At 41.4% G+C, this 288,358-nt stretch overlaps 1 protein-coding gene and 1 long non-coding RNA gene across 4 annotated transcripts; one reads left to right on the forward strand and one right to left on the reverse strand.

The window, feature by feature from the left end:
- Window positions 1-8,354: 8,354 nt before the first annotated feature.
- Window positions 8,355-16,256, reverse strand: LOC138806023 (uncharacterized). Its single transcript, XR_011365716.1, has 3 exons — window positions 16,186-16,256; window positions 14,877-15,028; window positions 8,355-8,953 (listed from the first exon to the last, which is right to left on the reverse strand). It is a non-coding gene; the product is annotated as an uncharacterized lncRNA (long non-coding RNA).
- On the forward strand, window positions 16,109-161,319 carry Khdrbs3 (KH RNA binding domain containing, signal transduction associated 3). Of its 3 annotated transcripts, XR_011365715.1 has the most exons (11): window positions 16,109-16,258; window positions 63,264-63,382; window positions 78,078-78,194; window positions 84,261-84,407; window positions 87,923-88,062; window positions 91,242-91,434; window positions 117,150-117,232; window positions 153,401-153,459; window positions 155,176-155,325; window positions 156,713-156,770; window positions 161,133-161,319. XR_011365715.1 is itself a non-coding variant. In XM_069991454.1 (9 exons), exons 1-9 carry the CDS (start codon window positions 16,171-16,173, stop codon window positions 155,265-155,267), a joined length of 1,038 nt encoding a protein of 345 aa, XP_069847555.1. In that variant the 5' UTR covers window positions 16,110-16,170; the 3' UTR covers window positions 155,268-155,791. The 3 variants fall into 3 exon arrangements, 2 of the variants coding, with proteins under 2 accessions (XP_069847555.1, XP_069847556.1); XM_069991454.1 differs by lacking the exons at window positions 156,713-156,770; window positions 161,133-161,319 and having other exon boundaries at window positions 16,110-16,258; window positions 155,176-155,791; XM_069991455.1 differs by lacking the exons at window positions 16,109-16,258; window positions 156,713-156,770; window positions 161,133-161,319 and adding an exon at window positions 17,072-17,093 and having other exon boundaries at window positions 155,176-155,791.
- Window positions 161,320-288,358: the final 127,039 nt, after the last annotated feature.

Raw genomic sequence — 288,358 nt, forward strand, 5'->3', positions numbered from 1 at the left:
GGCATTTTCCCCCTAAATTCTGAAACTACTTATTCATAACTAGTTTTCCTTTTCCTTTGTATCTGCTCAGAATGAATCAGCTCACTACAAATGTCTTGGTGACTGGATGCGTGCAGATGGTATAAGTAGCTCACATGAAATATATTTTTAACATAGAAACTCTGCCACCAATTCATGGCTCCAACAGTGACAATGTTTGCTTGTCTGTTTGGACAACATTTATTGAGCATTCACGGCCTCTGGCCTGTAGGAAAACACAACCCCATGGTGTTAGCTGTGAAGGTCACTGGGCCAGGGGGAGGCCCTGGGCTGTGGAGATCTATATAGGGCCACTGTGTCCAGACAGACTTAGTGAGTTAAATGTTTGCAAGACAATTGCCAAGTATGAATATGAGGGGCCAGAGAAGGAGGGGGAGCATGATGTGGGAGACAAGAAGAAGCATCCTTCAGACGTATAAAAATGGCAGGAAAATGTGGCTGTCCCCAATCCTGAAGTATAAATGTGAAGCTGGCTTCTCACTCAGCAGAGCCTAGGGAGAGTGACTAGATGAATCTTTTGGCAAAGGAAGCTCAGAATATCAACATATACCTTGGAAGGATGCTAAAGGGCGATAAAGAGAAGTCAAGGTCATATGTTTGGCCTGGGCCAAATGACTAATTTATAGGAACTTATAGACAATGATCCTGAGAGGACACAGCATGAATAAATCTGGGAAGAGTTCTGAGGAAGAAAACTTTCACCATTCACTTCAACATCTTATAGACTTGGAAGCTGAATGAACTTTAGTCTCAATTTCTTTATATGCAAAAAAGAAATGACAATATCCTTTGATACTGTACACACACACACACACACACACACACACACACACACACACACACACACACACACACTTCAACTACTTCCCCATCTCTTAACACAATCCTAGCAATTCCAGCAATTTAAACTTTTTACATATCCTTAGCTTCCTTCACAGAAATGTCCCGATTCTTATTTTAAGGAATGTGGCTTCTTCAGGAAAAGTATTACTTTATTTATTTACTTTTTTTGGGGGGGGGTCTGGTCGTGGGCCTGAACTCTGGGCCTGGGCGCTGTCCCTTAGCTCTTCACCTCAAGGCTAGCGCTCTACCACTTGAGCCACAGCACCACTTCCGGCTTTTTTTCTGCTTATGTGGTGCTGAGGAATCGAAGACAGGGCCTCATGCATGCAAGGCAAGCACTCTACCACTGAGCCACCTTCCCAGCCTGAAAAGTATTATTTTAATTCAGAAACTATTCAGACATTAATTCCAGCTGAGAGGAAAGAGTGCATGTTATTCACTCACACTGGAATCACAGAGCTCATTTTTCTTTCCTTACTCTCCCTGATCTCTCATCCAGGGTTGTAAGGACTTGCCAATTTAGCAAGCCTTCAGACCTGTGCAACACACAAAAAGAGATAAAGGAGAAAAGAATGAAATGAGTGAGGAGAAAGATAGGAAAGGTGGGAGGGAAGATGGGAGAGAGAGAGAGACATGCAATTTCAGCCTCTGAGATCAGAATTTAGAAAATAGGCTGAGGACTCCATCACTGGACCAGTTAATCCATCCTAAGATCTCTGTCACTCTCTCTCTCTCTGTTCTGTAAAATGGGGTGAAGAATAGATCCCTCTTACTGAGTTATTGTTGTGGGATAGAGGCTTTAGTTGAGTGGGAGAGTGCTTGTCTAGCATGTACAGAGGTTCAATCGACATGGCAAAAAATAGCAAAAGGAATAGTTGTCAACAATTAGGATGATTCTGGATTTCTTGACTTGACTCAAAGATGATGTTGAAGGAGCCAAGGCTGGGCAATAGGAAAATACGACTTCAAAGCCTGACTTACTGGCAATGAGAGTGATAGGAGAAGGCATTAATTTTGGAGAATACTTAGCACAGGGGAGCAGATGGAGAGAGAGGGAGCGATGAACATTTATTAATGCAGTCTCTGCTTGCCGATGTATATGTTATTTAAAAATTTACTACATTAGCCTTATCTTATGAATTCCTTTTACCCTTGTATTCTCTTTACAATTCGGACTATAGTTCTAAATTTGCAGGTGATGAGTCTGAGCTTCAGAGGGGACACAATGGGCCCGAGGCCATATGGAGGCTCATGTTTCTTTTGGTATATTCCAGACCTGACTATCTGATGGGATCCTTTGTCTTTGCAGATGGTTGTAAGTACCTTTGTGGCCTTTTTTTGTTGTTGTTGGTCATGGGGTCTGAACTCTGGGCCTGGGTGCTGTCCCTCAGCTCTTCAGCTCAAGGCGAGAACTCTACCACTTGAGCCCCAGAGCCATTTCCAGCTTTTTCTGCTTATGTGGTACTGAGGAATCAAATCCAGGGCCTCATGCAGGCAGGGCAAACACTCTACCACTGAGCCACCTTCCCAGCCCCTACCTTTGTGGTCTTAATGGTCACCTCTTCGGAGAGGTATTCCCTGATTACTGGAGCCATCTAAGAAGGTTCCCTATATCATTTCTTGTTTCTGCACTTGGACATTCCTCTGTTTGCATAATAAAAATATGAAGCTATCATTTATTGAAGATACATATATCATCTTGTTATTATTCTAAGCACTTTCTTGTATTATCTCATTATGTTTCATACTAATCCTGAGGTCAGCACTTAGCAACGGATATGTTATTTTTACTTCATTCTATAACAACAGTGTGAAGATGACATTAATAGTTTCATCTTACAGATAAATAGACCTGGGACACAGGGAGGCTAAGTCACTTCCTCATGACAGGAGAATCAGGATATGGCCTGCCTAACTCCTTTACTAGATTCTATGCTTGATAACAACAGAGACTCTGTTCCCAAGCTTAAAGCAGTAAAGGACACATTATATGTACTCAGTGTTCACTGAGGCAAACCACCAGAGATGAGGAGCACAGGAAACAGCACATGAAGAGTTTTGAAGCTCTTGAAGAGATTTTTCCTTTGAGTTCAGGGTGGTTAAGTCTGGGGGAAAGAGAGAGAGAGAGAGAGAGAGAAAGAGAGAGAGAGAGAGAGAGAGAGAGAGAGAGAGAGAGAGAGAGAGAGAGAGAGAGAGAGAGAGAGAGAGAGAGAGAGAGAGAGGGAGAGGGAGAGGGAGAGAGAGAGGGAGAGGGAGAGGGAGAGAGAGAGGGAGAGGGAGAGAGAGAGGGAGAGGGAGAGGGAGAGGGAGAGGGAGAGACAGAGAGACAGAGAGACAGAGACCGAGACACAGAGACAATGACACAGAGAGTGACAGAGACAAAGAGTGAGAGAGAGAGAGCTGATGGATAAGATGGTAGTAGGGCAGATGAACCTGTCTTAGTTCACCACCACAGTGGGAATGTAGCTTACTAACAGAGCACAGATCACTTGCCTCACATAAGCAGGGCCTTGGTCTTGAGAAGGAGGAGGAGAAGAAGGGAAGGTGGAAGAGGAGGGGGAGGAAGAAGAGACATTATCCTATGACAGAGAAACCAAGACTTGAACCTGAAATGTCTGTGCCACCCCCAGGGAGATGCCACAGAAGAACTCTCTTGGTACAAAAGAAGAGCAATATGGAAGGAAGGAAATGATGGAAAATAGGGTAGCAGTTAGAGACTGTTTATGCTGTTAGCAAGGAGAACCATTGTAGGCAAGTGCAATTGATGATATGGACTTCAAAATCCAAAGGCCTCTGTGGCGGGAATGATACTAGAAAAAAATATTGGCAGAATAGACAAGGCCAAATCCTAGAGCATCTTGTTGGCTGAATGAAGGATTTGATCTTATCTGAAGACTCTGAAGGGTTTTAAGCCAGGAAAGACAAATCCAGATTTGTGTTTTTGACAATTATTCTGAAACTGGGAGCCGGTGACTCATACCTTTAACTTTAGGTATTCAGGAGGCTAAGATCTGAGGACTGAGGCTCAAAGGCAGCCCGGGCAGGAAAGTCCCTGAGACTCTTTTTTCCAATTAGCCATCAAACTACCGAAAGTGAAGCTGTGGCTTCACTGTGAGCTGTGGCTTAAGTGGGAGAGCAGTAGTCTTGAGCATAAAAGCTCAGGGCCAGTGCCTAGGCCAAGTTCAAGCCCCGGGATGGGCATGTGCATGCATGTGTGCAGAGTAGCTTTCAGATTCATAGAACCCATTCAATGGGTTGCTAGCCCAGATAGAGAGTTGGGAGAGGGCTGAGGGAAGAAAATAAAAGCAAGAAAAACAATTGCAAGAGGAAGGATGAATATTCTGTGAAAGACAGGGGTATAAATGTAGAACAAGACCACAATAATTCTTTAATCAGAGTCTAACTTGATTTAAGGACTCTTAGGCTAATTGAGGGGCCTGTTGAAAAGCAAATTCACATATTGGAGAAACTATTCAATGACTAACAACCTCTCTCCTAACAGCCTTGGATTCTCAGCTCGTTTCAAAGGCCTGTTCAGAAGGAACTTCTCCAGCTCTGAGTTTCTGCTTGGACTTCAAAGCGTAAAAGCTTCTTCAATAGAAGTGGCATTATTTCTTTGGAGTATAATGTTTCATTCCTTTCTCTATTATTTTAGGAAATCTAGAAAATAAATCATCAGTGTAAGAGCCATTTATGTGGATTTTTAAAATCCACTTTAATGCAGATGTTTGATTTGATGAGAAGTCTAAATTTTTTTTCAAGAGGCACAGTTATTATGGAATCAGCTATTATTGTGTGCAAGGCATTCAAGTACAGAATATTGCCCAAGCTCTGTTTCTGTGAGGTAAGGTGTTTGTGATTGAGGAAATTGAGGCTTAGTGGAGAAAAGACTCTTGTTAAAGATATGGCTCAATCTGGAGTCGAAATTCTGGGCTGCAAGGGCTAGCTTCATCATGTTGTGTCTCTGCTGTGGTTTGGATATGATGCAGGTTATGTCCACAAAGCATTCCTGTGTTGGAAACCTGTCCCCTGGTCTAGTGATAATAAGATATGTTGAGACTTTTAGAAGGTAGGGCTAGAGGGAGGGAGGTCTTTAGGTTACTGCAGCCACTGCCTTCAGAAGGATTAAGGGAATTCTCATAGGAACCTGACCAGTTTCTTGCAAGAAACCTGCTATAAAAGAGCAAGCCTGCCCCCTTCACTCTCAATCCTCCTGCCTCACTCTTTGAGCTCTGTCTTATATACATTCTCACTACAACACTGTCTGCTACAAGGTCCTCACTGGAGGCCAAACAATGGGTTCACCAGAATCTGGACTTTCAGCTTCTACACCTTTGAGTTACATAAACCCCTTTGCTTTATATATAGTTTCTTGTCTTAGGCATTTCAGAATAACAATGGAAAACAGACTAATATATACTCTTCTTCTTTAACCCTTTCTTTAAAAGTAGAATGGAGCCTTCTTTTTGATAAGAATAGGCAAAAAGTACATTGTTTGAATGGGTAAAAAAAAATCTCCTGGACACTTGATTTCAACTTTAACTATGATCTGTTTGTGGAATTCAGTCTCTCAAACTAGCTCTTTCCTAGACAACCTCATTATTTGTAGATTTTCAGAGATGAATAATAAGGGCCGAGTGTGGTGGCACATACTTGTAATCCCAGCAACTCAAGAAGCAGAGGTATTCCAGCCTAAGTAAAGTTAGCACAAAACCCTATCTGGAAGAGAATTAGTCTAAAGGCAAAAGAAATAGGATGTAGCTCAAGTAGCAGAATACTTGCTCTGAGATCAAGCCCAGGACTACTAAAAAGTAAAATAATGAAATGAAAGAGAAGGAAAACACTTCCTTTTACTGAGTAGCTGGGATATGGTGGCAGGAATATTTGAGAAATAAGAAAACATTTCCCAATTTAATAGCTGAGAAAATGAAAACCAAGGAACCTCAGCCAGATTCATGTACATGTTGGTAACAGGGTAACAAAATTTAATTTCTAGTCTGCAAATTCTTTTGTTTCTGAACAGGAAGTATTGGCAAGCTTTTGTTTTTGTCTATAGGACTTAAAAAAAATCAAATCATTCTTAGGCTATGGCATGCTAAGTAGTGGACTTGAGTGACTTGTATCAATAAATGACCCCCTTGAATTTGCTGATTCAAGCATGCTCAGTCTTTTTCCTGAACAAACAGTTTTTATATGATATCAATACCCAGGGGAGGGCAGTGTCTCAGACCAGTATGATGTGCTGAGGAAATCAACAGAGCAAAATTTATAAAGCACCTACTATGTGCCTGCCCCTGTTGTAAGCTCTTAATTGATTTCATCGTTATAATAAGCCAGTGGAGTAGGTTTTTAACTGTGAATCTCATTGTATAATGGAGAAAACTGAAGCATGGAGATGTTAAGAAAGCAGCTCAAGGTCATACAGGTAGAGAGAAGTTGATTCTCTTTACAGTTGATGAAGAAGCCCCATTCTCTCCCCTGAGGACTACCCCTCCCTCGCCCATCTCTCTCTCTCCCCCTCCCCCGCCCCCACCATGGTGCATCCTCGTATCTGCTCAGAGATCCAAACACTTGCTTCTCACATAGGACAGTGTAGAGGAACAAATTCCTACCTTTGCTCCTGTAGGAATTATGATCTCTATTACCCACAGAGGAAAAGGCCAGGGAAATCGCTGTCCACATGCTTGGTGCTGATCAACCCCTAATGTGTCCCTCACATGTGGATCTCCACATGTACTGAGCTCACAGGGTGTTGCTTAGTGTTTTACCTACAGCACAGGACATCGGATGCTGGCAAGCGTTACCTACTGTCCTCATCACCTTTCACATTCTAGCTCACTGAATTCTCATAACCGCCTTATGTCTTGAGGATATATGTCTCCATTTTGTAGATGAGGAAACTGTGACATTAAAAAGGGTAAGCCATGAGCTCAAGTACTCAGAGTTGGGAGTTTAATAATGGAAGACCTGGGATTTGAGCCCATAAGTTTTACCTTCAAAGCCTGAGCCTCAGCTTTTGCACTGAGGAAGCCTCAGCTGCTTCTGCAGGGAGGCACAGCCCCAGGAAACGCCAGCTCTTGTGGGGTGGCAGAGGCCCGGTAACACCAGCCACATCACTGAGTGTCCACAGCCAGGCAGCGAGGGAAATACTTTTCCTCCTATGATTCTGAGTGGAGAGTTGAGCTCAGAATGCTGGTTAGATTTGAGAGGCCTGGTATAAAATTCTGTGTATGCAGAACCTGCGAAAGGATGTCAAATCTCACATGGAGAAGAGAGTCGGCCAGACTGCAGGAAGTCATTGCCCCAGATTTTCGGTGAAATCTTTTTCCACAGAACATTGCACCATGACACAGTGGTTTAGCTATACTCCTCTTGCCACTTCGAATCTACTCTCCACCTTTTTCCACCTCATTTTTGTATTCTGGAAGGTCAATCGAATAGGATTGGGAATAAAACTGGGCTCCCCTGCCTTCTAGCTTCTGTTTAGACTCTGCCGGTGGGAGGTCCCTACCAGAATCCATGGCAAGGCAGTGAGGTCAGGGCATTTGTTCCTGGGACTCTTTCCTCCACACACCATTATTGGGCAGAACTGCAGTCTGCATTTGTAGCCATGGTTCCTCTCTGGAGCTCCCTCTCCAGCTTGCACAGGCTCTGGGACCTCCTCTCTCCATTGCCCCTGCAGTGTAGGATGGCAAGGATTCCCACAGTTGGCTCACTCTGCCCAACTCCCCCACCTGTTTCCTTTGACCTCCCCCCTCACCTTGTAAATACCTTCTTCGTGAAACACAGCACAATAACTCTCTTTTGAGTATACCATTCGTTTCCTGCTAGGGGTTTGACCAGTATAGTAAATGACAAAAGAAGACTCAGAGCTGGTTGTAGCACAACCAGCTGTAGCTGCTGTAGTACAATGAAAGAAAACTTGGTGCAAAGTTTTCCTGAGCTCTTCTATGGGATGGGGGCTGAGCGATGCAGTTGTGTGCATCTGCTCCTCTCATCTTGTCATTTGGCTTATGGAATGGCCATGTTATTGATCCTACTGTGAGGTTTCAATTGTATGTAACTCTCCAAGAACAAACAGGGTCATACATTGGTGATGCTGAGGTTGGCAGTAGATCTGTCTGGCCTTGTATTGTGCAGGGTTATGACTTGCACGCAAAACAAGTCTCTAGGTTGTCCCCCAGAAACATCTTTGGTACCGACGAGAGAGGAGGCCCTCATCAGGGAACTGACACTCACTTCCTACAGTCATCCTGTCTGTCGTCAGAAGCAAATTGCCATCCCACACTCACCTGAGCCCCAGCTTCTACCTCATGGTCACAAGGCAGGTGTTTTCTGACTGAGCCACGCCCAGAAGAGTAGGTTTCCTCCTTCTGTCCACAGCCCACACTGGAAGGAGGTCCAGCCCTCCTGCCTTCCCGTCTCCATGTTCTGAGTCTATGAGCTAGTCAGCTATGTTCTAAGATGTGATGGTGTATAAGTGGAGTTTTGTTTTCTGCAAAAATATGCACAACTTGATTACTTTTTATTGTTTTGGAGTGTGAGCATCCCCCTTGGGGAGGATGTCTGAGAATACAGCTGTGGTTCGTTGGTCATGGTGCTAATAGTGCAATAATGACTGTAGAGTCCACTTCTGATGGAGGGTGGTGTCAGGTGCTTGCTAAATATCCATTGTTCCCTACTCCACTTCTCACTGAGGACATTTGGCTTTGTTGGACATAGTCATATGCCAGGTAAAACATGACATTTGTCAGCTCTGCTCCATGCACATACGGATGTCTCTGTGTGGTACGCCTGGTTAATGATGCTTGAGCACAAGCCATTTGGTGGGGCTCCTCGGAAAGCATCTTATCGGCACAGCAGAACCAACAGGTACTCGTCATTTATTTCCAATTTAGTTCTTCATTCTTCCTTTCCTGCCTGGAGTGAGGTCACGATGCTTGGGAGAGTGGGAGTAATTCATCTGGCCACCCTACGGTCCAGAGCAGAAAGATTGAATGAAGCGGGCTGGCATATTAATGACACTGTGGAGCCATCTCAGCAGGCCTGGACAGCCTACTTTTTTGGGTTCCTGTGGGAGTAAGGCAAGGAGACAATGTAAGCACTGACAACTGGGCTTTCCGTTCCACATTGATGTATCTTTTCCTACTCCAGACTCTTCAATACCAAGGCCATCATCCACCTTCCATTGGTGCTAACAGTAGTGAAAAACTTACTTTAATGTTATTTAGAATGTAGCTGTATAGTTTTCGTAAGATACTTAATTTTAACTTTTACATAATTATATAATTATTAGAAGGGTGATGTACTGAGGAAGACATTTTATTTTTTACTGCTGAAAATTATATCTTGGATTGAGATATGTTATAGGTGAAAGTACTAGGTTCCAAAGACATTACCAAAAATAATAGAAAATCATTAATATTTTAAAATCATTGAACACATCGGGATATTCTGAATATACTGAATAAATAATGTCTTTTCTGCTTTCTCTTGAAAAAGAAGTATTGTCACATGGTTGTACAAGGGGGTTAGAACTTATGTCAATGTGCATGTGCCGTGCATCTTGGTCACTCACCCCTCCCATCGTTCTCCCCTTCCCACCGACCCCTTTCCCCACCAGTCATATAGAAAACCAACCCTTTCATGTTGATTGATGCTGAGGAAATTGTAAATTCCACATGGTCATTCTTGGGAGAGTACAGTGCTGTTCTATTGACCCTTGAGCTCCTCCGTGCCTACCTCGTGTATGGCTGTGCACTTCACAGACACCAAAGAAGCTGCCTCGCCCTAAGGCGTCATCTGATTAAGGGGAGCCCCTTGGCTGTTCAGTTGAGGTTCTCAATCACCACATGCTCATGGTGACATACCAGGTAGAATTGTGCACAGGCCACCGTGGTTTGCACATCAAAGTTGCTGCTGCTGGCACGCCAGCCTCCAATGAATGTGACTGGGAAGACTGAGAGGGATTGGCTTTCCGGTACTGTTTGCCAGATGAAGCTGGGACATTCCCCACATGTCAACTGTCATCTGAGGTGGGTGGCATGACGTCGATCAAGGATGCCTGGTCTCCCCCTCCCTGCCCATTAACAACAAGAGAGGAATTGGCAGGATGTTATATACTACCCGTATAAATCCAAGGCAGGCAGGGATGATAGCTGAGATTTATGGAAAGGCAAGAGCCACAATGTTGAGAACCCAGAGAATGAAATCCAAAGAGACGCTTGGGAACATCCCAGTCAGCCACTGACCAAAACCCATTTTCAGTTTGGCTTTTTTTTTGTAATACAATAATCTTATATGAGTACATATACAACTTCAACTTGAGGCACTTCATGGCTATTCTTTTTTCTATAGCCATTATTTTTAGTTATGCTTATCTTTTCATGTTTTAACTAAAGGGAAACATAAGCACAAGCTAGAATTTTTATATGAGACCTAGATGTATTGCACTTTTACAGTGAAATGAAAAAAAAAAAAACCCTTCATTACCCCTTTGGTAGCTGTTCGGATACTGAGGATAACTTGGTACCCACAAAAACTTTGGTTTCTGATTATGCTGCTGAACTCAGATAGGTGCAGATGCATGGTTAACAACCATTTGCTAGTGAGGATGGAATTGTTTTGTGTGTATCTCTTCGCCTTCTGACAAGAAATAGTGGGTGAGGAGATGGACACGGATATTTTTATTACTGCGGCAATAATGTTTTACATTTCAACAGTGTTTTTCAAATCACAGCATCTCACAGAGCACCAGAGGTGGTGATAAGTTGGTACATTGTTGAAATACAGCAAGTACTTCTGCATGCCAGCATCTCCGCTCACCTTTTAGACCATGAAGTAAAGGATGGGGATGGAGTGGCTGTAGCATCAAGGAAAAGAATAAAACAGATTCCTGTGACGGTTATATCTGAGAGCTCAGAGCAATGTGCAGAGTTTTCTGTGCAAACCCTTTATTGTTCTCATCAGGTATCAATAAAATAGGAAGGGAACAACTGTTATTTGCTGCCTCTTTACAAGCACAGAAAAAGTGGCAGAAATCGCTGGCTGCTAGGCAGGGAGCAATGGGGCTGAATGTGGGACCCTTGTCTGTTCCCATGCCTGGCTCACATGTACTCATCCGACTGCTACTGGGCAGTCTGCTAACCCTGGATTTGTCCATTCTTGTCATTTTGGTCACTATTTCCATTGTGTTATCTCTGAAAGCGATAAGACCTTAACACTGACACACGGCCTTCTTTCAGGCTTTTTCTCTTCATCACTGTCCTATTCTGTCTTCTAGTTTTCTTTCTTTTGTCCTTTTCCCTCTCTGTCAGTTTTATTTCCTTTTGTTGTTTGCCTCTTCTTTATTTTTTTTGAATTAAGATCATATTCTGTTATCTTCATGGCATTACAGTCCCCAGTTAGCATTTCTTCTCAGAAGTGAAAGGCCCCAATCCAAATGATCAGCAATCCACATTAACTTCTGGGGCATGAGCTTCTAAAATGTGGCCACTAGGGGGTGTAAATGCAATATATGTGGGTCTGAGCTGCCAGGAACAGAATTAGAATGGCTCTTCTGATAAGAGAACTGGTAATTCCATCTGCCAAGTCTCCAGGGGAGGGGAGAGACTTTTAGGGCCCGTGGATGCAGAGACAGGAAGCTAAGCATTTCCATGTATGTGAGTGACAAGGCTGGATGACCTGAGTCCAGATTTCATCTGGACGGAGTACAATAGGTGTGTGTGTATGTGTGTGTGTACACACCTATCCACAGGTATTCACAACCATGTGCACATGTGCAAGTGTGTTCCATTCTCCCCTTTCTACCCTGCAAACTTTCAGAGCAATATGAGTACCGAGTGGCTGCTAGCTCCAGATCGAGCTCTGTTCTGTAGCTGAATGTAGGAGGTTCCTGGGGTTGTTGAATAAAGGAGAAGAGTCAGGAGCAGATCAACTCGGCCCGGCAAGGCACTCCTGATCTGCAGCTGGGCTTTGAACTGTGTGAGGGCTCCCAGCTTTGAAGCGTTTCTCCCGCTCCTCCCCGACTTGTGTCAAGCCTTTCCAACCATAGTCGCAAGTTTTGAAAATATACTTCCTGCTGTAACAATTGGAGTCAGATACTAGAGTGAACATTCTTGCTGTCTTTTTTCCTCATTACGTAGATGACTGATTTCTAGGTGAGGGTATGCCATCTTTTGGTGCCTGACTCACATGACAAACACTTGTCTCAGGTAGCAGGGCCGGTAGGGGACTGCATTTCAGGAGAAAAGGCTGCTGAGTGAATGAGAGCTTGCTTGAACCCACTCCTGGATCAGGTGCTGAGGACGAGCTGCTGAGCAGGTTTCATGGACAGAGGTGGAAGTAAAGGGATCCACAGATGCCCAGGCCCCAGTGTGTTAAGTATGACCAGGAGCACAAAAATCCTGATGGAGAAGACAGAAGGGAGAATGGGAGAGTTCTAAGATAGGTTAGTACTATAAGGTTTTTACTGGTACAGTTTAAACCTTACAGTGAAACCTAACTCAAGGTCAGCATTGTCTTCTCCTTGTACTCAGAAATGGCAGGCTCTGGATCATACATTGCATAGAGAATGAGTAAGGAAACTAGGGCCAAACTGAGGTCTCATTGGTCTCAGTGCGGTCAGATTTGGACTTCACTACCGTTGGTGCTTTAACACCAAGTGTTAGAGTAACTGAGATAGGGTTTGCTTCTCTTAAAACTAAAGGGGCAGACAGAAAGCTTTTGGTGACAGCAGCAATCCTTAAAAACAGGGCATCACCTCCCGGACACGCTCACCTCCCAGACACACTCGCCAAATTCTGTGCATCCTGACAACATCGAGTGGCTGCGGCAGTGTCTGGCTTGCTTCAGCTAGTGTCACAGAGGTCAGGAACACGTCTGTCTTTCTCTCTCCAGGAGGGAGGGGGTCAGGATACAGGTGAAGTTTCTAACGGACAGCAATCCAGCTGGGGCTGCAGAAATTTGCTGATGGTCTAGTGTGGGGTAATGAGTGAGACTGGTGTGGGAAATATTCTTGAGGGCGAGAGAGAGACAAGTCCTTGACCCAGATCTGAGGAGAAAGCAGCCTGAGTTGCTTTCTTGTATCTGAGGGTCTCCGGGCAGTAGGGCGGACAGGAAGCACACAGCCATGAGCTGCCAAGTCGCAGGTGCCCTTGGCTGGTGTGGCTTTGGAGAAGTTGGAGCTGTTCATGGTATGGACCCTGGTACTCCAAAGCAGTCTCTGCATGCAGTACTTGATGAGTACTGAGCATTGGGGAGAGATCTCTGGCCTGGAAGCCTAATCAGCTGAGTTTGAGTATTTACCTTCACACGTCTGAAGGAAAATCACAACCTTCCTCAGCATCCACTTAGCTATCTCATTTTCACAAGGAGGGCAGGGTCGGAGACTGTAGCTTGGAGACCTCAGGGAGATCTGCAGAGTATGCCCCGTAACCAGTGCTCAGCCAGGCTGCTGGGTGGAGACAGTTTCCTGCGTATCTCACAGAGATATCCGTGTCCCTCTTCCCTTGAGAAACTGGCATGGGCACTCAATGTGCTGGGCACCTGCCCTTTTGGAAGGTGCTGTGAGGAGGAGGGTCAGGAGCAGAAGATTCAGTGTCTGTGCTTGTCAGTTTCTGGGAGCACAGCCCTCCTCCCCAGCTGTTAGCGGGATGTCTCTGCCAACTGCTTGGGTGAGGGCAGCGTGGCATCTAGTGTTACCTAGGAAGTCATAATTGGGAAGAGAGATAAAGTGGGCACCTAGAATCAAATGGGCTTGGGATCCCCTACTGACAGCTGTGAAACATTAAGCCAAGTATTAAACCAACCTGAGCTCTGCTTTCTTGATGTGCATGTGGTAACAAATAGTTTTTCCCCTGTAGAGTGTTGGGAAAGCTGCATGCAAAGCAGCGGGCACAACGGTTGGCACTTAGTATATACTTAATAAAAAAAAGTGATTAATCAAGGTTTGGTGTGTCATTGGGACAGAATGCCTAACTAGAACTGTTAAAAAAAAAAAAAGAGAGTCAAAAGACCAAGCAACACTACTCTAGTACTACCTAGTCCTTACTCTCCTTGTGGTGCCCACATTAGGCATTCTGTTCCCTCTTCCTACCTGTCTAAGCACCTGTCAGGATATTACACTTGAACTTCAGACTGCAGGAAGAGAGAGGTATGTGTTTCCATGTAGTTATAAAAGGAGAAAACATTTCTTCGCAGACCTTCTAGCTGCCCGCAGGGATTATTGGCAGAACCTAGATATTGGGGTATGGATCTGAAGGTCAGCCTTCAGGTTGATCAAGCAAGCTGGCACCAGACCTCAGCAGACCTCAGTGAGGAGCCTGGCTGCCGACATCGACACTCGGGCCTTACCAGCGGGATCTCAGGCTCAGGGTCAGAAAAAGAGGCTGCCCATCACAAGTCCATGCTCAAGACCAGCGGTGGGTGAGGAGTGCCCGGGAGGTGTTTGCCCAGTTTCTTTGGGAGCTGCAGCTGAAAGGGGAGGGGAAGATTCAGAAGCAGAGGGCAGCCAGGTAGGGTAAAAACTCCAAAGAGTGACAGCTAAGCTTTCCCTCTGCGTTTTGGGTATTTTAAAACGAGCTAAAATATTTAATACTCACGACTCTCTTATGTAACAGGTTGCCTGGTCAGCTCCACTGGCGACTGAAGAAACTGAGGTACAAGTGACCGAACACGTCAAGGGTCACAAGCCAGTGAGCAGCCGAGCCCTGCATTTAACCATCACATTGTCTCTGGCTAATTTACACCCAAGAGTGGCATAAGGGAGATTCTTAGGGAAGGTCTCTAGAGCAGCATCTTCCCAAGAGCCCTGCTAGTCCAGGTGGGGGGCAGGCACGGGACTCAATCCCGCCTGCAGACTGGATTCCTGCACCAACCCTTTCTCCACAGTGTCTCAGGCTTAGGCCATATGGGGGGGGGGGGGAGAGGGAGCAGAGGGAGATTCCTGGTCATATGGGGGGGCGGAGAATGCAGATCTGTGGATGACCTCTGACCTTCAGGCTTGCTGAAGTCCCCAAAGGCTGTCCAGGGAGGATGACTTGGAGAGGCCAGGGCTTGTGGTGATCCTGAGACAAAAAGTCAGCCCAAGGACTCTTGACAGTCCTTGGCACGCTCTTGGCACTCATAGGTCGGCTCGGGGCAGCATCTGTGAGGAGGGAGGAAAGCTGGGTGGGTAAGGGGGACCCAGGACCCCATCACCGGCCCCCGGCGCCGCCCCCCCCACCCCCCCGCCTCTTCCAGGCCAGTTAATGGCCCAGGAGGAGGACAAAGTGTGGACGACAAAGGCGCCCCGAGGGCGCGCGCTCTTGCGGAACGGCCTCGGGCCTCGGCGCGGGGCTCGGGTGGGAGGCCGGCCCGGGAGGCCTGGGCGAGGACAGGCGCGCTCTCCCTACAGCCACGCGGGGGGCGGCCCAGCCTCCTGCGTCTGGAAGTGTCCGGGAGCGGAGGGGCGGGGCGCTTCCCCGGCCGGGCGCGGGCGGTGGCGGGCTCCCCGCGCCCTCACCCCCGTCCCCTCCCGCCCCCCTCACCCCGGGGATCGCCGGCTGGGTGACCTTGGGCGTGCCACCGCTCCAACTCCGGGCCTCAGTTTCCCGGCCTGTGCAGGCGGCGAGCGCTGTGAGGGCCGCGCTCCGGGCCGGTGTGCGTGCGTGTGTGTGCGCGCGCGTGTGTGTGTGTGCGTGTGTGTGGAGGCCCGGGGCGGCGGGAGACGCCTCCGCACCCTCTCCCCCCCGCCCCCCGCCGCCCCCCCGCGGTCTGCGCGCCCGCCCCACGAGGCGGCGCGCGCCGGGCGGCCCGGGCAGTGCGCATGCGCGGCGGGCGGGGCGGCGAGGCGAGGCGCTCGCGCGGCGACGGCGGCGGCCGCGACTCAGAGCGCGCGGGGCGGGCGGCGGCGGCGGCGGCGGCTCCTCAGAGTGCGCGGGGCCGGCGCGCGGGGCGGGTGGTGGCGGAGCTCGGCGCGGGCGCCGCCGGCGGCGGGCGAGCCTGGACTACCGGCTTCTGGTCTCGCAGCGCGCCGCCCGCCCGGCGCTGGGCCTCGACCTCGCGGGCCCGCGCCCGCTTCTCCTCAGCCCTCGTCCGGCCGCCCCGCGGGCTCTGGGGGTCGGCGGGGCCGGGCTGAGGGGCCGCCGCCCGCCCCGAGCCGCCGCCGCCGCCGCCCGGCCGCCCGCCCGGCTTGGCCGCCGCGGGGTCTGGCCGGGGCCGCGCCGCCGCGGGCGGGCGGGTCGGGCTGCGGGGCCGCCGCCTCCTGCGCGCCGCGAGCCCGCGTCCCGGGCCCCGCGGGCGGCGAGCATGGAGGAGAAGTACCTGCCCGAGCTCATGGCGGAGAAGGACTCGCTGGACCCCTCGTTCACGCACGCCCTGCGCCTGGTGAACCGCGGTGAGGCGCCCCGCGCCCGGCCGGGGTGGGCGGGGACGGGGCCCGCGCCGCCCTCGGGGCCTCGGGCCGGGCTGGGCCGGGCTGGGCTGGGCTGGGCTGGGGGGCGGCGCGGGCCCGGGGTGGCCGCGGCGTGGATCGGGGCGTGCGCGGGGGGTCAGGGCGGGACGCTCCGGCGGGACTTGGAGAGGACCTTCGGGGACTCGCGGGGGATGGGGGCGGGGGACCCTGGGGGAAAGTTCCAGATTGGGAGGGGGGCGAGCCTGGGGTCTGTCGGGGTCCAGGCCGCCGGGTCTCAGCGGAGCCGCCGGGGAGGCCGCGGGGGTGGGGGGGACGGGGGACCCGAGGGGGGTCTCGGATCCGGGCACAGGTGCGGCGCGGTGAGCGAAGTTTGGGGACCTCGGGAGAGGTTGGGGGGGGGTCAGACCCCAACAGCCAGGCCGGGGGCGGGAGGAGAGCGCAGCGGCCCCTGGGGCGAGCCCGGCCCCGCTCCCCGCAGCCCGGCCGCTCGCTCGCCCGCCCGGGGCGTCCGCCCTCCCTCCCCGGGGGGGGCAGCCGGGCGCGGAGGCCGGCGGGCGACCCCCCCCCCCCGTTGCCAGCCTGGGAAGCTCCTGGGTGGGTGACCCTCATGGGCGGCTGCCTGGGGCGGGGGGGGGGTCAGTCCACGCCGAAGGAGCCGGCGCCGCTGTCATTGTCCCCGCCCTCCCCGCCAGCCGGGGTGCGCCCCGACTCTGGGGACTAGGGAGGCACGCCTCCCCCAAGCCTGCACCCCCCCCCCCCCCGACTCCGGCTCGCTCCTCCTCGGGCTTCCTGCGATCGCAGTCCGCGGGGATGGAAGGTAAACGGAGCCTGCCTTGGGCCGGGAGCCGCGGGGCTGGGCTGCGCGCCGGGGCTGGCGTCCGTGTTTCCCGGGAAGATGGACGGGCACCGCCGGGCTGCGGTGTCGCTGGGACGTGTCGGCGACGTCGTCTGGTGGGATCGGCCGCCGGTCTCGAGTTGGCGCTCGCCCGCGGTCCCGCTGCGCCCCCGCGTTGGCCCTGGCTCCTTTATTGTTGGGAGAAAGAGACGGAGCGAGAGGAAAGACGAGGCAGCCCTATTCTGACTGTGGTGGACACCTGGCTTTCCACCCCCTCGGTGCTGCCTCGGGGAGGGCTGTTCTGGAGGGGACTCTAGTGAAGGCGGGTCCGAGACTTCCTGTTGCCCGGGGAAGGGAAGCCTAGGTGACTCGTGCGGATAGGCTTACGGAGCTCTCCCATTTGAATAGCTACTTGGTAATTTTCTTTTTAAATTTTACATAAGGAGCTTGTGAGAGTAAAGGGCGTGCGTTGCTAAAATAGTGAGAAAAAACAATCTGAATTTTACCCCTGTGCTCTTGTGAGCAGCCTCTAGTTACGATAGGTTTGTGCTCCTTGCTTTCTTATGATTTACCTATGCTTTTCAGTGCCCGCCGGGCTGTCATCGCAGGGAGAGAGATTTCCTTTGTACTTCGTCTGAGATCAGTGCCTGTAGGCGTTGGGGACTGTGGGACCAGGTGCATTTCTCAGGATGAAAGCTGTATCAAACTTAAGGCTCTACCCTTTCACTCGGGTAGGGAGCAGTTTAAAAGCGGAATGACTTATTTTCAAAGTCAGATTTTTTTTTTTTCTGTGACGTGTTGCCATAGTTGTGTCTCTCTTGTTTCCCAGAGCTTCTGGTTTTTGTGGTTTTACTAGTGTTATCAGCTTCGATGTATTGGGAAAATGTTGCCACTTAGTGTTTTTTTGGATGGGAAACTTGATTACCTTTTCTTGAGAAATAGCATTCTTGTAAGAGTGCATTTCTCTCACATGAAAAAGACGTTTTACTCTTGGAGGCTTGCTTGTGTTACTATTAGGATAGAGGACTTCACCCTAAGATGTTTTCCCTTAAATCACAGGCATATATCCACCATTCAGAGTGCTCTCATTTAAAACATTAATTACATTCTGCCATGTAATTCCAAAACATAATGTCTGAACCTGAATGGTTGTTAGAAAAGTTGGATTCAACCAACCACCTTATTATTAACAATATAAAAGCTTTTTTCTGTTCATGTCTATGTGCCTCAAATTTTGCTAGAGCTATCAGTACTAAATCCCATAGTCATGACTGGTCAATGTTGGAAACCTCTGTTGTAAGACATAGATGTAAGAGGTAGTGTTAGTACCTCATGATTGCGTAGTAATTTGGAAATTCCTAGGCACTTGGAGGCACACACTGTCTACCTCATCCCCACACTGCACACCCGAAAGGCTCTTTGCCCTTGGTCTTTTCAGGGAAGATGCTGAGAAGCTCAGCTTTATAAGCGCTAGACACCTGCAAGTGAATTTGAACCCAGATCTTTTGTCTCCAAAGCCTTTTGCTCTATTTTGTTACTTCCGAAGAAGACAGAATGAAGCACTTCTGGTGTGCTAATTTAAACTCTACACAAATCAGTCTAGTTGGTATGATGGTCCCTGGTTGATTTCATACAAGAGAAATAATGTATGTGATCCTGATTTCTTTTAAAAAGGAAGTTTCTGTGTGTGTCTTCTTTGAAGAGTCAAGCATTCATTGTAACTTACAGGGTTTTTAATGTTCAGGTCTAGAGGCACTTGGAATTAAAGCCCTTCCACCACTAGTATTTTACTTTAGTAGTCAACACATGACAGTAATGGAAGCTATACATAGGACCTAGTCATTTAAAAAAATGCAGTGTTCACAAATGGGTCATCTTCCTAGGTGAGTTACCATTGATTCTAACAACCCTTAAGAAGTTAGTTGAGCAAGGATGATGTCAGAGATGTAAATCATGGCTAGTCCAGAATGGCCTCCAGGCTATGTTCACGATAGGCATTAGTTCCTGATTTTTGTTTTTATTTTTCTAAGTTAACTGTTTCTCCTTTTCTTGTGTTTGTGCTCTAAGAAAAGAACTGTTTAGTTTACTTCATATTAAAATAGAATCAAAATGAATAGGCTTTGGTATTCTTGCTTTCCTCTTGGTGGCCTTCCTCCTTCCTCCTTTCATCCCCCTCTTCTTCCAAGACTGAATTTGAATTGACATTGTGTTTCTTGCTGGGGAGGTTAATTAGAAATGAGAGTGGCATTGCATGTTTTATATTGTATTTGCTATTAGGGGATGTTGACTTACGTCTGTAAGTCAGCATCCTCAGACATGTCCTCAGTGTTACGATTTAGTCCAGATCTCTACCATTAAATAAAATTATGCAACTCTGTATTTTTATTTATCTGCTATGATGTATGGAACATATGACTCCTTGCCGGAATATATTTGGTTGATGGTTGGAGGAGGAAGTGGAGGAGAGGACTCAAGTAAAACGGGCATCGTGTGCCTACATGGGTAATGTGTTGATATTGCAGAGTAAATAGTTTTTGAAGCAGTTTTTCATATATTAAGCTTCTTAGCATTACTTAGGTTGTATGTGGGGGATACTGATGTGAAAAGGGATGGTCATTACTTTGACCTACGAGCATTTCTTTATAATGCATAAAACCCAGTGGTTTAACATCTCATTTTGGGGGGATCCTTTCGCACTCTCCCATCTCTTAACTGTCTACAGACCTGTAATGTGAGAGAAGAATGAGAATTGCAGAATTCTCTTTGTATGATGATTGCTGCTGTAGTGTTCGGTTCTCTGCTTCATCCAGACGAGGATGTGGTTATTAGTTTTTAATTGTTTTTCTTCTGGATACAATGGTTCTGTTTTAGGTAAACCGTTTCTCCATTTATAGAGTATATTATGACTCAGTGATTCAGTGTTTGTGAGTTACAATGCAGATGACATTGGTGACATGCTTACATAGGCCCAGCCTGCTTGCTAGGTTTTTGTGCTGGGGCCCAGAGTGGAGAGGCAAAGCTGTTACCATTCCTGGGGGTAGGGGGTGGGGGAGAATGGATGGTTTGGGTTTATAAATATTCACTTTCTTACAGAACACCCTATGTCCTTTGCCTGTCCTTCTGAAATAGGGGTGACTTGATGGTTTAGATTTAGCTGACACAGGAAGGCTACAAACATTTTTGAGACACTTCTCTGTCTGGTCATGTTTATAATCTTAATACTGCTAACAGTCCAAAAATACAAGAGGTTATTTGAGCCAACTTTTCACTTGTAGAAACCAGGACTGACAACTGCAGTAACTTGCCAAGGTGATTGTACTTAGAAAACGTCAGAGCAGAAGTTCAGGCTTTCTTGTTGGTTTTGCCCTGCCTCCCTGACCCTCAGAGGTCTAAGTGGTTAAATTGGTACCTTAATGATGAGGAAGAATGGCAATCCTGGCTTCTTCATGAATATTTTGTTCTTATTTCCCTGGACTGAAAGATAAATGGTGGGTGTTTTTGTACCTCATGTGTCATACTTCTGCTGTTTCCTCTTTTGCTTCCCTTTCTCCACAAATGGTTCTTCTGTCTGATTTCTGGTCTTTGTGACAGAGCTGAAGGCTTCCATAGTGAGATCCTCATCAACCTTTGTTTGGATGTCCATGGAAAATCCAGTCTTAGTGTCTTCAGCTGCTAGCATTCTTCTTGGTGCATCGTAGTGGGAGTTGTGAATTGAATTCCAGTTGTCATTTTCATGGTTGTGTTTGAAATATCATAAAGGTAGATTTTAGATACCACAGTCACTAAAGAGCTTTGCTCCTTACCACCTTATAGTTCCTGATTTAGGATAGGGTGAAGTCTAACAGCTGTGGACATGTTAGTGAAAACAAGCAGAAGAACATGGCAGTGATCTCCAGTGTGGTAGAACCATAGGCTTCCTTCTCCAGGAAGCAACTAGAAGATGTGGTCAGATTTGCTTTGATCCAGAAGTTTATTTATTTTTGTTCTTTCTTGAGGCACTTGTTAGGCCAATTAACTCTTCCTCCTTAAACCCCTAATGAGATTTTGTTATTGTTGTTATTCGATAAACTCCAACTAGAAAATTTTGAAGCCCTTATCACATGCCACATCTTACCTTGAAGGGGTTAATCTGCAAGTTAACCAGCAAGTCCAGATGCTAAACAAACCCAAAGCCAGAGGAACAGTTGATTTGCTGTTGAATGCCAGCTGCATCTTGGATATCAAAAGATCCCTTTGCCTGTTGTCACCAATCCTTATAACTGAAGAATGACTTACGTTTTTTCAAAAGCAGCAAAATAGGGTGTTCCTTAGCATTGTGGATGATGATTACAATAAAAAGCTCCCACACCGAGGGAGGGCCTCTTCTGTGCCAGGTGCTCTCTCTGCACTATTGCTCATCCATGCAGGATCTTGCAAGGCAGCTAGTTTTATCCCTGCCATAGCCTCTTTTTTTTTTTTTTTTTTAAGTGAGGAGTCTTATGGCTCAGAAATGTAAAGTGATTTGCCCAGTCAAGGTGCATAGATTGTAAGCAGTCAGACAGTCAGGCTGTAGTACTTTGGTAGAATACTTTCTAAGAGATTAAAAAGCACATTGCTAAGTGTTGTTTGTTTTTAAATGAGGATTTGTTATAGTAGAGGCCCATAGGAATTTCCATTGGGATTAAACTTTTAAGAGGTCTGTGAAATTGGCTTTAACAAAAAGACATGCCTACTAGTTTTCCTGTGTTCTCTGGCAATATTTTTCCCTCAGTAGGTAGGCAGGGTAAGGATTTTAATTATGTATATATCTCAGTGACCAAAGAGAAAAGTAGGAAAGCATTTGGTATAGAAAGTTTGTAGTGAAATTCTTATTGAGAGTCTGTTTACCTTGAAGGAACCTCTCAGGCACAAGGGTCTTTGCATTTTAATGCTGTCCATCACTTGGTTGATGAATTGATTGAGAATACATCAGAGATTTATAATCAGATGTATAATATATTTAGAAATTCTCCATCCTCTAGAAATAGCTTCACAAAAAAAAGAAAATGAGCATCAGTTCAAGAACGTGGTTCTACAAATAATAATTTTGGCTTCCTGCCAGAGGGAAGTATTTTAAAATATATTTGTCTAGATTCAATAATAATAGCAGCTACCATTTATCAAGAGTCTTTTCTACTTTTACATTCTTTTCCAGCTTTTTCTAGTTTATAATGTTTTATATATAGTATTATTATTATTATTATTATTATTATTATTATTATTATTATTATTATTATGTGTTTTTGGCAGTACTGGAATTTGAAATTAGGCCTCAAGCACACTCTACCATGTGAGTCAAGCCTCAGCCCTTTTTTTTTTGCTTTAGTTTATTCCAGGTAAAATTATGTTTTTTTTTGTTTTTTTGTCTAGAGTTGATCTTAGACTGTGATCTACCTACCAACACATTTCTGCAGAGCTGGGATTATAGACTGGCATACTCACTTATTTTATTAATTGAAATGAGGTCTCTAAGTTAACTTTTTGCCCCAGTTGACAAACCATAATTCTCCTGATATCTGCCTTTCAAGTAGCTGGGATTCCAACTGTATATAAATATACACATATATATGTGTATGTAAATATATAGGTACATACATATAATGTGTATCTACATACATGTATATTTTTTGAATTATATTTTTGTTTTATGTATTTATACAAAGGGATTACTATTCAGCATGTGGTTTTTAAGTACAATGTATGTTGATTTATGTCACCCCTTTTACCCATCTCAACCAGCCCTTTCCTATATATTCCTATATATATATATATATATATTAATTTGCTTAATTCTTCTAACCTTAAAAGAGTAAGTCGTTTTACCTTATTTATTGATAATAGAATTGAGGATAGGAAGGTCAAATGATTTATCTGTGGTCACATGGCTAGTGAGGGTTTAACCAGGATTTGAACCCAGGGCTGCCCAACTGTAAGCCGCTGTGTGCAGACTTGCAGGAGTTCTAGGAGGTAGTAGATACCTTTCACTGTGTCTCACTTTATATGTTTGGCTTTTGGAAGGAATTTTAATTTTTGTTATTTTGTTTTTATTTTTGGTAGGGAGTTTTAATAGCACAGCTCTTCACAGTAATTTTATGGTCTTGAATGGAGATGTGGCGAGCAGGAAAGGCTACATCCTGAAATCAGGATGGACCTGTGTTGGACAGGTAGCATGGGAACTTTCTACCTATGCCAGCATGTGGTGTTTGGTAGATAACAGGAGCCAGGTCATTATGGGAAGTGACAGTTTTTTGTATTCTGCAAATCACCTAATTTCTCAGAGCATTTTTCTTATCAATAAAGTTAATGACCTCATGCCCTCCTTATGAAGTTGGTGTTTTAGATGTAAGTGCAGTGCCTATCACATAATAGGTACTTTATCATCACTTGCTATATTTATAGAATGGCCTGAGACAGAAATGTGAGTGTTGGTTTACCTTCCCAGCCATAGAGCAAATAATAATAGTTTAATACATAAATCATCTAATTGCATTTCTTGGTGTAATTTTCTGATATTAGAATGATTTAGGATTCCAATTCTGGACATACTGACAGAGAAAGTCCATCTTTAGGAGGCTTCTTTTATTCATGTCAAATTAGCAGCAGTTCTGACTGGTTTTTATTAAGCTCAAGGTATAGCACCTAAAGCTTAAATGAACACATGATGTTTCATGAAATTTTACTGCCTGTGTAGACACTCTGCTGCCTGTGAAAAAGCATGATATTTTATTCTGAATTACCAAGTTCTGAGTTTGTATAATTCTTTAACTTTTCATAATTTTTGAGCCAGTCAACCCCTGCTGTTTTAAGGTTAAGTGTTCTGGCACATTATTGGTGTTCTTTCTTGGCATGATGATACGAATTGAATATGTAAGAGAAGCCTTTTGTTATCTGTGTCATAAACCTTACACATGGTGTAGGTTCCCATTGAGACACTGTAATGAGAGAGAAGAGGCCTTTCCTTTTTCTTTCTATTTTCATTGCATTTATACCACTGTGCTCTGATTTTTCTCCACCAGATGGCGGCCCACATAGCTATGACAGCCTCTTCCATTCATAGCAGTAGCTATCCTGAAGTGAAGAAATTGGTTTTGATGGACAAGCATACAGTGCTTTTAATTTTCACATATTGCTTTCCATGTTTCTGATACTTTGTAACTGGCATTTGCAGGAAAACTAGGCCCCTTTTGGTTTTGTAGCCTTGTTTCTTGAGTTCCTAAGTTGGCTGTCAGGATTCTTTTCACACACACTCTGCCTTCGCTTATTCCTGGTGACTACACAGGTCTGTCCCAGTGCTAAACTTATTAAAGGTGGTCAGTTCACTTAGAGGGTTGCTGTGGGCCTCCTCCCCCTCCCCCCCCCAATAATGAAAGTATGGAACTGAAAACTGCTCAAAGAAGCTGTTATAATAGCCTCATTTATGGCTACTGGCACTGTTATTCAGTCTTTTGGAGAGAGAAATTATAGTTCTTTCAGTAATTTGCACTGGAGTGGGTTTATCAAAATCTTTGGTTTGTGTAAAGAAGCAGACACTGGTAACAAAAGACTTGTGAGTAGTATTTCCTCCTGCCTTCTATTGTCTACTGAGACTGGCTAAAGATCTTGTCTGACAGGTAACAAAGCCATGACTATTTTTAGTAATGATTGCTGGGCTGAATTCTGGACATCTGTATTGAGACTTTACAGGACTTCAAAAATTTTACTTTTTTATTCAACTGATAGTTGTGAACTTCTAAATTGACTGAATATTCTACATTAATTGTGTGCTCTAGATGACTTCGCAGAGCTGCTCTGCACATGGTGCTGGTAACACCTTATCTCTTCAGCTCTTGGTGATCCAGCACAACAGAGTAGATTTGCTCCCCTCCCTCCCTCCCTTCCCTCTTTCCTCCTCCTCCTCCTCCTCCCCCTCCTCCTCCTCCTCCTCCTCCTCCTCCTCCTCCTCCTCCCCCTCCCCTCCCCCCTTTTCTTTTTGGTGCTGATCCTGGGCCTAAGTGCTGCCCTTGAACTTTTTTGGTCAAGTCCAGTGCTCTACCACTTTAGCCACAGCTTTACTTCTGGATTTTATTGTTTTTGTTGTTTTGGATGGTTAGTTGGAGATAAGAATCTCACAGGTTTTTCTACCTGGGCTGGCTTTGAATTAAAATCCTTAGATCTAGTCTCCTGAATAGCCAGGATTACAGATGTGAGCCACCAGCACACAGCCCTAATTTTTAATTTTTTTTTTTTTTTTTTTTTTTTGTCGGTCGTGGGGCTTGAACTCTGGGCCTGGGCGCTGTCCCTCAGCTCTTCAGCTCAAGGCGAGCACTCTACCACTTGAGCTACAGCGCCACTTCCGGTTTTCTGGTGGTTTATTGGAGATAGGAGTCTCACGGTCTCTCCTGCCCGGGCTGGCTTTGAACCCCGATCCTCAGATCTCAGCCTCCTGAATAGCTAGGATTACAGGCGTGAGCCACCAGCGCCCGGCCTAATTTTTAATTTTTTAATGAATGATTCCTCTTACTATCTGCACCTCTTCTATCTTTTGCTTTCAGTTTGTTTATACTCAGAGAATTAAAAAGAAGTTAAACACAAAAACCCCACTTATCTTTAGCTTGCCTGTGATGTGCAAGTGGCACTTAAAACTGTGTGGCACCAAAAATCACCTTAGGCTACTTGGTAAGGAAAACAGTTAACACAGTTTTATATCTTGTAACAACTCTGTCTTTCTTTGTGTAGTGATCCTAGCCTCAGTTTTATGTCTGTAAAATGGTGATTAAGAAACAACAAAACCTCAACCAAGCATCTGAACAGGGCACTAGAGCTCATGCCTGTAATCCTAGCTAGTCACGAGGCTGAGATCTGAGGATTAAGATCAAAATCAGCTTGGCAGAAAACTCCGTGAGCCTCTATTTCCTATTAACCAGCAAAATACTAGATTGGAGCCCTGACAGAGTAGTAGAATACCAGCTGTTACTAGAAAAACTGAGGAAGAACATGAGGATTTGAGTTCAAATCCCAGTACTGACAACAACCTTCCCCATATCCCCAGCTCACCACCCCCCCCCCAAAAAAAGAAAAAACCTATAAAACTCCAAACAACAAACTAGGATGATTGGAGAGGTTGAGTACCAGCCTAGCAAGAGTGAGGTCTTGAGTTTAAACAATAGTATCGCAAAAAACGACAAAAATTAACTAAATCTGCTTTGGAGTTTTTGTTGGCTTTAAGAAAGAGAAACCATGACGAGTCAGTGAGATTTCTGGCACACAGAGTACAGAGTAACTGATGTCAGCATCTTATTTTTTTAATTCTGTGATCCAGTAGGGAATAAACATGTCAATAGGACAAGTGGTCCCTGAGCTTTGGTGCTCAAGGCTAATGCTCTACCACTTTGAACCACAAGGCCACTAATGGTTTTCTTCTTCCTATTTCATTGTATTTATACTATTGTGGTCTGATTCATTACAGGTAAGAGTCTCACACTTTTAAGGCCTGTATTTTTTCTTTCTTTCTTTCTTTTTTTTTGGGGGGGTCCAGTCGTGGGGCCTGAACTCTGGGCCTCAGTTCTTCAGCTCAAGGCTAGTGCTCTACTTGAGCCACAGCGCCACTTCCGGATTTTTTCTTATGTGGTGCTGAGGAATCGAACCCAGGGCCTCAAGCATGCAAGGCAAGCACTCTACCACTGAGCCACCTTCCCAGCCCCAGGCCTGTATTTTTTCTTGGCATTAAACTTGTTATTTGGAAATAATGTTAGCCCCAAAAGTTAAAAAGAAAATGCTAAGAACTCCTGCAAACCTGTCTGGATTCATTAGTGCACATTTTGCCATTCATGTCCTAACAATTTCCACAGTTTGTGTGAATGTGCTCTCATGATTCATTGGAAAGAAAGCTGCATGTATTATGTATGTGTATGTATTCTCATGATTTATCAGAGAAAGGCACATGTATTATATAAGTGAGTGAGTGATGTTTCTTGACCTTCTAACTACTGAAATGCCTTGGCCTGCCTTTCCTCTCGCTCAGATAAAATGAAGAAGTTCAGCAGTGATGCAGCACTGTTATCTCTCATCCGTATGCTACTCTGTCAGTTGTTCCATTTTTGGTTTTTGCAGATCCAGTTCAAGGTCACACATTGCCTTTAGTTGGAAAGTCTCCAGGGATTCATTTTGAACAAATTCTGTCTCCCTTGGCCTCTCAGAATAGATACACATTTTACGAAAAGCACAGACCTTTCGTTTGGTAGATTATCCCTCCGCTTCTATTGTCTGTTTCCTTCTGTGCACTGTTTTGGCAGGAGTGCCTGCGAGGGGAGGAGCAGTTCCTGGGTGCATGGTGCCTGGCACTGCTGTCAGTGAGCTTCATCCTGTTGGGATAACTGATCACCTGGGGCAAGTAGAGCTGCCTATCCCCCTTGAAAAGTTACTGCTTTTCTTTATAATCAGTTGGTCCTTTTTTTTTTTTTTTTTTTTGTGGGTCCAGTCGTGGGGCCTGAACTCTGGGCCTGGGCGCTGTCCCTCACCTCTTCAGCTCAAGGCCAGTGCTCTACCACTTGAGCCACAGCGCCACTTCCGGCTTTTTTCTTTTTGCTAATGTGGTGCTGAGGAATCGAACCCAGGGCCTCATGCATGCAAGGCAAGTGCTCTACCACTGAGCCACCTTCCCAGCCCCTCAGTTGGTTCTTTTATAGAGGGATGCTTCAAGACTAAATATTCTGTTCTTTGTTAAACTCTCTTAAATCTTAGCATCCATTAGTGTATCTTGCCTGAAACTTTCCAATTACTATGACACTTATAAAATAGCAGTTTTTCTACCTCATTCACTACTTCCACATTTAATTCTTGGCATTCTTTGAAAAGGGACAGCTCTCTTTCTTCTTCCTCTTCCATTTTCTCTCCCACCTTCCTTCTCATCTAATCTTGTTTATCTTATAAGTTCATAGATTCTTACTTAACCTTGTGGGTGGGTTATAATCATTTACTATCACTGTGTAAACTCATGCTCAAATTGTCCCTGATAGAGGCATTGGGAGCTATTGCCCTGGCTCCTGGGTCTTTTTGACAGGATTGTCCTGTTCAGTTGAGTACAGGTTCTCTGTGTCCCTCAGTTCCTACTTCAAGGATAGAGTGAAAATATTTGGAAAAAGATCTTTATTGAATATGCATAGACTATTTTTGCTACCTAAATAGTATATTGTAACAAATGGTATTAGGTATTAGCAGGAAGTTTCTTCCTTTCTGTCTGCAGAATTGAAGATACTGTTTATGGGTCTGTGCCTGGATCTGGGGAGACACAGCATTCCTTCACTCAGTCTGTTGATTATTATTATTATTTTTTATTTTTTTTGTCAGTCATGGGGCTTGAACTGTGGGCCTGGGTGCTGTCCCTCACCTCTTCAGCTCAAGGCTAGTGCTCTACCGCTTGAGCCACAGCACCACTTCTGGTTTTCTGGTGGTTTATTGTAGATAAGAATCTCATGGACTTTCCTTCCCAGGCTGGCTTTGAACTGTGGTCCTCAGATCTCAGCCTTCTGAGTATCTAGGATTACAGGTGTGAGCCACTGGCAGCCAGCTTTGGTTTGTTGATTTTTAAAATGAATTTTACTTATTTTATTTTATTGTAAGGAAATTGTTCCTCAGTGTCTTATCTATCTCCGACTGACACTCGGGGAAAGGTGATAGTGCCTATCAATTAGTGTATTACCAGTTCAGAACAAATGGAAATCATGTCCTTTGTTTTATGACAGGGTCTTGATATGTAATCCAGGCTGACCTTGAATTCAGTATCCTTCTGTTGCAGCCTTCCAAGTGCTGGGATCACTCCCAGCTTCTTCCCTATATTTATACAGTACACAATAATTTAGAAGAGCAAGAAGAAAGATACAAAAAATATATACAACACTTGCTTGATGGTACTTGTATTACTCTGTGGTAGCTTCCTCTTCCACAGCTGGTTTGGGGCCCATGGCTACCTTTCCAGTCCAGCATCTGGTGAATGGCCATGGGGCTCTGTGTGAATACTCAAAGCTATTGTCCTCATTTCCTCCTCCATCGGGCCCGGCACAGACCTATAGACACAGACTCCACTCATTTACGTTCTTCTTGAAATAGTTACTGAGAAACATGTATATGCATTCTTGGCCCCACATTCTTGGTAGAACACCTGTATTCTGGTAAAGGATTCATACCGAACATTCATATCAAACTGCCAACAAGTTGCTCTTAAGGTGGAAGAGGTGCTTCACTCTACTATTTTGGCTTCAGACTTTTGGACCCTGAAGAAATCACTATTTAGCCTTCTGGGGAAAGCCTAAGGTGTTTGGTGCCCCACGGCCTCCCCAAGGTTCAAGGACAGCTTAGTGCATGCTTAGGAAGGAACAGGGCTGGCTCAGTGCTGTGACCCAGCTCGATAATACTTTATTCCTGCTTATAGAGTTTTGACCTCGGTAGGGAAGCAGCCAAATTAAAAGACATCTATATTGCAGTGTAAATGCTGTAATAAAGACAGCACAGGGCACCATGGAACTGCTTAGAAGCAGTACATTATCCCAATCAGGGGAGGGAAGAGGGACTCTGAAGTGGGCACAGACACATCCTTGTGTACTGCCCTGAGTGGAAACTGGGAAGGAGGCTCACCTCTTGGAACCCTTTCCTCATGTCAGCCATGGCCTCTGAAAGCTACAGGACCCTTATTTGGCAGCAAATGGGAACTGTGCTCCCTCTGTATTCCCAGTACCTCGCATGGACCCCTCCTCCTCTTCTCCACCTTGGCTGTACCTCTCTGGATGATAGAGCTTTTTTGGCTCTGTGAGACGCTCTCAGGAGAACACAGTGCCGTACAGGCAGGGAGGCTGACCCATTCCCCTTGCCTCTCTGTTCTTGCTTAGCATCACAGTTCAGCCTGCACAGGGTGGCCATTTCATGAACACTTATTGTTAAATAGACAGCAGTCTTGGTGTCTATGTTTTGGATTTGGTAGTGAATTCATTCTTCCAGTATAGGTTGAGGAAGAGTTTAAGGGTTTGCTTTTAATTTTACTTTTCATTTGCTGATTTGTTGTTTCTCATATGAGTGTGTCAGGCCCATGGACTCAGGCAGTATGGTGGGAGCTTGTGGTCTGGAACTCAGATCTTGTGGGAAGATCCCTTTTTGCTACTTATAAGTGGTTGTACCTGGGCACATGCCTTTACCTGGAATCAAGCACCAGTATATAGTTTACTTACTTGCATTAGTTCAGTAAGAAGTGATTTTCTTTAAAGATCTTGACAAGAAATACATTATAGAATAGATATACCATTGCATTGTAGCTGTATATAGAGTGGAAACAACCCCTTTTTTCTTTTTCCAATTTTAAGATTCAGATGCTCTTGGAGACTCATTTAAAATGAGATGAAAAACCTAGGAGAGAAAGCTTATTGGCTCTCCTTGCTGCTGTAACGAATTTGTGACAAATTTAGTATCTTTATTGTCTTACCAATTTGAAGATTAGAAGTTCCAAATGGTTTCCACTGCTGAGTTCCTTTCCAGAGGAACAAGGGGAGAATCTATTCCTTTACTTACTGGTTTCTGGAAGCTGCTCCAGTGTGGTGAGCTTATGGCCCTCCTCCTCTGTCTACAGAGCAGTCACATTAGACTTCCATCTTTGTTCCAATCCTCTGTGCTGGTTTCCTCTGCCATTTGTAAAGTCCTCCTGATAATACTGAGCTACTTGTGTAACTCTGGATAATCTCTCCATTTTAAGACAGATACTGAGCAGACTTCTGTTTGCATGTCAACTCGCTTGCTACACAGCTTGGTTCTGAAATGAGGAGGCAGACATCTCTTGTCTGTCAGAGAGGGCTGGACAGGGCCCCAGGAAATTGATGTTTATTGAATGCCCAGTGTGTATCTTCAGCCTAGTTTTAGAGATTTTCGTGTACTGTGGTATTATCGCAAATTATATACATCAAGGGTTCAAGACATTAACTACTTGTCGCTGTGAAATAATTACTACTAATAGTGAGCTATTATTACTTATTGAGTTCTTGCTAAGCATTGGATTTAACAAGGATATTTAGAGACTGTACTTTTCCCATTCAGTACAATCTTCTTAGATGAATGATAAAAATTCCCTCTTCCAGGCAAGAAAGCAGTCTTCTCCTGGAAGTTGTGACTGGTCTGTTACATGGCTGTCTCCTAACTGAATACTATGAAGCAGGATGCAGTCTGACTCTCAATCCCATATTCTCTTTAAAAATACAGTGAAGTAAGAGGAAAGGAATTACAGAACTAATTTCTCTTGCCTCTTATGCACTAATAAGGTTTGGATAATATTCAGAATACTGTTGGAATATTTGTCAGAGTATTTGGTATCACATTAAAGTTAACATATAGTTAACTGACTTTGTAACTTTTCTCCTTTTTTTCCTCTATCATTTTACTTTTTATTCACTGATAGATCACACCAACCTTAATATGTGTGAATAATTATTGTCTGTTCTAATCCTGCAGTCTTCTAATAGACTATAATAGTGAAGTGAAAATCAGTGTCTTTAATTTAAGATCTGATTTGGAAATGTTTCAACTCAACTTAAATGTTTTCTTGTCAAGGTCACATTTCTTCCCTACCTTTGGTGTGTGAGGACATGGTACGTTTTTGTGTAGTACAAAGTCATGTGGTATCCAGGGCCTTTGCACTTGTGGCACACCTCTCCCGCCTATCCTGTTCTGTGCTGGGTTCTGAGTGTGTTGTACCATCTGAAGGTCATAGCAGTCTCCTTCAAGTACTATTCCTGTGCCTTGAGTACACAGGGAACCTGGATGACTTTCTCCAGATTACTACTATAATGATCCAGCCAGACTTCCACTTGTGTTCTTTAGTTTGAAAGCTCTGCAGGGTCCCACATTAGTTGAGTAAATAAAATATAAAAATGGAATAAGGGCAGAAAAGTAAATGACATCTAAAGATGACAGTAGACTAGGAAATGTTGAAAGGCAGTGTTCATATACCAGTTTTATTATATCAGCAATTGATAAGTGGTGTTCAAGTGAGAAAAATCATTTTAGACCATAGTAGTAAGTGATAACAGGGAGTATTGTTGTTATTTGATTTCCAGATAGATTGTTCTGGGATGTTTCATAATCAGAAATCAGGTATGTAGTAGTGACAGTGGTAGCTACTGTTTATTGCAGTACAATTCTCAATTCTATTTTCCAGAGTCCTTTAGATACCTATCTTTGCAGGAGCCTTGCACAGTTAGGTAGTTATCCCCCCTTATTTCACAGACAATAAGACTGAGCCCAAGAAAATGCCAGGCTTTCAAGTTTACTAATATATAACAAAGTCAGATAAACACTAAGCTGTTGTTTTTTTTTTTTTTTACTTCAAGACCTGTGTCCTTTTTGTTATGCCATGAAATGTACATATTATTCACTGATTTTTGCTTTAGTCCACCATGTTCTACATTGCTACTTGATATAATTACATTAAACATGGGAAATATAGAGAAGTAAACAAAAGTCACTGATATAGTAATTATAAACAGAACAAAGAAAGCTCATAGAATACAGGTATATGCATTTTATAATAGAACTAAAATGTTCTTGACTTAGAGTGATCCTGCAAAGCTCAATGGCTTGGCAGAAGATAAGTCTTAAGTGAGTGCATTAAATACTGAGCAGTGCTTTGGGCTGTTCTTGTGTTTTTTCCTTGTGCTGATTCATGTTGGGGCATTTATTTTATTCCCTTTTACCTAACATTTTCAGACATCAATTCTTCTTCCCCTTTGCTTCCTCTCTAACTGCTCCCCATAAAAAAGAGAGGTGAGCTGGGTGCAGGTGGTTCACCTTTGTAATCCTAGTTACTCAAGAGGCTGAGATCTGAAGATCGTAGGTTGAAGCTAGCCTGGGCAGGAAAGTCCTTGAGTCTCTTATTTTGAGTTAGCTACCAAGAAGATGTAAGTGAAGCTGTGGCTTAAGTGGAAGGGTGCTAGCTTTGAGCAAAAAACCCTCAGAGACAGCACTCAGTCCCTCAATTCAAATCACAAGTTGGTACAGCCCCAAAAAGAAAGGGGAAAATGGTTAGATTTTCTCTTAAAAAGTGTTGTATTTACTAATTAAGTACTCTATCTGGCCCACACTTGACAGTTGCTATTTAGGGATTCTTGTTTCCCATTAAACATATGGCATGGTGGTCAGACCTTTCTGCAGATATTTTCCTCTTGAGCCAATAATTACCATAGTTGTGTTATTGTGCAGCCTCAAACCCAAAGCAAGATGGATAGTGGCAAGTGAAGGCAATTGCTGCCATCAGTGTGTTCGTTGTGGTTTGCAGATGCCCATGCTGCTTTGTAACTACTGCAGCCTTTGGATTGTGGAGTAAGGGGTTGGTATGGTGGCAGTTTGGGGAAGTAGAGGGCATTTTCTTCACTTTGAATCTTCGAACCTTATTTGTCTTTTGAACTAAATAGTGAAAAGATGTGAATGAAATTCAGACTCTGAATCCACATGGTTCTTTTTTTTTTTTTTTTTTAATGAATGCACCCTGATAGGAAGGCATCCTGCTTTGAGCAGTTTGTGCCATCTCCCCAGCTTTTCTCCTGCTCATAGGTTGCCCCTGAGAAAGATGAGCTTGTTCTTCCCAGTCCCCAAGACTTCCCAGGATTTGCTCTCAGGACCAGCTCATTCTACTGGTCCCCCCTCTGCCCCCCAGTCCATGCAACTGTTTCTGGGCCTGCCAGAACACCTGTAATAAAAACACTAAAGTGTATTTTAGTGTATAATACACAATTCCAGTTTGTTTTGATGTAGGATGACTGTGAATGCCTACTATTTTTGGAAAACAGTGTTGCATAGTGAGTAAGAATGAGACTTAGGTTTTTTTTTTTATCAGTTACCCCCATATATTAGTTGTGTGTCCTGGGGCAAAAACTTTATCCTCTCTAAATTTCTTCCATTGGGGTAAAATTAACCACTTCACAGTCTTCACTATAGTCTAAAAAAAAGTATCTGGTTTATTATATTTTTAGTTATAGAGTGATTTTTAATGAAATAAAAATATTCTTTAAATGTCAGAAATGAAAAAATATGCACAATGAATTAATGCACCATGATGTTCTTTTGTCTTAATTTTGTTTATTTATTCTATGTCTTTGGTTATACCAAGGCGTTGCCATTCAACAGTGTAGTGGATGAATACAGTGCATCTTGATCACTGTTGCCTCTTTTAGCATTCTCACCCAGCCCTTCCGCACTTGTCTTAATTTTAGGTTCTGTATCCAATTTGTTTTGCCTGATAATGAAGCAGTTTGTGTATACAGTGCAAGTTGATGTGTGTCATCCCTTCAACATCTTCACCCCCCTTCGACCCACCCTTTCCCTTATATTTCTCACTTCTGTGTACAATGAATTCTTGTCTGTATTCTTTCCCCCTCCCCACTTCATTCTTCTATCCCTTTTCTTAACTTTGTAGGATATGTATTAACTTTTTGACTGCATTTTCTCTTCTTCATTCATCTACTCCTCTCCCCTTGGTGCCCCCTGACCACTTTCAAGTACCCCTTTCCTCGGGTTTATTTTGTTGACCTTTGACCTAGCCTTTTTAAAGCATTACACTGAGATCTCCCTTGATTCTACCATATTTCACTTAATACATTTGTGTACACTTGTGTATTTCCCAAAGTATTTACTTATATATTTATTAACAGATTATAGTTTCTACATATGAGAAAAAAATGTAAACTTTATCTCCTTTGGCCTGATTTCACTTAACTCAAAAACAAGGAATTTTTTTTTTAATCTTGTTGTTATTGATTGTTACCGATAGATAGCATGCTTCTTTGGTGGTCACAGATTTAGTCTATCTCTTTTTGTTGCTGAAAATGTGAAATTCAGTCTTTTTTTTTTTTTTTTGCCTTTCCTCACTGTTTTGGGATTATTTCCCCCTTACTGAAGGCTTATCACTTACGCTGTGGTACTGCTTTTTTCTGCCTCCTTTCCCCCAAATGTACTGCTGTGTCTTAAAAAGTCTGGGTTTTATACGTGTGTCTCTGTCTGCTTTCCTGCTTCTCTCTTATTTTTATTATAGAGGCAGATTCACAGAAAGATACAGTATCTGAAATTCATATTTTATCTCCTTAGAAAATTGTGAACTATTATTTTTGAGCCATTGATATATACTTATGAGTAGGATTCTTTAGATTAAAAGGAAACCTAGCGGGCACTGGTGGTTCACACATGTATATTTAGTCTTAGTGTAGTGAATTATAATTTTTTTTTTTTTTTTTGGTTGTGGGGCTTGAACTCTGGGCCTGAGCGCTGTCCCTAAGCTCTTCAGCTCAAATCAAGCACTCTACCACTTGAGCCACAGTACCACTTCCATTTTTTTTTTCCTGGTGATTTATTGGAGATAAGAGTTTCACAGATTTTCATGCCCAGCTGGTTTTGAACCGTGATCCTCAGATCTCAACCTCCTGAGTAGCTAGGATTACAGGTGTGAGCCACCAGTGCCTGGCTACAAATTATTTTCAAATGTCAATACAACTTACTTTCTTAGGGTATTCCACACTTTGTGATAATTAGTGCATTATCTAGCTATTGTTAAGTTCCATTTGCTGATTTTGTTTAGGATATTTTCATCCACGTTCATAGGAATAGTGGAGAACTTGAATGTAAAATTCTTGTCTGATTTTGGTCTTAGGCTAATCAGATGTTATTCTTTTCCTCTCTGTTTTGAAATAATTTCTATAGAATTGGCACTTTTGTCTGCCTTTCTGGTTGAAATCACCAGTGAAACCATTTGGGCGTGGGGTTTTTAAAGAAATTCTAAAATTATGAATTCAGGTACCTATTAAAGACAGAGGTTGATCCATCCCATCTTTTTCTTCTTGAGTGGTCTTACAGTTTGTATCTCTTAAGGAAGTTGCCTATCACCCGAATTACCACATTGATTGATGATACTCTTCTGGGATGGTAGGTTGGTTAATACTGAAGCAAGTGACTGCCCTGGCAATTCCTTAATTAAATCCACATACCCTGATAGATACTTTATCTGTTCTCACTTGGAGTCTCCCCTGTGGCAGTTAGAAGGCAGCTGGAGCTGCACTCAGCTAAAGGTCTTCCTGGGCTGGATGCCCACCTGGCTCATGCCCACAGTTCTACATGATATTGGCTGGCAGAAACTGGAAATTCAGTGGGAACTACAGCTGTTGGCCCGCTAGCTATCCATAGCCTCATCTTGGCTTGTGCTTCCTGGCACCACAGGGACAGGTTTCCAGAGGGACTTTCTAAGGAAGGAACATTGCCACAGGCTTTAGGCAGGCTGGAAATACTGCTTCTGAGCTAGACTAGAAAGTCCCAGGTAGTACCACTCTGTTGCCTTTTGTAATACAGCTTGCCCCTTGACATTAAATTGCCATAGCATGATTATAACTTCCTTCCTTTACATTGGAAGGAAAGTGAGTCTGTAAGCTCTCAATGATGCATATGCCAGGAATTTCCACAGGTCAGGTAAGTAGGTTTAGAAGATTCTGAAAAGGACCACAGCAGCTCTCCTTGTGGATGTCTTTTTTTTTTTTTGGTGGTCATGGGGTTTGAAGTTTGGGCTTGGGCGCTGTCCCTGCACGCTTCAGTTCAAGGCGAGTGCTCTACTGCTTGAGCCACAGCGCCACTTCTGGTTTTCTAGTGGTTTATTGAAGATAAGAGTCTTATAGACTTTCCTGCCCAGGCTGGCTTTGAACCGTGATCCTCAGATCTCAGCCTCCTGAGTAGCTAGGATTACAGGCATGAGCAACCATTGCCTGGCTACATGCCTGTTTTTAATGGCTGTTCTGAAGATTTATGTATGAATTCAGCCTTTATTACCTCTTAATACAACATTTCTTGTGGCCTGTTAATAATAAGAAATGATATACCTAACAACTGTTCTCAGACAAAGAACAGTGAGTTTTAGGACAACTTGGAGGGTTATTAGGGCAAATGAAATAATACAGGAGAATGTGTAAATGTGTGTGTGTGTGTGTGTGTGTGTGTGTGTGTGTGTATATCTAAAATAAGAGTCATTTATTAATATCCAACATATGTCCAACACTCTGCTTAGCAGGTGCTCTGTATGCACTAAACTTGTTTGATAATGATGAGAAGTTAATAGTATCTTCTCCCTCGCCTTTCTGTTTTAAAGCTTCCACTCCCTTCTGCTGGGGACTGAACTTGGGCTATACTGTGTAGACCGGAGCATTCTAGTAAAGTACATTACCACTGAGCTAGATCTCCAGTCCGATTCCTCCCTTTTTAAAAAATGAATGTGGTAAAAGCAAACGAGCATGTTGCTTACCTGAGATCATAAAGCTAGAAATTGTACATCTTTTTTTTTTGTTATTTCCTCTCACTTTTTAGAAATACTTTATTCTAATAATTGTTTTACTATCAGATGGCTCACATGTGATATAGCTTAGGAAGCACTCTTATCTGTTGGCACCAAACCACCATGATTTAGTGGTGATTGAGCATGATTGTAACTTCCCTCCTTTATACTTGTGAACTTAGGTTTATGGTTTGATTTTTTTGTTTTGTTTTGTTTTTTTTGGTCGGTCGTGGGGCTTGAACTCTGGGCCTGAGCACTGTCCCTCAGCTCTTCAGCTCAAGGCTAGTGCTCTACCACTTGAACTACAGCGCCGCTTCCTATCGTTTGATTCTTATACCCCATTTTATTTAAGAGTATTGCATGGCTGGGCACCAGTGGCTGTAATACTAGCTACTCAGGAGGCTGAGGTCTGAGGATTGCTGCTGCAAGTCAGCCCGGGCAGGAAAGTCTGAGAGACGAGACTCTTTTTTTTTTAATTGTGAAAATACTGTACAGAGGGGTTACAATTACATGGGCAAAGTAATGAGTACATTTCTTACCAAGCATTGTTGCTTCCTCCTTTGTTTCCCCTTCCCATCCCCCCACCTTGCCAAAGTTGTAAAGTTTGTTTTCTGACATAATGTCTTGTACATCTCATTGTTGCAATGGGTGCATCTGTGTCCCTATTTAAACAATTTGTTTTTTCCCTTACCCTCCACAAATTATACCAACATGTGTGTGTGTGTGTGTGTGTGTGTGTGTGTGTATATATATATATATATATATATATGGTGAAAACAGGGGTTATACCATGGGGAAGGGACATACAAAGCAACAAAGAAATATCTTATAAATATGTTAGAAACAATCACAAGAAAGAAAAAACATTCGACTCTTACCTCCAGTTAACTACCAGAAAACTGGAAGTGGTGTGGTGGCTCAAGTGGTAAAACCCTATCCTTAAGCAAAAAGCTCAGGGACAGTGCCTAGGCCTTGAATTCAAACCCCACAACCGACACAGGCTTTAAGATGGTCTCAAACTCAAAGTAAAATATTTAACTGTCTTCTGTCCATCTTGCTTTAAAAGATTGAGGCCTTGGCACATGGCACATTTTCTTCGGGATTTTTTTTTTTTGAGGGTGATGGATAGGGAGATGTTAGTTATAATTAAGAATGCCTCAGTAGTGGTCTAATTGGCTGGCCCATTCTGCAGTGCTTCTTACCCTGAGGCTAGAGGAACTCTTACCAACTAGTTCTGAATGATGTGATTCTTGTGTGGAAAGATTTTCAGCACATCTTAGCTTACATATTTGTTATTTGATCCTGAAGTGGACAGGATTGAACCCTCCTGCTAATGTTTTATTGCCCTGCGTAGTCAGTTGTCGTGATGTTTATTACTAATAGTTCTTATTATCTCTGAGCTCCAAGTTAAGTGTGTCCTACTTGCCTAAATATGTCTTTTTTCTAGAAGAAGTCTTCAGCCAAGGTAACCCCCAGCATTGTTAGCGCCATCCATAAATATATAAATAAAAATGACTTCTAATCTATTTGTCAAAGGTTAGTTTTTCTTATTGTTTAATGTAAATAAGTATACGTAGGGTAACCTTGCATTGTGTCATCTCATTGAGTATGACTGAGGTAATGAGGATAGAAACGGATCTGTTCTTCAGGCTGGCAGCCTGGAGTCTGGAGAACACATAGGCTATTATATGTGGTAAGTGCTGTCAGAGCATTGGTCTTGCATACCAGTTCTGAATGGAATTGGGTAGTATCATTTAAAATGTTTTCACTACCTATTCAGTCATCAGTGACTCAGGCTTTTGAATTTAGCTACTGAGGATGCTGAGTCTGAGGTGCATTTTGGAGCCAGCTTAGGGAGTCAGATACTGAAGACTTTCCTTCAGTTAGCTAGAATAAAAGCTGGAAATGGTAGTGTGGCTCAAGTAGTAGTGTACCAGCCTTGAGCAAATGAGCCAAGAGCTAGTAATGGCATGCATGCACACGTGCGCGCACACACAGACACACAGACACACTTAAAACAGACATCTTCTAACTATTTTGTATTAGATCTGTTTCGAAGTAGTCCTGTACATTGTGTATTCTCTTGGAATTGAGTTCCCTTCCTCTATAGTCATAGGCAGTAGGTCTGGGACTGAAACCCATGTTTGCTTGTTCTTAAATCAGTCTTCCTAGTAATAAACCTTGATGCTATTAATAGACCTGGCTAAATGTACATGATTCTTTCATCTATACAAAATGCAGGTTGCACATTTTTCCTTATTTGGAATTTGATCTCACAATATAATCTTTTGAAGATACAAGATCTTAGAAACAGGACATAACCAACATGTCATACTTTGGATGTGGCAGATTATCTGCACAGCCTACGACTTTTTCTTTTAATTAAAACTTTTTGAAGTTATTAATTTTAACTCTAGAAAAATGAATAGTGTTTTAAGTGAACTTACTTATTTTTATCTTCTTGAGTTTTTAACTTTGCCAGGAGTCTTGGAAAATTTGCTGTGAATTTTTTTCTTTTTGTCCATCATGCGGCTTGCACTCTGGGCTTGGGCGCTGTCCCTGTGCTCTTTAGCTCAAGGCAAGTGCTCTACTGCTTGAGCCACAGTGCCACTTCTGGTTTTGTGGTGGTTTATTGGAGATAAAGCCAGCCCAGGCTGGCTTTGAACCGTGATCCTCAGATCTTAGCCTGCTAGGATTATAGGTATGAGCCACTGATGGCCGGCTGCTATGGATCTTTATTTTATCAGAGTGTTCTTTGCATATGTAGCAATGGAAACATATTTTTAAACTTTTTTTAAAATGTGGCCCTTCCCATGCTAGAGTTCTTGGCTACCTGTACTATGATAAAATTAAAATGAAATAGAGAAATAATTTTCTTAAATTTATAATTATACTTAGCCGTAAAATGGAAAAGTTATGTCTACATTTAACCTTCAGGGATTTTATAATATAGAATTATATTCTTATTATTTTATAGTAATGAATTTGTAATTCAGGTAAAGAAAGCATATCAATACTGATTCCAAAAAAGTCACTTTAGCCACTGACAGTCAGACTTATCCCCTCCCCCCAAATCATTTCTCAAAGAGAAAGCCAGGATCCAGTGTTTGTCCTTCCCTCCCTTCCTCCCTCCCTCCCTCCCTTTCCTTCCCATTCTTCTTTTCCCTTCCCCTTCCCCCTCCCCCTTCCTTCCCCTCCCCCTCCCCCTCTTCCTTCCCCTTCCCCTTCCTTTTCCACCTACCCTTCCTCTCTCTTCCTCCTTTTTAAATAAAGGGGCTATGTGAAGGTATTATGCTCACTTTTATGTCTTTTACTTTTGTTTACAAAGAATATAAATTGGTTTTCCCTGAACAAACAAAACTTGATCAAAAGGATTTGAGGAGCTCTTAAATTGTTAGATTATGTAAGTATGGGCTGGGAAGGTGGCTTAGTGGTAGAGTGCTTACCTTGCATGCATGGGACCCTGAGTTCAATTTCTCAGCACCACATAAGCAAAAAAAGCTGGAAGTGGCACTGTGGCTCAAATGGTAGAGTGCTAGCCTTGAGCTGAAGAGCTGAGGGACAGAACCCAGGCCGAGTTCAGGCCCCACGATCGACCCAAAAAAGTCAATTTTTCAAATTCAAGGAACTAAGACCACTGGAAAGGAATCACAAGTCTGCCTAGTCCTCTTCTTAGGAGACATCTAGTTCTCTGCTGTAGACCATGGTTGGGCTGTGTACTTCCTAAGAATGTACTTCCTAGAATGTTTACGGTTTAATTAAGGTGACAGATTAGTTCGTGACAAAACCCAAAGAAAGACCTCAAAATTTATTATTTAGGATTATTGTCTCTTATTTATTCATTGAATGGTTGCTAGATTCATGCCACAAACCTAAGTGCTAGAAATTATTACTAGGAAAACAGACTGAATAAATTTATGGTAAGTACTACAAAGTAGCATAGTGAAAACTTTATTTAAGTGTATCATTCCTCCCGGGTGCAGGTGGCTAACGTCTGTAATCCTAGCTATTCAGGAGGCAGAGATCAGAGGATCATGGTTCAAAGCCAGCCCAGGCAGGAAAGTCTGAGATTATCTCCAATAAAACCACTAGAAAAGTGGAAGTGGTACTGTGGCTCAAGTGATAGAGTGCACTTTGAGCTGAAGAGTGCAGGGACAGCGCTCAAGCCTAGAGTTCAAGCCCCATGACCCACCAAAAAAAAAAAAAGTGTATCATTCTTGAATGAATTATTCATTATTCTTACTGAAGAATGTGGCCTGTAACCAAAAGCATGGCGCATAAAGTCATACATCGTTTTAGTATATTGATTCAACAAAAGACATTGCATTTACCTGCCTCTCTTAAAGATTAATTTAGACAGTGTATTTAAAAGAAACCAAAACATGTTTGTCTGCTATTTAGTCAGTTGTCAATAAATGTTGGTTCTGTCCTTATACTACATCTACTACATCTGGTAGGATATGTAGTTGAAAAGACATTTAATTTATAAAACAAAATTAAAACTGGCCCAATTGTGAGCCTTTTTCATGATGCAGTATTGTTTCTTAGAATTTAGGTATTTGAACTTAATTCATTTTTTTGGTGTGTGATACCATTGCTTTCAGTCTTTGTAAAACCCATGTAAAATACCAATCATGATGTAAATTTGTATTTTGTTTTAGAAAAAGTTTTTTTCTTTTGTATTGTTTCTATGAGATTGCAAAAACCATTGAGAATGAAACTTAAATATCAGAGAATACTCAAGGGATCTGAATACATCTGACAAGAAGATTAGAAGTCATATATTTTTTACCATTCCTCACTGAGATTTCTAATTTTTTTTGGCAGTTGTCTCCAAATATAGATTGGCATTCCTTTTCTTTTCGTCTTTCGAAAAGAGTATAAGGATTGTTTTGTTTTTCATTGTTTTGTTCTTCATTCCATATAATGGAATTTCTTGAACATCTTATTTTTCCCTCTGAGTATGTCTGTCCTCATAAAGCAACCTTGTAATCATAAGAAGATATTTATGGGCATCATCTTTTAGTAATTATCATATTTTGCAGTTTTTAGCCCATGGCCTTAGATTTAAGTATAATGTGTGTATTTCTTCACTGAAATTCATACTAGTACAAAGTCTTAATTTGCTTCCTTCTTCTGATGGTAGGTAGTTATTAGGACTTATAAGGGTCTTAAAACAACTTTTAAAAGATACATTATTTTTTTCCTTTTGGTGGCATCTTCATTTATTAAAATAGTTTAACCTTAAATACTGAGTAGTAGACAATCAGTCAGTCAACACATAGAACAAAACAGCCATAAGGGCTTTCAGTATATAGTTTTCTCTTTCAGAGTCTTGAAGCTCTTCTTTACTACTACCTTATATGTGTTACAAATATGCTCTCCAAGAACCATTGGAGACACAACCATAGACATGAAAATGAAGAATAGTCTTTAGCAAGGCATAATTTACTTCAGCACAGACGGGTGCACCATCAGCCAAAAATCTGGCAAGCAACCGCACACAGCAGACAATCTGCTCCCATATTTATTCTAGCACAGCAGGCCCTGCCCCTCTGCTTACATTGGTTGATCTAAGGTTCACAATCTGCTCGTGATTGGCTAGTTTAAATTGGGTAAAATGTATTTACATAAGGTGATTCTGAAATAAGATTAACAAGTAATCTCAGAATCAACTGCATCTGGAGTATGTCATGATTCCATCTTGAAAAGAAACCAGTTTAAGACAAAACCGTATATTTCAGAAGACGTTTCTTATCCTACAGCAGTTCCTCTTTTCCTTAACAAGAGCCAAGCCACCAGGCCAAAGCAGGAACTTTTAAGCAATACACTTTGAAAGAAAAGACAGTTTTTCTCACATATAAATGCCTCCATAGACTTTTCTGTCACACCAGGAACTTGATAATAGCATTAATAGGCATTCCCAGTCTATCTTCCATCTGTCTACCTTTTTTACTTTATCACTGGAGACTGTCCCATGTCTTATACTTTCATTGCACTCTGCTGGTCTGTATTCTTTGAAAACATTAACATTACCATGGGTATATCTACATTTTTGCGTAATGCTATTTCCTATTCATGAGAAACCTCCTCTGGGGCCATTTCTTAGTCTCAATTAAAATACCACTCACTCTGAAATTGCCCTTGATTTTTTGACCTAAACATGTTTGTTGCTTCGTATAAATTTTACATTATTCCATTTGTAGTTTTCGTAAAGTGCTTGAGACTTAAAACATGCATTGTAAATATCAACATGTAGTCTTGGGTAAAATACTTCTTGAAAAAAGGGTTAGCATTGACTTTGCCACGTTTCAGAAGTGCAGGCCTCTCCTCATTAAGCTGCTGTTCAGAATCTTTATGTGTTAGCTGATATTGATAGCATGTTGTAATCACTCAATAAAATCTTGCTGAATAAGTGAATAAGTGTTTGTACTTGTTTGTGAGAAACATACTCACCCATCCAAACTCAGAATGGATTCAGAGACTTGAATGAAGTACAGCAAAAGTGAGACTTCACTGGTTAATGGCAGTCTTCCAAAATAAGGTGTCTGGTAGGTAGAGGTTGCAGCAAGCAGTACACAAGTTCCTCATTAGCCAAGTACTGTGGGGTATATAATCTTCCTGGAAGTCACCTATATTTCATTATTTTCTGTTGAGTAATTTTATATACATGTACTTCTGGGGATTAGTTGAATTTTAGAATGAAGCTTTAATTTTCTCCACTTTCCCTTGCCCTTTCTTCTTATGGTAGAAAGGCTTTTCTGGGTATACAGAAGGCTTTATGGCACATACAGTTTAATCCTTGTTTCACTGTAATCTACCATTCTTCCTAATTGACCACAAAAATCAGCAGGACCTTACAGGGGTGGGAACTTAGTGATAAGTGATTGTTATGTAAGCATACCATCCCTCCTGATCATTGACCCCCCTTTTAATTTATTCTGTTAGTTTAGGGACCTTCCAGGAACAGGAACTTGGGGATAAACAGTTGTTATGTAAGCAAGCTCCTAGTAACTTTCCATTCAGGGTCAGATGCCTTGTCTTGAAATGGACCACCACTGGTACAGTCTCTCATATTGTACAACAATATCACTACTCTTCAGAGCCCAGAGTTGCTGGCCTCTCAATCCCATATATACTCTTCCACCTCATCAAGCTGCTAGTCAGAATCTTTATGTTAAGGAACATTGGTAGCACGTTGTAGCACTCCATAAATTTCTTGTTGAATAAATGAATAAATGTCTGAACTTGATCTCTTTCTGTCAAATGCCTTTTCTTCTTAACTTCCTTTTTTTTTTAGTTGAATTCTCACTATACTGTGTAAACCTTTAGCCATAAATTGATAATAATGAATGCAAATAAACACATTCCCGTCCCACGGCATCCCCAGTGTTCAGTGGCTGCATGTGGCTGCCATCTACTTTACTGAACCGCACAGTTCAAGAACTTTTTTGTCTTTATAGGATAGTTCTTTTGGACAGCGCTTTGTTAAATGGTTTTGACTGCCATTAGGTCATGCTTAGATGGGTGAGTACTAATTGTAGGTACTACGACTGATGAATTTTGAGGATAGAAGTAGCATAATAGGCAATGTCTTGTGAAAATCTGTGAGCACTTTTCAATTTGATATTTTCTTTTTTTAAATTTATTTTTATTATCTTTAAATGACTGTGCAGAGCAATTTCAATTCAGCATGTCAATTTATGAGTACAGTGCATTTTGATTAGTGTCACTCCTTCTATCATTCTCCCCTCCCACTTGTCTATCCCAACCACACCATCCCCTGGTTTCCTAATTCCGTTTTCACGTGTGTATACATAGTGGTATTGACTGTATGTGCCCATTTTATCTCTTCATTTGTCTGCCCTTTCCTCTTATTCCCTTTTGTCTTAGACAAAACACGTTTCTGCTTTTCTAATGTTAATTTTGTTAGGGATTTCATCATGAGACTCTACTTTAGTGTTTAGGACACTTTAGTCAGTTTAATGTCCATTTACGTGTACAGTGCATTTGGATCCAAATCACCTCTTCCATTTTCCCTCCTCTCACTTTTCTTTTCCCTCACCATTCACATCAAGTTTTCTACTTTTTCATGGATATAGGTTGAGTATTATGACTTTATCCACCATTCCTTTTACTCCCATTCAAGACATAATGCAGTTTTTTAACATTCATTTTGGGAGGTGTATATTACTTTTTAAAAGGGTTTATGCCTTGGAGTTTCAGTTCTGAACATATCATATTTTAATCAGCATGATTGTATATATTCCTTTGATTTTTTTTTTTTTTTGGTGTGTTTTCATGAAAGATTATGTGACCCTTTTTACTGAGCCTGGTTTGCTTCACTTATGTTTTTTTCCCCCAGATTTGTGCATTTCTCTGCAAATGATATAATTTTATCCAACTTCAAGAAATCTTGGGAGAACTACGTGCAAAACTGGTATTAGGTGACAGGGATCCAGTTTCAGACTTTTGCAGATAGGTGTCAACACAGTGCAAGAAGCTGCCTGTTTTTTAATAATGTATATTTTGAACACCTTTGTGAAAAATCAGTTGCTCTAGGTGTGTGGGTTTATTTCTGAGGTTTTGGGATTTTGAGTCTGTTTTATTGCTTCTCTAGTCTGTTTTTGTGTCAGTATCAAGCTACTTTTATCTTCACTTCATAGTATAATTTAAAGATAGCTCCACCAATTTTCTTTCTTTCTCTTTTGCTGCTGCTATGTTGTTTCTTTTCCTTCTCCTTCTCCTTCCCTTTCCCTTTCTCCTTGTCCTTCATTTTCATCTTTATCTTCGTTATGCTTCCATGTGAACTGTAGATTACCTTTGACAGTAGAGACATTGTTGTGATTGATTTTACCAATTCAAGCACATGGAAGGTCTTTTCATCTTCGATTTATACATCTTCAGTTTCTTTTTTCAAGGTTTTAGAGTTTTCACTGTAGAGTTCCTTCACCTCCTTAGTTATTCCTGAGCTTTTTTTTTTGCAGTTATTATGAATGGAATTAAAAAAAAATTCCTTCTTATCCTGTTTGTTGTTAGTACTGATATGTGCATTGTTTTAGTGTCCTGTGATGCTGCTGAAGGTCTTTCCAGCTAGCTCTAGGACTCTTGGGATGGAATACGTAGGGTCTTTCAGGTATAGGGTCATATCATCTGCAAATAATGATGTAACTTTTTCTTGTGGATGGGAGATACTTTGAGGTCAGCCTTGTTATGCCCACTGTGGTATTTAAGGACTTCCTTGAGGTTATGAATGTTTTTTTCGAAGTATCAAGTAAAATGACACCCACCTTAAAGCCAATGACTGGTTTTCTGAAAAGATGGGTAGCCCACCCAAACAAACTGTGAGGAAGGGGCAGGTTATGACAGAAGCATTTTAGAACCTCCCACTTTACATTCAAAGTTGGAATTTTACCAGGCTGACATCCTTTTCAGTGGTAGGATTTTCTGAGTAGGGAACATTCTGGAGATACTTTGACTGTCTAGATCCTTGTGATTTCTTTAATTTTGACTATGCTAATTGATATTTTCATTCTTTTAACTTTTTGCATACATTTTTCTCAACCATATGAAGAAAAGTAGATGAAAGGGATTAGAGTTTACTGTTTCTGTTTTCTAGACATAGCACCTGCTAACCTTCAGGACTCTAGAATTAGATATAAATACCTCTAATTGATAGTCATGGTGATTAAGAGCTATTTGGCTTTCCTTTTTATTTTCACTTTATTAATGTATGTACCGAGCTGTGATTTAAACCCTAGGTTTTTTTTTTAAACACTAGTCCTTGTTAAATTAAATTCTTGTCTCTATATTATGTCGTTTTATCATTAATTTATACTCAACTTATTGTAGGTATCAAAAAGCTAGGTAGTTTTGCTTGTCTGGAGGCTGTAGGTTAATGTGCTTTTCTGAGAGTGCCATGAGCAAAAACAGGTGATGAAACAGCTCGATTAAGCATTCACTTAGGATGATTCTTGCATTTTCCTGTAAGCAACTTAATTTTGTATTCATCTTATGCTCCTGTTTTGGCTTTATTTTTCCCAAGCTTTAGGTCATAGAATTTAGAGGACCTGGCTGTTTGTAGCATTTGTATGTAATACCTGTAATACAGTTTCTTTGTCAGAGGCATAATTAACAATATGATTTGTACATCTATTGCCTTCTGGTATTCACAACACAGTTTGTAAACTTAATTAGTTCTTGGAATAGCAAATGTTTTGAAGATGATAAACACTTCCTTCTGAATAATGTGTTGAATGGTTATATATTCATAGAAATTTTATTTTATGCTACTCAAATTAGGATGCTGATAGGTATGCTTCTCAAGGTAAACATCACCTGCAGTTGCATATTCTCAGATTATATTGTCTTCTGTGCTTTTCACTGGGGAAATCAGAAATTTAGCTCAGATAATTTAGCCTCTAGGAGGATTCATTATGGTTCCATTGTATAAAGCACATCTATGCTAATGTCATTACATAGATAGCATTTTCCCAAACTCTGATGGTGATCATTATATATACTGGGGGTGGAGTGGGTAATAAATAAGCATGCCACAATAGCAGCTCTCACAGTGGAGACTGAAGATGTCAGTAAGAAAGCACTCTCAGCAGCTAGGAGCGATACTGCAATAATACTGTATGTGCCAGAAACACTTGGGGCCCTTTTTTTTTTTTTTACGTCCACTTGCCACTAATCACAGTGTGAAAAAGCTTATTTTTTCTAATCAGTATCAAAATTAAAAAAAATCAAAATAGAGGTGTTTTAATGTCATTATACTAGTAAGTCTCCCCCAAAGTGGTGTGTACAAGTCACAGGAGTATCCAGGTTTCCTCAGTCTTTATGGAGGAATAAAGTAGAGCTGATTGAGGCTGGCTTGCCAGAATTTCTCTAGTGCTGAGATTTGTTCTACTGTTCTCATACCTGTGTCCACTGTAATGTACTAGTTACTGTCATTGGGACTTTAGAAGGCCCTTTGTGGCATAGTGCCTAGCACTGGCTAGACTTCCATTCTGTTGGTTCCTGGGTGTATTCCCTGTCTGTCAGGAAGTAATCAAATGAATGTCTCAATCAGGGTCTAGTCAGGTAAGTAGAAGTAATACAAGAGAGGACTTAATATGTTGGTAGGCACTAACTTAGAAGACAGATGAGGAATGTTAAAAGTTATTCTGGAATAGTACCACAGGTACTGCAGCAGTCTCCCTTTAGCACAGAGGGAGAAAATGCTTCTTGGAGAGAGGACCAGGAGCCATTTGGGATCCTTAGCTCTGGAGCTTGAAAGGAACCTCACTGGGCTGGAACTGAGAGCTTTGAGGAAAGGACCCTGGCTTGTTGAGGAGGTTTGGTGAGTATTGTTGTGGGAATATGTGGCAAAAATCTGTAATTCTAGGAACTGGAAAGGATAAGGGAAGGAACACCAATTGTCCCTTTTCCAACACTCCTGTGGACAGGACTTCAGAGGGACTGAGGCAGGGAAAGAACATGGTTTCTCCCATACCTGTAGATTCATTGGTATGCAGTTAAGAGTTGATTGTTTAATGACAAACATAGGTGGTTTATTTGTAGACATAAAGGAAAAAGGCAACTTCCATTGGTTTTTAGATCCCTCATTAGCTTTTCTTACATGTTTGCCAAATCTTGCTGTGCCTCTTAATGAGGAATTTATTTACTCATTTGTTCAATCAGTACAACACTTTCTGAATATACATCATATTTAAGGCCCCAAAGTAGGTGCTGCACTTATGGTTTCAAGTGTCTAAGAGCTAATCAGCCAGACAAATGCAAAGATGTCTGTAAATCTCAGGGTTGAAAGAGACCTTCAAATTCAACTTTCTGCCAGAAGATCGAGCCCTTTGTATAAGCATTCTTGTGTAGACAGGGCTACTTACCCAACAATTGCTTTAAAATAGTTCCATTTTGGCAAATACCATTATGTATTAGGATTTTCATTTCTATAACTTGATTGGAGCTCTTTATAATTTCTACCTTTTGGTTCTAATTTTACTGTTCTACTTACTGACCTAATTTAAATCTCATTTTACATGATATGAAAGTATTTATGGCAGACAGTGAAATGTGGTAGATTAGAAGTTCTTTCTATTTGATTCCATGGTTGAGAAGAGCCAGAAGACTCTTCTTACTGTGAACAGAAAGAAAAGCATGGAAAATCACAAAAGAGGGACAGGTCAGCTGAAAAGTTCAGGGAAAAAAAATCAACAGTAAGAGAAACTAGAGAAAATATGCAAATACATAGTGACTGAACACATTTGAGTGATCAGTGAGTCATTTAAAATGTAAAGGGGGAAATTAGAAAATTTCTAGAATAAAATTAAAATGAAAACAACCTGCAAGAACCTATGGAACACAGATAAGTAAATAGTAGCAAGAAAGTTTTATAGCACTAAATACCAATGTTGAAAGCATAGAGCCATCTCAAATTCCCTTGGGATGTACCTGAAGCTTTTAGAAAAGTAGAGCAAATCAAATCTCAAGGCAGTGGAAGCAAAGAAGCAATGATCAAGGTATAAATGAATAAAATAGAAACTAAAAGAATGACACAAAACTTGCTTTTTTGAAAAGATATTGACAGACTCTTAGCAGTTAACCAAAGAAAAAGGGAGAAGACTTAGAAGTGAAAAGGAGGCTATCACAACAAACACCAGTTCAGTGTATTATTAGGGAATAATTAGAAAAATTATGTTCCAGTAAATTTGAAGATTTAGAAAATATGGATCAAGTTCCAAATGATTATAATCTGCCAAAATTGAAATGAGAGTATATACACAAGCATCAATCTATAATGATCTATGAGACTGAATCAGTAACAGTCTTCCAACAAAGATAATCCCAGGATCTACCTGGGCTTTTACATTAATTTAATATAAAAATGGCTATACTATCTAAACTACAGAGCCAGTTCAACCCAGTGTAATGAACAGAATGAGGAAAATCAATGCTAACATTCAAGTGAAAGCATAGAAGACCCCAAATCACCAAAGCAACCTGAATAAAATTATCCGTGCTTACAGTATTACAATCTTTGGTTTCAAATTCTACTATGGACCTTTAGTAACAAAAACAGCATGATACCAGCAGAAAAGCAGATATGTAAATGGAATAGAAGTCTCAGAAATAAGCCCATATGCTATAGCCATCAGATGTTCAACAAAGGTACCATGATGAAGTTGGAGGAAAGACAAACTCAATGTGGAAGACAGAATTTGTGTGTGTGTGCACGTGTGTGTGCATGTGCGCACGCGTATGCGCGTGTGTGTATGTATGTATGTGTATGTATGTCTCACCCTGTAAAACATTCAATTCAAAATGGATCCCAAGACCTTAATGTAAGATCAAAACTTTAAAGTAATGACTCAGAGATACCGTCATAGGCAGTGAAATGCCACTCATTAAATAAAGAGGAAGAATTGACCAATGACATTGGGTCAAATTATAAAGCTTCTACATATCAAAGGAAACAATTCCTAACAATATAGGAATTACTAACAATTACTATGGTTTTGCTGGAAGTTTTTTTGCTGTCTATTCGTTCAACAAGAATTAGTATCATAATAGAAAATCAAAAGAATAGTTTATTTAGTTTATTTGCCCATTTATTAATGGGATTATTTGGTTATTTGGTGTTTTAAACAATTCTCAAAAACATAGAGATGGCAGCTGGTCACCAGTGGCTCATGCCTATAATCCTAGCTACTCAGGAGGCTGAGATCTGAGGATCACGGTTCAAAGCCAGTCCTGGCAAGAAAGTCTGTGAGATCCTTATCTCCAATGAACCACCAGAAAATAGGAAATGGTGCTGTGGCTCAAATGGTAGAGCACTAGCCTTGAGCTGAAGAGCTGAGGGACAGCGCCCAGGCCCAGAGTTCAATACCCATGACCAACCAAAAAAAAAAAGAGATGGCTAGTAAATATATGAACATATTCAGCAGCCTTACCCATAAGGAGATACAACTCAAAATTTTATTGATAGATGGCTATCATCAAGAAAACGAAGAAAAAGGACATGCTGAGATGATAAAGAATGTAGGGAGAGGAGGGACAAATGAACTCTGAAATAATGTTAGTGGAAATATAAAGTAGTAAAACTACTGTGGAAATCATTATTAGAAGTTCCTTAAAAAACTAAAATAGAGCTACCATAGGATCCTGCCATACCTCTCTTGGGCATGTATGCGAAGGAAGGTAAGTCAGCATATGGCAAATACCTGCACACCCATGTCTATTGCAGCCTCATTGCCCATCCCTAAAGAAAATGGAAAAAAGAAATGTACAAAGACACAATGGAATATTATTCTGACATGGCAACGAATCAAATTTTGATTTGCAGGAAAACGAAATAAGCCATCCTTAGACAAATACTGTTACAAATATTCCATATGTGGAATGTAGACCTAAAAAAATAGCAGGCATTACTATTGGGAGGATATGGCAATGGGAGTGTAAGTGTGGTCTAAGTAAAACATGTGAAACTCCTGAAAAAGCAGTGTTTGTGTATAAGCCGCCTTCTCACTTGGAACAGTTACTATTTAGGATGTTTTTTTCAATAATTTCTTCAGTTTTAGTGCCAAACAACTTTTTTTTTCTGTTGTTTCCTCCTCTATAGAGGCTTTATATAGTTTTTTTCCCTTAGATATATCCTCCTCAAAGAAATAGTGACATATCAAGTATATTATGTAGTTATTCACATATTGTGGCCCTTTGGTGAGTATTCAGGTTGCAAATAGCTAGCCTGGATGTTAGAATAATTAGGGACTGATTGTGAAACTGACCTAAAATGGGCACTAGTGTGATAAATTCTACTTTAATTTTATTTTAAATAATCTGTCACTATACTATTGTACATATAACCAACAGAAAGTATTCATTTGTAATCTTATTAGATATGAAAGTAATAGAGAGTAAAATGCTTGTATTATATGATTATTATAGAATATCACTAGTGCAGTCATATTTCTAGCTCAAAGTGTGATAATGCCAGTGGGATAAATGAGCAAGACATTGAATCTTCACACAAAGGAAATGGGTTTTATAATGAATGCAGTCTGAACAGAACTAATCTCTTTCTTGGATCATTACTTTACCTAATCATAAAACTTTCTCTTTTCTTAAATTCAAATCCTTGCAGAGTTCTAATTGGTGACCTTTGGAGCCTGATAATTGTTTAAGATAGCTGGTATTTTGTAGCATACTTAATGATGGTTGCAATTAAAACTGAGAAATGGGGTTTAACCCTTAGATATAACTGAAAAGTCAATTTACCTTTTTTTGAGAAGATTTTTTTCCTGTGATGCTGGAATTTGGACTGAAGAGCCTTACACTATGCTAAGCAGGCACTACCACTTGAGCCATTACCAGCCTTCAAAATGTTGTTAATAATTATTTTTATCTCTTCTTCCTAATAGTTTTTGATTTAAATCTATGTTACTTTGAATTGCCCATATGTAGTCTATTTCTTTCTACTTGAGAAATGTATTGGATTATATTAAAACTAACCTGCAGTCATTTGGAATGAGTGAGAGACAAGAAGTACTGGTATCTCTTCTGTTTTCTAGGATCACCTTTCTGCTCCTGCTTTTAGGTAGTTTTTGTAGACATTAAACCAGTCTTTCCAACCTGTTGCAATAAATTTTTATTTTAGAACTTACTACCAAATGAAAATGGGTTAGTAAAGAAGAAATGTGCTGGTGTTTACCCTTAGGACCAATAAAACTGTAGGTGAACTTTAGCTCAATAATTTGTCTTCTTCACTACTGTGCCTAACAGCATGTTGGAAATTAGTCTGCACTGTTGTACATTTATTATGTTCTTAACTTTCTCTGTTGCTTCTGTTATATTTCTCAGGAAACAGCAGGCATTCAGTGAATACAGTTGACTGAGTGTCCCTATATAAGGAAGTTCTTACTCACTAGGCAGGTGAAAGTTCACTTGTTGCTTGGAAGATTTCATTTAAATTTTAAAGTTAGCATTTTGTAGGATGGTGTTTTTGGAGAATAAACAAAACTTTAACTCATACTTCTGCTCTGTAATTTTATCTGTTCTAAGTGAGGTGAGGTAGTCTTCTTGTCTGTCTGTCTGTCTGTCTGAGGAATTATAAAGACCACATCCATGTAAAGCATCCAGGGTAACACCTGGAATCCGATTACTATCAAACTTCTTAGATTCCTTCCACCAGTTTTTGAGACCCTTTCTCTAATTCCTTTTTCATCTTTAGTTTTGTAAAGTTGTAATAATCCTTTTGAATTAGTTGATATTAAAATCATTGTTGTGGTTTAGTACCAAAATTTAGGAACCTACTAATTTCTTAATGCCACAGAGTAGTTTCTTTTGTTTAGGAGATAAATTTACATTTCACTGTGATACAGAGTGACAGTCTTTTATTTGTTTTTCTTTTCTACTTTAATGCCAGTTCTGGTGACTGACTTGCCTGTGGTTGGGAGAAATTAACCAGATGGTATGGAAGACAAGTGTTGGCATGAATGTGAAGTGTAAACTCTTGACACACTGTTTCAGGGAAGTTAGTGAAGCCACTATGGAAAACAGTATAGATTTCTCAAAAAATTAAAGATATAATTACCACAGAATCCAGATAGGCCACTGGTAGGTATTTATACAGAGAAAAGGCAGTCTGCTGAAGCACTGTGTATAGACTGTTGTGTATTGCATCATTATCAGTAGTGAAGATTTAGAATCATATCCACCAAAGAAAATGTATATGTATTCAGTGGAATACCCTTCAGACTATTCAAGGTTCTTTGACCTTGAGGACATTATGCTGTGTGACAACAAAGAGTAGAATTTTATGTTTATGGAACCACAACAAAGAAAATAGTGGTTTGTTAAATTGGAAGGTTTTAGTCTCAGAGCAGTTAGTTGCTTGTTTCTGACTGTCTGAACTTAACTTTTCTTTTTGTAGGCTTGTGACCATGCATTCTGAGGTATGTGTCTGTTTCTGGAACCCAAGACTCAAGCCATTTCAGATAATGACTAGCTTGCTAATTTTTTTTCAAATCTGGCTGAACAAACAAATTATATATTGTAGTAAGTAATAATAACCTTGATGCTAAGTATTATATTAAATAATAATGTTGTTACTTTCATACTTTCTGTGTTTTGCCCCAGTGTAATAATTTGAAATACTTCTGTTCAAAATCAGAATTCCTTTTGTCTAGTAATGCCAAGGAAATGGAAGGCGGTTGGCCTTAGGAATCTAGGAATCAGATAAACATGTCCTGTCTATACCTGTCTACATGATTATGTGACTGTCTTTTCTTTCTGTGCAGCCTTGTAGCTTTGCTACAGGGATTAACTAACTGACAATATCTTTGTTATATATTTGTTATATTTTGGTTAATTATCTGTGATGAGTCCAATTAATTAATGTTTTCCTTTCCCCCTTCTTTCTCTTCTGGAGAAATTTGATCGATCTTTCTTTCCTTCCTTCCTTCCTTCCTTCCTTCCTTCCTTCCTTCCTTCCTTCCTTCCTTCCTTCCTTCCTTCTTTCTTTTTTTCTTTCTTTCTTTCTTTCTTTCTTTCTTTCTTTCTTTCTTTCTTTCTTTCTTTCTTTCTTTCTTTCTTTCTTTCTTTCTTTCTGTTTCTCTCTCTCTATATATATATATATCTGTGTGTATTTTAATCTTATACATGTGCCTTAATCTTGTGTATGTGAGGAAATTTTGCATGAAATATTTTCTCTGTCTTTGTAAAAATTGTGTAACTCCAAGTACACTTAATATTTATAGTATTAACTGTTTCTCCCTTGGTATTATGTATGTATTTATGATTAGCTTATTCTTTCTTAAAAGCAGTGATTTGTCATTTCTGCTATTGAACATTATTTGCAAAATTATGGACTATATGGATCAATATGATTGAGGCAAATTTTAGTGTCTAACTCTGGTTTGAATGTAATAGCTGTTCAGTAAGGTTTAGTTAGGATTGTTTAAGTAAAGTAAGTCCTCAGTGAAAACATTTATTGTGTTGGAGGTTAAAATTTTCTTTTTAGTCCAGGAATCTCAGAGTAACAATTTTGTAATTTTTAAGACTCTATAATTGCCTGAATACTATTATTTTGAGGTGAGTTTCTGAATGTTTTGAACATAGGCATTATCATTCCACTTTGGTGAGCTTCTTAATTTATTATAGGTCCATCTAAGGCCTGTGTTTTAATTAAAGCTGTTACGAATTACGAATTAAGGTACTTGGAAAAGGGCAGGAGGAGGGGAGAGGACTGTGGTGACTAGCCACACTAATGCCTTATGGTGCAAGTACTTTTTGAGTTAATCATTTCAGGTTTTGGCCTCTACACATTGTTACAAGCTACATTAATGTCCTCATTCCATCTTATTTATTTATTTATTTAGCTTCAGCTACTGTATACAGAGATTGCTTCCATTTCACTCCTTTGTCACGTACTTTGGTAATAGAAGAGCCTTTTTTAAAAATCTTTTTATTTGAACTTGGCTCTTGATCTGTCCTTCAGCATTCCTTCATCTGTTTCTTTGTCTCTACTTTCAAACTTTATTGAAGATTATCGACATTGAACTTCTGTAGTTGGCACAGTGTATTCTTGACAGTGAAGCATTTCTCACAGCTAAGTTATACTGTAGAAAAATAAACAGACATTGCTACCTTAAGAAAGTCTTAAAGTCCAACATTTGATACTTGAGATTATAGTTCTCAGAACATTGTCACATTTCAGGAAGCAAGAAAAAGAAAAGGTGCCCAGATGCCAGGATTTACGACTACATTTCTATTCAGGAAGTAGAGATCAACCTCATTTTGAGGCCAGACGAGTCAAAGAAGTAATGAGACCCTGGTTTGGTTAATAATCTGGCAGAGGTAGAGCACATCAGTGGTTCCAGCTTTATGTAAGGCTGCTGTAGGAGGATCAGTAATTCAGGCAAAACCCCGCAAAGGGTTGGGGTATATGGCCCAAGTGTTTTTTAGAATGCTATGTAGAAGCGCTGAATTCAAATCCCAGTACCACCAAAAAAGAAAAATAATAGTGGTTAAAAGTTATAGTCTTAGAAGGTACTTGAAGATGAAAGTGCCATCTTCTGTGGCATCATACTATAGTAGTCTCCTTTCCCAGCTACATTTATGTCTTAATAAACTATCCTATCACAAAGTAAGGTAATAGGTTTTAATTATTTTCAGTAGCTAAGAAGGTAAATTAAATGAATATAGATCAGTGAATATAAAACAAAGAGCAGTATATGCCTGAAGTGGAATATTATTGAGTCTTAAAATGTAGGGATGAACCTTAAGGACATTGTAATACACATATTACAAGGTCTCTACATTTCACTTACATAAGGTAACTATTCAGACTTTTAAAAACATAGTAGATTGGTGTTTACTGAGGCAGCAGGGAAAGAGAAAAGTAAGAAATAGTTGTCTCATAGCTTTAGAGATTTAGTTTCATAAGATGAAAAAGTTGATCTGTTTCACAGTTGTGTTTGTACTTAACACTACTGAACTTACTGAGCTGTATGTTTAAAATGGTTACTATGGTAACTTGCCTATGTGGGGTTTTTTCAGCTTAAAAGACAGTCATTGAAGGTAAATAAAATGCAGGATTAAATCTGGACTCTGTTACTTTGTGACTGTCCAATTTTTGTCAAGCTTCTTACACGTATGACTCCTCAGGATCTTATTTCTGTCAAATGGTAGTCATCCAAACCTTATTAGGATAAAGAGATAGTTTATGTCAAAAACACAATCCTATACTTGTGAGACATAGGCAACAAAATAATAATAATTCTAAAACAACTTTCACTATTTCTTAGCATTCTGCTTTGTAATTTCATGTGTAGTAAGTCCAGTAGAACCATGTGTATATAAAAGAGGTGTCAGAAACTCTTAAGACTTCTTCCTGCTCGCATAGGTGCAGGGATGATGACCTTCATGCCTTATCATGCCGCCATATCACCCCCTCTGATGTGAACTGGGCGGGACAGATAAGCAATTGTGAATTGGTGTTACACAGGATGATGTAGGTCACAAAGAATTTATTGTTCTTTTGCCTAGATATCTTTTTTCCTTAACCTGTAAGAATTTAGCACCCACTTTCTTGCCTTCTAAGTAACCTTAGCGATTCCAGAACTATTGGCCTGTTTTTGTAGTGCTCTATGCGTAAAATATGAAATTTGTGTATTTTCCTTCCTAGGTTTCTATTCTGGTCCCTATTGTAATTTCTCTAATGTCTCAGAATTCAGTTGTTGATTTTTTGGATACATGCCAATATACCTCACTCCAGGTGAATCCTGTTCCATTGAAACAGTGGATTCTCAAAAGTATTTCATGAACAGTTTCCAAACATATCTGTATTTCAGTGAGATATGCATTCCAGGTAAATTTACCTTCACAACTTCAGTGAATGAATTATGAAGATCTGAATATCAAGAGAAAGAAAAATGTTTACCTAAAATTAGAATAACTTTATGCATTTTAATATTTTAAAATTGTATAATTTTAAATGTTACAATTTTAAATAAAATTTACATACTCACATATTTAAAAATATTAAGTATTTTGTTTAATATTCACATAATTTAAAAATACCATGCAGTATAAAAAGACAATGTACTCATTACCTGCCTTACGTAACTGTAACCCTTCTGTACCTCATCTTACAATACAATTTAAAAAAATTTAAAAAAGCAATATAGGAGAAAGTTTTCCTTTGTTTACTTTCTCCTCTTACATATCAGTGTGTGCTCACACTTCATAGACAAGTGACTATAAACGATGTATGTGATGTAAAGATGGTCCATGAAGTCCCTGGATCACATCTTGGATGTGTATTTGTCTTTTAAATCTGGTGATTGACACTTAGATGGTTGCTGATGTATTACTGTTAAGCACAATACTATATCAGAGAAGTATGTATGTAATATTTTATATCTGTGCTTGCATGTTTTCAGGATATTTTTCTAGAAATGTGTTCCTAGACCAAATGAAAAATAGCATTGATTAGAGCACTGGGGGTCAGAACTTTTCCCACTGCATTGCTACCCTTCAGATTCATTGAACGCAAACACACACTTTAGATGTGGCTTCAAGCTTGGGCAGATCTTCCGGATAAATCTAGAGATACTATATCCCTACATAATTTAATGATTACTTTACTTGACATATTTTATCAGTCTCCAGATTGTAAAGTGAAATGTATATATATATATATCTAGAGGGGAAATTTTTTAATAGATTTTTAAAGCAGTTTTACTCTGTAATCATAGATATACCCAAACTTCAAGGTTATATCTTAAATATTTTTTCTAATATTTACATATTAACCACTCTCATTATGATTACTTCAAAAAGTTACATGCTATCAATGCAAGAAGCAAAGCTTGAAATTCTGATTTCATGGAATTAAAAATTAAATGGTATATAGCTAATCCAAATTTTTAAAAGTTATAAAAATCTGTTGTTTGAAAAATAGTTACAAAAATTATTTTATTCTTTCATATTTTTGAGCTTACCACTTCACGCGTACTGTACAGGCACCCACATGCTAAGCCAGGCCTCTAGCACATTTCGGCACTGGTAGTTTTAGAGCTAGCGTATTGGCTCCTACCCAGGCATGTGGTTGAACTATCATCCTCCCGTTTTTAATTTCCTGCTGCAGCTGGGATGACAAACATATGCCACCACACCTAGCTGCTTTTGTAGAGATGAAGTCCTGCAGACTTTTCTTTCTGAGCTCTAGCCTGGAACCAAGGTTCTACAGATCTCAGCCTCTAAGGCTGCTAGGTTGACAGGCTCACACCATTGCCCCTGGTACTTTCTCAATTTGAGAAAGGGTTGCTAGAACTTTTCTGCTTGAGCCAGCCTCAAATCATGGTTCTCTAGATCACAGCCTAATCAAGTATCTTGAGGTCAGGTATGAGCCACCTGCAGCCAACAAAATTTCCTTCTTTTTTTTCTTCCTTCAAGGAAGTTTCAATATTAAATCTTTGAACTGTGCCAGGGATATTCCTAATTATTATATGAAAAATAATAAAGATGGGATTTATTCTCTACTAATTAAAGCTGAAATATGAATTATTATACTCAATGAAGCAGTTGACAACTGTTACTGCTCTTTAACAAGAAAAACAAAAATAATTTAGTACATTTACACCATTAGTTCTACAATTTTGAAATTTTGTTATTTATTCATGAAAAGTTTCTGAAATGCAAAAATTTAGTTACCTCAGGAGGATTTTTTTTTTCCTGGTTGTGGGGCTTGAAGTCTGGGCCTAGTGCTATACCTGAGCTCTTCAGCTCAAGGCAGGTATCTTGTGAGTATCACTGTTGCATTGCTTCACCCTTTGTCCTTTGTCTCTGTACCAAAATAAAAAACAGTGATAACAGAGGGGGAAAAAAATGAAAGAATGAGAAATAACTGAATACAGTACCTTAAGAAAAATGACAACAAAAAAGATCCCCTCTTGTTTCCATATCTTATTGTTCACTTTGATTAACATCATGTTATGAGGCCATATGTACATAGCTCTTGAGCTATTGTGATTGTCTGCTAGAACAATCCTAGACATGTACTAATTATTACAAATGAGGGAAATCAGGCAGGCTGTTTCTTTAGGTCTCGCTTACCTCACCTAATAGCATTTTATTCAAGTCTATTTCCTTATGAATGGGGTGATGTCATTCTGTTAGATGGAAAGTGTAGAATTGCACTGTGTATATATATCACATTATCTTGAAAGGCATCTGGGTTGATTCCGTATCTTGGCTATGGTAAACAGTGCTGCAGCGAACATAGTTGTGCTTCTAGCTTTAGTGTGGCCTTCCTTGTTTGTGATCATTTGGATAAATGTCTAGGAGTGGGATTGCTGGGTCATAGGGGAGCTCTATGTTTTGCCTTGAGGAACCTCCATACTCCTTTCCAGAATTGTTGAACAAATTTATATTCCTACCAACAGTAGTAGTATTCTCTTTTGGCCACATCCCAGACAGCATCTATTATTATTCATTTTCTTGTTAATGGTCAACAGGCCTTCTTTATCTTCAGATCCTTTTCCTCTGTTTTCTCCAGTCACTTGAATTTCTCTTGTGTAGTGTTTTCTGACAGCATCCAGTTCTATAACCAATATCTGCTAGGTATCGAACAACTAAGTTCTAGGGTCAGAGTCAGCACCTGCTTTTCCCTTTCTCCACCTACACCAATTGAGGGCTCTCTTCCACAAGGCTGCTTCTGTATCAGTGCTCTACTCCACCCATTAAGGTGACACCTACCTATATTTCTGCCTAGCTGATTACACATTTAAGAGTTCTACATCTGCTTGCCCCCAGGTGAGATAATTTGCTGTGTTAACTCACAGAACTCCTAAAAGTATTTTGACTACTACTAGAAAAGTTTGATTGAGGGTTGAAAGTCTTTGTCAGCATCTATAAACTAAATAACATCTCAGCAATTTAGAACTAAATCTTTACTCTGGTTTTAAACATGAAAAACCTGAATTCAAACACAGAACATAGAATGACACAGAAGACAATTATTAAGCCCTCTAGAACCTTGAAATCTGTACTTCCCATTAGGTGTCCTTTAAATTCTAATAATTTTATTTTCTCTGCTATTGTTTGTTAATCCCTCTTTCATTACCCTCTCATCAGTTTTAGTGAGTTTTATTATAATTTCATGTAAATATATATAGGGGTTGGATCATACTCACTGCATCACCACCTTTCCCACTCTCCACTGCTGTTGATCCTTGCTAAGTTCCCCATTTTCAGTCATGTCTTATCATCATCATTATTAGTTCTAGATTGTGTATGAGTGAAAGCATGCAATATTTTCTTCTAAGTCTGGTTTATTTTGCTTAGTCTGTTGAGCTTTAGTCCCTTTCATATTCCTGCAAATACTATTTCATTCTTTATTATTGAATAATGTTCTGTTTTCTATATGAAAATCTTTCTGTTTAATAGATAACAGTGTGGTAAGAAATGGGATGATGATGGAGAACAAAGTTCCCTGATGGTAATGTGATGCCCTCTGTCTCCTTTAGTGTTTTCCTCTCTCCCTGTGCCCACCTCAGCCCCTCCCCCCTCCCCCATACACACCAGACTCGGACTTCAACTCAATATCTGATGCTTTTGCTTATTGCCTGGTAGTTTACCACCTGAGCCACCCTTCTAGAACCTGACTCCTTTAGTTGTTACTGGAGACTCAAATATGAAGCTTCTAGCTATAAACACATTCTTCTTCTTAGTAAATGTTTTGTGAAAACCTCTTTTCTTTCTGGCAGAACATAAAAAATGATGGGAGATACTGTAGTGGTACATTGTCTTCAGAGTCAGATAAAATCTGAGCTGTAAATTCTGCCTTTCCATTAGTCAAGTTATCTCTTTGAACTCCCTTTGTTTTGAGAATTGAATTATGTCATGAATCTGAGCAGTCTAGTTTGCATTTTGATATGGCATCATTAATAATTCTTCCTCCTCCTTTTCTTCCTCTTCCTCCTCCTTTTCTTCGTGTTCTTCTTCCTGTTCTTCTTCTTGTTCTTCTTCTTGTTGTTGTTTTGGTTCTAGGGCTTAAATTCAGGGCCTGGGTGCTGTCCCTGAGCCGTTCTCCTCTAACCCAGTGTTCTCCCATTTGAGTCACAGCTCCACTTCTGGCCTTTATTTATTTATTTTTGGTTAATTAGAGATTAGAGTATCACAGACTTTTCTACCCTGAATGGCTTCCAACCACGCTCCTCAGATCTCAGCCTCCTGAATAGCTAGGATTTATAGGTGTGATCCACAAGTGCCCCACTACGTTAAGTTCTTAATCATTTCTAACTCAACACACTAAATGGGTAAATGTAAGTCTCCCTTTACATATAGCCAGCTGATGCCATCTTTGGTTCTTTCTCCATTTAGCACCATTGCCCTTCTGTAGACAACATATGGAGTTGATGCGCACACCCTTATTTGCTCAGTTAGGAGTCACTCAAGCACTCTGTTATTTAATTGATGTGCAGTTAAATTCTATAGTCCACACATAAAGTGAAGGAAGTGTATGCTAAGATTTCTGTTCTGTGGAACGTACACATGGAAGGTACTTAGTAGTAGATTTTTATGGAACAAAAAATTTTACCCAGCAGAAACTTAGGTTTTCTTGGGAGAAGTGCCATGTTTTCCTTGTTTTCATGGTAGCAGTAGAGTTGCACATAAAGTATTTTGAGATGTCAAAGTAGAACCTTAAGTGTAGGAATAGTTGCACAGAAATAGTGAGATGTAGTGGTGAAGAGTCAGGAGAAAAGAAATCACCAAGTAGGGCAAAGAGCGTTAGGAAAGTTGTAACCAGTAAGTAACCATGAGCACCTGGCTAGTAAATACTGAGTGTAAGGAGGCAGGATTTGTTGGAGAGCCTGACTGATAGAAGCCTGTCTACAGCTTTTTGTGCCAATAGTAGGCAATTCTTGATCAGAAAAGCTTTGCAAATGCCAAGAATATGTATAAGTAGGGATATAGCCTTATGACTGAATTGTGAATTTTTTTGCCTCTCGATATTTGATCAGCCTTTCTTTAGGATTTCAGTAGGCCCCAAAGAACTGTATTTGCATTTATTATCTAGTTCATTATTCTCCTTTATTAGCATAGGCAGTTGGAATTGACCTTGTAGAACCGTGGTGTGTGCTTTTTTGTTTTGCCTGTATGAAGATTGATTGACAAATAGGAAACATTTTGCTACTTAATATCGCAACAGTTTAATGGTACTTATTTTATCATTTAATTTTCTGCTCCCTAAAGAGCCAGCCAGAACTTCTGTGCAGTTCTGGGTCATACACCTCATCAGTATCTTTTTGCTTCCACAGAAATAGAAAAGTTTCAAAAAGGAGAAAGCAAGGATGAAGAAAAGTACATTGATGTGGTGATAAATAAGAACATGAAGCTGGGACAGAAAGTGTTAATTCCTGTAAAACAGTTTCCTAAGGTAAGACAGTGAGGTGTGTACTACAGACTTATTCATCTGAACCATAGGAAGACCTTTAAGTTATATTCTGTTTGCTAATTTTTAGAGATTTTCTCCCCTCAGCATTCCCAGCTGTATATACCTTTAAAGAGCATTAAAAACTTAGTAAATTTAGTGATAATATCTTTTGTTTGATGCTAGTATAAGTGCTGCAGAAAATAGGTTTATGAATAATAACTGGCTATATGATTTCTTCCCCTCCATTTCCTTATTTGTAATATGAAGTTAGAATGTTAAGAATCAAATAAGCTTGTCTATATTTGGCACTTAAAACAATGCTTGGCATGTGCATGACCAAAAATACTATCTATTCTTATTGTATTTAAATCTTATCCTTCTTTTACCTTTTTCCTTGCAATGTTCATATATGTGATTCATCTCATATGTGTTGTATATATCAGCAAATCATTTATTGAAAAATAATAATCTATTTCTTGAATGAACCACAGTTTATCCACTTGACCAGGTATTTTCAGTTTTACGTTATTAGGAATTTAAATTGCTGTGAACCTTTAAGAACCAACTATTATGTGTCTTTATTGTTTTTTTTCTCTTGGGTAAATACGTACTATTGAAATTACTATGTATTTTGTTTTACAAAAAAATTCCTCTCCTTTTGAGTGGGACTATGGTTTTTTTTATGATTTATTGTTTAATGTTTTGATGCTGTAATTTCTTGTGATGTTCATCTACTTTTTCTAATGATTAATAATAGTTTTGTATAACTTTTGTATACTTTTGGCTATTTGTGTATTTTCTGTTGTGAAATTTAAGTTTTTTACATATATATAATTGAATGATGAAAGCTTTTTTATACCCTTGATACAAGATTTTTGTTCAGCTGTTTTGCAATATTTAGCTCACTCTGCAGCTTACTTGTTATTTTCTTAGTAGAAAAATCAGCTGACATTTTAAATTTTGATAGAATCCTTTTATGGATCTTTTTGTAAACTTAAGAAATCTTTACCAACTTCAAGGCATTATTAGAGTTTTTGTCATAAGTGAATTCTCCTGTGTTCACTCAAAGAGGCTGATCCCTATTTTTTTTTTTTAACAATAAAGTCTACGATGTATCTCAAATAAACTTTTATATATGGTATATCCTAAAGTTTGCCCTGCTCTGAGTGTGTCTGAAGTTGAATTCTCAAATTAACATGTTGGTAGTGTTTTGAAGTAGGCCCTTTGGGAAGCAGCTAGAATTAGATGAGATCCTAACATAGGAGTCTCCCTGATGTCATTAGTGGTTGGTTTTATAAGGAGGAGAGAGGTGACAAGGCTTAGTGTCTTGCACCTGTAACAGAAGTCAGAGATTAGGAAGATCACAGTTCCAACAGGCTAGCCAGTAGTTGGGCCTGGTCTGTTTGCCACCATCTCAAAAGAAAAAGGTGAGTGTAGTGGTTCATGCCTGTCATCCCAGCTGTGGTGGAGAGCTTAAAATAGGATCATGGACCAAGCCTACCTGGGCATAAATGAGATCCTAAGTCAAAAATAAAGCAAAAAAGGGTTAGAGGCCTGGCTCAAGTGATTTACTGTCTGTCTAGCAAATACAAAGCCCTTAGTTTGAACTCCCAGAGCAACAGCAACAAAAATCTCCAGCTCTAGCGTCCTTCATGTTTCTGTTTCTTCATGTAATGTTGTCTATGTTGCTATAAGACAGCCCTCACCAAGGATGGATGATTGAGACTACGACAAATTAAAAAGATTCTAGACACCAAAAGAAACAGCTTCCAGAGTCAAAAGACAAACACAGAATGAGAGAAAATCAATAGATAAAGGAATAGTATCTATACAAAGAACTTTAAAAACTGAAAAGTGAAAAAGCAACCCTACTAATAAATGGACAAGCAAGTATACAGAAGAAATAAGAATACATGAAGAAATGTTCAACATTTTTAGTCATATGAAAAAATGAATATTAAAAGTACCCTAAAGTTCTCTCCCAGTCAGAATGTCAATTAACAAAAAACCGAACAACAACAAATGCTTTTAAGGATACAGTCAGGGTGGAGGAGAGAAAACACCCTCATATACTATTGGAAGGAATGAAAACTAGTGTGATCGCTGTGGCAATCAGTGAGGAGGCTGCAAACCCTCAATAGAGAGCAAATTTATGACCCCATCCTAATACTCAAACACATTATTTTAAGGAATGTAAATCAATGTGCAAGAAAGAAACCTATGTAGCCACTGTGGAATCTGAGTTACCCAACACCCAGTGAATGGATAAATAAAATTATACATACATACATACATATATATATATATATATATATATACACATAGTAATCAAAATTGACTAAGAAAAAAGGTGAAGTTTGTATTTATCCCCATTTGAGTATCTTTTTGTTTCTAGCATCATTTGTGGAAAGATGCCTTCTTTCTATGGAATTTTTTGCACCTTTGATCGAAATGAGCTGACTTTGGAAGTGAGAGTTATATTTCTTTTTATTTTTCATTGCTTCCTGTATGGATAGTTATGCCAAGACCTTATTAGCTTGTCCATTGCATCATAATGTTTTAGTTAGTATTCCTTCAAATACTTCTTATCCCATCTCTCTTCTATTGAGACTTAAATTATATTTTTCTGTTTTGATATTATTACACTAAGGTTTCTGTGACTCTTATTTACTTTTTTCTCTCTACCCTTTTTTTTTCACTGTTTTTCAGATTTGATAATTTCTATGACTCTCTTAAACTTGACGTTTTTCCTATATTTGTTTCGCTTATTAATGTCAACAGATAATTTTTTTTCTGTCAGATATTGTAATTATTTTATAATGTACATTTAATGTGTGCATTTGTGTGTAAATGTATTTTTCTTTCACTTCCATATGATTTGTCTTTATCATTTATTGCAAGGGTAGTTTTTTCCTTAAGGTGTTGAATACAAGTAAAATAGATACAGGAACAGCTCCATCTTTTACTTCTGAAATGTGACATCTAGGCTTACCTTACCTCTATTATTACTACACAGTACTCTTTTTAAAAAAAAAAATGTCATATCTTTTATCATTCCCCACCCCCTCCCGCCCCGCCATCATCCCAGCTCTGCCCACCCCATTTCCTAGTTCCATCTCACATATGTTTATTGAGCATTATGATTGTGTTTGCATAGTATTTCTCACTCCATTTGTTCACTCTTTCATCTTAATTTCCATCCACTCATGAAGCATATTTCATAATATTCTTTTCATCTTGATAAAAAGCTTTATCACATGGTGGAAAAATTTAGGTTGTAACATACACATTGTAAAAACATTAGATTTTTGGAATTTCTCTCAGTGATGTTAATATCTTTTAGTATCTAAGTTGATATTAACTTTTTTAGATTCATCATGCAATGTCTTTGTGAGAAGTCTGTTCTTTTCTTATTTTTACTTTTGTACTCATTTTTTGGTATAGATTATTCAGGGTTTACCTGGAGATTTGGGTAAACTTTTATACACAATTTGAGGATCCCCAACTATGGCTCTGTTTTTTCTGGGACTTTTTCCTTATATTTTAGTACTTGCCTTTCTCAAACCAAGTGAGTCAGGTTTAAAATAAGTTCCCAAATTCCATTGTGTGTGTGTGTGTGTGTGTGTGTGTGCGTGTATATGTGTATGTGTGTGTGCGCGCGCGCATGCACGCACATGCACACAAGCATGTGCACGTGCACATATGTGTGGTTGATTGTTAGTACTGGGACTTGAACTCAGGTGCTTTGCTCTCACTTGGCTTTTTCTCTTAAGACTAGGGCTATGCCATTTGAGCCATACCTCCACTTCCTTCTTTTTCCAAGTCTTGATTCCCATCATAATCTGCCTCTCTTGATTACTCTCCAGATATCAAGATAGTTGGCTTTTTTTATGCACACATACTATATACACACTATATTTTTATTAGTGTATATTAATTGTACAAAGTATGTTCTTTGTGCTGTTATATTGGTGTACATGCATAGAAAATACTTTGATCATATTTATCCCATTATTACTCTTACCTCTTTACAATTTTAATAGTTTTGTAATTTGCTTTAGAGTTTGAGTTATTAGTCTGTTTTAAGAGATGATTCAACTTTATTTTCAAGCCAGAGCATATAATTTTTTTAGCAAGCAGGAAACTATGAACATTTCATAGACAGTCTCATTACTAAACAATGTGTAATAGAAAGATGAACAATCTCTTTTTTTAAGACTTTGTATTCTAGCAGATGATGATTAACCTGATATTACTATTTTGTTGTAAATGAGTTAGCATATTTGATCAGATATGTGAAGAAAGTATATGAAATAAAATCTCAACTACTGTTTTTCAGTGTCAGCTTTGATGAGATTAGGGAAGACACATTCTAAGTTCTTTGTCTAAATAGACAAAACTCTATTTCAAGTATTTAAAGTATCTGAGATAAGTTGCTTAGGAGTCTGTACTGCTTTCCAGATACTGAGAAGGGAAATCTCTATTTAGCATAATGGAGCATGCAAGTTTTGAGACACCTGTGTATGAAAGCTAAGGTAGCATTGCCGCCCTCTATAGGAAAGCTTTCCTGAATGTGCCCACTAACCAGACTGAGCCAGAGGGATTAAAGGATGCCCCTGCCAGGTAGTTGTCTTGAGAAGGGCACACTTGATGTAGAGTAGCCTCTCAGGGCAAGAGAGAGCTGCTGTTTCTGAAACTCCCAATTAATAAGGCAATGCCCAGTCATTGAATAATATTCTCTTCACAAATTGCTTCTGAACTCTTTAAATAGCAGATTATTGCATGTTAGTAGCCATTAAAAAAGACGTAACACTTTAGATCATTTTTTATTTTAGTGAGCAGAATGACTCCTGTTGGAGAGACTTTTATGGTTTTGGTTTTTGTTTGATTTTCTTGTTTGCTTTAGGGTGTTGTAGATCAGAACCAGGGGCTTGCGTATGCTAGATAAGTACTTTCCAACTGAGCTCACTCCCAAGCAGTCTCTAGGTTTTTAAGCATTTTCTCTCTTATACAAAGACTTTTAATATTTTAAGATGCTACTGTATCTGTAGCTTAATCAAAGCAAAACAGTAGCTAGAACTTAAATTTCCTGGATCTGATGTTTAATAATTTATTGCTGCTTTATTTCCCCCTTTTTAGTACTTATGGCAGACTCATATTAAGGATAGAGGAAAGGATTGTGAACAGAAGGAAAATATAGCCACTCAGCTAATGGATTTGTGAGAGAGCACTGAAAATCAAATCAAGGAAGTAAAAAAGTCCATATACGATCTAAAACAAAACTTTAACCGAGAAAGGGATTGTGATGTGAAGAAGATTTTAGAGTTGAAAAATATTCCCTAGTCTTAATGTGTCTAAAAATAACGGTTTGGTATGTGTAAAGAGAAATACAGGAAGAGAAAGGGTGGGTTCAGAATGACAAGATGTTACTGGAGTTCCAGCCACAGGCTTTTACTCTGGGTCTAAAAGATTATCTACATTAAGGGGAAAAACACAGCCAGGCACCTGTAGTTCACTTCTACAATACTAGCTTCTTAGGATGCTGAGATCCTGAAGATCATGATGACTTGAAGCTAGCCTTGGCAGAAAAATGCTTGAGCAAAAAGGCCACGGTGGAGCTATGGTTAATAGAGCGCCACCTGTAAGAGATGGTCTTTGCCTAGGAGATAAATCTATCTTTGGAGTCAGGATTTCTTTAGTTATCCATCGTTTTCAGCCCATAATTTTCTTAATAAAAATCCAAATTCCTAGACCCATACAAATAGAGATGTCTGGAGAAGTAGGTGGAAGCCTGTTATACAGTGGTTGTGTATGAACTTACACAATTAATTTTGTTTTTCTTTGTAAACTTCATGTTGATATGGAAAATTTAAGAAGTGACCAAAGTACGAATAGAAAATGAAAGCACCTAGATTATCTCTCTGTTTTAAATCCCAGCCCTTTTAGCCTGAAGTCCAATTTGGATGTATCTTTGTCTTCTATGCTTGCTTGTGTGTGTGTCCTCTCCCTAAGTCACTGCTCTATCCACGCTGTGTGTCATAGGTGGAAGCTCTTCAGTGCACTGCAGCCCTGTTCCCAGACCCTGTGCAGGGTGCAGTCATGCATCTTGTCATTGAAGCCAGCCTCACTCCCAGCTGTGGGTGAAGCCCTGCTCTTAGAGGTTGCTTTCTATCTCTGTCTTGTATCTGCTGTGTGCTATATTTGTTTGCTTTCTTTCCACTGGAATGTAAACCTTAGTAAGGGTGTCAGGGTTCTTGCTAGGTCATAAGTATTGTAATATTAACACTTGTTGAAAGCTTGACACTGACCTAATAACTACATGTTTAGTTGAATAATGTTTTGTTGCTGTTATTAAAGAGAATAATAAAAACAATTAATTGCCCTTCCTCCTGCAGAAGACAGCTTTTGTTCAGGAGGAAGACAGAGTAGTTGGGTCTGAGCAGGTTTCCACAGTGACTGCTTTCCTTTCTCCTAATTGTCTGGCTTCCCAGGAGAAGGTGTTTTCATTTGAGCTTTCATTGCCCCTCTGTGCCTCTAGGACATAGAGGATTCCTGCAGAAAAAGCCTTCAAGACAATGTCAACCATCTTAATTCATGGGCTTCCAGGACTTGTTTGTTCTTGTAATATCACCAATCTCAGATAATACCGTAAAAAAAATAATTTTTTTCCCCCTGAAGGTTCCTAGGTTTATGTGAGGTTTGCGTTGGCACGTCATTAATTTGGAGTCTATCTAGTTCTTTTACTGGTGCTGGATTTTGACCTCGGTGCCTTCTTCTTGCTAGGTAGGCACTTGAACCCACACCAGTCCCTTTTTATTAGCTATTTTTTAGATAGAAACAGATTTATGCTAAGGGCAGCCTGGACTGAAATCTCGTTTACTCTTTACCCATAGCTGGGATGCTCCTACTTCAGCATTTTATTGGTTCATATGGGGTTTCTCTTTTTTGGCTGTGCTGACCTTGATCCTCAGTCGATTCCCACTAACTGCAAGGCTAGGAAGTGTGTGAGCCACTGTGTCTGGCTTGTCTTAAGGATGGAAGTAACTCTTTCCAGCTGTTTACATATGAACTGTAAGGGCTATTCTTAGAACATGGTGGCTTCAGGAAACAGAAATCCAGAATGGCAGAAGTAAGAAGCAGAGCGGGATGTTTAATGGGTAGGTGAGCTCACTCTGGTCGACCTTTCACAGCCAGGATTGGACATTCTGACATAGCTTCTAAGAAGAGTAGAATAGTTGTGTTTAAGCAGAGATAGTGAGGTTAACCTTGTGTTTCTAAAAGACTTCTCTGCTGATGGAAGTAGGTTAGCAGGGAAAGAACTCTAGTGATTTAAGAGGTGATCTAGTTGGCTGGTTGTGGTATGGCTAGTGAAAATGGCTAGGTTTAAGAGAGCATTTGTTAGGATCTGATTAATAGCCCCTTGAACATTTATTGAATGACCTCTCTGCACAGGTTTTGGAGATTAAGCGTTGAACATAGAAGGTCTGGTCTATACCTCTAGAAGGATCAATCTGCAGATCTGAATTGCTGTAGGAAAGGAATGTCTTTTGGTGTGCTTGGAACTCTGGAAGAATACATTTGAAGTTGTAGGGGCCCTGTGTTACAAGGTCAGTTTCACATGTTGTGTTAGAGATCAATTAAACATCCCTTTGTTAGACTAATCAACTTTTTGGTGAACATGCAATTAAAGACAGTCTGACATGTTCTTGAAGTTGAATTGTTTATGAAATGACATTAACTATAATTATTCCCCAAGGAATAGTTTCAAGTCACAAATAGAACATAGATCAATTAAAGGCCACTTCATAAAGCACTTGGTCTTTATCAATGAGTAATGTAATTATTACAACTTATACACACAGTTTGTATTGAAATTCAGATATAAACATTGGTATTGATTAATGGAGGAATGAACTTAATTAGGCAAATTAAAATATTTGTAAAAAGTGAACATGGAAATGTATTAAGTTCTTTCTATCTTGCAGATGCAGTTTCAAATAAAAAGTAAACAGAATTAAATAGAGACTTTATTGGGAAGAAATAAGTCAAGAACCCAGAAAAGGCATGTTAGAGGAGAAAGGTTTATTCCAGTAGGGCAACCTTGCTAGGTGTGAGACCTGCGTGTTACTTCTTGGAAGGCAAGCAGAAAGTGGCTTTTCTTCTTTGGGGAAAAGTGAAGACCACCAGGAAGCTATGAGAGCTTGGAGTAATAGGAGCAGTGGTTAGCGATCCTAGCATTTCATCTTGAGTATGACCTGTTTCCTAGAAGGGCTTTTAGGAAGTCTGCTGATGAATCAAGGTTCAGGACCCAGGGCTATGAATAAACCAAACTAAAGTTTAATCCTGTTAACGTATATATATCTATATCTATTTATATATATGTATGTGTGTATACATATATATGTATTTCTGATTGAAATAAAAACAAACTGTTCATCTAATCTTTTTAGGATAAAAAAAAAGAATTGAACCTTTTATCTGGCCTTATCCTAAGCAAATAAGTGATCACCCATGAGTATTAGCTTGGTTTACTATGTCAGAATACTCCTTTGCAGTAAGCTTTCTCTAGGAATACAACATAGAGGGACCGTCTTAATCTTCACTGCCTTTAGGAGAAGGGTACTCAGATAAAATTAATCATTGTCACAGGGCTTAGCATGTTATCTAATCTTTTAATTTTCATAATAACAGAGTCTAATGACACTTAGAAGACACTCAGTGGTAAATATGGTGTATAGTAAGTATGTGAAATTGAGACCTGGAATTACTATGTTCCGGTAAGAGAGACAGGCCACAGTGACACTCCTTTGGAAGTTCATGCCTGGGAGACCCTTAGAATGATGGGACTGAGAACCAGTGAAAGAACTGTGCTGCATAGGCTGGCTGGCTTTCTTTCTTTCTTTCTTTCTTTCTTTCTTTCTTTCTTTCTTTCTTTCTTTCTTTCTTTCTTTTTCTTTTCTTTTCTTTTCTTATCTTTTCTTTTCTTTCTTCTAGAACCAGTGAGAGAACTGTGCTGCATAGGTTTTCTTTCCTTCCTTCCTTCCTTCCTTCCTTCCTTCCTTCCTTCCTTCCTTCCTTCCTTCCTTCCATCTGTCTTTCTGTCTCTGTCTGTCTTTCTTTTTTTTTCTTTTTCTTTTTTCTTTTTTGGCTTCTATCATCTACAGAGTCCAGAATATGTTCTTAGTCTGTATATTGCTCGGGTCTTGCGAGTCTTGTGTATGCCTACCTTAGGGATTTTAAAAGATATTTTTTATTATCTTTTAAGTAGTTGTACAAAAGAATTGCTATTCAACAACGCAGTTTATGAATACAGTGTGTTTTGATCAATGTCACCCTAGCTTTGGGGATTTTAAAAAAAATTTTAAGCTGCATATTAGAATATCTTGTAGCAAGCATGGAGGAATTGAACTTTAAAATTGAGTTAACTGTAAGGGCATCAAGTATAATAAATAGAAAGCAACCCACATCTGGGAGTCTGCTTTAGTATTATTTTTTAGCAAAAGCTATTGTACTGTTGACATTTTACACAGGACACTTCTTTGTGTAGAGAGAGCAACTGTGTCCCTTTCTGATATCTGACATTATAGGCCTTTATCAATTTGTATTCTAAGTGTCAGCAGTAACCCCAGTTATTGTGTCAGCCAAACCTGCTAAATATTTTCAAATGTCCCTTAGGGGGGTGATGCAATCTGCAGCTGGAGAACCTGACTAGGCAACCAAGGATACTGCCATTAGCATGACTCAGCTCGGAGAATGCTCAGGATCCATACAGTTAGTTCTCAATATTAGAATCCCTGACTTGTAATCAAAGGTCAGAGTTTGATCCATCACTGAGCCTGCTCATATCATTTTAGTGTGGTGGCTGGCCCCTTGGTATGTCTGTGAAAAAAGTGAAGTCAGTTCCAGTAAACATGAGTATCACTTAGAGTACATAAATCTGCAGTAGTTCAGCACATCAATTTAGCACTAACTTAGTATTATTTGTAGATGAGCTACTCGCTGCTCTTAAGATGATTTTTAATAGTTAAATGGAACAAGAAACCCCAAAACTATGTAAGTCTATGTAAGTTGTGTACAATTATTTACCTTTTAGCATAGAGTTCACTGGGATTTTCCTGATTATATCAAGAGTTTATAACAATACAAGTGAAATGTATGCGATTAATTATTCCTTTTTATTTGACTATTTTCTCACTCTCACCAATTCCATGTTTTATAACTTTATCCGCCCACACTTTTGTACACATATCTTGAAAATGACTTAAATTTTCCTAACCACAGAGGAAAATCAATACAGATTGTGTAATTTGAACCTATTTTAAAAATATTGGTTGATACATAAAACACAAATTATTCATATTTATGGGGTACCTTAATGATAGTTCAATACATATGTATATGTTATAATGTTTGTGATATTTAATACTTGAATACATTTTATAATGTTTTTGATGCAGGTTAAAATTGGTCTTTTCAAGCTTATAATTTGCTTATAATAAAAAATTCTAAATATTTCAAAACTATAAAACATTATCTTTAGCCACACCTACTGTGAAGTAAAACATCAGAATTTATTCCTAAGTGAAACCTCCTATCTATAGACTAATCTTTCTCCATCTCTCTCTCTCCTCTACTGTCCTAAATTCTGGTAACTGCCATTCTACTCCAAACTTCATGAGCTCAGCTTTTTATATTCTGCCTATGAGTGAGATCACATAGTACTTCTTGCCTTTCTGGGCCTGGCTAATCTCATTTAATGTTAATATTCTCCATCATTACAATGGTGGGATTTCATATCAAAATATTACTCCGTTATATATGTGTATGTATAATATATATATATAATATATATATATGTATAATATATATATTATACATACACATATATATTATATATACACATATATATATCATATATACATGTACCACATATTCTATATATACCATATATATTATATATATTCTATATTCTATATATTCTACATATTCTACATATACCATATATATTATATATATATATATGTGTGTGTGTACCACATTTTCTTCATTCATTTATCAGTTGATGGATATTTAGGTTGTTTCCATGTCTTGGCTATTGTGAACAGGGATAATGTAAAGGGACTGCAGAGGTCTCTGACATGTTGATTTTCATTTCCTCTGTGTGTGTGTGTGTGTGTGTGTGTGTGTGTGTGTGTGTGTGTGTGTGTGTGTGTGTGTGTGTGTGTGTGTGTGTGTGTGTGTGTGTGTGTGTCCGTGTGTGTGTGTGTGTGTGTGTGTGTGTGTGTGTGTGTGTGTCCATCCGGTAGTGGGATAGCTGTCTTATATGGTAGCTGTTTTCTTTTCAGCTTTTTAGAAAACTGTCTTGTTTTACATAATGACTATGGATTTAAAATTTCACCAACAGTATATAGCAGTTCTCTTTTTCTTTACCTTCTGGCCAACATCTGTTATTTTTGTCTTTTTGATAGTAGCTTGTCTGACTAGAATGAGATGATAATTCCTTGTAATTATGATCTGACTTTCCTAATGATTAGTGATGGTGAACACATTTAAATATACTATTTGGTCATTTTATGTCTTTCAAAATTCTATTTTAATTCTATCTATCTAATCTAATTTATGTCACTATTAAATATTTGAGTTTCTGTATATTTTGGATATTGACCATTGACGAGGGTATATTTTTAAAGTTTTTAACACATTTTGTAATTTGTCTTTTTACTCTTACGATTGTTTCTTTGAGTAATAGATTCTGGTCTGACATTCAAATCAATTCATTTTGAGTTGATCTTTGTAATAGGTGAGATGGGTTCTGGTTTTATCCTGTATATGATCCCCATTTTTCCCAGGACCATTCATTAAAAATGCTTCCCATTTTCTTATGCAGGACTTTAAAACCTTTGTTGAAAAATAGTTAATTTAGTTGTGTGTTTATTTCCGTTGTCTCTATTCCAATGGTCTTCGTGTTTCCTTTGAAGGCAATACTGTTCTGTTTGATTATTATATCAGTACCTTCTGACTTGTACCTTTTGCTCAATGCTTTGGCAATTTTTGAGGGGTGGGAATGCATACAATTTTGCATTGCTTTTTCTAATTCTGTAAAGGTTTCATTGGTGTTTTGATAGGGATTGCTCTGATTCATTACACCATTTTGAGTAGAATGGGCTTTTCACCAATATTGATTTTTATTATTAATAAGTTTTTTTATTGTGAAAATACCGTACAGAAGGGTTAAAATTACATGAGCAAGGTAATGAGTACATTTCTTATCAAGCATTGTTGCCTCCTCCTTTGTTTCCCTTTATCATCCCTGCCCTCCCATACCCCACCTCCCCCACCCCCAAGTTGTAAAGTTCATTTCATTGTTGCATTGGGTCCATCTGTATCTCTATTTAAGCAATTTGTTTTTTTCCCTTCCCCTCCACAAATTATACCAACATCAAATACAGTGAAAACAGGGGTTATACCGTGGGGGAGGGACATACAAAGCAACAAAAAAAATCACCTTATAAATATGTTAGAAACAATAGCAAGAAAGCAAAACCATTTGAGTCCTTATCTTGGGGTTCATTTCGTTTAACATCAACTTATCTGACCGTTTCTGCTTGTCTCAGACATATACTAGTTACTGCAAATAAGGGAAACCACCAGGACCAATGTTGATTTTGTGATGCCTTCCCAGTTTTTCTGTCCTCTTTAATTTCTTCTATCAACATTTGATTCAAAGTCTTTGGCTGAATTTATTCCTACACAGGTATTTGTTTTTGGTGTTTATTTCAGATTTTTGTAAAAGGGGTTTCTTGATTTCAGTTTCACATATCTGGCATTGGCTAATAGCAATTGAAGTAATTTACATTGATATGCACATTGAATTCAGTACATTCATTTATTTGGTAAGTTTTTGATAGGGTCTTTCTGAATTTCTATACAAAAACCATGTAACCTGTAAACATTGACAGTTTGAGTTACTCTTCTCTGTGTATGTGGTACTGAGGAATTGTACTCAGGGCTTCATGCATGTTAGGCAAGAACTCTACCTCTAAGTCACATTTCCAGCTGATTGACTCTTCTCTAATATGGTTACACTGTAATTTTTCTTTGGTTGATTGCTAGGACTTGAGCCTGTTGAATTAGCTTGGTGAAAGTGGGCAACCTAGAAAGCTTGCATCTTTTCTCCAATCCAATGTTGACTGCTTTTCATATATGACCTTTATTATTTTGAGGTACATTCCTTCTACACTTAATTTGTTCATTGTTTTTGTTTCATTTGTTTTTCTCTTAAGATGGGAATAGGCAAACAAAATTGTATTTTGTGCGTGTATATGCATGTGTGTATTTATATTTTTAAATTATTTTTCCTATTATAGGGCATCAGGAGTATTTCCATACTTGCCTATGTTGAATAATTCAGCAGTGAACATGGATGCACATTTTCTTTATTGTATCCTGAATTACACTCTTTTGGATAATACCCAAGAGTGATATTGCTGTGTCATAGGGTGGTAGTTTTTAGTTTTAGTTTTTGTTTAATTCTCCATACTACCTTCTGTAGTTGTTGCACTAGTTTATTTTCCTATTAATAGTGTAATAGCAGCCCATTCCCACTTTCATCTTTGCTATCATTTGTTGTTTCTATTCTTAATCATGGCCCTTCTAAGGTCTGGAATTTTGATACCTTCAGTAGCCATTCTTAAAGTCTAGAATTGTGATACCTCCAGCATTGCTCTTTTTGCCCAAAGTTCCTTTGGCTGTTCAAGGTCTTGGGTTCCAGATGAATTTGTAGATGACACATAGATTTTACTGGGTATTGCATGGAATTTATAGATTGCCTTTGGAATTCTGTTAGTCTTTAATACCTTCTTGTGTCTTTATTTCTTTAAACATTATCCATAAATACTTATTTTTTATCTGTAAGTAGTTATAAAAGGGATTTTAGTTCAAAATGTCATTTTATGATACATCTTGATCAATGTCACTCACTCTTTCCATATTTACCTCCTCTGTCCCAACCCTGCCCATTTACCTGATTATATTTTCGCCTATATTGAATATTATGGTTGTCTTCACACACACTTCCATTGGGTTTTCCTCCCTCCCTGTGATCTGCCCTCTGATAAAGCTTGTTATAGTTTTTTGGTATGTATTTGTTAGACTATAAGTTAATTGTTCAAAGGAAAATGCACCATTAAAATCTCCCCTTATATATACCATATTTTAGTCAGTTTGTGTATAAATGCATATAACCCTTCTGTTCTCATCATATTTGTTTATAATTTATATTTTCCATGTATGAGAAAAATCATGGTCAGTGTATTCATTGGCTGAATGGCTCATTCTATGTGCTTGGAATTCCCTAATGACTATTCTAGTGCAGATTATAGTGTGTCTACATCATCTCTCTTCATCTGCACTCTGATCCTGTTTATAGTTGATAATTACAGTAGTAAGGCAGGAATTCTAGAAAATTAACCCCACTCACAATTTATGAAGTAAATACCACTGCTGAAATGATCCACATAAAGCATATATTTTTTAATTTTTATAAAATAGTTTATATGTTTATCATATTTTGTTGTTCATGTAAAATATATTGCATAGGAGGAACTTAAATATTTTGTTTTTACTGAGTGAAATGTAACAAACTGCAATTTAAGATACAAATGTTACAAATTTGGTTTAATGGTTTGTTTTTTATTAGTTCAACTTTGTGGGGAAACTTCTGGGTCCACGTGGCAATTCTCTGAAGCGCTTACAAGAAGAAACCTTGACAAAAATGTCCATCCTTGGAAAAGGTTCCATGAGAGACAAGGCAAAGGTAATATTGATTGAAGACAATGGTTTCCTTTTCGGTCAGGTAATTTTCTATCCTTTTTATGTCATCCAGTGTTAACATTTAGTATGTAAAAGCTAATTGGACCACATGTAAATATTATACATGGTGATAAGTTTATAATTATGTTTAGAAATTGAGTCCCTCTGGCCAACAAAATATATAGCATCATAAAACTGCACCTGTATGTGTGAGTGTATATACATAAAATATTAATGTTCAGGTTTTTTCTTCTGGAAGTAATATGTCACAGGTTGTATGATAAGATTAAAATGATTACAAAGAGAAGTAAAAATTATATGTAGATACACCATCTGCTTTGGATTTTTAGTTATTCCTTTCAGTCTTTTTTCTGAGGACGTTTCAAATACAGCCATGTACTGTGTAATAGTGTTTTGGTCAACCACAGCATTGTATATGAATGAGTCTTGTGGTGATTTGTCTGTGTTAGAATAAATATACTCTGTGATATTCACAAATCATAAAATAGTTGTTTCCTCAGAACCTGTCACTGCTGCTGAGATAGAACTAGATTTGAGCTCATGGTATATATTCTTTTTTCTTTTTAATATTGAATATACTTTGTCATGCTGTTAAACATAGATTTTTAAGTGTTTGAATAATAGCTTAGTATTCTAAAATGTATTTTCCTTGGATATATTTACACCTTAATTTATTGACAAGTTAAACATTACTAAGTTATTTTTATTGGCCACTTTCGTAATACTTTGGAAGAAAATTTTACATAGCAGAATACTTTTAATTTACACTGTTTCTTACTGTCAGTCTTTCTCTTATTTATAAAAGATATTATTGAGATCAAATCTACTACTTTCAGTGATCTCTTACCCTGAAATGTTAAATAAAGTGTTTTAGACTTAAACGTTTTTAAATGAAAATTAGCCTCATTGCACAAAAGTCTATCTAAAGTAAATTGCTTGTGTAATAAAAAATAATCACTATATGTTTATTGAACACCCGCTGAGAATTAGACATAGTGTAGAACATTTTATAGGCATTACTTCAGTTATCCTTGGTGAAAAATGGTAGATAATGGCATTCTTCTAATTTACAAGTAGAAAATTGAGGTCCAGAGAACTTGAGTTACTATCTAGGAGAAGCAGGAATTCATTTGATTATCTTAATAAAAATTAATAAAATGAAAATATGGCTTTTTGACATTCACCTATCAGGGCATGTATCAGGTTGTTGTGGAGAACAGTTTAAAATGTCCATTCCCAGGTCAGTCGAACTGGTTAGAAACTCAACATGAATTTTCAGTACATATTTGTAAATTAATCTTAGGCATGGCCAAGTTTTGTTCATTACTTACTGAACATGTTATTTAAATTCTTTGACTCTTCTGTTTTGGGATTAGGAGAAAATAAAACCATATTATGGGTCAGTTAGTCAGAAATTCCATGTGTGTATCTTGTAGGAACTTTATACTTGCTGGTATTCTAATTCAATCTTTAATAAAATGATCTGGTAATGGAATGTGCGTGAAAACCACAGACAGGGATCCATTATGTACTTACTTTGTACTTGATTGTAGTTAATCAAGTTCCTTAGTCTAAAGCAGTGTTTTAGTTTTTGAAGGGAGGATTTTTCTTGGTTTGTTTTTGTGTGATGCAGGAATAGTGATCAGGGTGTCCAACCATAATTTTATAAACAGAAAGGATTTGTAAAGAAGGAAAATCTCTGTCCAGATTGTATATTCAAATAATAGTACCCTGTTACCTAACTAATGAAAATGATCCTAAATATAATCAGATTGCTATCCAACTTATATAGTCCCAAAGGCTTGTGGTATCCTCTGCTGTTGTTGTATTGTTCACTCAGGAAAGAAATTGACAGCCAGTCACCTTTAACAAAAGGGAGTCTGTGTTGAAATAATGCATAACTTCTATCTCTGTCAGTCTGAGATGGTTAAGGAATGAGCCATCAGATATCTGCCTCCCCGTGGCCCTCATGGCTGCCTAATCAGAGTACCTATTCTCCATCTATGAGGCATCTGGTTTTAATACATTTGGGCCTCTTTTCTAGACCACTTACCACTTAAGGAGTACTCCTCTCATTTCTGGCCAAAGATGGTTGTGCAGTTGGATGCTCATTTTTATTCCATCAGGATACCCTGCAGAGGGAAGAATAACACACACCAAGTGTTTTCAGTCTTCTCAGTTCACTGTCCTAGGCTCGGACCAGAGTTCTACATATCTCCTGATCTTACAAGCTCCACATCGATAAGTAGCCCTGAGTGGAGCAGCGTTAGATCAGAATCAGTTCATTGATTCTTAAGCTATATAGCTATTTCTTCTATTGTATACACTCAGTCCAGGAAAAGGTTCTAAATCCTTGTTAGGGAGACAAGGATGGAGTATCACATGCTAGGGGATGTGAAGGTACTGTATATGTCTTGCCACTTCTCTGGGTTTAACTTCCATTCTCTTGTTTTCTGAGTCCGTACAGTAAGCAGGGATCTGATTGTAGACCAGATGGTATCACAATAAAAGTAAAACATGACTTTTGGTCATCCCTTTTCATGGAACTGTCTGCAGTTCATTTAGCATAGGAAAGTCTTGCTGTGTAGACTTCTGCTGATGTGGACGACTCTGGGATTTTGGTATTTGGATATTGGAATTCCTTTTTAATAAAATATTATTGTCAAGATGATGTATACATGGTTACATAAGTCAGGTAAAGAGTACATTTCTCTTTGGACAATGTCACCCTGAGAATTCTTTAAATCCTCCCAAATGTTGCCATTACAAAGCTCATATTTTTACCTAGATATTATTCTAAATCATGCCTAAGAGGAATGGATATCTGCATTGTCATTCAGAAGAACAGAGATTGAATTCTGCATCTTTTTGTTGGATTCATTAACCCTAGGCTAAGCACCAAAACCTTCCAGGATTCTTCTGGCTTTTTGGCTCTTGAATTGATAACATAAAGCCTTATGGTAGTCAGCTTTCCTTCACTGTAACAAAAATATTCGAACCACACGATATATAAGGGAAAAAAGGACTATTTTGATTTGCAGTTGTGGAAGTACCCCCCCCCCCCATTTTTATTTTGGCCGGTCGTGGGGCTTGAACTCTGGGCTTGGGCGCTGTCCCTGCGCTCTTCAGCTCACGGCAAGCGCTGTATCGCTTGAGCCACAGTGCCACTTCTGGTTTTCTAGTGGTTTATTGGTACTAAGAGTCTCAGAGACTTTCCTGCCCGGGCTGGCTTTGAACCTCGATACTCAGATCTCAGCCTCCTGAGTAGCTAGGATTACAGGCGTGAGCCGCCGGAAGTACCCATTTTTATAGCTCCCTGTATGCTCCCTGTTTTTTGGAGTGTGTAGTGTGCAAAACCATTCATAGCCAGGTTGTGCAAAACCATTCACCTTGTGGCTAAGGAGGTGTGAAAAACCATTTACCACATGGCCAGGAAGCAAAGAGAAATACATTGATCTCATTTTCTCTTTGAGGAATACTCCTGGTACTTTCCCACTCGGTCCCTGTGCCCAAAGCTTTCTGCTGCCTCTTAGGAGTACCTTTTTTTTTTTTTTTTTTTTTTTTTTTAACACAGACTTTTAAAACATAGATATTTTGGGGACATTAAGACCCCAAACTATACAAACCCCTTTTTAATCTTTTGACTACCATAAGAAGCTGCCAATTTCCTGCTATTCTAGCAGTCTTCTCCCTCCTGTCCATAACTGTAATGTTGTCTTTGCCACATGATCTATCAGTTTAACCTTATAAATTATTTTGTTGAAGGTGACCACAGATGCTGATTTAAGTCATGTGTGCTACTTGAATTCTACTGCTAATATTTTTTACCTTTTGTCATATAATCAGATCCTCCTTAAATTGTTAAATATTAATTTCATTTGATCCTTTTTTACTAATTTGATCTGCTTAGATTCTCAGTTAATCGTGTATTTCTTTCTAAAAAGATTCTCTCAGTATTAAACTCCCATTCTAAAAATCATTTTATTTCATTTGCTACATTGATGAAGTTATGGCAGTTACAACTGATACATATATATCAACTGGATATGTAACTAATAATCACAATGATGTTATTATCTATTGAGCTTTTGCTAATACTGTATGTCAAACTGGACATTTTGCCTTACATTGAAAGTAGGAAGATAATTAGTGTTGTGGCTGTGCGATAGTATTTACCTTTTCTATACTCACTTTTTGAATGCTATGAATGAGCCTTAATTCGAATGCATACCAGTGTGGCAACCCCATGAGATAAGTATGCAGTTATAATCCACATTTAAATTCAGCCCTAAGGGGAAGGATAAAGTAACCTGCCCAAAGTTGTATGGTAAGTATTGGATTGGAGATTTGAGCAAAGAGCTTCACAGTCTTTATGCTTCCCCAAATATCATATTGCCTCTCACCTTTATTAACCCATAGAACTTTCTAGTAAAGACACATTACTCTATGGAATGGCACTTGGTTGTAGCTATAGAATAGACATTCCATTCTGTCTGTCCTAACCTAAGTTTGTGAATATGATCCGGAAAGTAAAATTACATTTAAATTACTAGCTATAAGATGAGAAAAGATAAAACATGCTGTTATGTGTAAATCGAGTTTTTTAAAGCTTCAACTGTGAAAGTGTTGCAAATTAAATTGTTTAAATGTTCTCATTAATACAAGACATAAAAGAATATACTTTTTAAACTTACATTTTTATTATCTTTAGTTGTACATAGATTTACCATTCAAAAATCAGTTCATGAGTACAGTGTATCTTTAAAACTACACTTATTATAGAATTCATGTTTTCAAGGAAATTTCAAGGAAATGAATAGTATATTATGGTATCTTATTTTACTCTGTTTCAGTCATTTTCTTCTGTTTCTAATGTCCTTTCTACATATGTGAAAGAGACTAGAAGTGCCTAGTGTATGTTAGGCAGTGTACCCAGATATTAGATTCTGTATCTCCTGTGTTCATTCATCTGTACCCATTCTGTTCTCCATGGCCCTACACTAATATACATGAATTAATACCAAATTAACTTTTCATATTAATTTTCAAATTATATGTACTCTAAGCTCATGCAGCTAATAACTAGTATAGATAGTTGAGGTTCAATTAAACCTGACTAGATTTTGTAACCTTATCTGTTCTCTGCATTTCTTACTTTTATTGTAAAAATTCAAAATAGTGAGGAAAGCTAAACTAGTACAGGGTAGACCTTCTGGCATTTGCTTTGTTGGTCGGTTGGCTAGCACTGAAACTGAAATGTGCTGTCCTAGAATTGCCTGGGTTTGTCTCATGTGGTAGGTTTTTCTGAAAAGGTTAGGAAGATGTGCTACCTTTTGGACATCCTTCTAAGTATAGATTCCACTAATTTCTGATCTTAATGTTTGAAGCAAAAACATGGAAGACTCAAAATTCTAGATATCAGTACCTACAAAAAGTTCAGTGATAGTGCCCAGGCCCTGAGTTCAAGCCTCAGCACACACACACATATGTACACAAAACCCACTTGTTGAACATTTTCTGTATACTCTACAAGTTATTAGGCATGGAGAATGTATCACCAGCATCACAAAATAAGACAGACATGGTTGGTATTCATTCCATGGCAGTGAGATTGCAATGAGAGAAAATAGAGAATTGTGAGTCAAGCTATGGCAGTTAGTTTAGAGAGAGGTAAATATATGCTGTGTATCAGCATCGTGGGCACACAGTACAGCCAGTACAGAAGCTAGCTTGGTGGTTGACCAGGATAGGAAACAAAGGAAGCCTGTGCAGCCAGTGGATTAATAGAACAAGGGAAGCAGGAGTAGGCAGAAGAGGGTGGGCATGCAGACAAGGCCAGATGATGGGCTGGCTCCTGGGCCAGTCGCAGAATAGAGCGAGACTTAATCCAGCAGGAATAAGATAAGATTTTTATTGAAACATTTTTTAGGGTAATATTTGCTGTTGAGGGAATCTTCTCTGACTACCATAATCAAAAAGGTTTTAGGTGATTTTGACTTTAGTTTTCTATTACTGAAGTATTTGAAAATATGATGTTTTTCCTTTTCAGGAAGAAGAGTTGAGGAAAAGTGGGGAAGCAAAATACTTTCACCTCAATGATGACCTCCATGTGCTCATTGAAGTGTTTGCTCCACCAGCAGAAGCTTATGCCCGAATGGGACATGCTTTGGAAGAAATCAAAAAGTTCCTCATCCCTGTGAGTACAGTTTTTGATCATAGTTAGCTTGTGTTTTAGAGCCATTTTAATATATTCTTAATAGTGCTTAGTATAGTAATGGTTAACTGGTCTGTTACAAAAGTTTATATTTGTGTTTTAGAGACTTCACAGTGTCATTATGAATTATCCAACATTATCTTTTCTTTATACATGAAATAATAGAGTTTGAGATAGATTAAAATAATATTGCTACATTTATATTCAGTATGCCTATTCATGAGTACAGTGCAGCTGATCCGTGTCATCTTCCATCAATCTCCTACACCCCAGTTTATCCCAACTCAACCCATCCCCTCAAGTGCCTTAGATTAATTTTCACATATGTACATTCAGTATCATGATTTTATTTGCCATGCACCATTCCCCTCTTCATCCATCTGTTCTCTGTCCACTTAAACTTAATTCCCTTGTGTCAAGGCATGTTTCAGCTTCCTGATATTCATGTTGTTAAGCTATGTTCTAATTCTTCAAGAAGAATCTGCTCCCATTTATACCATATTTTAGTCAGTTTGTGTACATTTGCATATGTCCCTGTTTTCATATATGATTATAGTTTAGATCTAACTTCCACATATAAGAGAAAACATGCACCTACTCTGTCTTTGAACCTACTTACTTTATTCAACACAATTTTTTCCAGGTCTGTTCATTTCCCTGCAAATGGTATACGTATATACATAATGTAATGAATATATTATATACTATATATTTTTTGAAGTCATGTACTGTGGTATCTCTTAACACAATAAAATCAAAATAGCAATAAAGACTCAAAAAAAAAGCCGTGGACTCAATGGATTCACAGTTGAATATTATGAAAATGGCTATACTACTAGAGGGATTGATTGATTTTATGATTCTGAAGTAGAATCTCTTTTGTACCTTTGTTTTGTCTTAGTGCTGTGGCTAGGAATTCCAGTACTATGCAGAATGAAGGTAGAAAGCATGGACATCCTTCTCTTATTCCTTATTTACAGGAAGTGGGTTCAGTTTTTCAGAATTTAGTATGATGTTGGCTGTAGATTTGTAATATTTACTCTTTATTATGTTGAGGTATGGTTTCTTCTATTCATAACTTCTTCAAAGTTTTTAATTTAAAAAATGATGTTAGGTTTTTTTCTGCATCCATTGAGATCAGGTAGTTCACATCCTCAATTCTGTTGAAGGGCAGTATAATATTTATTGATTTACATATTGAACAAGCCTTGCAACCCTGGGATGAAACTAACTTAATCATAGAGTATGATTTGTTTTTTGAGTGGTTGAATTCAGTTAGGAAGTATTTTATTAATAAAATTTGCATCTGTATTAATCAGAGAGTGATCTTTAGTTTTCTTTTTTGTTGAATCACTGTCCACTTCTGGGATGAGTGTAATGAGTTTGGTAATGATTTTTGGTAGTGATTTTTTTTTTGGTAGTGATTTAGTGGAAATTTTTTAGTCGTTATTTATTTGAATTTACTTGAATTTTTCAGGTTTTTTTTTATGTTGGTATACCTATTGGTGTCCCAGTTTCAGCCTTTCTTTTCTTCATCTGTTTTCCTGTGTTCCTCAGAGTAGGTCACTTTAATTGACCTCTCTTCAATTTAACTAGTTTTTTTTGCCACTTCAAGTCTGCTGTCAAGTTCATCTCTCTTTTCATTGGTATTATTGACCATTTTTTCCATATCTTCTTTTGCAAGTCCAATATCTGGGCCCTCTCCAGCAGTTAGTTTCTCTCTTCCTCTTTTTCCATGATATTTTAACCATGCCCTTCCAGGAAGGTACTGTGTCTATACTGTACAGTGGTTGGTAGAAGGGTTTTCCTGCTTTCCTCTCCTAGAGGAATTGAATTAGTATACCAATTAGTATAAGAAGAAGGGGTAGTAACCTCCCCAGGCCAAATTTCCTCAGATTCCTACTTTTCTTAACACAATTTGGCCATTTTTCATCAGTAAATTTATTATCTTCAGCTTGTTATATACCTTCAGTTAGATTCCGAACTGTGAAAATGATTGCTTTATAGGTAAGCTTTGATAGCTTCTCACTGACCCAAAAGGACCATGTGCTCTCATTACCTTTATTCTTTACATTATTTTGGACCTTTGTCAGCATATACATATTTGAAATTTAATGTTACTTTTTAAAATACCTGCCTAATCTGTATGCAGATTCTAGGATTCATTTAGCCAGTCTTCATATCAGTAGTTTGGGTTTTTATGTCAAGATTACAATGCCATTAGTGATCCTAGAATTAACCTTTAACATAAATATTGGTATATTTTGGCAAATATCTCTGAAAAATGAATTATCAGAGAGATCATTGAATTTCCATTAGTTTTCATGATTTCATTAAAAACTATTTTTTTTTCATTCTCAATGGCTAACATGCATTTAGACATTAAATTTACTTTCATATAACTGTTTAGTTAGAGGTTAAAAATCCCTTTTACTTCATAGTTAATGAGTAGATTCATTTTTTTGGAAGGAGAATAAAAATAAGTTAGCATGTATGATATGGAATTTTTAACTTATTGACTATAATGATTGAATCTGTAGTACTCTTCTAACATTTAGAGGCAATTATAAATAATTCAGAAAATTTCTGTGAATCTTCTGTCCACATTGAAAATATCTTTACGTTTCTTTTATTTAAAAATCCTTCTTTGTTTCAAACTGTGGTTATTTCTATCTCTTTCCTTTCCTTAGCCATATGGGGATATGGTATCCCTTGCCTTTACTTTGTATTGTGACTTGTTTTCATTCATCTTTTATCCTACTGAAATGGACTGTGGTCTAACCTGCTCCAAGCTCTTTTTATGTCAGTGATGGTTTTATTGTCAGGAAATCCTTTGGAATTGGCCGAATGTGAATACAACTTTGACTTCCTATGACTTCTCTTTGGTTTTCTGACCTGACACTCATCTTATTTTCTCATACAAGCTGGCTAGATTGAATTGCAAATAATAATGCCCATATAGCACTTACATAGAATTTTAATCATTTTACAAATGTTTCATTTTGAAAGTTGCCTATGAAAGGAGTGATAGCTGGTTATACAGAATTTTAGCTTGGGGAAAAATACTTTTTCCCCTTATCAAAAAATTTGTTTATTTTCAATTTAATAAACTCATTTTAAAAAACTATATCATTAAACCATAGTTTTTCTAAGTGTGTGTGTGTGTGTGTGTGTGTGTGTGTGTGTGTGTGTTTGTGTATGTGTGTGTGTGTGTAAGTCTATACCTTTCCTGGGGTTTGAACTCAGGACCTGGGTGCTGTCACTGAGCTTTATTGGCTCAAAGTTAGCACTGACCTCTTGAGCCATACCTGTACTTAGCTTTTTGGTGGCTATTTGAAGATAAGAGTCTCACTGACTTTCCTGCCTCAGCTGGCTTCAAACCACAATCCTCAGATCTCAACCTTCTGAATAGCTAGGATTATGGTATGATCTACAGTGTCTAGTTTACTTTTGTATTTCTAATAGGAAGCAAACTCCACTTTCTCTTTTCTGTGTAGGACTACAATGACGAGATCCGGCAAGCTCAGCTTCAGGAACTGACATATCTGAATGGTGGTTCAGAGAATGCAGATGTTCCAGTGGTGCGAGGGAAGCCCACCCTACGTACAAGAGGTGTAGCCACCCCAGCCGTAGCCAGGTAAGTTTAACTGGTGCACTATTTTTTAGGTAAATGTGCCATAGCAACAGTTTCACAGTTCATAAAGTTATACAACAGATCATATTAGTACCTAGAACTAGACCTATGAGTGTACCTATACAAAGCCTGTGTTCATACACCATAGTGTCACCCCGGGGGGATTGACTTGGGAGTAAGATATTTAAATCTAAGCTTGCTAATTAACCTGTTCTATTTGTGAGCTGATAGCTTTGGGGTAATTATTATTTAACACTAATTCTTTGAAATGCAAGTTTTTATGCAAATAAAATGTTTTGATACACACATTAAGGAGCTGATCCCCTAGTTTTCCCATTGGACGGTTGGCTGTATTAGGACACTGATATAATAAATGATAAATGCAGGGTCAGCTACCAAGTGGGTTCTGAATGCCCATACCATTTTATTCATTATAAATGCTCTAATATGGACATTACTGATCTGCTCCACAAATAAACAGTTTTTATTTTTGTCTTTGGTTAATAATTGCTTTTAATAGAAAAGGATTTTAAAGAATAAAAAAATCTGTTATGACTATCTCAGATTTATTCAAGAATTAGTTTTCCTTTTTAAATCTGTATTCTAGAAGAAGTTAGTAGAGAAAGGGCATCCCCTTTTTTTTTTGTCTGTTTATTTCGACAGAATGTCCTTCTGTAGCCCAGGCTGGCCTGAAGCTTGTCCTCTTCCTGCCTCTGCCCCCTCTGCTCTGGGATTAGTGGTGTGTACCATAATGCTCAGCTGTAACACACAGATTTAGATATCCTGGTGATTATGTGGATCTTTTCAATTTATACTTTGGCATTTTTTTCTGTTTCCAAGATTATTTAAAGAAAGTAAGAGTTGCTTTAAAAGGCAACTGCACACTGGATTGGGCACGATACAGTGGTGTTTATCTTAAAAAAAAAAAGAGCTATTTATAGGGTTGTTGTTGATTTCATGAGACATTACATGTTATAGTCTCAGTAAAGCCAATCTCTATAGTGTCTATTTCTTCTACCATTACATTTACTTGTAATCATAAGATATTACTTATATGCTTTATTAGTGTTCTATACCTGCTGTGAAAAATTTCCATGAATTTGATATTTGAAAACAATAGGAATTTATTCTGGCATAATAGAAGCAAGATGTCCATACATTATCATTTGTCCAAAAGCATGTTGGTAGGGCCTTGTTCTCTCCAGAACTTGGGTGATATTCTTTTCCTTGTGCCTTTCAGTTCCTGACAATGGACCAGTGTTCTGTGGCTTGTGGCTACCTCCTCTCCTCCCTCCTCCCATCTTCTTTTGTTTGTTTTTGGTCACTTGTGGGGCTTGAACCCTGGGCCTGAGCGCTGTCCCTCAGCTCTTCAGCTCAAGGGTAGTGCTCTACCACTTGAGCCAATGCACCACTTCCGGTTTTCTGAGTGGTTTATTGGAGATAAGAGTCTCACAGACTTTCCTGCCTAGGCTGGCTTTGAACCACAATCCTCAGATCTCAGCCTCCTGAGTAGCTAGGATGACAGGCATAAGCCACTGGTACCCAGCTCCTCCTCCCATCTTCATTCCTGCTTTTCCTCCGGTGTCTATGATATCACTTTGGCTCCCTCTGAAAGGATACATGTGATTGTAGTATGTGATTATATGTTTATTCCAAAATGTTGATGGCCTGGTAGTATTCAGACTAGTTCATAGTCTAGTTTAGCTTTATCTTTATTGTAAAAGTTTGTGTGTTTTACCAGGATCTGCCACATACAAAATACTTAAATGCTTAAAATACATCTTTAAGTCTTCAAATTTGTTTTGTCCTTTCATAACATGTCTCCAGGACCTACATGAAAAATTATCTTGAATCCAGTATACACATTACTTGTCATTTAAAGCTGTGTCATTGTCTTGATGGTGGAAATCCTCTCATGAGATTATTTTAAGTTTGCATTCACATTCTGATCCTGAGTTTTCATTTGTGGTGGTGTTTTCACTAGTTCAATGCTAGACTTCAAAGATATGTGTGTACATGCTTGTGGTCAGCAAATATTTATTTGAGATTCTAAGCATTTCTTACAGTCAAATCTGTCAATACATTGTGTACCCCCTCACACCCACTTTATTCTCTGTTTGGTCCTATATTTGTATTTTCTACTTTTCTTACTCTGTTAAGCAGGCCAGGCTCACTTCTTTCCTAGAGACTTTGCTCTGATTTGTTCTTCCTTTTCCTTGGAAAACTTGATTGCTTGTCTTCAGGTTCCCTGTCTTTTAGCCTCTGAACCTAAACTACCTAAGCTATTGGCTTTGTGGGAATGGTCACGTGGCTCTCATAACTTTGCAATCCTATAACAGAACAAGTTATTTACCCACTGGAATTCTCATGCATACTCCACTGATAACACTTCTGATGCTGAATATAAACTATCTGAACTTAACTCTTACAGTGAGATGTGAAACAGGTTATTGTTGTTGTTGTTTTAGCTTTAGTTCCAAATGAGAGTATAAGCTTATACGTTAAAATAGCAGCTTAAGACAGTTTGAAGTTCTTTTTATCTTACTGACCCTTCTGTGGTCTAGGTGATTATAATCAGAAGTAATTAGGGAAGCAAAACTGATGTAGAATGGCCTACTCTCACTTTTTCATTTTCTCCACTGGATTTTCTGCCCCATATTTGCTGTAGTGACTTTGACACAATTTTCGACCCTTAGTATGGTCACTATATTCTTGTCTTACATGCATTTGGTTTGTCCTGCCTTTTTTCTCGCTAGTGGAACTGGGACATATGTTTTGGCCCTTGCTTTGTTTGCCATCTGTGTATTTCCTGGCATTTTTTTTTTTTAAACCTCTCTTAGCCCCATTTCCTTGTCTGTAAGTGAGCAAGATAGAGACCATTCTCCTAGTATCAGGATCACATATGAGTATGACTATCACATGGTATCACCCAGAAGTCTTCAATATATGTGCTCTTTGCATAATTTTGTTTCACACTCTGTCCCTGAGCCATAAATTTGGTCTTGGTGTGACTAATTGTGCTAGAATACCTAAATATCTTAATTTGGGGAGGGAAACAGATACCTGCTTCTTATTTGTTATAGATCTGATATGGATAGGGGACCTCAGTTTATTAGAGGTATAAATGTATGTGAAGATTGGAATGTCAGATAATATGATAAATACTGTGAATTTGCTTGCAGAGGAAGAGGAGTTACAGCCCGGCCAGTTGGGGTTGGTGTACCACGAGGAACGCCAGCTCCGAGGGGAGTCCTTTCTACCCGAGGGCCCGTGAGCCGGGGAAGAGGACTTCTTACTCCCAGGGCTAGAGGAGTGCCTCCAAGTGGGTATAGAGCTCCACCGCCACCCCCAACACAAGAAACCTACGGAGAATATGTAAGTGCTGGTGTCACACTTTGTTAATCAGTGCTGCTCTATCCAGATATACCACTTGGCACCTTAACCATGTACTCTTCCTCTCCTTTTAGATGCCAGATATTCTTAGTTTAGCAAATATGTATTGAATGCTAAGTAACTTTTTGGTATTACAGGTATAAAAAATTTCAGTGGTGGGGAATTAACAAGACTATCGTCAAGGAGATATATTATCAAGTTCTTACATGAATTTATTGGAACATTCTTCATATTCTACTTTAGGGTGCCTCTGAGTAATTCAGTCAGTAAAAAAATGATTGTCTAGCTGGACGCCAGTAGCTCATGCCTGTAATCCTAGCTACTCAGGAGGCTGAGATCTGAGGATCGTGATTCAAAGCCAGCCTGGTCAAGAAAGTCTGTGAGACCCTTATCTCCAATAAACCACTCAGAAAACCGGAAGTGGCACTGTGGCTCAAATGGTATAGTGCTAGCCTTGAGTTGAAGAGCTGAGGGACAGTGTTCAGGCCTAGAGTTCAATCCCTATGACAGACCAAAAAAACAACAACAACAAAAAACACAACAAAATGATTGTCTAAATATGCCAGAGTTATTTTGTTCTTGAATGTTTACTTTTAATATTTACAAATTTTTAGTGAAACTCTTTTTTTCACTAAAGAAACAAAAGTTCCCTGTTTTATAATTGATGCAAATCATTTTATCATTTATTAATTCTTTGATATAGTTAATAGGACTTAGCAGAAAGAAACACGATCATGAAAAGAAGGGAAGGAGGGGAGGAATTGGAAGTGTAGTATTGGTGCTTGCCATTGCTAGACACTTACACTACTACTTGGGCAGCCCCGTGGACCTAGCTGTCCTTTGTACTTTAGTTATTTTATTTTTGTATTTTAATAGAGTCTCATGTTTGTACCTAGGTCAGCCTGGTCTGTGATCCTTATGTTTAAACTTTTATGAAACTGGGATAACAGGGCAGGTACTACCATGACCAGCTTTTTATTGGACTCTCACAAACCCTTTTGCCCAGGCTGACCTTGAATTTAAATCTCAGTTTCCCTAGGAGATTGGCTTACTCTTTAGGAGTAAGTCATCACTTCTGGCCAGGAAAGGAATTCTATACAAACACCAGTCTCCTGGGACTTTTAATATAACTTCCTAGTTTATAAGTTGATAACTTTCTAGTTCATGATGAAGAGAGAAAGTAAAAGCAGCAGATACATGACTCAAATATTAAAATGAGAGTGTATGAACTGTTGTGAGAGAGAAGTAGTGACAAGGATAAAGTGTAAGAACCAATCATATTTATGTGGTGTTTTGTTTCAATCTCTTTTTAGGCCCTTGGTACCTAGTCACCATTTCTACAAAGTTGCAGTAAACGCCAACAACCTCTTTAGCTTTGTCTATGTCCAGACTTTCTTGTTCTCCTGAACTTAACTGTAATTTCATAACATTCTGTGTCCTCTTATGCTTCAAAGCTTGTGTTTAGCATAGAATGATCTCACATTTTGTCTCATTTCCTATTTCTTGTACTAGACTTGAACTATTGCTAAAGATCACTCAGAGGAGGTGATTATATATATATATATATATATATATATATATATATGTGTGTGTGTATGTATGTATGTATTATAATACATATTGCATGACTCCCTCCTGAACTGGTGGCAGGACAGGAATCAACATTTCTGTCTTTATGCTTGTCAGAGATCACAGTATACTTAAGAAAATTACATAACTCTGTAACAAATTCTCCACTTTTCTTTTCAGATGTGGCTTCATTTCTTCTCTTTTTACTTATAAAAAATTGAATATGTTCCTGTTTCCTAATATTCTTACTAAAAAGACAGTGATAATTACTTCTTGAGTTCTTTTTTTTTTCCTTTGGTTGGTCGTTGGACTTGAACTCTGGGCCTGGACATTGTCCCTGAGCTCTTCAGCTCAAGGTGAGCATTCTACCACTTGAGCAACAGGGGCACTTCTGGCTTTCTGGTGGTTTATTGGAGATATGAGTCTCACAGACATTCCTGCCTGGCTGGCTTTGAACCTCTATCCTCTCAGGTTCCTAAGTAGCTAGGATTACAGGCTTGAGCCACCGGCACCCTGCACATCTTGAGTTATTTCGCAAATCTTGAGTCTTTTGAAAGGGGTGGCAACTATTTGGACTATCTCCTTTTATGTAGAAGCAACATCAGCCTCTTTCTATCTTGGTGCACATAGTCTTCTTAGATTTAATATTGGTATGGCTGGATGATGTGCTGGTAGTTGCCAGGCAGGAGATGTGGAAAACCTGGGTCCTAGCCTTCATTCTACCATCTATTTGGAATGACTTAGGATATTTGCCTTTTGGCTTCACAATCCACATATTTCAAAAAGAGTTATTGCCTTTTTCACATGTACTTACCTTTCTAATCAAAAGATTTCTTGAATTGCTATTGTGTGGGCCAGACATTGTTTTTTGTCTCATCTGGTGGAACATAATCAGTCTAGAAAGAAATTCGATATATAAACTAGAAATTCTTGTCCAGGATAGGAAAAACAAAAGCAAATGAAATTTTTTGTTTTGTTTTTTGGTTTGATACTTGTTTCTTAAAAAAAAAAAAAAAGAGAGAGAGAGAGATGATGAGAAAGGCATTGACACAATTGAGTTTCCAATTTTTCTGCTGAAGAGATTTACTCCCATTCTTATCCACTATCATGGATGGTGGCCCTGGCTTCTTTAGAGAAAAGATGTGAAAACTCTGAAGGGTTCATATTCACCGCTTACATTCCATACAACATCTGGGGTTGCTCAAGCTCCGTTGTCATCACACCTCAGATTTTCAACAAGCACCAATATTCTGTCTGGCTCTTGTTCAAAACATAATAGCCATATTTTCCGTCATTGTTTTAATTTGTGTGGAAGACAGCACTAGCAGTTTTTATTAGCTTATAAAGTAACAGCCATTGCATAGCCTAAATGATGGGATGCTTTACCAGGTATGCTTTAAGTGGACTGGTGGGTACTCTATTCCATAAATATTGTCATGGGTGAATTCTTCCCCAAGGAAGGAAGTTAAGGGTTCAGATTACAAATACAGTCATTGTCTTAGTAACTGAACATATTCCTGGGACTTCTTCTTTAATAGCCAACAAAGATTTTCTCAGCTGAGCATCACATTTTGTAAGCCCTTTTAACATGATTACTGTAAAATCTTCAGAAACTGTACACAGTGCAGCACCAACACTGGGGGTTGCTGATGTGAGCAGTAGACACAGCCTCTTTGTCCTCACAGTGACTTGCATCAGCAACATGCTGATGTTCTTCCTGTCCTGACCCAGCTCCAATTAAGTTTTTCCTAACTGCACCATTACAGCTTGGCATTCACTAGCCTCTCTCCAGATACTAACCATTGGTTTCAGCATGTGAAATCCTGAATGTTACTCACAATATTTTGAACATCAAAAAGAGAAAAAGATTTTTTAATTTGTTTTATTTAAATACCATGGGTGTACAACAGGTATACAAAAAAGTGTACCGTAACCCAAAGAAATGATGAATATTCATCCATATATAAAAAGTCTCCTTTACATGTACAAAAATATTCATTGAAGGGAAGTGGCGCTGTGGCTCAAGTGGTAGAGCACTAGCCTTGAGCTGAAGAGTTGGGGGACAGTGCCCAAGCCCAGAGTTCAAGCCCCGTGACTTAACAAAAAAAAAAAAGTGAAAAATATTCATTGAAGTGGAATAATTACAACAATATATTCTAAACTCATGCAGGGGACTTTTCTCCACCCCCATTTACTCTTTTATCTCCAGTAGCTAGTATAATACCTGCATGATAGTAGGTCTTTAGTAAGTCTTTACCAATACTGTCAAAACAAAGTTGCAGGAAACTGTCACCTATGGAAAATGCAGTGAAAATATTTTTTGTTTGGTTTTTCATTTTATACATACACAGTAATTTCTATGTATTATATGCATTATAATTTAGTATATAACTGTAGTGCAACCTTTAATGTTACTATTAATATTAATATCTACTTTTGAGATCAATAACATCTCATTACTCTCTACTAGCACAGTCTCTAGCACACATAGTTAATATTCACTGGATTAAACATTGAGAATTGGTAAGTTTTCCTAATGCAAGTCACCATTGATTTGACTAGTGTTTGTGTCCCTTGGAATTCAGTCCCTTGCAATTCAGATCCTTACATTAATTAATCCTTGGGAATGGAAAAGCATTAGGAAGAAGGAGATGTGGTTGGAATCTAGAAACAAGAACAAAATCCCAGCTGGGTTCCTGTGGCTTATGCCTGTAATCCTAGCTCCTCAGAGGCTGCGATCTCGATTGCTGTTCAGAGGCAGCCCAGGCAGGAAAGTCCATGAGACTCTTTTATCCAGTTAACCACCAGAAAACCGGAAATGGTACTATGGTTAAGTGGTAGAGTGCTAGCCTTTAGCTGAAGAGTTGAGGGACAGCATTCAGGCCCAGAGTTCAAGCCCCACGACTGACAAAAAAATAATCAAATCCCCAAAGCACGACTATGGTATTTATTAGCAAAAGTAAAGATATCTTTTTCACTGAGAATTTCAGAGCATCAGTATCTCTGAAAAGGGCTTATAGTTCCTTTGACTTAAGAAATATAAAATTTAAAGATGTCTTTGAGGCTGTGGGCTTAGTTTAATGCTAGACACTTTACATTGATTCCATAAGAGCCTAGGTTTAATTTCCAGCACTGGGGGGAAAAGGCATTGACACAAATTCATGGAAATAATAGTTTCATTTCTGTAGAAATCATTTAAATATATTTAAACAACATGGGCTTTTCTTTGTATATATATCCATTTAATATTTATTTTTAGACTGAAAGATCACATGGTTGTAAGTTGGGAGGTGATGGCTTATTCCTCTAATCTTTAATACTAAGGAGGCTGAGATCTGAGGATCACAGTTTGAAGCCTGGGCAGAATGTCTATGAAACTCTTATCTCCAGTTAACCACCAAAATGCTACAAGTGCAGCTATAGCTCAAGTGATAGAGTGCTAGCCTTGAGCAAAAAAAGCTCAGGGACAACACCTAGGCCCTGAGTTCAAGCCCCAGGACTGGCACAATAAAATAAAATTTTAAAAAATCATGCGGTTTTCAGCTCCTGGCACAGATAATACATATTTTGAAGAAACGTATGTTTCACTATTCTTCATGTTTTGTCTACTAAAATTAAAAAAAGTCCTTATACTGGTTTAAGTTCAAGACAGATACAATAAATGAATGGTATATGTTTTGGTAATGTTTTACTAAATAAATAGCCCATTAAAAGCTTTACTATACTGAATGGCCTACTGAAGCTGAACTAATTTTTGGAGAAAGATTCGTTGATTAGATATCTAACCACTTACAATGTACCTAAGCCAACTATTCTCATGAGAGTCAAAGTTACATAGACTCCCCAAGAGGAACATCTGTTGAAAGATAAATGTATTTGACTGTAAGAGTATTACTCCAAAAGTACACAGAACATGCATGGTAGCCATTTGAGTAGGATTGGCTCATCTCTATGTTTCCCAGTCTTCTCAGAGAATACTTGGCTTTTTAAGAAACCATTGCTAAGAAACTGTATCTTCTGTCTTTTGACTAAGTGTGGTATACATTGACATCAGCTTAATATCAAATATGTCCTCTTTTGGATTTTTGGAGCAGGGAGAGGGAATTACTCCACCCATGGACCATATACCTCTAGGTTTAGTGCATCGTCTTGAATTAAAAGAAAAGTGAGGGGCTGGGGAAGTGGCTCAGTGGTAGAGCACTTGCCTTGCATGCCTGAGGCCCTGGGTTCGATTCCTCAGCACCACATAAGCAAAAAGAAAAAAGCCAGAAGTGGTGCTGTGGCTCAAGTGGTAGAGCGCTAGACTTGAGCTAAAGAGCTGAGGGACAGCGCCCAGGCCCAGAGTTCAGGCCCCACAACCGGAGCGCCCCCCCCCCCAAAAAAAAGAAAAGACAAGTGAGAGAGAAAACAAGGCTATTCAACATGATTAGTCTCCCTACCTCTCCTAGAAAAAAAATGTAAGGGAATATTTTTAATTATTTGAATCTAAATTGGGACTCTGCTCTACTTTTAACTTAGAAATATTAAACATAATTAACAGTAATTCTTCATCTCTTTTTTGAGAAGTACTTCCCAAATTGACATTGATTTATTACTTATATCCAAATAATTAAGTACCTGAAAAATTAATTAATATAATCCATATAAATTCCGTTAGAGCACATTAACAATTCAATATGTCCATGTAATTATGCAGAATGACATGCCTGGCAGAGCCCTGCTTACCGGTGGATTCCTAAAGTGAAACCATTTGCTTTACAGTCAAACCAGGGAATTAAAAACCCCACAAACAGTTGATCAGTTTAAGTATGTGTCTCTGTAATGCTTGTATTATCCTTGTACTTATTATCTCTGAAGAACTTTGTCAATCAGTTTAAACTCAGCAGTTGAAAAAATGAAAATTCAGCCTTTATCGGGTTGTAGGAATTTGCAATTCATTTTCTCTGAGTTAGTATGGAAAAGGCAGAAACAGTGGGAGCTTTGATGAGAAGGAGCAAGGCTAAATTAACACCAAAGGAGGTAAAAGTATAGACAGAAAGGAGGTGTCCACAAAGCCTGAGTCCCATAACCTTTTCATTAGTCTCTTGAGCTTATGGTGACCGCAGGCCCAAAGTCCAGGACTCCCAAGTTAGGGCTACCTGACTTATATGGCTATGCCATATAAATAGATACTGTGAAGGGCAGAGAAAGGCGATTTATTATTGTATACAACCATATTGTATACAGCCATATTCAGAGGTACGAACAGTGAAGAATTGGCGCAGTGGGTATTAAGGGATATGGATGTGTCGTTAAAAGTCTTAAGTCACAGGTATGTAGCCTGGTTGACCATTATCTTAGTCTTGGTTTTTGGAGGTGTTCTGGAGAATTTGTGAACACTTTATTACTGGAACAGAAGAGGAATAAGTTGACTGACAAGTGTTCTCCTGAGTTTTTGGCTATTCTCTTAAATATGATTAAGAAAATGACATTGCCGGTTTGCGGGGCACTTTGCTTTCTATACAAGATAAATACTGGCAAATCCTGTTATTCCTGGGGCACAAGTGACTGCAAGATCATGGCCAAAGATCAAAGACACAGATGTGAAATGGGGTGAGAGAGTGGCCAGCTTTTAGTTAATTCACAGGCCCATCGCAGATCTTTGAGATTATCTCTTACATGATCACAGTGTAATGGTAGACTTGAGGAAGTTGTTTTGGAAGCCTGAGACCAGTGTTCATAAAATAACAACTGTGCCTTAAAGGTATTTGACATGGCTTACTTGGAGTCAAATTTAAGTGATGGTATCCCAGGGATACAAATTCACATTACTATGAATGACATGATTTTCAGTGGCATCATACAGGAATCTTCATAGCCAGTTATTGTCATCTCCCCCATAAAGAGAGAGCACTAAGTCTCTTCAGGATGGATTTCTGATTAACTGCTTGGTCAGCTTCCTGCTATCCTCATGCCTTATCCACACCAGTTGCAGTTCTTTTAAACATGATCACGTGATATTCTTTCCGTGTGTGTGTGTGTGTGTGTGTGTGTGTGTGTGTGTGTGTGTGTGTGTGTGTGTGTGTGTCTGTGTCTGTGTGTGTGTGTGTGTGTGTGTGTGTGTGTGTCTGTGTCTGTGTCTGTGTGTCTGTGTGTCTGTTTGTGTCTGTCTGTGTCTGTGTCTGTGTCTGTTTAATGCCCTTCCATATATTATCCATACTTTGTGTTTCTAATTCAACATTGTTAGTGTTGGAGGACACATTACAACATTTTGTTCAAAGATCACAGTTGTCCTTGTTTTAGTTCTAGAATTGAACACCAATTTATTCCACAAAGCAGAGTAAATGTTTAATGAGGCAAAGAAGTTAGGTGTTTTTTCTGTGGGTTTTTTGTGGGTTTTTTTTCAGGGGGGGGGGGAGGGTGTCAGTCATGGGCACTGTCTCTGAGCTCCTTTGCATTTCAGGCTAGTGCTCTACCTCTTTGAGCCACAGTGCCACTTCTATTTTCTGGTAGTTAATTGGAGTTAAGTCTTACAATCTTTCTTGCCTGGGCTAATGCAATCTTCAGATCTCCCTTTCCAGAGTAGCTAGGTTTATAGGGTGAGCCACTAGTGCCCAGCTAAGAGGTTATTAGTTTTTGAGATAAAAGACTGATTGGTTATTTCCAAGTTTTATTGTAAAATAAGGATAGGACAACAGAAAAATAGAAAAATTACTGGTTAACAGGTTATTTTGGTTACTTTTGTGGTTAAGGCAGAGGAAACTTCATGTCAGTTGAAACTGGCCTATTTGGGAAAGTTGATTATTTGTCTAAGTTGTAATTTCTCAGAAGATTATTCATTTTCAGCTTGGTGACATGAAAGATTTAACATGAGTAACTCTGTTGTTGAGACTTAGGAATCCCGCCAGAACCCCCCCCCCCCACACACACACAGAATAGTGTATTTACCCTTAAGTAGCATGGCTCCTGTCCATTTTAGCACTTACCCCTATCTCAGTATTTGCTTACTTCTATGTCTCTAATAGACTATCATTGTCTTTTATGTAGGAGGTATGTTTTCGTTTCATAAGCTCTACTTAACCCAGAGCCTTTTAGTGGTCTGACATTTAGATAATAAGTATATAGAAGATGGATAATTTGACCTTTCTTAATGTCTACATCATTTTGGGTGTTAATGTACACTTTTTTGAGTGAAATAAAACTGATCATCTTTAGCTAATTTTAGAAAACATAACATCTAGTGAGTTAATGCATATAAAAGACAGTAATTTAATTGAAAGTTAAAGATACAAAATATATGGTTTTGACTTCTTTTCAGTGTGACTGTTAGGTTCTTTTTTTTTAAATTTAATTTAATTTTATTTGTGAACATACTGTACAGAGGGGTTACAATTACATGGGCAGGATAATGCATACATTTCTTATCAAGCATTGCAGCCTCCTCCTTTGGTTTACCCTTCACATGGTTCTTATGCAAAGTATTTAACCTTTCTTGGCCTTAGCTTTATTTATTTATTTAATCTGCAGATTGGTGTTGATGATAATGTAGCTCATAGAACAGTGTCAGAGTACCTGATGTCCATAACCTCTACTAATGTGAGAATTCCTTAATGGATATGTGTTTCTCTTGAAACATGGCTTCTACTGTCAACCTAACGATAGTTTTGTAGTAATTATTTTTGTCAAGTAGAAGCTTTGGTGTGAGAAAAAAATGGTACAGCAAAAAAAAAAAAAAAGAAAAGCAAACCTTTAAACTTGGTAGACAAGTTAAAAGTGCCTGTGATTCCTTTGAATAGAAGTTTTGAAAATTATTTTTAAAAATAGATTTGGTAGAAATACATACCTAAAATCCTTTAAGATAAACAGATTTTTTGGAAATTTAATCATATTTTCTAAGCCATTTAATTAGCATTTGTCATTCACTAGTGTCCCTAGGTAATATATATAGTCATTCTGATCTTTTGAGGTGTGGCTGGTGGTTTCATCTCCTATTTAGACAGTGTGATGGCACATTCTAGATGCAGTTATGCAAGTTCATCAAAATACAAAAACTCTTCTTAAGTAGGTATGTAGTATTCTTTTATTACCCAATGATAGCATGCTTAATAATAATATGGAAATGTCCTTAAATTACCTTATGTGATGTGGTTGTGCCTACTTAAGAGAGGGTGAGGAAAGGCCAGGCTCTGAAAGCTATGCTTGTCTTAGGTATATGATTTTGAATTAAAAAGATAGTGGAATCTTACTTCACTTAATATAAGAAACATAGGTCCCATGGTTTACCTTATTTGCAATAACTAGTATATGTCTGAGACAAGCAGAAACGGTCAGATAAGTTGATGTTAGGTGAAATGAACCCCAAGATAAGGACTTAAATGGTTTTTCTTTCTTGCTACTGTTTCTAACATATTTATAAGATGATTTCTGTGTTGCTTTGTATGTTCCTCCTCCACGGTATAACCCCTGTTTTCACTGTATTTGATGATGGTACAATTGTGGAGGGGAAGGGAAAAAACAAATTGTTTAAATAGGGATACAGGTGGACCCATTGCAACAATGAGATGTACAAGACGTTATGGCGGGGAGGGGGTGGGGAGGAGAGACGGGAAGGGATGGGAAGGGGAAATAAAGGAGGAGGCAACAATACTTGATAAGAAATGTACTCATTACCTTGCTCATGTAATTGTAACCCCTCTGTACAGTATTTTCACAATAAAAAAAGAAAGAAACAAATGCCAAAATAAAGTGCTGAAATGAAAAGAAAAAAAAAAGAGTGGAATCTGTTGCACAGCTCTGAGTTATAGGGCCTGGTACATTTGTTTATGATTCTCATGCACCTGCCCTTCAGATCCTGTGGTAGGAATATCCAGCAGGAACAGATAACCATCCCAGGCTTTTGAGCATGCAGCACTCCTGGGTGAGCCTCACCTGAGAAGGAGGGGCAGTGCTACTAAGCTTCAGACGAGCTATCAAGTCTGTTCCACACTGTGATTTCCTTCCATGAAGGGAGAACAGGCCAGAATTGGATCCCAGATTCTTTAGCCACTAGTCTAGCTTTTATTCGCAACATTCTCATTTGTATAATGTAAGGAGCAAAAAAAAAAAAATTAGAAAATGAAGGAAGGAGTACAGAAACAATTAGAGACAGAATCTAAAGTGTGTATAAAGGTATCACTAGGCATGAATGATTTTTTAAACTGTGTTCTTCCTGATATATCTTATTAATTAAAGAAGACCTCCAAGCATCTGATGCTTCTTTATTAAAGCATCAATTAGAGTCATAAGGTCAGTGAAGAAATTATAGCTCTAATTTCTTGGAAGTACAGAAGAATGATGCTGATATTTTTCTGATAAGTTTTTGGAAAATATTAAGTACTAAAATTTAAGTTAATAGAAATAAAGGTAGCTGTCATTCTTTGTTGTATTACAGTATTAGTGTGATAGACACTCCTCTTCTAATCTCTCATTTAGTCATTGCATCAATTCTATGAAGGAATATGTCCAGCTCAGGACAGCTGCAGCCCAGAAGGCTTAGACAAAATCATAGTTTTCCTGTAGTCATAGCTATAGGAAGGAATGAAACTCCTGTAGCTTTACTTCCTGGTGAGTACTTTCTCAGCATTTTATGTAAATTGGTTATCTCCTTAAATCATCACAGTGTAAGTACCTTTTTAGAGTCACACAAATGGTTAAAACAGAGCTACAAAAAAAAAAAAAAACCATGGTAATCTGGCTTCAGAACCATTGTTGTATACCCTGTTAGTTTCATCTAATCCCAAACCTTGTCTTTGCACATGGATGACAAAAATGTATAGGCCAAGTATTCAATCTCTTGGCATAAAGTTTTCTATGTAGAATTTTAAACAAGTAGTGCATAATTAAGGAGTAGGTAGTTTTACCCATCTTTCTGCAAATTTGATTATTTTCTCATAGATAACTTAGTCCAGGTATAAAGAACAAAAGAGGTCATTTTGAAGAGAAGTAGAAGATCTGAACCTAAATATACATGCCTGACTGCCTGTTCTGTTGTTTTGTTACTCATGATGACATAAAAGTTGTCTTGAGCAGAAGTAATGCTACTAACATAAATAGTATCCTCATCTGTAATATGTGACTACAGGGACCAGCACTTCCTCTATTATGATGAGAATAGATTGTTCTGAAATGTTGATGACCAAGAAACATCACTAAAGGCTTTTAGGGAAGGCCAAATAAATTTTTTAAAATACATTTTATTCTCTAGTGTTGATTTTGTTTAAAGACTCAGGGAGCCACATAATCCTCCAGATTCTTTTCGGAAAAAGCTAGAGTTCACCTGAAGTTTTAATTATATGACTAGTTTGGGGATTTTACACAGATGAGGGTGGTACTGACAGTAAATTTTTCCTGTGTAGTGACTACTTGGCATAATTTTGGGCAGTTAACTAATCTCTAAACTGCTTCAATTACCTTGTTTTTCCATAGTGAGAAATTTAATTAAAGCAGTGTGCAGATTGTGAAAAGGTTATTTATGAAAATGTATTTTAAATATGAATTGAATAGCCTAGGGACACCTTTTATTTTAGATATAAAGATGAAGGTTCTATAATTTTTTAATATTCACTTTACCAGAAGCAAGAGTAAGAACAGCAGTGTACACAATTTACTGGAAATATCTATCTGGAGGCTCACAAGTCCATCTTTTAATCTGTTCCCTTAATTGATTGAATGGTTGACTTACTTTGGTAATGTAAAATTTAAAAAATAATTTTTTATTTTTCATTCTGTAAGTATAGGCAGATAGGGTGGGCAGAGAGCTTTTCTTGCATCTTACTGTCTGTTGTTTTTAGTTAAAAATCCCTATGTAACTATGATGAATTTTAGGGTTGCATGTCTGCCTCCCCCTTTAAACATCAGCAAAATACATCGTCATGGGGGTGGAGAGGTGGCTGTAAAAAGCAATTTTAAATGCATGTGCATTGCCAGTTTGAGATAACTAGTAAATCTCAGCTGTCCACAGGGCCATACAATGTAGCATAGTGGTTAGAGGCAAGCTTAGGAACAAGCAGACTGTGTTCAAATCCTTTGCCTTTCTTTTTTGTGGGAGCGGAAGGAGGGTGTATATGAGAATTAATACTGGGGTTTTGAACTCAGGGCTTTGTACTTGATTGATAAACATTCTACCACTTGAGTTCAAACCCAGCCCTATTCTACCTTTACTTGCTCTGTGACATTAGGTCAAGTGTTTAACTGCTCTCTGTCTTGGATCCTAATCTGTAATAGGAATGCTAGTGCTTAATACATAGTTTGAAAATTAATTACTATACTTTTTCTTCTGACAGTCATGGGGCTTGAACTCTGGGTCTGGGCGCTGTCCCTGAGCTCTTCAGCTCAAGGTGAGCGCTCTACCACTTGAGCCACAGCACCACTTCTGGTTTTCTTGTGGTTAATTGGAGATAAGAGTTTTATGGACTTTTCCCGCCGGGCTGGCTTTGAACCGTGATCCTCAGATCTTATTCTCCTGAGTAGCTGGGATTACAGGTGTGAACCACTGGCACCCAGCAATTACTATATTTTTTATACCTAGCACATAAAATATATTGGTTTTTTTTCTTGTTGGCTTAGAAATGTTTTTCTACCAATGGAGCTTAATCTTTTTAGGGAAGACCCTTCCTGTGCCTCAGACATTAGTTTATGAAAGCATATTATACAGTACTATTCATACCTATCCTAATGACTGAATTGAAAAGGTATTTCAAGTGTCAGCAGGGGTAAAGCATGGTAGGAGCTCTCTTTGATGCTACTGCTGTGAAATGGGGCTCTGCACTATCTTCACAGCCGAACTTCCCTTCCCAGAACCCAGAGGTGGTACTGCTGGGTGATTCCTCAACAGAGTGCATGTAGAGGCACCTGGAGACTCACAAAGTAGGAAGAAGCAAAAGACCTGTCAACAATGCAGTGAGTAAAATGAATTCTAGTAAAGTCAGGTAGAACACTATTTAAGCCATGAGGAGAACCTAGTTGCTGCTCTGTACAACATGGATGATTTCCCCAGACATAAATGCTGAGTGAAAGAAATCTGACACAAAATAGTAATTACTCTCAACTCTAAAGCAAGTGAAAGCCTTTTGATGGTATTGAAAGCATTGAGCATAATTTCTAGGCGAGCAGACAGTATCTGGAAAAGACAGTATCTGGTACAGCGCGGGCTTCTGGGGACTGTCATTGTTCTGCTTCTTTATCTGGATTATGGCTGTACCCAGTGTGTAAAAAGCTGTGTTCACTTGATGACAACCTCTAAGCTGTGCACTTAATTTAGGGTTTGTATCTATTTATAATTTGTTTTACGCCTGAAAGAAAAGTTTAAAAATATGGTCAATTTGTGAATTAAGAGAGTTGTAGTGCTAGATACACCAAATATTCTCATAGCAAAAGCTGCATATCCTTTTGAAGGATGGCTCTTAGACAACATGATAATGTAGAGATTAAGTAGGAGTAGTCTTTTTGGTAGCACTATAAACCTCTGTTGGTGTGGTGCTCCTATTTTCGTCATACAGACATCTGCATTTTGGTAGGATAAGACTTCTTTTCCCCTCAACATGTGCAATGTCTAAATCATGTGCATTGTCTCTCTGCTAGTCAGTATTCACACAGGGGCTGTTCATTGTAAGCTTGTACACGAAAGAGAATGAGTGCATCAGTGTAGTAAAACCATGACTGCTACTGTTGGATTCATTCACAAAACCATTTCTTGAATGCTCAGTCTATGGCAGGCACTGGAATGCAGTAAAAACAAGGCTGAAGAAGGCTCTGCTCTTGGGGAGACCACATTTCTAGTGGTATCCATAGATGAAAAAACAAATAAATATTAGATATTAATAAGAATCAGCTCCAAACCCTCTTGCTAAAAATGACTCCAAAGGTACAACAAAGCTGGGCTTGTTGGCTCATGCCTATAATCCTAGCTACTCAGGAGGCTGAGATCTGAAATCGAGATTCAAAACCCGCCGGGGCAGGAAAGTCTGTGAGACTCTTATCTCCTATTAGCCACCAGAAAACTGGAAGTGGCACTGTGGCTCAACTGGTAAAGTACTCGCCTTGAGCTCGAGAGCTCAGGGCAGTGCCAAGGGCCAGAGTTCAAGCCACAGGCCAACAAAAAAATATACAGTAAAAATAACAAAATCTTTGAAGGCATAAAAACTTAAGTTTCAATGGTAAAGAAAAAGAAAGGAAAGAAAATACTGAATTGACACTGGAGAAAAAAAAAAGCCAGAGGTAAATTTGTCATTCTGATTGATTTTTCTCTTTGCCCATCATTCTCATCAAGAGTCCCTCTTCTGAATCAAAGACTATTAAAAAAATTTTTAAGCGATTATTTCCTTGACTGTAGCAAGGATTGTTCATGAGTATTACAGTCTAGATGCACAGAAGTTCATTTATTTTACATATAGTAGATATTTCAATGGGCATTGATGTTCACCATGTTTGGGTGAGGCTGTGAATTTGCTAGTCTGTTTTGGAACCCAAAAAGCTTTTCCTCCCAGTGAAATACAAATATATATTCTCTCCAGTAAATTACAATAACACAGATCTTAAAATAATAATTACACATAATTGTAAGTAATAAAAATTATAATCAAGAAAAAGTCAACAATAATGTAAAGAGGACCCCACATTACAACCAGATCACAATCTAACTATGCTCTTTTTTTTTTTTTTTGGTCCAGTCGTGGGGCCTGAACTCTGGGCCTGGGCGCTGTCCCTCAGCTCTTCAGCTCAAGGCTAGCGCTCTACCACTTGAGCCACAGCGCCACTTCCGGCTTTTTTCTTTTTGCTTATGTGGTGCTGAGGAATCAAACCCAGGGCCTGAGGCATGCAAGGCAAGCACTCTACCACTGAGCCACCTTCCCAGCCCTCTAACTATGCTCTTTATAGCCATGGAATGTAATGAGATTAAGAAATAAAATAGTTAATGAGATTAGTAATCTTACTAAGTAGAGAACTGTAAAATGAAGAAATGCAGGATGAAATCAACTTGAAAAATAGAAAAATTGAAAGAAGTGCAAATAAATGAATTTAGAAGGAGATTATACATAGGAAAAGTAAAGAAAAACTAATCCTCTGAAAGTTAAAAATATAAAAACAAGCTGGGTGCCAATGATTCTCGCCGGTAATGCTAGCTACTCAGGAGGCTGAGATCTGAGGATCTCAGTTCCAAGCCAGCCTGAGCAGGAAAGTCCATGATAGTCTTTTTTTTTTGTCAGTAGTGGGGCTTGAACTCTGGGCTTGGGCACTGTCCCTGTGCCCTTCAGCTCAAGGAGAGTGCTCTACTCCTTGAGCCACAGTGCCACTTCTGGTTTTTAGTGGTTTATTGGAGACAAGAAGCTCACGGACTTTCCTGCCCGGGCTGGCTTTGATCCTCAGATCTGAGCCTCCTGAGTAGCTAGGATTACAGGTGTGAGCCACTGGTGCCTGGTCCCGTGAGACTCTTATCTCCAATTAACCACCAGAAAAAACAAAAGTGGCACTGTAGCTCAAGTGGTTGAGGCCCAGAGTTCAAGCCCCATGACTGACAACACACACACACACACACACACACACACACACACACACACACACACACACACACACACACACACACACACACACACACACACACACACACACACACACACACACACACACACACACACACACAGATGAGACCCATAAGCTTCACATACTCTAACCTCAGACAAAGAATTTTTGCATGATGCCATATTAATAAGGAATCAGTGAAAATAAGTTGCTTTTCCCTTTTCCCCATTTTTGTTCTATTCTATTTATCTTGACATCATTCATAGGATTTGTAGTTTTATGTTGATCAGTATTTTCTTTTTCTTTAGTGTATTTTCAATACATTAGAGGATCCAAGCAAATATAATTATACTACAGCTAGGTGTGAACTGAGAGAGATGACATTCTAAGAATAGTTAACATAAACATAGACTAAAGATGGAGATAATGGCACCAAATCTTGGTTCATCGGTTCTTTATGTAAAGCCTCGGAGATTAAGTCTTACATTTGCAGAAATACTATAAATACGTTAAATTCTAGACGAGTTTTTTTGGTCAGTCATGGGGCTTGGACTCTGGGCCTGGGCGCTGTACCTCAGCTCTTCAACTCAAAGCTAGCACTCTGCCACTTGAGCCACAATGCCAGTTCTGAGTTTCTGGTGTTTAATTGGAGATAAGAATCTCACGGTTTTCTTTCCTGTGCTGGCTTTGAACCACAATCCTCAGATCTCAGCCTCCTGAGTAGCTAGGATTACAGGAGTGAGCCACCAGTGCCGGGCTATAGACAGATGTTTTTTTTTTTAATTGTGAAAATACCATACAGAGAGGTTACAATTACATGAGCAAGGTAATGAATACATTTCTTATCAAGCATTGTTGCCTCCTCCTTTGTTTCCCCTTACCATCCCTTCCCATCTCCCTCCCAACTCCCCTATCCCCCTATAGACAAAATTTTAAGAATTTATTATATCCTATAAAAGACAGCTGGATAACTAGATTTTTTCTGAGTAATCACTTGAGAATGTTAAACAAAATAGGTCTATAAATAAAAACAAAGACACTTATGTTGAACAACTAACTGTACACGTTTTTTGATTATTCATTGCATGACCATGGAAGTTGTTTCATGATTCCTGTTTTGCATGTTACCAATAGGGAATCAAGAGGTTAGTGATCTCTCCAGAGTCATTCAAGCTAGTAAGTCAGAGCTGTCATTCGAACTCATTGCACTCTTAAGGCTTATAGGAAAAAGTGATATTAGTCTGGGACTGACATAATTTATTTCTTATAACCATGAAATAAGGAACCTGACCATATGATTAGATTGTCAAATAAGTCATTTAATGCAACAGTTTGCAGACAACAAAACGCCTCTTAGAAATTGAATATGTGATTTTTATTTTTAATTATAAGGTACCTTATATAGATAGATGTTTATCACTTTTATTAAAGTCAAGTGTTATGTAACATATCTGTCTCCTTTTACAAGGCCTCAAAACTGAAGCAATGGTTTTAAGTAGGTCAGTCTTGAATTTTTCTTGTTTAATGTGGCTTTACCAGTTATACTCATTCTATTTCCTTTACCCTGGAAGATACCTTTTCAAGCTCAGATTTTTTTCTTGTACATCAGTTTGTATTTTATAGGTTAAGAATGAATGGATGGCAGTATATCCGCCTGGTAGCCATCCTTGGCCCAAGTCCTCACCGTTGCTTCATTACATTTCTTTATTTTATTCTATTTATTTATTTATTATTATTTTTGGGTTTGGTCATGGGCCTGAACTCTGGGCCTGGGCGCTGTCCCTCAGCTCTTCAGCTCCAGGCTAGCGCTCTACCACTTGAGCCATAGCGTCACTTCCGGCTTTTTATTTTTCTGCTTATGTGGTGCTGAGGAATCAAACCCAGGGCCTCATGTATGCAAGGCAAGCGCTCTACCACTGAGCCACCTTCCCAGCCCGCTTCATTACATTTCTAAGCTAGAAACTTGAATGTGTAGCTTGATGAAGTATCAAGTCTAAACGAGGCAGGAATGGACAATACAAATCCATTTCTAGTGTACACTTGCTGTTTTTAGTAATGTTGTGAATTGCAAAAAAAATCCAGAGGTCTGAAGTTAAGTTATTCAAGGCAGGGAATACAAGATTGATATTTAATGTTTCAAAGAAAATAATATAAGTGACATGCTATCAAAATGCAAAATCTTCTTTATTATGAATTTTATTTTGTTTCTTTTTATAGTATTACTGTAACTTGCATTTATCTCAAAGAAGCATTTATTACATTTCCTACCATGTAGTTGTTAATTAGTTCTTTTTCTATGCATTCAGCAAACATTACCTCATGTCTCCTGTGTGGCTGGCAGACAAGAGACTACAGCCTAGTCCTCTTAAGGATCTTGTAGTGAGAGAGAAAGGAGCATTACAGGTACTGTGTGTATCCCAGCTACCATGACAGAGCAAACTAGGGAAATGATAATGTAGCCTTGAGTGTTCAGATTGGCTGATCAAAACAAATGACATCAGAGGAGCTACTGCATGCCACAGCGCGTTGCTCCAAGCAGGACCTTGCATCATGGTCTGCAGAGCAGCAGTACAGGTACTAGGTAAAGCAGACAGTAAGGGCAAGACTCAGAGGTCTAAGAATTTGTTCTTTATCTTGTAGGAACCAGAAGAAAAGGAATGGATAGTTTAAGAAAGTACTAATAACTCACATCCATAACTAAATCTATCCATAAAAATGTCTTAGAATGACTCGTGGGAATTCTAACTTTAATTTTTTTTAAGTTGGCCTATAAGGGGTATGTTTTTGTTTTGTTTTTAATTTTATGGTAAAGGTGATGTACAGAGGGGTTACAGTTACATAAGACAGGTAATGCGTACTTTCCCTTTTGAACAGTATCGCCCCCTCCCTCCTTACTCTACCAGTTTTTCCTTTCCCATTCCCCCAAGTTGTATAGTTTATTTCCCGTATAATGTCTATTGAATATCACTGCTGAATTGGTTGTTGTAACATTCCACATATGTGCTATGTATTCCATTCAGTCTCCCCTTCTATTCTTCAACCCTCCTATTCCTAATGCAATTTTAGTAGGTTTCCTTGTTCTACAGTCTATTTTGACCATATTTGTTACTGTTTTTTTTACCTCCATTAGATCAATTCTGTCTCACTAGTGCCCATACACACAAGGGAACATGTGCTGTTCCTCTTTTCCCTCCTTCTAAACCCTATTAATCAACAGCTTTTGTTTCAGTTTTATGCTGGTTTCCTATATAGTTGCATTATTATCTCAATATATCTCTATTATTTTTTACCCTCAGTCTCTCCTTTTTCTCTTTCGCCTTTTTTAAAGTATTCCTTTAGACTCATAGTCTCTGTCCATGTGTGTGCATATGTATGCATGTGTGTGTGTCTGTGTGTGTGTCTGTGTAAAAATCTGTATACAGGCATGTACCTTGCTTAGGTCTAGCTTCCACATATAGTTGAAAACATAGGGTATGTTATATTTTGAGCTTAGACAAATTTAATCTTAAATCCTGAACATAAAAATGCTGATATTTATAATTCAGTGACCAAAACAATTTGAAAACTTAAATAAATTGCTAATTACTTAGAATAATTGAGTAAAGAAAGCTGCAAACTATAGTATTAAAATAGTATAATATTTAATGTTTTAGTTAAAATTTAATACATTTATTTAGTTTTTAAAAAAGCATTTATAATCTTTTTTTTCTGCCCCATGTCCACTACAATCTTAATTCCTTAAGCACAAAAAATAATTCTTCATTTGAAGAAGCTGTGTTGTTTCCAAGTTACAAGCAAATTATTTTAAAACATATGATCTCTATTGGTTACCAAGTTAGATGCACATGAAATGACCCCAGTGCACCCTCCTCTTCCAGACCCTCATGCTGTAAACACAGGGGAATTTCTAAAAGCTAAGTAGTAATGTCACTCAATACAAAATTTGCATTGTTTAATTTGGTCCTGCATGATGTGGTTTATGGATTTTTCAGTTTTATAGTTCTGTTCTATTTGTATTGTTACTAGATTCAACAAGCTATTTTCTTCCAGGGAAGAAAGAGTTCTTATGTTTCTTTACCTCCCTCACTTTATACCTGCTTTTATTCTTCTTAATTTTAACTCAAAAATATTTTTTGGAATGGGGTCTCGTAGTGTAGTCCCTTCAAATATTCAAAAATAGGCTTCAAATATTTTCCTGCCTCCCTAGTGCTTACAGCATGTATGCATGCACCACCGTTTGGGGATCTAATTTTAATTTGTAATTTTGTTTTCCAGCAACTTTCTCTTCCTGTACTTTGAAACCAAGTTTCAGCATTGATATTTCTGGAAAATATCCTTGCCCTTTCTTTTTCCCACCTAAACTGGTTTGTTTTACCTCAGGGCTTGTCTTAATAAATTGAATTACATTTTTTTCTGTAGTTGTCTTTAATCTCTTTTCAGCCCATCTATGTCTGTATTTTGCTGTTTCCCTAATAAGCAACATGGTCTCATAATATTTATTTGTTTTTGGATGACTTTCTCTTCCTTACATTGGTGGCCATTGGAAGGTTATAACTCAGTAATTGTCTTGGTGAAGAAAACTGTAGCTTGGCTTGTTTTTTTCCCTTTCCAGTTTAACAAATATTTTATTATAATTTATATATATACTTTTCCATAGTAAGAAATATATAACTCTTCTGTAAATATTCAGTTCTTTTGTAACAAAGCATTATAAAATATTGGTAATCGTCTATAAATTACGTATAGATAATAGTATGTCCTGTGAACATAATACTACCCTTTTGCATTACTGTTAACCTTTTTCAAAATTGGAAATATTACGGTATAACTTTCTATTTTGGTTTTTATATTTACCAAAATGAAATACAAGTGTGATATTTTAATAGATGTTCTTTAAAAGAGAATGTATGATGGAATCAAGGCAGTTTATATTTCCATTGTTTTACATATGTATCTCTATCTGATACATATGTATCACCTATATCAAATATTACCTATACCTATGTTATGTTTCCCCAAAATACATTTAATTATGTTGTGAAAAATATTTTTAAACATTGAAAAGAATAATCACTTCAAAACCATTCCTTTGTCCCATACCCTTTTAATCTTCATCTGTGATAGTATTGGAGTTCTAGGCAAGAGGTATAATGCAGACATAATGTTGCAGTAGAATGATTAATAGTAGAACCATCTTTGCTAAAGTTCCACATGTCTTGCATAGTGCTGGACTTCATGTACACATTCATACATACAGTTTCTCATCCTGTCAAGAGAAGTATTTGCATTTAAAGGTAACTGTCTTGGTAAAGGGGTGAGCATGTCTAAAATTCCTGATTGTAAATTACAACTGGATTAAATTAAATTGTAAATTAAGACTGGTTTAGCAGATCCCATGTGTAGTCTATAGTCATTGAATTGATTTACGTTGACAACACTGATGAAATTCCAGGATTTCCAAACTCATTTAAGTATTAAGTAAATATCAGAATTATTTTTCACATATTTTTAATTCCACAACCATAGAAAAGTGATAAATGTGCTTATTATGGTAGTCTGAAGTGTGTCCCCAGATTAAGTTAGGAGGATGGCTTTTGCTCTCTAGGTTGTCTTTCTGTGGTTTAGTTGTCATAGTTCTTTATATATTTTAGACCAGAAGCAGATGTATCACTTGCAAATACCTTCTCCCATGTTGTAGATTTATCTTCACTTTCTTACTAGTGTTTGAAGGATACAAGTATTTAGATTTTATGAGTGTCATTTTATGTTTCCTTTGGTTCTTTGTGCATTTGCTAAGCTTATCTAAGAAATTAGTAACTAAGATCATTAAGATTTATCACAACTGTATGCTTTTTACTCATATACCTTGATATATAATCCTTGATATACAATATATCGTGAATTTATTTTTGTATTCAAATTTAATTCTTCATTCCTTTACAACTGATGCACAGTTAAAAAACCTTTCATTCCCCCTGTGAATTGGTTTGTTATCTTTGTTAGACATGAATTTACTTTAAAATGTAAGGGCTTATTTCTGAACTTTCAATTTTATTCTTATAGTCTGTATATCGCTAGTACTACATGATTTTTCTTCTTCTTTTTTTTTTTTTTAGTTGGTTTTGGGGCCTGAACTCTGGACCTGGGTACTGTCCCTGATCTCTTCAGCTCGTGGCTAGTGCTCTACCATTTGAGCCACAGCACCACTTCTGGCTTTTTCTGCTTATGTGGTGCTTAGGAATCGAACCAAGGGCCTCATGTGAGGCAAGCACTCTACCACTGAGCCACTTTCCCAGCCCCTACATGATTTTTATTACTACAGCTAGCTTTGTAGTAAATTTTATGAATGGTAGAATGTGTGGTCTGTTCACAGAATGTCTCAAGAACAATTGAATGAATGCTTTTATTGGGTGAAGTGTTATATAGATGTTAGGTATGATAGAATTGTATTGCTGTTTATTTAATTTACTTCATTTTGACATTTTTGTTATATATATATATTATTATGTATATACACATGACTGTTATTTTGCCTTCATAAATAATAGATTTACTTTTAGGTCACTTCAATTTTTTTTTTTTTTGCCTGATAGCAGTGGCTCATACCTGTAATCCTAGCTACTCAAAGGCTGAAATCTAAGAATTTTGATTTGAAGCCAACCAAGCAGTAAAGTCCATGAGATGCTTATCTCCAGTTAACTACCTAAAGCCTGGAATAGAGCTCTGGCTCAAGTGGTAAAGCATCAGTCTTGAGCAAAAAATTGAGGGACTGCATCTAGACTCTGAGTTCAGGTGTGAGTACTGGCACAAAATAAAATATCTGACAGCAGATACTTTGTATTTTTATTAACAATTTTTATCTTGAGCTCTAGTTTGTATCATATTAATATAATAGCTAATCTAAATCTGCTTTGGTCACACCTTACATTCTTTTATTTTCAAACTATTTTTTTAATCTTTGAATTAAAAATGTATCTGTTGTAGACAGCATCTGCTTAGATGGTTTTGGTTTTAGTTTCCTAGTTTTTACTTTTTTTAATTAATATTTTTAATCCATTTACTTTTACCTAATTTGGGGATATGTACTTTGCTGTTTTTTTTCTTTAAAGTTTTCCTTAAGTTTTATGACCTTTGTAGCTCACTGTTCTCCTTTGTCAGTTGTGTGTGTGTGTGTGTGTGTGTGTGTGTGTGTGTGTGTGTGTGTGTGTGTGTGTGTGTGTGTGTGTGTGTGTGTGTGTGTATGCGCGTGTGTGTGTGTGTGTGTACGCGCGTGTTTGTGTGTTTTCTCTTTTTTTTTTTTTTTTGGTCCGGTCGTGGGGCCTGAACTCTGGGCCTAGGCGCTGTCCCTCAGCTCTTCAGCTCAAGGATAATGCTCTACCATTTGAGCCACAGTGCCACATCCGGCTTTTTTCTTTTTGCTTATGTGGTGCTGAGGAATTGAACCCAGGGCCTCAGAGGCATGCAAGGCAAGCGCCCTACCACTGAGCCATCTTCCTAGCCTGTTTGCGTATTTTCTAAACCACTTGAATTCACTTGTTTTTCTGCATTATTTGTTTTCCAGTTCTTTTCCATGCATGTCTTTGGAATTATAAATCATTTCAACAAGTCTTTGCAATACTTAATACCTCCATTTCTTCCTGACTTTTGCTTTGGTACTGCCATACCTATATAATAATAAGAGTATCAGTGTAGTATAATTAATGTCTTCATGCAGTATTCTTTTGAATCAAATAGAAAAAAAGACTCATACCAAAAATATATTTATATTGTATTTTATATTTACTCATATATTTATGTCTACTACCAGTCTTTATTTTCTTGTGTGGATTCAAGTTACTGTCTAGTGACATGTCATTTCTCCCAGAGGACTCTCTTTGATTTTTCTTGTAAAGCATATTTTGAAGAATAGTTTTGTTGGGTGTAGGATTTTGAACTCAGGGCTTCTTATCCCTTCAGCTTTACCACTGAACTCTATTCACAGTCTGAATACAAAGTTCTTAGTTGACGGTCTTTGTACTCAGGACATGCCTTCCTACTGTCTTCTGTCATCCTTAACTTCTAAAAAACAGATATTAAGGACATCAGGTATATATTGAGTTGCTTCTCTCTTGCTACTGTTAAGATTCTTTGTTTTTTATTCAGTAGTTTAACAATGACATATTTAGCTGTAGTTTTCAGGTTTTTCTTTTTGTAACTGTTGAGAACTTATTGAGCTTTTTGAAAATGTGATATTTTTCATCAAATTATGCCAGTATTCTCTAAATATTTTTTCTGCACCTTTTATCTCTCTTGTGGGTATCTCACTCTGCCTGTGTTCACTCTTTTGATGGTGTCCCACAGGTCTCTGATGTTCAGCTTGGTTTCCATTATCCATTTCCATTATTAAACCAAATAAGGTCAATTCATCTGTCTTTAAGCTAACTGATTATTCCTGTCTAGTCATATCTGCTGCTGAACATATCTTTGCAAATTAAGAATTTGTTTTGGTTCACTTTTGTAGTAGCATTTTCTACTCGGTGAGACATTGGACTCACACTTTCGTTTAGTTGTTTATAAATGGCATCTTTAGTTCCTTGGCTATATTTAGGAGAGCTGATTTAAATTCTTTTTATAATAAGTTTAATTTCTCAGCTTCCTCAGAGAAAGATTTTATCAACTGCTATATTGTAGAATGACTATAATTTTCTGTGTCTGTTTATCTTTTTTTTTTAATCGGGCATAATGTTATTTACCAATTCTAGAAGTCAGATTTTTCCAAGATGTTTGTTTTTGTTATTTAGTTTCTATTCTAACCTAATTCTGTATGGTCTATATTTATTAATGTGTTACCCCCGTTGTCTCCTCTGCTTTACTACTCCTGATTGGAGTCGGGTTTTTGTACAAGTTGAGCTTTAAGTTGGATAAGCACAGATAAAGATAGTTCTCTGAGAACAAGGCTTCAAAAGAGCTTTGGTTCTGTTCTGACTTCTCCACATAGCCAGTGTCTGGGCTCTGTGACTTTTAAGGCTTTGTGAGTTGGGTGGAGGAAATGTGAATGGATAAGACAAAATATCATAAAGCTGCTCACGGTTTTTAATGGTATTTCACCTTGCTTTTCATTTTGTTTTTTAAAATAAAGGGTCCAAGCTCTTGTTAATTTCCAGGATCCTGAAATGGTGAACCTGACAATTTGTTTCAGTATCTTTTTGCTTTGGTAGAGGGAACGTTTGGAGGTTCTTTTTTGTTGTTGTTGTGGTGGTTTTAGTTTGTTGTTTATTGTCAGTCAGTCCTGGGTGCTGTCCCTGAGTTCTTCAGTTCAAGGCTAGAGCTCTACCACTTGAAAAACAGCTCCACTTCCAGCTTTTTGGTGGTTAATCAGAGATAACATTCTCACAGACTTTCCTGTCTGGGCAATCCTCAGATCTGTGCCTCCTGAGTAACTAGGTGTCTGGCTTGGAGGTTTCTATACTACCATTTGAGCTGAAGCCACTCTGTACTTTCTTTCCACTCTACTTGGACATATAATGTTTTTTGTTTCAGTGAAATACACTACAGAAGAACAATGCTTTCTTCCCTGAAAGTTCTCTGAATGTCATGCTTCTGTTATGTTGTAGGACTATGACGATGGATATGGCACTGCTTATGATGACCAGAGTTATGATTCCTATGATAACAGCTACAGCACCCCAGTCCAAAGGTGAGTGGTTCTTCACTGCCACACCCACATGGACTCTTGCATTCTGTGCCCAACCCCAACCGTGCATGGATGTGCTCTGGGAGGTGTGACACCAGTCAGTGCTTTCTTCTGTTTAGAGGAGCACAGCTAGAGTCTGCCAGCTAGTAGATACTACCCCATCCAGATTTATTGTATCATTAAAGTGTTCAAGCTTATTCCAAAAATTTGATCTCAGAAGATTTAACTATTCGGTCCTCTGTCATATGGGAACTGGGAAATGTGAGAATGCTTGCTTTATCAATTCTTAGAGGAGAAAATGCCAAAAACTGAGTTTCCTATTTATAGGACATTTCTATTTCTTAGTAGTGATGCCCGTTTCTAACAACTTCAGATTCCTCCTTGTGAGTAAGCAGTGAGGCTAGTCATTTTGAAAAGAGGTTACCTAGGAATATATGTTGTCAGAGGCCCTTTCCCCCCCAAAAAAAGAGCTCTCTAGTTTTCTTTCCTGATAATATCTTTTGATGGTCATTGATAGATGAGTCAGTGTTTATTCTGATCAGAATATTTTCCTACATTCCTAGAAAGCTTTTGTTTATGCTTTGAATGACAAAGATAGATATGCATAAATCAAAATATTGGTTTTACAGTGATTATAAAGTATAAAATATAGGCTATGGTTATTTTAATGAGGCATTAATTAACACAGTGCAATTCAAGCTTTGAACGTACAGCTTCTCTTATTTTTTAAATCTGATGCTAGGGTAGATAATGGTATTAAGTAATTGCATTTTTGCTCATGACAAATTTTTCCCTATATGTCATTGGCTGACAAATTGTTTTTTATCAGTGGAAGTCTTGTGCATCCTGTTTGTATGCTTTGATGTGTGGGGATGTAAACATTTCTAATATTTGTTGAACCCAATGATGCATATCAGGAATGAAGTCTTAAGAGTTTTCACATAGCTAATCATTTAGCTATCTCAGCAACTTTCTGGAGTGTGGAGCTGTTTCCATTGAATAGATGAAGAAAGGGTATACAAAATTAAATAATTTCCAAAAAATCACACAGTAAAAGGGTAGATAAATTCTGAATTATAATCTTCTAACTCAAAGATTTGTTCTTTACGAAAAAACTAGACCCTTCTCTGAATTTGTTTAAAAACATAATTATCCACAAATATTTCTGGTAATTTTCTTCTTTAAAAATTTTAAAGATATAGTTTCATACTACAGCACAAGCTGCCCTCAAACTTGAATCCCTTCTGCTTCAGGCTCCTGGGTGCAGGAATTACAGACTGCTACCACCATACCCTAGAAATGTTTTTGCATACAGTCTGAATTCCCCAGCAAAGTCTTCCATCCTCACTGCATTTTCTGAGTGTGTTATATTTCTGACACTGTTTCCTAAGTTTTGTAGGACCTACACCTAACTCAGGCAAGCTGTCAACCCAAACATTGCCTATACAATAGAGTCTGTACTGTAGGAGAGAAATTTGAATGAAAGAGATTCCAGCGTGTATTTGTGATGACCTGTTGATGAGTCCTAACTCGGGTGGTCTGAGTGCCAACTGCACATTCCCTAGCTCCTTTCTAGACTCTGGACTAACCCTTCTAGTAGTCCTATCTCCATTTCTATTCCAGGTTCCATGTATAGGGCTTTCAACTTGTAGTTGCATGTTATTGTGAGGATCTGAATACCTGCTGTGTTCCAGATACTATCCTGGTGCTTCTTGAATGTCATTCCAGTTAGTGTTGACAGGTACCTGTCCATTCCTGTGCAGTAATATCACTAACTATTGTTAACAGATGAGAAAACTGAAATACCACTTTTTATTGAAGTACATGTGTACTACAGGATTATAATCCACATAATCTCCTGATGTTTGGTCTTGTTTTTTGTTGTTGTTTTTTATATATTTGACATGAAGAACCAAATTCAAGGTACTTCATCTGTTAAATTATCTCTCCAGAGGAGCCATGTCCCAGTGAACTGATGGAGAATGAGAAGGAGCCCTTATTTGTTTAGAGCCTATTCTAAATCACATATGGACTTTAACTCATTATATAGATATCTCATCTAATTCAAATGACAATAACAAGAATTAATATGTATAATGAACTACATAGCTCAGGGAAGTAAATGAGTAATGTTAAATGTGAATGCAGACTTTAGTAAACCATGGTCTTTTCACCTGAAGCTGTGATAATATGTGAAAATGATTAATTATAAGCACTCATACCTTTCACCATTCACTCACTCAGTATTTACTGAATGTTGGTTTTGTGATAAACGTTGTGCTTAATGATTGAATGCAACAACTGTTCAGAAATTATGCCTATCCTTTGAAAACTCACTTGTTGAAGAAAATAAATACAAACGTTTATTTATTAAATGCAATGTAATATGGTAATCATTATGAATAGTCTGTATATTCAGTGTTTCCATTATAAGACAGTGCTAATTTCTGGTTTGGAAATTTAGTGCCATATCCCTTAAAAAGTAGAGGACAGTTAACAGTCCACAAAGGATATATAGAGAAGGGAATTTCACAAGACAGACACAGAGGCATGAGACCAAAACTTTTATATGAGAAGCACTTGTAAGTTTGTAGGGTTAATATATGTGACACTGAGGAGTAAGGAGAGAGAAATGGGCTGGGAGGAGGCCTTGTGCTCCTACTCCAGAAGCTGAGACCATTGAAGAGTCATGTGCAAGTCATGTGCTTAGACTTGAATTTAGAGAAATTGTCTGACAGAGTCCAGGCTAGATTGGCAGATGGTGCACGCAGGGGTAAAGACCAATTAAAAAGCCAGTACATTGTAAATGAGAAGCTCTCTAAACGTCAGAAAAGATTCCCTGAAGGAAGCAAGTTTCATGATCAGTCGATCCACCTTCTCTGACATGATCTTTTCAGAGCTACAATCTGTCTTACCTGGAGGAGTACAGGGAATTATATGAGGACTACATACACGGGCAGTGAGGAAGCCACTGCGTGTTAGGTACTCATGGCACATAAAATAAACACCTTTTAAAGAAAAACAAAGTAACTTAGTTAAGATCACAAACGGAAGAACAAAGGAGTGAAACTGAACTTTGAATCTAGTGTTGTCTGACTATAAGAACACATTCTTTTCTGTGCAACCCTCCCAGATCTGACAGTGCTGCTATGCGGTGAATTGAAATTAAGAAGTTCTGTTCTAGAGTTGGGTGAAGAAATGGATTTGTCCATTGTATTAGTTTCCTAAGTTGCTGCAACAAAATACTATAATATAGGTGACTTACACAAAAGATTTTGTGTGAGTGGGTGGAGGGTGTGGGAAAGGAGATATTCTGGAGTAAAGAGGCCCCAAAACAAAATATAGACAAGTTGTATTTCCCTTGAGGTCTTCTCTCTTTGGCTTGCAGACCCAATATTCTTACAGGACAGGCTATTTCTTCTACACGTGCATGTGCGCATGCGCGCGCGCGCGCGCGCGCGCACGCGCGCACACACACACACACACACACAGTGTCTTTTTGTGTCTACTCTTTTTTTGTTTTGAATATGAACAGTCAGAATGAATTAAAATCCACTCTGAGGGTCCTCATTTCAACTTAAATCATCTCTTTATAGTCCCTGTTTCCAAACACAGTCATGATCTCTGGTGCTGACAAAAAGTTAAAATTCTTCCTAGGTTAAAAAGTGGTACAAAGTCATATTGGCTCCAAGATATATTTTTTTTGTTCTGGGTTCTGCTGTCTTTTACCACTCTTTTTCCATAGTTTTTATTTCAGTTGCTAAAACAAATTTATATTTGTATTTCCCATGTACAAAGTTATGAAAGGGATGATAAATGTTCCTCCAAATGCTCAGCTTTTGAAAGGTTAGTCCCTAGCTGGTGGCACTATTTTGATATGTGATAAAAACTTAAAGAGGAGGCTTGGCTAGAAGAAATACCTTACTGGGAATGAGTCCTGCAGTCTTGCCTTTGGGTTCTTCCTGTCTCTGTTTCCTGTTCGCCATGAGGTGAAGAAGTTCTTCAACCAATCACTTCTAAAAGCAAGATGCTATACCCAGGCATTTGGGGCGAAGCAGGCATGGAGTGAACCCTCTGAAACTGAAACAAAATAAATTTTTCCTTTCTTAAGTTTTCTTGTCATGGATCTTGTTAAAATGAAGAAAAGTTTGACCAACACATACTGTAATTAAAGAAATACTTTTAAGATGTTTTCCAAACTTTATTATACTTCAATCCAAAACTGAAGTTTTGTCTTATGAGCCTTAGGATTTTAAAATTAAACATAAAATTTCACTTAGACTGCATATTGAAGATGAAGGCTGAGACTAGTGAAATTAAAAACTTTGCCCAATTTTGCATGTGATTCTTTCAGCATATTGCCTGACACTGCTCTCAGACGGTCTTGAGTGTCCAGACAGCAGATAATAACCTGTAATACAATGTAACACTTGATGTCTGTTGTCTAGAATGTGTGGATTTCAGGCATTTCTGTTCCTGTAAATTAGTTTTATATGTTGGTATTGTCAGTTTACAATTTGAAAGAATATTTTACATTGCAGTAGTAGTTGAGTATTAGCACAGGAGTTCTTGATCTCTTTTTAGAGAACAAGGTTGTTTTGGAAATGGTGTTTGGCATTCTGCTATAGGTAGGATCAGTGACCAGAGGTTGACACTGCACTCTATATTGTAGGAGCCATTGGCACATGTACTAGTATTGATGCTTGAACTCAGGATCCCTTGCCCGGTATTTTTATTTACAGCTGGTACTCTACCATTTGAGCCATACTTCTGTGCCTGATTTTTTTCCTCCTTTATTAAAAGTCATGGCAAGAAGAAAGAATTTAAATTACAGAGGTGGCTTTCATTTTCTTTCTCTTGGGCAGGGTTGGTAAGTGATCCTGGCTGAGTCTGTCTCTGTGCCCAGATGAAGGATACATTTACTCTGAAGTAGCCAGACAACTCACCAGATACAGAAGTGGGGGTTGGAGTTTACCAACTCATTTTCATATTTTTGCAGTGTCTGCTTTAATGCTTTGAACTTTGAAATAAAGAGCAATCTTACAGTACACATATTAAACATAAGAACAGTTTAGTTTCCGATTCAAAAATACTTTACTTTCTGATACAAAATAAAAATACCTTTTCTAAAGCAGGCATATTTCCAGCATTTGGAATCCTTTGCAATAGTGGTTCAAAGTATGACAGACCTCTGTTGAGACCCTGGCTATTTACTCACTACAGTTTACTCACTACAGTTTACTAACTACTACCTTTCGAAGCCAGAGTTAATGAAGCATATGACTTGGCTTTTACTTTGGAAGATTGATGTAAGATTGACAGAGACAGGAAAGCATCTTGTTCTCCCATGATTTTCTGCTCTCTTCTCTGCTAGATGACTAAGGGAAATGACTCATATAAAGCAGCCAGCACCTTGGAGACACAGAATACACCCTTTTTATAACTTTGGTCCACAGTTCTGAGGTACTTCTCAGTTCATACAAGGATTGCTACAAAAATGATGTACTAGACAGTGTGGAAGGACCCTTACTAAACATTGTGTAGTGAGATCAGAAGAGCAGGAGTGCCTTGAAAGAGCCTTTCCCAAAATGCACAGTCAGTATCAGTGTCTGCTGCGTGCTGGGGTGTAGGAATGTTATCAGTGGCAGTCCACATGAAAATACATTAGAACAAGATGGCAGGATGGTATGGCTGCTCATTGGGTATTTTCTATTCTGTGCAAGGGGTTCTTTCAGCAATGCCTTTTAAATTTCCAAGTCAGTTTATTTGTTAACAGAAAATAATTTCTCTTAGAAAGTTTATAAATCAGAAAATTTTTGTTCCAGCTTTGAAATACCTTGTATTAGAATTAGAAATGACAGTTCCTACAGAGTAAAGAAACATTTAATATAGTACACAGATTCATTCCTATATTGATTTTTATAATGACCTCCATAACCTGATATTGTCAAATAAAACAAAGCAGTTTTATCAAATCACCCACATATAATGAGCAAGAAGTTGTCAACACAAGTACTGTGAAGAAGAATAGAAACTGTTCTCTGTAATATTGAAGTTACTCTTAATATGCCTTGTTACCAATATTTATTGATTAAACAGCTTCTGAACCCCTTTAATGAGTAAAGAAGAGCATATGATAAACAGCCTTAGCCCTGAGGCCCTACCCTGACATGACTTGAGATACCACAGTTTTGACTCCTGGAAGACTATTATAAATGTATCTATTTTATTCCAAACTAAATGGAATTAATTAGTTTGTATTCTGTATCTTATCTATACTTTGATCAATCACAACTTTTAGTGTGTATTTTTGAACAATTTTAAATTCTCCAAAGAACTACTTACCTCCTGTAGTGATCATAAACTAAAAAGAAAGTGCTAGTCTCCTGAGAATATGTACATAGATGTATAGTACAAACATTTAGCCTCTGGAGTTTAATTCTATAGAAATATATAATTCTGGTTTACATAATACTTTCAAGTATATTTTTCATTTCCTTCTCCCAAACTCCTGTAATTTGAAGGAAACTAGTTTAAATTCCTGAAAAAGGAATTAAAAATAGCTATTAGTGTTGAGAATCCACTAAATCTAGCACCCAGCAGCCTGTGTTCTTTATCTTCAGTTTCTCCATAACCCTGCAAGGTCGTTTTTTCCATGGAAGAAGCTAAAGAGCTAGCCGTTCCACAAGTTTCCTGAGAATACATAGTTGAAAACTACTTGAGCCCAAGTTTTTTCCTCACTTACAAATCATTATCTAGTTAAATTATTTAAGATCATTACTTGTTTTGTGAGATAGAAAACATTAGGCTCTTTGTCCAAATAGGTAGAATAATGAAAGCTGTCAGAAGCTGAGGATATTCTTGCTGTGTTTTTCCAGTGTTAGTTCATGTCCCCATATGACTGTTCTCTAGTTCACAGTAATTTCTTTCAGATCTGTAGCACAATGGGCTCTCTTCTTCATAGAGCTGGTATGTAATTCAGAATTTGTGACTTTGGAAAGGATGATCTGCTGCTTAAAATATAACCATTTAAACATCAGTGAAATTGTCTACTGGGAAATAATGGTATAAGCTATTTAGGACTTTCAAAAGCAGTGTGTCGTGATTGGGTCTAAAGTTTAAACTTGCTATATTAAATCTTTATTTTTGTTCAATGTACTTTTATTATTGTTATTGTTGCTGTTTTCCAGTGCTAGGGATTCAACTTGGGGCCTCATACATGCTCAGCATCCCCTGTCCATCAGATGTACTTTCTCCAAATCTGCTCATTTATTTTCATTGGCTTCCTGTTGCACAGCTACTGAAGGAACCTCTTAGCACAAATTGAGTGTTATAAACCCTAAACTGTCAGTAAACTTTTTTTTGGTGGGTGCTTTAACCAGAACTTAAACTCAGGGCCTTTCTTGGGTATAGCCAGCACTCTACCAATTGAATCTATTTCCAGTATAGCATTTTTCTGTTAATTGGAGATGGTCTCAGCGTTTTCAGCCTAGGCTGGCTTCAAGCCACAGTCCTCCAGTTCTCAGTCTTTTGAAGCTAGTGTTACAGGTTTGAATACCAATTTATAAAAAAAATAATATTTGTCATACAGTACTGGTAGACATTGGCAAAAAAAAAACCCAAAAACAAAAAACAAAGATACCAACCCAAATTTGTTTATACTAAAAACACCTATATTCTCAAAACCCTATAAAAGGAAGAGAAAGCTCAGTGATACAGAGAGGAAGCTAGGCATTATTTTTTTTAAAAAAATCAATGATTCTTACCAAAGATCAGCAAGGAAGACATTATTCAGAATTCAAAACATGTAGTAGATGTGTTCCATGCTGGTAGGCTCTTGCACTGGGACAGACAGATTTGTGAATACAGCATAGGTGAGGGGAGCAGAATGTGAATCTGTGTTTACAGATTACTAAGAGGAAACTTTGGAAACAGAGTATCTTGGTTAAACTGAATATGTTAGTCAGTGTTCTGTGTCAAAATACCTGAGATTAGCACCCAAAGTGAAACTTACTTTAGTTCATGATCTCAGGGTTTTTTTTTGCATGGCCACTTGGCCCCATCTCTTGGGACATCAGAGGAAGGAAGGAGGGAGGGAGAGGAGGGAGGGAGGGAGGGAAGAAGGGAAGAAAGCAAAACTGAGAAAGGAGGAGGGGGAGAAAGATGGGGAGAGGAGGAAGATGACTAAGATGCAAACTGTAACATTGATAAAATTATTGTTGAAAGCAGACAAGTGGTCAGGCACTACCTGCTGGCGATCTCAGATCAAGAGTCTAATCATAGATCAAAAGTCTGAAGATTGTTGCTAAACTGACTCAGCAAAATTCTTTGTTACACCTGGATTTTATAAAGAAATGTGCAGATAGGCTCGGGAGAAAGTACAGGCCAAGGGGGAAAAAGTCTGTAACTGACTACTCAGATTGAACAGCTCAAGGCCAGAGTGTTTATGTGTATATGTTTGCTATTTGTGATAATGTTGGCCATATTATTATACTGTATTAGTCACATGAAGAATTATATATTCCCTCTGATCTTAATGTTAACATTAAAAGATGAATATATCATTTTTCTCTTATTCTTGAGGAACACACCCAGAGAAAAGTTAAACTTAGATTTCTCATGTTTTACACTTAGTAACACAGTTGATTTCAAGTATATTTTTTCCATTGTACTAGTTTTTGAAAAAATAGCCTGTGTGTCCCTGTTATTTAACAATATGAGTTAGATGACATGTGTCCAGATTTTTTTTTTTTTTTTGGTCAGTCGTGGGACTTGAACTCTGGGCTTAGGTGCTCTTCAGCTCAAGGCGAATGCTCTCCTACTTGAGCCACAACACCACTTCCAGTTTTCTAGTCGTTTATTGGAGATAAGAGTCTCACAGACTACTGCCCCAGCTGGCTTTGAACCGTGATACCAGATCTCAGCCTCCTGAGTAGCTAGGATTACAGGCATGAGCCACTGGTGCCTGGCTATTCAGATATTTTTTTTAATGATTTCATAAATAGTATTGCTTTAACTCAATTCAGTTAAAGTCCGTGTAGAGCATACTATTAGGTTTCTAATAGAGTGGGTGTGCATACAGAGTCAGAGATCCTTTAGGTGTCAAGAAATGATGGAGGTTGGCAACACTACATTCTAGTAATGTCTCAGCTGTAGAGCAGTGCTTCTTAAGTTGGACTAATGCATCTGGGAACCTCATTGGGTTTCCTAAGTTACCTTGCTATACTAGATAACTTGATTGTATTGAAAAGAATCTAAGAAACTTTGTATCTTTATCAGGAATTCCTTAATTCTAAGGAATTAAACTGGTAAAAGAAAAAATCCTTTTCATGGCTTGTCAATAAATGTTGATGAATCAAGTATTCCTAGAGCCCTTACTAGTATCATTGACCGTATTAGTTACTGTGATCCATGTGTATTATTTCATTTATTTCCCATGAACCTCAGTCTAGCTGTCAGTCCTTCTTTTTACAAATGAGGAAACTGACACTCAGAGAGGATGAGTGGAACCAAAATCTCAGCTGAGACCACTCAGGCTGTAAACACAGACTCTTGAGTCCCTGCCCATGTTCTTCTGCTTGGCTGAGCTTGAGGCATATAGTAGAAGAAAAGTTCCTATCAATGTAGAGAATGCCACATCTCTTATCCTCCCACCTGGAATTGTGCTTCATCTCCATCAGTGTTGGGAAACTCAGAAGTGGACAAAGGCAGGCTACTGGTAATAAGTAAATTGCCGCTGCCAGTTCTTTCCTTAACGTTCTTGGGAGTACATGAGATTTATCACTGAGGACCTGTAGAGTAATGGTAGTATGTGAAAACAAAGTCCACCGGGGAGATGTACTACATCATTTGGACTTGGCACTACCATCTGCTTAATAGCATTGAAAAGACAACAGTGGCACTTATGATCAGCCACTCAAAGCAGGGACAGATGCTTTGCAGATTAAGCATATTAGGAAAGAGGTTTGTTACCAAAATGTGGGTTATATAGTAAAGTTTCTAAACAGAGAGGATGTGTTCTTTATCAAACCCTACTTTAAAATCTTCATCGTAGAATTTTAAAGTCATGACAATTAAAGTCTACATAGAAATTTCTCATGTTTTCTTCCTCTGTATTTCATGTGTACTTAAAATGCTTTGATTGACTGATAAAAAGAATTTTCTTAACAAGTCGTGCATACATAGTCTTTTTTTAATGAAAGAAAATGTTTTAAATATACTTATATAGTACTATAGTATATCATATATAAAAATATACTGTTAATTTCAAGCATCAGAAATTCTAAATTATATATAATGGCATGTATGGCATGACTTGAAAATAATGGCTGTAAATCTAAGCGGCTTGGATTTGAATCTCATCCCCTTTCCTGTATGAGTTTTACCAGGTTATTTAGCTTTTGTTAGCTGTTTCTCATCTGTAAAATAGTGACAATAACATTGTCACATGTAAAATTGTGATCTAATACAATTCCAGGTGCAATGTCCATGGTGGTAGGTCAGTAAGTGCTGTGGTAGTGTGTAATGCCACACGTTATTCATAGTCTCTTACAAAGACAGATCCTGTTACTCTACCATTATACAGATAAGGAAAGAGCACCGAGATGAAGGGACTTTCCTCAATTACAGGAAAGACTGTGTCACGCTGTCTCTGTACAGCACGTGTTGTTACAGACCTTGCTCCTAACCTTAAGTGGTAATATGCCCCCTCTCCTGGGACAACTGTGGTTGATAAAAATATCAACAGATAAAGAATCTGAAATTTAAAGTTGTGAAATGGAGAGTTGTTGCCAACTCATTTAACTTAGATTGTTTAGAGTCCTAAGATACATTGAACATACAGACTCGAGACAGAGCTTAAAGTTTATTGTGAAAGAATGATTTATGATAGCATATTAGTATAAGTGCTTGAATTATTTAAAATATATCCAAATCTCATTTTGTTTTGGATTGACAGTTGTAGAAACTGAAGTAATTCAGACATTATATGGATTGTGTTTTTCTTTTTGTTATCATAAATGGTTGGATCTTTTGGAAGGTAATTTAAAATGTAAATCAGGAGTCTTAAAACAGCTATAATTTATGACTCAGTATTTGTACTCTTAAGTTCAGTACTTTTGACTGAACTTACTACAGTGAGTGTGTGGCAGTAAATACATTTAAAGGTTCTTTACTAAAAACATGGTTACAGTAAAGTCCAGAGATGGAGCAGGGTAGGTTGAGGACTCTAGCTTTAATCTATGGGTAAATTGTGATGGAATTAATTAAAATGAGGAACAAGATTTTTATTTGGACCATATTCAATTTAGAATATTGGTAGAATACTTACATTAGTATAGAAATATTTCATACACTAATAAGTTACTACACAATTGGTAAATATTCTATCCTAGGGTTTCTTAATAATTACAAATATATTGTTACTTTTGAGTTTTTACCTCCATATTTTCAAGTAACTCTGTTGTAATTTTACTTTTGGTATTCTATTTTGTTAGTTTTCTAAAATATGTGTGCCTAATGCTTACATATAGCTCATCTTCTAGAAATTAGGGTAGACTGCTTAGTCTCACATGTATGTCAGACATGATAGAGTAAAATCAGACAAGTCTAACCTCCCGACTTAGCGGCTGTGTTTGATATTTCACTCACGATCTGTTTCTCCATGTACAACATGGGAAATGCAACAGCACCTGTCTCATAGGGTAAGTGTAAGCTTTAAGTGAGAGAATATTCTTGAACAGCTTAGGGTAGAGGATGAGTGGTATATTGTACTCAAACAATTAATTGTGTCTTATTTTACTTACCTGTTATTTCTGGGTGCTTTGTTGGTTGTCAGCAAAAATGACTGGAGTAGTGAGCATGAGCATCTTTACCACACTGTGTGAAAGATCATTTCCAGATCACCTCCAACCAGTCATTCTCCATACAGAGTTTCACCAATAGGACCTGGCAAAGGTGTTTAAGGACTTCAATCAGGCAAATTGTCCTAGAATATCTGATGGGTTCTTAATCACAAGGAACCCTTCAACGTGAACAAGGAAGGTTCAAGTGTCAGAGAATACATAGCTGCTTCTGTGAAGAATCCACTACTGCTGGTGTTGAAGGTAGAGAGAAGCCCACAGACAGAAGGGATTGACCAGGAAAGGCAGAGGAGGGCGATTCCTCCAGAGAGGAATGTGGCCTTGCTGACACCTTGATTTTAACCTGGACATCTTAAGTAATATGTTTGACCTATAAAGCTACAAGGTATGTAATTTGGTTAAATTGCTAAGTTTTTGGTCATTTGTTACAGTGGAAATAGAAAATAAATACAGCAGCTAGCAGCCAGACAGAAGAGTCACATCCATTGTGGTGTAAAATTTTCTTAAGATCTCTGCACTTTCTCATAAAGCACTCAAAATTCAATAAAAATGTAAGATAAGGAATATGAGATTCACTAAGTAAATAAATGAACCAATGCTATGTGTCAAAGCAGTTCCAAATGGCCAAAGCTGGAGCATTTGAGCAACAAAATAATTATTAGTACTAGGTTATTGGTTTAATTGTACTGTACCTGGCACATTCTAGAACATCATAACTCAACTACTGAAATTCTAAAAGATTAAAATCCCTAAACCCTAAAGCTGTAAATATCCAATCTCCAGTATCACAAATCTGAAAGATTAGATCCTGATTAATGAAATCCTAAAAATCCTCAGTTCCATAGAAAATGCTATTAGAAAGATAAGAAATCTTGCTTCTGGGGAAGGAATTAGTACATTTTCCATCATTGCAGGACAGTTGTTTCATTATTCAGTTGTGTAGTTTTGTGCATTAGCAAAACACTTGTTTTTCAAAAACACCATTGTAGCTGGGTGCTGGTTTCTCATGTGTATAATCCTGGCTACTCAGAGGCTGAAATCTGAGGATCATGGTTCAAAGCTAGTCCAGGCAGGAAAGTCCATGAGACTCTTTATTCCAGTTAATCACCAAAAAACCAGAAGTGGGGTTGTGCCTCAAAGTAGTAGAGCCTTGAGTGAAAGAGCTCAGGCCCTGAGTTCAAGCCCCTTGACTGGAAAAAAAAAAAAGTCATTTTTAGAGAAGAAAAAGAATTTAGCCCAACTCAGCAACCTTTGGAATAGGATACTTGTTGGTATCAAGATGGTCAGAGATATGACTGTCAAAGAAGACAGAATTTCTATATTTGCTACAAAAGCTAACAGAAAGCTTCACCTTTGCTTAATGGATGGCACTTTGATAAATCTCCTTGGTTTTTTAAGTTTTAATCAAGATGTATAATTTATGTTCCTTGTTAGGTTCAAAACTTCTAAATCTTGTCCCCTTTAGTGTATTAATGGCTAGAAAAAGGGAAGTAAATGCTTACTTGAAGATTTAGTGGACATTACAGAAGAAAGTAGATTTTAGTTGAATCCCCAATTTCTGATAGATTTAGAATTAGATGCAGTCTGTCCAGATATGTCAATAAAGTTTGTTTTATTCATTTGCCCAGTACCTTTGATGGAAAATTCAGATGAATGGATTAGCCACATAAAGAATGAGGATGAAAACTTCAGTTTACAAATATGATGTATTATATATTCTGATATTGAAATTCCAGGAACCTTTAATAAATTAAAGCTTAATTGTCCTGATTTCTGATTTGTCCAAAACTAATGTGCATGGTAGAAAAAGAAAACCTAAACCAATGCTATTAGTCTTGTTTGTCACATTTGTGGTTTGTGTGAGTACATAGGCCAGGATGGCTATATTCCTAAACTAAGGTAGAAGTGTAGCATAGAAAATGGAAAGTTTTGATAGGGAATGAATTATAGAAGAATCTTGAAGAACAGTGCCACATAGAAAGTAAATGTAAATTTTTTTATTTAAGGAGATACCCTTAGCCTAAAAAATAGAAAAAAAATTGTTGTATGTGGTGGTTCACACCTATAATCTCCATACTTGGGACAAAAAGGCAAGAGGATTGAAAGTTCTCATCCAGCCTAAAATGTAAGTGAGACCCTGTTAGGAAATGTAAGAAAGAGGCTGGGAACCAGTGACTCATACCTGTAACCCTAGCTGCACACAAGATGAAGATCAGGAAGGTTGTGGTTTGAGGCCAACCCAGGCAAAATATATTAAAAAGAAAAATCCACAAAAACAAAAAAGCCAACCCTCATGATACCTCAACAGAAAATTTGTGCATGGTGGTATACACCTGTCATTCCAGTTAGAGGTAAACATAAAAGTAAAGACAGCCTAGGCAGCCTAGGCAAAAAGCAAAATCTTTATCTCAAAAATAACCAGAACCAAAAAGTCTGGAGATGTAGCTCAGAGGGCAAAGTGCCTGGTTAGCAAGCATAATGCCCTTAGTGATAAGCAAAAGAACCAAACAATTTTTTTTAAACAGATGGGGTATGGGCAGAGAGCAACTTATCATAATTAATGGCTTCAAAATATAGTTAATGATTGTGAAAGTTGGGCAGCTCTCTCATTAACTTGTCATCTATGTATTTGTCCATATGTGTCCCTAGAATATTTTCCTTTACATTTAAGTTCCCTTTTTATTTTATTTTTTGTCAGTCATGAGGCTTGAACTCAAGGTCTAGGCACTGTCCCTGAGTTCTTCAGCTCAATGCTAGTGCTCTACCAGTTTGAGCCACAGCATCACTTTCCATTTTTCTGGTGGTTAATTGGAGGATAAGAGTCTCGACTTTCCCCGCCCAGGCTGACTTTGAACTGTGATCCTCACATCTCAGACTCCTGAGTAGCCAGGATTACAGGCATGAGCCACCAGTTCCCAGCCATTTAAATCCCCTTGTTTAGACTTTTATTTTCTTTGGTTTTATTTTTTAAGTTTTCCCCACTATTTTACATTTTCAGCAATTTTTACAACTCACATATCTAATAGAGAAAGTCTAAATTGTATAAAGATTTTAGACAGTTCTGAAACTCTTCAGTTTGATGCAGTCTTATTTACCCAGGCTTTCTTTTGATTTGTTGTGATTCTAGATCTTGGCATAGGAAGTTTTGACCGATGCCCAGGAGCCCCATTGTTTCTACTATACCTTCCTATAATAGTTTCATGGTATCTGACCTGACATTGAGGTCTTTCATCCATTGGGAATTGGTTCTGGTGCAGGATTATTTTTTTCTATGTGTATAGCCAGGTCTGCCAGCACTGTTTGTTGAAAAGGGTGTCATTCTTCCATAGCGTGTTTTTGGCTCCCATATCAAATATACGTGTCTGGGTTCATTTTCAGGGTTCATTTTCAGGTCTTCTATTCCATTGGTCCTCGGGGCTCTTCTTGTGCCAGTACCAAGCTGTTTTTATTATATAATACAGCTTTGTAATAGACTTTCAGGTTTGGTATTGATATTCCTCCAGCACTGTTCTTGCTGCTAAGGATTGTTTTTGCCATTTGGGATCTTTTATTATTCCATATGAATTTTTGGATTGCTTTCTCTATATCATTGAAAAATGTTGTTGGGGTTTTGGTGGATATTACATTGAATTTTTAGATAGCTTTGGGCAGTATTGCCATTTTCATGATGTTAATCCTTCCAATCCAGGAACATGGTTAATTTCTTTCTTTTCACGTTTTTAAAGTTTTCATAATAGATGGCCTTCCCATCTTTGTTTAAGAGGGCCTTCCCTTTTTTGAGGCTATTAAAAATGGAGTTGCATTCCTATATAGAAAAGCTGCTGATTTTTTGTGGGTTAATTTTATATGCTGAGATTTTGCCAAAGTTTCACATCAGGTCAAGTGGGGGAGGAATCTATAGGGTTCTTTTTTTTTTTTTTTTTTTTGGTCAGTCACGGGGCTTGAACTTTGGACTTGGGCGCTGTCCCTGCACTCTTCAGCTCAAGGTGAGCACTCTACTGCTTGAGCCACAGTGCCATTTCTGGTTTTTTGGTGGTTTATTGGAGATAAGAGTCTCACAGACTTTCCTGCCCAGGCTGGCTTTGAACTGCGATCCTCAAATCTCAGCTTCCTGAGTAGCTAGGATTTCTGGCATGAGCCACCAGCACCTGACACTATAGGGTTCTTTAAATACAGGGTCATGTCATCTGCCAAGAGAGAAGAGTGTTACTTCTTCTTTCCCTAATACAGTTCATCTGCTCCTGGTTTATCCCCCTGTGAGTCTTCATAGAATTGAGTTCATGATTGCACCACATGCATGTCATTGTTGCCTGTTTTATTGTATTACATGGCCTATGAAGCGTTCTGTCATGTTTTATATAGTTCTCCAATACCCTTGAGTTTATTTTAAAATTTTGAAAAAATACTTTTTACGTAATTTCAACGAGGTTGTGCTTAGTAGGTATAATGTCTGGTCTTTGTAATAACAGGTGAGCAAGAAGCACAAATAGCATATATAGTGCCCTGTGAAGGGACTTTGTATGTGCTGGTAACAATTATTCATTGAGGCTATGCCTGAAATACCTAACAAGGAGAGTACTTGAAGAATCTTGAGCAAGACCAACAGAGACTGTTTCTGTGATGGACTCAAAACCATACTCAAGAGTTTTACATAGTAATTTCCTGGTTCTTGGAAGTTAAGGTGCTCTCCAGGACCCATTTACCACCATGATGATCCAAGCTAATAACCTTTCTTGCTTTTGAAGTATCAATAGCCTGCTTGCCATTTGTCTCCTACCTTCACTCAAGCTCTTTCATATTGTTTCTATTTAATATAGCTAGAGTAATCTTCCCCTATATCATCATGTGCTTTTATATTACCAAGCAATTTGCTTCAATTACTACAATTTTATATTGAAGTGATTCTTTGGTCAATATCTTGTATCTTTAAGTATGTTCACCGCCATATCCTGCAAAACAGGGCTTAGCAGTATGCTAAAACATGAAAAGTCTTCAAAAAATAGTTATTGAACAAATACAATATTTTCTACAGATGTAAGAAGAATTTTACTCGATATGAGTCATTTTTACATAGCTAGATGTTGGTGGCTTATCCTAGTCATCCTAGCTATTCAGGAGGCTGAGCTCTGAGGATCATAGTTCAAAGCCAGCCTAGGCAGGAAAGTCTGCTAGACTGTCTTCTCCAATAAAATAAAACAGGCCTCAAGTAGCCTTGTAGAAGAAGCTTTAGGCCTTGAGTTCAAGCCCCAGCACCAGCAAACAACAACAAAACAAAAAGCATATATACTAGCACTCCAGAGGCTGCAGCAAGAGGATATGGCGTGCAAAGGTAGCCTGGGCTTCATATGAAGACTTTTGCTCAGAAAAGCAAACCAAACCAAAAATGACAGTGCATTTAAATTTGAATACAGTGCTGTGGGTCCTATCCTTTAAATTACTTCATTTGTGTGTATTTGAAGAGTGAGGGTCTGTTGGTCTTTGTGCAGTGCAGGGAATTAAATTCAGTTCCTCATTCATGCTAAACAAGTGTTCTACCCCTGAGCTACATCCAAAGCAGCCAAAGCCTCTGTGACTTAAGGTGTAAATTGAAGCAAGTCCCTGTTTCATCAAATTCCACAGAATCACTGAAAATTTTGCTTGACTAACATTGTCTGACAATAGCAAGAATGCAAATAGTCTCGAAGTCTCCTGAGACTTTCATCCAGATTTATTTATATCACAGATGTAAACACTTCAGATCACAATCAAGGTTCTCTTAGTGAGCAATAGTTATGGGTTGGAAATCCAAATATCAAACATATGTATTTATCAGAAATTTCCCCCAAGATACCTTAGTATAGCAGATGGAAGAACTAGCTGAAAAACATTAGTAATTCAATGAATTACTACAAACTGACCAATGAAATGTTGATAAACCATTTCTGATACTTTTAGAAAAGCTGAAGAATCCAATTCCAAAAGATTAGTATGTACACAGTGAGGTTAAACTTCAGTAATCAGAGCTAGAAACACTAATAAGTAGACTTAATGAACTAATTTATGATCTTCTCTACCCAAAAGAATGTTTTATATTTTTGAAACTTGGTATATATTTTATTTTTATGAAACTAATCCTTAGCAACTGTCCTAACCTCTTCCTTGGGAAGTTCTTCTTGACCCCTTTCCTATTCTCAAGACTTCACTTCAAGGCCAGTCTGTGGGATGGTTTTCCTCACAAAGTCCTGATACACAGCTTTAATACATTATGCAAAGAATTAAAATATAAATTGCACGTGATGTGACAGTAAGTGTAATTGCTAACATTTTAAAATTATCTTTGCCAGAAAAAGTTGTTATGCCCAATGGATCGTTTCTTTGTGTTTTAATGTTGTATTGCTCTTATGTTTTGTTTTTTTTTAAAGAAATCTTAATTTTAATGTGTTTTAGTTTTAGTGTTTTTGAGAACTTAATTCATCATTAAAATTAACTGACAGCTATAACACAATTAATGAAATTTGAATAAAAAAGCAAATGAGAATGTGAATCTCAGGTCTGTCATTTGTTGTGTGACTTTGAGCAGCCATACATTACCTCTTTTTTAAATTATAATCTCCAAATAGTTGTAAAAGGAGTTTCAATGTAACATGTCCATGTTAATATACAAGATATCTTGGTGAGAGTCACCTCGTCTCCTCCCATCTGTGCATCCCTGTCTACCCAAGGTTGCTAGTTGTGTTTTCAGTTATGTATATAGAGTATTAGGACTGTATGTGGCTACCATTCCTCCACATTCTTTCACTCCTCTCACACAAGACATGTTTCAGCTTCCTGATATTCCTTTTGTTAAACTGTTAATTGTTTAAAGAAATTACACCATTGTGCATATCATACACTTTAATGTGTATATATGCATCTGGTCCTATGTATGTTTTCACATGTTTATATTTTAGATCTAAAATCCACAGTAGATGAAAACAAAAAGAAGTGCCCTTTATCTTTCTGGGCCTGCCATATTTTACTCAATTTTTTCCAGAGAAGCCTTATTTTTAATCATATGAGTATATGGAGCAGTGCTTACCTTCTTGAAAGTTCAACGCCATTATGAAATTCAAGGGTGCTGCCAATATAAGGACATTACTAATTACTGTTAATTTTTTAGGCTTGTTTCACTGTAGTAAAATTCCTTACTGTACAGATAAAATCCTTACTCTCCTAGGCAAGATTGAATGTTGAATGAATGGTTTGTATGACATCAGAATACTTTCAGAAAGACTGATTATTTAGAAAGGAGCCACAGAAGGATTAGTAGTAACAGCTCTCTTTGAATAAGAGCATAATGTACATATATAACACTTAGTTAATACACTTAGCCTTCAGAAGGACTCATTTAGTTCTGTGTTGTCTCCTAAGATGTAGACACATGCTTTCAAATGAAGAGCCAAATGTATTAGAGCCATGCACACAGCTTTGTGTGGACACACCGTGCAGACATCAGCATGGACACAGAGTAGGGTGACTTGGCTGTGTCAGGCCAAAAGAGGAGATTCTGTAAGCACAACATTTTTTTACTCTGCTTTTTTTTGTTGTTCTGTATATAAATGTTTTTATTATCTTTAAGTAGTTGACCAAAGGAGTTCCCCTTTAACAAGCAGTTTATAAATATAGCATATTTCAATCAACATCACTCTTTTCAGCATACTCACCCATCCTTCCCCTACCCACCCTTGCTCTCACTCTTCTTAATTTTGTAGGCTATACTTGGTTTTGTGGTTTTTTTTTTTTTTCAATTCTGTACAGTATCTCTACCCTTCCAGGGGGAGGGCTGTTTTCTGTTGCAGTAGGAAAGCACAGCCAGGTCTCTATGAGCAAAACAGTAATACCTCTTCCACACTGGATTAAGCTTGGTGTGTTCACCACAGATTCAATCTAATTAGAGAGCATGTGAGCAGCTAGTGTGATAATATTGAGGGTACTGAGTGTTTAGGCTTCTGCCTTTCTTTTTCATTCTCCTTACTTGTCTTCTGTCCTCTGAGGCTCTTATCAGTCATGGTGCCATGGTAATTCCAACCACTAGGTTGGAGGCCAGGAACAAGAAGGAGGAAGAGTAGCTGGCTATCTTTTTTTTTTTTTTTTTTTGGTTGGTGGTGGGACTTGAACTCTGGGCCTGAGCACTGGCCCTTAGCTCTTCAGCTCAAGGCTACCACACTATCACTTGAACCACAGCACCACTTCTGGTTTTGGGGTTGTTTATTGGAGATAAGAGTCTCATGGCCTTTCCTGCCCCGGCTGGTTTTGAACCTCGATCCTCAGATCTCAGCTTCCTGAGTAGCTAGGATGACAGGCATGAGTCAGCAGCACCTGCCTTGGTTATCCTTCTTTTAGGACATCTTATGAAATTTTCCCCCTAGAGTTTTCCTTCTACCTCTTAACTACCTCATCTGCAAAAGTAGCTAAGAAGCAGAGTTTTTGAAATTAATAGTTTATTGCTGGTTCCCCTCCTGGTCCTGTTAAAAAATAAAAGGAGTAGAGTACAAGTTCAACTAGGCAGCACACTCCCTTAGCACAGAAGTTAAATTTAAATGAACATGGAAGAAAGAAATTCACACCTATCTGAAACAAATCATTCAGTGACTTACTATCTAGGTATACAATCCTAGAGCCATTTCTAGCATCTCAGAAAGACTCTTCACTTTGTCTTTCAGACTTTGCTTATATCTTAATTTCAGTAGTCTTCCTTTGTCTCCTAGAATGACATGGCTCTTAAAGTATCCAGTCATATTCCTTATTTCAGTATAGTTATTGATTCTTCAATGAGGTGATGAGGGATGGCAGAGGAAGTGGAAAAGAATCCAAGCAAGGAAGTCAGTAATGCTTTTCTTCCCAACTTCATGGCCCTCTAGCCACGTGTCTAGAGACGAAGCACTGTGTGTCTCTCATTAGCTGCTTATTACCAAGACAGATAGGATGTTGTTCTGTTTAGCATACTTTTCAACTTTGTCAGATCTTGCATTGTCAATTTAGACTTTTCTTCTTCCAGGAAATTTCCCCTATATCCTCTAAAACTGATACATATGCCTCAAATCTAAGTTTCTATCAAACCCATTAAGTATTGACCATTTCCACTTGACTTACACAAGACTAAACAAACACTGATGGAAAAAGGTAACCAAGCACATATCACAAAGTACAGTTTAAGGGGCTGGGAAGGTGGCTCAGAGGTAGAGCGCTTGCCTTGCATGCATGAGGCCCTGGGTTCGACTCCTCAGCACCACATAAGCAAAAACAAAAAAGCCGGAAGAGGCGCTGTGGCTCAAGTGGTAGAGCGCTAGCCTTGAGCTGAAGAGCTGAGGGATAGCGCCCAGGCCCAGAGTTCAGGCCCCAGGACCGGACCCAAAAAAAAAAAAAAAAAAAAGTACAGTTTAAAAGGTAAGTTTCTGGTTTCTGACTCTAAAATGATAGAAAGTACTTTCCAAAATTTCTATAATGGAGATTATAACTACAATGAGTGATTTGTTTTAAAGATAAAAGAAAGTATGTAGCTCCTGATAAGCAGTGACAAGCAGCTTCTGTTACCAGTGTCCCACTGACCGAGACTTCATTTTCACTAGCTCCAGGCTGTTGTTAGGGTCAGTCCCCCTTTGTGTTAGGAGTCTGTCTGTCTAAGGCAAGTGAATCCTTACTGCTTTCCCTGACCAATCTATTTTCCTGAGTCTTCCTACAAAGAAGGTGGTACTCTCAAGATCTATGCAGTACAGAATAAGAGGAAAAGGATTCAGAGTCTCTCCCAGGAGATTAAAATAAATAATTACTGCCTTATCTGTTACAGTAAGTTACTATGACATGTCATCCACGCTTTATCTGTAAAAGTCTTTCAAAATAATTGCTGTTGTCAGCTGATTATGGTATTTCAGTCTAATAGCCTAAGAAAGGCCACATGACCTCTCAAGATTGATTCCTCCCATTTGATTCAGCAAAGTACTAGTACATTCTTGTACTGAGTAATGGAGGTAAAATTTGTGAGTATTTCAGAATAGAAGGAGAGCAATTACCTATAAAAGGCAAATTTATATCTGATTCTCCAGCAAACCTGAACTGGGTCTAACATCTTTTTTGTGGACCAAATGATTGTTGCATCTTAAATGAGATTTTACAAACAGAATTACAACAATAATGGTAAGAATAGCAGTTACCATGTATTTTATTTTAAGTAGCAGGACAGTAGAAAGTGCTTTGTGTATATGACCCCATTTAATTGCTACTCCTTTGTCATCACTCTGTCATTTTAAGACACAGCATTGGGGTAATTACTTATTAAGCAATAATTAGCCAGAAACTTCATCTATGCAATATTCCTTTCGGTGATTTTGCTGAATATCTTTTATGTTTTATACATAAATAGCAGTTGAAACTCAGAAGATTAAGCTGCCTACTTTTAAATGGAAGAACAGAATTTAAACCTAATAGAACTTTTAACCCTAATTCTAGTCTCCTAATCATTAGTTTTGCTGGTTCTCTATAATTGACTTTTCTTATACATGCTTCCACATGCAATTTTGGCTGATCTTCCAATAGTCAGGTGAAGCAGATAGAGATGGAGAGACATCTGTCTAAGGTACAAGGGTGCCAGAAGCTGACTAAACTGGACCCTCAGGATACTCTTTGGCCCTGTTAGCTAATCTGCCTCCATGCAGTGGGAGCACATTTTACAACTCTGGTGTACTTCCTTCCTTCTCTCAGGCTCCAGACAGCTTCATAGTAACAAGGCTTCCTCAGTGGCAACTGTGGAGACTTTTGAAAAGGGTCTCGAAGGAAATCTAGGAAAGGTAACAATAATGGTGAAAGCTGGCAGGTCCTGTGGGGCAGCAGCAGTAGGAAACAGCTTCCGTGAGAATTTATCTGGTCCTGTGCCTGGCCAGCCGAGAGAGGGTCTATACAAGGCTGTGGAGGTACAACAGGAGACTAACTCTAGCACAGGCAAGGTGACTGTGGCAATTTCTGAAAATAAGCTATCAGTAACATTTTTATTTCCCTGTCCCTCTGTCTCTATCTCTAACTCTCTCTTGCCAGTATTGGAATTGAACTCCCTCAGCCTCAGTCTGTCTTAGCTTGCTTGCTCATATCTGGCATTCTACTACTGTAGACATACCTCCAGTCTAACTTTCTGCTGATGAGTTACATAGAGATGGAATCTCATTCTTTTCTGCCTAAATAGTTTCAAACCAGGATCTAGGTATCAGCCTGCCTAGCAGTGTTATTGGCATTGGCCAATGAATCCGGCCCCACTTTTTTTTTTTTAATGAGGATGATGTGCAGTGGGGTTACAATTACATAAGTAAGGTAATAAGTACACCTCTTGTGGAGCAGTGTTACTCCCTCCCTCATTTTTTCCCACTGTCCCTCCTCCCTCGACTCCCCTACCCTCCAAGTTGTAAAGATCATTTCCAACATAGTGTCTTGTGAGTATCACTGTTGCATTTGTCTCACCATTTTGTTATTCCCTTCCCTTCCCCAAATCAGATACACATATATACAAGACACAGGGGTACCAAAACCAAAAACAGTAACAATGGGATAAACCAAAGGGGGGAAAAAGAAAGAAAAAATAACTTCATACAATAATTTAAAAAACAAAAACAAAAAAAACCATCAAAGATCATTAGTCATAATAGGTATAATAATGATGAAAAGCTGGAAGTATTTCAGGCATCGCCAAAATGTGGCATAGAAATACAAAGGGAGGGCTGGAAAGGTGGCTCAGTGGTGGAGCGCTTGCCTTGCATGCATGAGGCCTTGAGTTCGATTCCTCAGCACCACATAAGCAGGGGGGAAAAAAGCCGGAAGTGGCACTGTGGCTCAAGTGGTAGAGTGCTAGCCTTGAGCTGAAGAGCTGAGGGACAGTGCCCAGGCCCAGAGTTCAGGCCCATGACCAGATCTCCGCCCCCCACCCCCCCAAAAAAAAGAAATACAAAGGGAACACACACTGCCAAACAACCTACAAGTCATTAGAAAGGGAAAACTAGTCATTTCAAATAGTTGTGGATATTATTTTCTGATACCACACAAAGAGGGCAAGTGGTGTTTCTTAAAGTTTAGTTGTAATGTAGACTCTGAAACCTTACCAGTAAACTTTCAATGTTTCTCATTAAAATACCCTGTATCCTCTGGCAAACATTAATGCATTAGACTTTCAAAAACATAATTTACTCACTGAGCCTTGCATATCTTCCTGATTTAACACATTGCATTATGCAATGTCAAAATATTAAAATGGTGATTCCCGAACCAACAACAATGAGAAGGCTTACTATCCATTTATATTGATAAATATCAGTTTTTCAAAATTATAGTTTTACTTGTACCTCAAAATGTATCACTGGCAGCAAATGCTGTCAGTTATTCCTCTTAAATTGCAGGCTTCCTTTGTGCACTTTGAGGAAGCATCTGCTAATCCTGGTTCTTGCTGTCTGTCCTTTACTGTTCCTATTCTTTGGAGTAGAAGAATGCCTGTGAAGAGCAGCTAGCCACCCGGGCTGCCTGCTTGTCCAGGTGCTTGTCTCCGAGAATATTGTTGCTCTCTGCTCAGGATCACTGCAAGAGAACTTAAAAGTTAGCAGAATTAGTGAATTTCTTTTTTTACTTCATCAAAGACATTCTTAAGCAAAAATGCCCTTTTTATCAGAATAAAAGCAACTGATGTGCCACTGCTTTGATTCCTGGTAAAGCTGTTTTTACCCATATTATTAAGTGTAAATATTAGCAGGGAAAAAGAAAATAACATCCTAGTATTATCATGAAAGTATTTTGATTTGACAGACATCCAGAGTCTATAGGCACATGTAGAAAACCACTTCTGTGGGCCACTTTGAAGATGCAGTATTGTTAATGTTGTGAGCGAGGTTGGCCAGTGATGTGCCAGCAGGACAGAAGCAAAGGGCCAGTTGTCTAAAGCATTTTAAATCCAGTGCAGCCTTCCTATGAAATGGCCCATCCTGCTACCCTAAGATCTTCATGGGCAGAAACCTCCAAATCTCCTACCTGTCACATGATCAAGACTGGCCCATCAGTTTCTGAATACTCAAGTAGAAACAGGCTTACCTGAACACACTTAGCAAAACTTGGACGACAGAAAGCAACGTTACTACCTCTAACTCCCTTTCCAGATTAGGTTATAATAGCTGTCCACTAGGTCCCCAAACACTTCAAGTCATCAGGATCTAGGGAAGGCCAAAGGGTAGCCAGCACAAGTCAGGTGACTAGATTTTGACAATAACTTTTCTTCCATCCAGAGGGTACAACCTGATTTTGCAACTTTTTATTCATTGTCCTCCTGAGAAAATATTATCAAATGTTATGAAAGAATTATTAGATAAGTAAGCCTCTTTTTGAAAGCAGATGAGCTTTTTTTAGCTATGTACCCTGAAGGAATTTTAAATCATCTGTTCTGTGGTAATGGGAAACCATAGAGTCCCAAAATTTTATTGTAAATATTGCTTTTTCATTTATTCTGCTTTATCTACAGAAATTCTTAATGGTTAGTGTAAAGATTAAAGGCTCCTAGGAATGAAAATACTATAAAAGACAGATCAGTCCAGATCAAGTACATGGGTTAGGCATGCCGGCCCTCTACTGGACTTTGTCACATAATAAACCTTTACTAAGAGTTAGCTAAAATATTCATTTTATTCGAATAACCACAGAGAAGATTTTCCTTAAAGACCAAAATAACCAGAAATTAGTTAGCTCTTTTGGATTAAACTCAGTTAGTATGGAACTTAGTAATTTGATTTCTCAAGGGGGTTCACTACCTCTTAGCCCCAAAGTGGCCACAAGTATTGTATCAAAATATTATCGTTACAGAGCGTTCATTGAGATGTGGCCCACTACTGCCAAATCCTCTATGTATTCTTGGTCTCCAAGAATGAATGGAAAGTTGCTGTGCTACCAATAGCACTTTCTCCCTGGTACCCCACCCCACGCTTATCTTCCAAAGCTGGGGTGTCACTGAACCTGGAGGAAGGGCCTCCATTCCCTTTGCCAAAACTCTGCCGCCTCCCCCCTCCCCAGCACCTCCAGAGCACCAGGCTTCACTTCTCTGAGCACACTGCAGTGGTGAATCTCCCAACAGCATCCCAGCCCTAAGTTGTGGAGTCCAGGAAATCGGAAGGTCACCTTCACATCCGTTCTCTGGACTCTCCTTGCCCTTTGTTGGCCTCCTTTGTCCCTTCAATCTATGACATAGCTTAGATTCATGTCATTAACAAAAACATATGTCCCATTGTCTACTATTTTCTCTTTTTTACTTTCTAGTAGTAGCACTGTGACTGTTTTGACTATTTCTCATCTCTTAAAACCATCCTCATTGCCTTTTTATCCCTACCAAACTAACCTATCAACATTGCCAAATTTGTTAGCTAATTGTCAGTTTTCAGATGATAATTATGTAATTATGTGAGGTAGGTAATCACCTTTTTTCCCCCCTTAATATTATTTCAATACTTTGCTGCTAGAATAATGTACTTGCTGTTTTATTTTCTACTTCATTGGCTTTTTCTTATCAGTCAAACCTGACAAGTACTTTTCTTCTTTCATACTTCTTAAAGTTGGATTGTTCCTGATTTCCTTTTCTTATTTATACAAATCCCTTGTAGTTTTATCTAATTTCTTCTTTCAGGTAAAATATGAAAAAGCAAAACCTTCTGTGCTTGTAGTTTCTCTCCTAGGCCTTTCTCCTAAGGTTTCCAGTTGCACATTGTGTTTCTACATCTCACCTTCTAACATCTTCTTCACACTAAAGAGGGCAAAACTACACTGACTACATCTTGGTCCACAGCAAATCTATCTTACTGAAAATACAAGTCTGTAGTCATTTCTCAGAACATCATTCCCTTTGCCTTGATCACGGTTCCATACAAATACTTGAGCAGCCAGTACCCATTTCCTCCAGCCTGAGCAAATGAGGCTGTGTCCTCAAGGCAGCTTATCCCAGTAGACCTGACCTTCCTCCCCTGTGAACATACATTCCTACTTAATTACACTCATTTGCCATTTCCTCTTGGCTGAAGAGTGAGATCTACAAGGAGTGGTTTTGTGTGTTTCATTCACTCAAATATTCTCAGTTCTTTTAGAACAATAACAAGGTCATAGTAGATACACTCACTCAAAATCGCTTAATACGCTGATTGAGGGAATTACAACACAAGTGTTGAAAACTGTGTCCAGACAAGACAGGATGGTATTCATGGGTAACACTCAGCAAGAGGCATCGCCCTCTCTCCCCAGTTCTAATCATGATAGGAAAGGACTCAGATCTCTTACTTTCTCAACACTAAAATGAAAGACCAGGAAATAGGGAGTGTGGTAAATAGCATCAGACTCAGAGGTATTTATACCATGACCTCTCCAAGGGAAATCACTAATCTACCTAGGAGATAGAGAGCATGTCAGGCTCATGTAATCATATATCTAATCTATCGCCATTCCATTTCAATAATGAAAACTTAGTTTATACATCTTATATGTGAAACTTGTCGTTTTACCTAAGGGCAATTCTACAAAATGTAAACATGAAGCTATCAAGTGATGGGAGCTGGGCCAAACAGGGCCCTAGGAGGACCCAGCTCATCTGTGTGGTTAGAAAGCTTAGAGTTTATCCTTTGGAGAAGAAACCTTTGAAGGCTATTTATTCACATACAGCATTGCTTTTCCTTACCTTTTATCCCTTTCTCCCTGGTATAAGACATGCAACACTCACATCTCTTAGGCCTGAGTGCTTGCTCAGTTTGTGGTCTTCCTGCTCACCTCAGAAGATAGATGGCAATTAGAAGCCCAGGAGGACTGGACCTGAGTCCAGTGTGGTAGCTTGTGTCTTGGTTCATATCAGAACATGGTCCAGGGGCCACACCATCTTGCATCTGGTGTTGTTTCTTCTCTCAGATAGCTGGACCAAGAAAAGCTTTAAAGTTTTTGAAAATGGTCTTCCAGAGGAAAGAAGGATGGCCAAATAGACACATGAAGAAATGCTCAACCTCCCTAGCCATAAAAGAAATGCAAATCAAAACAACATTGAGATACCACTTCACTCCAGTTAGAATGGCTAAAATCAAGAACTCTAACAACAACAGATGCTGGAGGGGATGTGGACAGAAGGGAACCTTACAGCATTGTTGGTGGGAGTGTAAACTTGTTCAACCACTTTGGAAAGTAGTATGGAGGTTCCTCAAAAGACTCCACATAGAGCTCCCCTATGACCCAGCAATCCCACTTTTGGGCATTTACCCAAATGTTTACAAACAAGACCACACTAAAGCTACCAGCACAACTATGTTTATTGCAGCATTATTTACCACAGCTAAGATATGGAACCAACCCAGATGCCCCTCAGTAGATGAATGGATCAAGAAAATATGGTATATATACACAATGGAATTCTATGCGTCCATCAGAAAGAATGACATTGCCCCATTTGTTAGGAAATGGAAAGGCTTGGAAAAAATTATATTAAGTGAAGTAAGCCAGGTCCAAAGAAACATAGGTCCCATGGTTTCCCTTATTTGCAATAACTAGTATATGTCTGAGTCAAGCAGAAAAGGTCAGATAAGTTGATGTTAGGGAAATGAACCCTAACATATGTATTCAAATGTTTTTTTTTCTTTCATGCGATTGTTTCTAACACATTTATAAGATTATTTCTTTGTTGCTTTGTATGTCCCTCCCCCACAGTATAACCCCTGCTTTCACTGTATTTGATGTTGGTATAATTTGTGGAGGGGAAGGGGAAAAACAAATCGTTTAACTAGGGATACAGGTGGACCCATTGCAACAATGAGATGTACAAGTTGTTATGTTGAAAACAAACTTTACAACTTGGGTGGAGGGGGAGGTGGGGGTAGGGGGGAGGATGGGAAGGGGAAACAAAGGAGGAGGCTACAATGCTTGATAAGAAATGTACTCATTATCTTGCCCATGTAATTGTAACCCCTCTGTACAGTATTTTCACAATAAAAAAAAGAACTATTAAAAAACGAAAATGGTCTTCCATCTAAGGGCTGTTTTTTCTAAGGAACTGAGAAGAAAGGAAGGAAGCATGAGAGGACTAGAGCTAGCCGCCAGCCCTCTGCCTTCTCCTGAGTATGTCCTCAGTTCACAAAAAAGAAAGCCAGAATTATGCTAAGTACTTGGTCTTCTTTTGATCCCTTCTTATGAGCTGTCCCATGGAAGGAGGCAGAAGGCCTGGGAGTTTGGCTGGGTACCAGAGAGGCAGGCCCTCGCTGGACCTTGGAGGGAGGACTCTACTCCTGAGCGTTTTGATGGAGGGAAGGGCATTCACCCTCTGGAGTTTTCTTGCCTATTATTAATGCTCTAAGTTATATCCTTAAGCAAAGAGAGTTTTAGTGTTTTTTCTCCCCCTTTTGCTATATTTTCGGTTTTTCATTTATCCTTGGGAAATAGGACACGTCTTTGGTTAATAGACATTTGAGGTACACGGAATGAAATGCTGCAAAAGCAATTCAGTTGGAACTGACAGGTGGGAGAATGGGGCTCAGCTGCTCCCAGCTTCTCAGCTTGATGACAGTCTTGCAATAAATAATCAGAAAGTGGGTGAAATGATAGTGAATGTCAGTTTAAAGTTTTCAGTTGTCAAAACTGGGATTGTCTTAACATGGAATCGTTGCTGGTCCAAATTATGCTACCTTTTATCTACCTGTTCATTGGGAAACAGTCTTCACACCCTCATCCCTCCCCTTTTTATTCTGAGCTGTGTTAGAGCATCTACAGACAGTTTTCCAGTGTGTACAAATCCTTATTATTGCTCTTCGTTTCATGAAGGATGCTTAGTTTGGTCAGCAGCTGTTAGACTCTTCTTCTGTTTCATTAATCTCAATGTCTGTCATCCAGAATTCCAAGTTAAACAATTGAGAACTGTCTCCGTAGTGCAAGTTTTTGGGGTGTTTTCCCCTCCCAATTTTATGAAAATGTTAATCTCTTTGCAACAGTTCTCAAGAACAACAGTTTTATTTTTCTAGGAGGCATTATGATGTAACGTCTGAACTTTGGAAAGAATAAGGTTTGCTTAATTTAGTATATTTCTTAAAAACACTAGCCAGTTTATTTTCAACAAAATGAGAAGTTATTTTGATGACATTAAGACTAGATGCTGGGCTGACCCTTGCAAGAGTATGATGGAGCTGAGTCCAGATGGCTCCTGGCAGGCTGACTGGACACAGACCCTCAGCCGGCACAACTTCCCAGGATGCACCACCGATGGGGGCCTAGTGTAGGCACAGAGGACTCGCCTGAGACTTGACACCAGCCTTGCTGCATAAGATTTTGTCGGAATTTATGTTTGTTCTCACACAAAAGTCATTGTATTTTTAAAAGCATCCTATACTAGGTGCCTGTGATTCATGCCTGTAATCCTGACTACTCAGGAGGCTGAGATATAAGGATTGCTGTTCAAAGTTAACCCAGACAGGAAAATCCATGACTCTTACCTCCAACTAACCACCGCAAACCCGGAAGAGGCTCTGTGGCTCAAATGGGTAGAGGGCTAGCCTTGAGCACAAAAGCTCAAGGACAGTACCCGGGCCCTGAGTTCAAGCCCCAACAACAGCAACAAAAATTCCTTATATTAATAGCTGCAGTATTTTATTTAGTAAAACTCTATTGTTTGTTTTGTTTATGCTGGCTTTTCTTTTTAATAGAGTATTAATATATGTTAGTTTTAGCTGAGAACCAGTGGCTCATGCCTATGATCCTAGCTACTCAGAAGGCTGAGATCTGAGGATCACAGTAAGAAGCCAACCCAGACAGAGAAGTCCATGAGATTCTTACAGCAATAGCCAGAAGTGGAGGTGTGGATCAAATGGTAGAGTGCTAGCCTTGGGGAAAAAGACCCAGGGAAAGGGCTCAGGCCCTGCATTCAAGCCCCAGGACATGAACAGATAATAGTATACAAACAAAACCATATATTTGTTGTAAAATAATTTTACTGTGATATTTTCATACAAGCATAGTGTACCTGATCAAATTCACCTCCTCTGTAACCATCCTCATCCCTCACTAGAAATAATTGTTTTTATTTTTCCTTTAGTTATGTATGATTGAAAAATGCTTGTATTTATCATGTACCTCATGTTTTAGCAATTTTTAAGAGTACAATGCGTGGTTGAATTACAGTATCCATGTTGTACAATCTGTCTGTCTGTCTATCTATCTGTCTCTCTGTCTTATCTATCTATCTATCCATCTATCTATCTATCTATCTATCTATCTATCTATCTATCTATCTATCTATCTATGTTTGTCTGTCTGTCTATAAAGTACTTTGTCTGTATTCATCTTTCAATGTTTCCATTTACATTTACCTGCTCCTCCCCTTCCCTGGGATACTCATCCCTAACAGGACCCATTTTACATTTCTGTTATTGTTTTTTAGCATATATTAATTTTACAAAGGGATTTTACTCTGATATCTCACACAGATATATATTATATATATATATATAATTATATATATATATATATAATATATATATATATATATAATTTTAATCAGATTAAACGCCTCATTGCTCTTGCCCATCCCCACCCTCCCATTATTCAACACCTTTCATTGAGTTTCCTTATGTCATCTGTATGCATGCACTCAAGGTATTTGGATATTATTTGCCCTCTGTTTCTGTTTCCTCTTCCCTGTCCCCTCATCTTCCCAGTATATACAAATACATTATGTAATATATATGTGTATCTATATCTATATCTCTACATATATTCAACTCTAGATTACAAAAGTGAGTGAAAATATGACACATTTGTCTTTGAGCTTAGCTTATTGTACCCAACATGATGATGTCCAGTTCTATCCATTTTCCTGAAAACAACAATATAAGTTTTCTTTATGGCTGAATAATAACAACATGTTGTTGCATGTGCCATATTTTCTGTATCCATTTATTGGTTGATGGTCATGTTGCTGATTCAACTGTTAGGCTATTGTGCATAGATCGATCCCTCTTCTATATTGGTTTGTCCTCCTTCATGTGTGTGCTAGCAGTGGTATGGCAGAATCAAATTATTTTTGAAGAACCTCCCTTACGATTTTTATAGTGGTTGCACTAGTTTACATTCCTTCCAGTAGTGTATAAGGGTTCCCACCCCCCGCCCCGAATCCTGAGGAGCATTTGTTTTGTTTTCTTGGTGATTGTCATTTTGAAGGGGATGATGTGGTGAGCAAGCCGTGTCAGAAACTTAGAGGAACTCTACAGTATCTGAATTCGCTGAATAGGGACAGATTCAAAAGCTACAGTTTGACTGGCATTAGTGTGCCGAGCCCTGTTGAGGTCACTCGAAGGCCAGCCTTGGCAACATAGGTTTTTTATTGCAGTCTTCACTGTAGCAATCACTCTCAGGTGGCGCTTCCCGCCGCGCAGGAATTCAGAGGGGGAAGAGGCTGCAGACAGCTGTGCTGGAGCACAGCAGAGCTGGTACAGGTGCAGGGGAGGTCCGTGGAGGGGACCCCACTGCACCCCAGGCTCAGAGCGGCTCAGGGCACAGCGATGTCCAATGCCCGTCCAGGTGGCAGGTGGCTGCCAGTGGGGTGTGAGGGTGAGGCGCGGCCCAGGCAGGACAGAGGCAGCGCTCCTGGGCTTCAGCAGTTTTCCTGGGCGAGGCCTGTGACTGGTGACACGGCTGCAGGGTCAGATGCCTGCCGCCGCTCTGCTTTAGGGTGCTCCTTTTTAGAGTCTCAGGCAAGGAAGGGGGCTCCCTCTGGTGTGGTGCAATCAGTGTTTTTTGGGGGGGAGGGTGGGGTATGTGTGTGATTATGACTTAATACATTTTCTGGTGTGTTTGTTTATTGACATAAATAAGTCATCTGTTTGAGCCTCCTGGTGTGCTGACTGGTAGTAGCTGTTTACTTAAACAAGATGGAGTCATTCTGTTAGGACAGTTCCATTCAACGTGGAGTAGGCACAGCCTTTAAGCTGTGGTTCTACACCATGAAGCACAACCAAGAGTAGACAAAGCTCATTCTCTTCAGGGGAGGTGGAATTTTAGTGGTTTTGGTTTGTATCTTTTCTGTGGCTAAGAACGTTGAACATTTCTTCATAGTAGCCAGTTGAACTTCCTGTGCGTACTGTCTGTTCACTTTGTTCATTTATTAGTTGCATTATTTATTTTTGGCTGTGTAATTTTTGAGTTTTTTTAAATATTCTAAAATTGTCTATTGAATACTTTGGCTATTGAATACTTTGTAAAGATTTTCTCTTCCATTCTGTGGGGTGCTTCTTGATCCTAGTATTTGTTTCTTTTGCTGTACAGAAACCTTTTAATTTGATACATTTATGTATTTTTACTTTCACTTCCTTTACAGTTGGAATCCTATATAGAAAATAATTACCTGTGCCTTTATCTCTTAATTTTTTTGGTAGTTTCTCTACTAAGTTCAAAGTCTCAGATCTTACATTAAAATCTTCTATGGAGTTGATTTTTGTGAAGAATGAGAGATAGGAGCTTGTTTTTGGCTTTCTGCGTGTAAATAACCAGTTTTCTTAGCATCGTTTTCTTTTTTGCATGCAAACATTTCTCTGCTCTTTTATCAGCTAGTCCTCATTCTTTCTTCTGACTGAGAATGTTTATAAAAATTGTGACTGGGGGAAAGGTTATGACTACAGAAAGGGAGAGAAGGAATTAAGGCAACAGAGAACCAAAGCAATGACCAGTCTCTGTGACAAGACTACCCTGTTCCCACAGCCGTGACTTCTGCTCTGAGGGTGAGCAAACTAGAGCCAGGTGGAAGAGTGACCAGGCAGGTGGAGAGGAGCCCCAGACTGCAAAGTTCTGTGTGCGAGCTTGGGGCGTGGGTGCTCATGGAATGACAGCGGTACACCCCTCCCCTGGCCTTGTCATGAACCAGGGAACTTAGTTACAAGACCATTTTAAACTCTGTAATGAACAGGCCTCTGTGGACAGTGGCCCTCTGCCACCAGGTATGACAGTCATCTGTGGTAGGGACTTTGGGATCCTGGCAGCGTGGAAAGCAGTTGGGCGTGACATGGCAGGTTCAGGGTTTATGTTATAGAGTCAGTTCATGTCATACCCAGTTTGTTGCACTCTATTAAGCTAACTTGGGAGGTTGTGATAAGCCCAGGAATACAAAGTGTGCCCCACACAAAGGGCACATTTTTTCCTACGGAATGCTCCAGCACAAACATTCTGTAAATCCCTAATAACTGTATTTGATAGGTCTACTTTCAGGGGTACTCAGGTTTTTTTCATCCTGTTTTCCTGCCTCTATACTTTGTTTCCTCTTCTGCTGGGCAGGCTTTGCTAGCCAGCATTGCCTCTGCTCCTTCCTTTTCCTTGACCTTCCACCGCCTCTCTCCTTCTGGCCTCTAGGACATTGCTCAGCACCCCATCCAGACTCAGTGGAGTGGTGGAGGGACTTCCCCTTCATGTACCAAGCCCCTCCACACCTGCTTGGGGCAAGGGAAAAGAAAGTAGGCTGCAGCGGGAGCCAGCCAGACCCTGATTGGGAGAATTATCTATGGAAGTGGCTTGTAGGCTAACTGAGTAGGAAACAGCTTGGAGGAGATGAGGGGAAAGAATACATTTCTGGCAGAAAGAGGAGCTGAAAGAGGAGCTCTCGGAAGAATCTCAGTAATGCACTGTTTTCATGGTTGGTCTTTGGAAAGGAAGTAAGACTTGGAGAGCCAAGTAGGGATAAAACCTGGAGTCAGGGCCTTGGCTGTCCTTAGTGAGGTTCTAGGCTGGGTCCATGGCCAGTGCTTTTGAGCAGTGTCCTCTGTGTTGCCCTTCTTGGGCTTGGCAGTGCTTCCGGCAGGCAGAGGAGATGCTCTCACTGTCACTTCCCCACATCACAGCAGCCTGGATGCTGAACTGCCAGCCTGGGTGGTTTCTACTGGATTGAAGCTTCTTTGATGATTGGAAGTTGAAATGATGGAGGATATTCTTAGGAGATGATCACAATGGCTCAATAGCTATATGTGTATGACTATATAAAATGATACTTACTGAAATGAACTCCAAGAAATGAAAACATGGAAACAAGGGGTTTTTTGTTGTACTGTTTGCAGTTTTTTTTTTTCCTTTGGTTTATTCCCTGTTGTCAGTTTGTTATTTCGGTACCCTTTGTCTTGTATATAAGTTTATCTGATTTGGGGAAGGAAAGGGGAATCACAGAAACAGTGGGACAAAGGGTGAACCAATCTACCCTTGATACTCACTAGACACTGTGTTGGAAATGTACTTCACAACTTGGAGAGAAGAGAGGTCGGGAGTGGGGAAGTGGTAGAAAATGAAGAGGGGGGGTGGGTAACAGTTCAGAAAGAAATGTACTCATTACTTTTGTAACTATAACCCCTCTATAGATCACCTTTACCGTAAGATATAAATTTTTTAAAAAAAGAAATGATGGTGACAGTTCTCATTCTGCAAAATGAAGTAGCACAACAAGAAGGAAAGCCTGAGTGGGGAATGGAAGGTCAGGTCTTCCTCTGAAAGTCAGTGCGCATGGTTCTGGGATACAGCTTTGGCACCAACCTATGCCTCTAAAAGTATGCAGAGTTCAAATACGTTGAACCACATTTAAGCCTGTTTTTGCCTTATCTCCAGGATTTAATAATAACTGGCTACCTCTTTTTTTTTTCCTTTTTTTGCTCTCTCAAGGATATTATAAGTTAGAACATGGATTTGGCTGTGATTTGAGAAGACCCGTCACCAAAAACTTGGAATTCCCCCAAAAGACCGCTCTCACATGTTATCTCTGCACATAACAGGGTGCCTTCACACCAGTAGTGCAGTTCACTCACCATGATGGTAATAGTGCCAGTGACATAAAGTGTCTCTGCCCTATTATGAAGACTATAAAGTAAAATTCCTACAGTTCACCCAGTACCAAGTTCTTTGGTTGGTAGGTGCATAGTAGGCAGATTGGGCTTGGGGAAGAAATGCACTTCCATCTGTTGAGAAATTGTCACTGCTGCCTCAGCCCAGGCCTGGTTCTCCGCACCTGTACTAGGACTGCCGCAGGCCCCCTGAAGCCCATGCGTCTTCAGGCTCACTGGTGACTAACCAATTGTAGTTCAGATGTCAGACACACTTACTGTGTGCTGTGTGGCAAGTCTGGGAGTGAAGAGCATCTCAGGTCCTTCTGTCTTAGTGCTCCATCATTGCAGTGAGAACTGATTTTATTTTTAACACCTTTATTGGTTTTTAGTGTCTTTAGCTTAGGGATATTTGGTTGGGTATGATTTTAACGCACAGCCAAATCACTTGTGCTAATGTATGTTTTTTTTTTCTTTTGTTCACGCAGTGGAGCTGACTACTATGATTATGGACATGGACTCAGTGAGGAGACATACGATTCCTATGGTGAGTGAGGGGCAGAATGACCACACGATCCTACTGAGGGGAAATTCATAGGTTTCGCTGGAAACCCATTTAGACTGAAGAAGCAGTCTTGTTTTAGTTCCTTTATATGTATCTATCTCTTTTCAGGAGGTCCTTTAATATAACATTTAAAGAGAACTACAGACTTGTACACAAATACATGAATTTTGGTTCAAACTTGGATTGTCTTGTGGGGTTGATTACTGTATGCTGTTTTTCTTAATAGAATAATTTGCAAAACTACTGACACTTGATAGCCTGAAGTGGCTTTGTTCCTTGATACTAAAGCAGAATGAAGAAATTGAGAGTACCCATCTGAAGTGATTCTTTCCCACCTCTTCTTTATGTTTTAACTCATTCACAGTCTCTAGTACTTTGAAAAATGTACACTGAGAGTCATTCCATAAAATGTACAACAGCACTGAACAGGGAGTGGACAGTCTTGAGTAACTTACATGGAGACATCTAACCTCTCCTTAATTCAAATGAAGCAGACAGAGACGCTGGGAAATCCATGTCCAAATTCTCAATATGTAGAGGATGGCAGGTTTAATTAAAAGAACTGGCTGCAGCCACAAAATGATGGTAAGACGTGCCTTTGCCACAGGGCAAAGAGATCAGAGAGCATGAAGCTTCAATCAGCACAGAGTTCTGAGATTGCCTGGTGCCCACTGCAAGTGAATCAGGGTCCTGGTTAATGGATGCTATGACATTTCTCTGAACATAACTGAAAAACCATTTTCCGGTGTTCCTTTGAAGTGCATTTTGTTGTATCACCTGCCCAAAGCTGTGATAACCTACCTTGATTCTTTTTTTTTTTTTTTTTTTTTTGTTATTTGTAACAAACACTTAAGAGAAATGCATTGCCTTACTGAATGCTGTAAACTTAAATTGATGTAAGTTAGCTTGAGGGAGTGACGGTGATTACATGTTTGTATCAAAAGAAGAGGTCATTTTAAGCTTTTTTCTTTCACAGCTTTTTAAATTGGTCTCTATGGACATGTGGCTTTTAGATTGCTGTGTGTTGCAGCAGGGAGTTAACTCTTTGGTATCCAAAACCTGTAGGTAACTCTGTAAAAGTCCTGAGCCTAGAGATGTAAGTTCAGGAGATAAAGATGATGGATTTACCTTTGTTTACTAACTTTGTTTCTTACTCCTGAAATGTCAAGGAGGCACCATTTTAGCCCTAACCCTATAATTTTCGGAGTCTTTCTATGAAAGAGTCTGTGAAGACTGAGGCTCCTTCTCAATTCTGCTTTTCCCAGTGTGCTCTGTGGTCTTTCTTCCTTTTCTCAGCGCCCCACCCCCTCCATTGCTGGTGTTCATTTTCTTTCTCACTGTTAGGGGAAATGTAAGTGGTTCTCTCTTCTCTTTCCTACTCATAAATCCCTTCACATTTTGGAGGAGGCAGTTGGATTTGCTCCCTGAGCTTGGGAGCTTGAATTGAGTGAGTAGTAAAGGAAAGTCCTCTCCAAGTTGGTTGTCTGACACATACAAGGCTTGCTTTCCTTCCCATGCTGATAGTTTTGCCAACAAAATAATACCTTTTTGCATTCCCTGTTTCTTTTATCAGTTCATCAGAGATATGTAACTTCAGTATGACATCTACTGCTAGTTTAGGGTGAAGTTGGATTCTGATAAATGAAGCCGGTGGGATCCATGCAGTGATTTAATTGTGATTCGTCTTACCAATTTCAGGGCAAGAGGAGTGGACTAACTCAAGACACAAAGCACCTTCAGTGAGGACGGCAAAGGGCATCTACAGAGACCAGCCATATGGCAGATACTGATTGTACTGTCTGATGTTGTGAAATAGCCAATCTCCACCCGTCCTGTATACTGTTCAAAGTAATTTTTTTCTATGAACAATCCCTTTTTAAATAAATCAAAATGCTTAAAACCTGAATGGATGGAACTTAAAACTACTTTGTTTGAACCATCCACCTGGGCAGGAAAAAACAAGACATGTAAAATTTTGTTATTTCTAGTCTGTATATGAAAAAATAGGTCATCAAAAGGAAAAAAAATAACTTTGATTAACTAGTGTTAAACAAAAAGATAGGTTACTAAATATGTTAATCCATTCTTTTAACATAAGCCTCACCTTTCATTTTAAAGGTTTCCATAGAGTTTAGTTATTTTATCTTTAAGCCATATGCTAGTATTTTTTCTTCTCTTGCCAACATGCGTAAAAAGGGAAGCCAGTTTCAAGTGAAAATAATGTGGTATTCTTTTGTAACTCAAGTCTTGAAATGTTCTGTAGTGTTAAGCAAAGTCTCCTCTTGCTTGATACTAAATAAACTTTTGAAAGAAATTTTGTGTGTGTGAGCTAACCATTTCATGTTTCTCTTATTTAAAAAGGCCTTCATAAATAGTTGTAAACAGGGAAAGAATTCCTTTAACAATGCTTGTCATAAAAGGGTCACACTAAACATTGTACAACTTATATTAAAAATGGTATAAAATTAAATGTGCCACAATGTGCTCACCGTAGATTTAAATGTTGTTTAAAGAGTCCAAATGGGATCAAGCTGCGTGATTGGCCCGTTAAAATTACGCCAAACCAAATCTTGTTTAAAAGCTGGTTTTAAAATAACTACTGAATTTTCTGGAAAAGATGTGATCAGTTTTCATCTTGTTGAGCGTTTTTTCACTAGTGCAACTTTGGATTTTTTATGAGACTTTTGGTACCTTAATGAACACCTGGCCTCCATGCTGGAAGCAATAGCACAAAGCTTTTAAAGACATTCTGACTTGACTAATTGAGGTCGCACTCGCCAAGGCTGAGGATGTGTAACCCTTAAACGGTCTTCATTTTCAAAGGTAAATAAATCAAATAAGATTTTAATCTCACTTAATTTATCTTAATATAACTAATAAAAACAGGGAGATTACAACTTAGCAAGTTTCATTATCCATTTTAGAAAGGTTTTAAGATCACCTAAATTCTCATTTTAAAAAGTTTAATTTGTTTTAGTAATCTAAAAAGCCTTAGTTTAGCCAGTTTAATTGGGGCCAATTATTCCCTATTAAACAAATGTAAAACATCATAACTAGTTATTTGTAATACAGTATTTGGTTAGTAAATGAGGGCATTCTTAAAACTGACAAAGAAGAAATAAAGTTATTCTTTAATCATTTGGCTTAAGATTTAATTGTAGATTATATTAAATGTTTAATTTTTATTTTTGAGGGATTTCTTCTGTTTAAGTAAAAAGATCTCTTCTTTTGTTAGGATATGTCAGCCATGTTGGGATGTCAGAGGAACTGGTTCTGACTTGGAGCAAGCAAAGGTAAGCGTTCTTTGGTTCCAGTGCTCTGACTTGTTTTGGGAGGTGAAGATAATACCCAGGGAGACTCCGCACTGCCTCTCCTTACCTGCACTTGGATCTTGGACCTCTAATTTGCCGGCCATCTCAGTAGTTAAAGAGTTCAGATCATTTGCTTCCAGAAAAATACAACCTCTCATCAATACTATGAAAATGTTTTTCAGATTAATAAGTTGAAAAATGTTGTTTGCCAGACTTAATGTATAATGTGAACAAATTTTTACTCTCACATATTTACCCATCTAAAATGACACAGATAAGCAGGAAGGGTTGTATTTTGTTTTGAGGGGATGGTCTCTCTGTAGCTCAGGCTGGCCTAGAATTTACCACCCTCCTGCCTCAGCCCCTCCCATGAGTGCTGGATTGCAGGCTTATAGGATGTGCTTTGCAGTAAGTAACTATTCTGATCTTGTCTAAATAGGGCTTATTTTTGTGCTTCTGGGTTTTGCAAAACAAATGACTACTTTTACATGATAAATATTCTAACAGGTGTTGCAGAGAATTTGGGCATCGTTTGTATGTGAGGGAGTACATTATGGAATTCAGGGCTTTGTGCTTTTCAGGGCAGGCTGTCTACACTGAAGTCAAGCCTCTAACTCCTTTATCTATTGGTTTTTAAGACATGGTCTAGATTGATTCCTCAGCCAACCTGTGCTGGGATCCTCCGCTTACTTCCCCGTATTTCTGGGGATGACAGGCTCCTTCCACTGAACACAGCTGTTGATTGAGATGGATTCCCCCGCTGGCTTCATACCTCCCAACTAGCTAGGACTACAGGCTGAACAACTGCTCCTGATTGGTGAATAAGTGTTTTTAATCTAAAGATCTACCAAGATGTCTAAAAGAAAGATTATCATTAATCAGGTCTAGTTTTTCAGGTATTTCTTCATTGTTCTGAAAAACACAACCCAGGCCCTGCTGATCCCATCTTACTTTTCCAGTGTTTACATTGGAGCCCTTCCACTTGACTCTGTGCCTTTGGGCAAGTCTCCCTTTCTGCAGCAGTGCCATGAAAATGATGCTTCTCTTGTGTAGTTTTTAAATAAGACTTGGTTTCTTTTGTATGCCAATAGTGTGGCTTGAACTCAGGCCATGTAGCACTCTACCACTTAAGCCACAGCTCTACTTTCAGCTTTTTAATGGTTAACTGGAGATAAAATCCTCAGATCTCAGCCTCCTGAGTAACTAGGGTTATAGGCATGAGCGACTGGCTTTCTGTTTACTTTGTAAGACTTTAAAAGATAGGATATCATAAGTTTTATAACCTGAAAGTGAGATATAAAATTTGATTGTCAGAACAGAATTCACCTGTAATATAAATGAGAAATATATGATTTTCTTTTAATAGACCAAAATGTGTGTTCTTTGGAGTGTGTGTGTATGTGTGTGTGTTTCTAATGGCTTCTTTGCACAGAAAACAAATGCAATATATACCATCTCTCTTTAACATATAATGGTGTTGGAGGTTCCTTTTTTTAAAAATGTATTTGTATTATCTCTAGGTGTACAAAGGACTTGCCGTGTAACAAAGCAGTTTAGGAACACAATGCATCTTGATCAGTGTCACCATTTCAACATTCTCACCCATTCCTCTCATACCTATCTCTTCCCTCACGCACCCTTCTTAATTATGTAAGATATACATTGAATACTTGACTGCATTCTTCCCCCCATTTTTTTGGCTATTTTTTTTCTTTCGTACTTGTGCTGCTGTTGCATAGAAATGGACATATCAGATAATCAATGTAGGCCTCCTTCCGTGGCTTGCACAGTGAAAAGCTCATCCTGCATGCCGTGGGCTACAACCCAAATGCTGACAGAGCTGCATCCCTGACGAAGCTCTGAGAGAACCATCTCCCTGCGTTCACAGCTCTGGAGATTGTCGGTAGTCCTAGGAGCAGGCCCATCTCATTGTTGCTTAGTCCAGCCAAGACCTGGGCCTCTTCACTGCCATCTGCTCAGGCTTCTTCAGTCAGCAGTTTTGGATAGGCAGAAGGTCAGCCCCAGATGGTCTTCTGATCTAATTCATGGAAATTTTGTACACTTAAAAAAAAAAAAAAAAAAACAAGAACCCATAGCTTCCTGAGATTTGGGGAAAGGATTATGACCCATATATCAAAAACAATCTGGAATAGGTACTCTATACTTGACTGCTATGTTAGCCCAATTCGCTTCCTTGTAGCAAAGTACCCCACATGAACAATTTAAGAGATTTTAGCTCAAGATCTCAGAAGTCTCCGTCCCTCGTGGCAGGGAGGCCATGGTAGAGTTGATGTCCTCACGGTGGCCAGGAAGCAGGGCCATCCCTGGACAGGCTCAGGACAGGGTGTGAAGTCCCCACGACCGACTGTGTCCTTCACCTTCCCCATTTCCTCCCAGCAGGGCGTTCAGGGAGCACGAGCAAGCAGGTGCAGGTGTGACCCATTAGGGCTGGTGTCCTTGTGCAGGCGGCTTTCCACCAACCATGTTTATATAAGACTTTAGGAACTTCAAAGAAGGAACTGTGTCCTGTTGGGCTTGAGCCTCCACCTCCTAGCATAGTGCTGACCCAGACCTAGCAGGGACTGACAAGGTGTTCAGTGAGGAGCACAAGAGTAGACAAATGGCCCTGTTGTTCTTCAAACACAAGCACTAGGGTTGATTTGGTTTCTCATTGGAAATGAGAACTTTACATGCAGGTATGACCTTTATTTAATAAGGAACACATGTGTATGGTACAAAATCGGAAATCTTCCTAAGTGTGTACAATAAAAAGTTGATCTTAATTCCCTACCACTACTAACCTTAGCATGTGTGTCTTAAGATCTGGGTGACAGCCTTTGGCCAAGCCCTGCTGATGCAACCACTGAAGCAGATGGCTGCTTTCCTGAGGCTGAGGAATCTCTGATCTTTGAGGAAACAGGCCATTTCCTTCACCCTGTCTTTTTTGCCACCTTTTTTCCTCCTATCCAGATCTCACTAGTTCTTCCATACCCTCCTTCTCCTCTTCAACAGAAGAGCTTTCCCTACCCAAGATTATTGGCTGATAATATTTAATGACTAATTTTGATCTGCTAGTTACATTGGTACATTGTGTGGGTAGTTCATCCCCTGTTAAGCTCCCTGATGGTTATGGATAAGTCTGTTATATTTTGTAAAACTTAAAGCACTTAGTCAGAAGCCATTCCGGAGATAACCTTTGGGTTATCTCAATAGACTCATTGGCTGGTCCTGTGGCTCATGCCTGTAATACTAGCTGCTCAAGAAGCTCTGATCTGAGAAATAAGGATTGAAGCCAGCCTAGGCAGACCCGTGTGCAAAACTCTTATCTCCAGTTAAGCTGCAGAAAGCTGAGGGTACAAGTGTGGTTCAAGTGGTAGAACTCTAGCCTCTAGCCCCAAAAGTCAATCAAGATGCCCTTAGATCAAGTCTCAATACCAGCACAAAAATAAACAGGTATTTATTGATTGAAGGTCAATAGAGATACTTGTATTTAATATGCTTAACCTGTTAAGATATATGCATGTTGTAGGTGACAAGCATGCTGTGTCTCTGCAACTCTGCAGGACTAAAAAGTTGGATAAAGGCAGAGATGTCACAATACTTCAAGCAGATAGGAGGAGAGCAAGGTTGGAGCCAATAGGCTGGACCAGGTGTGGGGATGGTGGACTGAGTATCATGTGTCTGGAGGCCTAGAGCAGTTGCTAGAACACAGGGTGCCCGGAAATAGACAAAGAAGTGCCTCTGGAGAGAGAGGAAGAGGCGGGTCCCAGGGAGTCACGCCCCCTGCACAGTTACTTCTGCACATTGCACAGTGTTGTGTGCACCTTGATGCTTCACCATTTCTGGGATTTCCCATCTGGTTAGCACCTGGGTTTTGAAGTAACAGTTTTGCTCTTTGTAACACATTAAGTTCTCCTGTGTTCATTAATAAGCTTTACTGTTAAAAAATATCTGAAAGTTTAGTTTTCATGTGACAAAATGCAAGGACAGTTCTTGACCCATTGAAGTTGCATATTTGAATGTGGAGGTGTCATGTAATACAGGCATTGTCATTATGAAGCCAAACTATAAACATCAGAAGAGACAGCCCTTAATAATACTGACCACAGTATTTGATGTCCTTGACTTTAACTTAAATTTTTGGTCTTAATTATAATGTTTACTATCTTTTAGTAGTTATCCAAAGGGGCTTCAACTCACATCTTATCAGTTTATAAGCCCTTCCACCATCCCCCACCATACCTCTTTTCCATAAAAAGCCTATTTTTACTAAACTACATGCCTAATTCTTCTGCCTAAATCTTGTCTTGCTGTATACAAACATTTCATTTTCCTCTCTTTCAGGAACTGTCCTTCTGTGTACGGACCGCTTAAGAATAGTCAACTCACCACTGTGCCTTGTTAGTAAATGAGTCTACTTGTGAACTTGAAGATCATCATAATTTCTTACGTTGATTTTTGTACAGATTTTGTTTGGTGAAATGTTTTTATGATTTTTTTTTTAATTTGGAGGGCCTTTTTTCCTTTTTTTTTTAAAAGAAGACAAAAAACAATCATATTTTGTTGCCTCCTAAATAACAAAAAAAAGTATGACATATTGGTTAATAAAGGCTGCCTGTTGAAATCTCTGCTTTACTATAACCTAGAAGAATAAAGGTCATTACGGCAGAACAGCTCCACACTTTGCATAATTGAGGGCCATGTTCAGCTACAGCTCACTGCTAGAGCGGATGGCCGCATGATGTTTCCATCTCATTTAAGGAACAATAAATGTGAAAGTGTTAGGCCAAAAGTATTTTGTCTCATGAGAGGCTGATCACATCACAAGATTTCTTGGAGGAGCAGACAGCCACTGATAGAAAAGCACCATGTTCTTTCTCACCTCTGAAACTTTGCGGGGGGACGCAAAGGGCCCTACCCCTGTGGTCGGTGCTGCTCTGCTCTCTCTTCCTGCTTGCCTGGTGCATTGGGATTTTATTCAGCACACCCCAGAAGATGTGTTTTCTATTTGCTGGAAGCTTAATGTGTTTCCTGGTCTCGGAACTTCAAGGAGAGTCTCACACACGGTTACATTTCCATTTTCTTACCTTAAAATGCCATGTTTCCTCAAGGTATTTACTCTTTGCAGCTCACTATGTTTCAGACATTATGTTGCCACAGAGTAACTGTATAGTTGGCTCATCTCTTCCTGAAGACATAATTCTTTACTCCTGAGGTTTGGGTCTTTAGATGCCTCACAAGAACATATCACGAAAGCCCTCAGGTCAGAGAGCCTGCGCGGCCTGGAGCAAGAGAACCAGCGCCGGCAAGCCCCGGAAGGTTCTGTGTGCCCTTTGGTTGGGAATTAATTTTAAACAGGTAGAAGCTTCAGACCATAAGACAAACTGTGGCACACAGGAAAGAATTTGAACACTGCGGCCTTTTCCCCTGCCTAGTCACCAGTACCGGTTGTAAGTAAAATCCCGTGGTGTAAAACTCCAGCTCATCTGTCTGTCAGCTTCTCCTTGACCTCATTCTTAATATCTAACTTGTGGCCACTTACTTTACTGCCTGCAGCACTTAATCCACTGAATGCGCACTGAGAACTTCTCACTACTGGAGAGAAAGCCCAGCACAATCTAGCGGGAATCCATCCTGAGGAGAACTGTCTCTGTGCTGGGAGACCATGAGGCCCAGATGAGAAGGCCAGGTGGTGTGAGCCAGGCTAACACTAGAGCACACTGGAGGGGCCATGCTTCATTGGGACAGTGGAGGAATGGATGACATTGTAGCAGGGACCTGTCCAAGTCGGTGGAGGCATGCTTGGGTGTGCGAGGGGCAGCAAGATGCCTGTGCGGAAGTCATGGAGAGAGCCCAAGAAGAGTGCCCCGAAGTCAACCCCCAGCTGGAGGCCAGGGCATGTGGGAGTCCTTTGGGGCTTCAGTGGGCACTATTGGGGGTTGGGAAGAATTGAGAAGAGTACGGTGGTCCAGTGTATATTGTTTTCAGTAGAGTCGCATTGGCAAAGTGACCTTGAGAATAGGTGACAATGAGGCTGGGGAAGGGGGGACAGCAGCCAGTGCAGGGGCGGCAGCAGTGTGTGCAGAGGGCTGGCCAGAGTTCAAGTCACTGGGAAAAGGAAGCAGCTAGACTGAGATGAGGAACGTAAAGGGTGGTGCAGTCACGGCAAGAAGAGCATTGCCTCTCCCTGAGATGGGAAGATGGCAGGGGGGAGGCGTGGAGTCGGGGCCGCTCATCTGGAGGGGCTGGATCGCAGCTGGAGATGGAGGCTTGAAAGCCATTAGACTGGAGATGTCCTTTGAAGCTGTGCTGTGTGCGGAGAGGAGAGAGCAGACGCGTGGAGCATTACCACACGTAGAATTGTGTCAGTGAGATGAAAAGGCTGAGCAGAGCTGCCGTGGGGTGACGAGAGGGGCTCCTGGGCTGCAGATGGACGCAGTGGTCAGGGACGTGGGGCGGGGGTGGGAGGGGGTGGGGCGGGCGAGAGGGAGGAGTGAGGCCCGTCGGCCCTTCCTGGGACCTCGTTCTCAGGAGCCGTTGCAGAGGCTGTAAACTTGAGATGAACGTGTTCCGAGCCATCGCAGTCTGCGCACAGTGCTGGCCTCCACTAAATACACGGGGCACAGCCAGGATGGGCGTGGATAGAAACCAGGACTGGACACTGGGGACAACAGCTCTCCCTGTGCCGGTCAGCCTGCCCGCTCACAGTGCAGGAGGCACTGCCCGGGGTGAGGGCCTGGGCTAGGGGTGTCTACATCACCAGGAGCGGAGGAAGATGATGCCCCACCCCGTCCAGCGCCCCACCCCCAGCCCTGCTCTTCCCCGGGGCTTCCTCCATACCTCTCACCTGTATTTCAGACAGCTGGGAAGTGACCTAGGAAATAACAGTAAATGTACAATCGCTGGGGTGAGCACCTGGCCCCACAGGACTGGACACAAAGCCGAGGGAAACATTCCGAAGCTCCCTGTCTAGCCTAGTGTACTTACCCTTCTAGATCTTGCTTCAGGAACTCCTACCCCATACACAGGCCAGACATCTCGTCTGTCCTGCCATCGGGCCTCACAGCCTTTGTGTGCATCCTTGAGGATGCTACAACAAAACTATCAGGTGCTTTGTGCACAGCAGAAGTGCACTGCCCACTGTCCAAAGTGCCAGAGGCTTCCGGCCCCTCCTGGCGCAAGGGGACGAGGCAGCTCGCCCGAGCCTTGAATGAGGCTCTGTTCACGTCTGCCCCTCGCTGCGGTCACATGGGCTGTCAGGTTCCACCGTAGGGATTTGGGACCCAGCAGGCTGCGGGACAATTCCTGATCTGAGGGGTTTGCATTCCCACCACTCCAGGGCCTGACCTCTAGCCGGTGCCTGGCCTCTAGCCGGTGCCTGGAGGGTCTGCACAGAAAATATGCCCGCCTGCCTGTGGCACTGGGGGCAAGTGTGCGAGAGGAACCTTTCGGCACAGAATGGATCAAAAGAGGCCTCTGGATTGGAAATGTGCCTTGACTTTTCCCTGGCCCATCCCAGAGAAGAAACTGTCAAGTTTCTTCTGATGTCTTCTCCCTTGTCAGCCGACTTCCACGTGGCAGGCTGAAAATATCCATGCTCGTTGTTGGTGGTTGGTGTTAAAGGATCTGAGCGACTGCTTATGGCTTCCAGAGTACCCACAGAAGGCTCTTCTCCCAGTGTTGGTCCCTGCATGACCCTAACGCTGTACGTACGGTTTGCAGAATGTGAGCGGATGGCTTTTTCCAGAGTGTAACGTTAGACCCTAAAGCTGTATGCGGGTTTGTGACTGTTAATGTTGCTGCCACACCGAAGGGTGATCTGAGAGTTCTGTCCTCGGTGCGTCTGAGCTTCCCTGCCGTGGGACTCGGCAGCTCGTGCTCCTGAGTTCTCATGTGGCAGCGGGTATCGCATGCCTTTTCCAGGGCTGTTTAAATCTGCCCTGCGTCCCAGTGTCCATCCACCACCACACCTAGAAGTGTGCAAACAGCTCCCCGTCCAGCTTGCAGACACCTCCAGCCATGGCTCCCCTCCTTCCACAGAGAGTGCTCCCCTCCTTCCACAGAGAGTGCTCCCCTCCTTCCACAGAGTGCTCCCCTCCTTCCACAGAGTGCTCCCCTCCTTCCACAGAGTGCTCTCCTCCTTCCACAGTGCTCCCCTCCTTCCACAGTGCTCCCCTCCTTCCACAGAGTACTCCCCTCCTTCCACAGAGTGCTCCCCTCCTTCCACAGAGAGTGCTCCCCTCCTTCCACAGTGCTCCCCTCCTTCCACAGAGAGTGCTCCCCTCCTTCCACAGTGCTCCCCTCCTTCCACAGTGCTCCCCTCCTTCCACAGAGTGCTCCCCTCCTTCCACAGAGTGCTCCCCTCCTTCCACAGAGTGCTCCCCTCCTTCCACAGTGCTCCCCTCCTTCCACAGTGCTCCCCTCCTTCCACAGTGCTCCCCTCCTTCCACAGTGCTCCCCTCCTTCCACAGAGTGCTCCCCTCCTTCCACAGAGAGTGCTCCTCTCCTTCCACAGAGAGTGCTCCCCTCCTTCCACAGTGCTCCCCTCCTTCCACAGTGCTCCCCTCCTTCCACAGAGTGCTCCTGTCCTTCCACAGAGTGCTCCCCTCCTTCCACAGTGCTCCTCTCCTTCCAGAGTGCTCCCCTCCTTCCACAGAGTGCTCCTCTCCTTCCACAGAGAGTGCTCCCCTCCTTCCACAGTGCTCCCCTCCTTCCACAGAGTGCTCCCCTCCTTCCACAGAGTGCTCCTCTCCTTCCACAGAGAGTGCTCCCCTCCTTCCACAGAGTGCTCCCCTCCTTCCAGAGTGCTCCCCTCCTTCCACGGAGTGCTCCTCTCCTTCCACAGAGAGTGCTCCCCTCCTTCCACAGAGTGCTCCCCTCCTTCCACAGAGTGCTCCCCTCCTTCCACTCCAGAAGTGACAGCATCACTCCTGCCGCATGGAGTCCCACGCTCTCCCCGGTACCACGTGGGGGCCACGGCAGGAGTGTGGTGTGGGTGGCTGGGCCCCGGGACCGTCTCACAAGCTGGTTCCCAGCTGGCAGGTTCCTTGGCACTTCGGTGCTTTAGTGCCTCAGCTGCCGATGGAGACCGTAGTAGGGCCTCGCTTAGGAAGTTGTGAGAGCATGCTGACACGCTGGCCAGCTGTGCTCACCCTCACAGTCCTAGCTACTCAGAGGCTCAGAGCCAAACATCCAGGTTCATAGCCACCCTGGGCAGGAAAGTTTAGGAGACTTACCTCCAATTAACCAGGGTGGTGGGGGGGTGGCAAAAACAAAGAACTAAAGGACAGTACCCAGCCCTGAATTCAAGCCCCAATACCAGCCAAAAAAAGAACATAGTCACAATCACTTGTAGTCCTTGAGACGGCGCCTGGCACACAGTAGGCCCTCTGAGGCCTGGCACACAGTAGGCCCTGAGGCCTGGCACACAATAGGCCCTGAGGCCTGGCACACAATAGGCCCTCTGAGGCCTGGCACACAATAGGCCCTGAGGCCTGGCACACAATAGGCCCTCTGAGGCCTGGCACACAGTAGGCCCTGAGGCCTGGCACAGTAGGCCCTCTGAGGCCTGGCACACAGTAGGCTCTCTGTCAGCATTAGCGATGGCTGTCATGCTGTACTTCCTCCTCCCACACCCAAGGTTCCAGCACAGCTCACAGAAACCAGAGCCCAGCCTCCCCTGCTCCCAGGCCCCTGCCCCTTAAGCACCAATGCTCAGCCGCCTGTCCATCTTTAGCCGGAGGCTGCGCTGTTCTGTGTGTTAACTACGGCAGAAGCATTTCTCTTGAGGCTTCTCAGAGTCTCCTAGCTGGGCTTAGACCCTCCGTAATCAGCTCTTTACTCGGTTTACCCTTCCTGAGATGTCAACCACCTCCCTCCTTTGGGTGCTCTCCAGCTGAAGTCCAAGCTTCCTGTCCCGGCCCTCCAGGCCCTCTGGGCCAGCCTTCCTCTGCACCCCTCAGGATTGAACCAGCCACGCCCAACCCAGCCTGCCCTTGTGTGCGCCCCTGTAACTGCACCCTCACCCCTGCAGTCCACCGCACCTTCATGACTGCTGACCTGGAGATGTTCTCCCTGCTGCCCAGGGCTTCTGTGCCCTGGGATGCCCGCCCGCCCTGTCCAGCCTCCCCCTGCCCAGCCAGGCAGGGCTGGCACCTGCGCTCAGCAGGCACCTCTGATGACTCAGGGTGGAGAAGGTAACTGTGTGAGCCGAGTGTAGAGAGCAGAAGGGATGCAAAGAGGAGCAGGCTGAGGTGGTGAGAAGGAGCAGGACCACAGGCGATCGGTCCCAGGGCAGGTGTTGTGCTGGGCGCCTCACACACACAGGGCCCATGGCCTCTGATTCAATTCCCACCATAACCCGGAACCATGTGCCGGCCTGACTCCCAAGAGAGCTGACCCAGGGTCTCATGATTAAAAAGGGAAGAATCACTTCACACCTATTTGAATCCATTGTACCTCATGGCTCTGGGGGTCTCAGGACCGCCCGTGGGGTGGCCGTCGAGGGGACACGGCAGGTGGGAAAAGCAGTCCATCAGGGCTGGGCCCTCTCCCCCAGGGACTCCAGCTGTGGGGTCCTGGTCCTCCCTGCCTCCCCCTCTCCCCTTCCTCAACATCATGTCAAAACTCTCTGCTTGACAGCGTGCTCAGAGGGGAGAGTCCTGGGAGGCTGTCAGCTAATGAGGGATGGCATATGGCTGCCAACTTCACCAAGCCACTGGCCTCCTGTGCCCAGAAAGTCAGCAGTGGACTTAAGCTAATTCTTTAGGACAGCCTAGAGAGAGCAAGCCCAGAGGTGTCCACGGTGACCACTTCTGCATATGCCTCCTTTTGGCCTTCCTCCTTCCCTCTCACTTCCTCATCCTCTCACAGGGAGTAAACTGTTTGCCTGCAAGTTCTTGTCCTAGCTTTTCAAAAAAACCCAAACTGTAGTAGACAGAACAATTTCCCCTAAGATGTTCCCACCCCACCCCATCCACAGAAGTTGCGAATATATCGCTTTTACCACACACGGGAATTTGCAGGTTACAGGAAGGATTTTGAGATGCAGAGATTGGGATTATGTTTACAGATCCACTGTAATAATGTGGGTCTTCATAAGAGGAAGATGAGAAAGCCAAAGAGAGGGCAGGTGTGCTGTGCTGATGTGTATTGACATCGGAAGAAGCCTTGAGCCAAGGAATACTGGCAGCTTCTGGCAGCTGAGAAATACTCTCCCCTCCAGCCTCCCAGAGCCCGGACGCGGCCTAGCGTGTAGCTCATTAGATCCACAAGGCACATCTAACATACAGAATTTTATGATAGCAATTTGTGGTGTGTTAACTAAGTATGTGGTAATTCGTTATAACCACAATAAAAAACTGATTCATAGAATTCAGGCAGGTAGTGGGAAGAGCTTGGGTTTTGGAGTTAGTCTGCCCTGTTTTGAATTTCCTGACTCTGTCAACTAGCTAGGCTTTTTTTTTTTTTCAGGCAAGTTATACAACCTCTGTAATTGTTGATTTTCTGACCTGGAATTGCTGAGAGTCGAGGTTTATTTAAGAGAAGGCTCTGCAGGAGTTGAGTGGTAGGAAGAAGCTAGGGCAATTTATTTTTCATTTCCCTTAACCACTAACAACATTTTACATTCTGTGGGGAGAGAGCTCATGATCTCTTTGTGTCTCTGGAAAAATGCATTGTTTCTATTAGTTATGTAATTGGGTCCTTAGAAGATGGTGGATTTTTATCATTTTAATTTACCTGTTTTTGCACTTTGTTTAACTGTGTCCCACAGAAGGATTGGGACAGCCTTCCCCTCACTGCATGTGTGCTGTGCAGAAGAACAAAAGGAAGAGAGGCGGACATGATGGGCACAAGTGAATGGGGTGGAGGGAATCCCTTGCCACCAGAAGACGGGTCGTGGGGGCTGGCACACCTCAGCCGGGCCTGGGGGGGTGGCACACCTCAGCCGGGCCTCTGAGCTTCTCAGGGGCCACGACAAAAAGGATCGAGGGTGACTGCAGTTCCTCAATGTCCACACTTCACAGGGTGTGGGATAACACGCAGGAAGGCTCCCACTCTGCGGACACGGTGGGAAATGGCAGCTGAGGGCAGACAGTAGGGCCATGAACCATCGTGGAGGAGAGGAGTGCCTGATGGCTGAACTCCAGCTGGCGGTATGCGGAAAATGCCCAGGGGAAATGGAAAACCCATCCAGGCATTGGGGTCAAGCATAGGGACACAGGTGGGGATGTGTGTCGAGCCTCGTACTTGGGGAGGAGGGCCCCCTATAAAAACAGGAGCTGCTCACCACTGTGCCCAGGGTCTGGAACTTGACTGTGGGCAGCAAGAGCCCTGTGTGTGCAGAGCAGGGGGAGACAGCGTGAGCCCACACAGGGCTGTGTTCTCTGCTGCAGACACAGGCAGGGCTCCAGACACAGTGCTCAGGGGAACACACCGATCCGCCCCACAGCTCCCTCTGTTACCCTGCCCCAGGCCACCTGGTCAGTTGTCTGATGAGCAGACAGGAGGGAGAAAAGCCAGGGATGCACACACCTGGTCAAGGGACTGCTGGACCCCTTATCAGCCCTCAGAAGCCCCTTGTTTCCAAGGCCTAGCCTGAGACTGCAGATGTCACCTGACTGTGTGGCACGGCCCTTTGCACAGTCATCATCCCGTTCAGGAAGCCTGGACCCAAGTGCCGGAAACTGCTGCTACTTCGGAGCTCCATCCAGAGGAGCATGGGCTCTCCCAGAGGTCAGAGGAGCAATGTCCTCCACAGCACTTCCTGAGGTCCCCAGCTGAGGACTACTGAGGTTGAGCATCCTTCACCCAGGCCTACCTTGGTGCCCTCCTGTAGGCTGTATCACCTCTGGGAGCTCTGAGGCCCCATCTGTAGAGCAGGGACGTGAAATGGAAATTCAGAGTTTGTATGAGGATTGGGTGATAGATGCTTAGCATGGACCCTGAGCCTGGGTGATGTGTGTGCTTTGTGATTGGTTGCTGAGAGGAGGCTGGGAGGTTCCATGCCATCCCCTGGAGTCCTGCAATGTGTTAGGGAAGCCAGAGTCTTTGGAGGTCAGCAGTGACTCTAACACTGCCTATGTTGCCATAGGACAGGTTTTCAGTACTCTCATTTTTCAACAAGGATAGAACCCAAGGCCTTTATGCTCACTAGGTCAGTGCTTTACCACTGGGCCTCCACTCACACTGCCCCAGTTTTTGAGATTTTTCTCAGTTAGTTGTTTTCTGTTTCTAAGAGTCAGACAACCCAGAATGAGGAAGGCATTCATCCAGGGGAATGACTGATTCAAGCAAGCAGAAAAGTTCAGAGAATAACTAGCTTTTCTCCCACTTACTTTGTTGAGGTATCTCCATCCCTGTACTGATTTGTCCTCTCAGGGTCTCAAGACATGTCCATGTCATCCTTATCCAGCCAGCTCTCTAAACACCATCCTAATTGGACAGACCCTAGATCACATGCCAGTCTCCCAGCCAATCACTGTAGCTGGTTACCCAAGCCAAGACTCTACAACTGTTCTCATTGGACAGACTCTGTCACATGGCAGACCTTCAGCCAATCACTATCAGTGGAGAACGGAGACTCTGATCAACTCCTCTAGCCCTGAGAAAGAGCTATTGTACGGGGTACCTGTACATTGAAGCAAAAGTGGGGTATATGACAGTGGTGGTATTGATAGAGAATGCTTGCTAGAGTCCTGGGTTTCTAAGCAAGGCTGGATTCAGGTTGCATTCTCAGAGAGAGAAGAACACTGTATGTTTAATACAGAGCCACTGCCTCGACTTTCATCTCAATGAGTAGAGCTCCTTACAGAGTGGAAATCCAGTGCCTCTAGGCCGGCATGGCCAGACTTAGTAAATAAAAAGGTAAGCAGATAGGCAAAAAAAAAGGTCTTTAATTATATCATGTCCTTTGCAATATTTGTGATATATTTTACCAAAAAAAATAACCCTTATTTTCTATTTATCTAAAACTCAGCTTTAACTGAATGTTAAATAGTGCATTTAATAAAGCGCCAGGGGGGCTCTATAGCCTCAGCTCTCCTTTGGTTTGGAAGTATTCTCCGTGGTCAGCCTCCTCTTGTGCAACTTCCTTGGATGTTTGTCTCCATGCTTTGGTTTATATCTTCTTGGTCATTACTTCATAATCACTCCTGGATACAAAAGGGAATAGACCATACAGCCTTTTAATGGAATACATAATCTGAGGGAAAAAAAACCCATTCCTTTCTTGGGGAAGAGAGGAGGGAGACTAGTGCAGGATCACTGCATTACAGTGGCTAACAGGGCGGGTCTTCGAGTCTCCACACCACTGACACCTGAGCTGTCACTGGCTCTGGCTTTGCATGGTAAGCCAGATCTTACCTCAGCTCCCTGACTACCTAGTGATCAGAGACAGCGGAAGTTCCCTCTGGCTGCACAAGGCCAGCAGTCTTCTGGGAAAGGTACCCATGTGAGCACCGGTGGAGTTGGAGCCACTAGGGGGATCTGGGCCTTACCCAGGATTCCCTCCTATGCCAGGCCTGGCAGACAACCCCTTCCTGAATGGGCAAGCACCAGACAATCTATCCTGCAGGCCTTTTCCTGCTCAGAAGCTCCATGACTCTCAGGCTCTGGGATATGATAGCAGGTGTTCCCTTCTCTGATGTGACCCCAGATGCAAGCCTCTGGAAGGTTCTGTCCTGGGACACCTGGCTTACAGTTAGAAGATCCCATAAGGCTCAGCTTTGGATCTGGGAAATCTCTACTGCTAAGCTGACCACCATGAAGGGATGGGACCCCAGGAACAGCTCAGAACACCCCATGCCCGGATATGGAGTCGAGCGAACTCCAGAGTGGGTTGTCTGTGAGGAGAGGGCCCACTCTCCCTGCATTTTCTCTGCACGCTCACATTCCCTCTCGGCAGTCTCTACCTCTGCAGTTGTCTTGGGCGAAGGCGGCCTCCAGCCGCTCTCCAGCCATTCCCTGCAAAACCATCAGGAGGCAGGTGAACTGGCTCCCAGGCCTCAAGGCTAATACAGCGGAATCTATGAGGTTCTACACAATCCAGCCATGGGGGACAGTCCAGGCCTGGGTGGGGGGTCACCTTATACTTTGTCTACTTTCCCTTGGCCTTGAGCGTCTCCATGGGCTGCTGAGGCTTGTGGAACCCGGACTTGGGGATTCTGGCCTCAGGTAGAAGGGGGCACAGCTCACATGTCCCTTCAGGAGGGAGTGGTCAGGAGCACAGAGCCTCCCTGTAGTCTCAGCCACTGTCACATCTTCAGGTGCATCCCCAAACCTGGTACACTGGCACATAGCAGGTGTTTTCTACTCACAATTGTGAGAAAGGGCCTGAACTCCAGGAATGAGGGGGTGAGAAGATGGGTATGGTGTTTGCCTTGACTGACACACACCGTGACGGGATGAAAAATTGCTTTTGGAAAAGTCTTTTGTGTCTTCCTTATTTATTCATGTGTTTATTCATTTATCATTTATATTCTCTCTACCCCTTAGGAGGGATTTGAGAAGTCTTACAATATTAAAACACATATAAAAGAAGCAGGTGGGGGGGGGATGGGGGGTCTACAAAGTTAAGATCCGTTTAGAGAGGCAGAAAGGCAGAAAAGCCTGAGTGGAAGTTTGCTCCTGCCTCTGAGCGACTCATTTATCTCCCGGGTGCCCGGAGCAAACGCAGAAGGAAACACGGGAGTGACACGGAGGATGCCGGCTACGGTCAGAGGGGACAGCACTGCAGTGGCCGGCCTCTGCCCATCGCTGTGGCTGGCAATGTCCACGCGGCCCCTGGTCCCGTCTGCGCTGTAACACACAGACCGGACTGCTCAGTCCGGTGGCTCTCAGTTGTCCTCAGGATGGAGTCTGGAGAATGCATTGCTGCCCACAAATCCCAGACTCCTAGTAGTTGACATTGGGCAGATGTATTGGTGTTTATGTCATTGCTCAGAAGCGTCCCTGGAGCAATGCTGTCTTCAGCTACAAGGCAGACAGACAGAGGGCTCTGAGGGAGCAGATGGTGGTCTTTGTCTGCATGGCTCTTTGCTTAGTGAGGAACCACGTTGGGGGGGCGTGTAGGGGAGATGGCAGGGACAGACTTGGGGGTGTTGGTGTGGCTCCTCTTCCCGGCGTCCTGGCTGGGTTGGTAACTGGCAGCTACAGGAGTGTTCTGGCAGTTCCCAAGAGAGTTCCATGTGACAGGGAGGAAGGGGTGGTGCGGAGGGGAGGAGTGACCGAGGCAGAGCTGCCCTGAGCCAGGGAGGCCGGCCTGCCCAGGGAGGCGCCCGCTTGCTCAGCCTGGGTAAGCCCATGCCATCTGCATTTTCCAACAAGTTCCCTCTGTAATTTTGATGTGTTTCCACTGGAAAGCCCGGTGAACCTCGGGGCTCTTCCGCCAGCAGCTCCTTGCGGTTCTTGTCTCTTCTGCTTGGAAATGTCCAGTGGCTGGGGCTCCCATTCGCCCTGCTCCTTCCTCTTCTCCTCCTGCTCCATAGCTGTTCTTCACCATCTCTGCTGAGCTCCTGTCTGCCTTACCTGTGTGGCCTGAGGCTCTCCTGCTGGCTTGGGAATCCCTCCTGAACCTCCTCAGGCAGGGGCTGGGACAAGACCTTTCTCAGTGCTGTCTCAAAGCTCCCAGTGAGTGACTAGCAGAGGACCTCCCTGGAGCTCCCATTTTGAAGTCACAGCTGGGTACGTCTAGTGTTTTGCTCCCCACAGTCCATTAGGCATTGGAGGAGGGCCACTGTGCTACTGGACACACCTTCCATGTGTGCTCCCCTCCCCCCAGGGCAAGTGAGCTCAGGAGAGGCCTCTGCAGCCTCATTTAGCAGCCCCGCTGTGTATGGAAGATGAAAACAAGCAGAAATACCCAAACGTCCTCGTGCCCAAAAGCACGCGGTCCAAACCACTCCCCTATTGTGATTGTCACACTTCGAGTGAGCGCTGGCAGACGTAGAAATTACATTGCGCTGGCGTCTCTGTGCATAGAACTGACCCTGACAACATTGCTGCAGGTGTGGAAAGACGGCTGCACCACCAGTGCTGAAGAACACTGACAGTGAGCCGGGATGGGCGGGGCTTCAGCTGTCCAATCATCCAGGTGATCCTGAAGACCACTGTCTATGGGAGGCAAAGCTCACAGCCTTCCCATGCCTTCCCCTCTCCTCCCCCTCCCCGTGCCTTCCTCCCCCCCCCACCCCCACCCTGTGGATGAGGAAACGGAAGCCCACTGAGCTTAAGAACTTGCCAGTCTTTCACAGCAGGGCTGCGATTCCTGCAGCAGATCCTGGGACTCCAGCATCTAGGATGGGCTCCGGGGGTGAGACAGCCCCTTCTGGTTTTTTCGTTCTGCACATGACTTCCATCCCAAGGTGACCTCTTCATCTAAAGAGACTCAGGGTCTTCAGCCATTGTGTGTCTATGATTGGGTGATCATGGACAGAGAAGGAACAGCACACAGCTGCACGGAGCTGATCTGAGGGACCCAGGGCCCACAGTATTGAGGGTGGGGCAGGAGTGGTGGATTTGTGCTCCCTGCCAGATGGATGGGGTAGCCACAGGAATGTGAACTCCTCCACACGCGGGGCTGCACCCCCAGTGGCTGCTCTCGGCATAACCACGTCAGGTGGGCTGAGCGGTGACTGAGATACAGGTGGGGCATAGGTGGTGGTTGGTGTACCAGGTAGACTTGCAGCAGACTGTTTTGATTTGTATTTTAGGGGTCCCACAAGGGCCATGTATTAAAGGCTTAGTCTTCAGCAGGTGGCGCTGTTGGTGGTGGTGAAATTTTTCAAGAGTTGGCACCTAATGGGAAGAGTGTAGGTCCCTGGGGGTGTGCCTGGCAGGGCATATTGGAACCTGAGCTCCTCTCTCTCTCTGACTGAGTCCTGATTGCCAAGAGGTGAGTCGCAGCTTTGCTCCACCAGGCTCTTCTACCACGAGGAACTGTGGGGCACTGGCCCAAAGCAACAGAGTGGGAAGCTAGGGCCTGACTTTGTTCTGTCATAGTGATGGAGAAGCCCAAGCATCCTTGTCAGCAGTGGTTCTCCAGCTCGAGCTGTCAGGATCAACTGTGGGTTCTCATAACAGAGATGCTGGGCCTACCCCAAGGGCTCAGATTCAGTGTGCCTGGCGGGCCTGGGAACATGAATCTCCAGACAGGGGATGTTGCCGGGCCTGGGGCGGGGGGGGGGGGAGGCTATATCAAGAGTCACTGGATGGAGGGTGTGACAGTGGCCTGGACTTCGGTCCCTCAACAGAAACACGGCCTAGGCTTTGTTTGTAGTTTTAGGTAGGATGTTGACCAAGTCCCCCCACTCTAAGTGTTCGTTTTCTCTCCTGTAAATTAGAGCTGGACCGCAGGCTTGCCCAGGGCTCTTTGTAATCTGACTGGATAGTCATTTGAAAGATGAAAAACTCCACACTTGGACTGGGCACCGCGCGGAGCGCAAGCGCCGCCCTCGCCGCCTGCACATTGGAATCGGCTCTTGAGATTTTTTTTGCAAAAAAAAAAAAAAAAAAAGACTTCAGAGAGTGGAAGGAGGCAGAAAACACGAGCATTTGCTCGATGAGGGAAACTTCCTGCTGGCTTTTCCTACAGATAAAAAGCAGCGTGTTCCCAGGGAGAGTCGTATTCTCCAAAATAGCAACGGAGCAGGCAAGGCTGGGGACCTGCGCGAGAGGAAACGAGGTCAGAGGCTCTCAGCCGCAGCACGCACGCCTTGGCTCATGCTGATGAAATTGGCTCCCAGGCTCCAAACAGAATTCAACAAGGCCAGCCCCGCCTTGGGCTCCCCGTGGTGGCTCAGTTGGACCTGTCACATGAATTAGGACACCCATGAGAGTGACTCAAGTCCTAGACTTGGCCCTGTCCGTGGGTGCGGTGGGAATCACGATGGGGAGCCTCAGAGGAGATCCACTCAGCAAGCATTTTCACTACACCTAACAAAGCGACACTGAGAATGAGTGGCACTCTTTTGTCAACAGCCCATGGTCTACAGCAGCCACAGGCACCCATGTGCTTTATTCTTGGCCTTCCAGCCTAAATCCACACTAACTCTTGCATTTCCCCAGGAGGCCCATCTACCCCAGTGCAAGGGACTTGGCTGTGAAGCTCTAAGGCCAGTCACCTTCCCACTGTGAGCTGCTCTTTGCCTGAGTCACAGGGTGGCTGATTACATTTATTTGCAAGATTGATGGATGAATAAACTGCCGAAGCTTACCTGAGAAATACCCACTGCATTGCTGGACACAGAGAGAGAGGTGAGGGAGGATGGACAGACCCCAGGGGGCTGGCTGTGCACATCCCAGGTCTGCTCGCTCCTGTGACCTCCACATTGTGTTCTTTTCTCTCTCAAAGAAATCTTGTCCAGCCCTGATGATAAGTTGGGCATGGAGCTAACAGTTTCTTGAATGGCCTCACTTGATCCTGATTTTCTGTGGGCCAAGCGTCATCATTATCCTCATTTTCCTCTGTGTGAGGAAGTCTAGGTCCCTCACTGGTGAACCAGGAGGCAGGGGAGTGGGGAGCAGGGCTGAATTCTGTCTCTCACCCTCCCCAACTGGCCATGCACCAGGGGCCTCTGCGCGGCATTCATGCCAGAGACCTAGCTGCATGCACAGTACAGAGTCGAGCAGATAGACTTTCTTCCTGGTGCTTGGCACAGTCCTACCCCATTATTTTGGCCACTATGGCTCTATTCTTGCCTTATAAAGACACATAGACTTGATTACGGCAGGCCTAAGACCCAATTCATCATCTGCACACCCTTCAGAAAGCCTGTGTGTTTTAAGAAGACGGGACGTGGTGTCAAGGAGCTATTCTGATTAGAAAATACAGGCAAGGCTTAGTATCGATCCAGAAGTCGGAGTCCTACTGCTCTCCGAAGCTTCCCAGGCAGGGCCTGGCGGGCAGGACAACTAGGCTGTAATGATGAAGGATGACCTATCCAGAGGCCCTGAGCAAGGGGAGGGAGGCCGGAGCCTGGAGGTTCTTCAGGGTTTTGTGAGATGCTGTTTACGGAGGTCCCCAACGTCCCATCTGCTGTTTGGTACAGGAAGCATCTGCACAGAGGGGAAGGTACAGATTGGGACTCCAAGCAACAGCAAAGGGTCTCTAGCTAATTCCTAGTCCCACAGCTGTCCATCCCCCGAGCCAGCAGGCTGTGGTCATGCACAGATGTGGCCTTGACCTGCCTGGTCAGCTGCGGCTCCCTTTTCAAGAGAAGGCTTGCGCTCCAAGACAGAAGTAGAGGGGCCCAGCTGGATATGCACCCTGACTCCAGTGTCTGAAGCGTAGACTTGCGCTTGCCTTTCTCCTAGGTGATCCACCTGCTTGAGCACATGTGCCCTGGCCTCCTCCACTTGGCTAGCACAGCCTGCTCCATGAACCCTGAACCTTCCCAACCTGACTCCATTGCAACAGTCCTAGGAGGCAGGTTACCACATGAGCCAAGAGCACAGAGGAGGCCAGAGAGACGCTGCGTCAGAACTGGGTCAGCTGACAAGCAGTCCTGACGGAATGCAAGCCTAGGCCATCTTTTGAGACACCAATGCTCTCCAGCCACTCCCTGGACTCAGAGTATTCCTTTATAGCCACTTGTATGAGGAATGCATCTGGCCTCTGCTGAGGGAGCAGGGCCTTTCCCCAGTGTCTGTTTGCTGCTGTATTACCAATGAGCCCCTTCTGCGCCTGGCTCTGCAATTAAAGTGTGAGCCCCTTGGGGAAAGCACCATCTCATGCTTCCCTATTTCCCGAGGACTTCTTCTGCGGGTGCTACATTGTCTTAGGGAAGTCTCTCAGTCTCTCTAGCCTAACTGTGCTGGGTAAGGTTGTCTACAGAGAAAGGGCCAAAAGCATGGATGATAGTTAGATGGATAGACAGATAGACTGAGAGAAGAGAAAGGATTTTTTTTAGAGTAATTGGCTTATGTGGTTATGGAGGCTAAGAAGTTTCTATCTACAAAGTATCTGGTGTGGCTCAATGCAGGTTCAAAAGCTTCAGGACCTCTCCATATCCTCTCTGTATAGGTTATCTCCCCATTAGTCACTCAGGACCAGATCAGCTGTCACCGCATCCACAGAGCTTCTGATCAAGAAAATTGTTTCACTTAATAATAACCTCAAAGCACGAATGCTGGAAACGTTGTCATACTGTGTCATTGTAATGTTTTACTCTTCATTAGCTGTTGCTAACCTTTTATTATAGGCAATATATAAATTAGCCTTTTTCATAGGTACGTGCATAAAGTAAAAAAAACAGCACAATCATATCATGGCTCTTAATAACAGGGACAGGTTCTGGAAAACGCATTTTTAGGTGATTTTTGACACTGTGTCAGCATTAAAGGATACTTATGCAAATGAAGATGGTTACAGTGTCATTGGGTGATACAATCTTATGGGACTGCCATAATATATGCGCTCTACCATTAACTAAAATGTGACTATGAAGTACATCAATATATAAATGTATGTATATATATAAAGAGAGAGAGGCAGACAGAGAGTTCATAGTTTGGAACTATATATGGCTTCAGACAATCACAAAATACATGAATCCAATATAAATAAGTAGAGACCTTCTGTACGGAGGAAGTATACTGACCTTTGTTCTAGAAGACACAGAGTTAATTTAGCCAAAGTGATTCTTGTGGCTTCTTAGGTTGGCCTCACTGGTAGCCTGGGAAGTTCTGTGCAGATACCTGCACCAGGCTGGCTACATGATCACTGACATCTTTGCTTCTCTTGCTTTTGTCTGGATTGGGCCTTGACTGAACGCCCTTCTTCACTGCCTTTCCAGGCTTTTCTCTCTCCGGGCCCCCCCTCTGTGAAACCTGCACTCACATCCCTCGGGTTAATTTGAATCCTGGAGCTCCTGTTCTTTCTCTATCATTTCCTTAATGTCCCACATTCATTGTGGAATGACTTGTCTTGCTCTTCTATTGCACTGTGGCTCCTGAAAGACTAGGACCTTGTGTTTCTGGAATGACTCAGATCCCCACGTTCTAAACGGTCTAGCCTGACAGAAGGGCTCAGTAGGCATGAGTGTGTCTGTGAACAGTGATGTGCCACCAGGAATGACCACGCAGTTAATTCTAACATTTCTGCTTCCACATGGAAGGAAGCTCTTCACAAAGGCCCTGTGATACTTGCCAAAAGTTAAAAATATGATTGTCAGCAGGTTAATACGGACCTGTGAACAGCATTTCAAAGCAAACAATGGAAGTATAGGACAATTGTGTTACAGAATTGCACAGCGTGTAGTGAACTGGAAATATCCAGGCTTTTGTTTGGCATCAGAAGGACTTGGGTGTGCATCCATGAAGGATGGATCTCAGGGCCATCTTAGAAGTCAGGCCACCGCAGGAGAGAGGAGGGGGCCTCTGGTTAATTCTAAGAAAGATTTTAACATTTTGCCCCAATCATTTCTGATAGCAATGTTATACAATCTTTGGGAGTTTTAGGACTGCTTTCGAAAAGAAGGAAACTTGGAACTGCTAGGATGTGAGAATACTTACCTACTTCTTTCCTGTCCCATAGAAAAATCATCCTGTCTACCAAGCCAGCCCCTGACGGCTCCCCTGGCTTGGTATTCTACCCCTCCTGGCCAGAGCTGCTTGCGTGCGAGTGTGTGTGTGTGTGTGTGTGTGTGTGTGTGTGTGTGTGTGTGTGTGTGTGTGTGTGTGTGTGTGTGATAGAGAGAGAGAAAGAGAGAGACAGAGAAAGAGAGACAGAGAGAGACCAATGTGATTAATATATGCTTAGGGTAACTTATTTATATAACCCTCTATTCCTGAACAATATGTCTGCATTTGTTACGCGGCTTAGGTGTTGGATTTCCCTATCATAGCACTGTTTTCTCTTCTGGACATGTATTTAACTACTTCTTACTGTAAGAATAAACCATGACGAGTTTATCAAAATGAAATCAAGGTAGGTAGCTGTGGCTTCTGTAGCTTCCACGCGGGTCTCCCATGAGGATGTGGTGAGCAGCCCGGGTCTGGGCGGTGGCTGACTAGATGTGGGGATTCAGTCCCCTGGTCACATTGTGGCTCCATGGTATCAACTGTACCAGCCAATGGCTCAACATCCCAAATAGAAAGGAGAAAAGAAATTCTATATGCATCTGTGTACGTTTGGGAAGAGTAGAGGTAGAGGCCCAGTCTATGCCTCTGTGTTCTGTTTGCTGCAACATCTTATACTGCCTTTAGAGTCTTAACATCCAAAACAGGATTATTAGTTCAGCCCCTTTTCCCTAGGTCTTGGAGGGTGTTAGAATTTTGTGTGCACACTAGAAAGTGCTTACAGGCTCCTTCTTTCTGTTGTTCAAATCTTAACTGACCCTCTAATAATGCCCACACATCTCCCCACCCAAGCATGCTGGTGACGTTTCCTTAAGATCAGCCAATGTCATTGCTGTACTGGAACTTTCCCTCGGCACCAGAGTGGCCACCCTGGAGTTGTACTTGTTCTAGTCCACCGTGGCTTCCATATATAAGCATTGAGATGCTTGTGTGTGAGGATGAGATTGGAGCAGAGAGGGAGAAGCCCATCAAACGCTGCTTCTCAGTGTCACAAAAAAGGCACATCAGCAGAAACAGCCCAGAACAGTCACGGTGTTTTAAAACTGCATTGACTTGTGTTTTTGTTTATTTATTTGGCTCAGCTCTAGCTGAATTCCCCAAATCACTTTTCAATCTCAGTTTCCTTGTGAATTACAACCTGCAGCTGTAAGTAAGGAGAGGGAACGTCAATGCTCAGTTGCGGTTTTGTGGGGCTGTATGCCTTCACTTTTTACGCAAATGACAAGGTACAGATAGAACAGCGCAGTAAAGCAAGGTAGGACTGGGGGTTGGGTATTGAGCAAATATGCTCATCCTGAAAGCACTCTCAGCTGAAGTCCATCAGCCCTGAAGGTGCATCTTCATGATGATCAGAAATCCACTACAGGCCCAACAAGATGGCATCATGCAATGGGTAGCAGAGAGGCAGCTGGGTCCCAGCGTGGGGGAGCAGGGAGAGCAGTGCCCACAGTGCCCGCACATCCGCTAGACCTGCAAACCCAAAGCTCCACGGGAGCAGGGTGGGATAGGTCACAAGATAAAGTGATGCTTCTTTCCAAACAGGAAAAAAGTCCATAGCTGGAGTTTCAGCCCTTCTGCAGGAGGAAGAAGAACCTGAGAAGCTATCTTTTGGTACTTTATTGAGAACCCTGTTCATACCAGGGACATGTTTGATGAAATATGACAAGGTTGTGATAGTATTTATTGTTTTTTCTTACAAAAATAATATATATATATATATAATGTTTAAGAATGTCAGAAATATACAAGAGAAGTAGGAAAATGGAAGTAATTTAGAGTCTCCGTATCAGAGATAACCCTGTACCCTCGGGAATATTTTCTCGTTCACTTTCGTCTTCCTCACAGGATTTGTCCATGAGTTATAATTATACAAGTATCATAACTTTCCATCTCAATTATTTACTCTACCATCATAAACCATCAGTACTGGCTTCATTTCACTGAGTTCATGTGGCATAACAATTTGTTTTCATCGTCTTCCTATTATAAGCAATATTCTGTCAAAAGTATGCGCAGGAACGTCTACATATGAATCATTAGTTATTTTGTAAAAATGTTCCAATAAAGAGTAAGTGGATTAAGACATTATCACCATTTTTGCTGTCTTTGTATGGAAGTTTCTGTGCAAGGTACTGATTGCTTTCCAGCCCCAACAGCACAGGGCAGGACGGCCCTGGCTGGTAATGTGACTGTGTCACGTTGCAGTGTTGTGTCAGTATCCCCTTCCAGGCCACGTACCTGTAAGTTCTCACCATCTCACAGGGCTGGGCTCTGTTCTCTCCCATCTCCCAGATGTCCCTTCACTTTGCCTGGTCCCCTTAACTACTCGTTGCTTGGTTTCTGTCCTATGGCACGAGAGAGTGAGGATGCGCAGGTTGTGAGTCTTTGTCTGAGCCTATCCACTTGGGGAAATCCTCACACAGAATTGTGGGACTTTCTACTTCTTGCTTTCTGAACATATCTGGAGTTATTTATTTTGGATGCTTATGTCATTGATACAAAACTTGACTTCCTTCTCTTTATAAGTTTGAAGTTCAAAGGATTCATGTGGAATAAATAAACAAATGGAAAAAATAAATCCTGCTGGATAATGACAGTCTTCTATAACTTTGAATTTACCCACTTAGCCGATCACCATCTCTTCTGAAGCCACTTCAGACTTCAGGGGGATCATTTTTCTTCTGCCTGGAATGTTTCCTTCTGAATTTCCTTCAGCCCTTGGTGACAAAAGCTCTCAGTCTGTACTTAACAGAAAATGTCAGGGTTCTGAGGCCTACGTGTGGACATACAGTGCTAGGGTGACATCTATGTCTGCTTTGGAGATATTATTTTATGGTCTCTGCCTTTCGCTATTGCTACCAAAGTGTCAAAGTGTTCTGTTCTGTAATGGTAATTTCTTCAAAGCAATCTGCTTCCTGTCTCTGGACATTTTGCAAAGCATCTTTGCTTTCATTGGTCTTGTTTCATGATAGTATGTCTAGTTGGGATGTGTGGGCCTTTTCAGATCCTGATTTGCTTTTCATCATGTCAAGAAAATCCTTGTGACATACTGATATTTTTTTTTATATTCTCTCATCTTCATTTTCACCATCCTGGAAATCAGCTCCTAAGTCTACAAGCCTTTTCATACTAGCACTATTGTGGAATAATCTGGCTTTTATAATGTTATCATCGCCCCTTTATGCCATGTGCAAAGTAAGATATTTAGGATCGTCATGATCTTCGTGAGCTCTCCCATCATCCACAGACAGTATGCTCTTAACAAGCCACTGCGATTCCCTCCTGCTCACCACTGACTCTCCAGACTCACTACTGACTGCCCAGCAGGGTGTGTAAGGCTGCGATGCTCACCCGCCATCCCTCCTTCCCCCTCAGTCCGCACACAGCTCTGTCCAGAGACGAGGGGGTGAGGACTGCAGGCCTGACCGCACTGCAGGCCAGAACCACGTCCAGTGACAGCACCAGCCCAGCTCCTCGCCCCTCTTGCTGGGTTCATTTTCAGTGGCTTCCTCACACTATGAACGTTTTGTTTGATTAGCGTATCCGGGCTTCCTCTCCCGCAGCCCCACCTGAGTCAGATGGAGCCTTTGAGTTGAACACGTCTCGGGAAGACCCGTGACGGTGAGTCTAGATCCCACTAGGAACAGGATGGATGGAGGCCAGGGAGGCTCAGGGAGGAGACAAAGCCTTATGTGGTCCTCATCCCCGTACAGAGGGGTGCTTGCTTTCCTGGCTGGGCTCATCTTTCTTTCATTTTGGTTTTTCCCTCGGGCTGATGGCAATGAGCCCGACTTGTCCCAGTGCCACCCACCAGCTCTGTGTGAGCACAGCTCTGTCCACAGCTCCACAGCCATGGTGGCCACCCGCCCCTCCCGACAATACGAATCTTCCTGGCTCCTCAAGGGTTAATAGCATCTCACCCTAAAGGTCTCCACTGTTAAATCAGTGGGGTTTAGCAGACACCCCCACTCTCCTGTGATATTTGTATTGTTCATTGAATTTTTTTCCTCCAGTTTTTCTGAGGTGAAGCAGAAAATTATTTATATGAAAGTGTATAGTATGTTTTTGACATGTGAATGCACTGTGTGGTGTTTACCAGGATCAAACTAATTAACGGAACAGCTAGAAATCTACTCTCCTAGCCAAGTTCAAATGTAACGCATTGTTGTTTACATGTTGACTATGGTCACTATACTGTATAGTTGGTCTCCCACTTAGTCATGACTGCCAGGTCCTCCCCTTTCACCCAAATCCCCACCTTTTGCTCATCTCAGCCTCTGGTAACCACTTCTCTATGTGTGTGATTCCTTTACGTGCAGCATGGACGTGGCATCGTATCTTGTTATGTCTGAGTTCAATTAGCCTAATACCTTTCAGGTTCCTTCCATCTATGTGGTCTCTAATAGCAATTTTTTCCTCTTTCTATGCGAGGTAGGGGAGATGGCAATGAGGCACAGTCTATCAACAACTCATTCAGAGTTTCACAAAATGAATACCAGGAAGCTGGGAACTGTGTTGTGCAAGGAGACCACACAGAGAAGGGGTGGGCAGATGAATGGAGAATGGAAAGGTGTGTCCGTACGGTCAAAGCAGCCAATGCACAGGTGGAAAAACAGAGCCTGACAAGCTGAGGGGCTGGGTGGGGCTGGGAAGGATGGGGAGAGCCATGAAAGGGATGCCATTGTCTCCAGAGCCATTAGAAAAAATGATACGATTTCATTTGTACAGACATGGGTGGACCTAGAACAAATGAGGTCAAGTGAGGTAAGCCAAGCTCAGAGAGAAAATTGAACCATGTTTTCTCTCAGAAACTAGACCTCAAATACACAGGGATGCGAGAAATTACACAGGACTCAAAGGACACTCCCAGGGCAATGCCTGCGTGCCTCTGATCATAACATATAATGATTATCAAAGTGAACTCCAACAAACATAAGCAAGAGGTTTTCTTTTTCCTTCGTTGCTGTTTTGTAAATTTCCTTTGTGTTTAGTTCTTTTATCTGTCATCGGGAAGGACAAAGGGTGACCAAATGCAGCAGGGGTGCTCAGTGGACACTCTGCAGAAAATGAGCTATACAACTTCTGGGTGGGGAAGGGAGGGAAAAACTGAGAGAAAGCAAGGGAAGGGGTGACATTGTCCAAAAAGAAATGCACGCATTACTGTACGCCCTTTGTCCATCACCGCTATAATCACAATAAAAAATTAAATTTAAAAAAGGGATAACATTGATCAAGGCTGCATTGTACTCATAAACTGATATGTGGAAGTGAAACTCCTTTGTACAACCTCCCAAAATAATAAGAAAAATAATGAATGAATGAATAAAAAGACAGTATTAGTCCATTGTATATATACTACAATTTATAGACATTCATCTCCTGATAGACAAGGGTTGTTTCTATATTTTGATTATTGAAAATAATGCTTCTATGACTATCTATCTATCTATCTATCTATCTATCTATCTATCTATCTATCTATCTATCTATCTATCTATCTATCTATCTACATGAATATCTCATACAAATCAGCAGCAAAATAAAAACCCCACCAAAAAACCCCAAACAGCTTAGCAACTGAGTTGGGCAAAGGACTGATATCTATATCATTAAACACATTTGAGAGAAAAGTGGGGCTTAGAAAGAGTACAGTTTTCCCCAGGCTCTGTCAGCCAGCAAGCATGGTGAGCACAGATGAGAAGCAAAGGCGACCAGCCTGAACTGTGGGCTTCAGGCTGCGTTGCTGCTGGCTGAAGCTGGGCTGGGGTGACAGATTTGCACACGTCGCTTGTTGGAAGCCAGTGCCTGCCTTTCTCTCTGGGGCATGGCCAACCCTGCAATCATTGCCAGGGGCCGTGATGTTTTATTAGCCCATGTCAAGAACATCAATTAGCCCATCTCCTTACCCCTTGCTCTCTGCAAACTTCAGTCGCTAGGCAATTAGGGAGCTTCTCTGCCTGGCAATTAGCCCCTTGCTGGCATCTTGATGTCTCTGGCACGTTGGTGACCTTATTCAAGGGGAGACCGGGCGGCCCACAGCCACATGTTTCATCCTCAAGGGATCTGGGAGTGGTCTGGGACAGGGATAGATCTCTGGTGGGGCTTTCCGACCTGCCGAGGTGGAAAGACAGGCCAAGGTGGCCGGGGGCCTGCGTGACAGGCAGGAGACCCAGCAGGGGGTCCTTGCTCCCATCCTTGGCCTCAGTGCAATTCCTCAACCTTAAAATGGTCATGACAAAGGCTGGGGTGTAGATAGGCAGGGATGTGCTTGTCTAGCAAGTTCCTAGGCTCGAAGTTCAATCCTTTTCCCTACAAACAGTAACAACCCCCCCCACCCCAATCGCCACTATACTGTCCACCCTGAGCTCAGGGAGTCAGAGAAGCTTCTGGAGCCACCACTGTGGCTATTCAGCCACCAAAACGAAGGCTTCTCAAAGGCCAATGTGCAGAAAGCACACAGTACCCTTGTCAAAATGAGGATTCTGAACCAGGGCGGCTGAGCAAAGCTTGACACCCTGAATTTCTGTCCAGCTCCTAGACCGTGCTGGCACTGTGCCCAAGGGGGTGCACTGTAGTGTCGGGGTGTGAGGCATCACGGAGACAACAGGGAGGAGGCTGGTACTGGATGAGAGCATCAGACTCCTTCTCATTAACCGAGAGTTGGAAAAAGCACTGAGTAGGTAGGCAGGGTCCTGGGCTCCATCTTGAAGTCTTAGCAGTGATGGTCTCTGGAGCTCCTTCTGCTGACCCCTCCCAGAGCCTAGCTGCCAGCCCTCTGCGTAGCGCCTCCACCCAGCCCCATTCATCGGTCCAGCCCCTCTGGTGTCTTCTGCTCATAGAAGGCTGGGAGAGCCGATACACAGCTGGAACAATGTGGGTCTATTTCTGACCTGCCAATGCACACAGAACGTTCTCTGCAAAACCACATGGTATCCATCCAAATCCACCTGGGCTTTCCAGGTGGTCAGCAGCAGCAGACTTGCCTGTTGCTTCTGTGCCAAGTCCTTTCATCACGGCCTCGGCATCCCTCGAAGGATCAGGCTAGTCCTTCTGTAAGATATCTCTCGCCACCGGATGAGGTCTCCCTGATGTGTCTCCTAGATCAGTCATGGTGCAGGAAGCTTTTGCTGGATGATGCTATGCTCATGGCTGCAACGAGTCCTGTTATTGCTCCGAATCCTGCATTGAGCTGCTGTGTCCCGAGCGACCTGCTCCACTGGGGAACGCCTTTCCCTTGGCAGCTGTAAGTGTTTTTTAGGCGACCTTCAAAGCATGCCATCTTCTAGAAACACTTCCCCCAGCCTGCTCATTCTTGCTCTTGTCCATGTGGATGTGGGGTTGCTTCTCGTATTCTGTGGGTTATAATCCGTTAGTCTGATTTGGATGCCCTGATTTCTCGGAATGGGTCAGCAAATCTTTCCACTTGCTTCTGCACCTTGTGGGCCACCTTCTTTTATCATTCTCTCTATGCATTGTGTAAGACCAAGGCCACTTCTGTGCATTCCCTGCCTCAGCCCTGGAATTGGTCTTTCATCAACAAGCCCGGAGTCCTTTTAGAACAGAATGGTGTTTACAAGCCAAGCCTGGTGTGCAAGGTGTGCTTGGTATTAATAGAGTTTTGTTGCTACCTGGTGCTCAGACTGGACACTGGAAGGGAACCGGTCTATCTTCCTTGTCTATCTATGTCTATCTGCAAAGGGATTGTGAATATTCAAGGATATGTCTTCTTCCTCCACTTCCAGAGAGCTTAGTCTAGCCATCACCCCTTTGTGTTTCTAAACTCTGACAGTGAGCATGTGGCTTCCTTCCCACTTGCTGCACATTTGGTCAACCGCACCGCATGGAAAGTCCTCTGTGTTCATCGCACTGATCCTCTGTGACAGTCCTGGGTGGCGCGTCCCCAGGCCCTCGGCCCCGCGTGGACGGCACCCGCTTGATCTTTAGTAATCCAGTTCAGGATCCCTCCTAAACAGACCGACTCTTCTGTCCACACAAGGCTTTTCGATTGTCTCTATGCATGTGTGTCTCTCCAGGGGAATGTGTCCAATCGTTATCTACTTCTAGGCCAGGCATGCAGAAGGCACTCAATAAATGCTCATAAAAGTGAAGGAAGGACACCACGGGCAAAACCACAGAGACAGAAAGGGGAAGAAGAGGCAGGTCTGAGTCTGTCTGCGCTGACAGAGCACGAGTCGGGAAGAAGCAGGAAGAAGGTTCTGGAAAAGGAGAGATCAGATCCAATGGAATTCAGGTTTGTGAGGACAGGAGCCATTCTTGGGTCCTTGGTGAAGCGGAGAGTTCATGGCTGTTCTTCTCCTGAGGGAAGGCTTGGCCTGGGGGGGGCGGGGTAGGAGACAGCCACCTGGTTGCCCATAAAGAAGGTACCATAGAGGATTCAGTGCTGTGTGGTGGTGGTGGTGGTGGTGATGGTGGTGGTGGTGGTGGTGGTGGTGGTGGTGTGTGTGTGTGTGTGTGTGTGTGTGTGTGTGTGTGTGTGTGTGTGTGTGTGTGAGTGTGTATGTGTGTGAGTGTGTGTGTGTGTGTGTGGTGTGTGAGGGGGGTCGGGGCATGCCTGCATCACTGGTGCCATCTTGACCTTCTATTCCTGACTTCTAGTTCTGTGGTTACTTGTGCAAATGTGACTGTGTTCTCTCAGAAGTGGTGTTTCTGATGTTCTCATGTATAAATGCATAAAAACTGAGAGGTTCTTTTCATACTTCATCTACTTTCTTGTCAGTCTCAGCTTCATTTTCAATTCCCTACTTCAGTGTCCTAATTTCCTCCTTGATGGATTGCTTGATTCTATCCTTGTGGGTTCACTGCAGAAGGGAAGCAGTGTGGGGCTGTGCTTCTCTTTCTGTCTCTGTCTGTCTGTCTGTCTCTGCCTCTGTCTCTCACCATCTCTCTCCCCTCGCTCTCCTAGCTGGAGTGAGTATGGTAATGTGTGCCCTAGGATGCGCAGTCTGGAATCTACTTTCAGCCCCTTCCCTGCTTTGCTCTACTGGTGCTCTGTCTATACAGTCAGCGCTCCCCACGGAGCCTTTAGAAGACAGCGCTGGGATGAGGACAGTGGCTTCTTAGGACTCTGCATGGATGCTTGTGATTTATATGTGCTGTGGAGGCTTTCTGCCCTCTGTAATCCAATGGGCTCCCTTCTGTAGAAGGCTGGCCATTAGCTACTTTGCATTGTGTCTTGCTGTTTGGGTTGGTGGGGACTACAGCACCACTCGGAGCATCTGCGGTTCCCTTCATGAGAGGAGAAGGTGGTGTGGGGTGATTGCTCAGGGAACCGTGGCCAGTCACAGCTTTGGGCGGAAGGCATCACGTGATCGTGCGGCATCGTGGATCCCGTATTTTATAAGAATTATTCTGGATTTTAGAGATTCTGATGTGGTGTTTTGAGGCGTCACAAATGCCAACTATTTTGGCAAGTAGCTCTGCCATTTGAGTCTCATTCGTAAATCAGGACTACTCTCTCCCCAGTCGCTCACTCTGCAAGCATGCTCTCTCTCTCCCACACCTCAGGGCTCCAGCTCACTTTCCCGCAGGCCGCACAGCCCCGCCACCCTGCCGTGTGGGTCCTGGAACCTCCGGCCCTTTCCACCACTGCCCAGCATTTCCCAACAGCCTCTCCCTTGCGATGACCTCCCCACGTTATGACATCTTCCATCTTAGGACCTTCTAATGTGCTCTGGACAGACAGATTTATCACTGGACATGGCCCTCTATGATGTCTGATCCTTGGAGGTTTTTCAGAGTGAAGTGACCCTCAGACACTGAGGTTGGAGGGCTTGTGTGGGATAGCTGAAATATTTAATACTGTCCTTACATTTGTAATGCTGCCAGGACCTGCGCAGTGACCTTCTTACGTGACGGTTGTTAGTAGTTCCTCTTTGCATTGGCTCAGCCCTAGAGCTGACCTCCAGCTTCCTGTTGGTGTGTCCCGCTCCCATAGAGCTGTCCGAAGCACATCTCAGGTCTCATACCCGTTTGTGTGGAACTGCCATGACTCTGGTTTTATACCCAGAGCTCCACAGAGCGAGGTGGATGAATGGAAATCCACCACTAAGAGAAGGTTTGGAGAAAGGCTCTGTGGCGGCTGGCAGGGCTGCTCCAAGGGCATCTTCCACATCCTCACCTGGAGAAAGTCAGGGCTGGGAGTGCAGGCCTGGCTTGCCGTCTCTGTTCCTCCAGAGTCAAGTGTGTGGCCGTTCCGTGGGAGGAGAGCACCTCGGGCTTCTCGGAGCTGCCCTGGGTCTGGGCGACTGCGGGCAGGTGAGCTGCCAGGACTGAGGACTGCGGAGGCTGAGTCAGGTGGGCTGAAGCGTCTGCAGTTGAAATGGGTGACATTTTGGGGCCCTCCCAGATTTCTGCTGAAATCCTTACCCCTGTGTGGGATTGTTTGGAGATGGTGCCATTGGGAAGTGTGCGCCACAGGGGTGGCGACGTCACGGTGAGTTTAGTGTCCTTACTAAAGAGACACGAGAGGGCACGCTTGTCCTTTCTCCTGTGCGTGCTGTCACAGGAGGGCAGAGCCTGGCCATCCGGGAACCAGGAAGGGAGACATCCCCACCCCCGAACCGGGACCCGGCCAGGCTGGCCCTCTGATGTCAGACCCGTGAGCAATAGACCTCTGCCACGCAGCCCACCCAGTTCACAGGATCTGTCGTGACAGCATGAGTGGACGAAAGCAGGGCTGCTGCCAGACTCTGCTCATGCAGTTAACTTCTACCCCTAGCTCTCGGTGGGTTCAAGTCTTCTCTCCTCTGCAGATATCCATTAGCTGCTTGACATGCTAGGCTGGGGGAAGGATGAGGAAGAAAGTGGTGTTGTGATATCAAACTGTCACCCAAAACTAGGTGGTCCTGCTGCAACCCCACAGGTTTCCCTTGTGTCCCTCGCTCCACTTGTAATTGTGGTTCAGAATCTGTCTTCCATGAGAAATCACGAGCTGCGCAGGGACAAGGCTGTGTCCCTTGTGTCCTCTCTGCCCCTACATGGGTCTCAGTATCTGGTGAATAAATGTGAGCTGAATGAATTCATCTGTAACAAAAATGGCAACATGAAGTGCTTTCGATCCAACAGTTCTACAGTGAGAAAAGTTGTGGCCATTCTAGAGCTCTAGATAGAGATGGTACATCAGATGCATTACTTTCTTGGCACCTTGTAAGATACACCACTGACTGAGTTGTTTAAAACAGTTCTGGAGGCTAACAAGATGTCAGCAGAGCAATACTCCCTCTAAAACATGTGAAGAGCCTTCCTTGCTTTTAGCTCCTAGTGGCTTCCGAATGATCTTTGACATTCTTTGGCCTGCGTGCTCTTCACTTCAATCTGCCATCTTCACACAGATCTTTTCTTTTGTGAATATCTATGTCCTCTCTCCTTCCCTCAATCACCTCAGTTTTATTGCCTCTGTGAAGAGTTTTTTCCAGGTAACAGCACCTTTTTAAGGCATTGGAGCGAATAAGTTCAATATATCCTTTTATTGGGAGTGGGTGGGTGAACACAACCCAGCTCATATACCTATCCTTTGTTCACATTTGTTTGGAGGGTTTGAAAGATGTTGAAGCAGGAAACACTGAAAGGGAGAGGAGGGTCAAGAGAGAGAAGAGCAGGGGAGAAAGATGGAGAAGGGGAGAGGTTGACGGGGAAAGCAAGAAAATGTATTTGAAGAAAGGTAACATGGGGGATTTTGTGTTACTTTTACCACCATTTAGATTAAAGGAGAGACTCTTCTCTCCCTTCAGATCTAGTGAGAGGGACTTTAAGAAGTCACTTCAAGAGCGTGTCATTTACTCCTCATGTTTGGGTTGGATTGTTGTTCTTCACTCTCCTCCCTCCATGGAGACACATAGAGATGGACTGTTCTTCCATCGCATGTGAGGTTTTCAAAGGCAATGGTCACTACAGGAGACAACAGGGTTGAAATGGTCCTGCAAAGACACAGTGTGGTCTTCCAGGGTGATCATCTATGTGCAGTCTACTTAATCAAGTGTTTCTTTACTCCCCTGCCCCCGCCCCAATCCAACAACAAACCACACCTTCAAAGGTACTCAGATTAATGTTTTAACCAGCTATCTGGGCAATCCCTAGCCCAGTCAAGATGGCACAAAAACTTTGTCTTCACCTGAGGACAGCAGTGACTTGTGGCGAGGCATAACAAATCTTCCTTGAAACCCGTAACAGTAAAGAACTGGTGGATGCAGGTTGAGCTGAGTTGAGGTGAAAACTTCCCCAGAGATACAACCAGCTGCACAACCTTAGCATATGAGGAAATGTGTCAACCAGATGCCTCTGACTAACTTATGTGGCATAGCAGAAAATGGTTCAAATCTGCTGATTGATCACAGATGAATTGCTTAACTTCTTGGGGTACTTTAGCCATTCTCAGTAAGATAGAGATAATAGTAGCCTGCCTTTCAGAGTTGCGTAAGCTTTTGGGGAGATAGCTATATAAGGTGCTTGGTATGTGGTGAGCACTCAGTAAATTATGGAGGTGATAATCATACTACTACGAATGGTTACTATTGTTATCCCTTGTTCTCAACCACCTTGTATTTAGTTGAGTTTGACAAATTATTCTGGTTGAGTTAATTTCCTTTTGATACTCAAAAACATGGGGATATTCTGACCACGCATACCAAGAAAAGCTCACTCAAGGAACTGTGCTCCAAAGTGTCAGTAAGTGTAGGGAGAAGGCACTTCACTTCGTGTTTTACGATCTCATCATCTGGCAGGATTTTTAGATGGGAAAATGTGATTGTCAATTAAGAATCTGAAAAAAAGAATTCCTTTTATTAAAACACACACACACACACACACACACACACACACACGCACATGCACACGCATGCACGTACAAACATAAGCATCATATTTCATGCTGAATCAGAGCTGCTGCCGGCTAGCTGAAATTTACCACCTCGTGTCTCAGCAAAGAGAATTTGCAGTTGGATTAATATCCCTTTCTCCGGGAGTAAATCAATTTCCTACACCCAGCCATATTTTCACCCCAGTGACAGGCAGCAATGGCTGGTATTTTGTAGGCACTGCAGGAAAGCCCAGGGGTAACACCCAGGGTACTTGGAGTCCCCTCATGAGTAAGGTAGAATCTTCTAGATTTCCTGGGGAGAGGCATTTTAGAAAGCTTAGCTCAGTCATTTCATAGCTGGAAAAACTGCCCTTGGGGTCTCAGTAGGATGACTTAATGTCTCTGGCTGGCTGGATTCCTCGCTGTGGCCTTAGATGCAGAGGGTGACCCAAAGGCCCTTCACTGGCCACCTTCCTCTTTGTCCCACATTCTGGGAGCCCTGGCTTTCCTCTCCCAGAGATGTGGAGACATGCAGTATCGGCTAGTAGCCCCCGGTGTGGTATTGGGAGTGGAAGGCCTGAGGGAGAGTGGAAGGAAAGGAGACTGAAGTGGGAGGGGCGGGCTGGGGGAGCAGGTCTCACAGGGTCACGCCCAGGGTCAGAGGCTGGGGAGGCCTGGCGTGCTTGGCACATGGGGGAACTCCCTCCTCAAGGCATACTGCACACGGACCCACCTGGGGACAGCCGAGACCTTAAGGCCGAGTTTCCCTCTCCAGGTGAGGCCTGGTGACCTGCATTGCTAAGGGTCTCCCAGGAGGCATGCATTGCTCCTTTTAGAGCCGTCACTCCTCCGACTAGCTGGTGGAGGGCAAGGAAGAGGAGGGCCAGGGTCCCAGCTTGGAGGCAGTAGGGATTGTAGCGACACAGACAGGAGGGCCAGGCGGAGGAGGAGCAGTAGGGATGCAGAAAGGGGCGGGGCTAGGAGACCTGGAGGAGGCCAGCCAGCAGGGCTCACTAAGGGAGAGGTCTTATTGGTGTGTCGGTTTAGCTCTCCTAAAATTGTAGGTTTTTATTTCCATTTTTATTTTTTTAGTGGCATCTACCTCACTGACTGGCATTTAGGGTTAGCTTATTTAAAAACGTGTCAAGGCATGCCGTTTTTCTATACTCTGGCACGGGGCTGACGGGTTCGGGTCACCCTGATGGTGCGGCCAGAGGGCTAGCCTCATCTCCAGCTCCAGATGAGCTCTACCCTCAGTGCAGCTCTGTGCTGGGAACGTCGGTGACCAGACCCCTCTCTACAGCCTGCACATTACCTTCCTATCTCCCTTTTCCCATAAAGCACTACGGCCAGCAGGCTGCAAGCACTGCACGGTCCTGCCTTTTTCTTCCATTTGCAGCACAGGCCTTTGGGGTTCCCCATGGGTCCTGGTCAACCTAGGGACATAGCCTTGTTAGCACTGGACTCATGGGTTGAACTCTCCACCGAGGCCCTGGCCCTGTCTGGTCCTGGCATGTTTCTTCTTCCTTTCTGAGACTCCAGTCACCTTTGGCTAAGCTCACCAAAGGCAAGATAGTGTCTGACGAGACCTACCTGGACAGAAACTGCCCCAGACACAGTCTGCTGGTCATTTACCTGTGTTTATTCTGCCTTTCTTCCTTCCCATGAGAGAACACAATTCTCATTGTGTTACAGGGAGGGATGACCTTCTAGGAGATCCTGTTTCCCAGCTACCATGCAGTCGGCTGTGGCACTGGCTGAATTCAGCCAAGGATGTATGGACTTCCCAAAGTCCTGCTGTAGAGGTCTTTATCCAGCTGGAAGGTCTCCTATGGCCTTTCCCCTGTCCTCCTTCCTGTTCCCTGAGACAAAGATAGGGCTGGATCTTCAGTATCTGTGCTGTGTGGACAGAATCTGTGGCTGCTCACCTACTTCTGGCTGTTTTGTTCCTGGCTCTTGGGCAGCTCCAACTTCATAGGTGGGTCCCTTACACACTGTGTGGCACCTTGGCACTTCTTTGTTCCATGAGAGCACCTCATTTCTCTCTCCACAAGCTCCTGGCTGGTCCCAAACTTGCATGAAAAGCCTTGGCTCTGCTTTCCGCGGACACCCCAGCTCTCCATAGCCATCTGCCTTCTGCCTGGCCTAGAAGAACAGCCCGAGGGCCCCCAGCTGCAGTGCTAGGGGTTTCCAATATTTTACATAAGAAATCATAGAACACATCCCTCTGAGGATAAACATATTAGTTATACCTTGTTACAGAGAAAAATGTGGTTCCAGGGAGAGCTGGAAAATTCTCCAATGTCGTTCATGTCAATAATTATTCTTTGCTCTCCTCCTATCACTTGTTGATGACAAAATAGATAGGGACTAGATAGATGACACCCTCAAGTGTCATCAGGTTTATATGCTGGGCTAGAACTCAGAAGTCAAAGTGTCATCAGGACGGTGCTCTGGAGGACTCTGGGGAGTATGGTCTTGCCTCTTCTAGCTCTTTCTGGCTGTCCACCCCATGATCCTGGTGGCTCAGCGCTTAAACTCTGCCTCTGTCTTCACCTGGCTTTCTCCTTCTATCTCTGCGTTGCTTCTGAGAAGCTCAGCACTGATAACTGGATTTAAGGCCCACCTGGTTTGAATGAATCACAGCACCTGCAATACAGCCTTCAGTTGATGTCTGACAGTGGTCACCTGGGTGGCCACACAGAGCATGCTCTGTGTATGGGGTGGGGGGGCACTTAGGAGAGGGTCACTGTCATGTACAAAGGACTGACTGGGGCTTCAGAGCCAGAGTGTCCCAAGACCTTGGCTGGAACCCCACTGAGCTGCTCCCCCCTGAGATGGAGACTCTCAGAGGAACGCCACTAGTAGCCCTTTCTCAGAGTCAGACTGAGACATCAGAGGGAGGACACCGGGCAGGGCTGCCAGCCAAGCAGGGGCAGTGGCAGGAGCAGGGAGGGGCCTGCGTGTCTCCTTCCCGGCAAGGTTATGTGGAATCACGAGGAGCTGCGAGGCCGGGGAGGGAGACAATGAAAACACCCTACAGCTGTGGCTTGCATCGAAGATAAACAGGTTTCCAAAGGGGATAGAGGAGGAAAAACTTTGCAGGCATCTAAAATGAAAGATCTTAATCTAATTCCATCCTCTCCTGACAGCTGTGCTTACACGGCCAGCCTCCTCGGCGGCCAGCCTGTCCAGCTGCAGAGTTTTCTGTTCTCTTTGCAGAGAATGAAGGTCCTCAGGCATTAGGCGCTCTGCGTGCAGAGCCGGGGCTGTTGGTATTGAGCGCGTGGGGCCTTAATGGCCGTGCATTGATCGGAGCTATCGACCTCTGGGTTTCAAATAACTGACACGGTTTCCAATGGATCCAGATAATTAAGACTTCTCAAATGGCAACTAATAATTTGCATGTGCCGTGCGGCTGTCCTCAGGAGATCTGGGGGAGCCCATTGGTGAGGAATGAAAGGAAAAAAAAGCTCACTCCAGCGGTCGTCTGCTCCTCACTAATGGAGTCTTAGAAAAATCATTTCGCCTTCCTGACCTGTCTCACCGAGGTTATCAAATGACCTCAGGGAGTTATTTTCACTTATTGGAAATCTCTTGGGACTGGCTGGCAGCATTACCGAGTGTTGGCCAGCCTCAAGTTCTCAAGTGCTCATCCTTCCCGCCCGCCCTGCTCAAGGCTCATAGTTTCTAGAGGGTCTGTGGTCAGAGGCCTTCTGCCTCCAGTCCTTCCCTCCTCCAGTCCATCTTTCACATCAGAGCTAGCACGACCTTCCCAAGCTCTGCTCCTTCATCGCTCTGCTCCTTCACCTCCGCGGCACCTACAATTAAGGTCTGAATTCCCGAGGCAGTCGGCACCATCTTGGTACATCCCTGGCTAGACTCAAGTGGCTACAGTGGGTGCAGATCCCTTACCTGGCATCTGGGCATGGGCATGTGAATTGCTTAGGCCACTGGGATGTTAATGATGAACCCGGCATGGTTTCCCTACATGTGCTTGCTTAGCTGGGCTCTCCCTCTTGATCTCTGGTCATCTGTCAATGGGATGAGTTTGTCCACATACAGCTGGCCCAAGGAGGATGAGTGACGTGTGGAGAAGACGAGGACTCATCTTCAACCTGGAGCCCAGCCCAGCTGTGCTCAGTATAGATCAACCACCTCATTGCCAATACTTGAAACATGGAGTATGACAACTAGTGCTGATGGCTGGAACACACAGAACTTAGAGGATGGCTTGTTATGCAGCAGTATAAGCGAATAGCTGCTGTCAGCTACTTACCTAGGTGTACCAGGGTTATTTGTCTATCAGTTTATTCTCTCCCTAGGACTTCCATGTGAAGGCAAAGCCCATAGTCCTGCTCACCCTAGATTCCCTCAGCAACTGCTGTATAGTAGGTGCTCTGAAATTGTGGACTAGAAATAATTGAGTGAAAAGCAAATAAAGAAAAAGAGAGATAATTGAGTAGGTGAGGATTGTCTACAGAACATGTGTAAACTAACCCAGCACATGGATTTATGCTGGTCCTATGTCAGGCAGTATTTGCTGCTGTTGTTGGTGGTGGTGTTTGGTGGTGGTGGGGTTTGAATTCAGGGCCTGGGTACTGTCCCTGAGCATTTTCATTCAAGGCTAGGGCGTTACCACTTTGAGCCACAGTGCTACTTCTGCTTTTCTGGTGGTTAATTGGAGATAAGAGTCTCGTAGACATTCCTGCCTGGGCTGGCTTTGAACTGCAATCCTCAGATCTCAGCCTCCTGAGTAGCTAGGATGACCGGCGTGAGCCACTGACGGGCTGGCTCAGGCAGTGTTTTGATATTTTAAAAATCCAGTTTTCATTGACTATTAACATTCCTCCTTGTTGCCCAAGGACTGGGCTCGGAGGTGGAGAGGTTTGCCCAGAGCCAGCCACCGTGGAGTCTGCACCCCATTCTTCATGAGGTGGGAAAGGAGGTTCAAAGTTAGGGAGCTTAGAAAGCTTGCTGCTGTGGGCTAGCCGGAAGCCGATGGAGTTGGAAGGGGAATCAGTTTCTGTTCGCTTTCCTGACTATGCGTACTTCCACGAAGACGGGGCCATTGGCTGTTCTGGGTAGAATGAGGGTGGGAAGAGACCAGGAAGAGAAGCTGCTGGGTGGAAACCTGGCAGGGGCTGTCTTGAGGAGGGAACCCTGGAGGGGAGGCTGAGAGGGCCTGGGTGGGAGCAGGTGGCTTCTGTTCTGTCAGAAGCTGGAGGTAGATCTCAGGAGCTCACACGAATACATTTTCTGAATCCATCGTGTGTGATCTTGGCTGGGGCCCTGGCTCCCGGCAGACTCGGGCTCCGGGCCTCTCTTCCAGGCTGGCAGCAGCTGAGACCTCTCTTTGCTGACCGTCTTCATCCAGGCTCTCCCTGTTCAGTGATGAGTGTCTCAGCCACCACACTGCTGCTGTGGATGGCTACAAGCTTCTGTGAGCACAAAACCCACGCTCACTCACCACGCCTCCCACTGTCGAGAGAGGTGAAGCTCTATCGCCCCCACTTCACAGAAAGGGAGACCTAGACCAATATCCGGGCCATGCAGTTAGCAAGGAGGGGAGCCGAGAGGGCAGGATGGAACACTGAGCTGAGCTCTTCACCACCAAGCCCTGCATGTGGAAAACACAGGATTTCTTCTCCCTTCCTTGTCTTCTTGCCTGCCCTCCCCCCTTTCCCACATCACGCACCCACCTATCAGCTACCATTTTTATTTATTGTCAAGGTGATGTACAGAGGGGTTACAGCTACATAAGTAAGGTAAGAAGTACATTTCTGGTCAAACTCATGACCCCTTCCCTCATTTTTCTCCTACTTTCCCTCGCTTCCCGCCAAACCTCCTCTTCCAAGTTGTGCAGATCATTTCCAACCTATTGTCTCATGGATATCGCTGTTGCCTTGGTTCCCCCTTGTCCTTTGTCTCACCATTCTCTTGTTCCCCTTCCCTTCCCTAATTCAGGTACCATTTTTTTATGGGTTAGGAAAAAACCCTCCTACTGGAAGCCACCAGGGTTCTAGGTGTGATGAGTGCATGTGGGCTGCTTACAGCTCCTGACCCGCTGGTCCAGTGCCCAGCCCTCCGATGCTATCCCCCAAGCATGGCCTTCCTACAGGACCCACTGACATGGCTCTCGCCGGCACCTGCTGCTGGCCTATCACAGAGGGACCACGGAGGCCCAGAGCCTTCCCCTAATCCCTGCTATTCAAGCCAAGTCGCAGGAGGAATGGACAGTGGTGTGGGACACAGCAGGGAAAGATGGATGGGGCAGGAAAAAGCTTGGATTTGTTTTATGTTGGTCAGAATTAAATTTAACTCCTGAGCAACTCTTCTACTGGCCCCCAAAGTACCTCTCAGAGTCTAAGAACCTGCAGGCCACTCCTTAAAGACCTCTTATTATCGTCTATTGGGAAAGTGTCCCAAACTGTGACACAGATAAAGGTTAGCACGTGTCTAGAACTGAGCAGTGCACAATGTGTGCAACTGACCACTGTGGACTTGATCTCAACAAGTCATTGTTTCTGAGGACTTTATTATCTTTCCCCTGTAATGTAGTGCCTACACAGATGGTTAATAAGTTAACTATAAATATGTTATTATCATGTCTGCTATCAGGTCCTCAATTTGATAAAAATGATTAGGATATTGATGAAAACACTGGGTAATTATGAAAGTTTTATAATCTTCCAGTGGAGTTTCCAAATTATTTTCTAAGTGCCTGGCATAGTCACAAAGCCAGCGTCATTACATCTACTTTACAGATCAGAAAATTGACTCGCGTGTTATTTGGAGTCTTGGATGAAAACAAGACACATTATCAAAATCAAATCAATACTCCAAGCCCTAATTCTCGTGGAGTGTTCCCTCTTACTTGTCTGGTACTTGAAAGAGTGAGATATCAGTGATGGGACTAGTGATGATTGTGTATCAGGGTGGGATGGGAGTGCATGGAGTGTGTGTGTGTGTGTGTGTGTGTGTGTGCATTGTGTTTGTGTTGTGTATGTGCATCAGCTCTTTGTTCAAAGTGTTCCTTGGCTGAAAGGCCCTATTAGGTTGCTTTTTGTCATTGTCCCAGATTTATTGCTTTAATTTGTTTTGGCTTTTTCTATGCAGGGGCTACATTTCTTTGTCCTACCTCAGTTTGAACCTGCCCGTAGGGTATAAAAATATACTTTGATATTTCACCCTCTACAGTTTTCTCTGGTGACCAATGTTAAGCAAGGAAATGATTTACCATGGATTTGAGGGTCAGCAAACTTCAGTTGTGCACCTGTAGCACTCATGTATTTATGGATAAAAGCATGTAGCTGCGAGTCAGGACTGTGGAGAGCGCGGAGTCCTGCAGGCTGAGCTGGTGTGCTCAGAGCACCTGTGGCTCTTGAGCTGTGGCGCTATCACCTCGTTGTATGTCTTTTACCTGGGAAGGCTCCTACGAGGCCCACGCTCACACTCTGCAGAGCCCTCTGGGCTGGACCTCATGCCAGCCACTCTGCAGCAGGAAGGTGGGGGAGGGGGTGTTACAGGAGCTGCGGCAGCAGAGTGATCATGTGACAATGGTCCTTGCCCTGTCCAGCCCATCTGAAGTCCGTTCATCCCAGCCACCGTGTCCCCTGTGAGTTCTGCTTCTCCCTGCCCCCTGCCCCTATTTATAGCTTCCTTTTCCAGATGCATCCCCATGGTGTCTGCCACAGGCAATCATTGCTGGCCACAGCTGGACCAGGTGTCCTTGTCGCTCCCCTCCCTGCATTTTGTCTTTGTTTCCCCACTACTTCTGGCCTTCCTCACATGAAAGGGGTCTGTGTTGATTTCAGCCATCCCCTGGGGGACAGTTCAAGAGAGTTCACTGTCTTCTTGTCGTGACAATGGCTGATGCGGTGGGGCTGAATTGATCCTCCAGGAAAGAATGAAAAGGGGTTTGCTTTTGTTCTAATCTGGAGGAGGCGAAGCTTTTCCTGTAGAGGGCAGTTAGGAGATGTTTCAGGCTGGAGGAGGGGTGAGGATGGGTCAGGAGGCCTCCCTCACCATCACTCAGCTCAGCCTTTGAATGAGGCAGCAGGCAGACACAAGGAAAATTAAGGGCATGCTTGTCTCCCGATAGACGACTTAGCAAGTGAGCAGGCAGGGCTCATGGACCCTAATTTGCCGACCTCAGGGTTCCCATCCCTGCTACAGCAGACCCACCAAGACCTCTGCCCCAGCAGCTCACTAGCAGCCGCTGGGAGGTGGAGCCATCTTGACTTTTCCCCGTTGCGCCTTCTTGTTCTTGTCTTCTTCCTTGCACCTCCACACAGTGAGTTCTGTGTCTGGCCCAGTTGAATTGAGGAGCTCTCAGCCCTGGGGATTTTAACTGCTTGAACAACTCCTGCCTGGGGCAGGAGGTGGGTTTGGCACAGGGTCCTGGGGTACAGGCAAGGACCTCATCTTAGTGACTCTGCCCAGCTGTGGATCATGGCTGAGTCCTTGAAGGTCTGTGGAGCGGGAAGAGAAGGCTCTGGTATAAGGAAGTCACATGACTGGGGACTGTTCTCAAAGTGAGCCATGTTTCTCCCGGCAGACATGGAAGGCTGCAAGAGAAAGGAGGCAGAGCTTGCTCCTGATCCCCAGCGGGCTTTCTTTGGCCCCTGTATGCGCTGAGGATAGGTTGGGTGCCTGAGTTGTGTGCTGGACACCTCTAAATTAATGCAGTGCATCACTAAAGAACCAGCCCATCCTTCTGCTCTAACTGAGAGGCCCGGGGAAGCCAAAGAGAGGCAGGAATTGGCCCACGTGACTCTGCTTTGGTTTGTTACACACACGGAGGAGGGGTGGAGGGTGTTTAAAACCAGTAAAGGTCATTCTTCCTTGCTTCTGGAGGACAGAAGTCCAAAGCCAAGGTGCTGGCAGGGTTGTTCCCTGGGAAGCTTCGGCAGCCCCTGGCATCTGCTGACTGCAGCTTCCCTGCTGCCTTCTGGCTGGTAGACATGTCACTCTGCTCTCGCCTCTGTCCTGTAGCTTTCTTCTCCCTGTGTCCCAAATTCTTCTCCCCATCCTCTCATAGAGACATTTGTCATTGGACTTAGGGGTCTACTGAAAACCATTTGATCTCATCTAGAAACCCTTAATTATGCCTGCAAAGGTGCTATTTCCAAGTAAGGTCCTGTTCCCAGAAACACAGAGGATTGGAACTTGGACATTCATTCTTGGAGACAGAATTTAAGCCACTGCTGTGAGAGTGCATCATGTGGACACCCACACTGTCTTCCCTTGGAAGCACCCCTCTGCCTGACCCTAAACTCCTCTTAAGCTTTTCTTCAGGGGTCCTGATTCGTCGATACCCACTGGGAATGTGAAGGGCAGAGCTGAAGTCCCCTTGTCTGCAAGCCACAATGTAATGCGATGGGGCTGGGCTGGGAGGGGTTTCTCCTAAGTCCTGGGATAGGAGGGCATGGATGAGGATGCCTGGGAGCTGATGCCTTCAGAGCCTTCAGAGCCCACCGCTGCTACATCTCTCACTCAAAGAAGATGGTTTTCTCCAGGACCGATGTTTTTCTCGCAGAAAAGATTTTAAAAGCAATGTCCTGAAGCTCTTCTTAAAAACAAAACCACACCTAAAAACAGAAGCCTTGCCTTAACCTTGTGGACTCCTGGCAAAGGAAAATTAAAACAAAAAAAGCAAAGGATAGGAGTGCAGGACAACAAGGGAGCAGATCCCTTGGTCTAGGGGGTCTGAGAGGGGGATGCCCCATTCCCGGACAAGGTGAACACCTGACTTCTTTAGAGGAAAGGGAATGCTGATGTCTCTCAGCGTTTGTGAGTGCTGCGCAGAGGCTGGAGGAGACAGCTGTCGCTAGCTTCCAGCAAGTTACTGTCCTGGGCTCTAGTCCCCTCACCTAAATACTAGAGGCGATTAAGCCTGTCCGCAGGATGGACCACAGGCAAAGCACCAAGCAAGATGAGAAAGATTGTAGCTTAGTGCCTAGCACAGAAGTTAAGAGTACAGATGGAACCAGAGTCTGAGTGGTTCTACAGCCCTGGAGTCTGTCTGGTCTTCTCATTTTCTTTTGGTCTATTCTTGGCTCTTTCCTTTCTCTATAGTGCCGGAAGTATGAACACAATTAGGGCTGAGATGGAGAGGATGGATTCAGGAGCCCAGTGTCCACGTCTAGGAGCCTCCTGTCTGGACTCTGTCCTCAAGTGTGGATGGCACCGCTAAAGCAGCACCAGCTTTCTCCTGCTCGGGTGTGCTGAGCTCCTGGAGGAAGGTGATGAGACTCTGTGCCCAGAACTTTACGTTTAGTGCTTCCACATTACAAACCCGGAGAGGGGAAGCTGGGAAAGAGGCCCCGCCCCGCACTGGACCCCACACCCCACCTTCCCAGGGTACCTTTGCACACACAGGGTTCAAATCCATTTTGTTCCTGACTCAACCTTTTCTCAACTCTCTAGAAAGGACTAATTGCAGAATTGGTTTTTCATGTCTCCATATTCATTTCAATATCAATAGAAGTTACCATTCTTAAAGCACACACACACACACACACACACACACATACACACACACATTTAACAGCATCCTGGACAGCATCAATTACCATAGTAAAGCACTAATTCATGCCACCTGGCCTTTGCATGTTCTGTTCTCTCTATCTGAAACACTCTTCTCCTACTCATTTCAGTCTCACCAACCCTTCAACAAGCAGCCTAGTTGCTTAGCTCTTTCCCTGGAGCCCCCGTCTGTCTGGGCCTTCCCTGCTTTTCTCTTCCCACTGAGTTCATTTGCTGCCCACACAGGATTCTGAAATTCACCTGTTTCCTCTTCATGAACCAACTCTTCAGAGTGGAGCTCAGACAATGTGTCCCCTGCCACAGCCCAGCACTGACAATGGAGAGGTGCCACCCACCAGTCAGCAGAGGGACCAGCCATAGAGGCTCAGAAGCACAAATCAAATGTGTCTGCTTCAAATTAAGCCCAGACTCTGGTCCAGTGGGGGCAGAGCTGTTTCTTAAGCAATAAATATTAATAAGAAAAATAAACCAATCTTTTAGGCCCTCCCCACCCCCCGGCCATCGCCACCCCAGGGTTATAAATTATGTACTGCCTGAGTCTGTTTTGACAGCTGTGATAAAGTGGGTTTCAGATGCAGAGAGCGGTTTCTCTTGAAAGAATGCAGTATTGTGCATTTTCAGAACAACTACTCTTCCCTCTGCCCCACCTCTTCCTGTCTAGGAGGAAGATTTGACTAGATTGGCTATTTTTCTACTCTGGGGCCTTTTCTCATACCACAATGCCCAACAGGTACTGTGATTGATGGATGGATGGATTGATTTTTAACTCTTCCCACTGTCACAGAAATTCAGGAATTACATTTGAATCTCCCTCCTCTAGCCATGGGTGCGTCAGGAATAACTGCTCCCACCTCTTGCTAGGTCTTCAGAGGTCTTCATTCTCCAGTTCTCCTTTCCTTGTCTGACCACCGTTTCTCCTGAGCAAGCTCTCCCAGCACCCCGCCCCTCCCCCATCTTCACAGCCACCAGGTAGCTCCTGCTTCGTTCTGGCTCCTGTAGCCTTCCCCAGTCTCTCTCTGCTCCCATGTGGCTGCAGGCAGGACTGAGAGGCAGCCTTGACTCTGCTGGTTTCCACTGCTCTCCAGCGGATGGGTCTCAGCCTCACTGGTTTCCTCCTCCAGTGAACTGTCAAGTGGTCTTCCCAAGCACCTCCCTCTGCCCCGTACAGACTTACCCAGGCCATGCTGGAGGCCTTCGCTCAACGCAGTTTTACCTGTGTCTACACATGCATATCTTCCTCATCAGGGGAGACAAACGTCCACACCCTAATGACCATCCTTGCACGTTCTTGCTTTAAAGCCAAAAGGATGATTCTCACCCAAGGATGTCCTCCTGCTGTTGGGCTTCTTAGGAATGAAAATACATAGGATGCATTCTTGTGGGCCGAATTTTTTTCCCTTCTTATCAACACCTCGGTGGAATCAATCCAACTGTGGTGTTGAGTAGATACTTTTTTATTACTGAGAATTCTGTTAGTATATATGTATATATATGTATATATATATATATACATAAAATATACCAGGTGTACTTAAATATAGGGTATATTATCACACACACACACACACACACACACACACACACACACACACACACACACACACATACACCCAAGATGATTTATCTGTCTACGATTAGTGAATATTTATTGATTTCCACTTTGGGTGGCTAAAATAATTCTGCAAATTTTCTTGTGCCCTACTTCAGATCTTCATTTCTCTTAGGGACAAAGCCAGTTGTGGATTTTCCAGGTCCCAGAGTATCAGCTTTAGCTGGTATTGACAAGTGGTGTGGCACTGATTTGCAGTCCTGCCAGCAGTGCAGGCGAGTTCTATGCATTCCACATCCTAACCAATGCTCTTGTTGCCATTAGGCTTGTGGTTTTCTTTCAGATCTTTTAAAAACGGATTAATCACTCTTTGATGTCCAGGGATTATTTATATATTCTGGGTTTTTTTGGGGGGGGATGATGGGAACTAGAGATCAAAACCAGGCTCAAGAATACCAACTTAGATTCTGCTGCTCTCAATCCTCACTCCAAATATTTATTCTGAATGAGTCCATATATATATATATACATATATATGTGTATATATGTATCTATACTCATATATATGTATATATGTGCATATATGTAAACATATTTCTTCATACCATGCCCATTTTTCTTTATTACTTATTAAGGATATCTTCAATTGGACAGAACTTAATTTTAATGAATTTTATTTTTTAATCTAAATTTTAATTTTATTGACAAGATGATGTACAGAGGGGTTACAGTTACATAAGTAAGGTAGTGAATACATTTCTTGTTGAAATTGTTGCCTCCCCTCCCTCATTTTTCTCCCTCTTTCCCCCCAAATTAATGAATTTTATTAACCATTTTTTATGGCTAGCTCTTTTTGTGGCATATTTAGAAATTATTTCTCTACCCAAAGGTCATGAAGCCATTCTTTTATGTTTTCTTCTCAAATCTCCATTGCTTTACCTTTCATACGTAGATTCATAAACCACATCAAATCAATTTTTATGCACAGTGTGAAGTTCACCTTGACTTTTGAAACAGCCTCTGCCATATTCCCCTAGTTTGGGTGGCCAGTGTGCCATCCATTCTGAAGCTAGGATCTTCTACATGACTCTTCTGCTTGAAAATTCTTCATGTTTCCTTCGTCCTAAAGTCTGAACATAAAAAAAACAAAAAGTCTGGCCATAAAGGTCTTAGTATGGCTTTTGCTGCCTTTCTGGCCCCAATGGTCCCTTGTCCCTTGACTACTCTTCATGGACATTACAGTCCTGCCATTGTGAATCGTCTGTAAGGGCTTGAATTGTGTCATCTCACACCTCCCTGGAGAGATGTGATGTCGTGCTGACTCCCTGTAACTCAGGTTCCTCTTAGAGGTGGTCAAGTTCAAGTGAAGTGCTCACAGTGGCCCTCATCTAATACCACAGCTGTCCGTATAAACAGAGTGGCTTCAGACACAGTCCTCCAAGGAAGGAGAAGGACCTGTGTTGAGGAAGGAAGAGATCATGTGAGGCTTTCACAAGCAAAGGAGCCTCAAGGATTTCCGGCAACCCCAGAAGGTCGGAGAGAGGAACAATCCTTTCCTCACAGGCCTTGGCAGGGTCCAGCCCTACTGACCCACTTTTTATGGACTTCATCTCTAGAAACTTCCTGCTGTTTAAATCACCCAGATCGTGTCACTTTGCTATGACAACCCCTTGCAAATGAAGACATCTGTTGTATGCTCTTGGCCTGATGTCTCTTGGCACTTGCTGTCCTCTTTCTCAGGGTGTCTTTTTTTCTAAAAATTCCTCTTAAACTTCCATTCAACATACACCCAGTTTACTTTTGGGAAGACAGTCTACCTTCCCATGCATAGTATCACACAAGCTATCTTCTGCCCCTCTGTACCCAATGGGCAAGGGTTGTCTAAGGTCAGGAATATTGGGAGGCATGGTTGGTTAGCACCCATGGGGAGGTTACTGGGGAGTTTAACCCTTTTATATACCTTCTTTACTGAAGGAAGGCTTCCCTGTGCTCATACAGCTCTATTGTGATTCATAAAAGGACATTTAATTAGATCAGTAATTGCAGATGATTTCATATCATAAAAAGTATGCCTCATCCTAGTACCTTATCTAGATTTTTTTTTTTTTTTTGGTCATGGGGCTTGAACTCTGGGCTTGGGTGCTGGCTCTCAGCTTTTCAGCTCTCTCTTTTCAGCACTCTACCACTTGAGGTTTTCTAGTGGTTTATTGGAATTAAGAGTTTCACAAGCTTTCCTTCCTGGGCTGGCTTTGAACTGTGATCCTCGGATCCTCAGATCCTCCTGAGAGGCTGCCAGTGCCCAGCTTCTTATCTAGATTTTGAAAAGTGAGATGAGCCTAACGGATAACCTAAATCTCCTCCTTTGAATAATGTAACCTCAAGAATAGAGAAGCATCTCATGTTTACCTGATTAACTAATGGCCTGTCAGCTTGTCTCAAGAGTGATATCCACTGTACATTTTGATGGATATAGAAAATAAATGGTTTCAGGTAACATCTGTGAGCTTCAGGTTAAGAAACATCACCCAAGCAGATTGTATCATGGTAGCAATGAACATTTTCTTTATCCTCAGCAGAAACAACCATTAATGGAACTATAATGTATTATACGTATCTATAGAAGAGCATGGAGTTTCAGAAAAACAGATTTTTAAAAAATAGTTTTGGACTTGGCAAAGCTGAAATCTAGATACTGCGATTCGAAGTCTGCAGTTTGGACTGCAGCGTGGACAGCTGGTCGCGAGGGGAGTGCCACGCAGTCCATCACTCTTCTAACGACTACAAAGACATCTCCATCTGTCAAAGGTGCCTAGCTGGCTTCACGGAGACACTGGCTCCCAATCTTTCTCAGTTTAGCATAATCTCTTCTCTTATTTCTCATACCACTCATGCGTAGATTGGAGCTTCTACCCAACTGTGACCCTAAGAAACATTTGTTTTCTCTTTCTTCCTTCCTTCCTTCCTTTCTTTCTTCCTTTCTTCCTTCCTTTCTTTCTTTCTTTCTTCCTTCCTTTCTTTCTTTCTTCCTTCCTTCCTTTCTTTCTTCCTTCTTTCCTTTCTTCCTTCCTTCCTTTTTTCCTTCCTTCCTTTTTTCTTCCTTCCTTTCTTTCTTTCTTCCTTTCTTTCTTTCTTTCTTCCTTCCTTCCTTTCTTTCTTTCTTTCTTTCTTTCTTTCTTTCTTTCTTTCTTTCTTTCTTTCTTTCTTTCTTTCTTTCTTTCTTTCTTCTTTCTTTCTTTCTTCTTTCTTTCTTGCCTGCCTGTCTGCCTGCCTGTCTGCCTGCTTCCTTCCTTCCTTCCTTCCTTCCTTCTTTCTTTCTTTCTTTCTTTCTTTCTTTCTTTCTTTCTTTCTTTCTTTCTTTCTTTCTTTCTTTCTTTCTTTCTTTCTTTCTTTCTTTCTTTCTTTCTTTCTTTCTTTCTTCTTGCTTGCTTGCCTGCCTGTCTGCCTGCCTGCCTGCCTGCTTCCTTCCTTCCTTCCTTCCTTCCTTCTTCCTTCCTTCCTTCCTTCTTCCTTCCTTCCTTCCTTCCTTCCTTCCTTCCTTCCTTCCTTCCTTCCTTCCTTTCTTTCTTTCTTTCTTTCTTTCTTTCTTTCTTTCTTTCTTTCTTTCTTTCTTTCTTTCTTTCTTTCTTTCTTTCTTTCTTTCTTTCTTTCTTTCTTTCTTTCTTTCTTTCTTTCTTTCTTTCTTTCTTTCTTTCCTTCTTTCTTTCTTTCTTTCTTTCTTTCTTTCTTTCTTTCTTTCTTTCTTTCTTTCTTTCTTTCTTTCTTTCTTTCTTTCTTTCTTTCTTTCTTTCTTTCTTTCCTTGCTTCTTTCTTTCTTTTTAAGCTAGGTACCTCTGACGTTGCTGTTTTTAGGTTGTGTACTATGAGACAAATAGTGGTAACTTGCTGAATCTCTGTGGGCAAGCTGCAGAGGTGAGGAGGGGCTCCTGGTGTGGGCTCTAGCACCACCTGGCTAGTGACTGCTTGCTAATGTAAGAACCAAACTATTCAAATAGTTAATTTATTAGATAATATTCATTTAATTAAGTGAAATGAATAATAGCTAACATTAATATTAAAACAGAATGCTATTGTACGTTCAAATCAACTGGTTCTTTTTTGTGGCAGCAATGGCACTGTGATTCGAATTCAGAGCCTCATGTTTTCTAGGCACATACACTATTGCCACGTCACGCCGCTAGGCCTTGTCTGCACTGGTTATTATTTTGATCTGGACTATTGTGGAGTTTGAACTAGGAATGCATGCTTGCTAGGCTGGACTATTGTGGAGTTTGAACTAGGGATGCATGCTTGCTAGGCTGGTGTTCTACTATCTGCACCATGCCCTTTGCTTCACTGGTTATAAGGCAGGGTCTTGCTTCCTTCCTTCACACGTGCTCCTGAGCATTGGTCTGCCTGGTTTAGGCCTCCCGTCAGGTGGAAAGACTGATCCTTACCTTGTGCTCAGCTTCCCTCTCTCCAATGAGATGGAGTCTTACCAACTTTTATGCCCAGGCTGGCATGGAACTTGGATCTTCCCAGTCTCAGACTTATATCCAGTTTAGGGCGATAGGCCCAGAGTGCTGCATCCATCTATGCATTGTGAAGTGGCCTCAAACTTTTCTGCCCAGGTTGGCCTTGAGTCGAATCCTCTCATTGTTAGCCTCCAAGTATCTGGGATTATAGGCATAAGCTTCAGATCAATTTTTTGTATTTTTTTAATTGTAAAAATGCTGTACAGAGGGATTACAGTTGCACGAGCAAGGTAATGAGTGCATTTCCTATTCAGCATTGTTGCCTCTCCTTTGTTTTCCCCCTGCCATCCCTTCCCTCCCACCTTCACAACTACCCCTCCCCCAAGTTGTAAAGTTCATTTTTCAACATAGTGTCTTGTATATCTCATTGTTATAATGGGTCAACCTGTATCCTTATTTAAGCATTTTGTTTTTTCCCTTCCCCTCCCCAAATTAGAGAAGTGTCCATATAAGATGCAGGGCACCGACATCAAATACAGTGAAAACAGGGGTTATACTGTGGCAAATACAGTGAAAACAGGGGTTATACTGTGGGGGAGGAACATACAAAGAAACAAAAAAATTATATGGTACATTATAAATATGTTAGAAACAATAGCAAGAAAGAAAAAAGATATTTGTGTCCCTATCTTGGGGTTCATTTCACTTAACATCATCTTATACAGCCATATATACATAGCTTTTGGCCTTTTCCACTTGTCCTATACATGTACTAGTTATTGCAAATAAGGGAAACCATGGGACCTATGTTTCTTGGAAAAAATTATATTAAGTGAAGTAAGCCAGAATTAATTTTTGAAAGCATCTAAATATGAGGAAAAAATATGTGGTGTTTGTTGTTTCTGTGTCTTCCTTATTTCACCCAACCTAAAGAAGAATGGGAGGGAGAAGATGGAGACTGGATGCCAGGTACCAATTACAATTACATAAAACTAATAAACTCTAGTGTTCTTCTACAGTGGGAAAGCAAGCTCCGATTTTATGAGTAACTAGAATAGTTCAAAGGTGCCACCTACAAAGCAATGATGATAAAGAGACAGAAACATTAATTACTATGATTGACTAGTATGTATTGTACGTGTATGTGTATATATGTATTTATCAAAATCTCACACTTTACTTTGTAACTATGTACAATATTATTCAGAACTTTTAAAAGAGATGGAAATGTCAACTGACCTGATTTAATAATTATATACTAATATATGTATATATACATCAAATGATCACTCCCGTAAATCCGTGCAGTTAAAACAATAATTTACAAAGGATCTAGAACAATGCAGGGCTTGTAAGTGCTCAGAAAACACAGTTATGAGCCTTAAACTCAGTGGTGTAGGCATTCTGATTCCCTTCCTGTTGGAGTGGTTGAAACCGGAGAAGTTAAATATTAAGTTGATGCAAGGAGTTTCAGAGCGTCAAACCCTGTTCTGTGGGATCACAAAGCGAGTGGAGAGCCTGTGAGGAGCCGGCCGTGCTCCGGGGAGGGGCTGTGGCAGGTCGGTCGGCTGGCTGCTCTGCTATTAGCAGGCAGCTGGAGTCTAAGGTGTGCTCTGCCTTATTCAGTCCGGGTGACTGGGGTCGTAGGGGCGACGGCTGCGGCAGCCCTGTGCTACGAGGTAATGGGAAAACACCATGGACTGTGACAAAAGTAAATGAGAAGCATACACACAGAGAAAGGTGGAAAATAAGCCACCCAAACCAATATAGACTACACATGGCCACTCAGAGCAGGGCTTAGTGGGTGACGAAGGTCAGCACCCCATCATACGTTTCTTGGTGTCTCTGGTGGAGCCCAAGGTGGCCTGAGATTTGAGCAAGTGCTGTGTGAGTTGCTGTTCTCGGGCTGTGCCTCCACTTTACTCAGATGCATTGAGAAGTGTGCCTAAAGCTTCTTGCTTTCCCTCCTCAGGAAGATGCCCCCCCCCCGGCTGGAAAGGGCATGTCCTTGTGTCTGAGCTGCCAGTGAGTGGTGCTTTAGGGATGCTAGGTGACTGTCCTTTCAAGGGAGAAACGAATGTTGGTGCTTGATTCTTATGCCAGTCCTCTCACTTAAGATCTTATTTTGTAGTGGGAAAACCAAGGAAAATGATCAAGATATGTGAGCTCAGGAGCATGTGCTAGGGCGCCAGTGGAATGGCTTGTCTGCGACTCAGCTACTTCTCCAGAGAGACAACCAACATGCATAATGTGTGAAGTGCCTTCATCCACTCATCCCTCCCTCTCATAACCTTACTGATGAACGTGCCGATTACCTCTCCTTGACCTCACATGATTGGACCCACTGAATTAGCCAACGAGTTAGCTGCCTGTGCTCTCTGTCCTTTTAGCAAATCGATAACTCTAGTCTAAGCTCAACTTGATTAGTAGTAACCCATTGAACATCTAGAGGTGGTCTTGCTCTCGAAGAGCTTCCACTTTGTACGGAGCTATACAAGAGTGTAATGTCATTAAATCATTGCTAACATTTGCACAAGGCAGAGAACAGCAATTACTGGTCAATGGTTTATGGAGTTTTTTTTTCCTTTAGTGGATGAGTAATTCTCGGAGGTTGGGGATGCATCTTTTATACTTTTTGTTTGCCCTCCGGATGGTAGTTTAGGGCTTGAGGCATTGTAACATCTCCGATCCCACTGTGCTTCCTGACAAGACCTCATTTGGAAGCAGAGGAGAGAAAGTGACAGGATTCAGGACTGGGGTGGCCTTGATAAGAAACAAAATTCATCAGATACTCATATATGTCCAAAGGGGCATGGAGACCTGGGCTAGGGTGGCATCTGAATGACCCCAGGCTAGCCATCATACTGCATGAATTAGTTATTAAAATACAACAACCCTTTCCCCAAGTCTACAGCTTAGGTGCTGTGAATGGGTGTGGAGGTCAGCTGTGCTTTCCCTCTGGTCTTGCTGGATCATTCCTGTATTCTGAAGCGAGGATTGTGGGGACTGCCCTGTTGATCTGGCCTGGGCTGGTTTACCAGGACTACCAGCCTGTTGGCATAGCAGTGGTTTGGGCAAGGCTGTTCTTCTCACATGGTTTTTCCTCCCAGTCTGGCCTTTTGTCTGGATTCAGAGCTGATTAGCTTTCCTACATCCCATGGAAAAAAGAGTCACAAACCAGCGCAGCATTTCCAGGTGGCAAGGAATTCCGCCATGTCTTGATAGGAGTTGCTGTAAAGTGTGCTGTAGAGGTGTAGACGCTGGGAGAGTTGTGGGGGAGGGGCAGGGATCTCCTGGCAGTGATTTTACCCCAGAGGCAGAGTGAGAAGTAGCAGGCATCATAGCATATATTCCAGGCCACTCAGCCCGGAACCTGCCCTTAACCAACCTGGAGAAGCACAAGGGTCATGCTTTCTCCTCTAGCAGAAGAGGCCAGTGAAATGCTCACAATTGCACAGGGCGAGGCTTCAGGACAGGGCTCTAATTTAAGTTCGATCCATACGAGGGCAAAAACAAGCCATTCAGTCTCCTGCTCAAAGGAGGCATCATTTATAGCAATTGCAGTAATTCTGTGGCCCAGACATACGTTCTGCTTAGCGGACAGAGGCAGCTTGGTAACTCCCCATCCCTCCCCTGCTGGTGCATTCCCGCTCATAGTGGATCAGTAGTGTATGTGTCGATGGTATTACCCCTATGCTTTGGTTCCTAGAGCCAATGTCAAGAGGTAGGGACGGATGAAGCTTAGCTCTCTGATATGCTAACTTCAGTGGATGACTTAACTCGCCTCTCTAGACTTCTCTATCCACATCTGTAACATGGGCATAATGAATGGAAGCATGGGAAGGCCAGGTTGCTACTGTGTCTACTTGCAATAGTCACACTCAAATGAAACAGCATGCCGATGTCTAACTTGGCGTCCTAGCAAAATCAAATGTCTATAAAATGCAACCTCACCTAAAAAAATGCTATAGCCTTTTCAATCTAATTACTTCAGCACCAAGACGTTGCGTAAAACAGAGCTTAAGCTTTGGAGGAAATTAAGCCAAAACAAAAGAAGTAACTCTTGGCTGACTTGGACTTCTGTAAATGAGGTCAGCATTTACTGCCAGTCTCCAGAACATTCCAGTTTTTGCTCTACTCTAATCCTGTTGAAACAGCATGGCCTCTGTGGGAAGAAATTCCCCAAGTCCCTGCCTGATTCCAGGGGCCTGTTGAAAGTGTTCTCTTTCCGTAGTAATTAGCTCAGGGTTGAGCATATAACCCAAACTGGGCTAATGACATTTTTTCCCAGAACTTTGAAAGTGCAGTCAAGAAAATGCTCCTGTCATCTTATGATGCCAAGTGCTCTAAGGACCCCCTGAATATGAAGTTGCTGGAATCATCTTGTTACTATGGAGATTGTTTGGGAATAAAGGCGAGCAGAGGCAATGCTAGATTAAGAAACACTCTGATGCAATGACTATATCATTAGGGCTAGCCTTGCATACAGATGACACAGTCTTTGCACCTCTTGACTTAATGGGTTTGTATATTGGTTTAAATTTGAGTCACTTTTCTATCTGTTCCCTCTAAGTGGTAGTAAATAATGTGTCCTACAATTTATCTGAGTCTCCAAGTTCTTGCTGTTAGAACATGGAAAAAATAACACCTATTGCTAAGGTTCTAGATTAAATGCATGTCTGAGGAATCATGTTCAGAAGTGGATAGGTTGGTGTGGACCCAGATGGGGATCACCATGGATACCCGATTGTTGCTTGGACTCTTTGTCGTTAGGGAGATACTTGGAAGCCTTCCTCTCCAGTTCTTTGTTCTAAATATCCCAGTGTTCATGGCTCACTACTGGTCAAGAAAGGCCAAAATGTTTGCTTGTATCAGAAAGGAGCTTGGGAGATGAGCTTTAAGAAGGTAAAATTGAAACGAACAGTCCTTTCAAGGTATCAAGACTCCTGAAATGTTCTGCTCATTTTCTACATGCTTCTAAGCAATCTTATTGCCTCCAGTTTCTCAGGACTCTCTGTACCAGATGGCACTAAATTACAGTAACTAAATATCCTGGCTTTATTCGCTGAGTGGCCATTTGTGGGATGATTGTGTTTAAAGAAATCTTTTGCTAAAGCTTCCCTTCTGAGAAGCCCATTGCCAGGTTCATGGTCGTGGCTGTCCAGATACACCTTCATGTCAGGATCAGGGGAAGGGATTTTGATGCAATTGCCATGTGTAATTTTCTTTTGACCTTATTTGAGCAACTATTATGTATCAGGCATAGGACTTGGCATTGGGAGAAGAAAAGATAGGTAGCTATGAATGGCTAAGATTTTCTAAGACATCAAAAATACGGTTAAGTAGGAGAGACAATAGATAGAGCATGCTCAGTAAAATTCATTTTTAAGAATTTCCATGACTTAAGCCTGGCATAGTATGCGTAAGGCTTATAATTCCAGCTGCTCAGATGATGCAGATAAAGAGGATTGTGGTTTGAGGACAGACTAGGTAAAACATTAACAAGCTCCCATCTCAATAAATGAATTGGACTGAGTGACCCAAGGTAGGAATATTGTGGTCTGAGTCAGCACTGGGAAAAAAGGAGGCCTTATCTGAAATATATCCAAAAATAAAAAGGCCTAGTGGCTTGGCTCAAGCAGTAGGGGGCTTACCTACCAAGTACAAAGTCCAGTGTCTTTTTTAAAGCAGCAAGCATACAGGGCTATCTGTGATCCTGCTGATTGAAGTATGTACACCCAGTGGTGTATTTCTATGTTCAAATCCCTCAGAGCAACTAACCAAAAATTTAGCAGAATGAATGTTAGGAAACCAGAATATATTTTTATAGAGGATGGAGGTTGGAGGAATGGGTGAACAATCGGGAGAACAATAGTAGAGGCATGGAGTCCCCATGTGAGGATATCACACTGATCAAGATATATTGTATACATAAATGGGCATGTTGAATTGAACCCCCCGCCCCCGTTTTTGTCAATTGTGGGGCTTGAACTCTGGGCCTGGGCTCTGTTCCTCAGTTCTTCAGCTCAAGGCAAGGGCTCTACCACTTGAGCTACAGCACCACTGATGGTTTTCTGATAGTTAATTAGAGATAAGAGTCTCACAGACTTTCCTACCTAGGCTGGCTTTGAACCGTGACCCTCAGATCTTAGCCTCCTGTATAGCTAGGATTAGAGGTATGGGCCACCAGTGCCAGCTGAATTAAAACCTTTAAGCGCAACTATTTAAAAATAATAAAATTAAGAAAATAAAAGAATGGCCTGTTGATTGATCCAGGCACTAATGGCTCACTCTTAGCTCCTGAGGTTGAGATCTAGAGGATCATAATTTAAAGTCATGATTTAAAGTCAGCCTGGTCATGGTTTGGGACCAACCTGGACAAAACAGTCTATTAGAGTCCATCTCCAAAACCACCAAAAGGCAAGACTGGAGGCATGGCTCATGTGGTAGAGCAGCAGCTGAGTAAGTATAAGGTGTTGTGTGTAAACCCTAGCACTGCCAAAGAAAAACAAAAGCTGAACAACAAAAACAAGGAATTGTCAATTTCATTGGTTGGAATTTCTTAGGAAAACTTGAAAAGGAGATTACTTGGGTCAAAAAGCATTATTCTTTGCTTTCTCTTTTTCTTGGTTGGTTCCTCTGAATGGGGTTTCTTTGGCCATGAGTTGAACATGAGAATGGAAATTGCAGGCACAATGTTCATGGGAGATAAATTACAGACATCTGAGTATCCGTTTGGCATGGACTTATCAGTACAGACCTGGATTGTCCACACCACACCTATTCAAATAAGAGCAGCTCACTGCTGTATCACCACAGCACTTAGGTTTCTCAGTTAGTGACTATTTCCTAAGACACCACAGCGGGTGAGTAAAAGAACTGGAATTGGAGATGAAGAATTTCCTGGCTGACATTTCATTTTTTTCTCTGTGAAGTTAATTCACCCTGAAAACATTTATGTGTGTTCCTTTCATGTATGGAGAGGATTTTGAAATACACAATCACTCTCAAATTCTGTGAGATTTGGTCCTAGTTCAAAGGGTTTGGAGCCCCGGATGTGTGAGTCTTAGGGCAGATCAGCTCTGAACAGGCATTTGGTTCAAGAGAAGGTCAGAAATCTGAACTTGGCTTAGCTGAGCGTCTTAAACCAGAACCAATGTGGGTATGATGTGTGAGCAGGTGGTAGGGGAAGCTAGCACCTGGGGAGAGGGAGCATCAGGCTTGGTGGGAAATACGAAGGGAGTCTGATAGTATGGAGAGGACAGAACAGAGCCCTCTGTTATTTCACTCCAAGTCATGGTCTTATAAACACTCTGTGCCATTCTCCTTAGGTCCCTGCAACAATTTTACCTTGTTTCATCAAAGTCGAGATCAGGGATATGAATAGATGAGGTAAGTGTCACAGTTGTTCCCGTCTTCCATAGGACGGGAGGGAAATCTAGAAATGCTGATGATTGAGGTGGCGGAGGTGGTGGCAAGAAGGCTTAGAATCCGGCCGTTGTTTTTGGTGTACTTCCTATGTCCCCACCCGGCTCGTCGGGTGCAGGCATATGCAGTTATGGGTGGCCTCTCTCTGCTAGTATGGATACACAGCGATTCCCCTTCTCCCTCAGCATACCCGAGGCACAGGAGACCTCTCCCTGAGCCAGGAAATCCACCTGCCCATGGACAGAGAGAACAGTGGGCAGATTCCCACAATGTAGGATAATCATTTTAAGCATTTCTAAGTGCAAGACAAAAACCATAATTCTGAGCTAAGCAGGCAGCAATGGGGGTGTAGGCTGTCAAGATGGTGGCCCAAGTAGGTGCTTCTGGGGTGGGTATTAGAGCTCTCTGTTTGAGCTCCTGTCCTACGGGCAGGTCTTATGCCTTGTAGGCCTGATTAGGACAGGGTATATAAGATTGTGCAGAAACACTGGATTTCTTATTCATACAGAAAAAGAAGAGAAATTAAAAAAAGCTATATGCACTGAAAAATCTATAAAATCAAAATAATCTCACAACATCCAGAAAAACAAGAACTGATTTTAAGATTACTTTCTGGGTGTACTGCTGGAGCAGGTTTTCTCTATGTTTTTGGCTGCATACTGTCTCTATGTTTTAAGGCAAAGCCTTTCTGTGTCGTTCAGACTTACCATGAACTAGCTGGGTAACAAAGGCTGGCCTCAAATCCCTGATCTGTCTGCCTCCATTCCTCCGTGCTGAGATTCTAGGGGAGGGCCATCACACTGAGCCTTCAGTGCACTTTATTCCCTTGTTGCAGAGCTCTGGCTTTACAACCATTTCTGAGAGACCAGAAAACTTAGAAAAGTCTTTCTCCTAGTGTGGTACGTTAGAACATCTATACTGCTAGTTTAGAAAAGTGTTTTTCAGCATTCAGTGCCATAGGTGGACGTGTTATATAAATGTTTAGGATGGCAGTCAATATTGGTAAAACTCTACCAAACTGGGTGGGAAGGTGGCTCAGTGGTAGAGTGCTTGCCTGGCATTCATGAGACCCTGGGTTTGATTCCTCAGCACCACATAAGTAGAAAAAAGCCGGCAGTGGCGCTATGGCTCAAGTGGTAGAGCACTAGCCTTCAGCTGAAGAGCTGAGGGACAGCGCCCAGGCCCAGAGTTCAGCCCCATGACCGACAAAAAACAAAAACAAAAACAAAAAACTCTACCAAACTTCTGCTACCTCAGACCTATAAGATTTCAGGACATTTAAATTTTTTTATATGAAATGACTAGATATTAAATCATCTTTGAACTACTGACACTCATTAACCAGCTTGTAAATATGATTCTCTTGTATTAATGCATTTTGAGTTTTATATGACTGTCTTTTATATCAGCATTTGTTTCAGATCAGTCAGAAATGTGAATATCTTTCCAATACATTTGAATGATTCTCTGCTTCATATTGATTGAAAAACAGCCTGTGTGTTATTTCTTTTAATGAATGGCCATATTTTGTGTGATCTGAGCATCGTTTTTATTCTGTTTTGCTTCTAAATGTCAAGATAGTTTTGATTGCCTTTTCTCTTCATATTTTAATTTTGTCTTCATTAATTTTTAATTAAATTTCCTCTTATCTTCTTAATACATAAATTTAAAGATGATGAAAGAATGAACTCATCATGAGCATCCAAATTCTGGAACCTGTAATTTCTTATTTGTTTTATGAAAACATTCCAGAATGCCTTTTCAAATTACAGTTAAAATGCTATCTTATCAATCTGTTGAATACATTAACATATTTTGTTTGTGCTCAGATTTCTCTTTTGAGTTTTCACAAATATATGCCAGTGTCTTTTAAATATATTTATGCTTATAGTCAAGTCTTGAATAGCTTTATAATGGCCTAAACATTTTACAATTCTTAAACTCTTTAAAGAAAAATCCAAACTGGCATGTGTATACAAAATAACATGCCTACAATTTGAATTGAAAAGAAAACATTTGATGCAGTAGAATACCAAATTTATAAACAACCCTAGCACTATGAAGGCAGCTTTTCTTCAAAGAAGCAAAAGAGGACATGCCCATAATACATGTTGTAGCATTTTACTTTTCTGCTAGTGCTTTCATTAAGTGATCATGAGTAATACACAAAGACAGGGCACGGTAGGCCAACTGATGTTGATTTAGCTTTGAATAGGTTGATCAGAGCTAGATAGCAGTGGCCAAATTTCTTACAAACTTTCCTGTTAAAAGAGTAATTGACAATATTCAACATAGATGTAAGTTTCTTTATCCCATGTAGAATCTTCAATATTGGAGCAATATTATCTGGTCCTTTTCATGAACCATCTGATAGGACACAGTTTAAAATTCAACATCAGTCAATAACTTCACATAGCACAGGCACTACACCAAGAGTTTGTTCTTTAAAAAAAAATCCAAACTCCTAGTTCAGCAGCTTCTTTTCCATCCATCATATATTTTGTGTTTTTTCTAAATATTATTTTGTTCACAATATTGGAAAAAATATCTGCTTTTAAAAATGTACAGAAGGATGTGTGTTCCAACACTATATTAGATCATCACAAAAGATCACAGAATTTATTCATTCAAGTTGATGGGTTCAGAAAAGTGAAGTTGTTCTTGAGCCAAGGCTCAGTACCATGGGAGGTGCAAGTCACCATTCCCTTTCTCTCTCATCTTCTGCTCTTTCCTGGCTTTAGTTTCTATTTGCAAGTGTCCCCATTCTCACAATCTATGCCATCTCTTCGGCTTTCATGTTGATTTTATATTTCTGCCTACTTTACTTCATATCCTTCTCTTTGTGACTGACATCAGACTTCAAATTCTGTGATGATATTCTGTGGTGTTTAAAGACTCCACAAAATTATAGGTTACAGGCTCTGAAATAAACTAGAAAAATATTAAAATTCCTTGCAGGATTTTATTTTTAAAGAGTAATACATGATCTCTAATATGAAATCTGCAGTGATAAAGTAACCCCTACATTTGGTCCATTGGATGAATCACTTGCTGGAACGCAGTTTACACGTTGGCCAGTTTTTTTTTTTTAATCGCAAAAATAGGACAAATCCTTTTGTGACAAATACAAGGTTCTGCCAGGCTTTGATCATTTATTTACTTATCTGGGCTTTTACTAAGACATTTCCTTCCAATCAAATTTGAATTTTGATACAATCCATAATTCTGAAAATGTGTGCATTTAATGTGAAATAGGGTATACACAAAAGTAATTCAAATGCCTTAAAAGTGCTCCAACATGGAATTCAACTATACTTATTGTATCATCCAAATTCTCTTCCTCTATGTCTGTTCACTTGCTTAGGAATGTGTAGGAGTTGGCCATCAGCTTCTTCCGGCTGTCTGCTCTTTCTACTTCATCTCAAATCAGGGCACTCCCTCACAGTGGCTATGTGAGATACACAAAATATGCTGGCATGTAGGAAAGACGCATTTTCCTTCACAACGCACTTGCTGTTTATTGTTCTGCTGTGGGCTTATACTCACAGCAATGCTGCTAATGTTGTGTGGCCCTGTACAGGAGGGTATGAGTAGGTCAGATGCAAATCTTGTGCCATTTCACAGGAGGGACTTGAGCATCTGTGAGTTTTGGTGTCTTCAGGGTGTCTTAGACCTTAGCTCTTGTAGATGCTGAAAGATGGTTGCAGATATCAGCAGATTCCCACTCAGCATAAACCATCCTCAACCTTTGCCATCCACTGCTAGCAGTCACAATAATCCACTTTATCACGGTATCAAGCCAAACTTTGAAGTGGTTTGTTACCCTCTAACTGATGAAATCACATCTGTAATTATTCCCCATCATACTCTTAGGCTATAGATTATGGATCCCTTGGTTCAGATGAGACATGAGGCTTCAGGATATTTGTGTTCTATGACACAGTGACACATGAATGCGGGGAAGGGCTAGACAGGATGACCGCATTGATGAGAGGGGCAGAGTCACCGGCTGGTGTAGGGGAGTTGATGGGGGTCAGGGCTGGGTCAATGCTTTGGGTATGAGACAGCTACTTGCCTTGCCTCCCTTTCTTTTTCTTTGAGGCCAAGGTATTTTCATGGTATAGCAGCCTTGGAATGAGACACGTGAGGATTGGCTTCCTGTCCTGCCACTTGCTTCCTGGGTGAGACATTTTGTTCTAATAATTTAATTTCCCTATGCCTTTCTCTCTTTCTCTCTCTGTCTCTCTCTCTGTCTGTCTCTCTGTCTTTGTCTCTGTCTCTATCATTTTTTTTGTCATTGTGGGGCTTGAACTCTGGGCCTGGGCACTGTCCCTGCACTCTTCAACTTAAGGTGAGCGCTCTACTGCTTGAGCCACAGTGCCACTTCTGGTTTTCTAGTGGTTTATTGGAGATAAGAGTCTGTTGGACTTTCCTGCCTGGGCTGGCTTTGAACCATGGTCTTCAGCTCTCAACCTCCCGAGTAGCTAGGATTATAGGCATGAGCCACTGTGCCTATCTTTCTCTCTTCTTATATAAAATGAGGGCTATTCTATTTTACACTGTTTTTCCAAAGAAGATTTTGTGGGCTGACATTTGTTAGTACCTGTGGACCATACCTACATACTTTAGGTGCCCAATAAACGTTTATATACTCTTTACATCCAAATCATTACATTCTTGTCTTAATTACCTCTACTACAAAATGCGAAAGACAATGCCTAATCTCAGATTTCTTTTTACTACAATAGATTCAGATAATAATTATGATAAAAAATTTATAATTTGTAAAAATGGCCTCAATCTTGAGACCCAGGCACAACGTAGAATAGGATTAGAATATTCTGGTTAATGACATGGGCTTTAGTATCAGACAGACCTAAATTCCAATTTTAAAAAGGTCCAATCTTATCAGTGATAGGATTATGGGCCAGTTAATTAACCTCTTTGGGCTTTCATTTTTCTTATATTGAACTTAGAGAGATAATAGTAAGACTGACCTCAAATAGTTACTGTATGTTTTCAATGGGATCAGATATGAAGTATTTAACCTGGAGTAGTAAATGGGAGTCGCATTTTTGTAGTGAGAATAATCAGTCCACCTCTCTCAACTGGAGAGTCTCACCTTCAATTCAAAATGAGAATTAGAATCCTGCCCAATATTTGAACTTTGGATTTTCAAGAAGGAAAATACAAAACTATCCAAATGTCTACCAGTGCTTTGAACAACATTGGGTAGATGACTGGATGAGTGGCTCTCTGCGGTTCAATGGCACATATCCCTCTCTGAGCACAGCAAATGAAGTCTTTCCCATGTGAAAAGTACATTGTCTATCTTTCCTAAGATTCCCAAATGTTATGTTATCCCAGAAGCATGAAGCCCAGGATTCCCTCATCCCACCAGGTCCAGGGGTAGAGGGGATGCCTTAACTCTTTTCTTCGATTTCTGCTCCTCTAGATCTAGATACCTGCACACAGAGGCAGGGGATCTGCTGCCCTGTCTTGCGGCTCTCACCTGATGGTCCACAGCTAGAATGGTGCTGGGGAGCTGCTATAGCTACTTTCTTTCACTAGTGGGAAAGCTAGAGGACACAGATGAAACTGGACCATGGAAAGTTTAAGATAATAATGACTTAGGAGGGTAAAAATAAAAGCATAAAGGAGAATACCAGGGAAATGTAACAAAGATAATCCTTCTAAAGACAGAGAAAATAGAATTCATGGTAAAGCACATTATGTGAAACAAAGAGAACAGCATATAAAGATGAAGAAGGACTTTGACAGTAAGACTGTGGGAATTATAATTACTTCTGTACAACAAAACAGCAAAACATTATCTACCCTTGCAAGATAAAAAAAAAAGTAAGAGGCACTCAGAGAAACAGAAACTTGACAATAAGAGACATAAATAATTGGACACTTATGTTAATGTTCTGATAGCGAAGTCAGAAAGAAAAAAATTAGGAAAACTGATGAGAGAGCCAAGTAAAATGATAAGGAAGTTCTATCTGATATGTTAAACTTTATGTGCTGAAATTTAAAAGTGGTTCATGGTTAGTCACCAAACTTCAGCAAATACTAGTTTCAAGATGAACCAATGAATTGCAAAAAGTGGAAATAATTCAGATATATTTTGAGACCAATCAACCTAGAAATTGACAAAATCAGAAATATTATGTTGTTCCTAGAGGTAGAAAAAATATGTGTCAAATAACTGTAGGTTAAAAGAGCATCTACAATCTCATAGTACAGACAATCTAAATGTGTTGCTAGTGGAAATGTTAAATAACAGGTCTTTTAGGGCACTGTGCAAACACCGCTCAGGAGGAAATTCAAAACATTCAATATTTGCCTTGAAAATTAAAAGAAATAAGAGTTTACAAGTTAAGTATAAAAAGCAAAACACTAGAAAGGGATAATAGCAACAATAATAACAAAAACCTGGGTAAAGCAGAAATAAATATAGAAGAGTAAACAGAGAAGCAGACGCTGATGAATTAGAAAAGCAAGAAGAGCAAATTTGGTCAATATCAAACTGAAAGTCAGTTCTTGGAACAAATGCACTGCAAGTTCATCCAACTAAGAATAAAAGGATCTCATCTGAAAAAAGGATCATGATGGAAAGAGAAGAAGTTAAGACTCATCAAAAGCGCATCCCCCATCTGTACACATAATGTGAAAGATAGGAAGGAAACTATTTTTAAACATTTCCAGAGTTGATGAAGAAGAGAGGAAGAAAGATCTAAAGAGGAAAGTGAGTATGGAAGAAATACGGATTGAACACCTGCTACATCAGTAAGTAGTGCCAAATTGGGTACGTCACCTGGATTCTTGTACCAGATTTAGGATCAGACACATTCAGTCCTCTGCAAACTTTCCCAGAGTACCAATAAAAAAAAAGCTCTCAAATTTCTTCCTTGGCATTAAAACATAAAAATATTACACAGAAATTAAACTATAGAAATTCTCATTTATGTAAATAGTACAATATCCTAAATGAAACATTAACAAACAATATGACCACACATTAAAGGGCACAACATGATGATATGGTATTTGCTTTAACAATTAAAGAATGTTCCATTATGAAGCAATGTGTTTAAATCTCCATGCTTAGATACCTGAGAAAAACAACCATGATATTCATAGATGCTGAGGAGGCATTAGAAAGAATTGGATAAATGTTCTCTTTTCTTTTTGTATTATCTTTAGTAGTTGTACAAAGAGATTTTGGTTCAACAAATCAGTTTGTAAGTATAATGCATCTTGATGACTATATATTCTTGATTCCAAAAAGCTTGACAATTCACAAAACTTTTCACAACTTGGTAAATAATATGTCTTTGCTCTGAAGGCAGTGTCAGCATGCATGAGGAAGGTCAGGGAAATAAACAGGAATGCATACTCATCATCAATATATTTTGTTGTAATTGTAGCTAGATGAGGGGTATATGGAACTGTACATATAAAAATGAAACCTTCACTATGTGATGATTACATATCTGAAAAAAGGTAACATGAATAAAAAGAGTAAAAGAATTCAGTCATATGCTATGGCTGAAAACAAATACTAAGAGATCAAGAGATCAATTGCATGTATGGATGCACACAAATGTCTCCTACACGGAAAACATTCCATGAATAAAAATGGAAGAAAACCATGGGGGAAATATTACTGTCCACTCCAGCCCATTGCATGTTTTTGTCCATTCTTTTTTATTTCTCAGAGATTTGCAGGGAATCAAGGACACACAGCGTTGGGCATCTCCAGGAGCCTAGAATGGAGGCAGGAGGGTGCACACACAGCCATACAAGCTTCAAAGCCAGGAGGAAAGTCACCTACTTGGTAGAGCAAGCAGGAGGCCGAGCTTATGGAAGCTGGGAAGTTTGATAGTCACAATGAAAGTCACTGACTGAAGGCAATGAGCCGTGGAGAGAGCCTGTGGTCAGCGTGGAGGTGGGAAGGCCAGTGGGAGGCATTTGCAGACAGGTTAGGGAGAGCTGAGGAGATGCTGAGCTCTGTTAGCAGTCATGGGAATGTGAAGGAAGATGACTTTAAAAAGGCCAACAAAGAGAAAAAATGGACTGGATTTTACATATCCCTTTATTTGGCCCAAGGCAGAGGCCCAAGTCTCCAATATTTATGTTGCTAGTAGTAGTAGTATTATCATTTTAGCTATTTGGACAAATGATGATGGTAATTCCCTTGGCAATTATATAAAAAATGCTTTACTTATTCTTTTTCATAGCTGTGCCATCCTGTTTCCCGAACCATTATTTGGTAGTCTAATTTATAGCGGCTGCCAGATACTGAACTTAATTCTTGGTGGAGTGTATCAAACTTAAGATAGTTAAAGAAATAAAAGAAAAAAAGCTGTAGACAAAAGTCAAGAGTGAAATTCTTGATAGGATAGATCACATCTGAAATGTTGAGTTTGTAAAATTTGCACAAATAGTTCTGGAATATGTTTGGCTCAGTTTTCTTGCTTGTAGAGTATGTTGGGTTGCTTTAATGTGTGTGTGTGTGTGTGTGTGTGTGTGTGTGTGTGTGTGTGTGTGTGTGTTTGTGTGTGTGAGCGAGAGAGAGAGAGAGAGAGAGAGAGAAAGAGAGAGAGAGAGAGGGTGTGTTTTATGAGCACCTATGAGAAATAAGAAAAAGAACAAGAAATAACTGGTCCATCAACATTCCTATTTGCAATGACACATTTTCAATGGTATTTTATGAACAATTGCCTGCTTATTGATGTAGGAGCTTATTTTGGCCAAATGAGCCAGTTAAGATGGAAGCCACTGTTTCAGAGAACATAGATTGAAGTTATATTTTAGGAAGCAATAAATTAGCACATTAAAATTTTTGTTCCTTTGAGAGGCAAACTTTCACAAAATTGGAAAAATGTAACTTTTCAAAGTCCTTAATACCCAATTCTCTCCCTTTTTAATAAAAAACTGGAGTTTTACAATCAACTCCAGGCTGGCAGTGTAGTTTATCACCACTGAACTCTGCAACCTGGCTTAATTTCCCACTCAACCTGCCTTGGTAATAATATCTGCCTAATGGAATCCCATCTCCAAAGTTTTCAGTCATCCCTGCAATGCACAATGAATGAAGCTAATCATGTTTTAAAGAGACTAAGTATTACAGTGACATAAAAAGGTTCATTATGTCTTAGTCCAGAATATTAAACATCTGTGACCTGGGAGAGGCAAGAGGCAGAGATTAAGTTTGACGTTTGAGTGAAAACGGGGTGATAAAAACAATTAGGGTATTAATGGAAGATTCTGTGCATTTTAGTGCCGTTGACCTTCCAAGCCCACTGCCTCTCTGCATCATCTCTGAGTGCTAAGCCTCTGGAGAGGTGAAAAGGACAATTCAGGGGAACGGATGAAAATCCATCCAGTTTCTCTGTCTGAGCAGATCTGCTGCTCTACCCCATTACTGGTTTCCTAATCAGCGAGCCAATGAACCACTGGACACACATCTCTGTGGCTTGAGATTATGAAGACTGTAAATTTAGAGGATTAGTCTGACTTTTAAATTGCTAGGATACTTCACTGGCAAGTAGAACTGGAGGGTAGAAGAAAAGACAGGTGGAGGTAGAGACAGCCTTTTTCCACTACTGGCTAGCTGTCCAAGGATGACTTGATGTAATTTTTTTGACATCCACAAGCTACATTTCCTCATCAGTAAGAGGATGTAATGGCATCAAGGGGCTTGAGATCAAAGGGATCTGCAAAAACAGCATGGATGCATCCCAAGGCTGATGTAGAGATGTGGCGATACAGGTGCACAGTACCCCTGCAGTCCCTCACATCCCACCCCTCCCCTTGTTTTCCAAGTTCTTGGGAAGAATTATATCTGAGGAAACTCATTTATTGACTGACAATTTCCCCTACATAGTACTGACAATGGGCAAGTCATACTGCAAGGTGCTGGGAATTCAAAGTTCATGTAAATTGTATTGTTTAATAAGTTAAAGTGACCAGAAAAGAAGAAGAATAGGTGTAAGTTCATTGTTTTAACAAAAATTCCTTTCATATTCTTAAACAAGAATTATTTATATATGTTGCATTACCTTTAAATAGTTGCATGAAGGGGCTGCCATTGAACAAATCAGTTGGTAAGTACAATGTGTGTTGATGGATACCACCTCTTCCATTCATTCTCTCCCATCCCTCCCAACTCAGTCCTACCCTTCAACTTTTCTAGTTTCATATGATAGACATTGACTGCATTCTACTTCATTTCTTTAATCACCTACCTCCTCTTCTTGACCTCCTCCTCATACTCTTAAATAATTATAATGGTAAGTTTGTTTTTTTTTGTCAGTCATGGGCTTGAACTCTAGGCTTGGGTGCTGTCCCTGCACTCTTCAGCTCAAGGCCAGCGCTCGTACTGCTTGAGACACAGTGCCACTTCTGGTTTTCTGGTAGTTTATTGGAGATAAGAGTCTCACAGACTTTTCTGCCCAGGCTGGCTTTGAACTGTGATCCTCAGATCTCAGCTTCCTTAGAATCTAGGATTACAGGTGTGAGCCACTGACACCCAGCTTGGTAACTGGTTTTAATGAGCATGTTTCATAGTCTAATTACTGGACAAAGTATTTTTTTTTGTCGGTCATGGGGCTTGAACTCTGGGCCTGGGCACTGTCCCTCAGCAATTCAGCTCAAGGCGAAAGGCGAGCGCTCTACCACTTGAGCTACAGCGACACTTCTGGTTTTCTAGTGGTTTATTGGAGATACGAGTCTCACGGGCTTTCCTGCCCGGGCTGGCTTTGAACCATGATTCTCAGATCTCAGCCTCCTGAGTAGCTAGGATTACAGGCATGAGCCACCAGCGCCCGGCTGGACAAAGTATTTTATGTCTTTCCTTTTTACTTCTACTTCGGCACAAAGTGGGTTTTTACTAAGTATTTTAAATATGACACTTTAATTTGCCAGTTGTGAGGCTTGAACTTAGGGCCAGGGTGCTGTCTCTGAGCTTTTTTACACAAAGCTAACGCTACATCACTTTGGGCTTCAGCTCCACTTCCAGTATTCTAGTGGTTAATTGGAGGTAAGAAGGATTTTCCTGCCCTGGATGCTTTTGAATTATGATCCTTAGATTTCAGCCTCTTGATTATAGGCATGACTCACCAACACCCAGCTTAAATGTGATTTTTAATTAAAAAATGTTATTTTCTGATTGAATGCACATGTACATGTAACCCCTCTGTGCATCACATTGACAATAAAAAAACAAAGCAGTTTTTCAAAAAAAAAAGTCTAAAGAATTAGGTTTTAATGATCAACCCAAAACCAAATGGGTAAACTATAAACTGAATATAGGAATAATAGGTTTATGTTTTTCTTGCAAATGCCATTGCCTAAAACTATCTGTTATTAGAATTTGGGTGTGTCACTTCCCCAGGCTTTTTCTGCGCATATATTTATAAGCATGGAGGAGTTTATATGTGTATGCAAAAACACAATATGTTAGAAATGCAGCATTTCATAAGCAAAAGTGAAATCACCTATTAAAGCCTGCCCTACCACTCCATACTATATGATAAATATTTTTTCATGACATAATTTTTAATTATTTCTAATTCTTATACTATATGCAATTCTGAAGCAAACAATTTTGTACAAACAACCTTGTGTGCTTAGTCAGTGATTCCCTTAGGATCAATTCTTAGATCCAGAAACACTAGGCCAACTTTTTAATAAGGCGTTACTATGTCTAGAGGCAAAACATGACTCACTTCTCCAGTCCAAACCTGTCTCCTGAGTCAGCTGTGAAACTTACTACTGTAAAACTATGACTATCAATAACTTCAACCTTAATGTGCTATATTAATAATTATGATATGAAATTCATTACTGTCCTCCAAATGATATTTCCCATCTCTAAACAGTGCATTTCCCACATGGACCACTTTCTGTACATCACTTTCCAAATGTGAGTGGTTATTAAGACTACATTCTTCTTCTTAAGCATGTTCTAGGGATGTTGTAGTCTCGACATTCCTTTCCACAGTTTCCTTTAACAGCTGCCTTTCCAAAAAGTCTCCCTGCTATCCTTTAGATATTCTTACCTGCAAGCCTGCCTTTGCGTGGAAGGAAGAGGAATGGTTTGAATTTGCTCAGGCATTCACTAGACTGCACTCAGCACAGTCTTTGAGAAGAGCGTTCCAGAGTGGTCTTCCCTAAGATCACTGAACCCCTGGCTTTCCTGGAATGCTTTCCCCCTGTCCAACTATCTAAGCATGCAGAGGGGAGCCTCTCTGGCACCAGGGAGACACACTGCAGCCCTGGGTGCCACCCAGGTGATGCTGGTTTTGCAGTAATGCACAATGCAAGACTTACAGTGCCCTAGAGGCTTCATCAGCATTTTAAAGGAAGACCTTGGAGGCCTGGAGATGGGTTTGCAAGGTCACAGCACCTCCTGAGGAGGTGAGGTAGAAGCTGTGAGAATGAGGATGGAGTGGGGCCCTCTGGAAGTCTGAAACCTCAGGGATACAGGGTCTGCTGAGGAAAGCCACAAGCAGCGAGCACAGAGAGTCACAGAGACAGAGTCACGTGGGCTGCGTCCAGCGAGGCTCCAGATTGGGGGTTGCCCAGGGCCTTCTGAAATCATGTCATGCTCCTTCCTATTCCTGTTTGGAATGGCAAGACCGACCCTGTCCCACTGTGTCTCAACACTACTTACTTTCCTTTGATTTTACAGAGGCTCACAGTTAAGAGTTTAGTTTAGGACTTAGGTTTTCTATCTATATATCTATATATCTATACTTACATATTGATAGATTTATAGATAGATACATTTATATGTATATCTCTATATAGGTTTATAGATATATACATTTGTATATCTATGTATATTTCTAGATAGAAAGGTGGATATCTATAAATATCCATCTATATAGATAATAGTTACCTATAATTGTGTAAACTATATATATATATAACTTATATACATAGTATATATACATTTTACATATACACACATGCACACATATGCATAATCTTTAAATAGTTGTATTAGATGACATTTTATTTGGGTTTCTTACAATTTTTTAACTGTATTCTTTTGATTTTTTCTTTTTTGGTACTGGGGATCGAACTCAGGACGTTGCATCTGCTAGGCAAGCGCTTTGCCACTGAGCTACATCCCAGCCCTAGATGATCCTTTGGATGAGGAGTTTTGAGCCATGCTCAAGTCTTTGGAAACCCCTGGAGTCGAGCTTCATGCACTTGAGATGGACATTGCATTTGAGGCCAGGAACAGAAGGCTGTGGTGTAGATCCTACCTGTCCCTAACAGCTCATGTGCTGAAAACGTGGTCCGTAGATGGTGGTACTATTGAACAGTGTTGGAACCTTTAGGACTGAAGACCTTGCTAGAGAAAGGATGTTACTGGGTGCATGGTCTTGAAAGATATATTGGGACCCCCACCTTCTTTTCTCTCTTCTTTGCTGTCTGCCATTCTCAGCAGTCTTCCTCTTCCATCATGATGTAGGCCTCACCACAGACCTAAAACCAACCATGGACTGAAAACAGACATATGTGAGGGATGGGTGAGAATGTTGAAAATGAGGACATGGATCAAGCGATGCGGTACTCCTGAGGTGCTTTGTTAAATGGCATCTCTGTTGTACAACTATTGAAGATAATAATAATAACAACAGCAACCACTCTTTTCTCCTTTTGACCAGTTAGGATTTGAGTTTTGATTTTATGGAGCTAGGAAAAAGGAGGATAGTAGGCCTTCATTTAGAAAGCCCAGGCTGATGGCTGTGCAGATGACTGGCTGTGTGGGGAGATCAGGGCTGATGCCTTGATATGAGGTCACTGGAATTGTCCAGGCGGGTGTGAAGCCATTGAGATGTCTCAGCTGTCCTCCTTCACGCTGGTTGAAAGTAGCTTCTGGAAGCTAGGCCTCATGGGATGTAGCTGCTGATGAAAACAGAACCAGCAGGCAGGAGAGAGCCACCTCACTGTCGGTGTGCCATGGGTGCTCTGGATGAATGCGGCGTAAGTTCAAGGCCACAGTGGGACATGGTCCTCCATGTGGCTGAAATGACAGAATGTGAGCCTTGCAAACTCATACTGCCAAAAGGAATTTTACAAAAAGAATCCGTCAGAGGAAGCGCGAGTTTAACAATCCTTCACGTCAACCATCAAAGAAACTATTTACTCTAAGAATGTTTTTCTACTCACCTCAGCCAGATGAGATTTTTTTTGTACAAAACCAACATTCATTAAAGTTATGCATATATCTATAATAGTTTCGAGTAATAGATGAACAAAAGGGCTGCTCTTCCCCACGAGTCTTTATTCTGGATATGTGTTTCCTGTATGTTCTTAACTATTCTTAGTATCACCTCTCTATGACTAAAGTTATCACTCTCCAGGATCTCTTGACTTTAAGAGTCTCGGTGGGGTGGAGGAAGCAGTTTAGCACCTCTCTATTCACTCAAACCTCGGAGGAGTGCTGGCACAGTTTTGTTATCGCATTCACTGTGGATGATATTTTGTCAAAAATACAATGATCTTATTTCCTCTTTAAAGCCCTCTGGGAGTTCATACATACCTCATATTTTTATTTGCTTGGTTTTCTCTGCAACTACCACTAATTCCTACCCAGGGTCTGTCTGTGGACTATCAGTGCTGTGATAGTCCCTCACCTCTCTCTAGTGTTGGTGGTCTTGCTTCCTCAGTCTCTGAGTCTACTGGGACTCAATCTACTACTTCCAGTGACAGAAACGTGAGGACTGTTTCCAAGGCTGAAGCGAATCACGTCTCTAAGACAGTGCCAATTGAGTTACTGACCTAAGGGTGTCAGGGTGTCTCTGCAGGCCTTTTGATCTTTTCCCTGAGATTTCAAAATCATGCCTGCAATTCTACCTATCATACCATAGTATAGTCATAAAGCGAGGGGGCGGGTTGTGGTCCCAGCTGTGTATGTGCTCCTTTCTTGATTAAGAAAAACATTTCCCAGGACTAGCTCCCTCTCCTTTAGAGTTACTACCCACAGAGCTGTAGGGCTATACTTCTCCAGGAAAAAGGCTAGAAGGCAAGCAAGTCTGAGTATCATGGTTAGTGTGAACCAACCGTGACCTATTGCTTGTGTTGGTATTTTGCTGCTCCAAGGCATGTTAGATGTATAAAAACATCGGCGAGCTACTGGGTGGCAGCTTGTGTCCCATCAACGCCCCACACTGGAGCTCAGGGTGAGGGTCCCCTGCTCTCACAGGCCTAGTACCTTCACACGTGCCTTCCGTCACCTAAAATGTTATTGTACCTCTTCTTTTTGTCCTCTTCTCTGTCACCTTCCCTCTTGTTAAGTGTTCAGATGTAATAGATTCTCTTATTGTCATCTTTCAGAGTTCATAAGAGTTGGCTGTTTTTATCTGGAAATACAGAATGTAATATTGATTTCCTTGACTCCTCAAAGTATATCTCTTGCTCTCTGTTTTTTTAAACAAAAACTTTTTCAGAGGCTCCTTTAAATATGGCTGCGGGCTGGATGTCTTTCTGCTCAGCCTTTCTTTCCTTCCAGATACTCTTTAAATATGGCTGCGGGCTGGATGTCTTTCTGCTCAGCCTTTCTTTCCTTCCAGAGACTCTTTAAATATGGCTGAGGGCTGGATGTCTTTCTGCTCAGCCTTTCTTTCCTTCCAGGGCATGGCCACACACCCTGCTGCCTGACGGTGCAGCACATTTGCTGAATCTAGACCCGTGCGGAAAGCAAACTTTATGTCTCACACAGGTCACTCATGTGATGGCCTAGCCAGTTTCTTTCATTTTCTTCTCCCTTTTGCCGACTGTGGAATTGTGACATGTATGTCCAGCTTATTAAGAGGAGCAAAACCAGCTTATTAAGAGGATGCTCTGGGGGATGGAGTTCCCAAGGCTACAACCAGGATGAAGTTCAGCTTTATGGAGGGACAAGCTGGAGGTGGCCGAGTAGAGTTGCACTTGGTAGGAAAAGAGGATCCATTGTAAGCCAAGCGCTCCAGAAGCTCAGCAGATCTGTTCAGCACACAGCAGGAGAAAAGAGGTGAATGTTAGATGGGCCCAAGAGACAGAGTGTGAATCCCCTCCTAGTTTTGTTCCTGATCACTGCACAGAAACCACTGAAGAAGGTGGGTGGGTGAGCCACTAGGGACTTGAAGGGGTGAAGGGATCCATCCACTGGTATATCAGATCTCAGCTTTAACTTCATGGATAACAACCATCCAGCCTGAGCTCAGGAAAGTGTGTGAGGGCTTTTTTTTTTAATGCAGACTTGATAAAGACTACTGCAGGATTTATTCAGAGAATGACTGTCTACACTGAGACAGGTCTGTCGTGCTTTTCCACAAATGTTAGGAAGCGAATATCCCTCTATACCACCTTCCTTGAGAGCCCTTAGCTACAAATGTATGTGTATTATCCATAAGCCACTGCCACAGCCTCCTCGTAAACAAATTCAGCATCCCCAAAGGAGTCTTCACGTCTGTTCTTTCCTTTCCCTCACCACTTCCACCTGAAAGCAACCATTTACCTCTTTATGACATTGTACATTAGGTTGGATATTTTTAGTAATGTTTTGCAAGTGGAATCATTCAGTATGCATGATTTCCCTTTCTGTCTGGCTTCTTTCATTCATTATGATTGTTTTATGATTCATTCATGTTTTAATGTATACTAGTTGTTTTTGCTTCTGTTATTAATGAGAACTTAATATAGGTGCACAAAAATTTGTTCAGCTGTTTACCTCTTGGCAACATTTGGGTTGATTCTTGTTTGATTTGCTTTTACAACTGCAGATGCACTGAACATCTGTGAACATGGTCTAGATTCCTTTTGAGGCCTACAGTGTGGGTAGTCATGACTTGCTTCAGATGTTTGTTACTAAATCTCAGTCCTCGCTTTGGCCTTTGCTTATGTTGCAGAGTCTTACTAGTTTATCGTTCTGGAAGTTGCGACATGCCTTAGGTATAGTATTCACAATGCAGGCTGGGGTTAGGCATTGTTGCATTGCTTGGTGAAGGATAAGCTCTGAAAATTTAAACTTGAATTATAGTTCACATTTCTTCTTTTTTTAACATTATATTTTTATTATCTTTAAGTAGTTAAAAGAGGGATTACCATTCAATGTGCACGTTTCTCCTTGATCTAGGAGTGGAATGTTGCCAGTTTTCTGGGGAAATTGGGAAAATGCATGTCGATACCTGCTGCTTAGCAAACTTGAGACTGTGAGTTTGGTCCCCTGTTTTGAATCAGGAGATCATTTAGATGCAATGAGCAAGACAAAAGCACTTTAGCATTAAAGACAGACAGACTTCTGGGAATATAAGAGCAAAATGCTTTGGGGACTGGGAAAAATATATCATATGACATGTGTCAGCTTTCCACCCTGGTGATAAATATCTTAAATAAATCCAATTAAATAGGAGGAAAAAAAAACTTCCAGAGCAAAGTGGCCTGAAGAGATGGGACTATGGAATGCTACATATGATCTGAGATTGTATTTTCCTATAAGGGGCATTGTTAGAATAATTAACCAAACCTGAATAGCGTTTACAAATCAAATACTTTAACCTTATATTCATAATAATTCGCCAATGTTTGATGATGATTATATGATCGTATAATTGAGCATCCTTATTTTAAGGAAATACATCCTGAAGAATTATGTATAGGAAATGGGCATTCTGTCTGTAACTATTTCTTATTCAGTTAGTAAGATGGAGGAGGGGTAGGAAGAGAAAGAGGGGGGAGAAAGAGAGAGAGAAAGAAATGAACATTTCAAGAATGAGAAGGAAGGTAGAGAGCTTGTCATGCAACTTTGATCTCAGTCTAAGATTAGGTCAGCCTCAGCCTCAGCTGCCTCACTGGACTACCCCACTGCACACAGTCCTCTCTGAAACATAAGGATATAAAGCAACAAAACCCAGGAGCAATACCATTAGCACCCCTAGGCAAATGAACAGAAGTTATTTAACTTTAGCAAGTATCTTCAACTTTCTTTTTTATATATGTGAAAAAAAGGCCAACAGACACCCAATGAAATGCTCAACATCTCTGACCATAAAGGCAATGTAAATCAAAGCAACATTGAGATTCCACCCCACCCCCGTCAGAATGGGCATTGCCAAGAAGACAAATCATAACAGATGCTGGCATAGACATAGACAAAAGGGAACCCTCATACACTGTGGGAATGTAAAGGTGTTCCACCACTCCGGCAAGGAGTATGGAGGTTCCTCAAAAAGCTAACTATAGAATAAACCTATGCTCCAGCAATTCTTGGGCATCTATCCAATAGAAACCAGAATACAATAAATCCACCAGCACAACTGTGTTCATTGCAGCTCTGTTCACTATAGTCAAAGTATGGAATCAGTTCAGATGCCCCTCAATGCATAAATGGATCAAGAAAATGTGGTATATGTACACAATAGAATTTTCCTCATCCATTAGAAAGAATGGTATTATATATCATTTAGTAAGCTAGAATTAGTTTATAAACATATAGGTAAATATGCTGAATGGTCTGCAAATGAATGCAAATATATTCACTGAAATATGGTGGATTCAAGTGAGAACTCGAATAGTGTAATGCCTTAGAAAGGCAAAGTCAAAGTTCACTAAAATAAACACCAAGAAGGGGGTACTTGAAAGGGGTAGGGTGGGGTCAAGGGGAGAGGAGTAGATGAATGAAGAGCAGAAGGGAGGGTAAATGCAGTTAAGATTTCAATACATATATCCTATAAAATTAAGAAGAGTGCGATGCATAGGGGAGGGATGGGTGAGAATGTCGAAACAGGGGACATTGATCAAGATTAATTGTATTCCTAAACTGCTTTATTAAATGGCAACTCCTTTGTACAAGTACTTAAAGATTTTAAACAAAGAGAAAGTTTCTGACTTTTATAAGTTAAATAGGAAAGGAGGAAGGGTTTATTTTGGCACATGGTTTCAAGGTTTCCATTCATGGTCACTTAGCCTTAAGTACCTTGGGTGGGTGGTAGCCCAGTGCTTCTTAGCAGGGGCATGTGGTGGAGGGAGCTGCTCACCTTATAGTGACTGAGAAGTAAAGGAGCCAGCAAAGGAGCCAGAGCTCAGATATTTCCTTCAAGAGCCTGTTCCTAGTAACCTAGGTTCCTCCCAGGAGGCCCTCCCTACTTCCCAATGGTGCCATGGACAGGTGACCAAGCTTTCTTTGAGCACGCAGGCCTTTAGGGGAAGATTTATTTTCCAAATCACAACCACCTGCATCCAATCACAACATCCAAACTCACCGGCCAGGCCCAGGCGTCAAGACTGGCAATGTGCAGTCTGATGCGGAAATGATAAATCTCTGTGGGAGAGAATTACTACTTTATCGTTGATTTAATTTCTCATTTGATGAAAAGATTGTGGTTTCATCTACAATACACTGAGCTCTATAATTATAGTTTAGCTGATCTTGCACATTAAAATATCTCCCGTTCGATCACTTAAAGTGTTTTAGTGTGGGGATTATCGGAATGGTGGCTACGGAGCTGGGGTGCGTTGGTGGTGTGTATGTAATGACCACTTCTTATTGGCATCTCATAATCTGGAGCACTCCTTTCCACTTCCAAATCTTTTGGTGATGCCTCATACTTCCTGGTGATTAGAAAAGCCTAATTGTTTACAAACCGTTAGGTAGAATCCTGGCTTTTCTAAAATGGCAACACTACGTTTTGTTGTTGTTGTTGTTGTCGTCGTCCTCAGGATTTAGGCCTGAAGCTGATGGTGGCTATTTTGTCAGTTGCATTGGAAAGGCTGCACTGTGTTCAGATAGGACATAGCCAATGAACATAGAGATGGACAGAAGTGGACAGAAAGTTAGCATACGGGTTCCCATACATACAATGACTGAAGACAGCTTTGTCCCAGGGCTTTTCAGTAAGTTCCAACAGATAATTGACATATTTACAAAATACAAATCACAAGAAGTACTCAGTAAAGTAAAACAGCTGGTACCAAGGAAACATAACTGGAGAAAATTTACTTAAAAACATGTCATATATGATGGTTCAAAGCAAGGGCTTGGCTGGAATTTAAATTTGGGAACATTAAATTAGAAATTATAAAAATGAAGTGAATTTTCTTCATAAGGAATCATAGTTAGATAATGATCAGAACTGTGGTTGATCTCTCTACCCTTCGACCACCTCACCTAAAGAAAAAGGTTAAACTAATGAAACTTACAAGCTAGGTCATTGTGAGAGACTTAAAGACATACAAAACATAATGAATTAGACAAGCACCTGGTGCAAATGAACAATAAACAACAAACAATTACAAATGGCTTAAATATTTATTTTTCTTTATAATGTCCTATAAAAACAAATATATCCAATCAGGTTATGGAATATTTATTTGTTGAACATCTGTATTGATGTATTCCTGAAGGCCATTTCATAGACTGATTTGATTAGTTTCATTGGTAAGCAACTATGTTTATAACTTTGAACCTGTGATCTCGGGGACCAGGTCTCTGCTGTGCCTTTCTGAAAGTCTCCAGCTGAAAACAATGGTGGAGGAGGGTGTGTGTCAAGGGAGGCTTTGAGGCAGCTCAGTGATGTAACAGTCCTGTGTTACTTCAAGATCATGCTGGTTCCCTTATTTGCAATATCTAGTATATGTCTGAGTCAAGCAGAAAAGGTCAGATAAGTTGATGTTAGGGAAATGAACCCTAAGATATGTATTCAAATGTTTTTTTTCTTTCATGCAATTGTTTCTAACACATTTATGATTATTTCTTTGTTGCTTTGTATGTCCCTCCCCCACAGTATAACCCCTGCTTTCACTGTATTTGATGTTGGTATAATTTGTGGAGGGGAAGGGGAAAAACAAATCGTTTAAATAGGGATATAGATGGACCCATTGCAACAATGAGATGGACAAGTTGTTATGTCGAAAATGAACTTTACAACCTTGGTGCGGGGGGTGGGGGGAGAGGATGGGAAGGGATGGGAAGGGGAAACAAAGGAGGAAGCTATAGTGCTTGATAAGAAATGTACTCATTATCTTGTCCATGTAATTGTAACCCCTCTGTACAGTATTTTCACAATAAAAAAAATCATGCTGGTGTCTTGGAAGAACAGTATGGAAGGAGACACTGAGCAGGTGTAGCAGATTTATGTCAGTGTTCACTGATTCCAAGTTGAGAACTGAGACTCATGCAGGAACCTTGTAATCTATGTGGGTTAAAAATAATCTATAACCTGTTTTATAATTAGTTGAAGAGTGAGAGCCTTTTAGACTTGTTTATTAATCAGTCACTGAGATGAAAATTTATGGGATGTCATGTTTGGGTGTCTTTTAGGAGCAAGAACTGAAAGGAGGGTTGCTCTTTCCTTTTGGAGCAATCCAGTGGGAAAATGATAACTCCAAGGTGATCCCAGGCCATGAAGAGCAGAAGATGAGCACCAGCAATGGCTGGGCCTGGTCAACCGTTCCATGAATAGATGCTAAGCCCAAAGCTGAACAGACTAGGGGCTCCACATCCCTCTCGCTCATCTGTGCAAGAGCCATTAGTGTGATAGCTTTGGGGTTCGTAAGTGATACCCATTTCAAACTCCTGTGGCCAGCAGCTCTAGTCTAAAAACAGAATAAGCAAAAACAAAATAACATGGAAACACTAACAACTGTTGTATATATTTTAGGCTAGCTGCAGGGTTATCACTGCTAAGTGCCATTTAAAAAATGTCTTTAAGTAGTTGTACAAGGGAGGTGCCATTTAACAAAGCAGTGAATAAAATGCATCTTGACTGGTGTCACCCCCTTCAACCATCTCATCCCCCTTTGACCCACCTCTACCCTTAGATTTCTTCATTTTCAGGTATATTTTGAATTCTTGACTGCATACTAGTCCCTGCTTCATTGTCTGATCCCTCCCCTTATCCTCCCCCCCTTCCCCCCCCCCTGCCAAGTACCTGTTTCTTGGGGCTTAACTTATTGAACCTTGACATAATCGTTCTAAAAATTTGTGCTATTTGAGCTCTCCAAAGCATCAATAATAATTCAGTTAATTAATTTTAACTGCCAGTTTTTAACTTCTGCTACAGACGCAGTGTTTTGCTTATATTAACTTTAATCTTCATACACACCTGCTTGGCTCAGTTATTCAGGGCCCAGGTATCCTCTAAGGACCAGTTCCTGTGCTACTTGCCTGTGAAGCCTGTTCTTCTCCAGCTGGAGTGCCTTTCCCACCTTTGCTCCTAAACGCTTTCTTCAAGCACCCCTCATCATTGCTGTTTTGCTAAGAACTAGAACTAGCTCCCTTCGAGTCTAGCTCCTCTTCTATTCATGTGGAGTCTTTGTGCTTCATTCATCCTTTCCTTATTTGCCCTTATGTGTTATTTAGCTTGCTGTTACTTTAACAAAGTGCTTTGGTGGATCAACTTAAAAAGTTTTAAAGCAATTTTTTCCCACTCTTCATATTGGAAGTTTAAGGCCATTGTTGGTTGGTCCCCTTGCTTTTAGGCTTTTGATGAAGCAGCAAATCTTGGTGGGGGAGTGTGTGTAGCAAGTTGTTGAGAGAGAGGGAGGTAAAGAGAAAGCAAGGAGGGTCTCAATATTGGTCAAGGGTACATCCTTTGACGGGAAGACATCCAACTAAGTTCATCCTTGGAATGAAATGATCACAGTTTTTTTTTTTTGGTAGTAATTGCCCTTGGCTGGACTGGGATCCAAGCTTTCAAATCATCTACCATTGCCTGTTGCAGGAGACACAAAGTAAATAGATTCAGGAGCTTTCATGGAGTTAGTTCCATTGTCATAGTGAGATCAGGTACTTAGGCTAGGTTTGAGCAAACCTAGGCAAAACGTGGGAGAGGTTGGGTGAACATCATATTTGTCTTTGAGAGATGCAAATTGTAGCTGGGATGGCTGGAGTCTAGGGCAGGTGGTGGTCAGGGAGGGGTGGCAGAGGAATGTGGAACAGTCCTTTTCCATCCTACTATGGGAGCCTGGGACACAGCAGTGCAATGTCAGTTGACTGTCTTGTTTTCACTCACAACACGGCTCATCTTAGAAAGTTCTATCTGTATTGTGATATTCCAACTCTAAATCTTGTAGAACGTGGAGGGTAAACAAGACAGCAACATTTGGAAAACTTGGAGTTGGAATCAATGTTTTGTCTTCTTTTGGCCTCTTGTGCTTTTGTACCAACTGAGAAGTCCTCTTTGTAAGTTCAGGTTCTTGGAGAACCTAAGTTCAGTCCCTTAGCCATTCTATTTTTAATCCATTAGTCATGGTTTATTTTTTGTAAATGAAAGAATCCAACAAACCTTTGATATAAAATCTTTGTGTTGTTCATCTTTTCCTTTTTATACTATTTTATATTGTTTTTGATCAAGAATAAAATAAAAAATTACATCCACAAATGAAATATGTTCTCATGGATTTATTTTTTTTGATCAGCTCAATGTATGCCAAGTGCTTGGAGATGGGTCAGGCAAGAAGAAACTGAATTTGTGCATCTGTTGGCATTTTTGTAGACTCTGTGATTATTTTAAGGTGTCTGTTGGAAGTCAAAGTTTCATGATTTATTAAATTTAGAAATAGACAGAGCTCACCACATGAAAGAAGCTCCTATCTGCAGGGCAGCGACTTTTTCCCCAGCCCTGGTATTTGCCAATTATTATTCACTCTTTGTGTCAAATCCCAATGGGTGGTTTGTTATGTCCTTCCTTGAAAAGTTTTGGAAGGGCCTTACATCTCCAAAACAAAGCTCAGAGGGGTCTGACAACACTGTGTGGAACATTAAAGCTTGACATCAACCGAAGGATCTTGGCTAGGGATTTAAGTGTCTGGGTTTAAGGTCCAATGAGGTTGCTGACTGAGCATATCACCGTGCAGAGGTCTCTTCGCCTCCTTAAATTTCAGCGCCTCTGGCAGAGTGATTTTTGTTAGGCAGGGAAATCTACAGACTTATCTGAGAAAATACAATGGCAGAGGCAATGGGATGCCACCAAAGCCATGAAGAACTGAAGATAAGGCACGTCAGGCCCTGGTTGCTGGAAGAAGAGTTCCAGTGAGCTGCCAAGCCTTAGGGCTACTATCAAGGGCTGGGGTTCTCAATACCTTAGCCCTGGACTATGATGCTGTTATTGTGGGTCCTCAGACCCACCCACGGCCTGCATGATCTCTGTGAAGTTATGGGATCATTAGAGGTTAAAACCCAGAGCAATAAACCTTCAACAGGAGTGACTGAAGCCGTGCGTCTCTGGCTTCTAACAGAGGGGGTCATTGGTCCCTAACTCTTAGGGTTTGGAAATGTAAGTCATTGTGTTTGGCAGTCTACCCACTTACTTGACTTTGGGCCATCAAAGTCTCAGGATTTCCAGCGGTAGAAGTCTGTCTTCTTGTCTACCCACCATTTCCACTTGGTAAAGTAAAAAGACATCAGTCATTTGGTAGCACAAGGAAAACCATTATTCAATTTCTTCTCTGTACAGTACTTAAAATGCATGGTAGAGGAAAGGATCCAGATGCTCATGGGTAGGGAATGATGACAGAGGAAGGGCTCAGGTGATGGTGTCTTCTTCCATCCTGTTCCGTCTCCACAATTATCAGCGTTGCTAAGCTAACATGGCTTAAGCAAATAAAGATGGAAAAGTCTCAATGCAGGAAGGGTGAGAATTGATTGGTCATCATTGGAGAAGACTTGGAAATTTGCAGTTAATGTTTTTGAAGAGACATAAAAGCAAACAGGAAAGGACAGTTAGGCCTAGTGGAAATGATCGTGTGTTAGTCACAAGGACAGAGGTGTTTAGGTATTCAGTATACATTGAATAGACGTTTTCTGAGCCAGAGTTCAGAAGCCTGGGACATCATTTCTATCTCCATTACTAATTTATTATGGTATTTACGATCACCTTAGTTAAGTGGAATGAAATGATCAGATCACAGTTTTCTCGTTAGTAGAAATGAGATGGACAGCGGATCATTCTTCCTCATTTTCAGAATTTAGGTTACAGTGTGGGAGACTGCATTAATAACAGCTACAAGTATTGGATCTGAAAGATTCAGAGTTAAAACTTGATTATCTAGGATAGCTTCTTCATCTGATCAGGCCGGGGACTGTAGGAAACCTTCAATTAGCTCCAAGCAAAGCTAGTTCAGCTTCTGGCTAAAGGGAAGAGATCTTAAATTCTCCCCACTCAGAAGGTTTTTATTCTGTCAATTAAGGGATGCTCTTTGATTCCCCAATTCTCTTTCCACTGGCTTCTTCCCTCTTGCCTATTAATGTGCTTAAGTCTCTGCACCTTTAGAGCAGGTCATTTATTTCATCCAGTGCTTCCTCTGTTCTTTTATCTTTCTGTGTCGGCTATGTCTTTCCCTCCTTTGCCTGCCATTAACTCTGAAACCTGAGATACATGGACTTCTCTGATGTTGTTTTCTTTCTCAAGGTTTCCAAAATTGTCTTTGCTGGTAATTCCAGTGCAACCTGTTCTATTTCTGTGAGTGCTATTTTCTCTACCCACTTAAATACAAATATTCTGCAGGGTCCAGCCTCGCTCTTCATAGACATGCTACTTCTCGTCGATTGCAGTTGTCTCCAAAGCTCTATCTTATAATGCCATAATTTCACATGTTTCCCCAGCAACCTTCTACATGTGGCTTTCTCCAACATCATGTAGCAGAAAATAATAACACTCTACTGCACCCAAATGTCCTCCTCTCAACTGCACCCTACTTCTTAGCCATACATAAGTCACTCAGTTACCTGAGCCAGACCTCTGAGATGTAACTTCTGGTGATAATAATTCTTCTAGCTCACCTTGTGTCTGTCATTCTGCCCAACTTGTTATGTGAGGGACTGCATTTGGAAGTTAGAAGAGCCTAATGGTGAGATGTTTGTTAATTTCTTTCTTTCTTCTTCCTCCTCCTCCTCCTCCTCCTCCTCCCTCCTCCTCCTCCTCCTCCTCCTCCTCCTCCTCCTCCTCCTCCTCCTCCTCCTCCTCCTCCTCCTTCTTCTTTGTCAGTCATGGGGCTTGAACTCTGGGTCTGGGCGCTTTCCCTCAGCTCTTCAGCTCAAGGCGAGTTCTCTACCACTTGAGCCACAGTGCCACTTCTGGCATTCTGGTGGTTTATTGGAGATAAGAGTCTCACGGTCTTTCCTGCCTGAGCTGGCTTTGGACCATGATCCTCAGATCTCAGCCTCCTGAGTAGCTAGGATTACAGGCGTGAGCCACCATGCTCAGCTTGTTAATTTTGTTTTATGGATCATGCTCTTTCATCATGCTGTGCTCTGAGATTGCCAGGCCTCTGTCTAGAAAGCAAAAGGATTGGACCTAATGACTTTTCACTTTACTACTCATCTTTAGGAATTTTAATTTTAGGTTATGTACTGAACAATTATGATTATTTTTCACCATTTAACAAAGCAGTTTATGTACACAGTGCGTCTTGTTCTGGACCATCACTCCAACATCTTCACCCCACTTTCACCCACCTCTTCCCTCATGTTTCCCAATGCTGTGCCATCTAGGATGAATTCTTGCTTACATTCTCTCATTACCCCCCCCTTCATTCCTTTACCCCTCTAATCTTGGCCCCACCTTTTTTTCTTACCACAGAGAGCCAGGATACCCTCCTGGCCCTGCACCTATTGCTCTTGTTCTGCTTCTTCTTCCCTTGTATGGGCCCAGGGTGGGGCAGGCCCCTTCCCTTTGATTACCGAAGTAGATTCGCAGTGGATCTTGATGTCTTCCATGTTTACCATACTATGTTCATCCAGGGGTGGAGGAAACAAATCACATTACTGAGGAGGTAAAGAAGCAGGCTGAGAGCTCTCCTCCTTCCACCTTAGCTTCATTTCTAGATTATTCTGGAGAGTTCCTTTCAGTACAACCTGGAGGTGTGGATTCTAAATCACTTCCAGGGGCTTCTGGGTATTATGCTCATGGTGCTGACCTGCAGGAAGCGTCAGAACTGGAGAGAGATGCTGTTTCCATGCCGACAGTGATGTCTGGCAAGGCAGGTATGCCGTGCTGCCTCAGAAAGCCTGGCGCATGCTCGGTGCTGTGTGCCTGACCACGGGCCGGGGCTCGTAAGCTGGTTCCTGAACTTCATTGCAGGGAAGGCTGTGTTGCTTTTTCTTCCTTTTGCTTAAAAAGTAAGTTTTGTGTTTTAAAAAGTGTGTGGTGGTAGGGATACTCATGTAGAAGTCCAGTGTGGTAGAATGCACTAGAACAGTCCTAAGCACTTAGAAGATATCTACTAAGGGTTAAATCATCTCCACCCATGTTTCTTCCTCTGTGGTAGAATACTTGTAAAGAGCAAGAACTTTGTGACAACAAAATAAAACGTTACCAGCACAGGATGGTAACTCATGTGTAACCTCACCCAGACACGAATCATCATTTTAGAAGCCTGGCCACAGTTTTATTTCCTACCCCCATCTCACTTTTCATTTCTCCTTAAACAGTGCTTGAAGTTAACATGTATTTATTTTTTTTCAGGACATGAAAATACTATTTGACTCTTTTTTACTTACTAGCTATTTCTTTCTTCAACTGCCCCACAGATACTACAACAAAGAATCTTTCATCTCATCACTGTGGTCACCCAAATACATCGGGGGGTCTCCTTGCCCTGCACTGTCCTAGAACCGATTCTGTAATGGCTACCAGCCCAGTGGCTTATAAGTCAACTCTGACGCCGCAGTGGAGATAGCACCAGATTCCCTAGGTTGAGAAGTCTGTCCTTGAGCCTTGCCCACATTTCAAGGGACAAATGAAAGCATTGGAAACCTGTGCTTCTGACTAATTGATCATAAATTGGGGTTTCCATGATTACCGAATCCAATTAGAGTAATCTGCTAGAACAGCTCACAGCACCCAGGGCGGGGTGCTTTATTTATACTTCCCCATTTATTATAAAGATATTACAAAGGATACAGAGGAATGGCTAGTGCAGAGATGTACAGGATGAGGGCTGAGAAAAGGGTGGGGAGTTCCACACCCTCCTCGGCTCCTCCCTCTAGGAACCTCCACATGTTCAACTATCTGAAAGCTGACAGATCCCAGTCTTATTTGTGTTTTAGTTTCCCTTGGAAGCTTCACTCTCTAGACATGATTATGTTACTGACCATTGGTGATCAAATTAACCTGCAGCTATTCTCCTTTCTCTAGAGGCTGAGGGTTGGGGAATAAAGGTCCCAACCCTATAATCACCCCTTGATCTTTCCAGTGTCTAGCTGCTAGCATGCCATCCTGGTCTCTGGCTATAGTTAGTGTATAAGAGATCCTCTTACTAAACTAAAGATTCCAAGGGTTTAGGTGCCACATGCTAGGAAATGGGAGCAAGCCTAAAAATCTGTGTTAGCAGGCCTTGATGACTTTATGAGGAAATAGCCAGTATTGGCTTTTGTGCTGCCTTTTCTCAAAAGTATGTGGAGAAGGATTTAGTAAGAAAGGTGAAAGCCAGAGCTTTTTATAACCTGGTTCACTAATTAGAGAAGCATTCCCATTTATCCTTGTCTTGAGTTTACTCTATCCTAATTCAAGACCACTTGGTTGAGCCCATGTCAATAAAATTTAACTTATACCAACTCAGTTCAACACTGTGAACAGATGGAATCCTATACACCATAAAGAACCATCTTAGTTAATTAACCAACCATGTCTTGAGCACCTACTATGTGCTGGGTAAGTACAATACCTTATCTATTGTACTTCTTCAGTACCATATTGGACTCGTGAAGCTACTGGAGAATTGGTCCACACTGGGAAGGTTTGTGAGGCATGTGAATTTGAGAAGGGTGTTCAAAGGTTGACAAGGAAGGAAGGCAAAGAAATTCTGAATAGAGAAAATACTAAAAATTTACAAAGATACATGTGGTAAAATAGAACCTGAAAACTTTGGTAGAAATACACTAAGATTTTTGGCTTGAAGCTGAATGAATTCATTTCTAGAATCAATTCGTTTTCTTATAAGGATATTTTATTAGTATTAAGTATATCTATTTAGGCTTACTTTCATTAGCTGAATTGGATATACTCAACTTCTAAATAATTTTTTATTTTATTTTATTTTTTGTCTGTCATGAGGCTTGAACTCTGGGCCCGGGCATTTTCTCTGAGCTCTTCAGCTCAAGGTGCGTGCTCTACCACTTAAGCCACCGTGCCACTTCTGGTTTTCTGGTGGCTTTTATTGGAGATAAGAGTCTCACAGACTTTCTTGCCTGGGCTGGCTTTGAACTGTGATCCTCATATCTCAGCCTTCTGAGTAGCTAGGATTACAGGTGTGAGCCACTGGTGCCCAGCTCTAAATTATTTTTAAAAGAAAGATTAGGCTTATCTGAAAAAAAATGGAGCTATCTCGAGTGCAATTTTGTAATCTTTACATACATTTTTAATATGCTACTTTTAAAACCTTATATTTTAATAGTTAAAATGAAAGAAAAACATGCTTCATCTTGTAATGAAAAATACAATTTTAGCACTGAGAATAGTGAGCATGTAATAAATATATGAGATCAATTTTTTGAAACATGAAAAAGGAAGAAATGACAAAGTCAACAGCAACAAATGAAAGGGGAGACATGGATGAAGGCACAGTGTACTTATAAACTGATTTGTGCAAGGGTAACATCTTTGTATGACTACTTAAAGATAATAAAATTATAATTTTGAGAAGCATGGGGTGTTCTAAACCAATAAGAAATACAAAGTGGCTGAAACATGGGAGGCAGGTCAGGGGAGATAGAGACTGGTATTATGGGGACAAGGTGGGCGCTGGGAAGAAAGACCACACTCGGAGCACACTCAGTGTCCCGTGCTGACCTCTCTCATCTGTGCACCTGCCTCAGTTTATGGATAGCATTTTCTGAGGTTACCTGACAGCTTGGCTGAAATCTTAGCATTCTTGTCTATACTTTGTGCTTTGTGGCCGTCGGCTGTGATTTGACTCTTTTGTTTTTATTCTTCCTCCATCTTTTTGTAGCTTTCTAATTTTCATCATCCTGGACTGTTTGTAGGCTGTCAGATGATATGCCCTAATAATTTCCTGGAAGCCTGGAATCTCCTGGACCACCAATATTCCATCAGAAGTACATTACCATCCCTTCTGGTATTTTTATCCTATCAATGATATAAATAAATAGTTACTTGAGGACAAATTGTATAAAGTTTACCTCTATCCTTTGTATCCTCAAGCATTTAATGTCCAGAGGAGATCGGCCAATGACAATAAAGAAATAGAGTGTAATTCTGCAAGAATGCAAGCTCTTAGCAATGCATTTGAAATTACCTAAGACCCCTTCCACCCACTTTCAGTGAAGTAAGAGCTGATGAGAGGGCAGAGCTAGGCCCTGTAAACAGGTCGACCATAGGCAAGCTATGACTCCACAAAGTGGAACTAGAAAGTCAGTAGGAAAATAGCACCCTGCCGATATTGAGAGACAGCCTCCTTGCATGCTTAACTGCATTGTACTGAACAGACATCCGGCAACCTGGGTCATTCTACCCTGAATAATGTCTAATTATATATTTCCATAGTTACTTTGCAAGATAATAATGAGTCCCCCAGCCCCCCTAAAACATCACAAGGACTTTAGGAAGCATACTGAAGGGAGAGCAAAACAAACCACACAATTACCATATTCAAGCAAATAATCAGAGATGAAATTGGCTACCCAGGCATATTATCTCTCACTAATTATCATTTTAAATGATGACAAACTCAGAATGAATGGTGCTTTCTCCACCCCTGTGCCGCACAGAGTTCTCCTTTTCCCAACTCCAGGAACTAAGGACCTAATTATTTGTACTTAATAAGTCAGCCCCCTCTCCTTGGCATGAATCCCGTTTATTGCTGTAAATGGGGACCACACTTTTCAAAGAAAGTGCACTGGTTAAAAATAAAATCTCCTCTCTCCTTGCCTCCCTTTCCCACTCCCTAGCATAAAAAAGGACTATAATTAAGAGCAGCCAATTAGTGGCCACAGCTTAGATTCTTTGATCCCCAAATCTGACAGGGGCACCTCCTGTTTTGGGGTTTTTTTTGCCTTGAGGGGGTTGTCATTCCCAGAGAGGAGTCAAACTTCACACATTCCAAATCACTTCGGGCTCAATAAAACCTTCTTCGCCACATGCCCTGCCATGGATTTTCCACAAGGAGTATACATTCAAGGGGTAGGTCAGCCTTCTCAAAGGATTCTGAGTTGTTCTTCAGAGGAAATTAAGAAATGGTTTGTTTTAATCATGTCACCGACTCCTTGTGTCACTTGATGCTGGAGTGTGGAGTGAGCACCTCATCTCAATGAAGCATAAACTCAGGGTGGCTTTTGGGGGCGATCACCGGTAGCATCTGTGTTGCTCTCCGTTGATAGGGAATCACAATGATTGGCATAGTGATGTAGTGGGAACCACATAGCTCCCCCAAGTAGGGGAAGGAGAGAATGGAAATAGACAAGGGCCTCTTTTGAGACTGTTGTGAAATGAATAGACTTTTCTAGGCCCATTGTGGGAAATTAGGTGTGGCTTGCAAGAGAGAAAATATGGAATGGCCATAGTTGAGTAGTTGAAGGAGGATGGCATCGTAGTAGGCTGAGCATAGGGTTTCAAGGTACTCCTCGCTCTGCCCCAAAGCCATGCACATCCACGGTCCCTCTCTGCTTTGGCTGTGGCAGACACTCTGTGTTTGAAACAGCATCCTGCCTCTGTCAAGGTGGTTGTGTCTGTTTCTGCCACTCTTCTTCATATTCTGTGTGTTTGGAATTCTGAGCTTTCCTTCAAGGTCTGCTGGGTGTTGGGTACAACTTACTGTGTTAGGAGGAATTTGGAGACAATTCCAGCTTCCATGTTGGCTCTGACCGTGACTAGCTTGGGGGCAAGTTGTTCTCTGTGAACTCGGTTTTCACCCATGTATACACACAGGGGTATTATTTCCTACCTAAGAGCTGCTGCCAGGATTGAGTGAGCAAATGTAGATAATCCTTCATGGGTGCCTCAGAGTTGCTTCTTTCTTCCTTATCTTTGTGAAACAAAATTTCCATAAATTACTCGGAGAAAACAGCCAAAGAACTCAAGTCGTATGAACCAGAAGTAATTGGCTGTTTCCTTTGTGGGCAGAGCCCCACGCCAGCACCTGTGTGCTGGCACAGATGGGAGACTCAGATTTTCATGAAGGCCACCAGCGGTCCATGTGTGGAGGGGAAAACAATCCATTACAGACATGAAACTAATGAGTCCGAAGTTGTGCTCCAGTATCTATTTCTAACAACTTGCGGGCAGTGACTTATAGGATGCCTTTTATTGAATGAATACACAAAAGACTAAATTTAATGAATAAATGAATACATAATATTTAACATCCTTCATTGTAACTGGTACCAAATATGTATTTAATAACTGATTGTGGACTCTTTGAGTTGATGGAAGAAGGCTTTGTCTTACATGGAATAGACAATTTATGAGCTGGAGATATGTATAGGAAGCTTCAACTTGGCTGAAATGGGTTTTATTTTATATATGCCCACCACTTTTTACAGCCAGACAAATATTGGTAACTACTCTTAAACTTGGAATAGCAGTGAGCACAAAAGCCGGGTCCCATCCCTGACCTCCCACATGGATTATCTTGGGCTTTTAGTGTGTCATCATCTTTTCCAATCCCTGTCATTGTGCTTGCTGTCTGTAGATTAGTCGTCTGGAAACAGAGCCACCAAAAAGGAGGCCTTGCTTGAGTTAAGTTGACGTTGGTCAGTGGTGAGAAGCCATGGTTTAGAGGTCCTGGCTCACTTAGAGAGTAGGGACCAGCGTGCTGACATGAAGAAGGTCGCAATGGCATGGGAGAGTGTGTAAAGTATCCAACCGAACCCTCGGGTATACACAGACAAGAAACAGAAAACTTCTGTGTAATTTGGTGGGCATCATCAGGTGCTAAGTAGAGATAGCTGGACAGCACAATGAAACTCTACAGCTGCCATTTTACAGATGGTGAAACTGAGCTTTGTTTGACTCACAAGCTTCAGCTGCTTCTCCTGCACAAGAGAAGGAAGACAAAATGTCAGAAACAGTAGCTATGTTCCAAGCTTGGCGTTGGGGTGGAATTTCTCTGATTGGCTCACAGCCCACAGAGATGCAAATTAACCACAGAGGTTGTCCTAGCTGTCAAGGGGCAGGGGGGGGGGGGGTGGGGGGAGGAGGCTGGTGTCCTAGGCTGGTCTCTGAATGTCCAACAATGCCTAGGCCTGGGTGTCTTTTTTTTCTCCTTTCCATTTCCTTTTGCTCCCTGACATGCCGCCAGGAAGTTGCTTAGCAACCTCTCTAGCAAGACTGTGCATCTTGGCATAAATAGCTGCTCTGCACAAGAGAGAGATTTCTCCCTCCCCTCTTGCCTGCGTTTTAAGCAAAGAGACATCCTAAAATAGGACATTTTCCCCCTATTCTTTTTCTTTTCTTTTCTTTTCTTTTTGACAGACAACTTCTGTGTAAATGTTGAAATCTGTGTTGTCTGTCAGAAGCAGTCAATCTGAAAACTTTGCTGAAGAGAATGTATATTTAGAAAAGAGGGACAAAGGGGAAGACATTGAGATGTCAATTACCGTCCTTGGGCATTGAAATTGCATGGCGTAGGGAAATGAGAAGGTAACTAGAGCCGAGCTCGGTACAGAGCCGCATGCTTTAAGCACTGTAGGCTGTGTTTAGTTTAACTCCATCTGTTGTTAAGGATGTCCATGGCGTCAGCCTAACCCTGGGAATACTTGGAGGCATTTTTAGGCTGCTAAATTGGTGTTCACTTTGGATTCTTGCAGGAGTTTGTAAGCAATAGGGCTGGTTTGAGCCATAATTCTATGGATTTTCATATTTAGGTACTGCTGTGAATATGAAGTTTATTAAAAACAGAAAGATTTCTGAATGAATTCAGAAGTAGCCCTTAATCTTCTTTTCCCCACAGGTCTCTTAGAACCTCCAGTACTACCTTCTGCCTCATTCCATACCTCCGTGCCCCCAAGCACAGCCTGGAAACTCCAGCACCTTCTATCCAGTGCTCTTTGGTGTGGTCAGGGCTACGGATACCGTGCCTATGAAATTCGTCATGCCTACTGCTATCATCCTATGGCAGTATTTCTCAACTTGGGGAAATTTTGTCTCTAGGGGATATTTGGAAATGTCTATGATATCTTCAGTGAACTGTGAGGTGAAGGTGCTGTTTAGCATCTCCTAAGTCAAGGCCAGAAAGGTACTAAAGCCCCTCCTCCCCCCCTCTCCGCCCCGCAATGCACAGAGCCCGTTGATAACACAGAGAATGATCCAGCCTACTCCCAGGTCAGCAGTGCCAAGCATGAGAATTCCCTCCCATGGGGGAAGAGAGAGGATCTGCAGTTCTGTTTTTACATAGTGCTGTGTTGGCCTACACTGCCCAGGAAATCATGCTGTTGTGAACAAATGGCTGGCTAACAGATGCATGTACCTAAGGGTTGAGCCAATGTTTATGAACATTTCTAGTTATCAACATGGGACACTCTTCCAGCAGCTGGGTGAGTGACTCATCTCCTGCCAGATTTATTGTGGATATCAATCAGGCATCAAACATAGCCATATGATGACTGTGACGAGTACAGGTATTATTGGCTGGGGATCAAGGGTCTGATCTCATCTTTCCGGAGTGTTTCTGCACTTGGGGCAGAGTATGGTGATGCCTATGGAATTTTGTGGCGTCTCACGGGTGGTTTACAGTAACCTCCTTGCTTCAGTTCACTTGGATTTTGCTTTTTTAGAAATCTGTTCTTTCTCCCATGTCTAATTTAGGATGTGCCATAACAAATCCGTGAGAGTCGACCTGTATACATCTCCTGAGTAATGCGTTGAATTATGTCTCCCAAGAAGACACCTCCAAGTCTTAAGCCCCATCCCTATAGCAGTGATCTCAGTAGGAAAAATAAAATTACGTTCAGAATCCCACAATGAGGGCTTCCTGGATGAAGAGTGGGCATAGGTATGTCATGTTGACAGGAAGGCAGAGGGAGGTTTGGAACACAGAGCCACAGAAGGGAGAAGGTGATATAAAGACAGAGACAGTGATTGGAGCAATGACTTGCAGATTAAGGGACAATGATAATTTACCAGGGTCATGGGAAACTAGGAAGCAGGTGTGGAATGAAGTATTCCTTGAAGCTGGACGTGGAAGGCCATTAGGTGCCCAGGTAACCAGTGGAACAATATTTCTGAGGTGCCTGGGAAGGCGTTTCTGGAAGAGCTCAGCATTTGATCGGTAAACTCAGAAAGGCAGATGGCCTTCCGCTGCGGGGGGATGATTAGAACTGACTGCCAGCGTGCATACATCCATCTTCTCCTGCCTTGGGACTGTAATTTTGACTGTTGGCTCAGATGGCCGTCAAACCTTTGGATTTGGGCTTTCTAAATTCTCATTTTGCAAAGGGTAGGTGGTGATATTTCTCAGCCTTTAGAATTATACAGTCCTTTCTTATCATATTGTTTCCATATCTACAGATATGTATACTTATATATGCACGTGTATGTATATATGTGCATGCAGTACACATGTAGATCTGTGTATCTATGTACATATATGTATTGCTCTTCTCTTCTCTTCTCTTCTATGTTCTCTTCTCTCTGTTTCCTGGAGACCCCCAGCTAATACCCTCAATCAGAGGGTGTGGAGAGAACCAGCTCTTTTGAGCTGCTTTCAGATTTCCGACCTCAAAAATGGAGAGGACATTTTCTGCTGCTTTAAACTGCCTAGTTTATTTTAATTTGTTACAGCAGCCTAGGAAACAAATGTGCACTTCTCACCTCCTCCTGTTCATAATCTTATCTCCTTTGTTGCCATCATCACCCTGCCTGAGCTCCAGGTCCAGCTCATGTCCCAACTCCATTCCCGTTGGACCTGTGGCTGGCAGGTGACAAATGGATTCTGCCAGTTCAAGCCACCTGATGGACCTCTGCTCTGTCCCGTGCACACTCCGTCACTGTCCAGTCTGAGATCGCCATAACTACTCCTGGAAGGCTGTAGTGGCTTGCTTCCACCCCAGGCTGTGTCCCTTCGCACGGGCAGCCCTTGTCCCCCCCCCTGAATGCCAAGCTGAGGGATTAAAGCCATCATTGTGTCCTCCTTACCACCGTGAGCCAGTCAGGCTTCTCACCACACAATTTTCGTTTTGTATCCTTTTTGCCTTCAGCATCCCTACGAATACCCAAATCATGGCTTCTTGGTTTCCATACATGAAATGATGCAGCATTTTCATATAGCCTACACACACTTTCCTATATCCTTTTAATCATCCTCAACTATATATAATGCACAATTTAAAATGCAAATGATATATATATAGAGATCTGTATATAAATTGTTTATAGCTCATTGTTTATGAAGTAATAGGGAAAAATGCCTACATGGCCTTTAAAGACAGTTTATGGAAATATTTTTGATCCATGGTTGGTTGGATCCATGGGTATGGAACACACATCGATAGACATCAGCTTTGTATGACTTTTTTGGTCAGTTGCAGGACGTGGGTGCTTTCCCTGAGCTTTTTTTTTCCCTGCTCAAGGTTAGTGTTGTACCATTTTGAGCTACTGCTTCACTCCTGGTTTTCTGGTAGTTAACTGGAGATAAAAGTCACACATGATATTTTTTCTTCATGGTGTTTTTATTAATTTTATTTTCTCATTATTAAAAAAGTCATTGAATTATTCCCTACAATGCACCAGTGCTACATCTGTCCCTGGGACTGTAAGAACGAAGGAATCCAGGCATGCTTCCTGCGTCCTTGGGGGGTGATTTTTGGGTTGGGGTGGAAATAGGGCAAAGATTTTATCCCAGTAGAGAGAGTGAAGGATAAGAAGTCATTGGTGCTCTGAGTGACGGGTGTGGAGGGGGGATTTAAGCCACCGATCGAGTTTAGGGCTGGAGAAGTTTTCCCTGGAGGGAGTGAGCTCTGAGCAGACAGCCGGGAGATGAGCTTGCAGAGGTGTGGAGGACGCACCCTGACTTGAGGAGCAGCGTGGCGTGTCTGAGAGCCCGGGTGGAGGAAGGGAGCCAGGGCAAGGCTCTGGGCTTGACCAGTTGTGGGGTGAGGGGAGGGGGGTGAAGCTTTAGGCACAAATGGCCCTGGGGAATTGGATGAGGGGCTCTGGGTTTTATAATGACAAGAGAAGCTATGAGAGGTTTTATGTTCGGATGGCTGATCAGAATTGTCCGTAAAATATCCTTAGTCTGGCCTGTGGAAGTATTCTGGAAGAAGATGGGGTGGGCCTGGGGACTTGCCCCTGTGCTCATGAGAGGGGAGGGTCACTTGACCCTAAGTAAGAGTGGAAATAGAACGGGACCTTCCTGGAGACTGGTGGGGGGGAGACTGCGGGACGAGGCAAACCCACAGAGATAGCGTGGCTACTTACATGGGAAACACGTTAAAGGGTGGATGAGCCCCGATGGCAGTTTCTGCTTAATGCAAAGTGTGTGCCCCTTCCAGGCCTTTCCTTCCAGTATTTTTCACAGGTCTCCACTCGGGGAAAAAGTTGGGAATTCTGAAAACACTGATCTCTTTCGCTGGTAAACCTGCCACCTGCTTCTCTTTCTTTATGCTTAGAATACTTGGTGTGCCTTTCTTTCTCTGACAGAACCCTAATCTGACTGTTCTCTTGCTTCTCTGGCTAGAACATCTTGCTTCTGCTTTCTGTGCCTCCTGTCCTCTTTCTCTGACTGGCACAGCTCCCATCATCTCAAAGGTCATGCTCTCTCGTCATAAAGTCGTTTCTCTAGGGTAAGTGTACCTTGCAAATAAGTGTATCCATGCATTAAGCAGATGTAGCTCAATAAGGGGAGAGTCTCCTGACTTTATACATTTGATATCCCAACAACATGTCAACAGGAAATCATACAATCTGCATCACCTATAAGCTTGCAATAAGGATGCACTCTTACCTTCCACTATATATTTGCTGTGAACATCCATCGACATAAGGGTGTAAAAATGTTTTAAAAGCACAGGGCATGAAGAATCCTAGCACTGTTGACTCTATTAGTGCTGGAAAGTTACATTCAGCCATGAACATTTGGAAGAGAGCTCATTCTATTACCCAAAGGCATCCTTTAAATAATGAAAACCAAAGACATCAACATGGTGGCACTCTAGGGGAAATATTTTCTCAGAGCCACAGCTTCTCAAATACTGATTGGTGGACCAACCAGTGATAACGTTTTTAGCTGTTCACAGCAAAACTTGGTATCATATTGTGAACTGTTCTGGGGAGAATAATATCTCTTTTTAAATTAATGTTTGTTAGTGCTCTGAAGTAGCAAAGTAATCAGTTTTCTTACCTTGATCATTCAACTATTCTTATTCTTTGTGAGCTCTGAAATATACTAAAGTTGTATCCACTGCTGTTTGTGAACTCTTCATTTTGATGTCATTTTTTATAACCTGCTAAATTTTTTGTAAGTGGCGAAAGGCCCAAGGGAAATAAATTTGGTTGGGAGTGCTAGTCTATTTGCTCTGGACCTCTGTGAGGCTGTGAGTAAAGAAGAAACTATGATTTATTAAGTTTCACTTGAATGGAACTTCCAAGGTATCTAATTCCATATCTTGTTCTTTGAGATGAAGATTCATGTGTGGTGGAGATCTGGGGAGATTGTTTTTATGCTCTCGATAATACCCATCATAACTGTGGTCCGTTTTCAGGGACCAAAGCTTCTGAAAGGGTTACGCCACCTTTAAAAGGTCATCGGTGCCACGTGCTAGTCATAAGCCAAGCCCAAGCGCACCTTCACCGCACTTTACACATGGACTCTTTTACTCCTATAGGATCCCAGAGAACATTTTACATTTCCTCTTGATGGAAGTTGTTCAAGCCTTAGAATCCAGTAACCATGATTTTTTCCTTTCCAATCATGTTGAATTCTCACAGAATACATTTAAATGAAGTTGAGCTGTTTCCATTTCCATTTTGCTAGTTCTTTTTCAGCATAACCTCTTTCCCTTCTCAGCATTCTGGAAACCTTGTCAGCTCTTTGTGACGATGGATGAGATCCCCAGGTTACTAATTTGAGCACAGAAATCTACGTGCCGTCTTTGGTGTTCACTCATTTATTCCTGAAACTTCCTTCCTGGTTTCCACTGGTTGGCCCATTCATGTCTATCTGAGGTCTTGATGTTGGCTTGATTTATTCCCAGATGGTGAGTGAGCATGTTCCTCCTGCTTCTTGAAGATCGGTGTGTGAGTGAGCTATAAAGGAAATATTTTCAGGGAGCCTTCATGAAGGAGCTCCAGCAACATCTGTAGAGCTTCAGGTGGATTTGTGAACTGAGTTTGCCCCTTTGGGCAAGTTAACCTGCTATATAAGTTAACTAGCTCTGAACTTAATTCATGTATCATTTTTGTCCTGCATTAAGGTGAGGAGGTTTTCCTTGCCCTCAAACCCATGAGTTGGTGATGAGCTACTCCAAGCTCATAAACTTTTGGCTCTTCGTTAGCCCACACAAAGTGATTCCGGAACATTCAGGGTTGTTTGTTGAACCCAGTTTCAGGCGCTAGCCCTTTGGGGATGAGTCTACAGAAGCTGGGGTGAGGCAAACGCGGCGGGATTGGGAACCAGACATGTCTGCTACAACTCTGTACTGTGCGCGAACCCCAGTGTCCTGGTTGGCTGTGTTGGTTCATCCCATTCATCTCATGACTGGGCCCAGGAGTGCCATCTGCGTGTGACCCCAAACCTCTCTCTGGTCTTGTCCAGCTCGGCAGTGTGTCATCGTGTTCTGAGCATGCTCCCATTTGCCCATTGTTTTCTCTGTGAACAGACTATTTGTAGGCTGGACTTGGGTGTTGAGTAGATTCTGACAAGATAAATGCAGGTGAGGACAATCAGACTCTCTGCTCTCTGTCAATGTGACTGTTGAGAGTTTAAATACGAAGTACTCCCCCAAAGTCTCATCTGTTGAAGGCTTGCTTCCTAGCTGGTGAGTTTTTTAATCATTGAGATGTGATTAGATCATGAAGGCTGTGATACATCTGATCTAATTGATGGTATTATTGGAAGATAGTGTAGACGTAGAATACGGGGCCTGGTTTAAAAAAATAGGTCACTAGAGACAAATAGTTGGAGGCTGTATCTTGCCCTGATTTCTTTCCATCGATTTTTCTCTGCTTCCTGGCTATCATGAGATGGGCAGCTCTTCTCTACTCTGCTTTGCCACAGGCTTAAAAACACTGGATCTAGCTGACCATGGGCAGAGACCTCTGAAGCCTTGAGTCAAATTAAACCTGTCGTCCTCAAGTCGATTTGCTCAAGTATTTGACACTGCCATGGGGAGGAAAAAAAACAACACAGCAACTATGATGGAATGAATGGTGGGCTTATTAAGACTTTTGGGACAGGGGTGTTTTGCTTGCCTCCTATTCACCTTTGATGAGGGAGAAATCCTTTCCCCTAAATAATATATCATAATAAAACATGCACCGAGAAACTCAGGGAAGATGAGAAGATGAGATAGAAGATGAGATTGACAGGTTTCAGGAAAGAGGGTGTTATATGTCATGCAGGACCACACAGAGGCTAGGGGAAAAGGTGAGCCAGCAAAATTGTGGGGGATAAGCTTCGTAATGCCTAGTGCATGTATTCTTTTGGGAGCTTGAGTGACCACATGGAGTGAAGTGTGCAAACTGCGGAAGAGGAAATGGGCAAACAGGGAGGAGAACAAAAGTTAGTGACACTGAACGGATTGAGCATCAACATCAACATCAGTGCTTTCATCCTCTCCTTCTGTCATGATCATGGTCAACCAGAGTGGCCCCTGGTGGCTTTGTCTCTTTTCCAGGTCCCAGAAAGAGAACATGATACTCAGCACTACTGTTAGGGAAAAGCTTCTCAGTCATTTGGGTACAAAAGTCCATTTATATCAATAAAACAGTCCTGTAAGCACAATGCAAATTTCATTACTGGTACACCAGGCTGGCTGAAATGCTTCAGTGAATCCTTAAGGAGAACACTATCATTACGCCTGATTTGTGATTTTACAGCCATGGAGGATGGGGGCAGAGAGTCAGATTGGTTTTTTCAACATTAGCCCAGTGGAAAGAAAAAAAAAAGACAACAACAACTCACAAAACATATCATCATCTTGTGTTTTATCATCTTCTTAAACGCAAAACATAATCTGTAAAGAAAACCTTGATCTGCAGAAAACACAAATCTGAACTGAAATAAATTCCGCTTCATGCCAGAACCGCATATCCCCAAGCTAGTTAACGAGGAGTTCTCCTCACACAGAGCAGCGAACGGCGGATTGCTGACACCAAAGGGAAACACAGCCTGAAAATGGTGGACTTGATTTGTTTTTTTTCCTCTGTATGATTCTCCAAGGTTGGTTTGTTTGCTTTTCATTCCAAGTATTCCCCTGAAATCTCTTTAGCAAAAGGTTGTGCAGTAAAACACTAACCTAATTTTTTTGGAGGAGCCAAGGAATCTCATTTACCTTGTTAAGGCAAGTGATCTGGCCTAAATATTAAGAAAAAAATAAAGTTTCGAGAACGAATGATAGGCTTTCCATCATAGCCATGACTGAGAGTGGGAGTATTTTGTTTTTATTGTGAAAATACCATATAGAGGGGTTACAATTACATGGGCGAGCATTGTTGCCTCCTCCTTTGTTTCCCCTGAGTGGAAGTGAATAGTGCAGCATTTTGTTGGACTGATTTGGTGGCCTTCGCTCCCTTTCTTTCTAAGCTGGTGACATTTGACAAATTGCTCATCTTCTCTGATCCTCAGGTGTCCTTATTTTCACATGTGGATCATGAAAAGAGAGCCTGACACATGGGAGAGAGTGCTAAGAATGAACAGGGAAATGTATGGAAGACTCTCTCCATCGGTAGCTCATTCTCCCCGGGCTTCAGTATACACGCTTTCCGCAGGAGATGTGGGGCTGGTTTCTGAGATGGCTTCTGGTTGGAAGAACACCAGTGTGACACTGTGTACAGAGCAAGGGGCAGTGATGTACAGCACATTGCTCCGAGAACAGTGGAGAGCTGAGGTGATGAAGACATGAGTCTGCCTCTGTTGTGACTTACAGGAGAGGAAGGTGTTCGCTTACACCTTGGTCCCCGGAGGAAAGGAAGGAATAGGGTAAGAGGTGGTGAGCTGAGCATATAAGGTGGGGGCCCAGAGAGCAGAGTGGGCACATGACCACCTCGTCCAGAGCTTCCATATTGGAAAAAGTGCTAAATCCCACTGTAGGTATTTGACAGTGGAATGGAAAAAACAAATGCAGCAACTATGGTGGCACGGTGGGTTTATTATGAGTACTTTTTTGGGATGCAGAGATAGTTTTATTGACTCCTATTCATTCTTCTTCCTTTTATTTTTTTAAATCATGGGGCTTGAACTCAGGGCCTGGGCACTGTTGTTGAGCCATTCTGCTTAAGGCTAGTGTTCTACAACTTTGAGCTACAACTCCACTTCTGGTTTTCTGGTGGTTAATTGGAGATAAGAGTCACAGACTTTCCTGCTTGGGGGTGGATTTGAACCGTGATCCTGAGATCTCAGCTTCCTGGTGTGAGCCACCAACACTGGCTTTCTATTCACTTGATGAGGGAGAGATTCCTTCCCCTACCTAATACATTGTAATCAAACACACACTAGGGAACTCAGGGATCAGGAGATTGACAGGGCATGGAGCCTGGGGAGGAGGCTGTGGGCAATGTTTCTATGCCATGCAGGACTATGCAAAGGCACGCTTTGGGAAATGGTGAGCATTGCACTAATTAGCAGAAGGTGGGGTGAGGGGTCTTTGTCTCCATCCTCATATGTCACTGTAGGTAACTTCCTTGCTTAGCTTGTCAGGTGTGAGGGCAAGTTATGTGTCTCAGTCAAAGTAATAATTTATAGTTGAACAGCAGGGTTTTTGTTTTCAAAGAATCTTGTCCCCACATGGGAGGTAAGGATCTGTAGACAAGAACTATTTTATTATTAGGAATCTGTCTTCTCTGAATTGCTGTCTCCTTCCTATCTTTTAGCGTAGATACCCAATCTCAGATGTACCCTTGCGTGATAGAAGATGTAAAAAAATCAGGACATACTCTTGATCAATAAATCAGCTTTTTAAAGCCGTTCTAGGGTTTGAGCTCAGGGCTTTGCACTTGCTAAGCAGATACTCTAACCACTTAGTTTTCTGGAATATATCTAAGCTAGGGTTTCATGTCCCGCTTGGATGCACATTGGCCTCTCTTAGCTTCCTGTGGCTGCTGACATGGGAGGGTGTCGATTCAGCCTTCTTCCACTAAGCAGCAGTCTCGTGAACTTGTCTTCCCTGGGCTGCGCTGGGACTCAGATCACAGGTGTGCCTCATTGTATCCAGCTATGGGTTAAGAAGGGGTCTCATCAATTTTTTCTGCCTGGACTGTGATTCTTTTGCTACCAAATAGCTAGAATTACAGCTGTGAGCCGCCAGCACCCAGCTTTAGTCAGATTTTTGAGGATGAAATGAGGGTATCAGCGTATGTGAAAGTTCAAGGCGCACGCACACTGGTTGGGCGCCTGGACCTCACATGCTCACCAGCTCAGCTGTGCACTGAAGACAGAGCGTGGCCATTGCTCTGAGCCATGTGAGCCCATCTCTCCCTCAATCTCCTATGACTGCCTCCCACGGCCCTGCCCCAGTCTCCCCACACTCCCCTTGTCATCTCAGGACCTGGCATCTGCTCAGGTCTTTCACTGGAACTGATTTCCCGTTGACCATGGAGTGAGGACTCCTTTAACTATTCAGTTCTCAGACTAATCCCTCCTCCTTCCCAGTCCCTTCACCTGGTACCCTCAGTCAGAATCCTCGGGTTGATTTTCCCATATCACTTCTACTCAGCAGCGACTCCGGCTTCCGGCCCACTGCATTGTGCAGAAACATGGGCTTTGTGGTGGAAGGAGTCTTCTTTGCTGGGTCCAGGTAAGGTCCAGAATGAAGGGCAGGGTCAGGGGTCCTCATAAATTGAGTTTGGCTCCTACTTCTACCAATAACTCAGGCACTTAACCTTGCAGTTGTCTTAGTTGTTCCTTCTTTGTCCATCTCAGTATCTCCCACCCTCCTCCTCCTTCCATCATTTTAGATGCACAGTAAGTGGTACTTTAGTGACTGGATAGATCAGCATTTATAGGCACTAAAGAAGGCACCAGAAAAATGTTAAGTGTATACTCTTTCACTTGCAGAAGCAACGTATCCTTTTACAAATATATATATATATATATATATTTTTTTTTTCTTCCTACTGTGTTATCTCTACATTTGGGCAGTAAAAAAAAAAAATCCTGGACAAAAATGTTTCAGTCATGAGCTGTTCATATGCTCTGCTCCATTTCCTTCCTTGAGGGGGTTTATTAACTTAAAATGGAAACTCTCCCTTTGGAAAAGTATTTAATGTATTTTCAAAACATATTGCACTGCAGTGAGTAGGTCAGATGAAATCAGGTCCTCGCTCTTCTTTCCATTTTCTTGGCCCTGGGGCCTTTCCCTCAGGCTCATGAAGTAGGTGTTCTCCAGAGCCATGGACCTTGTGCGGAAGGTATCTTGGTCACAAATTAGAAAGGCATAAAAATACAAGAGACAGAAAAGAAATGTTCAAGTCTTCTACAGACAAGGTTATATGTAATGAAGGCAGAGACACCTCAACCCTGGACCACAGTGCGGTAGATGCTGTAAATGTACACAGGATCAATAATACCTACCGGCTGTGGACACACTCCACTCTGCATAAACTGCCCAAACTCCAAACACTATGCTGGCATTTGTTTAGTTACTTTCAAAGCTTTCTCACACATCTATTTTCTTATATGACTAAAAAAAAACCCATCAGCAAGGTTGTTTTGCTGCCACGATGATCATTTACCTTGATATAGGGATACTCTACAGGACACGTGTGAGGTCTTGCAGCTGGGGCTGTGCATGCTCTGTTCCCCACCCTGGGCACGGCCGGTGCTGAATGGACATTTGCACTGACTTGAGTTCACTTTGGGTCCCTGGGTATCTGTACTCTGGTAAGTGGAAGGAGAGTCGTGAGAGGACCGAGTCAACAGTGCAAGATCACACTCTCTACCACTCATCAAATCCCTCCTCTGTTCTTGCAGCAACATTTTGGTCTGGAAGGTGAAGTGCTGGCATATGGGAACCTTTCTTCTTTCCTTGCTTTGTGTCTCTCCACACTGGTTATACCATTCTCCAAAAGGGGGGAAAAACTATTATGAGGGTTTTACAGTCCATATGGCTACTAAATATGAGTTCCTAAATGATGACAAGTTATTGGTAAGACTTCCCCATTGGTTCAGCTGGACTCATGCATAGAAACAAGTTAAAAATGACAGAAAAGTGGTAGAAGAAAGCTTGGAGGCTACTCCTCTTCCACCTTCACCAGGTAATACCCTCTCAGTCCCTCTTTTCTCATTGTGAGTCACATATAGACTGAGTACCTTCTACCCAGGATGGTAAAATATAAAGCAATGACTATGTTCAATGCGGCACACTGATTCGATGGACTGAAGGAGAGGATGGAGCGTCTGGTGCTATGGTAGGATTCCTTGCTCTCTGAAACTTGATGTCCTTCCTGTGTTGGGGAGCTCATTGGATGAGACTTACTTTGATTTTTAATCACTCAGCCACAGTAGTGATTTCCAGGATTGGTAAGGTAAAAGGAGGCACGGTCAGCTCAGCTGCGACCTTACTTTCCTTTGGACAGCAGTGAACACATGAACAAATAACACGAGACGCTTGCAGGGTGCTCCCCATGCAGGCAGTGGGGAGCAGCCCCCGGCCACCAGTGTCTGGGCTGAGGACAGCTTGGTCTTGTGCTGAAGTTTGCCACGCAGGCGAAATTAACCCTTCACTCAAAACTATCCCACACCAATCCCGATTGTTATATCAACAACCAGATGATATCCTGCCCTCCACCTGCCTGATACTCATCTGATTTTGGTTCGTGGAGAACCTGGGCAGAAAGGGGGGGGGGTGTAATTGATTGTACCTCCTGTGGTTTCCCAATCCCAGCTCCAGCTTGACAAGCTCTGGGATTGTTCCTCCATGCTGACTTTGAGAAAGACTTTCCACCTCCTCTCTGGTGAGCTTCAAGGGGAGCCGATGACAGGGCCTCATCCGTCACTTCCTCTGGTGTTTCATAACCCTTCCTGACACGCTCTCCTTCAGGAGCTAACCTACATTCCACTGCTACCATTTATTCATCCCGTTCTCCCCAGGCACGTGGCACCGGCCTTATTCTTGCAAAGATGAATACCCCTCTCACAACCACTCTGTCCTCCGGTGCAAAGTCACCTTACTGCCTGCTATTGTTTATTATTGAGAGAAGGTTATCTTTCCCAAGGGTGACTGACTCTCACATTCCAACAGGAGATGCTCCCACCCCTTCTCCCACTGGGCACTAATCAGTCTGACATGGTCAGGGCATGTACACACTATCCAACCTATTAGAGATGGTTTGGATGCTCCAATGTCCCTTCTTGATGCCACATCTGCCTTCCTAGATCTAACTACAGCATGAACCCCACACAAAGCATTTCAGTCTCAGAAATTGCTGGTGGATTAAAACCTGTGCATATGTTCCAGAATTATTGCAAGTGCCCCTTGGTCATAATGTGGTGACCTGTTCTGACAAGGACACTTGCACTGAATTCAAAACAATTTGAGCTCCTGATTCTTCTTCTGAGCAGAGATCTTGGCTTTGAAATGGGATTGCGTTGTTTTCTCACTCATTACAACATATGGACCAGCTGTGTTGTGCTGAAGTCACAAAGAAACAATCTCAGTGTGTTAGTGTGTGTTACTTTCGTCACTCAGGGACAGACTGGTGGAGCGGCTACCATCTAATACATAATCTTTAGGTAGTTGTACAGAAGGGTTTCACTTCAACATGTCAGTTTATGGGTACAATGCATTTGAGTGGTGTCTACTCTTTCATCTTGTTTTTATTTCCCCCCATCTCTCCCAACCCTACACATTTCCTCAATTCCCTTGGCATCTAAAATATTGTCAAAGTGCTTATTCCTATGTCTGAGGGGAAAATGGAAGTGGGAAGAATTGTGCCCAGACTCATAAAGCTCATGACAGGAAGTGATCCTTGCTACTTCTCCAAGTTCATGGACCAAGACAAGTCAGGGGGAAGCTCTAACTTCATCAGGAGTAGAAATAGACATACCATCACATATCTGCCAGCAAAGAACCAAAATTACTTGGCAGACAGCACTGGTTATTTTTACCTCACCAGCTTTCTTTTTCTTTCCAGAAGGAGAATAAATAATTCTATAAACCATCCATTATAATGAGAAAACTATCCAAGCATATATTTTAATTTACTCTATTTAAAAAGAACAAACTTTGACCCAGTGAGGAAAGATGCTTCTCCCAAGATCATACAACCAGTCAGTGGCACTTTATTACCAGAAACTAGGTCTCATGATATGCTGGCTTTTTTTCTTTCTTTCATTTTCCTTCTCCCTTTTGGATCATGTCAGTAGACATATTTCTTTGCTGATTTATCCAAATGTTTCATTTTGGGTTTCTGAATCAACAAAGTTGTTAGCAATTTTTGCATGAGTAGCTAAGGGTTGATGATACCATGGCTGACTATCAACAAGGAAACTATTTAATTTCACATCCCCCAGGGCTTGTAAAATAAATGGTTGGTGATTTCCTTTTTGGAACAGGCATCTGGGTCAAGCAGCAAGGCTACATATACTCTTTGTCAAAACAATGTATCATAATTTAGCCCACACAAACTGACCACATGCAATGGTTGACTCCTAAAGTTGAACTGCAGTTGAACAATTAAATAGGACTCCAGCAATAGCATTGGAAGTGTCTTCAACGCCATGGTCTGTGTCACTTACTATCATTTTATTAACTCTTGTAAAACTCATATTACTTTGATGAGTACAACGTGGTAGCCATAATGCATAGTTAAAAATATTGATGATCGCAGAGGCTGACGAGCCAGCTCAGATTGTAAAACTAGTGCGGAGAAGGAATGCATTTGATTGTCTTCACATATGTTTCTTGGGTAGATCTTATTTATTTATTTATTTGTCAGTTGGGGGGCTCGAAATCTGGGCTTGGGCGCTGTCCCTGTGCTTTTCAGCTCAAGGCGAGAGCTCTACTGCTTGAGCCACAGCGCCACTTCCAGTTTTCTGCTGGTTTATTGGAGTTAAGAGTCTCATGGACTTTCCTGCCTGGGCTGACTTTGAACCACCATCCTCAGAACTCAGCCTACTGAGTATCTAGGATTACAGGTGTGAGCCACCGGCACCTGGCTGGGTATATCTTCTTATGGTGGTTGTGTGTGTCTGACCCTGGGCAGGCCTTGTGGAGCTGTGAGTGCAGGGACATTGTCTGTCTTGTCACTTCCAGATCTGTAACCCCAGCACCGATCCTGACACAAGGTAGCACTGCACACAGGCAGGTTTTATATCTCTGCATCTGGGAGGCTAAGGTCTTTAGGAGGTATGTGCATTTTTTTCTCACGTATCTGTTTATTTTCTTTTTCTTTTTATTGTGAAAATACCATACAGAGGGGTTACAATTACATGGGCAAGATAATGAATACATTTCATTTTTTTTTTTTTTTGGTCGGTCGTGGGGCTTGAACTCTGGGCCTGGGCGCTGTCCCTCAGCTCTTCAGCTCAAGGCGAGCACTCTACCACTTGAGCTACAGCGCCACTTCCGGTTTTCTGGTGGTTTATTGGAGATAGGAGTCTCATGGTCTCTCTTGCCCGGGCTGGCTTTGAACCACGATCCTCAGATCTCAGCCTCCTGAGTAGCTAGGATTATAGGCGTGAGCCATGGGCGCCCAGCATGAATACATTTCTCATCAAGCATTGTTGCCTTCTCCTTTGTTTCCCCTTCCTATCCCTTCCCATAGCCCCTCCTACGCCCTCCCTACTCGATCCTCCCCCCCCCCCCACCAAAGTTGTAAAGTTCGTTTTTCCAACATAACGACTTGTACATCTCATTGTTGCAATGGGTCCACCTGTATCCCTATTTAAACGATTTGTTTTTTCCCTTCCCCTCCACAAATTATACCAACATCAAATACAGTGAAAGCAGGGGTTATACCGTGGGGGAGGGACATAGAAAGCAACATAGAAATCATCTTATAAATATGTTAGAAACAGGGGGGGAGGGGGTATAATTGGGTGGGGGGAGGGGGGTATAATTGGGTGGGGGGAGGGGGGAGGCAGGGAAGGGAGGTGAAGGGTAAACAAAGGAGGAGGCTGCAATGCTTGGTAAGAAATGTATGCATTATCCTGCCCATGTAATTGTAGCACCTCTGTACAGTATGTTCTCAAATAAAATAAAATAAAATTAAAAAAAATAAATATGTTAGAAACAATTGCATGAAAGAAAAAAAAAATTTGAATACTTATCTTGGGGTTTATTTCACCTAACATCAACTTATCTGACCTTTTCTGCTTGACTCAGACATATACTAGTTATTGCAAATAAGGGAAACCATGGGACCTATGTTTCTTTGGGCCTGGATTGGTTCACTTAATATAATTTTTTCCAAGTCTTTCCATTTCCTAACAAATGGAGCAATGTCATTCTTTCTGATGGAGGCATAGAATTCCATTGTGTATATATACCACATTTTCTTGATCCATTCATCTCCTGAGGGGCATCTGGCTTGGTTCCATATCTTAGCTATAGTAAATAGTGCTACAATAAATATAGTGGTGCTGGTAGCTTTAGTGTGGTCGTGTTTGTGACCATTTGGGTAAATGCCCAAATATGGGATTGCTGGGTCATAGGGGAGCTCTATGTGGAGTCTTTTGAGGAACCTCCATACTACTTTCCAAAGTGGTTGAACAAGTTTACACTCCCACCAACAATGCAGTAAGGTTCCCTTCGAATGTCCATATCCCCTCCAGCATCTGTTGTTATTAGAGTTATTGATTTTAGCCATTCTAACTGGAGTGAGGTAGTATCTCAATGTCGTTTTGATTTGCATTTCTTTTATGTCTATTGGCCATCCTTCTTTCCTCTTCAGAGAAGTTTCTCTTTAAGTCTTTAGCCCACTTATTTATTGGGCAGGTATGTGCGTTTTATCTATACCTTCTACCTTCCTCCTCCACCTGCCCCCAAAGCCTCATCTACTCATTTTGACCTCAGAGCCCCACACTTACTAGGGAAGCACTCGACCCTTGAGCCATGTTCCCAGTCCTTTTGCTTTTAGTTTTGTTTCTCAGATAGAGCCTTATGCTAATTTTGCCAGGTATTGTCTTGACTCTCCATCCCCCTACCTTTCTTCTTGAGTAGCAGGGATTATAGATATGCACCAGCACGTCTAACCCTAGCTTCATCCAGAGCATCTTGACTCTGAGTACCAAATGTTTTGTTTGAGTATTTTACCTTTTCTCCCTTGTTCTTTCCTTCAGTTTTACTTTCTCTTTCCCCTTTGTGATCCTCAAGCCTTTGTCTTTTCTCTTTATTTCTTTTATTGATAAAATATAGCAATGCCAATTCCAAAACTCCCATCTGTAGAGTGGCTCATTGCCAAGTGGTTTAAGTCTGAAATGAAGATACACACCTCACACAGAGACCAGGTTCAGTCTTTGATGTGGTATCATGCAATCTCATTTAATATCTCTGCTCATTAGGGCATTGAAGTTTCTTTTAATTACTTTATTCATTCAATTTTAATTTGTGATTTAATTGTGGAATATAATCATTGGGTTTACCATATCCAGGCCCCTTACTGAACATAGATAGGGCCTGTAATATGCTTTTTGGTCTGGGTTTTTCTGGGACTTGCCAGTATAGTAGCAATATCATTAACTACTGGATTTGCCAAGTACATATCGAGCATATGCTCTGTGCCAGACATGGGGCTGGTTACAGTGATGTAAGCAGTAAGTCGTGATGCCTTCCACAGTAAAGCTGGACCATCAATAGTGTAGAATGCATATAAACCGATGATCCTCCTGTTTTAGAATTTAGAGATGTGCTGGGGGTGATGGGACGTGGAGGAGGGACCCCATTTGGCCTTGTTCCTTGTAGGAGATAAACTCCAAGATGACGTTATGTCTGGGATATGAAATATCTCTTAATGTGTTGAAGGTTTGGTCCTCAGGCGGTACCACCATTGAGAGGGAATTCACACATAAGGATGCAGTCTTCAGCAAATGGTTGTTAGGAGGTCTTGCCTGGTAGGGGGAGGTTTGTTTTAGACTTTCAACCATGCTGTTTCTCTGTCTCTGTCTCTGTCTGTCTGTCTCTTTCTCTTCTGGCAGGCACCAGAGAAGTAGCTTGGCTTCACTATGCTTCTCCACCTTGATATTAGGCCTCAACACAGACTCAGGAACAATGAAGCCAGCTGACCATGGACTGAATGCATGGAAACCAGGGGCTCAGATCAGTCTTTCCACAAGTTGTTTCTGTCGGATGTTCTGTCCCCGCAATGGAACTTCACTTATACCGGGTTCTCAGCCGCCCCGCCCTGCTGCACTCCTGTTCTCCTGCAGTTGCCTCCCCTGAAGGATAACACCACTAGGATCAGTGTCATCTTTTACTTCCTGTAAGAAGTGACCGCCATCGTGTTTTGTGATTCTCTCCTTCTGGCTTTGATGAAACAAATGATTGTATCACGAGTGACTGTTAGGAGTAAGGCAATACAGGGGGACCCTATAGCCATCCAAAAGGTAAGGCCTTTAACGCAACAGGTAGAAAAGGATCCTGTCAGCCATTACACAGCCTGGAAACAGATGCTTCCCTGGTTAGCTCTGAGAAAAAATTCTCAAGCCTGACTTACACTGTCCCTGTGGCTTTGCAAACCCAGGTAAAACTTGCCTGCTCAACTGATCCTTGCAGACTGTGAGATGGTAGGTTTGCACTGATTCAAATCACTAAGTTTGCAGTAGCACACTTACATAGCAATGCAATCAGTAAATAACACAGTGTTCAAGAAAGCTTTGTGAGGAGCCGGGCACTGGTGGATCACACCTGTCATCCTAGCTACTCACGAGGCTGAGATCCGAGGATCGTAATTTGAAGGCAGCCCGGGCAGGAAAGTCCATGAGACATTTTTTTTGGTCAGTCATGGGGCTTGAACTCTGGGCCTGGGCACTGTCCCTCAGCTCTTCAGCTCAGGGCTAGCGCTCTACCACCTGAGCCACAGCACTACTTCTGGATTTTTGGTGGCTTATTGGAGATCAGAGTTACAGGAACTTTCCTGCCGGGCTGGCTTTGGACCATGATCCTTAGATCTTAGCCTCCTGAGTAGCTAGGATTACAGGCGTGAGCCGCCAGTGCGCAGCCATAAGACTCTTATCTCCAATTAACCCCCCAGAAAACTAGAAGTGGAGCTGTGGCTCAAAGTGGTAGAGTGCTAACCTTGAGTGCAAAAGCTCAGGGACAGGGCCCAGACCCTGTGTGCAAGATCCAAGACTGAGAACAAAAATAGAAGAAAAAGTTTCTTGAGGAAATGATGCCCTAGTGTAGTAAGAAGAATGGAAAGGGGCTAGCCAGGCACTTTGGGGAAGACGGGAATAGGGTAGAAGAACACAGCCTGGTGCCACTTTGGGGAAAGAGGGGGTATGTTGGTAGGATGCTTATTAGACTGAACCATATTCAACATATTCTGACTTGAAAATTGTGTGTTTCACCAGGTGCGACCTGTCACACACAGCCAGGTGCTGCATGAGCTTAAATTCTGAGTTGAAGAAGGCCTTGTTAAAAGTCACTTCGACTCATTCCATCTATTATTTTTTGACACAAAGGCATTGAAATAGCCCATCATTGTCAAATCTTCTTCCTTCCCTGGAATTAAATTAAAACGTTAGAACTTCTCCAGGCGTGTGTGAGCTTCCCGGACGTGCGTTTGTCAGGGTCCCAGCGAGGAAAGGCTAAGAGGACGGCAGGCTCTCCTATCCACAGTCCATTTCAGGCTGGAAATACTTCCTCCATGTTTGACCAGGTAGAAGCACATGCTGAGAGAAGTTAATGTTCAGAGAGGTAGATGAGAATTCTTTCATTTCTTATTTCCATACCTGCCAGCACCCTGCATGCGGCTCCTCTCTCACCCAGCTCCTCACCCAGCTAAGTGCTTTGGGTACATGAGTCCAGGGCTCCGTCCATGTGTCTCTGTCCCACATGCTTCCATGTTATGGGCTGGTCGCTTCCTCCAGAATCCTAACCTTTGTCTCTCTCCTTAGGATTTCCTTTCAGCTTATAAAGATGACCAAGCATTTCTAATTCTCAAACAACAGTATCTTTTGTCCCTACATTTTCCAGTTCTAATTTTTTTTCTCTCCCTCTGGTTCTTCCAATCTTGAAAGAAGGATGGATTTTCCCTGTCTATTACATAGCAGCTTTTCCTCAGTGTTCTCCCGTGTGGTGGCTATGGATCCCATCCACCAAGCCCTCTGTGATTCACTCACAGATGATGCTCAGGTTGTACTCTCTCTACTGAACTGGCACAGCACAATGGGGAGTACCCACTCCCACTTGGGGATATAACCTTTTTGCTTGTCTTCCACCTAAGCATCCTCCCCTCTTTTCTTCCTTTCCATGATCTCTATTTCTCTTTCTCTCTTTCCTTTTCCCCCTCCTTTTCCATTTTCTATCCCTGTTCTCCTTTCCTCATTCTGTCCTTTAATTAAACAGCCATGTTCCTAGACTCTGTCCTTCGTATCATATGTCCTGTGTGGCTGCTATCCTCTCGTTCCTAGCTCTAGCCTCCATGTAGCCATCAGATCTGTGTTTCAATCCTGACTTGTATAGGCCTGACATGTCAGCTGTGAACCTCACACGTATAGATCTTTATTTTGACGGAATTATTTTTCCACAAATACCAAGGACTCCATCTGTCTTTGATCTCTTGAGTCATGGGAGTGACCTTTGCCTCACCTTCCTTTTCTTGCTCATCCGCTCATCACTCTTCAGCCTTCAAGACTCAGCTCATGGTTTGGCTTCCTCAAGAAGTCTTCATGAGCTTCTTTGCCAGAGGCTACATCACCCACCCTCCATCTGTGGTTTCTTTTCTTTTCTCTTTTCAATCGGGGGGCTTGAACTCTGGGCCTGGGCGCTGTCCTTGAGCTCTTCAGCTCAAGGCGAGCTCTCTGCTGCTTGAGATACAGCAGCACTTCTGGTTTTCTAGTGGTTTATTGGAGATAAACGTCTCATGAGGGCTGGGAAGGTGGCTCAGTGGTAGAGCACTTGCCTTGCATGCTTGAGGCCCTGGGTTTGATTCCTCAGCACCACATAAGCAAAAAGAAAAAAGCCAGAAGTGGTGCTGTGGCTCAAGTAGTAAAGTGCTAGCCTTGAGCTGAAGAGCTGAGGGACAGCGCCCAGGCCCAGAGATCAGGCCCCACGACCAGAGCCCTCCCTCAAAAAAGAAGAGTCTCATGGACTTTCCTACCTGGGCTGGCTTTGAACCATGATCCTCAGATCTCAGTCTTCTGAGTATCTGGAATTACAGGCCTGTGCCACTGGTGCCTGGCTTTGTAGTTTCTTATTTTGCTGTAAGCTTCTAAAAGATACAGGCTTTCTTCTATTTCATTCTTGTATACCAAGAGACTATTGCTGTGCCTGTCATCCACCACTCCATCCATCACTTCACCCATTGCCCCATCCATCCATCCATCCATCCGTCCATCCATCCATCCATTACTCAACCACTCCATCCATTCATCCATCCATCTAGAAATGTAAGCTTTAATAACAATATCCTAAGCATTAGGAACACAGATAGGTTCTTTTATAGAGGTCAGCGAGTTCGGATATATGACACAAATATTACAGCATCTTTAGAGTCATGATTGGTGACTTTGGAGAAGTGGCATCCAATTCAGCCAGAGTGATAAGTGAAGGCTTCCCACAGCTGAGGTCTGATGGAAGGAGAAAAGGCATCAGTATGCTCCAGGTGGAATGAACACTACACCAAGGGAGTAAGCAGACATGAGGAATGACTTGTCTGACAAAATGTAAGTCACGTTGAGACTTGATTTGGTCTTTGAAGTAGGTCTGAAGAGAAAGGAGGTGGAATGAGAAGGAACAGATGGAGAAAATCAGAATGCATCTGGGTAGCTCACTAGGAGGGTTTTACACTAACTTAGGTGAAAGATGATGGTACATAAGTAGCTTCTCATTAGAAATGTATTGATTTGGAAAAAAGTATTCATTGAAGATGTGACAGATGACAAGTGGAAAGAACAGAATTTGAACACAGGCATCTTATTATGCATGCCACAACGTCAGGACGAAAGTATGATTATGTATGTGAAGTTGCTCTTCATATACATTTGTAACTAAGACACATCAACATCTCAATGGAAGGAGGAATGGAGCTTGGATTGATGATTATGCTACCAGGGCTTCCTGTATTTGGAACTTACTTTTGCATTGGTTTTGAGTGACCTCTTTGGCTGCAGGATTTTGCTGGCTTTCAGTGACAGAAAAAGAACAGATGTCCCTGCTTTACTTTCTCAGTTTGTTGTGATCAGTAGCAGTCAAGGCGATAGGGCTCTGTGGGGAAATCAAGCTTCCACTGGCCGGTATCCTGCCCGAGCAAGAAGCCCTTGCGTTCCTGAAGGCAGCCTGCGTCCCAGCTGGCCCAGATGCGGCTTCCAAAGGCAGGCAATAAGAACCAACACAGCAGGACAATTGAGAAGTAAATTTGTCTGTTTCTAAAAGCACAAGAAAGTACCAGGAGAATATATTCACATTTCATGTTGTCTTCCTCTGTGTTTTCTTTCAGAAAGCTGAGTTTCTTTTCCTGTGACTACAGGTGGGAAATGACTTTGCAGCCCATCTCTCCTGGCAGAAGTTGACTTTGTGGGTTGATATCCTGGTTCATGGCTGGCAGAGGGGGACCATAGGAAAAGGGCTTTCTTGCCTCTTAGAAAGAATGCCCTTATATTCCTATCTGTCCTTAGCCTGCCTCTCTGACCTTATTTGCTTTACCTCCAGGCCCAGTAACTAAGTACATGCAGGGTCCCTGGGGTCTTGTGATCTCATTGCTCTTCTATCTTGGAGTGCTTTTACCCTGAGTGTTTTCCTGGGAGCTCCCACTTATTCTGACTTCACAGCCAGAGGGCAAAACATCTTGGGCTGAGGTGTAAGGGCGGTTGTAGTGCCATCTATAAATACTGATGCCCTCATGCAATCACTGACAGCAGTTTCTTTGACAGATTCACAGCCAGCTAGTTCTGGGCTTCGATGGTGAGGGGATGGGTCATTCAACAGCCCACAGCACAGGGCCAGTGCCACACTCACCAGGTCTTCCACACTCGAGTAGAGGTTAAGTATTGAGTAGAATGTCTTGTGCCTTAGAGGAGGCCAGAGCTATTGCCAGTTGGGTTTAAATCACTTTGGAATTTGATGAGCGCTTCCCCTGCCTTTAAGTTTGTGAAAATGTGCCTCTTAAGAAGCAAAAGATGCATCCGAGGCAAGCTAAAAGTTAATGTGAACATTTGAGATTTGCTGGAAGGCCGCATGTCTTTAGCAGAAGTTCAGCAGGGTTGAGAAAAATGATCCAAGCCCCTGCAGGTCAGTGTTGAACCCTACGCATCCCAAGCATCCATGTGTAGCTTTTCCTCAAGGGCAATGTCTTCGGAACCATATCCATTTGGCTATGAAGGATCTACTGTATTACTTTGGGCTGTCTTGTGCCAAGAACACTATCCCAGGAAAGGACTAGAGTAGGTTTCTCTGTGTGTTCTGGCTCACGTGTCTAATATGTACAGAGCAGGAGAACTGGTATTTCGCCAGGGCTCTTTCTGTTGCAACTGGAAAAAACTCTTAACTCAAATGGCAGGCAGCAAAAAGAAATTTTAGGATGATGGAGAAAAGTATGTGTTTTTTTGTTTAATGGACAGATTCTAAACATAATGTGGTTTAGGTGTTCAATGGCCTCATGTTCTGTCACCAGGACTCCTCTGATTTTGTGAGGTGGGAAAAATGGTCAATTGTCCATCATTTTAATTAGTTCCAGTGATCCCAGATGGTATCTTCTGGTTGGTCAGGTTCACCTGAGGTCAAAAGGCAGCAGCAGACACACTCCTTGCCAACAGAACTATGCTCCAATCGTTAGGTACATAGGGACACAAGTAAATAGACCAATGTGTCCCTGCATATGAGATATGTATAAAGTAAAAAAAAGAGACTACTATATATTAAACATCTATTACAACCTTGATTTTACTGTATTTCATTTTCTTCACTTGCAAAAGGCTATTAGGAACATTAAATAATATAGCACATTTAAAGGATTTCTTTACCCAGTATAACTAACTCCTTTAGCTTTTATATAATACCATAGATGAGCCAGCTTATTAACAACAAAAAATTATCTCTTACTGTTTCGTGGGCTCCAAGTCTAAGGTCAAAGTGACAGTAGCTTTGATGTCAAGTAATGGGGTTCCTTTATTTTGTTTTATTGTAAAGATGCTGTACAGAGGGGTTACAATTTCATGAGTAAAGCAATGATTACAATTCTTTTTGAGCATTGAAGGGGTTCCTTTTCTGGCTCAGAGAAAACACCTTCTAGTTCTGTCCTCACTTGGTGGAAGAAGAGAATTTAGTCTTTTCAGCCCCTTACATGGGCATTAGTCTCATACATGAGGGCTCCACTTGTGGAAAATAAAGTCAGTGGTAGCTCATGAGTAAGACAGGCATCTGACCTTGACTGAAAAATTGCTTACAGCTTGTTCATGTGACAATCATAAACTTCATTCACCTGAAATTTCCCCATATAATCAGAGTAGGTAAATAAGACAACAGAAGGGGATTCAACTAATAGGGAATGGATGGACCACAAGTAAAAACTATGCATGCCAGCAAGCTCAAATCCAGAAGAGCCATCCTGCCCCAACTGGACATAATTAACAGCAATCTAAACATTCATACAGTGAGAACAAAGGAGGATATTCTTCGGAGAGGATCACAAGGGCTCAATAGCTATGTGCATATGATCATATAAAGTGATGCTTATCAAATTAACTGCAACAAATGGAAACAAGAGTTTTTTATTGTACTGTTTATGATTCATTTTCATTTCTTTGGTTAATTCCTTTCTGTCAGTTTTTTTATTGCTAAACCCTTTGTTCTATATGTAAGTTTATCTGATTTGGGGTGGGGAAGGAGAGGCTCAAAATGGTGGGACAAAGGGTGAACCAAGTCAGCAGTGAAACCCACTTGACAGTATGTTGGAAATGCACTGTACAACTTCAGGGGTCTGGAGTGGCAAAACAGAGAGAACGAGGGAGAGGGTGACACTGTTCAAAAGGAAATGTACTCATTTCCTGACTTAGTTAACTGTAACCCCTCTGTACACCACCTTTACAATAAAATTAAAAAAATGCAACCAACTTCAAAAGGTGCATATATTACAATTACTCAATAATACTAATAAAACAGGGAAGAATGAATATATCCTAGTACTAAGCCAAAGAAGAACAGGGAGGGGATCTGCAAACAGACTCATTTCTGCTGTGCTTCTTGTCTGGATCTACTCTTTGGGGTGGGATGAATAAATGCTTATTCACATATCCTTAAGTATGCATGCTTATTAAAGTCTCTACTTCCTACTGATGATTAGGTTTCAATACACAAAAACATTGAGACAAGTTAAGTGTTTGGAGAACTCATTTCTTATCCTTATTTCTGAACTCACATTTGTTATAGTTTAATTGAGGATACTTAGAAACACATAGATAATTTTGGATATGGGCACATTAAAGAGAAAAAGAACTTGCTAAAGCTCAAGAAGGAGCACTTTATTCAGAACCATCACAAAGGGTCAAGAAAGAGTGTCACAGAGTTTTGAAATAGGCAGGAGATTGGGTACAGTACAGGAAGATGGAAATTTCTGCCCAAAGAACAGAATTGGGGCTCAACGAGTGATAAATGAGTAAGAGGAACAACAGGCTAATAGAGATTTTGGCTAAACTGACCCAATAGGATTTTTGCTGAAGATATCTCAGGGTTCTGAGACATCTCTGAAGGATGAAGGAGAATGGGGAGGCTTAACCAAAAATGAGGATGATCTGGTAATGAGGAATTATGTGGGTATTTTTATTATCCTGCCTAGAAATCTGCACTTTATAAGAAACTGCAGAGAAGGGTTAGCTGGAGATGTAGAAGGCTGACTAAATGATAAAAGAAAAATCTTTCTCATGTGTAAGTTCACAAATAGGGTACATTTACCAGGAATTTTAGAAGTCTGAAGGATGGAGAGATGGCCTAGGAAACATTGGAGAAAAGTCCAGATAGGAAAACAATTCTAAAAAAACAAGTGTGCCCTTAGATTGGCCATTTAGAATAAGCTAGCTATGGATCAGAGAAGAGAAGATTCCAGGTGAGTGAAGATGCAGAGGTAGGAAATGAGAAGCAAGTTTTCAAGTTTCCAGCTTGGTACATCAGTCACACAGCTGGCAGGCTGTAATGACTTGGGCCTGGCTTATTAAGCACATTTGAAAATTGGGTGAATTGCTTGATTTGGTAAAAAATTACATGGTACATTTAATCAGGCCTCCTTTAAGGAACAAATGTCATTAAACACCACTTAATTAGCTGCCCCTGCAGCCTGACTGGGTGAAAATTATATCCTTGACAAACTACAAAACATTTTTAAGGTCAAATATGGAGAATAAAAATACCACTGGATGCCCTCGGGTAATAGGCCCATAAAAGCTTGCCTCATTTTCATTCATTGAAAAGATTCATTCCCGATTGCAGCTAATCAGAACTTGATGGGCCTTCTTCAGAGCAGAATCTTAAGACCCAGGGTGTGTTGGTCTTTATGTGAAGGAGTGAAAAATAAAATAAGCAGGAAAGCAGACACACATTCAATAATACACTTGTTTATCAGGCTACTGATCTGTTATGAGAATATAAACGTCCTCTGTTCTATTAGTCTGAGAGAGTGTGGTATATTACAGCCATCTGAGCTCTGGCTAGACCCGGGACAAAGAAAGCAAATCAGAGAATATTAAGGAGATGAAGTGGGCCACAGTCTCATTTACTCTAGTTCAATCTTAGAGAATTTCTCAGTGGCATACAATATTTGCCCCCAAAAGTGCACATATCAGAGTGGACAACTTCATGGAGTTTTGTAGACTAAAATCATCCTGTCACAAGTATAAGAAGATTAAGAAAATAAGAAATCATAACTATTTTAAGGGTTCCACAAGCCCCTGACGTGTTCTTCCCACTGATTGCTGCTCCCCTCATTGTGTGATTATCTGACTCCTTTGATCACTGTAGCTTGCCCACTTTCTATAAATGGCATGTGTGGTATGCATAGGGACGATTGCTTTCACTAATCAGCTTCTGAGATGTGTCCATGTTCTGTGTCCTTGTAATTTGTTCATACTGTGATGAGATGTTCTTCTGGATGAACATGCTGTGATTTACATACCTTTTGGTTCATAGATATTTGTGTAGCTCTTTGTAGCTACTATGAGGAATGCTGCTGTGAACATGACTCTTTGGAGAATGTCTTTGCTTATGTGGGGGTCCATCTAGGTGCAAGATTTTTGTGAATTGTGCCCTTAGGTAGCTGGAATTTTCATGAATTCATTGCCCTTGTGATCTAACCTATGTGGGAAAGGATCAATAGGGAATTATCTTAATATGTTATATGAAGTATGTAGATATATGTACATCTACGGATATTCATACAACTATTTGTCTATTCCCTCAGACTACTATCTCAATGAGAGCCAAGACTAGCTTATTTTATGCTAAGAAAAAGTAAAAATATATATCACTATAGACAAATCTCTCTTCTTCTCTTTATTAAGGTAATTAACATAGAATTCAGGTGGCATGGATTCTATTTGTTTGGTTTCTCTGGGCCTCTGTTTCATCATCTCTATAATGGAGAAGATTTACTGACTCAAGGCTACTGACAGAAGTTAACTTTCTTTTTAAAGATATTAGAGGCGGTGTTTACTATTCCTTCCACCTTCATAGTGTGGGCGAAGTTGATTCTTGGTTTTCATTAGACTTCTTATCGAAGACAGTGCCTTCTTAACAACCTCAATTGAGATTTTGACATGTTATCCCCCTAACTAGGAAAATGTTCTAATTGCAATCAGCAAAATCAAGCTGTAATTAAACGCTTGCAAATTGTTATGTTAGTGGGAAAGCATTTTCCACCCCTCTTCCGGTCATTGACTTCCTAAATCACCTTTTCTCCCCCAGGAGAGTCTATACTGGGTATTTTCTCATGCTTCATTTCTTTGTTTTTAGGTAGTTTTTCCTTTTAAGAGATCGACTGCATTACTAATCATTCATCCATGTATTTGATTGTTTTGTCTTGTTGGGGAAAAAATGTGGGAAGAACAGGTCCTGCAAAACAAGGTTGCTTTAATGATGGTGATATATTAGATTGTAGTCTTGATGGAATAGTGTGCATTTTCTCCACACTCTGACTCTGCACCCGTTCCAGACGTTCTCTGGACCTAGCATGCCTTACCTATAACATGACATCTTTAGGTAAACGTGGCTCTTCTATTATCTCTAAAATTTGGAAATTATTTTTAGAAAAATGTTCAGTCATAAAGGTCAGAATAGAAGAGAACGTTGTAACTGAGATTCCTAGGGCACAGGTGTGTTACAACTCTGGTGTTCACTGCACACTATGTGTTCCTTAATGTATTTCATAACCATCTGTCTGGTTCCATTGGGGGAAAACCTTGAGGTTCTGGCTGGTGTGTGTATGGGAAGTTTAGACGCTGAACCCCAAGAAGCACCCCGTGGGATTCTGGGGCTCTTCTCTTCCTTTGTGTGATCTCTTGGTAGCCATGCATTCTGGCAGGTATAAGTACAAAACAGAAACAGCCTGTGACTCTGGGGTGCCACTTGTAAGCGTGTCACAAATAACCACCTGACCTTGTGTGTCAGCAGCAAGAATGAGAGGCGTGCTCCTGTGTTAACCTGCTGAGACCTGGAGGATATTTATGCTTCAGTATAGCTTCTATGATATTAACTTAAATTGTTTTTACTTGTTCAGTCGAGTGAGGGAAATTTCCTTTGTATCTGGCTGAATACTGAAGACATTCTGGTACCATTTGACAATAACTTGAAGTGAGTGATACCCAGCATGGCATTTTCAGGATTGTGTGGTCTTTCTGTATATCAAGGTAGAGGTCCCTCTCTGCTTTATTTATATTTTGCAGTTTTGGGAATGTGGTCTATATACAGCAAATGAAAAATAAATAGTAATACACATGGATGAATGGAAGAGGGATAAAAAGGTGTCTGGGAAAGTATTTGGGGTTATGATGGGAATTCAAATTGTTTCCTTCCATGTGACAGACATGTCACCTTACCCCTTCTCTCCTGACCTCAGTGCTGGTGACATCCAGAGAGGAGTGCTGACATCAGGGTCCCAGTATGTGTCATTGTCAACCAATGACCCTGATGGAGGTGCTCACTGGTTTTAGATAAGGTCCTCAGCATCCCGAGTCCCTCGAGAGCTGCACCTAGGCAATGTCATTCTTCCTGTCTCCCATCCGACATGCTCATGTGCTTTGAAAGTTGTGGCATGTGAACTTTCAGTGAAGAAACTTCTTCCTGAAATATGTTTGATTTTTTTTTTGTTACATCTTTGCACACAAGAATGACAAGAAAAAACTAAGTCCTTTCCTGTTTTTCTCTCTTACTCTGTAGCTTTAGGGTGGTTACAACCAATTCCTTACATCTCTGTGTGCTGAATATTTATGGAGGAAACTTGGAGGAGAGTCCTTTTGTTTTCCCTTGGGAAGCATAATCCGATCTGACGTCTACACCAGCAAGTGGGAGGGCAAGGCTGGCACCACAGCTAAGTGAACAGAGGAAGTCCTGTATGGAGCTTGGGTTAAAAAGGCATTTTTGGAAAAAGGGAATAATTAGACAATCTGGAATGAGAAAGTTCCACATAAAGAGTTGTAGGCATGAGGCTACTGGCTTCTAAACAACTATAAGTGAGACAAACAAGCATAGATTCTCTGTGGTCGAGTCATATAGATCTGTAATGATGAAACACAGAATGCTTCCTGTATCTTCTGAGCTGGCCACATTCTCATATAACGCGCAAAACAAAGCTGCATCCAGACTCATTATCCTCATTCAATGGCTGTGGCTGAGGTGATACATTCCAGTCTGGCTGACTGAGGATTTTAAGCTGGATTTAGTCAGGGTTGTTCAAGGATGACACTGAAGCTTTCTCTGTCAATCTATCACCTTCTCAAATACCACTAATATCACCACTGTCATCACCACCATAGTTTTCCACATTACCATCATGAGCACTACTGCCATTATCACCATTATGATCATTCTCTTTACCATAAGCAAAGAACATCGCCTGCACTGCTGTTGTCCCTCTACAGCGATCACCCTCTTCTGCTTCCCACTCTACCACAGCTGCTACCAGTGTCATCACACTGTCAGCATTATCCCCATACCAGTGGAACCGTCACCTTCCTTATCTCCAATACTCCCATTACCTGATCGACTGCCCAATGTGGAATCTTGAGTTCTATCATCTCCTCCTGGTCTTAAAGTACCTCAGCAATGCAGGAGATGGTAGCAAGGGTGATTTTGCTGCGCATGGAAGTTTGTTTGAAGAGGGGTCAATCAATGTCCTAGCTGATGTTCACCAGACAGTAAGAGAAGCAATGTATTGTTAAAAGGAAGTTCACCAGGTAATCTCTGGGGTGTGTGATGGTTAATTTTGACTAAATTATCATTATCTCTGGGTGTATCTAAAGATTTTTTTAATGTATGAAATTTGAATAAAATTTGAGTTGGTTGATTATCATTGCCCTTGCCAGTGCAGAAGAACTCCATCCAATTTGTTAAGAGCCTGGATAGAACAAAGGAAGAGTAAAACTGGCTGTCCTTTGTTATCTTTGAGTTGGGTCATCAGTTTTATCTTGCCATTGGAGTCAGATACACTGGACTTATCTCATCAGTATCCTTGAATGTCTGGCCTTCAGTTCAAATTATGTCATAGGTTCCCTAGGATTTCCAGCTTATGCTCTGTCTGTCTGTCTGTCTATCTCTTTATTGTACTGATAGTTTCAATTAAACAGGTTAGTTTGTAAGTACAATGAATCTAAGTCAATGTTACCCTTTCTGTCATTTTCCCTCATCACTGGATGAAAAATTTGGACTTCTCTGTTTCTATAACCATGGACCAAATTCCTGTGTGTGTGTGTGTGTGTGTGTGTGTGTGTGTGTGTGTGTGTGTGTGTGTGTGTGTGTGTGTGTGTGTGTGTGTGTGTGTGTGTGTGTGAATTATTACTAATACTAACACAGAGGTTTGGCACATTTGGCCCTGATGTAACTCATTGGAAAAGACTCAATGTTCATGCATATCTTATAGGAAGGGATCTTGAGATGTCTGGAAAATCCAATCCATATCTCTCAGGTATCTCTTCCTTTATTTTATTTTCTACCTACTTTAGTTGCTTCTCTTTCCTTTGTCCTTTTTTTCCTCCCTCAATCTTCTTTCAGAAATCATGTTCTCAGTTAGGATGGAAGGAAGGAAAACTCGCTTTTCAGGCATTTAACCTCAAGAAGAAGAGATTGCTTTGCTTTGTGTCTTCCTTTTGCTGTCTGTGTACCAGTCTTTTCCTGGGGTAGTTGGTGTGAGGAGTAGAACTGGTTAGCTGTTTGTTGTGGGAGATTGGGTCTGTAGAGCAGTGACTTAGTGTCACTCAAGGCTTATCAGAAAATCTTTGAGAGCTAGTAAATCAAAACCGGCATCATAAATTCCTTGGGAATTCTGAAACACAGCATCGAAAAAGCACTATGCTCCAAGGGTGTGATGGAAGTAAGAAAAATGGTGAAAACATTTTTTTAAAAGCTTTAAATTACCCAGGGATTAAAAAAATATTTGTCACTCAGACAAGATAATTGAAGATGTAATTCTGTGCATAATATCCTGCCCTACGGGGGGTGACAAAAACATTAGATCCTGGACCTCTATCTGTTACAGCTTATTATCCTTCTCTGCCCCCTGCACCCAGGGAGCCTGGCAGTCAGAGCCCGCCGCTCCTACCACAGTGCTTCTTAAACATTGTGTTACAGAGTCCCAAGGAATCCTGATCCTGGAAGCCAGGATGTAACCATCATCCATCAGACAGAGCATTTCCCCAGTTAATCCTGCAGAAGTCAATCCTCTATGGTTTCATCCAGTCATATACAACAGTGTCTCCACCAATTCAAGGCCATAAAAGCCCGGGAATCAACATTTCCCAGGTACTCACTACAAAATGTATAGCAAGTTACCCATCTGCCAATTAAATGGACACCTATTAAAAAAAAAAAAGACTTGGTGATGTTAAAGACCTTACTCACCTTGGATTCCTCTGCTGCTCCACATCCTGGCTATCTGTTTTGTTCCTAGGGTGAGTACAGTATTGTACTTGGGCATTTACTTCTTGCTGTGGCTTTCTGCACTAGAATTGGATTTCATGAAACCATCAGCCCTTTCTGTCTGTTTGTCACTGCCGTCCCAGCACTGTTATAGAGAGTAATCTTAATAACCAGTTTTTTTGCCAGTCATGGTGCCTGGACTCTGGGTCTGGGCACTGTCCCTCAGCTCTTCAGTTCAAGGCTAGCACTCTACCACTTGAGCCACAGCACCACTTCCAGCTTTTTCTGCTTATGTGGTGCTGAGGAATCGAACCCAGGGCCTCATGCATGCAAGGCAAGCACTCTACCACTGAGCCACCTTCCCAGCCCCTTTAATAACAATTTGTATAATAAATAAAAGTAAGAAAATGGAAGTCCTCAAAATGAACGGACTTTATTAACACTGTTTGTTCCAGTCACAAAGGCATGAAAGGACATTTGCTAGGTATGACCCTTGGTGCTGCATTGGTCCAATGCTTAGGTTACTCTTCTTTTCCTTGAGGAATGTCATCCCTTTCATTATTCTAACCCTCATCTATTCCACTTCCATCCATCCTCTCAAGTTACCTGGTTCCATTTTCATATATTTTATTTGCTCATCATTCTCTCCATTCATTATATGAATTCTTAGTGGCAAGGAAATAGAAAGAAGAAAGGGAGGAAAAATATCCACATGCACTGTGCACACATAAACTCTGTGCTAGAAGGAGGAGAAACATCTAATCAGGCATTATCATTTTAATCTACCCAACAGGACAAAATTTCACTGAGAAACTAAATGACCAAGAGCTTTTGAGCTTTTGCTAGAAAGTACCTAATATGTATTTTAAAATAAAACCTTTTTGTTTTGGTCAGTTGTGGGGCCTGAACTCTGGGCCTAGGCACTGTCCCTGAGCTCTTCAGCTCAAGGCTAGCGCTCTACCACTTGAACCACAGCGCCACTTCTGTTTTTTTCTGCTTATGTAGTGCTGAGGAATCAAACCCAGGGCCTCATGCATACAAGGCAAGCATTCTACCACGGAACAACCTTCCCAGCCTGCACTGTTTATTTTTTTTTATTCTCAAGGCTGTGTTCTTGTTTAAATAACATTTGTTCATGCCTTCTTACTTAAAGAAACTGTACTTGTTCTAGAGTACTCAGCAACATCTCTACTCAGTTTGGAGTTTTATCATAAGAAAAAAAGAATAAAAGTAGGAAGCCAAGAAGTTTTACCGTAAGAAAGCCAGCTTCAAAAAAATCTATCTTAAAGCAATGAGTTTTGTTTTTCCTTGAGCCTGCTTGGCTCATTCTCCCGTACCTGCTTCTGCACCAGCATGCCCTTCATCTTTAGTCCAGCTCAGACCTTCGCCTCGTGTTTACTTTCTCAGCGGCTGAGATTGTTTAGAATGTGAGATGCATTTTCAGAAAGATCCAAGAGGGATTGAAATTGAAATGGGGTTCTGATGAAAGATCGTCCTTGAATCAGATCCCTTCCTCAAGTGTTACTGTGAAATTTAGGTTTGGATAGAATTGGATCTGCACCCCAACTGGGTTCTGGGTGAGCTGTGAGATCTTCAGTAATGGAGGTGAGGGAGGGGTCATTATTGTGATTCTCAATTCCTATATCTACCAAGGAGCAGAAGTGTTTGAATCAGAATGGTCTTGAGGTAAAGTGCTCTGAAATAACTCTTTCGTGCCAGGCTCCCAGGTTTTTGACTATGTACACTCTTGAAAGAAGGAGCCGGAGAGAACCCTGACTCTCTTGTTCTATGCTGAGTGGAGATGCAGCCACTCAAGAGGGTGTCAGTTCATGATGAAAGGAGCTGTGGTGGCAGGTGGGGGGTGGTGAAGACTTCTACCTGTTACCAAGGACGATGCTCCGAGTTGGTAGGGAGAACACTAAGAGCAAAGCCAGCAAGCGATTGGCCCCATATTCATTTAGGAGGAATAATCATTCTATGTGGCACAAATAGGTGAGATGGAGTTTTGTTTTGTTTTTGTTTTTTAGATAGACAGACTATGGCTATGTTTTAATAAACCTTTACTTGGGGTAATCATGTCAGGGCCATTCGGCTTACTAAAATGACTAAAGAGTTAGTGGCGACTAGAGGAAAAACAGGCAGAGGGGAGAAAGCTGAATCATGATCACATCAATTTGCAGTGTACTTGAGTACTTTGGACTAAAATAAAGATTACCTAAGAAACAATGGACTGGTAAACAGAGTACATAACATTAAGAGGATTTTAAGGTTCATATTGAATAGAAACATTCATTTAAAAAAGGATTCCAAATTACATGTGGTACCATTTGCAAGTAATTATTATGTTAATTATAAACAAAAGCTCCCCCTTTTTTTATTAATTCAGATCTAAGAAGCTATGGAAAAGTAATTTGCAGGTAAAAAAAAGTTAGCTTTTCCTTTTGCTTTGAAATATACAGAGACTTAAATGAAGCTTTTGCTAATTTCCTTCCAATTACCCCCAGTTCTCAGAAGTTACAGCAGCACATTTCCTGAGTTATAAATGTGAAATTTTCCCTTCTCACTAACTCAGCCCCTGGGCAGTCTCCATTAATGAAGTTTTCCTAGACTTGTTGCATAGTAGCAAATGTGTCCACTGGAAAATTAACAGGGAGAGAACTTGGGGCCTTTTAGGAATAATTAATGTGTTTAGAATTGGATTCTAATTGCTGGTTATAAAATGTACAGCCACTTACTTTGTTACTGGGCTGGTGTGATGTTGGCCCTGGTGCTTGGGGAGGGGCAGAGGGAGAATTAGTGGTTAACAATTTTGTTACGCAGACAACTTCATGTTGGCCCTGTGTATTCATCACCCTGACACCATGTGCACATCTGTTGGGGGTGTAACAGCTGATTCATTTGGACTGTGTTAATATGAGCGACATCATAGGGCTTCGTGATGAACAATTCATGGCTGGCTATAAATTACTCTCTCTCTCTGAACTTTTTCACCCCATCTGAGTGTGACTTATGAAGGTAGTTCCTTCTTTAATCTTGAGTGGACCTTACCCTGAAACGTTTGTGCATGTAAGTCTCTCATTTCATAAGAAATCAAGATGCTTCCTTTTTTCCTTTTTCCTTTGAACTCCAATGAATGAATTGTTGCTGCTGAAATTCATTAGGGTGCTGTTGATTGGTGAAATGAAAGCCTGGGTTGTACGTCAGGAAACTGAGGAGTTTGCCATGGTCCTGCTGTCAATCCACACTGGAGAAGGCTAGAAATCCAATTTTGTCTAGTCTCAGTTTCCTAATTTGTTTGTCAAGATGGATAATAAATTTATTTGCCTCTACCTTAAAGTTATGGTGAAGATCAATGAGAACCATATGAATACCTCATAAGAGTGAGCTAGAATGAGACAAGGACCTAGAGAAGACCACCTATTCACTTGTTTATTACAAATGGTTTTGGCCAAATACCACCTAAACTTAATTTAAAAATTTCTTGATTCTTATGCCCATAATTATAAGTATTCAAGAGGCTGAGATTTACAGGATCTTGAGTCAAAGTCAGCTTGAACATAAATGTCTGCTAGACTCTATTTCCAAAATAACCAGCAAAATGCATTGCTCAAGGATACAGCAATGTCTGTGGAAGATATAAGCATAGGTCAGTATTTTCTCAGTAGGACTCAGCCTGACAAACAAGGGAAAACTTGATAAATAGGACTTAGATCAAATTACAAAGTTTATTCATGTCAAAAGAAACAATAACTAGAATCAAGAGACAATCCCCTGAATGGGAGAAAATCTCCTGCTCTTCAACAGAGTAATCATCCAATTAATACATGAGCAAATTAATTGAACAGAGAGCTCTTAAAATAAATACAAATGATTAATTAACACATGAAGAAATGTTGAACTTCCTTAGCCACAAAGATAATGTAAATCAAAACTATGCTATGATTATATCTCACTCCAAGCAAAGTTGCTATCATAAATAAATAACAACAAATGATAAGATGCAGAAGAAAAGGAATTTTATTATATAATGTTGATACAAATGTAAACTAGTGTCTGGTGGAACCATTATGGAAATCAGTATGGAAGCTTGTCAAAAAGTAAAATGACTTACTTACGTCCAATGGCAGTAAATCAGCCTACAAGAAAGACGCCTGCACACCCGTGTTTGATCCAGTTCTGCCCACAGTTGAGGTGCCCAACAACTGAGGAATGCACGAAAATTATGGTGGAGGCTGGGAAGGTGGCTCAGCAGTAAAGTGCTTGCCTCGCATGCATGAAGCCCTGGGTTCGATTCCTCAGCACCACATAAATGGAAAAAGGTGGAAGTGGTGCTGTGGCTCAAGTGGTAGAGCACTCGCCTTGAGCTGAAGAGCTGAGGGACAGCGCCCAGGCCCAGGGTTCAGGCCCCATGACTGACCAAAAGAAAAATTATGGTGGATTTGCATATATATATATATATATATATACATATATATATACACATCCACACCCACATACATGTATATTTATATAATATATATGAGTCTATATATTATGAATAGTTTATTGTGTGTATTTTATATTGTACAATAGGCATTACGTAACAAATGTCTATCTGACATATGTATCTTATCTTACATAACCTATTATAATAGATTAAATATATGCTATATCTAGTGTTTTATAGATATAATATATAGACAGACAGATAGACCAGGAATATAATTCAACCACAAAGAAACATGAAATTAGTGTTTTGTAGGGAAATGAATGTATTTGGAGATCTTCTTGCGGTGACAGATAAGCCAAACTGAAGACTTAACTGCGTGGAGGGAGACACAGAAAGAAGGCCCAGGGCACAATGTCTTTTCTAATGACACAGCCCGATCAGTTAAGTGTGTCTCATCATCTTCATGCTTTTCTGTGTCCAGAAACTTGACATATGGCCTCACCTGACTGAAAGGGAAGTTAGGGCATGGTGTCTTTTCTCTTGGTGGTTATTGGCACCAAAGCCAGGGCTGCTTTATGCAGTGGGAGAAAGGGAAAATGCACTGAGGTACAGCCAGCAGCCTGGCTGCACAGACCTCCCCGGGTAAACGCCAGCCTCATGTTTCCCCGCAGCTTTCCAGCCTGCATCGGTCTGAATACCTCCCGTGTCATTTATGAGCTGTAAATATTTTGTAAGTTACCTAATGGCCCTTTGTCCCACTAGTTTCATTTGTAGAATCATTACTTTATCTGCAGCACGCCTCATTCAGGTTTGTGACAAGATTCCAGTGACAAAAAATAATTCCCTTAAAACCTACTAGAGAGCTGTTTATTAGTATTTGTTGTAAATAATTACTATTATAATTCGATACACACCTTGAAGATCTTATTACTTCTTGCCATTATTATTTGCCTTTATTATTATTAAGGGTTTTCCTTGTGTGTTTGTAATAGCCACTTGACATGTGGTTTTGCTTTTGCCGAATTCTTTAATTTCTGAGTGAATAAAGAATGATGATGGAAAAGAAATATAAACCACTAAACATGATTACATGTTATAAGGACCCCGCTGAAAACCAGTGGCAATTTTTCTTTATTGATTTGTTAGCATAAAATAAGGTTCTTTCCACTGTTTACATAGTTGTAACAATAATACTTAATCTCCTTAGGAATCCTCACTACTATAGTTATTGTAATTACAGTTGGTATATGTTATTAGAGGTAGGCAGGGGAGAAAGAAGAAAGGGGGGAAAGAGGGAGAGAGGAGGAAGTGGGGCATAGAGGAAGAGAGGAAAAGAGCAAGGGCAATGAAGGGAGAGAGTGAAATCACATGACACTGAAAAAGTTATTTCTTACTCATTAAACAACTATTCAAGAAGGGCTTTCTTGGGCATCCGATTCTTGTCTCCGGGTTGATACTTGTTGTCATACAGAAGTCAGTGATCGTAGGATTTTTTTTCCCATTTCCTGGAATTCATTTTGATAAATGTTATCTTATATGATCAGAGGCACAGAAGCATTTCGCTTTTGTGTTCCTCCCCTAAGAGCAACCTCCTTTGGTCTCAATGGGTTGTAGCTTTTTTGTTGTTGTTGTTGTTGGTCATGGGACTTGAACTCCGGGCCTGGTTGCGGTCCCTCAGCTCTTCAGCTACAGGGGAGCACTCTACCACATGAGCCACAGTGCCACTTCCTGTGTTCTGAGTGGTTTATTGGAGATAAGGTTCTCATGGATTTTTCCTGCCCAGGCTGGGTTTGAACCTTGATCCTTAGATCTCAGTTCCATGAGTAACTAGGGTTACAGACGTGAGCCACTGGCGCCCGGCCAGGGTTGTCATTTTTAATAGGTGTGAATACTGATTTAACAATTGGTCTCTTGTTACTTGTGAGTGGAAGTAACTTATTTTTCTCAAAATTGGAACACTTATTTTCATTTTAACTATAGGAAGAAATTTAAAGGTATATGCCCCACTAGCTGATATTCATCCTTAAATGTACCCAACTCATGAAGATTCAGATTCCATCAAGTAGAAGACTGTTAACTATCCTCCCTATTGCTTGTATGAAATGTTGCTTTAGCACTTCATACTTTAAAGCTAGTTGGTCATAGATTTAGTGTGCTAAACCCAGCACAAACAGAACAGCATGTTGTTAGTAACTCATAATTATTAGTTTTGTTGCTCCTCTGTCATAATAGCTATTCACAAATTTACAATCCTGGAAAATACCAGACCTTGTGTCTGATGCAGTGGAACATTTTTTTTAACAGGAATTAAATAAATCAGATATCAGACTCAGAGACTCCCTGAGCCTGGGTTCTGAGTTGGGGACTTGGAATGCTTTTGCCAGCTCTCCTGATTTCCTTGTGAATGTCCTCTGCTGGGGTTTTCTTGTGTGTTTTGGGTGAGT

The sequence above is a fragment of the Dipodomys merriami genome, unplaced genomic scaffold (assembly GCF_024711535.1).
Source record: "Dipodomys merriami isolate MVZ:Mamm:240054 unplaced genomic scaffold, mDipMer1.0.p SCAF_4, whole genome shotgun sequence".
In the NCBI taxonomy this organism is placed as follows: domain Eukaryota; kingdom Metazoa; phylum Chordata; class Mammalia; order Rodentia; family Heteromyidae; genus Dipodomys; species Dipodomys merriami.

What these genes read in the sequence shown, in the direction of transcription:
- Khdrbs3 (XM_069991454.1), top strand. Translation starts at nt 16,171, where the DNA reads ATGGAGGAGAAGTACCTGCCCGAGCTCATGGCGGAGAAGGACTCGCTG. An exon ending in CCTGCGCCTGGTGAACCGCG is followed by an intron (nt 16,259 to 63,263) that starts GTGAGGCGCCCC and finishes TTGCTTCCACAG; the next exon opens with AAATAGAAAAGTTTCAAAAA. An exon ending in TCAAAAAGTTCCTCATCCCT is followed by an intron (nt 84,408 to 87,922) that starts GTGAGTACAGTT and finishes TTTTCTGTGTAG; the next exon opens with GACTACAATGACGAGATCCG.